The sequence below is a fragment of the Mustela nivalis genome (assembly GCF_964662115.1).
Source record: "Mustela nivalis genome assembly, chromosome: 8".
NCBI lineage: Eukaryota > Metazoa > Chordata > Mammalia > Carnivora > Mustelidae > Mustela > Mustela nivalis.
In genome coordinates, this window is record NC_139027.1 from 71123787 (window position 1) to 71383336 (window position 259550).

The following is a 259550-nucleotide window of genomic DNA, read 5'->3' on the forward strand; positions in this document are numbered from 1 at the left end:
ATTTCATAGTATTTTGAAGCTTCTGAGTGTTTCATATCATGTAGAAAAACATCTGCTTTATTGAATATATTTTCCAGGTTGCTTCAAGATCTTGGGTTGTCATGTAGCACAGCTTGAGTATAGACTGGTAGAGAACCTCCTACCCTGCAGCCAAAAAGTGAGTTCTGCCAGTCATTTTAGCTGCTGGCTGGGCTGTCAAAAGATTAGAAGTGGTAATTATTATTCCCCTGGTCTGAAATGGTCTTTATCTGCAGCTGAGTAGCTCTTAGGAAGATGTGGAATTGTCACCATTTTTTTTTTTTTTGAAAATAGCAAAAAGAAAATGTTCCATATTTGATTTTTAGTGCTGAACTTCCCTGGATCCTTAGAATCAAAAAGCAGGTGTATTAGTGCTGGGTAGTACTTTCCTTCACAAAATATGGTTGGAGATACAGAGAAGGGGAAGATAATGATAAGCAGTGATCCCTGAACAAAATTGTATTCTATTGCCATTTGCTAGTACAGTCTACTGGTCTCATAAATTAGATTAAGTACCTTTTTGTACTTATTAATATTTTCAATTCATAGCCAGTCAGCATACCAAGTTGTATGTATTTGTTGTTTCCTGGGTTAAATGTTACTTTATTCTTTTTTTTCCCTTAAGCTACTCTATATGGTACAAGGTCTCAGAGTTTATACTCTGGAAATTAGTATAATTGCTGGCTCAAGTAATACTCAATAAATTTTGTTTAGATTCTAAACAGAGCGTCTTTCCACTATTTTCTAGAGTTTTAGAGAATCAAAACTACTTCCAGTTCATTCTGTTTACTGTAGGCCTTGTGGAGTGCCTGGGTGGCTCAGTGGGTTAAAGCCTCTGCCTTTGGCTCAGGTCATGATCTCAGGGTCCTGGGATCGAGTCCCACATCGGGCTTTCTGCTCAGCGGGGAGCCTGCTTCCTCCTCCTCTGTCTCTCTCTCTCTCTCTCTGCCTATTTGTGATCTGTCAAATAAATAAATAAGAATCTTTAAAAATATAAAAAAATTTAAAAAAAACTAAAACAGGCCTTGTGAGGTAAATTTGTCTCTGAAGGATGAGAATAAGTCTCAAATGTTCTTGTGCATAGACTCTTGTGCATTACTTCAGAAAAAAATGCTTAACTGGTATTGGTTACCTAATTCCTAATTACGCTACTTCAAATGGTCAATATAACTTTGACCACATTTTGTTAATTTAGCAAACTGCCATATCTCTTATCCCATTTATCCCATTCCACCTTGTATCACAGTTATTTATGTCTCCAGCTTTTCTTCCCTAGTAAATATTGAGGTCATGTATTCTCTTGATATTTTTACATTTCCCCTGCACTTGAACAGTCTTTTTCACACAGTAGATACTCAAGGATACATGAAATGATTTGACTGTGTTTATTTCTATTTGATTTTATTCTTATAATGATAATTCATATCTTAAAGATTTTTAGAGAAACTTCTATTATCCTCATTACAAATTTTCTCTAAAAGGAAGACTGACTAATATTTTGATTAACCACAATGCTTCTTATGGCGGGAGCTAAGCCCACCACATTTAATTACAAATATCTGAAGAACCAGATTCTGGTAATCAGATTTCCAATTTAAGCCAAATTACACTTGACAAACATGAGAATATTTATGAGAATTGAAGTCAGATCATTTCAGTTTATTGGTAAATAAAATTGCAATTGATGAAATAATCAAGAATTAGAAGTTGGTGCTATATTTTTTAAATCTCTTCTATAGCTTACATCTCACATGGCATACCTATTCAGTATGCCATTGTTTATTCAAAAATAACACTGCAGATAAAGTTTATTATCCATTTATACGTGGAGTTATAAAACAGATCAATATATCATCATCCATAAACATTTACTAGGGGCTCGATAGAGCCACAGCAAAGCACAATACTATGATACAATGAGGAATCCATCCACCAGCTAGGGTCCTGTAGCACTTACCAAGAAAAGTGTGATCTCAAAATAGCGTGTGTGTATCAAGGCTAGCTTTGGTTTGCCTGGCAGATCTCATTTTGGGCTTTTTCTTAATGCCTTTCAGCCCTTCCCTCGGTAAGTCAGCTTGCTATCATTGCTCTCTGTATGCACAGTGTTTCTGCCCTGTTTGTAATCGTGCTGTGACAGGTACTTAATAAAGTGCCCCTCCTGCTGCCTTTGAGTCTATCAGCGGGCAGTTGTTTAGGTGTTCAGTTATCATCCATCTCCCCATCTATCCTACCCAAAAGAGTTATGCTTCAGTATGTATTGCTTCAAAGTGGATAGACTGGCCGTCCTCTAGGATCTCATTGTTGGTGATCCCACCTCGCCATTTAATTAAATAGAACTTCACAACAAAGCTTATCTGGAAGCCATTTATAGAGTCCTGAGCCACAGGAGCTCTTGCCATTCCGTACACAGTGACATACGGATAGACGTTCAGTTTCATTCAGAGTTCGGGGTAACTGAGCTAGCCACTTCTCTTCCGGCTGAAGGCACCATGGTATTTCTGGCTCCTTTGCTCTGAATAATTCTTGTGCATTTACTAAACAATAGCTGGTGTCAAACGCAGGCTATATCATTTGGATACTCACTTGAATATAATTATACTCTGCGCCCCAAGGACCACATTATCTTGTAATTAGGGTAAAATGTGTTAAGTGCTATAATAGAGGTTTGTGAAATATATTTTGGAAGTATAGCGGAAGAAGGAACTCTGCCTAAGGCATACAGTAGGAGGAAGAGGAAAGCAAAGATGAAACAAGTTTTAGAAGGTAAATTGTAAACTGTGTTGTAAACTTGTAAACTGTGTCGGCTAAAGGCCCATTCCCACCAGAAGTGTAAAGGCAACTCTAAGAAAGGGTATGTGTCCCTGGTGAAAATCTGGTATAGAAGATGCATAAATAAGCATGCATTAGCCCTCTCAGACCGTCATTTATCTCAGACTGTCTCTAACAGAAGACCCCAATCCTGTGAATTTACCCATGAATAAAACGGTCCAGAGTCTAAGTGATTTCCCTCCTGTACACAATTAGTTGGCAACATCTTTAGGCCTAGAATGCAGATTCTCTGACTAAAGCATGATTATATAAAAGGGGGGATGTATCCTAGGGTTAGAATGATTTCAACTGTAGTAAGCTCCCCTTGCAGCCTCTGCAGAAGCCTTTTTTAATTTATATAATACATAGGAATTGAAATTGGCAGTTAGGTGATTTTTCTCATACCAACACTGGGAATACTAAGCATTTGTGATGGTTAGGTCTTTCAGATTATAGTGAGCTGAGAAAAGTAGTGACTGGGATCCTGGGTGGCTCAGTCAGTTAAACATCTGCCTTCTGTTCAGATCATAATCCCAGGGTCATGGGATTAAGCCCTGCATTGGGCTCCCTGCTCAGCAGGAAGCCTGCTTCTCCCTCTCCCATTCCCCCCGGCTTGTGTTCCTCCTCTAGCTGTCTCTCTTTCTCTCTGTCAAATAAAGAAATAAAATCTTAAAAGAAAAAAAAAGAAAAGTAACAATTTCTACTCATAAAAACCATTATACATAATAAATTAAAGCTAATCTCAAAATCTGAATAAGGCCTACAAACCAAGAAAATGATTGAAAACATTATATCATCAGAGAATAGTTTTAGCGTTAAAAGTTATTGAACTTCTCTGTGGTTTCTGACACTGATCACAGTCTTCCATTTTCAAAAATGTTATTTATATTTACCATTTGGATACTATTCTATTCCCCTGTGCTGGTTTTCTCTGACCTTCTGATTGTGCCTCCTCACCAGCCTCTTTCTCTTCACTTTCCTTGAATTGTAGTGTTCATCAAGTCTACATTTCTAGCTCCCCCGACCTTTCTTTTTTCCATTGTTGAGGGGGGCATTGTCTTACCTGATGTATAGCTTCTTAATGAGTTTTTTTTTAAATTAATTTATTTATTTGACAGAGAGAGATCACAAGTAGGCAGAGAGGCAGGCAGAGAGAGAGAGGAAGGGAAGCAGGCTCCCTGCTGAGCAGAGAGCCCAATGTGGGGCTCAATCCCAGGACCCTGGGATCATGACCTGAGCTGAAGGCAGAGGCTTCAACCCACTGAGCCACCCAGGTGCCCCTTAATGAGTTATTTTTAATGGGACCACTTAGATAACCTAGAAAGTAACCAACTGCTTTTTCTGCTTGAATGCCCAGATGGGTCTTAATCCAAACATGTTTTTTAAAGCTACCAGTGTAGTTAACATACAGTGTTAAATTAGTTTCAGGTGTACAATATAGTGATTCTATGATTCTATAAATTTCCCACTGCTGATCAAGATAAGCATATTACTCTTAATCCAAACATATTTAAAACCTGACATGATCTTCTTCCTTGGATCTGTTCTTCCTCCTTGGTTCTCTGTTGTTAACAACAACAACTGACCCCATAGTTCATGTGTGAAACCTGGGAATCATCTTGGAAACCTCCCATTTGCTTACCCCCATTGACCACATGCTCCAAGTTCTAACTTTGCTTGTTTTCCCTACTTTCTACACCCATTGCCACTTCTTTTATTCATGCTTTTAATGTCTTCTTGCCTGGAAAACTGTACCTGTCGTACAATTGTCTTCTCTTTGCCTATCCCATGCTTCTCCATCTCCCCACCCAGAATCTGCAGAGAACCTCTAATACATAAATATCATTACAATTCTTCAGTACCCCCGGTTGCTGTAAGCCTAAAATCCAAATACCTAAACTTAATCACAGGACCTTCCAAGTTCACCTTTGCCCTTGCCTGTGATAGCCAAACTGTGGAAGGAGCTGAGATGCCCTTTGACAGATAAATGGATAAAGATATTGTTCTTATATACAATGGAATATTAGCCATCAGAAAGGATTAATACCCACCATTTGCATTGACATGGATGGAACTGGAGAGGATTATGCTAAATGAAATAAGCCAATCAGAGAAAGAAAATTATCATATGATTTCACTCATATGTAGAACATAAAGGATAGCACGGAGGACCACAGGGGAAGGGAAAGGAAATTGAATGGGAAGAAATCAGAGAGGGAGACAAACCAGGAGAGTCTTTGGACTCTGAGAACCAAACTGAGAGTTACAGTGGGGGAGGGGAGGATGAGGTAGCTGAGTGATGGGTATTAAGGAGGGCACGTGTGCTGATGAGCACTGGGTGTTATATGCAACTAATGAATCATTGAATACTACATCAAAAACTAATGGTGTGCGGGTGCCTGGGTGGCTCAGTGGGTTAAGCCGCTGCTTTCGGCTCAGGTCATGATCTCAGGGTCCTGGGATCGAGTCCCGCATCGGGCTCTCTGCTCAGCAGGGAGCCTGCTTCCTCTCTCTCTCTCTGCCTGCCTCTCTGCCTACTTGTGATCTCTCTCTGTCAAATAAATAAATAAATAAAATCTTTAAAAACAACAACAACAACAACAAAAAAAAAAACTAATGGTGTGCTATAAGCTGACTAATTGAACATAATAATAATACAAAGTTTACCTCTGCCCTAATCTTACATCATCTCATGTACATCCTTATATCCCATGTATATCAGTTGCTTTAAGATCTGCAGATCTATTGAGCTACCTCTGGCCATCATACCTTTCATGTGGTGCCCCTTCCTAACTGTTTCTCTTCTACATGTGATGCCAGTCATCTCCCTCCTTAGCTAATAACTTCTACTGACCCTTCAAATCCTGGCTCAAACACCATCTTCTTCATGAAACCTTCCATGATTTAGGAGCTCTGTCCCTGTTCCCTAGAAGCATCTGGTGCTTAGCTCCCTTCCTGTAATTTGTTATCAGACTACAAGCTCCCTGAGGTCAGGAATGATCTTTCTTGATTTTGTATTCTCAGCTCACAGAATAGAGCCTCGAATATAGGCAAATGAAGATCTCATTTAAGCGAACATGGTGTAAGAAGCAGAAAAAGAACTGTACAAAAATGGATTTTTTTTTTAAGATGCCTCTTAGACATTCAAGTAGAAATACAAACATGAGATTGACACTAAGTGGAAAAAGTTGGCAGGTGATACAGATTGGAACTGTTTTTGGTTACAGAGAAGGTGTGTGTGAAGAGAGGTGAGGTAGAAATCTAGCCCTGTAGATACATCGTGACACTCGGTAATTAGTCCCTTGAGGGATAAAGTATTTATTTTAAATGAGCAGGAATTTCTGCTTATAGCTTCTCAATAGCATTTTTGTGCTATTGTGCAAAATATTGAGCAAAATATTGTGCAAAATATTGATAATCTTCTGGGTTCTTGAATAGATGCACCTAATATGGTTTATTTTTAAAATGAGGAAAGAGTAAGTAGATCAGGGAAGGTGTTCTGGTACCATATCAAGTACAATGTACACTTTGCTCATTCAGTCTGGAGCTTCTAAGACCAGACTGATTTAATGAGAATTGCAAGTTACTGAAGCTGAATACAAAATATATTAAATATGAATATATTAAAATATTTATATAATATATGTTTCATTGTTGACCAAGCTAATAAGGGAATAGTGTCTTTTGAGTACAGGCACTGTGCTCTTCTGCAGGGACATAAAGAAGGATGTGTAAGATGGATGCTTACCAGCTAGCAGAAAACAAAACACTGTGTGCTGTAGAGCAAAGTAGGTAGGATGAGTGTTAGAATAATGGTAGAACCAAGAGTGATATAGAAATAGAACAGTGAGGCAATCCTTGTTTGCTGGGAAAGGAAGATGGTTGGAAAGGTATCATTAAGGGAATCTTCATAGAGGAGAGGACACCTCCAATGACTTGAACTGTAATGAAAGAATTACCTGTTCCAGAAGAGAAAAAAAGAAATAGAACTGCAAGAGGGAAGACATGAAAGCATATAGCTATAGCGTGTGTATAGAAACTAACTACTTCAGTAATAGTAAAGCATAACTTCTTATAATGGGAAAGGCTGCTGTTTCTTTCAGACAGTCTCCAGAGGGATAGTAGGGGCCATATCCAGGATAATTGGCTTGCCATGATGAGAAGCTCCAACTTAACATATAATCATCAGGGAGCCACAAGAGGGTTTACAGAGGGAAGTGGTAAAGTCATATTTGCTACTTAGAATGGACCACTCTGGGTAGAGTGAAATGGATGCACTGGAGAGGAGAAAGAAGCAGAATAATACAAGGAGAGTGAGAGACCCATTAAAAGGCTTAAGATTGAAGACAAATAAAAGGAGTGGAAAAGCCACTCTCCAAAAAAATTTAGGAAGTAAAACCAGCAACTGGAATTTCTAATCTGAATTTATTTCAACATTGCATCTTTAACTAAGAGATTGCCTTTTTGCTTGGAGAGATTTTAATTTTGTAAGATAAAGCCACAAAAGAGTACTAAACATCTCTAGCAGGCATGGGTGCTGTTCTGCTCCCAGATGAAATTTAGGCTTTAAGAAAAATGCACTGTGTGAATCCTTAAGATGTGTCCATGGCATACTGTAGCCATGTGGTGAGTTCACTTGGAATTGATAATCTTCTGGGTTCTTGAATAGATGCACCTAATATGGTTTATTTTTAAAATGAGGAAATGTCCCTCCCGTGAAAGGGTAAGTAGAGCAGGGAAGGCGTTCTGGTACCGTATCAAGTACAATGTACACTTTGCTCATTCAGTCTGGAGCTTCGAAGTCCAGACTGATTTAATGAGAATTGCAAGTTACTGAAGCTGAGTACAAAATACATTAAATATGAATATATTAATATATTTATATATGTTTCATTGTTGACCAAGCTAATAAGGGAATAGTAGTGAACTTTATGTCTCAAAACATTTTAAATACCATTGTTCAAAAGATAAGTCATTTTCATAGTTGTATTTTCTTCTCATGCCTATACATGCTTTCTTTGTATATGACTTTTAATAAACTTCAGAATATTTTTAGGTTTACATTAAAGTTACAAAGATAGTATAGAGAGCTTCTATGTATACATCATCCAGTTTCCCTAAGGTTCATACTTTGTATTAACCATGATATATTTGTGAAAATTATGAAATTAATACTGGCATATTACTATTAGCTTGACTACAGACTTTATTCAGATTTCATTAGTTTCTCCAGAAATGTCTATTTTCTGTTCTAGGATACAGTTCAAGATTCCAGACTATTTAATTATCATGTGTTCTCTACTCTGTGGCAGTTGCTCAGTCATTCCTATTTTGTATGAACTTGGCCATTCTGAAGAGTATTGTTAAGGTGTTTTCTAGAATGTCCTTTAGTTTGGGTCTGTCTGTTGTTTCTCTCATGATCAGTTTGAGGTTATGAGCTTGGGAAAAGAAAGACCACGGAAATGAAGTGTCCTTTTTGTGGTATCCTATCAGGGAATATGATATGTAATAGCAACGTGAGCCATCACTGATGTTAACCATGATCACTTTCGTCAAGGTAGTGTCTGCCATGTTTCTCCACTATAAAGTAATTATTCTTATTTTAAAGACTTAATTAATTTATTTCCAAGAGAGTGAGGACAGGCAGGGGGAGAAGCAAAGGAGAAGGGATAAAGAATCCAAAGCAGACCCCACACCAAGCATGGAGCCTGACATAGGACCCAATCTTAGGATACCAATATCATGACCTGAGCTGAAACCAAGAGTCAGATGCTCAACTCACTGAGCCCTCCAGGTTCTCAAGTGATTATTTTTCCTTTACATACTCTTCTCTGGAAGGAGTCATTAAGTGTAGCTCACATCCAACAAAGTAAGTTATGCCCCACCTCCTGGAGGAGGAGATACCTACATATATTATTTGCAAATTTTCTGTAAAGGAGATTTGTCTCTTCACCCCCATTTATTTATTTGTTCAAACATTTACATCTGTGTGGATCCATAGATATTTATTTTATACTTTGGGTTATAATCCAACACTATTTTATTTTTTTTATCAAATTGTTTCACCTTTGGCCATTGGGGACCCTTTCAGTTGGCTTCTGTTCCCTTTAGCATGCCCAAATCATTTTGCTTTTTGAATACTAATTCATTACTTTCTGACCCCTTGGGATGCTCCAAGCTCCACATGTGTAATCTATTCCCCTGCACTAGAGTTCGTCATTTCTCCAAAGAGTTCTGTTTCTTGTGATGGAGATTATTTATTGGATGGAGATTATTATTAGTCTAGACCTAATGAAGGTCTAGACTACCACACTTCTTGAAAATACTGTTTTTCCATTGCTTATCTTGTATTCTAGGAACAAACCACAAAGGTCATCCTGTCCTATCATTTCTTGTCCAAAGAGAAGTTATGACTTAGGGAGTTGGTAAAGAATGGAAACTTCTGTTCTCCACTATTAGAAGTTGACTTGTAACTGACTCACTGGCCTGGTGGTGGTGGCATTAACGCTGTTGTGTATTTACGTAATTTTGTTATGAAAAATATTCCAGGGCTTACTGTATGTATAATTAATACCCTTCATTTTATAGAGGAACCAAAGTAGCCCCAAGTATGAAGTACATATACAAACACACAGCAAAAGGAGTTCGTTCTTTATCTCTAGTAAATCAGGTATTTTCCATGCTAAACTCACCATGTGTTTACTTTTATCTTTTAAATCAGTGAGACTCAACCCTGACTCCCCCTGGGGAAGATTTAAGAATCCCTATGCCCAAATCTCACTGTTAGAAATTCTTGTTTAAAAATGATCTGGAGTAGTACCTAGCAACTAGGCTTTTCTTAAAACCTTACAGATGATATAATGAACAACCAGGGTTGGAAATTACTGTTTTAACTGAACAAACTCAATCCTGTCAAAGCTCAGATATTGCAGATTATGTCTTCTTTATTGTGACGTTTCTGAGTGATGTTTGATTTATACTGTATAACTTGACATTTCAGGTCCATAAATTTAATCTGACAAACTTGTATATCATTTACTTTGTGCTTAGCACAGGGCTGGATTCTCTGGGGAGGGAGAGATTAAGAACATGAATCACTTATAGTCTCTTACATCCAAGAAGTTAAATTAATAGGGGGCATTGGTATGGAGACAGGTGAGTGCTTAAAGAAGCATGAACACCAGGGAAGGAAATGGGGGTTCAGAGGAATAAGAAACAAGATCATGTTGGGGTGCCTGGGTGGCTCAGTGGGTTAAAGCCTCTGCCTTCGGCTCAGGTCATGATCCCAGGGTCATGGGATCGAGCCCCGCATCGGGCTCTCTGCTCAGCGGGTAGCCTGCTTCCTCCTCTCTCTCTGCCTGCTTCTCTGCCTACCTGTGATCTCTGTCTATCAAATAAATAAATAAAATCTTAAAAAAAAAAAAAGAAACAAGATCATGTTGACATAAATGGTTAATTTTTGTTCTTTAGCTAAAGGAAGTGGTCCCTTCCTTCTGAGATTTTATTATCCTCTATGGATGTCCTTTGCCAAAGCTGTAGCTATCCAGTGGAAGCCAGAAGTCCTATTATTTGGGGCAAAAAGTCCATTAGTATCATGCATTAGCTAACATAGTTATTGCCCTACTTTTGATTAAGCTGCCTCAAGCAGGATGCTAAGCAAACCATGTTAACAAAGAATCCAGCTGTAAGAAAACTTATGTTATTTTTAGGCATCTTGACTGAAAATTGCTTTGTCCCATCACTGGGCAATGCTTTTATTACTGTTTTTACTGCTGGTAAATTAGATTACATGTTGTAGAAATTATGCATAACTGCACTGTTTTTAATATTTGCTACTGTAATCATTTCTGTAATTATGATATGGAAGCTAGTGCTGCAAGCTGTTCCTGTGGATGGCTATTTCACTGAGTTCTAATGATGATATCTAGTGAAAATTCTATCTGCAAAGGCCCTGCTAACAAGTGCTTCCCTGGTGATATGAGGCAGATAAGCTTTATCAGTTGCTGTTAATGAGCTTGATTTATGTTGTTGGTAGTTTAATCTGGCAAGTTATTTTGGGTTTTAGACGCTTTCATTCCAGCCTTCGTTATTTCCTCCCCCATTCCTGGGGGGAAGGAAAAAAACCTATTAGAATCTAAAACCAATAGGGTAATATTATTCACATACCACATTTTCTTGTTAAAAAAAACAACAAAAAACAAAAACTCTCTCCTAGGTGCAATGTCAAGTTGTGTAATACATATTAAAAACAAGACACATGAAAACCGTTAATTGAATAAAGACCAATTATTAATCATGGGAGAGCTTTTGTGTTTGCTCTAGGAGTTTCCTAAAATACCTCAATTAATGGGTCCATTACCAGTTTTCACAAAGTCAGGTGATACTTCAGCAGCTGTTGCTTCCTGGTTGAGTTTGTTGTTCATCATTACTTTATTTTACCTGATTCATACTGTTGCCAGAAAATGCACATCTACACAGTGTAAGCACATCCCAAAAGAGAAAAAAAAAATCCAACCTAGCCTTACATATAAATAAAGAGAGCAGTAGCCACAGTGGTTTTATTTGTGGGTTCTCCAGTTGAGTTCACTCTTCCCGGAACCCATCTCCTAAACACCAGCCCAAATACCATGTTGTATGAAATTCTGCCTTGTGAGTTTATGAAACAATTTTCTCCCTTTATCATCCTGCTAAAAAATTCTAGTTTTCTGGGAAACTAACACATGAAGTTTTCACAGGCAGGTATATATATATATCCCTCAATGAATCAATAAATTATATATATATATATACATATATATGTATGTATATATATCCCTCAATGAATCAATAAATTATGTCAACTTGGCCAAATGGAATGGACTGCCTCCAGCTGTAGTGAATTCTTCCACTTTGAGGTGTCAAAGCAAGAGGCTAGAAGAAGTTGGTAAGCATTCAGCACTTGAATTGGTATGGGACTACTAAATGGTATACATTTTTCTTCCAACTCTGAGTTTCTGTCATTGCATCAGGCAACAAAACTCTCTGAACCTTTGCCTTACCTGTAAAAGTGACTGCTAGGATTTCTTCAATCTCTTCAAGCTTCGTAATTCAACTCTTACAGTGTGAGAGAGTATGTAGGGTAATATACAGAAGAGGACATGGGAAGAAGAAAAGAGAGAAAGAATCGTTGAAGAATGGCTTTACTATCTTTATAAAGGAGATATTGGTTTGGTTTTTCTTTGATGGATAATAATTCATCTGGAGTCATTAGAGTGTGGATGGCTAGAGCATCCTCTGAGCTCAAAGGACATTTTCTCTTTGACCTGCGAGGCAGTTTTGGAGGATGGCATGCTATATGTCTTTGCCAACATTTGAAAGTTCTTTAAATGAGATGGAAATAACATCAACACAGGGAATTCACCTCTTGATAAGTCCAGCTGAAGTTGAAAAAGTTTTCAAACTCTTATCTACCCTTCTTGCTAACTCTTTTTTCCCCCTAATTGCTCATTTATCGTATTCTGAACAGTGAGCTGCAACCCAATTTCTGATCTTTTCTGCTGTCTTCTCCATCCAATTTCCTATTTCCCCTTCCTCCTCTATGTCCTTCTCTGTATTTCTTTGTATACAGCTCTCTGGTTAAGGAGTAGATCATGGTACCAAAAGGAAAGCACATAGCATTTTTCTCCTTGGGAATGATGAAGCCTGAGGTTCAATTGAAGAGAGTTAAGGAAACTTTTTTTTTTTTTTGGGTAGGATGCCACTGCCACCATTTTTCCCCTAGTACACCCTGCTTTCTTGTTGTTGTTGTTTGTTTCTCTACACACAAAACCTTTTTTCTTTTTCATTCAGTTTTGTAAAACACTGATGAGGGTATTGACCCAACTAAAAGGAGAGATAATTGGACAAATTCATTTGAGCATTTACTTTCTAATTTTCAATTGTGAGTACCCTGTTTATGAAGAAGAGCAGCATTCTTCTGGCCTCTTGATTTTGTATCACTAGTAATTTTCTCCTCCTGTCTAAGTATACTAAAACTGAAAAATGTTTTATGAGTTAGATCACTAACAATGACATCATTTGAACACTATCACCTAGGTAATGGAATAATTACCATAGCAACAGAGCCTTTATCGTTTAGTAGCTATAAAATTTTGACAGATGGGAGAGACTGATTGCAGATTTAAAGCAGGACATAAATGTAGCATTTCTTAGTGGCCAAAGTCACTGTAATAGCTTAGAAATTGCTATCTTTTCATAAAGATAAATGGAATGTGAGGTATATATATTTCTGTTTACCTCTGAACTTAATTTCACTTTTGGGCAAAAGAACATTTTATTTGTAAAACTTAGATTATTAAACACAGGGACACTAACAGAATGTTTAAAAATTATAAAATTTTAGGAGATTAGTAGAAAAATAACTATAAAATGATTGTTCTTACTAAACTGACTGAACTTCCGCAGTTCTTGTAACTGCAACCTCCATCTGATGAAAAATTGTTAAATTTTCTTCTTCATTTTTGACTTTACAAGTTTTGACTAACTTAAGTCCCGGGTGTGTTTGTGTCTGCACATTTGTGTGTTTGTGTGTGTGTGTGTGTGTGTGTGTATCTGTGTGTGTGTGTGTGTGTGTGTGTGTGTGTGTTTACGTCTTCCTCTCCTTCTAGTTAAAGTGAAGTTAATGTACATTTTTCAGGTGATACACCATCATGTGAATGGTTTGGATTTATCACCTAAATAAAGGGGAGGCAGATCAAAAGACCATTTAGGTATTTCTTCTTATTCCTCTGCCAAAACCAAAATATATATAAAACCAAATGTGGATAATCAACTTGTTTCTTGTTCTTAATTCACTCATCTCTGAGAAAATTATTATTAAGGGGGAGAAGTGGGTCCAGTAAGTTATCCTTTATTGGACCTATTCAAGCTTCCAAAAATACCACCAATTTCATTGCCAATGAAGTACAGGGTGTTAGGGGAGAGACGTGAACAAAAAGAGAATGCTTGTTTAATAATAATGTGTTTCTTGGCCTTTCCAGGCACTGAGGAGTATATTCACTAATAAGATCTTTGAGGCTATAGAATGTCATTTTTACTAAAAAATAATATGTATATGTACACTTTAATGTGTTTATCAATGAAGACCTTGAGAAAATCAGCATTACCATATATTACCCTAACAATGTTTATAGACAACACTAATACTTTTAGGATTTTTTTTGTTTGACTCCTCTATCTCACTAGAATTTTTTTCTTAAGATTTTACTTATTTATTTGAGAGAGGGGGAGAGAGAGCACAAGCAGGTGGAGCGGCAGGCAGACGGAGAGGGAAAAGCAGGCTCTCCTCTGAGCAGAGCTGGACTTGGGGCTGGATCCCCTGACCCTGGGATCGTGACCTGAGCCAAAGGCAGATGCTTAACCAATTGAGTCACCCAGGTGCCCTTGTTTTTATTTTTATTGATTTTTTAATATTTTAAAATATTTTATTTATTTTGGAGAGATGAAGTGAGGGGAGGAGAAGAGAGGGAGGGAGAGAGAGAATCTCAAGCAAACTCTGCACTGAGTACAGAGCCCAATGCAGGGCTTGATTCCATGACCCTGAAGTAATGACCTGAGCCAAAATCAAGAGTCAGATGCTTAACCGACTGAGCCAACCAAGCACCCCCACCTTTATTTTTATACTTGCACAATCTTGTCTTCTAGCTGTGATTAATGTGAGAACTGGGGTGAGTTAAAGGAGGAAATGATCACCTGAAACCCAGTCTGACATACCCATCTCCAGAACAGAGGGAAATAATTGAAGGCTAATGAACTAATACATGATGGCAGGCCCTCAGTCAGATGTGCAAATGAAATTCTCCTTAAGCTTATTTCATTTCAGAGGTCAGTAGGGAATATTAGAATTAGTTTTTTCTTTGTTTAAAGAAACCTTTCCCTAAAGATATTACAGTAGATAAAATTTTCCCAATTGAAGTTACTGTGGTTATACCTTTGGCAGAGATAGTGTAAGTCCAGGAAGAAAAATATATAGGTCCCAAGAGTCAGGGTTCCCAGTACAGAGGATTGGGGAGGGGAATTCCCAGGGTGAAGGTAAAGAGAAGACGCAGGATACTGGTTGTGCATTGGACCTATAAAGCAATCAGACAAGATGGAACAGTGGGATAAAAGACCCTAGAAGTTATGGTACAAAAGAAAAAAAGAGAAGTAGCAGAATTTAGAAATTACTTGATGTTTGGCCATATTAACAATAGTTTCAAAAGTTTTACCTCTCTAAAATGGATACAGCTTTTTTGAGAAGACCATAAAGGACATATGAGTATATGGTACAGTTTGCACAGGTTATCTCTACAGGTTGAAAATTGATAACTAAAGAAATATTAACAGAAGCTTATTATTTTTTTTTTCAAAGAGCTAGGTCTCAGGTTCTTGAAAAAGACATTTTGGGGTTGTAGAGAATTTACAGCTCAAGGAGGTGGGGAGAGAATTTGTGATTGCATCTTTCTAAAGTAACTGCTGTGAGAAAAGTAAGGACAGGGTCAATATTCAATAATAGACCTTTGTGAAGTGTAGTTAGATGAGACTGAGAATAGAGAGAGGGAGAGTTTAATTTTATCTGAAGCTAATATAACATTGAAACCAAAACAGAAAAGAACTTACTTAAAAGGAAAATTCAGGTCATTATCATTCATGAATATTGAAATAAAACTCCCTAACAAAATATTAGCTCCTGTGTCAAGGACTACATTTTATTTTTTTTAAAGATTTTATTTATTCATTTGCTAGAGATCACAAATAGGCAGAGAGGCAGGCAGAGAGAGAAGAGGAGGAAGCAGGCTCCCCACTGAGCAGAGAGCCTGATGCGGGGCTCAATCCCAGGACCCTGAGATCATGACCTGAGCTGAAGGCAGAGGCTTTAACCCACTGAGCCACCCAGGTGCCCCAAGTCAAGGAATACATTTTAAAACTATGTGGTTTTATCCTGGAAATGAAGAGTTGAATTTATTATTTATTTTTTAAAAGATTTTATTTATTTTATTTGACAGAGAGAATGAGAGCCCTAGGAGAGGGAGGTAGCAGAAAAAGAGGGAGAAGCAGACTACCTGCTGGGTAGGAAGCCTAATAAAGGGCTTGATCCCAGGACCCTTGGCATCCTGACCTGAGCTGAAGGCTGACCCTTAACAAACTGAGCCACCCAGGTGACCCAAGGAATTGAATTTAGATTTAAGTATCTATTAATGTAGTTTACCATATAAACAGATTAAAAGAGAAAATCGACATGATCATTGCAATATTTGCTTAAAAAAAAAAAATCCAACCGAATTCAAGACCAGTTCATGAGTTTAAAAAAGAAAACATCAAGTTAGAAAGCTACCAAGAGAAGTTTTCTTTTTATAGTAAAGGGTATTGACAAAACTATTTACAAACCTATTTACAAATCTTACAGCAAAATCATAATAATGTAAACATTAGAAGCATATCTATCATTTTTAGCTACATCAAATAAAAAAGAATTATAAGTGTAAATAAAGATGCTCATGATTTTTATGGAGAAAATTATGAAACTTTATTGGAAGACATTAAAGATGACCTACATAAAAAAGAAATATCATGTTCATTAATAGTTTCAATATCATAGAAGTAGCTATTCTCATTAATCTATATGTTCAATAAGAAGCTAAAGAAATCCTGACAGGGATTTTAATGCAATTGGACAAGCTCATTCTAAAATTAATATGGAATAAAAAGCCAAGAATAACAGACATTCCTGAAGAAGAATGGAGTAAGGGGACTTGTTTTATAATAAATCTTATTACAAATCTACCTTAATGAATAGTGGGAGTACAGATAGAAGGCCCAAATTCATGCTCTTACATGTGTGGAAAACTTGATCTATGAAATAAGTGGTCTTGCAGTTGAATGGAGAAAGGATTTTGGACATTGTTGTAAAACAAAATAATACATAAAGGTAAAATAGAATTTGATCCCAATTTTATAAAATACCCAGATTCAGTTTAAAGTGATTACATAGGGGCGCCTGGTTGGCTCAGTCACTTAAGCATCTGACTCTTGATTTTGGCTCAAGACCTTGATCTCAGGGTCCTGGGATCGAGCTCTGCATTGGGCTCTGTGCTCAGTGCAGAGACTGCTTGTCCCCCTCTGTCTCCTCCTCCCCTCGCTCTTTCTCTCAAATAAATAAATAAGTAATTTTTTAAAAAAATTTTAAAAGAACTGAAGTGATTGCATAATCTAAACATGAATCTTAGAATATAATTGAAGGAAATATCTTTGTGATTTGAAGGTTGAGAAGAATTTCTTAACCAAGACAGAAAAAACACAAAACATAAATAAAAATTGGTGAGTGTAGTGTATTAATTATCTTATTCCTTCAAAACACACCATTTAACAAGTGAAAAGAAAAGGTCACCAGTTAGAAGAAGATATTTGCAAAACCTAATTACCAAATGACTGGAATACAGAATATATCAAGTGTTCCTCCAGATTGGTAAGAAAAAGGTAAAAAAAAAAAAAAAACAATTTTAAGATGGGAAAAATAAATTTATATTTTCTTATAAAGTTAAACATATGCTTATATTGCCATATGATTCCTTGGTATTTACTCAATAAAAATGAAAACTTAAGATCCCATACCAAAGACCCTCAAGTGAATGTTCACAGCAGCTTTATTTGAAACAGCGCCCAACTAGAAACGACATGAATGTCCCCCAGTGGATGAATGGCTAAACAAAATATGGCATATCCATCAAGGGGAATACTACCCAACAATTAAGAGGGAAGAATTGTTGATATATGCAGCTACTTAGACAGAACTCAAGAGCATTATATGAATGAAAAAAAAAATCAAATCTCAAAGGTTGCATACTATGTGGTTCAATTCTTATAATATTCTCAAAAGAGCAACATTACAGTGATGGAGAAAATATCATTGGTTTTGAGGAGTCAGGGTTATTGGAGAGAGACTGTAACTGCAAAGGCATAGCACAAGGGAGTATCTTTGGACTGATCAATCAGTTCTCTGTCCTTATTGTGGTCGTGATCAAACAAATGTATATTTCATAGAACTCCCCCCCCCACAAACACCCATGAATTAATGCATGGAAAACAAATAACATCTGAAGAAGGTATGTGGTATATTTAGCACAGCACTGCCAATATTCCAATCTTGATAATTGTTCTATGGTTATGCAATATGTTATCATTGAAGGAAGTTGAGTGAAGGCCCTACAACAGGAACTCTATATTATTTTTTTTGAATTTCTATGTGAATCTGAAATGGTTTCTAAACAAAAAGATAAAGAGAAGAGGATATAGAAGCCAGTTTGATACATCTCCTGTTGGCCAAAACTGGGATAATTAGAACATCAGAATAAACAATGATAGTAACAGAATATGTCTTCCAAGAAACAGTAAGACAGAATTAGAAGTGCAATAGTTTATTGGAGGAAGTGCCTATGAAGGATAAAGGAGAGAGACAGCAGAAATAGGCAGGGAGAACCTAGTATGCAGTGGAAAACTGATTGCTATGAAGAGGCGATGGAAGGAAGGAGAAGGGAAGTTCTCAGATTATAGTGCAGCTCTGAGAAAGTCTTGTTCAGGCTGATGTCCAGCCCAAGAGAAGATTTCATATTTACAGGAAGCTATTACTGGGCATAAATGGCCCAACAATAGCACCTCTGCCATGCCCAGCATTGACCAGGAACAGCAGCCCCACGAGAACTGGGCTGGGCATGAACGTGCATGGGATCTGAAGGTACAGCAACAGGAGGCTCTCAGACATCCACAACCTCATAACAGATTCTTGTTAAAGAGCTGAATGGTGCATTTCCATGACCACACAAATTAAAATTCACTGAATTAAGATGAGTCTATGAACCCATTCTGGTAGAATTTTATAAATAGATAAATGAAGAAAAAGTCATTTTTTAAATATAAAATGGCAATTGATAAACGAAGAAGAGAGTCACCACTTACCCACTATCATAGTAAAAATAGTAAAAAATGATGATTTGGGGAAGAGCCATTGATGGATGCTAAAATTAATAACAAGGTTTGATGAGGAAAGAGCATTTTTTAAATTTTTTTTAATTTTTTATTAGCATGTAATATATTATTAGCCCCAGGGGTACAGGTCTGTGAATGGCCAGGTTTATACACTTCACAGCACTCACCATAGCATGTACCTTCTCCAATGTCCATAACCCGACGATCCTCGCTGACCCCCCCCTCCCCCCAGCAACCCTTAGCTTGTTTTGTGAGGTTAAGAGTCTCTTATGGTTTGTCTTCTTCCCAATCCCATCTTGTTTCATTTATTCTAGGAAGGAGCATTTAGATAGCACTGTTGGTGAGAATGTAAGTTGGTAAAGCCACTGGAAAATGGTATGGAGACTCCTCAAAATATTAAAAATCAAATTACGGTATGATCCATCGGTCCCACTTCTGGCATACATTCAAAGCAAATAAAGACAGATTCTTGAAGAGATATCTGAGCTCCGTATATAAATAGAATATTATTCAGCCATGAGGAAGGACCTGCTGTGGACAACATGGATGGATCTTGAGGTTATTATACTAAGTGAAATAAGTCAGACAGAGCAAGACAATTATGTATGATATTACTTTTATGTGGAATTTTAAAAAGCCAAACCCAGAGAAGCAGAGACTAGATAGACTAGAATTGGGGTTACCAGGAGCTGGCAGATGGAGAGGAAGAGGACACATTAGTCAGAGTGTACATTCCCAGTTATATGAAGAAGTTCTGAGAATCTAATGTATAGCATAGTGATCATAGTTAATAATACTGTATTACATACTTGAAAGTGGCTAAGAAAGTAGATTTTAAATGTTCTCACTGCAAAAAAAAGAAATGGTAATTAACATAATGCAGGTGTTAGCTAATATTATTGTGGTAATAATTTCACAACATATAAGTGTATCAAATCACATTGTAAACCTTAAACTTACACAATGTTATATGTCAGTTGTGTCTCAATAATGCTAGAAAGAAAGAAAAAATTAAATTTTTTGTATTGGGTGATATTTTTTTATAATATGTGAAATGATGATAATAAGTGTTTATCAAAAATGATCATGTTGGGTGAACCACAGGTATTCTACCACTAAGCAATATATATACACTCTAAAATTATAGTGTTTTATAGTGGATAGAGACAGTTCTGTCTTCCAAGCAGATCATGGTCTATTTAAATTATAATTTGAACTCTTATTGTCAATATCCCAATACATGTTGAACAAATTAAAATAACTAATATGAAAAAGGGCAGTTTGGACATCTAATATTAGAGCTATTAAAAGGGCAATTACCTTCCCTGTATTCAAAAATTGCAATGGAAAAATACAGGTTACTTCATAATAGAGACATACCGTTTAACACAACAGACAAGTAACAAAAGCAAAGAGAAAAGGACAGCGGCAAGACGATAGATTTCGTAGCCTCAGAATCTTTGCATTTCCATGTTGGAGATTCCCCAGTCTCTAAGTATTTCTGTTTTAAAATAACATATTGGGCAAGCTGATATTTTCTTTTCCAATTATTTTCACAATTATAATCACATTTCATGCTCACTAAAGTGCTATTAGAGTCTAAAGGCAAATTTAAGATTTATGATGAAATGAGAGAACAAGAATGTTGTAGAGGAAAAGAACTTTGGGCACTATTACTTACTCAACTATTTTTTTAGGTTATTTTTATGCAGTTATCACAATGAATAAAATGGTTGTAGGCAATATGAGCAGAAATGAGACCTTGAAATTAACGTAATCAAGCTGGTTATTTTATGTTGCTGATTTATATTTGCTTGAGCTTCTTAGGATCAGGTACAGTGAACATAAACAGGACCGTCCCTAGGAAGGAAAAATAAGGTTTGATGGCGACAGATATACTGACCAATTCTCTATAGCTCTAAGTACCTAGATGTGTAGGTTTATTGTAATATGCTGCCTGTCTAACTGCTAGGACAAGAATAAATTATTGTTGTGTTTTGTTTTTCTTTCTAGAAAGCATGATTGACCCTTGACCAGTAACGAGTATTCTTTCTCTTATTTGAACTCCCATTGCCCCTTTTCTCTACTTTTCTTAGAATATCCATCATTCTTTGATACTGTTAGGATCTGATTTTATATATTAGACCATAAGATTTTGATGGTGAGAACAGTATCTTTGCTCTCCTTATACTCTCCACAGTACCTAGTACAAGGTCTTGTGAAAACAGGCAGTTAGTTACAATTGTGGAGTGAAATGATAGGACATGATTAATGGGCTCCCTGAATTATCTCAGGCCATTCTGCCATACAGTCTTTATGAATGGAGGAAGCCACTTCTAGCTTTCGTTCTCTTGTTTGTTCTCTGAGGGAAGCAGTTGAATAGTCCACTGACAGATGTATGGAGATATATTATAGATAGTCACAAACCTGGGGTGCATAAGTACAAGCGACAGAAACTATACCCAGATAACAAAACTGGAGATAATGATAGGAGGTGCTTGATGTGAGAAATGTATAGAAATATATTTTCTATATTGCACATAGAAAAAAGGGGGGAAAGAGACTAATAAAGGGATAATCTCAGCAGGTTAACAAGTGGCAGAAAGGTAGAATAAAATCCTCCCAGTTCTGTGATCATATGGGCTGTGAGCTTAGCCGTAAGTCTTCAGAAAGAGGACTAAGGTTCACTGGTATACTAGACAGATGTCATTTAATCATGGCCTTTGGGGCAAAGACAAAATGATGTAAGCATGATTCCTTGGAATAGTACATGATTTATTAAGGGTAAAACAGTGAAATACCAAGGAAGAAGTGGGGTGGACAGCAGGCAAATTTCCTTTGGAAGAGTGCAGGACGGTACAACGTGTTATTTATAAAATGTCGTGTTGTCACATGAGCAGACATTATCACATATGAAGAAAAATGGCATTTAGTCTTGATAACTCATCCTCTAAAAATGTAAATTGCAGAATTGCCATTTGGAAGTTCTGGTTGCAAAATAAGCTACTTGTGTTATTTCCCGTTACTCTTTGATGTTCCACTAAAGGTCAGACATTCTTCATGTACATTGAAGGAATAACAGAAATGAGGGCCACTATTCCCTTGCATAAACACTTTTTCCCCTACTGGACTGATCTACTGATGCACCTCTACATGTCTGTCTTTTTTCCTACTACTCTATCTTTGGTCACACTGTTCCCCACAACTGGAATGTTCTCTCCTTCCTTGCCTTTACTTAAACCTATAGACATTTTTCATTATTGTAAATACTGTCTTCTTGCGCATATATATATATATATATATGTATATATATACATATATATATATATCAGTGAAATTTACTAACTGTAACTCACTGTATTGTATTTCATTGTATTGTAATTTCTTTTTTATTTTATAATATCAAACCCTTTGAGAGAAAAGGATTGCCTTCTGACATATGCCCGTCAAGGTCACAATTCCCTTCACTGTCCTGCTCAAGAATTACAAAACAGGTTATTTCCAACATTTCCTTGTTAAGAATATTCATGAGACCCAATTGTCAGGAAGTCACCTCCTAACCATAATTTTTCACATGTGTAGTACTCAGCCAAGATTTGACAGTTGCTTATAGGGAAATTGTAGATCTTTGGATTTGGCAAGGTTAGGGGCCAACACTACTGCTACCAACAGTTACTGGTTTATTCTCTGGGCACATAGGAAATGGGGTAATACAGAATCCTGCATCTGCTTCTCCCCAGCACTGACGGTGTTCATAGCATGCACACAGTTAAATTAAAACCTTGAAAAAAGGCAAACATGATAGTATGTTTTTAAGATATACTTACCTAAATGAGAAATGCAGTTATTATATATAATAATTAAGATATAATAGATACATTTGTATATATTTATATTCCATATAAATATATAATATGTGTGTGTATATATATATATACACACACACAGAAAAAAAGCTGCTGATGGAGACAAGTAAGCTCCAAGAAGCTTGGTGAATAGGATTTTAGGGTTAGTGCAGATTTTACTGAATCTTGGTAATTAATTAACTCATCCATTCTTTTTATTTTCTATTAAGTTGAAGTCCCACAGTGTGCCAGCTATTGAGCTAAACATAAGTGTAATTAAATTTTGCAGTTAAGCTGCCAAAATTAAAATTTGTTTGTGTATTATCTAAATAATGTGGGTATTAACAAGTTTCTTAACTTTCTAAGTCTCAGTTTCCCTGTAAAAATGGAAATATCCTAGTAATCAGTTCATATGATTAATGTGAGTATGGCACAAATTAATCTAAAGTCATGGTTTTACTAATGTGTGTTGTGTTTATAAGTACTTAATAAAATAGATATTATTATTACTATTGTTCTTATCATTGACTTGTACTTTGTTATTACTATTATGATTATCATTAACTTGGATTTTATGCAGATCAATTCATAAACTTCTCTAACTACCAAGTATTAGTGGGGCCATAGTACCAGAATTAGGTACTGAAAAGAGTTGATTATCGGTCTTTCAGCAGTTTTAACTACAGTCTTTGTATCTATGTTAGATAATGCACAAATTAAATTACATTAGATATAATGGATTTTGTTCTGGTTATATGGAAATAAATGAAGACTACACAAATGAGCAAATCCAAAGCTGTTAACTCAGAGTTTGCTATAGCAAGGGAGTCAGCCACCACCACCTGTGTTTTGACAGAAACTCAGAGGCAGGCAGAGAAATGGGAAAGCTTTACAGTAACAAAATAGGAAGGCTTCACATATGTCCTGTTGGGAGGCCGTTGGGAGTGGAGGAAGTTGCAAGTGCACCAAATGCAGGGCATGGTATGTGAGCGGTGATTCTACATACTTGGCTTCTTCTGGATGGTTCTCAATTTGAAGTTGGAACAAAAATTTGGAAAGTTGTCAAGTCATAGCTGATTGTTGCAGGGGTTACTGTTTGACTTCCTGGATTGGTCCTGAAGATAGTAGTGTGACTTCCTACAAATCTCATTTATAGCAAGCTGGCTTCTTAGTCTGGTTATTGTAGATAACAGGTTAGCTTCATAGACAGCTTGCTGTAAGTCGTGGGTCAGAGCTATATTTTTATATATGGTCTCATCATCCATTTACATACTCAGTCTCTCAGAAGTGTGGAGTCTGGAGCTAGGGCACATATACTAATAATATACCTTACTAGTATATGTGACCTTGGGCAAACTGGTAAATCTCTTTATGCTTCAGTTACTTACCCTACCAGATGGAATCAGAATAGTTATTAACATAGGTAGAGCCCTTAAAACAGTACCTAGCACAAAATATTAGATTATATTCTATTATACAATCAATAGACTAGAAGAACATCTCTTGGATGAAATTCATAGGATATTACAGTTCTTCAACTGCCTCTTAAATTTCAATAATACCATTTTGTACCAGTACAAGTTCTACTTTCACTTAAGTTGTATAGTATTAGCTCAGGTAAATTCCCACTAAAGAAAAAAAATGTATTTCCTTAGAAGCTATGCAGATTGTCAGTTCTTGTCTACTTTCTCCCCCTGTGGCCTAACAATGCACCATCCTGGGTGAAGTATATTGCACTAACCCATCCATACTGGTCACTCAACTTGCTTTTGCTAAAGAAATACTTGTGGACCTGAAGTGAGCAGAGGCCTTAAATATATTTGCACAATTTGGCTTCCTCTCTTGTGTTCCTCTCATTGTCAGAAGAGTGTGTCCCTGAAAGCTATTATTCCTTTAGTCTGAGCCCCATAGCAAGTTAGGAGAAGCACATCTTTACCTTCCCAGAACCCGGAGCCAAGCCCAGTCTACCCTGAAGCAGAAGCCCTCAGCTGATCCTCAGATCTGTGAGAAAGATGAATGCTCACTGTTGTAAGCCGGTGGGTTCAGGGAGTAGTTTGTCACACAGTGTTACTGCAGTGGCAGCCCAACAGAGAGGAATGATGGTTAAATCTTTGACTTGCAATTTTGTCCTTACTGGATGAAAAGAGACCTTTGTCTCTTTAAAGAGGGGGAGTCTTGAGGAACTGAGACAGAGAATAGTTATGATTTGATAAGGCACAAGTGATTGAAAAAGTTGGGATTCATGAGGCACTGCCGGCATGATATGTTGCTCACTGAGGCTAGTAGAGGGTCCAGTGGTCTGAGGGCATTAGGCGCACAGAGGGAGGAGTTACACTGAGAGAGAGTTTGAGCAAAAGAATACAAGGGGATGAAGTGAATGTATATTTCACTTTGTTGTTGTAAATAGGTTAAAAACAAAGTGTTATTTTATCTGCCTAAAGTGAATATTCCCTAAGAGCAGGGAGAAAGGAACCTGTACTTGGAAATAAAAATTATTTATTCTTTTATTCTTCTCCTACCCCCTTAACCCCCCATGTTGCATCTCCACAAATGGGATTAGGAGGGAGACAAACCGTAAGTGACTCTTAATCTCACAAAACAAACTGAGGGCTGCTGGGGGAGGGGGCTTGGGGGAAGGGGGGTTGGGTATGGACATTGGGGAGGGTATGTGCTATGGTGAGTGCTGTGAAGTGTGTAAACCTGGCAATTCACAGAACTGTACCCCTGGGGATAAAAATATATTATATGTTTATAAAAAAAAAGAAAAATAAAAATTATTAATGGGTAATAATAATAAATCAGAAAAACATATACTTTTGAGAAAAATCTCCTATCATTTTATGGAAGAAAGTCAACCAAGGGTTTCATGCTGACCATTGGCATTTCCTATTTATGAGAACACAGAAGCATGGCCTTTAGAAATCCTGTACGTATTTGAAGTGCTTTTGCAGTCTGGTATCAGAATCTATTTTAATTCCATTCAGCTCTTGAGGTACCTGGGTGGCGTTAAGCATCTTCCTTCAGCTCAGGTCATGATCCTGGGGTCCTGGGATCAAGCCCCGCATTGGGCCCCCTACTCTGTGGGAAGCCTGTTTTCCCTCTCCCACTCCCCCTGCTTGTGTTCCCTCTCTCGCTGTTTGTCTCTGCCAAATAAATAAAATATTAAAAAATAATAATAATTCTATGCAACTCTTGATGATTTTGTGTGGAATCAACAACCTTTGAAGTGGATTCTGTCAGCATGGTGCAGCTAACTCCTTCTTATGTCTCTGTGTCACATGTAGGTAAAGTTTCTGAGTCAAGCACCAGAATCTGTACAGACAAATATTGTTTTCTTGGCAACGCAGAAGCACTGGCATGTGCTCCAAACCAGACAAGGTGTGCAGTATTACTCATAATTATCTTTAGTCATCAGAATTCTCTGGATTTCAGGTGGTGGTCCCATTTACCCAGTGGGCGGGCTTGGCTGTACTCCCACCAATCTTAATGCAGTATATTTCTTTTAACTATTGTTTTTATTTGGCAAAGCAATAGGCTCAACAGAGGCACTGTCAGCACAGTGTAGGGCTTAAAATAAAATGTGCATTGTTCTCCTACTTACTGCAGACAAAGGAACATTAATAAAAGTGAGAAAATGAAAAGGTATACACCAATGAGGAGTAGTCATAATTACAATAAAGCGAATTCATTTGTCAGAAAGAAATCAAATGCTTTCTGTAATAATGTCTAGAAATAGAAAAAACATCACTGAAACTGTACCAAGAATCTTCCATGTCTATATTAACTTCTCTTTGGCTTACCATTTCTTTCCATCTATCTTCATTGCTTCTTTGGAATAGAATTTACAAACAAATCTGCCTTGTGGTCTCAATGACAGATAACTTGATGTGTTGCTTGATGTGTTGCTTTTTGAGCTTTAACAAAAAATAATTATTTTTAATCACAGACAGTGAAGCTAAAGTCGTGTTACTCCAGTTAACTATGTAGAATTAGTGGGTTGAATGTTCTTAGATGAAAGATTGGGGCAGAACAGACTTCCCTAGCATATTTTCAGCTAGTTCAAGAAGTGGTCAATGACTATCATACCTGAATACCACGGATAAGTATAATCTCTTTCATGACTTTGTCATAAAACATCAGCAAAAGCACATAAAATCTGTACCTCAGATTTAGGTGTTTTAAGCAAAGCCACCTGATACTACTGAGCATACTTTCTCCCATCACCATATATAAACATATGTAGGACCAGGTAAACCAGAAGTACAGGTATATGTATTCTATGTTCGGGAATACACTGGTCATTAATTCCTGGTCACTACTTACCTTACATGATTGACCTGTAACTGATACTGTTCTTCTATATGTTCTGTATTTTCAAAAGGCTGTAGTGTTAGTAGTGGGATTCTATGCTAGTTGTATTTTCTTTTTAATAATATTTTCCCCTATTGCCTCAGTTATTTTCGTTAGGTGAGGATATACTTTCAAAGAGACAAAACAATAAACCTATTTCTATATTCACAACACTGACCTTTTAAAGACTGACAAAAGAGAAAAAAAGATACAATACTGGCCCTTAAATCCCACACAGAATCTCTGATGTGTTTTTATTTTTTCCAAGTTTTTATTTAAATTCCACTTATTTAAATTCTGCTTAGTGTAATATTAGTCTCATGTGTAGAATTCCATGATTTGACACTTTCATATAACCCCCCGTGCTCATCACAAGTGCGTTCCTTAACCCCCACTACCTATTGAACCCATTGCCCCATCTACCTCACCTCTGTTTGATGATGTATTTTTAAATCAAACTAGTGCTTTAAAAATTTGAGGAACAGGAGTATCTGGGTGACTCCAGTCAGTTAAGTGTCCGTTTTAGGCTCAGGTCACAATCCCAGGGTCCTGGGAATAGCCGGCATCAGTCTCCCTTCTCAGTGGGAATCTGCTTCTCCCTCCCCTTCTGCCTGTTGCTCCCTTTGCTTGTGTCCTCCCTCTCTCTCTCTCCAATAAATAAATAAAATCTTTAAAAAAAATAATAACAATTTGAACAAAAATATACAAATAAAAGGTAAAAATATTCTACCATCACTTACCTCCAAAGATAACCACGGGTGTCCCCACTTCTCATATGTATAAATCCAGATAATAATTTTATGTTTATTCCATTATAATGTGTATGTTTGTGTACGGATTGTTTTATCACTCAAAGTACCTTAGAAGTCTTTACATAAATGCACAGAGGGATGTAATATGTATTTTTTTTCAAATGCACTATTTGTCCTTAGATGGTATATCCCTCTTGATGGTCATTTAGTTGTTTCTGATTTTTACCCATTATGGACACTTAGGTAGTTCTTGTTTTTTATATCTACAAACTGTGCTAAATGGATATTCCTGTTTATTTATTTTGGGATCATTTGTCAACCATATTGCAGAGTCATCTTACTAGCTATGGAGCCCTGAGTTAAATGTATATGTATTTAAATGTTTTATATACTTTGCCAAGATGGCTTCTAAAATGGTTACAGCAATTTATACTGCCTTAATGGGGTATACTTACCTATGTCCAGCCTAGCACTGGCCTTATAAATTTTTTAAGTTTTTGACAACTTTAGATGTAGAAACTATCCCCATTTGTTGTGAGTTAACATGATAGTTAAGCATATTCTTGTGTTTATTGGCCTTTTGTATTTATTTTCAGTGAAATCAGTGGTCATTTGTTTTCACTTATAAACTGTGTCCTTTTCTTATTGATTTTTAAAAGTTATTTTCATTTTGGGGAAAAATAAGAATAAAGGAGGAAAGGAAAAAATTAACCCACCAAGAATATACTTTTCAAACACAGCATCTTACCACAAGCTGATACACAAAGTCACTCTAGTTTAGACACATGTTGTGAATGTGTGCTATGTGGAAAACACAGTTCTAGGTGTTACAGGGCCAGAGAAGTATAGAAATCACAAGAGTGAGAATTTGCTTATTATTTTAAAAGGACTGGGTCTCAGGAGCAATATGCCTGAGAATTTTATATATCCTTTGAGTACTGCATTCCTTTAGAAAAGAAATAATGACTTCTTTGTGCTAGAACTGCGTTGCTGTTCAAATTATTCACTGCCTCTCCCTGGGATGGTTGATAATTCCATCTCTCATTGTCAGCTGGCTTGACCCTACAACCTGCACTGCCTCACCTTTTAGGTTGATTTAGGGTGGTGTCACTAGAAAAGAAGCAAAATCAGGTGGAAAAACAAAAACAATACTATTTATTTTTACTTGGCTTTATTCATTGGATAGAAGTTGTTAGCTTAATAAAAATTCTGAAAATTTCCCAAACTGGATCTCTCAGACACAGTGTCTACCATCTGGGGCATTTCTTTGAAAACATCTGGATAGTGATTAAGTATTGTAGCTTTGAAATAAACATCTAGCATCCCATATAGGCAACCTTAGAGTAGAATTATAATCAATTTCAAAAGACAAATTAACAATTCCCAGACAAAAATTGCTTAGGGTTATGAAATTAAATAACTATAAATCTCATTATTTTTTAACTTTAACCCAGATGTAGAATTATGAATGTATACATAATATCCAATCATTGTGTTCTTTGAAAAGGTTTTCCCCTCAAATCATTGTTTCTTTTCTTAAGACTGCAGTCATGTTTTTGTTGTTGGTTTTGGTTTCTGTGAGTGTGTGTGTGTGTGTGTGTGTGTGTGTGTGTTATTTTGTTAGGAATTTGATTCACTACTTTAAATTGCATAATTGATCCCCTGGGGGGTCAGGCTTTAAAAGTTGTATCCTGTCTGTGATCCCTAACTCCTTTCCTCTTTTCTTCCTTGCTGTTCGCTTGCTTTCTTCCCTCTTCTGTAGTGTTAGTTGACATCCCACCATCGGCCATGTACTATAACAAGCATCAGGGATATGGCAGTGAACAGAACAATGTCTCTGCTCTCTTGAAGCTTCCACCATTGTGAGAAAGAAAAAATATATACATACCAACAGGTAGCATCATGACAGATAATCCAAAAAAGAAAGATAAAGTTAAAGGATGGGGGTGAACTGGCATTTTAGTTGGGATATTGAGGGACTTCCTCTCTGTTTGTCATGTGAGTAGAGACTTGAATGAGGTGAGGAAGTGAACCAAGCAAATTCATGAGGGCAGATTGGCTCAGACAGCAGTAACAGTAGCACAGAAGCCCTCAGGTCAGAGTGTGCTTTACACATCAGAGGAATCAAGGAAGCCCTTGTTGCTTAAAGGAGAGTGAGTGAGTGTGCGATTGGAGGAGGTACAGTCAAAAGCAGTATTTAAGATCATAACACATAAAACTTGTTTGTTGAAATCATAAAGTTTGTAGCACATGACAAGTGTCTGGATTTTCCAAGTGTGATGAGAAACCAATAAAAGGTTCTAAGCAGGAGTAAGAACATCTGACTTGTTTTAAAATGCTAGGTGTTTGAATTCCTACACCTAGGAGATATACTGGGTTACTTAATTGCTCTGGGTCTCCATTTCTTTGTATGTAGAAAGGGGTTAATTAAAATAATTCTATAGGGATGAAAAGATTTTACAAAAGTGGAGCACGTGGATGGCTTAGTTAGTGAAGTATCTGTCTTGGGCTCAGGTCATGCACCCAGGGTCCTGGAAGCCAGCCTTGTGTTAGGCTCCATGTTCAGCTGGACATCTGCTTTTCCCTTTGCTCTGCACTTCCCCCACTCTAGTGCTCACACACTGGCTCCCTCTCTCTCTCTCTCAAATAAATAAATAAAATCTAAAAAAAGATTTTACAAAAGGTAATTTGTAAAAATCTCCTAGCACAATGCTCGATACCTAACAAATGATCAATAAATATTCTTTAGTTTCTGTTATTAGTATTGTTGCATAATTATTTTATTATTAGTAACTGAGCCTTTTAAAAGCCTCAAGAGGGAAAAAAAATTGTTAGTGGATGCAGTAATTTAAAGTATGTGATGTTTGAGAAACTGTTGGACTCTATGATAGAAAGTAATTGCTAGTGGAAATAATAATTTCAAAAAGGGGTGAAGGCATTGGTCAAATTAAAAATCTGCTTTTTTACATCTGATTTCCTTTCATTACATTTGTTCATCTTAAAAAAAAAAACACTTTAGTAGTACAAAAACCAAGTGGAGTAATATGTGATCTTTGACATAACTTTCATAACACACTTAGTAGCATTGTCTAATTGACTGCAGAAGTGTTAAAAATGCGATTATGTGTGAAGCAATTAACTAAAAATATGTGATTACTTGCCCTCACATGGTCCTGAAGTTAGTGTACTGAATGTTGTTTTAGATATGTTTCTCCCTCTTTATTTGTTAAACTTCTTATCAAAATAAATTTGATAATATATAGTCAGTGAATTATGGAGTTTTCTTTATAGACCCATTGATAAAGACAGTTTATTTATTGCTTTTTAAATTCAGATTCTAACATTTGTTTTATGTTTTAAACTATAGATCAGCCAAGAGTAATAAATTTAGAGAATGCATGCTACCACTGAATAACTTAGTGGGTTGAAAGCCTTTCCTCATTTTCCCATGAAGGCCAATTAGAAAAAATTGGAATTCCTTTTTAGCTATGTTGTACATTGCTATGATACTGTCTGGAGCCAAGCTAGGCTGTTAGTTGTCCAGAACTTTTATACAAAATTAAAATGTAAGTAGTTTCAGGTGGGATCATAATACTTTTAAATATTTGGGTCTGATGACTTGGATTCAGGATGGGAGGTGTGTGGGAGTTGGTGGGAGGGGATAGCTTGTAAGAGCAGATTGATATGGAAAACCCATTAGCTAAAATTATCTTATAATAGACTGAAAGAGATTGCATACCCAAACTCATCTGGCCAGCCCGTCATGCAGCCAGTTTAAATGACCATTTGAAATGTCAGAGGAACATGATCTCAGCCAGAGAAGAGTCTTACTGACTTTCAAAGGCACCAGTTCCCAATTTAAGGAACATGGGAAAAATGAACAGTGTCTAACACCTAGCCAGAGTATGTCGGCATGTTGATCAATGAAGATGTCTTTTAATACAGTGTTATAATTATTTTTTAGTATTACCAAGCATACCAAGAGAGAGTCATGTTTACTATTTCCTTTATTTTTTGAGATTTACATATTAGAGAAATAGAAAATTCAAGTCTAACCAACTTAGATACACACACACACATCTACCCTCAGTATACATATGAATATGCATGCTTTTCTGGTTCAGCTCTGCAAGCAGGAAGTAACTGAAAGAACTCACAGTAGTAGAAGTGTTCAAATCCGACTCCTTCTGATATCTGAAATATATCTTCTGTTGAAATCAGCCTACGTTTTGTTTAAGAGAAAGTACAAAGGGCAGTGAATTGAAAGCTAATATTTGCAACACTAATAGGGTATGTATAGAAATCTCTCTCTGTTCTGTCTCTCTATATATGTATATTTGATGTTTTTGTAGAAGAAACGATGGAAAACTTTGTTTATGTATTTTTTGAAAATCAAATATTTTTAACTCTTTCAGGTTTATTGAGGTGTTTGGGTTTTTTGTTTTGTTTTATGTTCCAGTATAGTTAACATACAACGTTACATTAGTTTCAAGTGCACAGTATACTGATTCAACACTGCTCATCATGGCATATGTACACTTATTCCCCTTCACTTAGCATTGTTCACCCATTCCCCACCCACCTTCCTTCTAGTAACAATCAGTTTGTTCCCTATAGTTTTGGTTTGTCTCTTTTTTCCTTGTTCATTTCTTTTGTTTCTTAAATTCCACAAATGAATGAAATCATATGAATTTGTCTTTCTCTGACTTATTTCACTTAGCATTATTCTCTCTAACTCCCTCCATATTCTTACAAAGGGCAAGATTTTATACTTTCCTAGGGTTGCTTAATATTCCATTTTATATCTTTACCACTTTTTATCTATTCATCTATCGGTGGTCACTTGAGTTGTTTCCATAATGTGGCTAATTGTGAATAATACTTCAATAAACATAGGGTGCATATATCTTTTCAAGTTAGTGTTTTTGTATTCTTCAGATATATGCCCCATAGTAGAATTACTGAATCATACAGTAATTATATTTTAATTTTTTTGAGGAAGATCCAGTTTTCCACAGTGTCTGTACCAGTTTGCATTCCCATCAACAGTGCAAGAGTTTCTTTCTTTTCCACATCCTCGCTAACACTTGCTGTTTCTTGCATTTTTCATTTTAGCCTTTCTGACATGAGGGAATATCTCCTTGTAGTTTTGATTCACATTTTCCTGATGATGAGCGATGTTGAACATCTTTTCATGTGTCTGTTGGCCACCTGGATGTCTTTTGGAGAAATGTCTGTTCATGTCTTCTGCTCATTTTTAATTGGATTTTTAGGTTTTTTGGTGGTGAGTTTTATAAATTCTTTATAATTTTGGATACTAACCCATTATTGGATATGTCATTTGCAAATATCTTTTCCCATTCAGTAGGCTTTCTTTCAGTTTTGTTGCTTCAGTTTTCTGTACTGTGTAAAAGCTTTTTATTTTGAAGTAGTCCCAATAGTTTATTTTTGCTTTTGTTTCCCTTTCTTTAGGAGACATAGCTAGAACAATGTTGCTATGTTACTAGCTAACATGCTAAGCCCATGTTAAAGAAATGTTACTTAGCATGTAGCTAACATGCTAAGTCCATGTTAAAGAAATTACTGCCTATGCTGTGCTCAAGAATTTTTTGGCTTCAGGTCTCATAATTCAATCCTTAATCCATTTTGAGTTTATTTTTGTGTATGGTGTAACACAGTGGTCCAGATTCATTTTTTTTTTTTCATATAGCTGTCCAGTTTAGTTTTCCCAATACTGTTTGTTGAAGTCTTTTTTTTTTTTCCCATTGCATATTCTAATCTCCTTTGTCAAAGATTAACTGATCATATAATTGTGGATATTTCTGGGTTTCCTATCTTTTTCTATTAATCTATGTGTCTTTTTATGCCAGTATGGTAAATTTTTTTAAAGATTTTATTTATTTATTTATTTGAGAGAGAATGAGTAAAAGAGAGAGAACAGGAGAGAGGAAAGGATCAGAGGGAGAAGCAGACTCCCTGCCGATTAGGGATCCTGATGTGGGACTCGATCCTGAGACTCCAGGATCATGACCTGAGCCGAAGGCAGTTGCTTAACCAACTGAGACATCCAAGCACCCAGTACTGTACTGTTTGATTACTAAAACTTCGTAGCATATCTTGGAAATCCGGAATGCGGTATCTCCTGTTTTGTTCTCCTTCTTCAAGACTGCCTTGGCTGTTTGGGGTCTTTTGGGGTTCTATACCAATTTTAAGATTATTCTAGTTCTATGAAAAATTCTACTTGTATTGATGTACATTTTAACAAAATTTGTTCTTCCAATCCATGATGATATTATGTCTTTCCATTTGTTTGCATCATCTTCAACTTATTTCATTAATGTTTCATAGTTTTCAGAGTACAGGTCTTTCACCTCTTTGGTTAAATTTATTCCTAGTTATTTTATTATTTTAAGTGCAATTTTAAATGGTATTGTTTTCTTAATTTCTCTTTCCGCTACTTCATTATTAGTGTATAGAAATGCAATGATTTCTGTACATTGATTTTGTATCCTGTGACCTGAATTCATTTATCTGTTCTGGTCTTTTTTTTTGAGTGTTGAGGGTTTTCTTTAAAAGTCTCATGTCATCTGCAAATAGTGACTTTATTCCTTTTTCTTGTCTGATTGCTGTAGTTAGGACCTTCACTACTATGTTAAATAGAAGTGGTGAGAGTGAACATCCTTTCTTATTCCTGACCTTAAGGAGAAAACATAGTTTTTCCCCATTGAGTATGATGTTTGCTGTGGGTTATTCATCTATGGTCTTCATTATGTTGAAGTATATTCCTTCTAAACCTACTTTATTGAAGGTTTTTTTTTTATCATGAATGGATGTTATACTGTGTCAGATGCTTTTCCTGAATCTATTGCAATAACTATATGTTTTTTATCTTTTCTCTGTTTGATGTGATGTATCACATTAATTGATATGCAAACATTGAAACACCATTGCTTTCCAACAGTAAATTCCATTTGGTGAATGGAATTATTTTTTTAATGTATTATTCGATTTGGTTTGCTAATATTTTGTTAAGGATTTTTGCATCTATGTTCATCAGAGATATTGACCTGTAGTTCTTCTTCTTCTTTTTTTTTTTCCTTTTGTAGTGTTTTTATCTGATATTGGTATCAGGGTAATGCTGGTCTCATACAATGAAAATGGAAGTATTCCTTCCTCTCTTATTTTTTGTTTTACCTTTCTTTTGTTTCCATGTATTTTTTTTAAATTTCCTCTTTGACTTCTTGGTTGACCCATTCATTATTTAATATCAAGTTATTGAACTTCCATATATTTCTGTTCTTTCCAGAATTTTCTTGTGATTGATTTCTAGTTTCATGGTGTGTTGGAAATGATGCACAGTATGACCTCAATCTTTTTGAATTTGTTGAGACTTGTTTTGTGACTCCAATATGCACTCTATTCTGGAGAATGTTCTATGTGCACTTGAAAACAATGTGTAATCTGCTCTGTGTGTGTGTGTTTTAAGATTTTACTTATTTATTTATTTGACACAGAGAGAGAGATCACAAGTAGGCAGAGAAGCAGGCAGAGAGAGAGGGGAAGCAGGCTCCCCGCTGAGCAGAGAGCCCAATTCGGAGTTTGAACCTGAGACCCTGGGATCATGACCTGAACCAAAGGCAGAGGCTTAACCCACTGAGCCACCCAGGTGCCCCTAATCTGCTGTTTTAGATAGAAATTTTTGAATATATCTTTTAGATCCAACTGGTCCAATATGTAATTCAAAATTGTTTCCTTGCTGATTTGTTAGGTAAGTGTCCTCTACTATTTTTGTTATTACTATCTATTACTTCCTTTATGTTTGTTAATAGCTGCTCCCATGTTAATAGGCTGTTCCCATGTTAAGTGCATATCTACAATTGGTAGATCTTGTTGCTGGATTGTTACTTTTCTGATTATATAGCATCTTTCTTGGTCTCTTGTTATAAACTTTGTTTTATAATTCATTTTGTCTGATAAAACTCCTGCCACCTTAGCTTTCCTTTACTTCCACTTTCATGATAAGTACTTTTCCATCCCTTCACTTTCAATCTGCATGTGTCTTTAGTTCTGAAATGAGTCTCTTGTAGGCAACATATAATAGATCTTGCTTTTTTTATTCATCCAGCCACACTGTGTCTTTTAATTGGAGTATTTAGGCCATTTACATTCAAAGTACTTATTGATAGGTATGTGCCTATTATTATTTTGTTACTTGTTTATGGATGCTTTTGTAATTCTTCTCTTATCTTTCTTTTCTTATCTTTTTATCTTTTCTGACTTCCCTTAGTGATATACTTGGATTCCTTCCTCTTTGTTTTTTGCATATCTACGACTGGTTTTTGATTTGTGGTTACCCCTACGTTTGTATATAACATCTTGCACATATAGCATTCTACATTAAGCTGATGGTCACTTAAGTCTGAACCCATTATTTTCTCCCCCAACCTTGTTTTAGGTATATGATGTCATAATTAACATTGTTTTATTTTGTGAAAATGTGACTGATTTTTAGAGATACACTTTATATTACTGCTTTTGTCCTTCTTGATTTTTTAAAATATATTTTATTTATTCTTCTTCTACCTCCTTAACACCCCATGTTGCATCTCCACTTCCTCATATCAGGGAGATCATATGATAGTTGTCTTTCTCAGATTGACTTATTTTGCTAAGCATCATACCCTCTAGTTGCATCCACGTCATCGCAAATGGCAAGATTTCATTTCTTTTGATGGCTGCATAGTATTCCATTGTGTGTATATATACCAGATGGGAACGGGAGGGAGACAAACCATAAGAGACTCTTAATCTCACAAAACAAACTGAGGGTTGCTGGGGGGAGGGGGTTTGGGAGAGGGGGAAGGGGGTTTGGGAGAGGGGGGTGGGTGGGGTTATGGACATTGGGAAGGGTATGTGCTATGGTGAGTGCTGTGAAGTGTGTAAACCTGGCAATTCATAGACCTGTACCCCTGGGGATAAAAATACATTACATGTTTATAAAAAATAATATATATATATATTTATTTATTTATTTATTTTATTTATTTGTCAGAAAAAGAATGTGCACAAGCAGGGGAAGCAGCAGGCAGAGGGAGAGTGAGAAGCAGGGAGCCCTGATGCAGGACTCAATCCCAGGCCCCTGAGATCATGACCTGAGTCAAAGGTGGACACTTAGCCAGCTGAGCCACCCAGGCATCTCAGTGCTTCCTACTTTTTGTATTCCATTTTACACTCTTTCCTTTCTACTCAGAGTCCCCTTTAACATTTCCAGTAGGGCTGGTTTAGTGGTCATTAATTCCTTTAACTTTTATTTGTCAGGGAAAATATTTTTTCTTCTGTTCTGAACGATAGCCTTGCTGTTTAGAATATTCTTGGCTACAGATTTTTTTGTTTGTTTTTTCTTTCAGCACTTTGGATATATCATGCCATTCTCTTCTGGCCTACTAAGTTTCTGCTGAAAAATCAGCTGATATCCTTTTGGGATTTCCCCTGTATGCAACTATTTTCTTGTCTCCTGCTGTTTTTAATTTTTTTTTTCTTTATTCCTACTTTTTGGCATTTTAATTACTATGTGTCTTGGTTGTATGGACCTCTTTGGCTTGATTTTCTTGGGGGCTGTCTGTGCCTCCTGGATATGAATTTCTGTTTTTAGGAAGTTTTTAGCTATTATTACTACAAATAAATTTTCTGTCTCCCTTTCTCTCTCTTATCCTTCTGGGATACATATAATGTGAATGTTGTTCTGGTTGGTGGTGTGGCCGAATTCTCTAAGTCTTTTTTCATTTATTATTTTTACTCCTGGACACCTTAAATGTTTCCCATTACTTTGTCCTCCAGATCGCTGTTAGGTTCTTCTGTTTCCTCTAGTCTACTATTTTTTCCATATAGTGTATTTTTAATTAGTTTTTGTGTTCTTCATCTCTGATTGTTTTTACATATATACTTTTTCTTTCTCTTTTTCTCATTGATATTCTCCATTCTTTTCTCAGGTCCATTGTGTATCTTTATGAGCAGTACTTTATTTTTTTTCTTAAGATTTTATGTATTTATTTGACAGAGAGAAATCACAAGTAGATGGAGAGGTAGGCAGAGAGAGAGAGAGAGGGAAGCAGGCCCCCCGCTGAGCAGAAAGCCCAATGCGGGACTTGATCCCAGGACCCTGAGATCATGACCTGAGCCGAAAGCAGCGGCTTAACCCACTGAGCCACCCAGGCGCCCCATGAGCAGTACTTTAAATTCTTTATCAGGTATATTACTTATCTCTGTTTTTGCTTAGGTTTCCTGTTTTGATTTTGTGCTGGTCTTTCATTTGGGACATATTCCTCTGTCTCCTCATTTTGTCTAATGCTCTGTATCTGTTTCTATGTGTTAGGAAAGTCAGCTATGTCTCCTGTTCTTGAAAACAGTGGTCTTATGAATAAAAAGTTCTATAGTGCTCTACAGTGCAACGTCCTGTGTTCACCAGAACCTGGTGCTTCAAGTTTGTATCTGTGTGCATTGCATGTGCCCTATTATTGTGGCTGAGCTACGTTTGCCTTTAGTCCAGTTGTCTGCAGTTTTTCTCTTTTCCTCTTGTGGGCAAGATTTGGTACCTTGTTGTTAGTGGGCCAGTCTGGGGCCACCTTGGGCTTGAGTTGAGTCAGACAAGGCATTTTACAGAAATGCAGTAGGGTACTTTCCCTTTGTTGTCCTAAGAAGCTTTTGTTGGTTGTTGAGCTCTGCAGTCAAACACAATGCCTGCCACCAGCATACTGCTTGGGCTGCAGTAGGGCTGGTGCACATAGTTACCTTACCCTGCCTCATGACCATGAGTCACTTGGGAGTGGTGCTGGTTCCTGTTGGAGCTGCCTGTGCTTTGCCAGACTGTGGCACCCCTTGGGATGGGCTCTGGCCAAACGCATATTAAAAGTGGCATGCCCCAGGAGAACTTGAGGGCAGGGCTGGCAGTGTTAACAAGGTTTGTGCAAGTTGTGGGATGGGCCCTTGAGCCAAGACCTGGCTGGAGAGGCTGTGTCTGTAAGAGAATGAAGGGGCAGGGTGTGCTATTAGCAAGTTAGGTAGCGAGTGTTGGAGCTGTGCTCGTTCTCAGAGATGTCCATGTGTCTAGGTTCAGGGGCAGGGGAGAAAAATGGCCCTGTCAGCTCTTTTCTTCTTGGAGAAGTCTCTCAAGGATCCCTGCCCCTCAAGAATAAGCTCTGATATTTTTAAACAAACCTCCCTCCTGTATAACCCAGCTGTTTCTCAAACTCCTACTTTTATGCTGTACCTCAGTGATGCTGTTTGTCATTCTGTTTCTTTAAGGACAGGAACTGAGGAGTGCCTGGGTGGCCCAGTTGGATGGCCATCTGCCTTTGTCTCAGCTCAGGTCATGATCCCAGGTTCCTGGGGTCCAGCCCCACATCAAGCTCCCTGCTCAGTGGGGAGCCTGCTGCTCCCTCTCCCTCTGTCATTCACTCTGCTTATGCTCTCTGGCTTTCTCTACCTCTCTGTCAAATAAATAAATAAAATCTTAAAAAAAAAAAAAAGACAGGGACTCAGTCCCCTTTCTTTGGCATTCCCAGAGCCAAGCCTGCTAATTTTTAAAGTTATAGGTGTTACGCACCACTGATTTTGGGGTCCCTCTGATTTTCAAAGACAAATGTTATGGCTATTTGTCTTCTTTGTGTGGGTCCTCAATGCCTGGTATCCCTAATGTGGATGGTTTGTTTGTTTCAACAAGTTCCTTGTTCCTGTGGATGGTCCTATAGGTCTATCTAGCTCCTGACCACATGTCTGCCCTTCCTACCTCTTTGATGTGGCTAGCTTCTTCTCTGAAGTTAGATGTGGAGAGTCTACTGACTCTCACATTAATGTGGGTGTTATCTAGTTGTATCTGTGAGAAGAGATGAGCCTAGGGTCCCTCTCCATTTTTCCCAGAAGTCTGGATTTATTGAGGTATTAATTAATAATATTATAAAAGATATTTCAAGGTACATCAAAATATTTCATATTTATATACATTGTGAAAAGATTCCTTTCATCTAGTTAATTGAAAAACTTCAATAAATTTCTGTTTATATAAGTTTACCTACAACAGAAGTGACTTCCTTCAGTAATGTTCCTGAAGGATAATGATGATGCTTTTGAGACGTTTAAGAAGATGGCAAAGGGAACAAGAGATGAAACCTGGGGTGGAGGAGTGGGAGGAGAACTTTCCCATTTTTAAGGGAGGCTGCTTTCCTCTTTTCTGAGAAAGCTTAGAAGTTAAATTCCCCAGAAATCAAAGAACTGTACTATATCATTTCAAGGTACCATATGCTTACACTCTTTATTCACCATTGAAAGATTTGTTACTAAGGGAGGCCTATAGATGAAAATTAGAAATAGAACTTATTTTTTTTCCATAGTAGTATAAAAATTATTCCTCTCTGTCAGGATGCAGTGGTGTTGCAGAAACTTACATTGAAGAGAATTAAATTGTTAGACTGAAGAAACCATATTTCAATAAGCAAGACCAGGATGTAGCAAGCTTTTTAAAAATCTGTTTAATAACTAGTCTTCATTGAGTCCATTAGGTGCTCTATGAAGGCGCTGGATGCTTAATGTAGTGAGTATTGATTATCATAGCGGGAAATCCTTAAATATTCCTTGAGAATCCTTTTTGAGCAACAATAAAATAAATTTTTATGTTACTTTTGTTGAATAAAATTTGCCAGTTTTCCACTTGAGGCTTTGCCATTGAATTGCAGGTACATTTGTGGGATAATTTACAAGGATTGATTTAGCAATATTGATGTCCCAACACCAAATATATTAAACCTATAATTGCCTTTGCATGCAGAAAACACATTATCTCATATTTAACATGAGGTTCATTTGGAAATTACCTACTATTTTATCATCAATATATGGTTTATCTATGACCACAGGCTTTTCATAAAGCTGAAAACTTTACTGACAATTTTGTGTAAAACATTAAAAGCAAGTCTACATACTCAGAGCCAAGATAAAATAAAAACCACAAAATTTATTTAACCCTCATTGTCTTAACTTTATTATGTTAATTTGCTTCTTTGTCTTCTCCCTCAACTGAATTTCTGCAAGCCATCAACCTCATCTTTTATTTTCTACTGATGTTCTCAGCTGTTGATGACAACCCAATGAGTTTTGTAAAATTTATAGTTATTCTTCTTTCCATAGTGAGGCTGGTAAATGGACCTGCTAAATTCTGTAACTCAAAGGAATGCATACACAAGTACTCCACTCTCTTTGTGGATTGAATGTTGAGAATATTTGAGTTAAGTAGAAAACATTAGTTATCAGTCTGATTTTATAGTTAGCTTATAGAGACTTAGGCCTGGAAATCCATTGCTTGAATGCCTTTTGCAAATAGGCCTCGAATTTGAGAAATTTATACTCAAAGGGAATTTGTCATCTTTAAAATGTTACAATCAATAATCTATCTGAAATGGATACAAAATAAAATACAGTAAAAAAAATCTTGTGAGATCCTGACTTAAAAATATTTTTCATAATACAAAAAATATATACTTAATTTCTTGCTTCCTAATTTTCTGCCTTTTTCCTAAATATGCTTCCTTGTTAAAAAATCCCACACCAGTATCTTGAAGAAATTAATAGTGTTGTCATATTAGTTAGTATTTTTGGATGTCAGCTTTAATTGGTTAGAAAACTAACTTCTGGAACATTGCATTCTGAGATTTAATAACTATTTTCAGTGCTGTGACAACTGTTATGTCCTAAGCCTTTTATGTGAGTATAGAAATGTAGTCTTGTCTTAAGTTACTCACAGTTGCAAAATTGAGCAAATGTTCAATTAATTATCAGTGGAGGTGGGACCAAGGAAATCTATTTTATGCAAAGATAAACTTATATAAAATGTGTGGGAAAAGGTTAGGCATTTATAGTATGATAGGATTTTAACTTTGTAAAATGATACACCCTATAATTTCATTAAAATATGGTTTCTTAAATGTGCTTGAAGGTTATGCAACATACAAAAATTTCAAAAGCAATAACTAAAGTATAATACCTACTCATTCATTTTTTAAATAAAGATTGGGAGCTTAATTACTAATTAGATGCATTGTCAGGAAGTACAAAAGTACAAGAAACCTTCCCTCCACCTTGGCCATCATGTGATTGTTTAGGCAGTGGCACACTTTTCTGGGTATCTGACTTTTTTTTTTTTTTAGATTTTATTTATTTATTTGATAGAGATCACAAGTAGGCAGAGAGGCAAGCAGAGGGAGAGAGAGGAGGAAGCAGCTCCCCACTGAGCAGAGAGCCCGATGTGGGGCTCGATCCCAGAACCCTGGGATCATGACCTGAGCCGAAGGCATAGGCTTTAACCCACTGAGCCACCCAGGCGCCCCTGGGTATCTGACTTTTATTTTAGTATCTGGGTATCTGATTTTATTACATAAAATATGTATTTTGAATACACAAACCAATATACATATGTAATGTTTGGAAAGTAATAGAATAAACTGCACAAAGCCATTTTATCTTTTTTTTTTTTTAAGATTTTATTTATTTATTTGACAGAGACACAGTGAGAGGGGAACACAAGTAGAGGGAGGGGAGAGAGAGAAGCAGGCTTCCCACAGTGGGGAGTCCTATGTGGGACTTGATCCCAAAGACCCTGGAATCAATGCCTGACCCAAAGGCAGACGCTTAATGACTGAGTCACTCAGGCACCCCAAGCCATTTGATTTTAACATGGTTTTATTTTCTTCTATCACCATGTACCTAGCTTTTATGTATGTTTTGCCTTTTTGTTCTTTTTCATCAATGGATGTAGGTGGTTTGGTATCTGTGATGATATGATTACATATTCTTTCAGAAATTCCCAATTCTTTTTTCATCACTGGCACTGCATTTTCTTTCAAAGTAAAATCCATCTGACACTCAGTGCCTTGAGTCATAGCTCTGGCAACACTGACCTACTCCTATGACTTCATAAATTTCCATGTGGATCTTCACTGCAAGCATTTCTTTATTCAAACATTTTTTCCTCCTGGGAGCACATTCACCAAATATCTTTAGGTTGGCCATAAATTCCTCATTACTTCAGATTCAGCTCGTACATCTTAAATGTTCATGTCTCCGTGCTTCCCACTGAATTACTGGCTACAGACACCACAAAATACTTATCTTTGTATTTCCTGGGCTAATAACAGTACCAGAAACTGTGTAGACACCCAGTAAGTGTTATTTTTTCTCTTTTTTTAAATTGTTATGGCTTATTTCACTCAGCATAATCTCCTCCACAATGAATCCTGGAACACTATATCAAAAACTAATGACGTACTGTACAGTGACTAACATTTAAAAAAATAACAAGCAAACAAACAAAATTGTTAGGGCTTTAAATTCATGATTATTTTTTTAAATTTAATTTTATTTCTTTTCAGTGTTCCAAAATTCATTGTTTATGCACCACAGCCAGTGCTCCCTGAAATACGTGTCCTCCATAATATCCACCACCAGGCTCACACAACCCCCCACCCTCCCACCTCCCTCCATAGTGGGTTAACATTCAGCTTTCTTATATTAGCAAAAGACATTAATTACTAACCCAGAAAGGCAGACAGTTTTTCAAAAATGAAGATTATTTTTGGCAAAACATTTTCCCCCCACCATGTGACTCTTTATGTAATCCATTCTTCTATTTGATTTTCCATACTAGTATTTAATATATTAGATGAGCCAATCTGCTTGAAGTTCTATGAGTTTATGTCATGTTAAAAGTTCAGATCACAGACTCCCATTTATATGCCCACTAAATAAGATCTATACTTTTGCCTTCACTTCACCTAGAACTAAGAATGGTACATTAACTAAACTTCAAATATGACCATAAAGTTTTTCCATATCTTTCATTAATTTATCTAATGATACTCAACCAATGGCAACAATTTAAAAATAAGTTAGTTGCGTTTTTATTTTTTCCAACTTAGATTACTGTGGAATTTTAAAAACATATACAAAAATAGAATAGTACAACTAACCCCTATATATATTGCATCACTCAGATTCAACAATTATTAACATTTTCCCATATTTACTTTATTTGTCCATTTTTCTTTTGTTCTTTGCTAGAGTATTTTAAAGTCCAGATTTCAAGACATTTTTCCCATACATTCTTCAGCATGCATCTCTGAGGACATTCTCTTACATAATCACAGTGTCATTGTTAAACATGAAAATTTCTTACTTTCTTAATATGTAATTCATGCTCATATTTCTATAAATTTTTTAAAGATTTCATTTATTTGACAGAGATCACAAGTAGGCAGATAGGCAGAAAGAGAGAGATGGAAGCAAGCTCCTCACTGAGCAGAGAGCCTGATGCGGGGCTTAATCCTAGGACCCTGCCCAAAGGCAGAGGCTTTAACCCACTGAGCCACCCAGGCACCTCTATAATACATTTTTTAAAAACAGTGTATATTATTGTTGGTATGTTCCAATCAGGATGAAAACAGTGTTCACACTTTAGAGTGTCATGTCTTTTAAGATTTTTTTTTTTTAATTTTTTATTTTTTATAAACATATATTTTTATCCCCAGGGGTACAGGTCTGTGAATCACCAGGTTTACACACTTCATAGCACTCACCGTAGCCCATACCCTCCCCAATGTCCATAACCCAACCACCCTGTCCTACCCACCTCCTCCCAGCAACCCTCAGTTTGTTTTGTGAGATTAAGAGTCACGACAACATGGATGGAACTAGAGCGAATCATGCTTAGCGAAAAAAGTCAAGCAGAGAAAGACAACTATCATAAGATCTCCCTGATATGAGGAAGTGGTGATGCAACATGGAGGCTTAAGTGGGTAGGAGAAGAATAAAAGAAACAAGATGGGATTGGGAGGGAGACAAACCATAAGTGACTCTTTTAAGATTTTTTAATCAAATTTTTGTGCCTCTCTCTTTCTCACCATGTTACTGACTTTTCACAGAAGCTGAGTCCGTTCCCCTATTTGAGAGCCTGCTATTTAGATTTGTCTGTTCCTTTCAGTGTGTTTTCTTTGTTCTTTAAATTTCCATAAATAGAAGTTAATGATACAATCTTGATTACATTCAAGTTTCCTTTTCTTTCCCCCCTCTTTGGTCAAGAATAAAGTTAGGTACTTCATGTTGTCTCCTATAAAGAGAAAAGCTGTATCTGTTGTTCCACTTTTCAGTAATGCTAAGATTGATCAGTGGATTCAGGTGGTGGTAAACTGATCCTATCTCATCATATTTTTTCATCCATATTTTTTCATTATCAATAATGATGGTCTGAATCAGTTATTTCATTAGAGGTTGAAAACTGGCATTTTCTAGGCCTTTTTTTTTTTTAAATTTTTTCTTTATTTATCTGACAGAGATCACAAGTAGGCAGAGAGGCAGGCAGAGAGAGAGGAGGAAGCAGGCTCCCTGCAGAGCAGAGAGCCTGATGCGGGGCTCGATCCCAGGATCCTGGGATCAGGACCTGAGCCGAAGGCAGAGGCTTAACCCACTGAGCCACCCAGGTTCCCCTAGGCCTTTTTTTAATTAAGATTTTCTTTATTTGAGAGCTAGAGAGGGAGAGAGGGAGCATGAGTGAGGGCGGGGGAGAGAAGAAGAGGCAGAGTGAGAAGCCGACTGACCAGGAAGCCTGATGAGCAGCTCAGTCCCGTCCCAGGATCCCGAGATCGAGATCGCCACCTGAGCCAAAAAGAGCCCTTCAACTCATTGAGCCACCCAGGTGCCCCCCCCCTTTTTTTCTTTTTTTTAATTCTTTTTACATTACCTCCTCCACCCACCCACCCACACATGGAGAGTCTCTCATTGCCTTGGGCTTTTTTGTTTACTAAGAAATACAGTTTATAGTGAAAGACAGCATAAATATTTAAGCCCTTCGTTTTGTCAATTTTCTGATTAAGAGACTGATATCCTAGTTGCTTCCAATGTATTCTTGGTGATTTTGTTTTCTCTTTTGTCTTCCCTGCCCCCTTATATAACATTATAAACACAAGACTTTTCATATATTCCGTCTGTTACAATTAATTATATTCATTATTCTTTTCCATAAGCAAATTATCTCAAAATTAACCAAGAGATTCCCTCTATATTTGTTCTTGTATCCCTTTGACAGAACCCATTTCTCTTCGATAGTTTTCTTGTTTTGTGTTACAACTAGATATTTCAATCTCACTGTGTATTTTTCACCCCAATTATGGAATCATTCCAAGAATTATGACAAGGAGCTCTGGCTTCTAATGATAATTAAAGACCAAAATCTGTGCACCTGATGTGCTCATTGCTATTGTGATAGCTGTCACAACTATCTTTGAGTAAGAAAAAATATCAAGAATTCATATTTTATTTCCAATTCAAATTTAATATTGCAGTATATTTTTTTAAAAGGTTTGTTTACTTGAGAGATGGAGAAAGAGAGAAGGAAAGTGAGCAAGTAGGGGAGGGGAAGAGGGAGAGAGAGAATCCAAGCAGACTGCCCCCCACACACACCAAAGGGGGATTCTGACTCAGTGCTTAACCCCAGGACCCTGACACTGTGACCTGAGCCAAAATCCAGAGTTGGATGTTTAACCAACTGAGCCACTCAGGTGCCCCAAATAATGCAGTACTTTTTATTCAATAATGGGATTTTATAGTTGTATCACTTTTCTTTTAAGCTGAATTTTATTTCTCAACAAAATTTTTTGCATTAATCTACCTATCTATAGATAGACAGTTTCAGAATTATAATGTCAATATTATCACTCTCCACTAGACCATTGATTGAAGTCCAAGATTTCTTTGTACTTCTATTTGTACTTAAAATAATTTCCGTAAGTCTGCAGGGTTGTGAGTTCAACCCCCTGTTAAGCATGGAACCTACTTAAAAAAATAATTCTGGGGTGCCTGGGTAGCTCAGTGGGCTAAGCCTCTGCCTTCAGCTCAGGTCGTGATCTCAGGGTCAGGATTGAGCCCTGCTTTGGGGGGTGAGGGGGGGTCTCTGCTCAGCAGGGAGCCTGCTTCCCTCTCTCTCTCTGCCTGCCTCTCTGCCTACTTGTGATCTCTCTCTCTCTGTCAAATAAATAAATAAAATCCTTAAAAAAAATTCTTACCTCTTTGTGGTTTGTAAGATTAAGATCTTTGGTTTGGTTTTAAATTTTTAGATCTTATTTCCTAATTTTGGGTAGATTTTAGGTGTTACAAAACACATATGCAAAACTATATAACAAGTTTTTTGAAAATCTTACTTTTTTTTTGACTTGACCCTTTCTACCAAGATTCCTCCTATTCTCATTAGGTTAACATTCATACTAATTTTTGGTTTATGATTTTAGTGTTAGTTTCTGTAAAACTGCTTGTATGTATTTATATATAACTTCTTTCTTTCACCAGAGGTAGAATATTTCACACACTATTCTATGCTTTACTCTTTTCAATTAATGGTATATAATAAAGATCACTATGTGCATAGAGATCTTCATTTCTATATATTTCATTCCCACTGCATAGTGTTTCACTGTGTTAATGTACATTCATTTGTTTATTGTCCATTTCATGCATATTTGGGTTGTCTCTAATCTTCCACTTTTATAAGTAATGGCAAATTAAAATAGTTGAACATGAGTGATTTCATAGATTCCCTAGTATATCTTGGTATAGATCCTGAGATTTGGGATTGCTAAAGGCAGAAGTGATTCTATTAAATATAACCAAATGCCTCTCAGGAGCTGAGGGTCTGAACTCTGAAGAATAGTGTTTTGATAGTATAATGCAGTCTACATGATAAACAATGACTTGAAGGTCTGGAAGGGACTTTCTTAAGGTTCTTTTTGTGGAAGTTTAGTTATTATCATTGTAGTAGTATTACAATTGCACTTTTTTTTCATGTGGTATGGGTTTTCTGGTTTCTTGCTTGATTGATTTCACAGATTTTAATTCTGAAGCATTTTTCCAGAGATATGATTTAAATGGTATTTGGTTATTTAAAATGTTGATATCCAATAGTCTTTTTATTTAGTGGTCATTTCAAGTCTCTCTTTATTTTTCAGCTCCTGTTCAGATGACTAGCTGAGCAGAAGCTCTTCCTATTACTTTAAGAGATTCTATTATGGGTTGTATGTGATGGATGGTTTGGCCCTCCCTGTTGTTTCTAAGGCATTAAACAAAAGTTGATACTGGATTCCTATTCTGTGATATAAAACTCTGTTTATTTTTTCATAACTCTGCTAAGAAGCAAAGATTTTATGAATGATCCTTAAGAGGAAAATATTAATATCCCTCCTAGCTTCCTTTTAATTTTATCTTCCAATTTTTCCCACATCTCTCACTGCAAAAAATACATTGAGTCTGATATAAGTTGTAGATCATTTTGGGGATGTATTCCTTGATAAACTTGGAAAGGAAATACTATTATAGAAAACAAGAGGAAGACACCCTAGTCAGTTGAACTTGATCTTACTTATCATCAGAGGAATTTATTATTGCTTTGTCTTCAAATATCTCTTTCAGTTGTACCTGTTACAATGAAGGGAAGGTGGGAAGCAATTAATGATTTTTCTTCTCTTGCTATAAAACTCTTATCTGTGGCAAGCATGTTTCTTGAGGAGAAAAAAGAAAATCACCATTTATTTTCAGAGATAACAAAGCAAAAAGTCTTAAGTCTGTTTAGTGCACAACGACTTTATTAGTGACAGGCAATAGACCTGAACAGTGAGGAACACTCCATTGTTGATAAATAAAACTGCCAGAGTACAGGATGTGTTTTGACCCCATCTCTATTCAAAGGCAAAATAAATGAGTTCGCTCTGTATTTCAAATTTATCTCTTTCATGAGTTTTTCATTAGGGATTAATCCTAGGAAGAAGAGACTGATAATTAAAGCATGAAAAATAATAATATATATCTCTCTTCACTAATTAAATAAACACAGCATTTGAGAAGACTAAAGCTCATTTATTTCTTATCCACACATGGTTTTGTTCAGTATAATATTTCTTTAAAACAAATTGACCATGTGTGACTTTTGAGGGTAGAGTATGTTTCATTCATTAATTGAGGTATAAATATTGAGCAATCAAGAAAAAGGGCAATCACTGATTAATGTCAAATAGGAAATTATTTGACAATATGAAAAAGCAACTTTATATATGATGAAAACTACCTAAGTATTAAAATAAATTGCTTTTAAAAATGTATTGGTAATTTATAGGAATGTATCCTTTTTGAGCCCAGTTTGGTTATTTCACATGTTGCCTATAATCTATTTATGTATTCTTTGTATATATTAATGCTTTTGTAAATTTATTAATAATGAATGTATTTTATTTCACTACTTAAACTGGTAAGACCATTAAAAATGCCTCTATAAACAGTAAAAGCTATAAGCAGTTATGCAACATCTACCATTTCTCTTTTTGATCATCGAAAAATTGCACATATATCAAAACTGACTTCACCAAAAGCAACTTCCTAAGGTGTTGGTGTTCCACCTTCTCCTCCCCCAACTATATTAGTTGACCTTCACACTAGCACAGTTAGCAGGTAGGGAAGTATCAGTTGTTAATGTGTTGGGCTAAAGACCCTCACAATGCAGAAAGACATGACACAGAACCATTTAGTAGTCTTCACTAATTCTTGGAATAATTAGTACCCCTCTGGTTGAAAACTTGATCTTTAGGATAAGTTTTGAGGACGGTCTAAGTCATGAATATGTCCTGTGGTTTATTAATTCACAAAAGGAGGTCCTTTCAGAACTCAGTTTCTATAAATAATTGTCAGTTTCCAAGACAGCCATTCCTAAACTGAGTTTTATAAACAAGAGTGCCAAGCTATGTCTCCAATATGTGGTGATTATCAGATGCCTGCAAAATTACACAAATATTCTCCTCCATTCCTCCTAGGGTTTCTAAAACCCCATTTTTTAATATAATCTTTAAGCTACCAGGAATTTGTTGTAAAGTATGAGGTGAGATCAGATTTTTATATATATTTTGTGTTACCCAGTTATTCTCAAAATAGTTTTGAATAATTTATTCTTTTCTGTTAAAAAAATTACTTTTACCTTTATTTTCTACAAGTACATTTAGGTCTTTTTCAAGATCCCTAGGTTTGATTCATCAATGATATCATTTGTCAAATGACATCATGTGTCAAAATGAGATCATTTATATGCAGTATTTTTTATTATAAAATTATAATATGCTTTAAGAGTTTTAGTCTATACCTTGTTGTTGTTTTATAAAATTTCCCAAATAAACCTTTACATTTATTCTGTTTGGTGAATTTTAGACAGCTTGGTCATTTTTGCCTTATTGATCCACCATGATTGGATATTTGGCATCAGATAAATACTAGCTTTGCAAAAGTAAATTCTGGAGTTTTAATTTCTGGAGTTTTAATTTTTTTCACTATTCATTCGAACTATTAATTGATTAAAATTTGTAGTTCTTTTGCAGATTTGAATGAACTTGTCTACAAAATATTAAGGAAGTGGAAAGGATAAGAACATTGGCCTGTTTTCTTTAATTTTTAGAATGTTTGCAATATCTTCTCAGGTTGTTATTTTTGTATTTCCCCCCTTTCTTGTATTAATTTTAGCAATTTTATTTGTAGAAATTAATTTTATCTACATTTTAAATAAACACAGAATTGTAAAAACATATAATTAAAAGATTTTGGGGGGCACCCGGGTGGCTGTCAGTGAAGCATGTAACTCTTAGTTTTGGCTTAGGTCATGATCTCATGGTTATGGGATCAAGCCCCACATCAGGCTCTGTGCTCTGTGTGGAGCTGGCTTCAGATTCTTTCTCCCTCTCCTCATTCACTCTCTTTCAAATAAATAAATAAGATCTTAAAAAAAATTTTATCATATGATGGTTATTATATTCTGCCTCTTTCTCTTTTTCACAATCTTTTCTGCATCTTTATGAGACTGAGTGGTATGTTACCTATTTTTATTTATTTTTGCAATGTATTTTGAGTTGAATTTTTATTTTATTTTTTTGATCGCGATAAGTACTCTAATCTCCATCCCCTGTTCCCTGCATCTCTCTACCCAGTTCCCTTCTGGTAACCATCCAGGTTGTTTTATATAGTAAAGAGTCGGTTTCTCGGTTTCTCTTTTTTCCCTTTATTTTGTTTTTATTTTTAAATTCACTTTTTAAGACTTATTTACTTACTTATTTATTTTAGAGTAAGAGAGAGATGGGGGAGAGAATTTTCAAGTAGACTCCTTGCTGGGCATAGAGTTCAGTGTGGGGCTCACTCCTACAACCCAGGAGATCACAACCTGATCTGAAATCAAGAGCTAGATGCTTTAGCAACTGAACCACTGGGTGACCCTGTTTTGATTTTAAATTTCACAGATGAAAGAAGTCATATGGCATTTGTCTTTCTCTAACTTAATTTGCTTGAGTCTAGCTCTAGCTCTATCCGTGTTATTGTAAATGGCAAGATTTCATTCTCTTTTATGGCTGAATAATATACCACATCTTCTTTGTCCATTCATCTAGTGATGGTCACTTGGGCTCCTTCCATAGTTTGGCTAATGTAAATAATGCGGCTATAAATCAAAGAGTACATGTATCCCTTGACTTGAATTTTTATTTTTATTTATTTATTTTTTAAGATTTTATTTATTTGTCAGAGAGAGAGAGAGACAGTGAGCACTGGCAGACAGAGGCAGAGGGAGAAGCAGGCTCCCTGCCGAGCAAGGAGCTGGATGCGGGACTCGATCCCAGGACGCTGGGATCATGACCTGAGCCGAAGGCAGCCGCCCAACCAACTGAACCACCCAGGCGTCCCTTGACTTGAATTTTTAAATCAGTTCTGGTTTTGTTTTTGTTTTTGAGGGCATTTATTAACCCATTATTTGCATTACAATATGAGATTTTATCTTTTTACTCACTACTAGTTTGGAGGGGTGTTCTTGTCTTTTTTCCTTCTTTTTCCAAAAGATGTTTGTCTCCTGCTCCCTTCTTTTTTTTTTTTTTTTTTTTAATTTATTTTTTATTTTCAGCATAACAGTATTCATTATTTTTCACCACACCCAGTGCTCCATGCAATTCGTGCCCTTTATAATACCCACCACCTAGTACCCCAACCTCCCACCCCCCACCCCTTCAAAACCCTCAGATTGTTTTTCAGAGTCCATAGTCTCTCATGGTTCACCTCCCCTTCCAATTTCCCCCAACTCCCTTCTCCTCTCTAACTCCCCATGTCCTCCATGCTATTTGTTATGCTCCACAAATAAGTGAAACCATATGATAATTGACTCTCTCTGCTTGACTTATTTCACTCAGCATAATAATCTCTTCCAGTCCCGTCCATGTTGCTACAAAAGTTGGGTATTGGTCCTTTCTTTTTTTTTTTTTTTTTTTTTTTATAAACATATATTTTTATCCCCAGGGGTACAGGTCTGTGAATCACCAGGTTTACACACTTCACAGCACTCACCAAAGCACATACCCTCCGCAATGTCCATAATCCCACCCCCTTCTCCCAAACCCCCTCCCCCCAGCAACCCTCAGTTTGTTTTGTGAGATTAAGAGTCACTTATGGTTTGTCTCCCTCCCAATCCCATCTTGTTTCATTTATTCTTCTCCTACCCACTTAAGCCTCCATGTTGCATCACCACTTCCTCATATCAGGGAGATCATATGATAGTTGTCTTTCTCTGCTTGACTTATTTCGCTAAGCATGATACGCTCTAGTTCCATCCATGTTGTCGCAAATGGCAAGATTTCATTTCTTTTGATGGCTGCATAGTATTCCATTGTGTATATATACCACATCTTCTTGATCCATTCATCTGTGGATGGACATCTAGGTTCTTTCCATAGTTTGGCTATTGTGGACATTGCTGCTATAAACATTCGGGTGCATGTGCCCCTTTGGATCACTACATTTGTATCTTTAGGGTAAATACCCAATAGTGCAATTGCTGGGTCATAGGGCAGTTCTATTTTCAACATTCTGAGGAACCTCCATGCTGTTTTCCAGAGTGGCTGCACCAGCTTGCATTCCCACCAACAGTGTAGGAGGGTTCCCCTTTCTCCACATCCTCGCCAGCATCTGTCATTTCCTGACTTGTTGATTTTAGCCATTCTGACTGGTGTGAGGTGATATCTCATTGTGGTTTTGATTTGTATTTCCCTGATGCCGAGTGATATGGAGCACTTTTTCATGTGTCTGTTGGCCATCTGGATGTCTTCTTTGCAGAAATGTCTGTTCATGTCCTCTGCCCATTTCTTGATTGGATTATTTGTTCTTTGGGTGTTGAGTTTGCTAAGTTCTTTATAGATTCTGGACACTAGTCCTTTATCTGATATGTCGTTTGCAAATATCTTCTCCCATTCTGTCAGTTGTCTTTTGATTTTGTTAACTGTTTCCTTTGCTGTGCAAAAGCTTTTGATCTTGATGAAATCCCAATAGTTCATTTTTTCCCTTGCTTCCCTTGCCTTTTGCGTTGTTCCTAGGAAGATGTTGCTGCGGCAGAGGTCGAAGAGGTTGCTGCCTGTGTTCTCCTCAAGGATTTTGATGGATTCCTTTCGCACATTGAGGTCCTTCATCCATTTTGAGTCTATTTTTGTGTGTGGTGTAAGGAAATGGTCCAATTTCATTTTTCTGCATGTGGCTGTCCAATTTTCCCAGCACCATTTATTGAAGAGGCTGTCTTTTTTCCATTGGACATTCTTTCCTGCTTTGTCGAAGATGAGTTGACCATAGATTTGAGGGTCTATTTCTGGGCTCTCTATTCTGTTCCATTGATCTATGTGTCTGTTTTTGTGCCAGTACCATGCTGTCTTGATGATGACAGCTTTGTAATAGAGCTTGAAGTCCGGAATTGTGATGCCACCAACGTTGGTTTTCTTTTTCAATATCCCTTTGGCTATTCGAGGTCTTTTCTGGTTCCATATAAATTTTAGCATTATTTGTTCCATTTCTTTGAAAAAGATGGATGGTACTTTGATAGGAATTGCATTAAATGTGTAGATTGCTTTAGGTAGCATAGACATTTTCACAATATTTATTCTTCCAATCCAGGAGCATGGAACATTTTTCCATTTCTTTGTGTCTTCCTCAATTTCTTTCATGAGTACTTTATAGTTTTCTGAGTATAGATTCTGTGTCTCTTTGGTTAGGTTTATTCCTAGGTATCTTATGGTTTTGGATGCAATTGTAAATGGGATTGACTCCTTAATATCTCTTTCTTCTGTCTTGCTGTTGGTGTAGAGAAATGCAACTGATTTCTGTGCATTGATTTTATATCCTGACACTTTACTGAATTCCTGTATAAGTTCTAGCAGTTTTGGAGTGGAGTCTTTTGGGTTTTCCACATATAGTATCATATCATCTGCGAAGAGTGATAATTTGACTTCTTCTTTACCGATTTGGATGCCTTTAATTTCCTTTTGTTGTCTGATTGCTGAGGCTAGGACCTCTAGTACTATGTTGAATAGCAGTGGTGATAATGGACATCCCTGCCGTGTTCCTGACCTTAGTGGAAAAGCTTTCAGTTTTTCTCCATTGAGAATGATATTTGCGGTGGGTTTTTCATAGATGGCTTTGATGATATTGAGGTATGTGCCCTCTATCCCTACACTTTGAAGAGTTTTGATCAGGAAGGGATGCTGTACTTTGTCAAATGCTTTTTCAGCATCTATTGAAAGTATCATATGGTTCTTGTTCTTTCTTTTATTGATGTGTTGTATCACATTGACTGATTTGCGGATGTTGAACCAACCTTGCAGCCCTGGAATAAATCCCACTTGGTCGTGGTGAATAATCTTTTTAATGTACTGTTGAATCCTATTGGCTAGTATTTTGTTGAGTATTTTCGCATCTGTGTTCATCAAGGATATCGGTCTATAGCTCTCTTTTTTGGTGGGATCCTTGTCTGGTTTTGGGATCAAGGTGATGCTGGCCTCATAAAATGAGTTTGGAAGTTTTCCTTCCATTTCTATTTTTTGGAACAGTTTCAGGAGAATAGGAATTAGTTCTTCTTTAAATGTTTGGTAGAATTCCCCCGGGAAGCCATCTGGCCCTGGGCTTTTGTTTGTTTGGAGATTTTTAATGACTGTTTCAATCTCCTTACTGGTTATGGGTCTGTTCAGGCTTTCTATTTCTTCCTGGTTCAGTTGTGGTAGTTTATATGTTTCTAGGAATGCATCCATTTCTTCCAGATTGTCAAATTTATTGCCGTAGAGTTGCTCATAGTATGTTCTTATAATAGTTTGTATTTCTTTGGTGTTAGTTGTGATCTCTCCTCTTTCATTCATGATTTTATTTATTTGGGTCCTTTCTCTTTTCTTTTTGATAAGTCGGGCCAGGGGTTTATCAATTTTATTAATTCTTTCAAAGAACCAGCTCCTACTTTCGTTGATTTTTTCTATTGTTTTTTTGGTTTCTATTTCATTGATTTCTGCTCTGATCTTTATGATTTCTCTTCTCCTGCTGGGCTTAGGGTTTCTTTCTTGTTCTTTCTCCAGCTCCTTTAGGTGTAGGGTTAGGTTGTGTACCTGAGACCTTTCTTGTTTCTTGAGAAAGGCTTGTACCGCTATATATTTTCCTCTCAGGATTGCCTTTATTGTGTCCCACAGATTTTGAACTGTTGTATTTTCATTATCATTTGTTTCCATGATTTTTTTCAATTCTTCTTTAATTTCCCGGTTGACCCATTCATTCTTTAGAAGGATACTGTTTAGTCTCCATGTATTTGGGTTCTTTCCAAACTTCCTTTTGTGGTTGAGTTCTAGCTTTAGAGCATTGTGGTCTGAAAATATGCAGGGAATGATCCCAATCTTTTGATACCGGTTGAGTCCTGATTTAGGACCAAGGATGTGATCTATTCTGGAGAATGTTCCATGTGCACTAGAGAAGAATGTGTATTCTGTTGCTTTGGGATGAAATATTCTGAATATATCTGTGATGTCCATCTGGTCCAGTGTGTCGTTTAAGGCCTTTATTTCCTTGCTGATCTTTTGCTTGGATGACCTGTCCATTTCAGTGAGGGGAGTGTTAAAGTCCCCTACTATTATTGTATTATTGTTGATGTGTTTCTTTGATTTTGTTATTAATTGGTTTATATAGTTGGCTGCTCCCACGTTGGGGGCATAGATATTTAAAATTGTTAAATCTTCTTGTTGGACAGACCCTTTGAGTATGATATAGTGTCCTTCCTCATCTCTTATTATAGTCTTTGGCTTAAAATCTAATTGATCTGATATAAGGATTGCCACTCCTGCTTTCTTCTGATGTCCATTAGCATGGTAAATTCTTTTCCACCCCCTCACTTTAAATCTGGAGGTGTCTTCGGGCTTAAAATGAGTTTCTTGGAGGCAACATATAGATGGGTTTTGTTTTTTTATCCATTCTGATACCCTGTGTCTTTTGACAGGGGCATTTAGCCCATTCACATTCAGGGTAACTATTGAGAGATATGAATTTAGTGCCATTGTATTGCCTGTAAGGTGACTGTTATTGTATATGGTCTCTGTTCCTTTCTGATCTACCACTTGTAGGCTCTCTCTTTGCTTAGAGGACCCCTTTCAATATTTCCTGTAGAGCTGGTTTGGTATTTGCAAATTCTTTCAGTTGTTGTTTGTCCTGGAAGCTTTTAATCTCTCCTTCTATTTTCAATGATAGCCTAGCTGGATATAGTATTCTGGGCTGCATGTTTTTCTCGTTTAGTGCTCTAAAAATATCATGCCAGCTCTTTCTGGCCTGCCAGGTCTCTGTGGATAAGTCAGCTGCCAATCTAATATTTTTACCATTGTATGTTACAGACTTCTTTTCCCGGGCTGCTTTCAGGATTTTCTCTTTGTCACTGAGACTTGTAAATTTTACTATTAGGTGACGGGGTGTGGGCCTATTCTTATTGATTTTGAGGGGCGTTCTCTGAACCTCCTGAATTTTGATGCTCGTTCCCTTTGCCATATTGGGGAAATTCTCCCCAATAATTCTCTCCAGTATACCTTCTGCTCCCCTCTCTCTTTCTTCTTCTTCTGGAATCCCAATTATTCTAATGTTGTTTCGTCTTATGGTGTCACTTAATTCTCGAATTCTCCCCTCGTGGTCCAGTAGCTGTTTGTCCCTCTTTTGCTCAGCTTCTTTATTCTCTGTCATTTGGTCTTCTATATCACTAATTCTTTCTTCTGCCTCATTTATCCTAGCAGTGAGAGCCTCCATTTTTGATTGCACCTCATTAATAGCTTTTTTGATTTCAACTTGGTTAGATTTTAGTTCTTTTATTTCTCCAGAAAGGGCTTTTATATCTCTCGAGAGGGTTTCTCTAATATCTTCCATGCCTTTTTCGAGCCCGGCTAGAACCTTGAGAATTGTCATTCTGAACTCTAGATCTGACATATTACCGATGTCTGTATTGATTAGGTCCCTAGCCTTTGGTACTGCCTCTTGTTCTTTTTTTTGCGTTGAATTTTTACGTCTTGTCATTTTGGCCAGATAAGAGTAAATGAAGGGGCAAGTAAAATACTAAAAGGGTGGCAACAACCCCAGGAAAATATGCTTTAACTAAATTAGAAGAGATCCAAAATCGTGAGTGGGGAGAAAGGGGATAAAAAGAGGTTCAAAAAGGAAGAAAGAAAAAAAAAGAAAAGAAAAAAAAATTTTTTTAAAAAAAGAAAACACCTGAGAAAAATGTAAAAAAGAAAAAATATATATATTAGATAAACTAGTAAAAAATCGTTAAAAAAGAAAAAGGTAACAGTTAAAAAAAAAAAAAATTTACCCGAAGGCGAGAAGAAAAAGAAAAAAAGAAAAAAAAATGAAAAAGAAAAAATTAAATTAACTGCAAGACTAAAAAAAAATCACAGGAAAAAAGCCATGAGTTCCGTGCTTGGCTTTCTCCTCCTCTGGAATCTGCTGCTCTCCTTGGTATTGAAACCGCACTCCTTGGTAGGTGAACTTGGTCTTGGCTGGATTTCTTGTTGATCTTCTGGGGGAGGGGCCTGTTGTAGTGATTCTCAAGTGTCTTTGCCCCAGGCGGAATTACACCGCCCTTACCCGGGGCCCGGGGTGAGTAATCCGCTCGGGTTTGCTTTCAGGAGCTTTTGTTCCCTGAGCGCTTTCCGTAGAGTTCCGGAGGACGGGAACACAAATGGCGGCCTCCTGGTCTCCGGCCCGGAGGAGCCGAGAGCCCAGGGCCCCACTCCTCAGTGCGCCCTCAGAGAACAGCGCCCAGTTACTCCCGTCTGCCTGACCTCTGGCCGCGCTCCGAGCTCACCGAGCCTGTGATCGGTTCAAGGTAACACCGAGCTGTGAGCTTACTGTCGGCTCTGTTTCTGTAGCCGGCTTTCCCGTTCCAATACCCGCAAGCTCTGCGACACTCAGACACCCCTGATCCTTCTGTGACCCTGCGGGACCTGAGGCCACGCTGACCCCGCGTGGGCTTCGCCCCGGTTTAGCCTCTGGACTGATGTCCCTCAGCGGAACAGACTTTTAAAAGTCCTGATTTTGTGCGCGGTTGCTCCGCCGCTTGCCGGGAGCCGGCCCCTCCCCCCGGGGTCTATCTTCCTGTCGCTTTGGATTCACTTCTCCGCCGGTCCTACCTTTCAGAAAGTGGTTGTTTTTCTGTTTCCAGAATTGCTCTTCTTCTTCTCTTCGGTCTGCCGATGGATTTTCAGGTGTTTGCAATCTTTAGATAAGCTATCTAGCTGATCTCCGGCTAGCTGAAGCAGTCTCAGCTTGCTACTTCTCCGCCATCTTGACTCCTCCCCCTCCTCCTGCTCCCTTCTTTAAGGTTTTCTTGCCTTTATTATACTTTCTCATGTCATGAGTAAGTAAATTGTACCAAACAGGTCTTTCTATCATGAACAACTATAAATCCAGAAATGCAAATGAAACATCTTTTTTAAGACACCGGACAGCAGGACTAAGTGCTGGAGAGAAAAGGAAGCACAGGAAGCCAGCCCCCAGATAGCCCAGTTTATTGCATGAGGGGCCTTCCCAGATCCCAGGGCAGAGACAGAGAAGACAAGCAGAGCATGACAGACTGGCTGAGTTGAGAGACCACAGCTTGGGTAAAGGAGGCATCTGAAATCCTAGTGCCAGAGATAAGGGAACTACACAGAAAAAGAGCTCTACAGTCATCCCTTTGAGTCAGTAAATGGATCATTCATTAATCTGATTATTTTCCTTAGAAATTAGCTCTTGAATTTATCCATGCAGCTAATTTTTGTTTTCTTACTCGCAAATTCTAGAAATTTTCATCATCACTGGGGTGCCTGGGTGACTCAGTCAGTTAAGCATCTGTCTTCGGCTCAGGTCATGATCCTGTAGTCCTCTGATTGAGCCCCATATCAGGCTCTCTACTCAGTGGGGAGTCTGCTTCTCTCTCTCAAGTAAATAAATAAAATCTTTTTTAAAAATTTCATCATTACTTTTCTTACTTTCTGTAAATTTATTACATTATTCTATTTCTAATATCTTGGAGATAATATTACTTCATTTATTTTCTCTTCATTTATTTTTAAGCTAATACAAATAATTGGATTGTCACATCTGATGTACCCAGATCAAAGATCTTGCTCACCATCAGCCTTTACTGGCAATTTCAGGGATATAGGAATCCAAAGGACTGTGACAAAGTAGATAAAGTTCTGAGACATTAAGGGCAATTTCTACACTTTCTTCTCACATCAAACATATACTTCTGGTCCAAAAAATAGATGATGTCTCTAAATGAAGTTCACAAGTTACTTCACAAAGTGGAAGGGGTATCTATATTAGGTAAAATCTCTATTTTATACCCAGAGAATTGTATTCGTTTACAAGCCATTTCTCAGTGAGCCATGCATCATATTTCCATAGATGTTGTCTCTATTTACTCTCAGTAACCCTTTAAGCTGGTCGTATTTTTCTAAGGGGAATTCTATAGATAAGGTTCTTCCTCCCAGCAAATCCTGTTAGTCTATTTACTCAGAGGTCTAGTTGACGAGATTAACAAAATCACCTGCCTTTTTCCTCCTACTCTGGTTGTGTCCCTCCATTAAATGGAGTGAATGAAGCCAGATGATTACATTCTTTCCTCTCCATTGTCTATCACATTTAGTAATGAAACTCAGTAATAATTTTTCTCTGAGAAAAATGTTAACCATATATTTTATATATGCTCAGTTATAATAAATCAAAATTATGATTCATTATAATTTATCTCTATTTTCTAAGTATTAAATAATAGTTTCAGTTTTTGCTTTGAGTCAAGAATTGTTAAAGCATGTTTTTCATTTTATTCCCAATGTCACTTTAACATATTCTTATAGAAAATGCACTATACCATTTTTACATTGTGGATTTTACTGAACATTCTTTTGACTTTATGAGCAATTTTTATTAATAATCTGTGGGTATTCTTTTAAAGAGGTATCCTCTACAGGATACAGAATTATTTATAGTGGTGATATTAACTTTATTTAAATAATACTCAGATTCTCTACCTCTGCATTATCAGCTCTCAATCCTGGCTACACATTTTTATCTCCTGGGAGGTTTTTATAAACCAACAATGTCTGGGACCTGCTTCAGCCATTTAACAAGCTATGGAGGTAAGGCCAGCATCTACACATTCAGAGCTCCCCCAAACAATGCTGATACACTCTGAGGGTTTCTTTCTTTTTTGGTAAAAACAGGAAAGTATTTCCCACTTATTTAATGTTACAATTTTTCTTGTAAGTCATACAGTTTTCCTTAAATATTTCAGCACAGTTCTATGATTTGACAGTTATATATTTATTATAGAGAAAGTGTTCATGCAAATTAATTGATTTAATGTTTTTTAGCATATATTTTACTTTAAGAAAAAATATTTCAAATTCTCCTTTTAATTGCATGTATATGCTTTGTATTTCTTCATTTTTTTCCTTGTAAATTTCCTGAATTATACGTCATGTGCACATTCCATAAATAATATTTAGATAGATTTATTTTTTTAATCTGTTTGCTCTTCTTTACTCTTTCTGTGAGTTTTTCAGTATATACTGGTTGTTGTATCAGATAGGCTTTTTATTTTGTTACCTCAACTGCTTTGCTTTATGCTTTATTCTTGTGTTACCTTGTTTCTCTAGTTTTATATTTCTTGATGATTATATTCTGTATTGACTTTACACTCTAGTGATTTGGAAAAGAGAAATTCTAGTGATAAAGATGATGACTCACTTTTCAAATGTACATAGCATTTCTGGGAATGGCAGACTATGATGTAATTTGAGAGCCAAACTGCCTGTAGAAAACACCTAGAGAAACAGGACCAAATTTTGGAAAATAAAATGAAGAATAGCTACCAAGGGAGTGAAGGTTTGCAGTATTTGAGACCACTTGTACCCTCTGGGAAACTTACTGATCTAGAAGATTTGGCTGAGAGGCTAAGAAGAAAAGAGTTTCAACAGAATTAAGGCTCCTGGGAGGGAAACACTGGAATTCAGCCCTCACCAGGAAGGGAAAGGGGCTGATGTATGTACATCAGGCATAAGTGTAAAGAAAAACTGGTTGATTCTCTTAGGAACTAAGAACCAGCTTTATTTCAGTAATGGTAATGGCTGTGGAATTTTAATTTCTCTCTACATTTTAAATTTCCCAAAACAGGATTTTGTCATTTTATATAGTTAATGTTCCTTTATAATCATCTAAATTTACTTTTATTGCTTTTGTATTCATTCTTACATCTCCACGTTTTCACCAGGGACTATTTTTCTTCTGCCAGAAGTCTTTTTCTTCGTTACAGATGTGCTGGTGGTTCATTCTCAAAATTCTAGTGTCTGAAAATGGGTCTTTTCACCATCATTCTTTTAGGGTGTGTTTGCTGGGCACAGACTTCTGTGTTGGCAGCTATTTTGTCTCTGTTACTTTGAGGATACAATCTGCCTTCCCCTGTTCCCTTTGAGACATTCCCTGATGGGCTTATTATTTCTTCTCTTTATGTATCTTGTCATTTTTCTGGCCTCATGATTTTCCCTTCTACTTTGGCTTTTGGCAGTTTTAGTATGATCAGCCCAAGAGTTTTTTTCTTTGTATTTATCTTCTTTGGTATTTGTAATGCTTCCTGATTCTGTGACTTGATGTTTTTTTTTTCAGGTTAAGCAAACATAAGCTGTTATTTACTCAAATATCAGTCTTCCCATTCTTTCAGGGCTCTTTCTAGAATTCTGGGTACATACGTGTGACTTTTTCATTATGACCTATGTCTCTTAAAGTTTCTTCTGAAATTTTAATTTGTGTGTGTATATGTGTGTCCATGCTTATTCTGTCTATTCCTCATTATCTGTAATATTTCTTATAAAGTAGAGATAAATTGTGGCTCAGTATTATGTGATTATCTTGCAGAGAGGAATTCTATTTGCTTCTGGCAGATAACTAGAACTTCTAGAAACATAAGACCAGTCTCCTGTCACCAGGAACTGAAGTGAATCAACATTTGAACCAGGAGATAATAGTTTCAAACCCTTGCTTTTAATGTCCACACAACACTATCTCCCCTTTAAGGTTCTTTCGAAAGGTGGATTTCATTGGTGGGGTACTTTTTGCATGCTTGAATCTGATAATTTGTTGTTGTTGTTGTTTTCTTCATGGGAGAACACAACTGGTTTCCATCTCAATTTCTTGAATCACTACTTTTTTTATTCAGCCCTGTGTAGGTGTTGATGTATATTCACCAAATGTCAAGAAAAGAAAGTGCTAGGAAAGAGAGCCCAGAAATAGACCCTCAACTCTACAGACAACTAATCTTCGACAAAGCAGGAAAGAATGTCCAATGGGAAAAAGACAGCCTCTTCAATAAATGGTGCTGGGAAAATTGGACAGCCACATGCAGAAAAATGAAATTGGACCATTTCCTTACACCACACATAAAAATAGACTCAAAATGGATGAAGGACCTCAATGTGTGAAAGGAATCCATCAAAATCCTTGAGGAGAACACAGGCAGCAACCTCTTCGACCTCAGCCGCAGCAACATCTTCCTAGGAACAACGCAAAAGGCAAGGGAAGCAAGGGAAAAAATGAACTATTGGGATTTCATCAAGATCAAAAGCTTTTGCACAGCAAAGGAAACAGTTAACAAAATCAAAAGACAACTGACAGAATGGGAGAAGATATTTGCAAACGACATATCAGATAAAGGACTAGTGTCCAGAATCTATAAAGAACTTAGCAAACTCAACACCCAAAGAACAAATAATCCAATCAAGAAATGGGCAGAGGACATGAACAGACATTTCTGCAAAGAAGACATCCAGATGGCCAACAGACACATGAAAAAGTGCTCCATATCACTCGGCATCAGGGAAATACAAATCAAAACCACAATGAGATATCACCTCACACCAGTCAGAATGGCTAAAATCAACAAGTCAGGAAATGACAGATGCTGGCGAGGATGCGGAGAAAGGGGAACCCTCCTACACTGTTGGTGGGAATGCAAGCTGGTGCAGCTACTCTGGAAAACAGCATGGAGGTTCCTCAAAATGTTGAAAATAGAACTGCCCTATGACCCAGCAATTGCACTATTGAGTATTTACCCTAAAGATACAAACGTAGTGATCCAAAGGGGCACGTGCACCCGAATGTTTATAGCAGCAATGTCCACAATAGCCAAACTATGGAAAGAACCTAGATGTCCATCAACAGATGAATGGATCACGAAGAAGTGGTATTTATACACAATGGAATACTATGCAGCCATCAAAAGAAATGAAATCTTGCCATTTGTGACAACATGGATGGAACTAGAGCGTATCATGCTTAGTGAAATAAGTCAAGCAGAGAAAGACAACTATCATATGATCTCCCTGATATGAAGAAGTGGTGATGCAACATGGGGGCTTAAGTGGGTAGGAGAAGAATAAATGAAACAAGATGGGATTGGGAGGGAGACAAACCATAAGTGACTCTTAATCTCACAAAACAAACTGAGGGTTGCTGGGGGGAGGGGGTTTGGGAGAAGGGGGTGGGATTATGGACATTGGGGAGGGTATGTGCTTTGGTGAGTGCTGTGAAGTATGTAAACCTGGTGATTCACAGACCTGTACCCCTGGGGATAAAAATATATGTTTATAAAAAATAAAAAAAAAAAAGAAAAGTGCTAGGACAGCCCAATTTCTTTGTCTCTGGGAGTCAACCTAAGAAGGAAGGCTTACTGGATCTTTGTTGTAATCTCTTTCTCTTTTGTAAGATTCACATCTTTATTCATATCTATAGATATATCTAAGTATTGCTTTTTATAAAAATTTTTTCCTCATAATGAGTAAGCTTTTTTTTTTTCCCCCTTTGGATTCACAGCTCTATCAGGTATGGACATTTTTCTTCTTTTAATACAGATCTTATTTCATTTACATTATTTATTTCTATTTACTTGGTTACACTAATTACTGACAGATGATGTTTCTATTTTCCAGCCTCCATATTGAGCATCATTGTTTTATTACTTTTGATAATTTAAACTTAAATTGGTATCCTGGGAAGTAATCCCCAGCTTCATATGGTGAGATATATTACTTGAAGTGAAATTTCTACCTACTACTACTATTATAAATATTAATATCATTTTATCAATGTATTCCATCACATAATTAAATAAAACGATTACTACAGAATGGTTTACAAAAAAAAAAAAAAAAAGGAACCCTTATCTGTGCCAGTCCTACAGTCCTCAGTCTTAATCCTGCTTTTCCAAAGGGCACACATTTTAATAGCTTTTGTTTCAGTTTTCTATGATTCTTTCCTTTGTGTATTTAAATAGTACACTAAAATCTTCATTTCAGGGTAGTATCTCTTGATTTTATTCTTTTTACAATAAGGATGTGAATGCACCTGCTTTCCCTTTGCCAGTCTTCCCCTTTTTCCACCTTCTAAATTCTACTATAGGTACTTTTATATGTCAAAGCTGCTAAGATTTATAGTCTTCTTCATAACCGTAATTAAATCTGCACTTAATCCATGCATAGATCCTAAAACTTAAAAATCATTAAGCAGCATTAAATCAGCATGAGTTGGGGAGGCTCACTGCAGAACCACTCTAAGTTCTATAATCATATTTTCTTTCTCACAGAGATTTTAGTTTTCCTAAGCTCCTTTCTCGATTTTTTTCTGGATAGTGCCTTTATTATATCTTTAAATTATTTCAGTATCTCAAGCATTCTTGGAACTGTTCATGGAATAGATACTTTTGTTTTCACTGTCACCTTGTCTAAGGCCTTGCTGATCCTTTGCCTCTCTGTACTGGTTGCTAGGATTCCAGCTGTCTGCCATTTGGTGAAGTCTCCTTCACTCTGTGTGCTTAAAGTTAATGCACTTTTTCGTGGTTCCTAAATCACTTTTGGCTTTTTATTTTATTTTATTTTACTTTAATTGATTTTATTTTACTGGGGGGAAATCTTCAAGAACTTTCTTAATAGTTATTGCATAGGAAGTAAATTTCCTAAGTCATTTTCTGTCAAGAATGCCTCTATTCTTCCCTTCCTACCTGATTGAGAATTTGGAGTTTAGTCAAGTTGCAATATCAGCACACACAGATGAGAATTATGTCAACTGACATTAAAACACAGAATTTATGCTATATATTCTTATTTCATTTTTACATTAATAGTATATATGCTAAATTTCATTATGCAATATAATTGTTATATTGATACTGAAATTTAAAAATCTATTTTATGTAGAGTTTAGGAAAATGCAAGTTAGAAATCATATTACTGCTATAGGAGTCAAAAGCTTAAGTGTAAAAAATAGATAAAAGGGTAAAATCAAAGAAATCAAGTAAAAATACTGTAATGTTACATATGAATTAGAAATACCAGTATGGCGTCTCCAATATTTTGTTTTGTTTTGAAAATTCAATTTTCAAGTTTTGTCCCCCAAAAGCCTGGATTCAATGACAACCCATAAGCAATGAGTAACTCTGTACCCAGGGTTCCTTGGAGGAATAGCTGATTCCAGTTCTAAAGCAGGATTATGCTGACATATCTTGAGCCAGAAAGCAAGGAAATTTTCAAGAAAAATGGGCTAATGCAAACAAACAAAAAACAGGAGACACACTCAAAGTGTTTGGTCAAAGGAAGAGCAATTTGAGCACCAATAATCTGAAGAATACAACTGATTAAAACACATTGAAAATACAAAATCTAGAGTTCAAAATGGTACAAAACAGAAAAGGGAAAAAACAAACCAACTAAAATAAGGCATTTTTTAGATAATTGCAGAAATTTTCTTATAGAGTGGACACTAGGTGACACTGAAAAAGAATTACTTTGTCAGGTATGATAATGGCAATATAGTTTTGTAAGAACATGTATATATGTTTAAAAAATACATACTGATTATACATAAAAGTGAAATGACCCACCAACACTGATAAGCTTTAAGATCATTTAGCAAAGGAAATAATGTAAAAAAGAGACATATGATGCAAATGTTACAAGATCTTGTTAATTGTGTCTGGGTGATGGTTATTTGAAAGTTCAGTGTGCTCCCTTTAAAAAGCTTTACTAAAGGGGTGCCTGACTGGCTTAGTCAGTAGAGCATGTGACTCCTGATCTTGGGGTTTTCAGTTCAAGTTCCATATTAGGTGTAGAGATTACTTTAAAAAAAAAAAAAAAAAAAAAACCTTTAAGAAAAAAACTTTCATAATAAATATTCTAAAAGTTTGACATTCTAAATACTGAAGTTTAGTATTCAGTTATATCTTGTACTATGTCAAAGCTTTAATGTTGAATTTTTTTTTTATGTTTAATTTTTAACTCCAATCCATTTGGTTTTGTATGCATGTGTGGAAGGGGGTGAGTAATGTTAGAGGATGATCGAAATTCATCAACTTGATTCAATTCAACCAATATTTATTAAGAACCTAATCCTTCCCAGGTATTTGGGATATGAAGATGGATATGATACCAGAGAAATAATATCAGTTTGTACCCAGTAAATAGAAGCAAATGATTAATTTCTGTCAGATGGAATGAGAAATAGCTTCATATAGAATTTATAATTTGAGCTGGGGCTTTAGGAATGAGTAAGAGCTTGTCAGAAGGTGAGTGGAAAATTCTTCACAAAGAAACACAAGGGTAAAGCCACAGTTTTGTGTGAGTAAACTTTAAGGGTCCAGCAACTGCTATTGACTCTGCTGGAAGGTAAAGGCTAGAGGGGAAGGAGGTAAAATAGTGATTTGGCCAGTGACTCTGCTTCTCAGCTTGGGAAGTTGGGCCACCCCTTATAGGAAAGGAAGTAATTGTAAGGAGTGAAAGAGAGGAATGATTATCCTGGTGACAGTGGGGAAGGCAGGGAGAAAAAGTGCCAAGGATTTAAATAACCTTGGCAAGAACTTGAGATCTTCAGCAACTGATTAGAGGGAAAGGTGAGAGAGTGACTTTACAACCATGCCTTTAGGGTTTTCTTTAGACCATATTCTGCCTGAGTGTGCTGGATTTAATCCTTGCCTGGAAGTTATTCTCTATCTCCATTGCCATCACAGAGGATGATGGTTTCCTATATCAGTAAGCATATACATACTGACCAGTGAACAGAATAGGAGAGATTAGAAAAAGACCCACAGAAAATCCAGTCTCTTGGTTGTGGGGAAAGAAATCCACTGTAGTACATGGGTAAGATTATGGTTTTATCAACAGCTGATGCTAGGTCAAGTGGTTATCCAGGTTTTAAGCAGGACATATATACAAAAGTATCAACCATAAAAGGAAAGACTGATAAACTAGACCTCAAAAAACTGAACATTTTATTAATCAGAAAACACAGTTAAGAGAGGGAGAACATGAGTAGAAAATAGAAAATACTCCCAGTACAAATAAAACTCATCCAGAATGTAGAAAGCACTATAAAGCCGTAACAACAGACAACCAAATAATGGCCAAAAGACTGCAACAGCCAATCTTACAAAAATAATAAAGAAAGAAAGAAAGAAAAGAAAATGTGCAATAAACATATGGAAAGGTGCTTTAACTCATTAATTAGCCCAATAAAACCAGGTAATTCCATAGAGAGAAACTACACAAGCACTAGAATAGTAAATATTAAAATAGAAAAAAAAAAAAACACTCATGAAAAACCCACACCCAAAACAAACAAAAAACAACAGCTAATATCAAGCCCTGGGGAAGATTTTGAAAACTATAATTTTCACACACAATGAAGAAAGTGTACATTGGAGTAAACTTTTTTTCCCGGGGGCAGGGGTGGTGGAGAGGGAGAGGGAGCGAGAGAATCTTAAGCAGGCTCCACCTCCACACCTGCACAGAACCCAACACAGGGCTTGGTCTCACAGCCCTGAAAGCATGACCTGAGCTGAAATCAAGGATCAGATGCCTCACCAACGGAGCCATCTTGGTGCCCCAAGCAGACATTTTGGAAACTGTTGGGTAATATCTATTAAAACATTCATAGCCTCTTTAAAAAAAAAAAAAATTCATAGCCTATGACTTAGGAATTTCACTCTAAAATGTTTACTTAAAAGATAAGTATGCATATGTTCTCAAAAAGAATGTTCACAGCAGCAATAATGTTAGAGCCAAAGTTTGGAAACATTGAACATGAACTGAACAGAATGGATAAATAAATGGTGATGTATTCCTATAATGGAATGCTACATAGTGATGAGTGGGAATAAGCAGTGTTTAATGTAGCATAGATAAATCTCATGAATATAATTCTGACTATAAGAAGCTATAACAAAATTAAATATTCTCTATGGTTCCATTTATGTAGAGTTCAAAAACAAAAAACTGTGTCAAGAGATGTCAAGATACTGGTTATCTGTGCAAAGGCAGTGATTAGGAGGAGCACAATTGAGGCTTCTGGGATATGGAAATGTTCCTAATCTTGTGCTTGTGAAGATTTACCAAGACGTATACATTTAAAATTTGTACTCTATTAAAAGTTTAAAGTTTTATTTATAAAATAAGAGTTTAGTTAGCTCGGGATCTTATCATAAAAATCAGTGGATTTTTTGAGGAAAAATTGAATCCATCCATGACATGAGCTACATAAAATGTAGTAACCAGCTCACTAAGTGTACTCTGTGTAGGATGAAGATAGAACAACTAATGTAAATATATATGTCTCTATATACTTATATAATGACTTAAAGGCAATATGTAGTAAATATTATCCATCTTGAAACTCCATTCCCAGTCAGTAATTTTTCTATCAAGTCTCTGCTGTTCTAATCATTTAAATCTCTTACCTAAGCTTTTCCAGCAAATAACAATTATATCAGAATTGCAAAATTTAATACATACTGTCTCATTCCTTAGGTATTTCATATAGGCTAGTCTCCCAAGCTACACATTCCTGAATGGGGAAGTATCTTATGCATGCAACACAGTTACAGGTACCACAAAATACTTACCAAATCACTGTGTAAGATGTTTTAGATAAAATGTCATTGACAGTATGATTTATACATAACAAAATAATACCAAATGTTACCAAAGCCCAGGAAGAAAAACACACTTACAGGACACTCATAAGCAGATCTGCAAATCCATGGTCTTTCTGTTTTTGAGGGATAAGTTATTGTGAGAGTCAGGGTTGCCTCCCACTACAGAAGTCACAATCAAATAGCTGTTATCACTTACTCCCTTGGTAACCAGGGCAAGGCTTCAGTACTGAGACTTGGGAATCAGATGTGAGACGGAAAAGCAAGGGCAGAAGAGAATCCTTTCCAGCACTGGCAGTGAGATCATTTCCAAAGGCAGGAGTGGCAGAGAAGAAGGCTCCTATATCACGATTTTGCTATGATTTGTGCTTCTTAGTATTGATTTCTGACCTTTATTGCCCAAGCTTCCTAGAGAATTGATGACCCATCCAGTACCCTTTCAAACTTTCCTCTTCAATTTGCGTTAAAATAATTTTCTTTGGGAAAGATAAAAACTCCTGAGAATATATTTGTTTGTGTACACACTTGTATTCCCGTTCATATGTATACCTATACATCCAAAAACATTTCTAAAACCAGAAATGTGTATGCATATATGTGTGTGTTGTCAATGTCATGTCAGTGTTACATAATTGAGATTTTTAAAAAGTCATTTAAATTCCAGTATAGTTAATATGAAGTATTATATGAGTTTCAGCTATACAATACAGTGATTCATCAAGTCTATACAGTACTAGGTGCTCATGATGATAAGTGTACTTTTAATCCCCATCACCTATTTCATCCACGCCCCCCCCCCCCACTTCTCCTCTGGTAACCATTAATTCTCTATAGCTGAGTCTGATTTTGGTTTGTCTCTCTCTTTTCTTTCCTTTGTTCACTTGTTTTGTTTCTTAAATTCCATATGTGAGTGAGATCATATGTTATTTGTCTTTCTCTGACTTATTTCACTTAGCATTATTCTTTCTAGTTCTATCCATGTTGTTGCAAATGGTAAGATTTCATTATTCATGGCTGAATAATATCCCATTGTATATATACCATATCTTCTTTCTCCATTCATCTATCAGCGGATAGTTGAATTGCTGCCATAATTTTGCTACTGCAAGTAATGCTTCAATAAACATAGGGGTGCATGTATCCCTTTGAGTTAGTATTGTATTTTTTGGGTAAATACTTGATAGTACAATTACTGAAACATAGGGTAGTTCTATTTTTAACTTTTTGAGGATACTCCATACTGTTTCCATAGTGGCTGCACCAGTTTACATTCCCATCAACAGTGCAAAAGGCTCTTTCTTCACAATGTCGTCAACACTTGCTGTTTCTTGTGTTTTTATTTTAGCCATTCTGACAAGTGTGAGGTGATATCTCATTGTAGTTTTGGTTTGTATTTTCTTGATGATGAGTGATGCTGAGCATCTTTTTATGTGTCTCTTGACCATCTAGATGTTTCCCTTGAGGAATATCTGTTTCTGTCTTCTGCCCATTTTAAAAATTAGATTATTTGGAGGGTGTTGAGTGTTATCAGTTCTTTATATATTTTGGATGCTAATCCATTATAGGATATGTCTTCTGCAAATATCTTCTCCCATTCAATAGTTTGTCTTTTAGTTTTGTTGATTATTTCCTTCACTGTGCAGAAGCTTTTGATGTAGTCCTAACAGTTTATTTTTTTATTTCCCTTGCCTCAGGAGATCTATCTAGAAAAATGTTGCTACAGCCAGTGTCAGAGACATTACAGCCTGTGCTCTCTTCAATGATTTTTATGGCTTCAATTTTCACATTTAGGTCCTTAATCCATTTTGAGTGTTTGTTTGTTTTGTTTTGTTTTTGCTGTGTGTAAGGTTAATAAGGTGGTCTGGTTTCAATTTTTGCATGTGGCTGTCTAGTTTTTGCAGCACCACTTGTTGAAGACACTGTCTTTTTTCCACTATGTATTCCTGACCCTTTTGTCATACATTAATTGACCACATAAGCATGAGTTTATTTCTGGGCTTTCTATCCTGTTCCGTTGAGCTATGTGACTACTTCTTGCCAGTACCATATTGTTTTAATTACTATAGCTTTGTAGTGTATCTTGAAATCTGAGATCATGATGCCTCCAGCTTTGTTGTTTTTCAGGATTGCTTTGGCTATTCAGGTCTTTTGATGGGTTCATATAAATTTTAGGATTATTTATTCTAGCTTTGTGAAAAATGTTGGTATTTTAATAGAGAGAGCTTTGAAACTGTAGATTGCCTAGAGCAATATGGACATTTTAACAATACTTACTCTTCCAATTCATGAGCAGGGTATACGCTGCCATTTATGCCATATGTAATGTCTTTCATCAGTGAATTATAGTTTTCAGCATGCAGGTCTTTCACCTTCTTGGCTAAAATTTTTCTTAGGTATTTTATTCTTTTTGGTGCAATTGTAAATGGGATTATTTTCTCACCATCTCATTCTCTTATTTTGTGATTAATGTATAGAAATTTGACAGGTTCTCTATATTCATTATATATCCTGCATCTTTACTGAATACTTTTATTACACCTAATAAGATTTAGTGGAGTCTTTAGGGTTCTTTCTTTATGTCATCTGCAAATAGTGACGGGTTTTTTTTAAGTGTTTGGATGCTTTTCATTTCTTGTATGATTTTTTTTTTGTTTGTTTTAAGATTTATTTATTTATTTATTCGACAGAGAGAGATCACAAGTAGGCAGAGAGGCAGGCAGAGAGAGAGGAGGAAGCGGGCTCCCTGCTGAGCAGAGAGCCCAATGCGGGACTCGATCCCAGGACCCTGAGATCATGACCTGAGCCGAAGGCAGCGGCTTAACACACTGAGCCACCCAGGCGCCCCTCTTGTATGATTTCTATGGCTAGGATTTCTAGTGCTATGTTGAATAAAAAGTGATGACAGTGGATATCCTTGACTTGTTCTGACGTTGGGGAAAGCTGTCAGTTGTTCACCATTGAGGATGATGTCAGGTGTGGGTTCTTCATATATGTCCTTTATTCTGTTGAGGTGCATTTCCTCTGAATCCAATTTGTTTTAATTAAAAAAAAAATTGTACTCATTTATCTATGTGGTGTATGTGTGAGAAAAAGTATCTATTTTTCCAAAAAAAGTATCTATTTTTCTTATTGATCAGCCAGTTGCTTGACTAGTTATTGAGTAATTGTTCTATTTCTAATTAATTTGAATTGCCATCTTTATCATGTATTGAATTTATGTGGTGTATAGACTTCCTAATGTCTCTTCTTCCCAATTTCATTAGTTTAGATGTTTATTCCCATGCTAACTTATCTTGTAATTATTGCAACTTTTTCATTTATTTCCTGATTGAACAGATGGTATCTTATTTTCATTGAAATAAGCTCTTTTGTATCCAGTTCCTCATTCTAACATTTTTTCAAATTTCTCTTTTTTTAATTATCTAAGAGGTTTATCTACAGTACTATTCTTCTAAAAAAAAACAGTTCTTAAATTTATTCATCAATTTTATATTTTTTTCTATCTATCTAATTCATGGCTTATATATAAAAATATAAAAAAAAATTATTTTTTCTATCTATCTAATTCATGGTTTATTTGAACATATTCTTATTTAAATAATATCTATTTCAACCAATCCTATTTATTCTCAGATTTTTGGGGATGGTTCTAATTCATTAAACTGTAAATAAGATCTTTTCTCTTTTCTTTGATTTATACCAATTCCATCTTAAAAATTCTCCCCCCAAAATTCATCTAGGCAAATTCCATTCTCCTTCATGCCCCATTATACATGACCCAGTGAAACCATTTGTCTCGGACTGAATCCATGTAATACAATCACTTGCTTTTTCATATATAAAGTTGTTCCTTAATCTGACCTTTGTATATATCTAGCTTTTTCTGGTAGATTGAATTTATTAGAAACAGGAACCGACTTCTGTAAAAATTTGGCATAGTAGTCAACAGGTTTTTCAATGAATCATGGACACACATATATTAATCTTCTACTTATTTAGTCATCTTTTAATTAAAAGAGAGATACCAGTACTATGCTGTCTTGGTGATCACAGCTTTGTAGTAAAGCTTGAAATCAGGTAACGTGATGCCCCCAGCTTTATTTTTGTTTTTCAACATTTCCTTAGCAATTCGGGGTCTCTTCTGATTCCATACAAATTTTAGGATTATTTGCTCCAGCTCTTTGAAAAATACCGGTGGAATTTTGATCGGAATGGCATTAAAAGTATAGATTGCTCTAGGCAGTATAGACATTTTAACAACGTTTATTCTTCCGATCCAAGAGCATGGAATCGTCTTCCATCTTTTTGTGTCTTCTTCAGTTTCTTTCATGAGTGCTCTGTAGTTCCTCGAGTACAGATCCTTTACCTCTTTGGTTAGGTTTATTCCCAGGTATCTTATGGTTCTTGGTGCTATAGTAAATGGAACCAATTCTCTAATTTCTCTTTCTGTATTTTCATTGTTAGTGTGTAAGAAAGCCGCTGATTTCTGTATATTGACGTTACTGAATTGCTGTATGAGTTCTAGTAGTTTGGGGGTGGAGTCTTTTGGGTTTTCCATATAAAGTATCATGTCTTGCCCTTCAATGGACGAATGGATAAGGAAGATGTGGTCCATATACACTATGGAGTATTATGCCTCCATCAGAAAGGATGAATACCCAACTTTTGTATCAACATGGATGGGACTGGAAGAGATTACGCTGAGTGAAATAAGTCAAGCACAGAGAGTCAATTATCATATGGTTTAACTTATCTGTGGAGCATGAGAAATAACATGGAGGACATGGGGAGATGGAGAGGAGAAGGGAGTTGAAGGAAATTGGAAGGGGAGATGAACCATGAGAGATTATGGACTCTGAAAAACAACCGAAGGGTTTTGAAGGGGCAGAGGGTGGGAGGTTGGGGGAGCCAGGTGGTGGGTATTATGGAGGGAGCATGTATTGCATGGAGTAATGGGTGTGGTGCAAAAACAATGAATTCTGTTACACTGAAAAAAAATTTAAAAAAATAAAAATAAAAAAAAATAAAAGAGAGGAAAAAAAAATAAGAGAGGTACCACATTTTTTTTAAGATTTTTATTTATTTATTTGATAGACAGAGATCACAAGTAGGCAGAGAGGCAGGCAGAGAGAGAGCGGGAAGCAGGCTCCCCGCTGAGCAGAGAGCCCGATGTGGGGCTCGATCCCAGGACCCTGAGATCATGACCTGAGCTGAAGGCAGAGGCTTAAACATTGAGCCACCCAGGTGCCCTAATACCACACGTTTTTAATGGGCTAAAATATTACATCAGGAAAAATACAAATCAAATAAATCCAGGGGAAAAATTGGTTGAAATTTTAGAGGCAAGGGAATCCATATATATTTATAAAATGTGAGAGAGAGATGTAGTTTGGGGCTTCTCAATAATTAAAGTAAAAATTTAAGAATAACTGAAATATTTTATTAAAAGAGTATGTAGAGTATGTTCCTTTGTGGAAAAGAACATGTAAGTTGAAATGCTTGATGTTGAGTGTTTTATAAGTAGGCTAGAAATGAAACAAGGGGGTCTCTAATAAGGGCAAATATAAGTGGCCTAAGGAAATAGAGCAAGTTGTTGCTGGCCCTGGTAGTGGGAAATGTATCATGGGTCACAAACGTACACTTTCACATGGATTTCTAGGGAAGGTTAGATTTCAGATGAGTTTACTATCATGGTAAGAATATTCCAGATAGGTGCAACTCTTGAAAAAATTCAAGAGTTGAATTAAGAGGTACTACACATTTTATACAACAAATCAGAGTGGGTAAATCAGTAACTGAGGCTGTGACGTAAGTAAAATAATCAGCTGTAACACCATCTCTTTCTCATTCCATAAATTCTATTTAAATATGGAAAGAGAACAGGGTTGATACAGGGTTAACTTACATAAGGGCTATTATGATGCTGTCTTCATAGAGAAATTCCCAGTTCAATATAAAGACAGGATTGAAGCATTCTGAGGTTTCAAGAAATCTTTCCATACATAGCGTGCTTAGTATTGACTGGGAGATAGATGCAAAACTTAGTCTTTTCATGATCCTCTTTTATGTCAGCCCTATAGTTAATAACCATCTAACTGGACTTTTTCTGGTGTCCAGTGGGAAATGGAAATATTTGATGGACCCAAGCAGTTATGCTATCACTACATGAAAGACTAGTTTATTCTTAAAATGTGTACAGTTTATCTATAATCAACCAAAGTTCATAAAGCATTAAAAGAAATAATCTTGAATACTAAGATCAGGCAGACTGCCAGGTGTTTAAAACCCAAAGTAAAATTGTTAGTAACGTGTACATGGAAACACTTTGAGCATAGTCAAAAAAGACCCTCTAGCAATGCAAACATAGAAAAGATGTTAAATCTGGATTACAAGTCTTTGCCTGAGTATACTGGTTTTGTATTCTTGAAGGAAGTATCTTCATTGTTTGCTTCTTTTTCATGGGATGTTAAACATTCAGAACAATTTACGAAGCCATAAACCTGAAATATTTCTTTTCAGCTTAAACTAAGTCAAGACAATATTTATTTTTATTTGTCTAGTCCATACCACTAAAATTACTTTATCATTGACTGAAGTGACCATAGTTATTTGCGCTGGGGTATCATTATAATGATCCTTTTTTATTTTTATTTCCTACTTTACTGTTTTGCTAAAATCAATATTTGAGGCTTCATTAAATTGACAGCTAAGTCTGAAATGTGTTTGCTATCGTTCAAAATGCAAATGACTATTTGGTGCTTTTAGTTCCAAAAAAAGTAAACATGTCAGGGATATTATGACTGTATATGTTTATTTTGAAATTTTCTACTCAGCAGGTTCATTTATACTTCTGTAGATAAATCTTCTATATAAACATAAATTAGAAAATATTTCTCAATTTAATTTGTTATCATTATATTTTGAAAAAGTAAAATGAGAAGATAATCCTGAAGATATATGAATTATGGTTTTGTTTTGTTTTTTAACAGAGTCATGCACATTCCCTGAATTTGTTCTCAGCTTCCCTGCTATCTATGTGAATTTGATCAAGGAATGTTAAGAATACAAGGTGAGAATTTGCCTTATTTGTCACCACATAGCTTGGTTCTGTCATTTTCTACATTAATAGGATTTTGTGACTGAGTGACCCTGTTAATACAGCAATATGTTTTCTGCCATATCATCAGTAACAATCTTCATAGGAAAAACTAGCATAGAAAAAAAAATGGTTCATTTCACTCCATTTTTTTCTCTTACTTTAACAAAAGCAAACAACTTCCATTATGTCCTAATGCAACTACTACCATAAAAAAAAAATCTATTTTGAATGTTGAAAACATAACATGTTAACATAGAAGGCTAAAAACTTGCTGTCTGACAACACAATCAGATGCAGACATTTGGATCTTTGGCAAAATGTTAAAAAAAAAAAAAAAAAGAAAGAAAAAGTGACATATTTTCTACCAGAGATAGAAAAATGGAATTAGGAGACCTCTAAAAGACCTCTAAAGATTACTATAAAAAATGAGTTGTATTAAGATGACTAAAAGTCATTTTCTTTCTTCTTTAAATCTTTGAACCCATGTGATGTTATGTCAGTTTCTGTTAATCCTATACTATCACATCAGTCAATTCTGCCTCCATGATTTAGTATTAAAGAGGCTGTCTCTTAACCAAGAGTGTGCGAAAGCAGACACTTTGTTAAAGGGAGATTAAGAATCCCAGTAATGGGGCGCCTGGGTGGCTCAGTGGGTTAAGCCGCTGCCTTCGGCTCAGGTCATGATCTCAGGGTCCTGGGATCGAGTCCCGCATTGGGCTCTCTGCTCAGCCCTCAGCAGGGAGCCTGCTTCCTCCCCTCTCTCTCTGCCTACTTGTGATCTCTCTCTGTCAAATAAATAAAAAATCTAAAAAAAAAAAAAAAAAAAAAAGAATCCCAGTAATTTATCCTTATCCTAATGGGTAGCTAGGAATTTTGGCTCTTCAAAGAGGTAAGTAAACTTTACTGGGGATTTTCAACAGGTGTTTCACTTGCTCAAGTCTGATTTTCCCTTTCCTTACCACCAGATCCCTATGCTCTCTGGAAACTTTCTACAAATAAAACATTTGCCTCTTACTTCTACTCTTTTAGGTAATTCATTACTTGTCAGGAGTCATTCATTTCTCCATCTAAAGGTTCTTTATCTTTGCTAGCATCTTCAGGTCAACCTTATCTTCAATTCCTACTCTGCTCATGGAGCCTCATTATTTGTGCCATCCTTTCTTCGCCACCTGTTTTTTAAAATTAAAGTATAATTGACATACAATGTTATTTTCAGGTGTACAACATAGTGATTCAACCACTGTATACAGTATGTTTTGCTCATAGCAAGTGTAGTTTCCATCTGTCGCTGTACAACACTATTAAATACCAACTGGCTATACTCCTGATGCTGTACCTTTCATCCCCATTATGTATTCATCCCATGGTTGCAAGCCTGTGTCTCCTTCTGCCTCCCAGCAACCACCAGTTTGGTCAGGGTACTTGTGAGTCTGTTTCTGATTTATCTAGGCTCTACATGTATGTGAAGTTATATGGTCTTTTTCTTTCTCTGACCTAATTAATTTAGCATAGTATCATCTAAATCCTTCTTTGTTGTCACAAATGGTCAAGTCTTCATTGTTTATTATGGCTTATTAATATTCTGTTGTATATGTACACCACATATTCTTTCTCCATTCTTCAATCAGGGGATATTTAGTTTGCTTCTATAACTTGGTTATTGTAAACGATGCTGTAAAAAATATAGGGGTACATATATTTATTCAAATTAGCGATTTTCTTTTGGTAGATATCATCCTTTCATCCTGAAAATAAATCCCACTTGATTATAGTGAATGATGCTTTTAATACATTATTGATTGTGCTTTGCTATTTGTTGAGGGTTTTTCTTTTCTTTTTTTCTTTTTAAAGATTTTATTTATTTATTTGACAGACAGAGATCACAAGCAGACAGAGAGGGAGGAGGAAGCAGGCTCTCTGCTGAGCAGAGATTCCAGTGCAGGGCTTGATCCCAGGACCCTGGGATCTGACCTGAATAGAAGGCAGAGGCTTAACCCACTGAGCCACCCAGGTGCCCCGAGGGTTTTTATTTCCATCTTCATTGAGGATATTGACCCGTAGGTTTTTCTGTAGTGGCTTTGGTTTTGGTATCCAGGTAATGCTGGTTTCATAGAATGTATTAGGAAGATTTCCCAAAGTTTTAGGACACACCTTCAATGGAACATGAATTTGAGGAGAAAATGATGAAGTTCTATTTCTGTATTAGAAAAAGATTTGTTTTTATAAATACTATATATCACTATGCATGTTTTAATATGTAAATATTAAAACATCGAAATATTTTAATTATGTCAATGACAGTTGTGATATACCCATGGAAGCAAATCTATAAAGAGAGGACAAGGCCTTTCAACATCTTCATTGAGAATATTACAAAACTCACAAACCCTTCACAACTGCCACTCACTCCTAGGAAGGAAGCAAAGTAATATCCAATTCTAAGCAGGTAGCAATGCAGTAAAGTTGCCAAAATTTGAGTAAGGTCATGTCCTTTTTTTTCACTTTTCAAAAAAACAAAAAATGAAAGAAAACACATCTTAATAACTTTTTAAGCCCTCCATTTGCTAGTTTGTTTTTTCTTTTAAAGGAAACAGGTTTCTGATTTGTCACAAACAAGACTTAGGAATCAAGCCATTTAGCCTCAATCTTAATTAAGCCTAAGAAGAAGAGCCTGTGGCTTTTAAAAAATCTAAATGGTTCATCATGAGCCACTCTGTCTGTCAGCTGTCACTTGGTCCAGGAATGAGCAGTGAATAAGGTTGTTTAAAGCTCAGATGCGTGGCAAGTGCATCTGTCTTCCCAGGCAGCTCTAATCCTGCCTGGTCCACTGGCTCTACCTTTATGAGTTCTTTTGATTGATAATTGAGAGAATAAATCTTTGAAGGACTTACAGGAATGCAAAAATATATATATTAAGATTTCAGTAATAAAATACCTACCAAAGTACTTTTATGCAGTCTCCTTTCAGCTCTTGGACATCTAGTGCATTGTGCTAGAAAAGGATTTGGAATTAGGATTAAATTATACAGTTTCTGTTTTTCTGACATTAGGCATTTCAAACTTTTCTTTCCTTTTTTTAATGTGTTTTCTTTTCCAAATTTTTATTTTCTGTCCCAAATTAGGAGTTATTCATGTTGGGTTAGGGACTGAGGTGGGTGCAGGAGTCACATAACAGAAAATAGAAATTACTTTTATATAAGTGGAAAACTACAGGGAGAATTCAAAGGATTGGTCTGAGAAAGATCTGATAGGAAAAGGTTATTATCCTGGAAGAAAAAAAAAAGACTTAGTGGAAGCACTATTTTGAGGAAATCAGTAATTAAACACTCTTGCTTTAGAATCCTAAGCAGCTCCTGGAAAAGAAGGACCTCTAGAGGCTTAGGGTCAGGGTTTGAATAGACCTTCCCATTTCCTAAGTCAGGTTATAAGTGTATCTGAACTTATTTTTCATGTTTTCCTTAGAGGATCCCCCTACCTTACAAGAGACAGGTTTGTTGTTGTTGCTGTTGTTAAGATTTTATTTATTTATTTCACAGGGAGATAGGAAGCCAGAAAACACAAGGAGAGGGAATGGCAGAGAGAAAGAGGAAAAGGCAGGCTCCCAACTGAGCAGGGAACTCAGTGTGGGGCTCCATCCCAGGTCCCTGGATCATGACATGAGCTGAAGGCAGATGCTTAACCATCTGAGCCACCCAGGCACCCCATACAAGAGATAGTTTTATTCAAGTATCCCCATTATCTCCAAAAGAGCCATATAATATCAAACCCAATACTAATAACAATATTGACAATAACCATAATTTACTAAGCATCCACTATGTGGCAACAACCATTCTAAGTAAGCACTTTATGCTTACTAATTCTCAAAATAGTAATATAAAATGATCACAGTGATAAACACTTTATATTTTAAGAAACCAAACTCAAGAGGAGTCAGACACACTATTTAGAATCAAACGCTGTAAGTGGCAGAACTTGAAATCTTATCAAATCGCATCCACAGTCTGTGTTTGGTCTCCTCACCCTCTAAGTGCAAATATGATGGAAAAGTACTGTTAAGTATGAAGATGTTAATAGCCAAATGATTTATAGTAATGAATGTGAGCTTATTCAAAGGTCTAAATATATGTGAATTATTAAATAAAACTATGGTAGATGTACTTGATGAAATAAAATAAATGCATAATTAATGTGGAAAATGCTTATTATTATAATGTTAAATTTTAAAAAGTCCACATGATACAGACTTGATTGAAACCATGCTTTTAAAATGCCCAGACTAAATCTGGAATCCACTCTACTAAAACATCCACAGAGCTGGGAGGGGACAGTATAATGAGAAGTAATTTTGGTTGTTCTTTCTCTCTTAAATGTATTTATGTTTTAATAAGAATGTATTATTCTTACCTTCATTACTTAAAAAATATCTTTATTTATTCCAAACAGGGATCATTTGCAGCCTAAAGTTAAATCCTGCCATACAGAATCCTCCTCTTATGAAACTCTCTGCACACTTCCTGACCTCTCCTGTCTGTCCTGCTTTCCTCTGTGTGTCAGTGCCTACCAACAGTCTCATTGTCTCTAAGATCCTTGTTCTGGCTCCTTCTTCTCATGGCAGTCTTTTGCCTTGACACACTTTTGGCTTTTATATAGCCTGGAATTGTTCCTTTTCTGTTTCAAACCTGTTTTATTTCAGAAGGTATAATTCAGTGTCTTATGAACCTCCATAACATGCCAGTGGTTCAATTAGTGGAAGCATTAAGACTGTTCTTCCTAGGAGAGGTGTCACACTGTTTCCTTCTCTTTGGAGTCAAAAACAAGAGAGTCAGGCCTGGAATTCACACAAGAAAGGAGACTTATTCCTACAAAATATTTAGTGCTATTAAAAGCTGTATACACTGGAATAAGTGACCAAGTGATGTTTAGGATTTACCACACGGGCAAGTGTGACTAATAAGTTTACTCGATGGATACAGTCTTTGGTGAAGGTCATACTTATGCCAAAATGATAGCTGAAGAGTTGTTTTCCATTTTCAAGAATTACTTGAAGTTCTACTCCTTGAAACAAGAGTTTGCTCCTTTGGAACATAAATGCAATTTACAATAATTTCTAAGTCATGATATTTGTGAATCGTATGAATCTGTACGAAAAGTAAAAAAAACCCTCCCAGGAAAGATGATTTTGCCTTATGTAGGTACCTCTGGAGATAACAGGAGATGACCTGAAAACTTGGGAACATAAGCCCTTTTAAAATCGGTATAGCTCTCAAATATTATCTCCTTTCATTTACTTCTCTGTAAGAAAATAAAACTTCAGCTTTTCAGCCCTACCCATATATCAAAAGATACTTGAGAACTGATATTCTGTTTTATCCATCTCAGTGTCTGCTAGAAACTGGAATTGTGCTTATTACATAGCAAATACCCAATAAATACTCACTGCATGTATGAGTGCATAAATGTCTATCTTCTATTGGCCCATGCAGGCAAATCTTCAGCCTCAGCATGAACTAAAAGTGCAAAAGAAACTTTTCCTCCAGGAAGGAAAACAGTGACAAGTTCACTGCATTTCTTGCAAAATCTATCAGGTAATTTCATGTTTCTTCTATGTGAGCCCATACAGAAATCACACATGTATGTCCATATATGGATTAATCATTTCATTGAGCTTTAAGAATGTTATGACTGAGGGCCAGTTCCATTCCTTCCACCTGATAGATAATAAAGGAAGATCTTTTATTTAAACATCATCAGGAAAGATTGGCAAGTGTGTGTGTGGAGGGGGTAAGTGTGTTCTAATCTCAAGATTATTTAAATATTCTAGTATTTCATGGGTATGAAATACTGAGTTCCTGAATTTCAGGGCACCTATCCCCTGGATTAAGTTCCACAATAGGAGTTAGCTCTCTATACTTTCTTATTCACAGGGAACAAGTCAGCCTAAAGACTGCTTTTTTTTTTTTTTTTTAACTCCAGGAAAGATATTTTCCAGACAAAACAGAAAAAAAACAATTAATAAGTTTCAAATGTAGAGAAAAAAATCAGGGTCATACAGTGGGTGATCTTATAATCTACTATCTAAATTGGGACACTATTGTTCTAGAAAAAAATTAGGTAGAACTGATTGGAAAAATGGGTACGAACAGGAATTTTCCTAGGAAAATCCATGTGTAGTTACCATTTCAGGTACCACCAATGACTCCTTGTATGACCTGAGGCAAATTATCATTATGCTCTGTATTTCACTTCACCTGGGGAAAATCATTTATGTCTTCAGTAAACACTTGAACACCTACTGTGTTCGGCATGATACCTTCCTTCAAGGTGAAAATAAAACCATTTTAAGATCAGGATTCTAATTTCAGAAAAATTATCAGGTAATTGAGTAAATGAGAACTAGTCCTACACATTGAAATCATGTCATTCACCGATTTAATATTTAGGTTTCAATAGTTACTGTGTGTTCAAAAATTTATAACAGAGTAATTTCTAATTTTGCTGATGCAAGAGGTTTGGGGATGTATATGAAGGGTGGCATGGAAAAGCAATATTATAGTTAGTAAGTTAGTCAAGCTGACTGCTCATCAACACTGTATCTGCAGTTCAGTTGGGATTTGCTTTGACCATCATTTATGACCTTGAGGGAACAGTAAGGCCTGCTGATATTTGTGAATTCAGAGATTTAGGGTCTCATGACAATCCTTTTCAGCATATCAAGGATCAACTATGTATAATTTATCCACCTCCCTTTCCCTATTCTCTGCAAAGCTCACTGTTGGCTCATTCAGAAAAGCTTATTGATTGATTCATTCATTCTTAACATAAAAACACCTTTATATCCAAACATATTCTAGTAAGGTAATAAAATGTAGATGAGCCTATCAGAACAATTTTTAATCCTCACTGTAGGTGAAAAGGTCAGATTCTTAAAAAGCACAGGCACAGGGAAGGACAGATGAATAAAGTAGAAAATGGAATCCTAAGAACAATGAGGACTCATTTTGCTTGTTACAGTCTGGCCTAGGGAAAAGCAAAAATCAGGAATAATGAGTAAACATGTCTGTAATTATTTCACATTGAGCAGTAGAAAATGCCAAATACCTTTAGCACTTGGGTTTCAACATTTCCTTATTATGTGAAAACCATGAAATACTTCTGCCAGGTCACACAGGGTCCCTTTAGTGTAAATGAGCAAAAGCATCTATCTTTCCTTTCCACATTTCTCTTACACAACACTCTACTGAAATCTCTGCCTAGTTACTTAATGAAAAAAAAAAATCTTTACTGAGTTAATATTGTGTGTCAGGGACTGTGTTTGGGTCTGTTGATTGTTGGCTTTCTTAGAGCATCTACAAAAATCCTGTTGATCGGGCAAAGCTGAACTTATTGGATGTACAGCAGCAAGGGAGAAAACTATATTGATGATCTCAGTATCTCAAAGAAGTTATCGAAAGATATTCATAGGGTTTTGTGGACTGAACTCAAATGGTGTTTGTCTTTGACAGTGGGAGGTTTCTGGAACTGGACAAAATGTCTCATACAATTTTTTAAGATTAGTGGATATATAAATTTAAAGGTTTTTAAGGCTTATTTATTTGTGAGAGAAAGTGAGCATGGAGAACGTGGTGTAGGACCAAAGGGAGAGAGAAAGAGAGAGAGAGAGTCCTAAGCACACTCTGCTGAATGCAGAGTACAATATGGGGCTCAATTGCATGACGCTGAGATCATGACCTGAGCCAAAACTAAGAGTCAGGCACTTAACTGGCTGGGCCACCCAGGCACCCCTCAATTTAAGGTTCTTGATGAGAAAATGGTTGTCTGATAAATGGGTTGTATGCCCAAGTAAGGATGCTGTCCAATAAGATAACAGTTTTCTCCAATGAGCAAATTAGTTTCCTAAATAAAATGGTTTGCCAGAATTTCCTGAAACAGTTTTTTATCAGTTTACATTTTAATTTTTATAGGAAGTCATACTGACAGGTGGTCTCACTTCTCAGTTATGCAGATATAAATTTGAGAAAGACATATTTCTGATCTCAAGAAAATTGTGCTCTAGTGTGGTTGATGAAACATGTAAACAAATAATTTAGTTGGAGGGCCACCTAGCTGGCTCAGTCAGTAGAGCATAGTAGAGCATATTCTTGATCTTGGGGTCATGTGTTCAAGCCCTATATTGGGCCTAGAGCTTACTTAAAAAGTAATAATTTTGTTTGGAGAGGAGGGGGCAGATATATTATAGAGTAAAGGTTAAAAGGACTTAATTGCCCTTTGGATCTGGGCAGTAAAAAAGGAGGATTCTAGAATGTTTTCCTTCTTACTTGGGTGTTTTGACAAATAATGGCAATACTGAATAAGATAGAAAATATGGGGGAAAATAGGTGGAGGAGAAAGATAAAGAATGCTGTCCATCCTAGACTGAGGCTGATGCTGAGATGCCTTGGAATAATGATGATAAGTAAGTGGTTGGCTATACGGATCAGTGTTTGGGGGAGAGACTTGTAGCAAGGCATTACATGTAAATATCATTCAGCCAGGCTGGTAGCAGAATCAATGGACACAGACAAGATTAGCCAGTGAATGTGCAGAGTAAAAAGAAAAACAAAGATGAAACCCTAGATAACTTCAGGATTTAAGAGACAGGCAGAAGAGACCCCAGTCAAAGAGATAAACAAGGCTAATGCAGAAATCAAAACACTAAAGAATTTTAAATAATATGGAGAGTCAAAAGTATCAAATGCTACACTGATGTTGCTAAGACATAGGTTAGAACGAGCCATTTGATAATTGGAGTGTTAAGAGTGACTTGTGTATTAATCATTACAGTGGACCGAAAGAACAGTAGAAGTTTCTCTTTCTCTTCTAGTTGTACTCCTTAAACTTTCTGCTGTTTTCAAACAACAGGGGAAGATAACCATTTTCATGATAATGAACTTCTAACCCTTCTCAGAATCATTGACTTAAATACTACAGTGTAATGGGTATTTGTTATTCTTTTTTTCTAACTGAATTCTTTTCTCTGGGGAATCTTGATCTTAGGAAGCTCAGTGGGAAGCGGGTCCCAACTCCCATTACAGAAGAGGAAAATCTCAGGTACTGTCTTTTCCATCACGATCCATGATCCACATTCCATCGATCATTTACACGAACCCACTTTGACTCAGGAGTTAAGGATGCCAAAATCAGAAACCTTGTAGGAGTCTGTCTCTGGAAGCAAGAGAACTTCCAGGCAGACTGGGTTCCTGGCTCAACAGCTGGGACCATTGAAAAGTCAGCTGTTTCATGGCAGCAGGAGTCCTTTCCTTGCCAGAGCAATTTTGTGCTGTGTTGGCTCTCTAGTAACAGAAGCAACAGCTGACACTTACTGAGCACTCACTCTGTGCCAGGTACTGTCCTGAGAATTTCTTTTTTGTCCTAGGGTGCAGGGTTTCTCAATCTGAGCACTATTCACATTTTGAGCTAGATGCTTGCAGGTGTGTGTGTGTGTGTGTGTGTGTGTGTGTGTGTGTGTGTGTGTGTGTGTTGGGGGTGGCTGTCCTGTGTATTGTAGGGTGTTTAGTAGCATCCTTGGTCTCTACCTAGTAGATGCCAGCAGCACCCTACTTGCAATAAAAATGTGACAGTAAACAATGTCTCTAGACATTGTCAAACACCCCCTGAAGGGCAAAATAGCCCTTTCTTTAGAATCACTGCACTAAGTCATTTGATATTTACAACCAACCCAAGGAGCAACCCAAGCTAGATTCTTCAGGCCTCCAAAAGATTAATTTTAAACTCCTTTCAGTAAATCTGGTAATGGGGTCTAAATCAGTTTTTGTCAAATCTGTTAATTCCAGTTTCTGTCTTTCACAAAATTAGGCCCACCTGCAGGAATTTTTCATTCCTCTTTATTTATCCCTTAGCTGGAATCTCACATTAGTTCCTCCCTTCCCTTGGACATCAAATCCCTGGTCTTACATAATCAGAACACTGATGTTAATGAGCTGTTCCTGCACAGGAGTTAGAGCTTGGGAAAGAGAAGAGATTTTCTCTGTTTCTCCTATCCATTAAGGCATTTTCTAAGCTTAATTAGCTCTCTGGAATGACAATGGGGCCAGTGCCTCTGCAGCCCTCATAAAAGCATTATCAGTAAAATAGAAGGCTCTACTGTCCCCTTTTAATGAGGCAATTTCATACCCTATTTTCCAAACAGTAGGTCAGGGAAAGGCTTCCTCTTAAATTTGTTGATGGCAGGTAATTGGGTAGTTAGTTCATCTCTTGACTGAAATCTCCCCTGGAGAGCCTACTTTGTTCTTTGAACACTCACTTTCTCCTAGGGCATCACCTTGGTAAGTACCTACTCACCTCTCAGAATCTTTTTTTTTTTTTAAGATTTTATTTATTCATTTGACAGACAGATCACAAGTAGGCAGAGAGGCAGGTGGGTGGGGGTGGGGAGAGCAGGCTCCCTGCTGAGCAGAGAGCCCTACAAGGGGATTGATGTGGGGCTAGATCCCAGGATCCTAAGATCATGACCTGAGCCAAAGGCAGAGGCTTTAACCCACTGAGCCACCCAGGTGCCCCTCAGAATCTCTTGATAGGGAATAAAATCAGACCTATTGTGGTAGGCTGGCTATCAGATTCCAACATAGTGTGCCCAAACATCTTCCAGGAACTTTTATTTTTATTGGGGAGGTAGGACAGTGTAGTTAGCTCAGCACATGGGCTTATAATCCCGCCTCAGCTTCTTCTGCCTCATTGGCTTTGGAGAGTTTACCCAACCTCTCAATCTCCATCACCCCATTCTTAAAATAGAGGACATCATTCAGAGTTCACTGTAAGAATGAAATGAGAATATGAATATGGGAATATAGCATATGTACAGCAAATGGTAATTGTTATTATTGTTACTATATTATTATTGCATTGTTATTATTATGATAATTAATTGTGTCCCATTTCCCTTAGCTTACAGATATTTCCTGGTCATTTCTTTTTCCTTATTTGTGCCTACATATAATCTGACACAAATTTTCCAAATTCTGATTACTGGGACCACCCAGTGTGTGATTTAAATGCATCATTGACTGAGCCTCGGACTTTATTTTTGCTACTGTCTTCCCAATTTGTAGAGAGCTTTCACAAACATCATCTCATTTGATATTGAAACTATGCAACTACACAAGGACACAGGGGTCATAGAGGATAAACTCCATAATGCAGAAAGGACTTGAGCATGAATATCCTTAAGGCCTGTTAGCATCTGTTCGGGTGCTCTTCCCTGATACCTCGTGGACCAATACAATGTCTCATATTTTTTAAAAAATTAATGTTTCTATTTTTCATTGTATGTTAAATGAGGGCGAAGTAGAGGATCACGCAGTGTTTATGCCACCTCTAACCATCTATGAACTCACAGAGCAGGTTCAAGTAAGCTGAGCCATGTAAAGAAGTAGAAAATTGGCAAGGTATTCATCTCTAACATAGACCAGGTAAGAAGAAAATCAGAGCCACATGGAGCTAAATCTCAAAAACCTTCAAGGACACTGGGCCATGCTGCTGGCATGGCTGTCTGACACTACTCTTTATAATTAGTGATATCAAATGATTTCTGCCTTCACTGCTGTTCAACTCAGTCTACTACTGAGACTGGCTTTTCTTATCTGATTCCAATCAACATTAACTTTCTAATTTCAGCCATCACTGTCTACTATGTAGGATACTTTGTTTCTGGTTGCCTTAACCCTGGACTGGCTCCCACTCTTCACCTACTCTCCATCACTCAACTCCCAGAGAGTTCTTAGAACTCTAAGAATTGGTCTTTGTTTTCCTAGCCTCTGGAAACTCACTAATAGAACTCTGATTCTGGATTTTGTTTCTATCCATAGATTTCCTGAATTTTCTTGATTTCCTGGTATGGATTTTCCTGTGCAACCTGAGAGTCATTGTGTTGAGATACCCTAATCAGTCAATCTTGGATAGACTATAGCTATCACTAAGTTTGAGTATCTACAGAGATATAAACTGCCTACTTGAGGGAATACAGTGCCTTTAGAAAGATTGCTCAAAGTAGATAAGGAGCTCTGCCTACATCAATAAAAACAGTAAAGAAATAGCTGATTGTTATCCCTTTATGGGGAGCCAAGAACCATGGACATGGATACAACTGTAAGATGTTTGTGAAATTTCTAGAACCTTTGTAACTTTCCTGGTAATGCTATTTTTGCTATTACCATCTGTTTCCCCATAGTGATTAGCACTAACCTTCTTAAAATAAAAATGGTCTGTGTGCTTATCTTCAGGACATTAAGAAAGAAGAAAGCAGAAATACAGCTTCTCATTCTGTAAGCAGGCTTGCAAGGATCAAGAATCAAAGGGGTGGAGGGGCATTAGCAATTTCCAGAGAGAAAAGAGGGTTGAGTTCTTGAAGCCAACAGAAAAGAAAAGTACTATTAAGTAAGGGACTCAGGACTAGATAGCAAAGAAGTTCTTTATGTGATTTTCTCAAAATTTACAGGGAAAGGCAAAGAATCTATTTTAATCAAATTATCTCCAAAAAAGAAAGTTTTGAGGTCTTGTATCACCTGAGTTAGTAAAAAGGTCCAGTAATCAAAAGAGGTGAGAAAGAAAACATTAGTAAATCATGTATTTGATAAAAGATTTGTATCCAGAATTTACAAAGAACAATTCTCAAATCTCAATAATGGGGGAAAAAATTCAACCAATCTTTCATCAAAAAGAAGATACGTACTAAATAAACACATAAAGAAAAGTACTCAAGACACTAAGGAAAGGTTAGTTAAAACAATGAAATACACCTATCAGAATGTCTTAAAAGACTGACTACCCAATGTTGATAAGGGTATGGAGAAAGTGGAATTCTCAAACACTACTGATGCTAATGTAAAATGACACGATTCCTTTGGAAAACAACTGGGTAGTTTAAGTGTGTATCTATCCTGTGTTTCAGATCTCTTCTGCTCCTGGGAGTTTATCCAAGTGAAATAAAAAGATGTTCTTAAAAATACTTATATATAAATGTTCATAGAAACTTTATTTGTAGTAGGTAAAAACTGGAAACTAACCAAATATCCATTGACAGGTGAATGGATAAACAAACATGGTATATCCATGCAATGGAACACTGCTTAGCAACAAAAGGAATAAATTTTCATGTATAAAAAAAATGTGGATGGGTCTCTTAAAGTAATTATTATAAGGAATACCAAAAAAGGGACATACTTTATGATGCCATGGTTCAATTTTCATAAAAACTCAAAAAGGCACACTAATCACTAGTGACAGAAAACAGATCGGTTTCCTAGGGAAGATGGCCGGGCAGAGATTGTAAAGAAGAGCAGAGAACTATGGGTATGATGGATATACTCATTATCTAGATTTTGATGATGGTTTCATCATTATTTGTCATAAGTTATATCCTACACTTTAAATATATAGTTTATTTATAGTTTACTTATAAAACTCTAAGTACAACTATAACTCAATAAAGTTATTAAAAAGTATCAGATGGGTTGCTTAGACTGAGAGAGAATATGAAAATCTCCAGAAGCTTAACAGGCAGTCTTCTGGCTGCATGTTATTTTTGTCAAGTTATAGTGTTCAAATACTACTCTCCCTCTAACAAGTGGTTGGGATTTTAAGGAAAATAATTATATCTAGTCTAAAACTTTAACCACAGGAGGAACTCAAAAAATCTTGCTATGTCCTTTTGGAATTTACTCCAACACAACAGAATGGGAAACAAATTCTACCTTCAGTAAAACTCAGATGTTCATTACCCTAAGCCACAAGTGACCCAACATTAGAGCCAACAGCCATTTAGTGGCTGAGAACAAAACCCCTGGGGCCAAATTGCCTAAATTCAAAATCTAGCACTGCCATTTCATAGCTACATAACTTGGGCAAATGACTTTGTGCTCAGTTTCTTTGTTTGTAAAATGGGAAGAATATTAGGTATATATTTATATATTAGGTATATAAGAAGATATGTATAATGATACATACATGTTATATATATACACTATATATGTAGGAAGAATATTAGGATATAAATATATATGCATATGTGTGTGTGTGTGTGTGTGTGTGTGTGTATGAATGATTGTTGTGTTATTGAAATGAGTTTTATTTGCAGAGGCCTGTACTAGCATACAGTAAACAGCACGTAGCTTTTGTTAAGCAAATAAAATAATGTAGAAAGATCTATTCTAAACAAAATGTGTAATGATGGGGATAATAAAAACAAATTCTATGCAGGAAGGATGACTGGGGTGGTAAGGCTAAAAATATATGGGGCTTATCTGAAAGTCCCTATAGTAAGAATTAGACATTTACTTACCTCTTCCCCACCCTCACTCTTGTTGGGAGATGACTTGGTTTATTTTCTAGAAAAATTAAATCAGAGAGGCTCTGGAGGCAAAGATACTAGGTTTCAATTGGGCAAGGATGAGGAGATGGTAGAGTAAGAGGATCCTGAGCTCACCTTATCCTACAGACACACCAGAGCAATAATTATATCCATTATTCTGAAAATGCCATGAAGATTGGCAGGATAGATCTTCCATGGCTAGCTGTAAGGAGAAGACCATATGGGAAAAAGGAGGGGTAGCAACACAGTTGGGAACCCAACCCTCAGCACGACCAACTACAAACAAGAGGGATATCACAAGCATGGAGGAGCAAAGGGATCAGAACCCATACCAAAAAAAAAAAAAAAAAAAAAAAAGAACCCATACTAAGTAACCCTGGCTTGGGGACCTGCACTGGTGAAACAAGTCCCCATAGTGTCTGGATTTGTAAAACAGTGGTTTTAATTCTGGGAGCTTTAAAAATCAGCAGGTCTTAGGGTGTGTGGGTGGCTTGGTCAGTTAAACACCTGCCTTTGCCCGAGGTCATGATCCCAGGGGCCTGAGACTGAACCCCTCATCGGGCTCCCTGCTCAGTGAGGAGCCTGCTTTCCCTCTCTGTGCTGTTCCCTCTGCTCATGCTCTCTCTCTGTCAAATAAAATCTTTCAGAAAAATCAGTAGCAGGCTGCCTAGAGCAGCTTTCACTCAGGTCATGATCTCATAGGTCAGGAGATTGAGGTCCCCCACCCCCAAAATCAGGCTCTGTGCTTTGCAGGGAGTCTCCTTGAAGATCCTCTACCTCTGCCCCTCTCTGAGCTAAAACCAAGTCAGGTGCTTAATGGACTAAGCTGTCCAGGCACTCCTCTATAAGGTACTGAAGCTTTAGATACTCTTGTTATTGCCATTCACCCACATCCACACTTTTTTTAGTCTTGGTTTCACTTCGGGCATTTTCTATTAGGTAACATACTGAATTAAAATTTTTTTAACAATGGGCAAGAATCAACCACTGGATTTTAATACAGGGACAGAGTGAAAGCTGCTCTAAAAATATGACTGTAGGCCTTTCCCCACGACTCCAGAATACACACCATGCAACCAAGCATATATTACCTAGGCCAGAAAGAAGGGAATCATTTTCCAGAGAAAATGAACCTCGTGAAAGATAAAATATTGGAGCATATCTAATGATAAACCAGAGACCTTTAAGCTTTCTAACAAATGATGTCCACCAGAGACAAGACCACCATGGACACAGAAATTGCAAACTGATTTCTGGTGTCCCTACCTAAAAGAGTAATGGATAGATGAAAATTACCAGAGACCAATGCAAACAGATAAAGAAAATACAGAGGATACAGAAAACATGAAAATGCCACATTCATGTATCAAGAACAGGATACTATACACAGAAATAATCAAGGGGGGGGTGCCTTTTGAATTTAAAGGCATAGTTACTATGTTACATGGGGTACCCCAAAACCAGAGCTTGAGATGGAAAAAAAAAAAAAAAAAAAGAGATGGGAAATCTGTTCAAATGAGACTGAGGGGAAGCTTTCAGGAGAGAGGAGAAAAGCAGGACAGGGCAGGGCACAAAATCTACCTAAGACCCTGGTCTCAGTTGGATACTTCAGTCTGGTCCCACTATGGAAAAACCTAGAGTACACATTGCATCACCAAACCAATCCCACTTTGAAGCGAGGGTCCAGTCAGTTAGTCTGAGGTCTGAGCCTGGAGAGGTTTGCGCTTAGGCTTCAGAACAGGCAGCTGCTACTGGGCCAGGACAAGTCTCTAGAGAAGGGGTGCTGCGACTTACTACCCTGCACCCCAGCAACTACAGGATAACCACACTGGCTGGTTAGGAACATACTGCCCTAATGTACCCTCATTATTCATTTTCATTAGCCAATGTAATCTGATCATTTCCTAGTAACTCTTAGTATCACTCATACTTTCTTTTTGTTCAAACACATTGCAAATAACAAGGTTTTGAAATGATCTAATTTTTTTTTTTCCTGGCTATTCTGACTTTTAGCTTTTGAAAAATTTAAACAAATAACAGCAAGACTCACTTGCAGTGAACTTTCAACAAATATATGCCAACTCTTAGGCTAACACCTGGCATCAGCCTCCTTTCACTTCTATTTTTGTAGTTTGTATTACATAACTGCGGAAGTTTCATTTAAATCTTCTTCTGCTTTCATTATATTAATAGAAGTTCTAGAAAAAAACGGTGAGTGAAGAATTATCAAAGAAATTATACTAGAAAATTTTCCAAAGTGAAAGGCATATAACTCCAGTTTAAAAGTACCCCCTGAGTGCCCCATGAAATGAACGAAAAAAGGACCCACAGAAATCTTGGAACACCAGGGTTGAAGAAAAGATTCTAAAGGTTTTGAGACAGAAAATCAGGGCTATTTTTATAGTCCTTTTGATATTATCTGACTTCTTAAAACTACAAGTCATAAAGCTGTAACACAGTATCCATAATCTCAAGAAATCTTACATTCCACAAAACTGATCACTAAAAATAAGTGTTCATGGAGAAAAACGTGATTGAGGAAGACTAATGAAACTGGTTAATTGAAGCACAAAAAACACCAATATAAATCCTAATAAAAATACACACATATTTTCAAAGTCAGTGGTAAGGTATAGGACAGCAGGGTGTGAAATGAGCAAAATGTCCAATGAAAAGCCAGAATCCAAGGTGTCTATCTGAGAAGTAGTGGGCCACGCCAAACCACGGCAGAGGAGATAGGATGTTTCATCTTTCAATCTTTTCATTATGCCACATTTAAGTTCACAAGATTTTAGTGAAAAGAGATTCCTGTAGATCTAGCCTAATTCACTAGTCTGGGAAGTACATCACATCATGAAATGTAGAAATAGGTCCAATGAATGATACCAAGGTCCAATGAGTGACACACATACTTAGAAGATCCCGTCCCTGTCATTTTCATACATCTAAAGTAATCTCTTTTAAATGATTATGCTGAGCACAAAAATAACAAAAGAATAGAAACCCGGGTTTGCTATAAACTAGCTATCTTCTCATTCTCTAGACAGCGAACCTCAACCAGCGATAACTCCCCTCCCCTTCCAGGGAACATTTTTTATTGTTCCAACTAGTGAGAGGTGCTAGGGGGTGGGGGGAAAGGTGCTAGACACCTAGTGGGAAAAGGCCAAGGTTCCTACAGTGCAACGCATATCCCCACAGACAAAGAATTATCCACCCAAAGCATCAGTACTGCAAGGATTGAGAAATCCTGTCCCCAGGATAACAAAACTTTGGTCCTATTTCCATAACCAGACCTCTAACCCAGGATGAGGGCTAACAATTGCAGGGGAGCTCTTCCTCAAAATTGAAGATGTCTCTAAGTGGAATGTGATGCCTGCTGAACTGCAAGCATTCTTTCCCTGGAAATTTTCAAACAGAGGTCAAATGATGTTGTTCCAGGGCTGTTGGGAGGCGATCTCCACCTTAGAAGATATAAAAAGTAAAGCACTTAGTGTTCCTTGCAACATGGAACTCTCATCAAAGAAAGAAGAGATGGGAAGCCCTGAAAGGTGAGTTGAAGGAGTCATGTGCAAGAAAGTTCTAATACAATTCTCAGATCCATTAGCGACAAATTATTAGAAAACATTGCTCTAAGGGAAAACAATATATGCCCATAGGATGATGAGATATGTTTTATTCTTTTCCTTGGGACAGCATGATTACTACCCCCATCTTACATCAACTATGCAGTCTTCACTCTCCAGGATAAAGTATTTTTCCCACTCAGGGCCTTTAATTAAGGAAGTATAGAAAATAAAGAAATTGGATAAAAGGAGTAAAACAAAAAGGAGAGGGGACTACACATTTTAAAGTTCTTTTGATTAAGACTATACATGGTAATGATAGCCCCCTCTTATATATAGTATGTATAGTATATTTAAATAGAAAGGGGCAGAGAGAACATCTATGGTTCAGACAAGGGTTTCAACCTTACCAATGGCTTTGATTTTTTTTTCAACCTTTTCTTGTCTCTGAAAGACCTCTTTGGAAGGGAGCAAGGCCAAGACTGGGGACAGCAAGCATTTACAATTTTAAGCTGAGTAATTCTATGTCTTAGGGGCATTTTTATCTTAGTTTAAGAATGCAAATTGTCTTGTGTTAACTCATGTTTATTTCATTATGGATTTTTTTTTTCATATTTTGTTACCTTCCAATGTTCTGTCTTGGATAGCTGTGTAAGCTTTTAATATTGAACATTGCAGGGGTGTGTGTGTGTGTGTGCGCACATGCGCGTGTGTGCATGTGTGTGTTGCCTGACAGTGTTTGTTAAGAAATAATTTCACTGGAACCATTTCCCTAAGTGAACTTAGCTTTGCTAACAGATACCACCTGCTAGGTTTGGTGACAGCTTTTCCTGATACTTAATGACAATTTCTTTTAATTTAACATTTTTAATGAAAAATAATGTAGGATTTAAAATTGAGGCTAGAGTACATTGGTACCATAACTGGCATCAAAACTACCAATTAAATATTACATGAATTAAAGTTTTATGTGTTTTTAATTGTACTTTCAATAAGTGAAGAGTACAGCTTGTCTATTAACTATACAATAAATTATTTAACCATTGGAATTAGTACTGAGTTTCATAGATTTTAATTACCTAGAGAAAAAGCAGAGAGGGGACAAAGGAGGGGCACAGAGAAGGTATGATCAAGAAGATCCCATGTGCTTCTCGGTGTGAGAATACATCTAACCAATGGTAGCTCTTGTGTAATTGTAAAATAATTAAAGTTGTGATTAGCTCCAACCACAGCATAGACATTAACAAGTCTGATGGAAAAATAACTCAAGTTTCCAGTTCATGGGCTGGTATAAAAAAAAAAAAATTAAAAAAATATATCCAGCTGTCTACCAATTCAAAATACTTCCTCAGCAAAGGCTCATATTGGACTGAAAACAAGAAAGTAGGTTGCCTAGTTCTCATATTGCTCAATAAAAAGATCCCTCTTTGGAATGCATCCTAAACCTGATGGTAATTTGCAAAGTAAAGACAAAATATGAGAAGAGACTGTTAACCAGCTAGCTTCCTCCCAAGACCTAAGAAGCACAAAGTACATTTGTCATCACTCCTCTGTCCAACCTGCCGCCTACCTACAGAGCATTTCCTATACTGAGGCACTGCGCCAGGTACTGGCTCTGCATGGATGTGAGGAAGAGGTCAGCTGGGTTTGGTGACGATGGAGGCCACAGTACAATGAGTTCTACCCTAAGCAGATCCACTTCGCTCAAGGGGCATCTCAGGGCTCAGGAATTTCTATGGAAGAAAAACTAAAAGCGAATTTGGTTCTTGTAAGCTGTATCTAAGTAACCTTTATTTTTAAATCCTAGGTGTTATTTTTGATGTGATATTCATTTCACTGTGCTTGGAAAAGAGACCTTGTAATTCTTTAGACAAGCCTGGCAGCTGCAGCTTTATTATGAAACCGCAGTGAAGCCTATATCCACTGTCATTAAAGCATACTGTGAAATGATTCAGTGGCAGGTCTTGAACGAGATGGGGAAAACACTGGCAGAAAGGGGATGATGGTGATTTGGGATTTGGTGATCCCCAAACTGTTAAACTAGATAACAAGAGTACTCTAATCCCCTTGATAAACTCAATTCTGTGGGTCTCCTGCTGGCTACATTCACTTTATCAGCTGGGGACATTCCTTAATGACATTTGTACAGCATAATATTCTATAGACACCACACCGTGCCTATGGGATTGTCCACACCTCCTGGGAATAGACGGAGCTTTCAGAAATTAGGAAACATGTCCACTGGGCCTGGTGCTGAGGAGGGGCACACAAATATCAATAGAGGCCCATTCTGCCTCAGAATTTCTCATTTTCTCATCTGCCTCTCAGGGCTAGGGGAATAGATTAGAGAGTAAGCAAGAAATCTGGAGTGGTTCCTCAAAGAAAAATCAGATCTTAATGATGCCGAGGAGCTCCTGATCGAAAGAAGTGACCTCAGTAGAATTAAGAGCCCAAATCCCCTTTCCCGGCCCTTTTATTGCAGTGAGTTTCTGTCACGACTTACTGTTACACCACTGGATCCTTCCCACCCTGATGTTTGATACTTCTTTCAATGATCTGACCTCCCGGCTCTGGCTTTTCTTCTTCGTTAGCCTTCTCAAAGAAGTGTGGTCTCACATTTCACTTAGAACTCATTTTCCTATATAATGCCACATATCCCTATCTGCATTAAAAAAAATCACCAATCCATTATCTCCTTCCCACATAGTTTCATTCCTTTCTTCCTTATGCTTCCACAGGATTTCAACAAAAGATATTAATCATTTGGAGGATGTCCAGTATTGTGTTTCACACTATTTAGGGTCACTCTTTGGAAGTTTCATCCTTCCTCTCCTACCCATAACATATATTACTGTGGCTCTTCTCTCTAGGTCAGGACTCAGGCAACTGTGCACACTAAATATGGTCCACCACCTCTTTTTATACATAAAGTTTTACTAGGACATAGCAAAGCTTATTTGTTTATGCTTTGCATTTGGTTGCTTTTATGCAATGACTGAGTGTTTGCATAGAGATGGTATGACCCTTAGAAAAAGAATCTGGGCCTCTTTTTTAGTGTTTATTTCCTATCTTCTCTTGCCTATTCTTTTTAGTTACATAATGATCCTAAGGTTATAAAACTCAACCAGAAATAATACCAAACTAGAGATGCCAATTGATTTCACTTAACTTTACAGAAGGATGTCCTCCATTCTAAGATTATTAAGAATCCCTATTCTTTCTCAAATATAACAGCATATTGTTTCTACCTTTACTACATCCTAAAATTAAAATTTGTTTATTAAACCCAGCTCAAGTGGCCCTATTTCCAAGACGTCTTTCTGATTCCTTCTAATTGTTTAGACCATTTCCCCACTTCTGAGATACAATCTTCCCTCCATCTCCCTAGCTCACTTGTCTCTGCTTCCTTTCTCCTGCCCTCCTCCTCCCTTAGCTTTCCTTCATCTTGTGATTTATGATTTAGCAATACCTTTTTTTTTTATTATTGCTTGAGAATGTCTTGTAGGTTTTTCCTTTTACTCTAGGCAGCATTTTTTCAGCGAGGCACACATAGTACATCACCTAAGATGGATTCTAGAAAACAAAAATGTCTCCATCTCCTTCCATGAGTGAATACCCTATTCTAGTCTTTCTTAGACTCCTCGAGAATTTCTATTTTTATCATTGGTTCTGAAATAGCATCACTAATAGATGCAAGATACAATCTTGAAGAGACAGTATAGAATGGGGAAATACCTGGTATTTTATTTGAAACAGTTCAAAACGTTTAAAAATTGTAAGCATTCAATTAGTATCTGTATTCTCAGCCTTTCTAGGAAAGAAAACCTGGTACTACAGGGATTTTCACATGGCTTCAGTCAGGTGGAGCTCTCCACCAATGTCCCCTTTAAAAGAGTCATATACTTTCTGATTTCCAGTTCACCAAAGTTTCTGACACCCCGTTACCCTGGGCTGGGCCAGCTTTATCATTTGTGTTGCCTACTCATTCCTCTTAGGCATTTAATTTGTGATTCCTGCTCTAAACCCAATAGGAAAGGGACATGCAAATTTGGCTGGAACACTATACTCCAAATACGGTTCTCATTAATTGCTTCATATAACTGGAAGTAGAGGTAGTACAATGGGAGGAAATGGCAGATTCATGGAATAATATCCCAGAAATCTTAGAAGCAATACCAGAAAAATGCTGAAAGAGAGAAAGACAAAAACTCACCATGGAACTCTGACACTCTGTGTAGATAGCCACGACCAAGCTAGGCTCTAGGTTTGATAATAGCATTTTTGAATATATGGTAACATGTGTATTATGGTCTAAACTGTGTTCTTCCAAAATTCACGTGCTGAAGCCCTAAACTTCAGTACTCCAGAAAGTGAGATAGGCCTTTTTAAAAAATAGGGTGCTAAAGTTAAAATGAGGTGATTAGAATGGCCCTAATCAATCTCACTGATATCTTATATAAAGAGGAAATTGGGACACACAAACACCGGGGGCATGTGCGGACAAAGGGATGACCATGTGAGTAGGCAACAAGAGTGAAGCCATCGAGAGAGGCCTCAGAAGAAACCAAACATGCTGACATCTTGATCTGGAACTTCTAGCATCCAGAACTGCGAGAAAATAAATTTCTGTTGTTTAACCCACCCAGTCTGTGGCATTTTGTTAGGGAGACCCTAGCAAACTAATATAATGGCGACCCTACAATAGTCTCCTCCTCAGCTTTTTTTTGTTTTTTTTTTTAAAGATTTTATTTATTTATTTGACAGAGAGAGATCACAGTAGACAGAGACAGGCAGAGAGAGAGAGGGAAGCAGGCTCCCTGCTGAGCAGAGAGCCCAATGCGGGACTTGATCCCAGGACCCTGAGATCATGACCTGAGCTGAAGGCAGCGGCCTAACCCACTGAGCCACCCAGGCGCCCCTCCTCCTCAGCTTTTTATGAGATTTTTCTCTCACTCTCTTCTAACTGAAAAGTGTCATATCCACTTGTCATCTCCCACTCTCATGAAAGCCAGTCTCCCAGCTGTTAATGCATTCCCCACTCCTCACTCTTCACCAAACCAACCTATTTGTATGTTTTTTCAAGGTGGTGATTGCCAAGATGCCACAATTTACCTAATACAATCCATCTTTGAGAGACAAAGAATAGAGACTGAGGGACTATAACAAGCATATATTTGTTTTTCCAAATTCAGCCTAGAAATATAGAGTAAAACAGTTGATCACTTCTCATTACTACCTCGGAATTACCTTTTCTGTTGATGTTCCTAAAATAACACATATCCCTACCTTTGGAACATTTCTGCTGTCCAGAAGATCACCGATGATCCCTTTCTTGGCAATCATAAATATCGCTATTTATTCCTGACTCAAAGAAAACTGGCCTGGAAATTTTCTCTCAAGATTCACCCTTTCTTCTGCTCAAATGTGAAGGTGATGATGGCTTGTTGAAAAAGGGTCCCTTACAGCAGGCGAAAGAGGGCTTGCTGGATGAATTTTCATGGTATGAACACTGCACAGTGGGGACAAATAATCAACTTGGCCTCTCAACTTAATGAAATCAGAACACTACCTTTACAATTTTACACTTAAACAGAGACCACCACATACCTCTTTGCGTTGTTGGGAGATAACACAATGAGAGTACAAGGTCCCTGGAAACAGTGATTAGTTTTTTCCTTTATGTGTATCTCTATGTTGCTGGAACTTGACATTTCACTGGACAATCATCTTTGGCAGTTGTGGGCTGTGCCCTAGTTGAAAGGAAAATCCTTTTAAGAATATCTCATCTAGGGACGGGACCTTTTGGGGCGGGGAGAAGGTGGCCTCTAGCGCCTCCCCCATCCCGGAGCCCCACCAGGGAGCAGGTGCTACCGGGGTCACGGGGGGCTTCCCTGCCACTGGGCCCCAGGAGGCTGGGGTGCTGGGGGCCCCTCCACTGGCTCAGCTTATAAGCCACTGCTCAGTATTGGAACCTACTTTCTGTGCCCTTGGTATCTGGAAACCAGGATGGGTTATTTTTTTTGACAAACATTACTTTGGGTCTTTTTAATTTTTTTTTTTTTTCTCTTAGGAAAAAACAAAAAAACAAAACCAAACCCAGGCTCCCAGCTCCCAGTAGGCGACCATAGGAAGCTGTCCTGGGCTGTCATGGGGTGAACTGTGTGTGTCCCAGGAGCTGGTCCCTGGGCTCTGGAATCTGGCCTGTTCACGGGGTCCCTCCCTGGCCCAGGGGCCTGCTTTTGGTCATGGAGGATTCTGGGAACAGAGCAGGAGGCTTGTGTGTTAGGAAGCAGATGTCAGTATAAATCACAAGCCTGTTAGGAACTAAAAGTCATGACAGGAAGAGATGCCCAGGAATGTCCCTACAGCAACCCCCCTTGCCTTTGCGGTGGCCCCACGGTGACAGGGCAGTCCAGGCCTCCCATGGAGGGGCCCCGCCCTCCCTCCTTCTCCCCTTCCACATGTGCGCCCAGTCTCAGAGAGGCTGGCCACCCCGCATGGTGGGAAGTGTGTCAGAAATGCACCTCCTTGGGCCCCGAGGGGAGGGCCCAGGAGGTCACAGAGTGAGAAATGGCCCAGAAGATTCTGCTGGGCTGATAGTCTGCAAAGTGCCACTCTCTTCCCTGCCTGTTTCCTGTTTCCAAAAGGGAGCGCTACTGTTTTTTCTTCCTTCATTGAAAAAGGCCCATGTGTGTTTGCTATGGGTCACCGGGGTCAGGCGTGGAGGTGTGGCTGGGGGACTGTCCTACCTTCCTTTTGGCCTCTGCCCAGTAGGCAGACATACGCTCAGTGGACAGGGAGGCCGTGGCTGGGTTACTGCTGCACACCCTATGTCAGAGACCGGTCTTGACTACGGGGAGGCCTCGGAGAGAGGGCTGGGTACCTGTGCAAGGCTGTTGAGGCAGTCTCAGCCCGGGCACCTGGGTCCTCCTCTCAGACCCTGTCCCCTGTGAGCCACTGCCCATGTTCACCAGAAATATACCCCATGGCCAGCAAACACATTTGGCTTTGATGTGCAACAAATTTGAGTCAGGTCCTTGACGCGTCCTTTCCTCGCACACCCCCACCCCACCCAGAACCCTCATGGCGCCTGTACCATCAGGACGGGCCCACCTGGCTCCTTCTGGGGTCGCTCCTCGACCCTGAGCTAGGGGTGCAGGGGAGTGGGTGCAGCAGCCTGGGACCCCGTGGGCCTTGTGAGCAGAGGTGCGGCTGGGCGGGTTTCCTGGAGGTGAGCTATGTTTACAAGACAACAGTGTGCCAAAGTGACTTCCTGTGGTTGCGTATTTCTTAGTCAACGGGACGATCCCACCCTCGCACTCTGGTTTTTTACAAGTACAGATTCTCTCTCCTAAGAGCCCTTTGAGCAAAGTGTGGGAAGCTAGTTGTCCTCTCTGTGGTGGTCTTTCTTACGTCTTCATCAAAGCTAAAATGATGGTCTCTGTGAGTATGTTTTGCAAATTCAAAATATAGTTTGGTAATTTTTTTTCCAGTTGATTTTTAAAAAAGAACTGCTGTACAGAGCTTGTACTTTGTCCATTTTATAGATGGAAACCATCCTTGAAAATTGTTTAACTTAAATAAAGAGAAGATACTTTATAGATTAAAAAAAAAAAAAGAATACCTCATCTAACCTTTGCAGTGATTAACACTATCCAATATGATAGTTAACTGCAGACAGTTCCTTGAAAGGAGATGTCTAATGGAGTTTGGAGTTCATACAAAGAAGCTCCTTTTAGAAGGGGGCATATCCAAGGGGATGCCAGAAGGGAGGGATCTGACTAGTTATCCAGAGGATAGTAGAAGAGAGACAATCCGGTTTAAGATGGAGAATGCCACTGATAAGGAAAATGGGAGAGAATTCAGAAATACAACCATCCTGCTGAAGGAGGTGCCCTATGTGTGAAAATCTAACCAGATATCTCAGATAGCTACACACACACATACACACACACACACACAGGTTTTCTAGGCACTGGTATATTTGAGAATATCCTCAGATCTAATTGTTTTTTTTTCCTGACCAGAGTCAGTACTATCATCTGCAGTTTTCTTGTTTAAAATAATCTATAAACATCTAAGCTTTACAAAACTTACAAAAAGGTGTATTATTCACTCTTTTTTGAATAAATATTTGTTTCTGAAAGGATCTGCAGTAAGTCTCCTTTCAAAAATACATTCATCTATTACCATTTCAGAAGTGTTTCCATGTGATTACAAGTTTTTTCTAAGGCCACACATATGACAAACCCAAAGTGCATAACATATAATGACACTTGAAAATATGTATATATTTTATATATGTCAACATACATGCACACACACATACACATGTATTTACACACATGCATAAATATATGCTAACCACTTCCCTTTAGTTTTTAATTAAAGTGCCAATTCCAAAGATTAATGATTTCTATGGATGGAGCTAGAGAGTATTATGCTAAGCAAAATAAGTTAGTCAAAGAAAGATAAATATCATGTGATTTCACTCATATGTGGAATTTAAGAAACAAACAAATGAGCTAAGGGGAAAAGAAGAGAGAGAAAGAGGCAAATCAAGAAACGGGTTTTTAACCACAGAGAACTGAGGGTTGTCAGAGGGGAGGTGGATGGGGGGGATGGGTAAATTAGGTGATGGGGATTAAGTAGGGCACTTGTGATGAGCTTGAATGTTGTATGGAAGTGTCAAATCACTAAATTGTACACCTGAAACTAATATTACGCTGTATGTTAACTAACTAATTTAAATAAAAACTTAAAGAAAAAAGATTAATTATTTCCATGAGTAGGTACTGAAACAAGCGATAAAAGGGGCAGTGGCATCTTGAGAGCTGACAATGTGACCAGACTGCATGGTCCAGATTTTACTAGAATAAATCTCTTCCATGCTCATTTTCACTTTTGACTCCATTTCTCTACTTGGTCCCAGATAGGTTTTGGGAAGAATGCTGGTTTAAGCCAGTGAGTTCAGATACAAGGAACAGAGACCCATCTTCTCCAAAATCTTCCTTGAAATCCTATATAACACACTAAGAACTGGGGCACTTGGGTGGCTCAGTTGGTTGGGAGTCACAACTTTTGTTTCTGGCTCAAGTCATGATCTCATGGGTTATGGAATCCATGTCAGGCACACCACTCAGTGGGATTCTGCTTGAGATTCTCTCCCACTGCCCCTAAGTAAATAAATAAGTGCATAAAAAAGAAAAAAAAAGCCACTAAGAACCAAGAGCCTCATTAATAATTATACATTTAATGAACTCATTTTCCTTTCTAGATCTCATCCTCACTGTGGGAAGCCAAGCCAAGGGAATATGTTAAACCAGTGAGAACAGACTTCATCCGGAAAAAAGACAAAAAGGATGTATCCCTTGAAAAGCACATTTCATTTTTAGATTTCAATTCTCCTTCCACTGCTAGCATTGTGACAGAGTCTGGCTGCTTGCCAGGACCTTTTCTCACATCTCTGATCCTCTCTCTCAGGGAAGATTAACCCTCTGATAAAGCCAGCCACAACTTGGAAACCTTTATTTCCTGAACAGAGCCTCCTAGCCACACTGAATTCATCTGGGTAAAAGAAAACTAAGTGATTTGTAGTATTTTGTAGATTATGCCCCCCCCCCCAAAATGAATAACCCAGAATAAGGGGATTTATTTGGATGAAATGAGAAATGGCCTTAAACTGTCTTTAACTTTCACCAAATCCCAAACAAACTTGCCAAGTTTACAAACATTTATTCAGTATTTTTGTCAATCTTTCCTCTCATTTGGTGGATGACTCTACCTCTACTTTTTCATCTGTGGTGATGCAAATGTATCAGCAGTTCCAAAAGAAACTGATTAGAGTTTTTTCTCATCATTTTGCTGATTAGGAAGCACAGATTGTGCACATGAATTTTAGATAAGCATCCAAACTTTATTGGCACCGAGTATTGATATCTGAATTTAATCCACACTAATTATAATGAATCTCACATTTTGTACATTTGGGATCATGCAACATAATAGTGTGCACATTTATTACATGGAAATACCCTCATTCACCTTCCCCATATGTATATATCCTAATGTTATCCTTTCTTACCAATCATTCAGTTAAATCTTCTTCTTGCTCCCCTGCATGTATAGTACACATAATAAGATTTTGCCATCTTCTGAGACAAGTGAGCTTTTCTGACCCTCACCATGAAAAAAATTAAAACAGATAATAGACGTGTTAACAGGCCTCATAGTCTTCCAATGAGTACATACCAACCCTAAGCAAATATCTGGCACCAGCCTCCTCTCATTTATGCTTTTTATAATCATGAGGTAGACAAAAGAGGATTTTTTGTGTAAATACTCTTAAATTCAGTAGAAACTACAACTATTCTGGACTGACTTTCATCAAATGTGAAGTGTTATGGTCAGTATCACCCTTATGTATTGGTGTAAATGACCCAAGATGTCCTGCATTGCATCCAGTTCTAAAAATAAAGAAATAAATCATATTATAGTTATTATGTTGACTTCTTAAAATAGTCTTGAGACTCCTCCTAAATTCTTTTAAACTAACTTGGAAACAATACTTTAAGACAATGGATACTGATAATATTATGTAAGGTATTGTGATTCTCATGGCCTATGTACATTTCAATAGAAATATATGGCCCAAGAACACTGGATGAAATGAAATCAAGATGTGTACGAAGCGGCAAATGTGCAAATAGAAAGCATGAAGAGCTGATCCTTGACTTGAGAGCTACTTGCTTTCTGAGATTTTTTCAGTATTGGTTCCTATTTCAAGGGTCTCTGCTATATAGTTCCATTTTTCTATTTTATAAGGACAAGAGTCACTGTGACATGTCACAATATCAGGCAGAGGGACACCTGGGTGGCTCAGTCGGTTAAGCCACTGCCTTTAGCTCAGGTCATGATCCCAGGGTCCTGGATTGAGTCCCAAATCAGGCTCCTTGCTCAGCAGGGAGCCTGCTTCTCTCTCTGCCTCTGCCTGCCTCTCTGTCTGTGTGCTCTCTCTCTCTTTCAGACAAATAAATAAATAAAATCTTAAAAAAAAAAATGAGGCAGAGTATCAGCTCATTATCAGAAAAAAAATCACTAATACATGTGATTTTGATATGAAGAACTTAATGATGAGGCCACATCTATTCACATTAATGTGACATTGTGCTGTTCAACAATGGGACGATGCTTACAGTTGGCTTCCAACTGTCTGTCCAAAGGCTAATTCATTGTATTCATCCAGGTTATCTACCCCATGACATTCGTTCTTCCAAGGGACCAAGTTGGACCTCTCTGAGCCTTAGAAGAGATAAAGCAGTGTTAAGAATAATTTTACTTGACAAGGCTACAACATTAGAACATGTTGTTTCTAATGTTGTAATTTTCCCTTACTTCCTCCCACTATTCCGACAGTAAGTCTCACACTGAACAGGTTTCTGACTACTTCTTAGTAAGAGAGATTAGCTTGAGGCAATGATTTCTGAACTTAACTGTTTATTGGGGATCACCTGAGGAGTTTTTTTAAAAAATGCAGATTCCCAAACTCAGAGATTCTGATATACTAGGACTCAAGTTTGGCAAGTTTTTATTCTTCCCTTCTTACTTTGAAACCTTGGTAATCTGAAAAGCTTTCAAGATCCAAAGAAAAGAATCTCTGATTGTGGACATTTTAGAGTTTGAGTCGTGTGATGGAAGATAGTTTTGTATCATTTATCACTATGTATTCAATATTATGCCTAATCCATGATCTGGCCAATAATATCTGAGTAATTAGGATTTTTCTGGTCCCCTTCTCTCTTGAGTATATGTGTGTATGTGTGTGTATATTTGTTTGAATCTTCTCTGTTGTGCTTCTTATATGTGGAAGGTGTTTGCACAGATGTTAAGGGCATCAGCTCTCATTTAAGACTTCCTATGTTCAAATACTGATTTTGCTACTTGCCATGTCTTTAAGCCTCAGTAAAAATGGGTAACAGCAGTATCTACCCCCAAAGGATTGTTGAGAAGAGTCATTGATGTCATGGATTGCCACAGTATCTGATATATAAGAAGCACTCCATAAATGTAATTATGATTGTATTTTAAAGACTTATTGGAATCTGAAACTTCTGATTTTCCTTTTTGCAAATCTTTACCACCTCTGATTATTGAAATGTAGAAAAGGTGTTTCCCAAGCATCCCACCTTCTTTGAGTGCAGTGTGCACTTTCTATTTCAAACATGGGAATCTTTTTTAAGAAGACAAACTAACACTCTTCCTAGATGTCATTAGTACACTCCCAGGTCTTCTCTACCTTGTAGTAACTTTTGTGTGTACTAAGTGAGAATCCCATCCCTAATAACTTCCGGTATTAAGCTTGGGCCACTGCTCTAGTGAATTTTCCTCTCCTCCTAGGCTCTGGTTTCTCCTAGCTTTAATACCTGTTAGTGGAGCCACCAACTTCTCTGATGATATCACTATACTTCCCACTTCTTTCATGCTAACAAATTACCACTGATTATGATACCTATTAAGACAATCATGATGATCGACCAAAACTATCAAATATTTTAGTAAATGATTCACATTTTGTCCTTTCCTAGCTTCTCCTGGAACAAAACTTTCCAAACTCTACTAGTGTTACTTAAAGTATGGTGTACATGTTGTCATAGTCCACAAACTATTAGTGATCCATGAGCAGACAGGAAGCTTGTACCAGAACATAAATAAGCTGTCACTAGGGATATAGTTTGGTTGACTCTGTTGCCGTTGTTGTTGTTAGAACACCCCTCTTAATGAAGGAAGCACTGTGATGATTCACATTTTGGCAAACTGGTAACAGCTAATTCACAGATCAGCTCCTCTGTGTAGCACCATGTTAGAACATGTACTAGATCTTAGAGAAGCAACACAGGAAAAGACAGAAGAGGTCTATTCTCTAATATAGCGCATGACTTACCTGAGCTTAGAGTTGAGAAAGAACCACTAAACAAGTTAACACATTAGTACACTTCAAGAGTAATAACTGCTAAGAAGAAAGCAAAATTAATGGGATGGAGAAAATCCAGAAGAAGGCTCCTATAGGATATAACATTTGAACTGACGATTGAGTGGTATCAAGGAGCCATCCATGCAAAGATAGGGAGAAGGAAGAGCACTCCAGTTGGAAGAAAAATCTAATACAGAGGCTTCAAGTGTCAAGAACTTGGTAAGGCCCAGGACGTAAAAGAACATCAGTGGCTGAATCTAAATAAACAAGGAAGAAAGCAATTTGAAGTAATATCTGAACAGTAGACAGCAACTAAATCACACAAGGCTTTGAAAGTTGTAAGGTTTCACATTTTCATCTTGTTATAATGAGAAACCACTGAAAGTCTTAGGCAGAGGAGGCCATGATCTGACTTAGAGTTTCTGAAGGTAAGTTTTGTCTTTTGCCAAAGAATACCTCACATCCCAGTTACTATACCTTTGGTCTTATTCTTTCTCTGATTTGATTCACCCTTCCATCCCTCTTCTTGTATGTGTCTTTCTTACTCTTCAGAACAAAGCCTGAGCCCATCTTTTCTCACTGGTGTTTCCTAATCACTCTAGACATCCCACCCCCTCATTTTTTTCCTAACTTCTGTAATACTTAACAACTTAAAACTCGCATACATATATTTAACAAGAACACTTATGCTAGTCTTCAGGTCAGACTATTAGCATTTGTTTGCTTATCTCAAACACCTACCTGAGTGTTTCATTGAGTGAGTGAGTGAGAAATGAATTCCTGGTTATTGTCCCTCCCTTTGCTTTTGACACCATTGCCTGAGAAAACCAGTAGTGATAGGGATAGGATAGGAAGTGTAGAATAGTAGAATATAAGTAAGTGTTGCAGAGAGGGATATGAGTTTTCCTGACTAGAGAGTATATGAGCAAATGTGAGACCTTTAAAATGTACAGAAAAAAATAAAGAGTACAATTCTTAGCACTTTATCACTCACTCCACTCATGGATAGGTTAGGTTCATTGGGGTTTTGACACTTACATTTCCCATAGTATGAGCCATGTGGTTTCCAAAGCTGCTGTTTTTACACTCTTCTCCAAACCACTCCAATCTTCCCCTTGTTCTTTCCTATATAAAAAGAACAAGAGTGCAATTATGAAATACTTCAACCCCTTCTCTGATCCAAGTATTTTAATTTTTTATTCTGGATTATAATGTTCTAATTTTCTCTTCATCTGATCACTTGAATTTGTAACACAAAATACATTTGGGGCCACTGTATTTGAATGCCTTCTCACATTTATTATCTACGATTCTCTTTGCATTTCTAATGCCTTCCTTTATCTGTTCTACCATGTTCTTGTAATCTACCTACTGCTCAGTTCTTAATTAAAAAAAGTTATTCTTGTGAGGTTGAATGGCTGCTTTTGAAATCCAATCAGTAAGATTCTTTTCAGATTTCAGTACTTATCCTGATGAGTGCTTACTTAGTAGATGATTCAAGAATTGATGAGGTTAAAGAGCCCCTTTAGTTTCAGGGAAAACTGCTTGGGAGGGAAAAAAAGAGAAGATATTGATGTTGGTATGGTCTTGTAAGTTTTTCTCCTTCATTTATTTTCATTAAAAAAGATAATTGCATGAAAACAAGATTGTTTTTTTTTCCTTGAGGGCACACCTGCTCTTTCTGTGACACATGACTTAAAGAGTTTCTTCTTCTCTGTGACATCTGTTATTTCCAGAAGTCTGGATAATGTTTTTTGGTTTTTTTTTTTTTACAATTAAAAAAAGGGGGAGCCAGATAGATAACACTCTTCTAAGCTAAAAGGAACAATAATCTTAAAACCTGAGTTTTAAGTTGTTATTCTTATGGTCAAAAATACTGCATTCATTTGCAAAAAGGATACTTTTTAAGAAAATGGCTACTAAGTGGAGTGAAATCAGTTGATGCTACCACCAATGTAAATATAAAAATGGTATGATGGGGCGCCTGGGTGGCTCAGTTATTAGCCATCTGCCTTCAGGTCAGGTCATGATCCCAGGGTCCTGGGAGGGAGCCCTGCATTGAGCTCCCTGCTGGGCAGGAAGCCTGCCTCTCCCTCTTCCACTCCCGCTACTTGTGTTCCCTCTCTCACTGTATCTCTTTCTGTCAAATTAAAAAAAAAAAAAATCGGGGGTATGATTAGGATTCAGGGAGTTCAGAGAGCAGATTGTCTCTCTGAACAAGACAAGATAAAGTTTTTGTCTTTATAAGTACTTGAAGGTACCGGATTTTTCTTATGTCATTTTTCTTCTCTATAAAGGGTAGGATATTAAAATACTCCGGTTGTTGGGGCACCTGGGTAGCTCAGTCTATTGAGCCTCTGCCTTTAGCTCAGGTCATGATCCCAGAGTCCTGGGATTGAGCCCTGCATCAGGCTCTTTGCTCAGCAAAGAGCCTGTTTTCTCCCTCTTCCCCTACTCATGTTCTCAATTAGTTTGGTAGTGATCATGAGGAAGGAGATTATTTGAACTAGGTCATTAGTTCAAAGTAACATTTCATACAATGGTCTACTATATCAAAAGATCCATGGTGTATATTTTTCAAAATACATAAATGATTTGATGCACTTTTGATAGTCCTTTAATATTTTGTACTGTTTAAAATGAATTTTACTTCCCATGGGAAACATAAGGTTATAGGAATTCCTGCTTTTCCCTACTAAAGTTTGTCTTATGATAGGTATGATGTAATTTGTTGGTGGGAGAAAGGACTGCCATCTAAAAATTACCCACTCTTCTTTGCCCCAAGAGCTCTCTTAATATCTCAAATTTCACTTTTAGAGATTAATTTCTTTTGGTCTTGAAGGCTTTTGTGTGACAAGAGTTCTCTATTAAAATGCAAATGCCCCTGGGAGTAGAAACATCTTAAACCCATAATGAACAACCTGAGGCTCCAGTTAGCTCTAAGCTATGTCCAAGATCTAGTTCTGCCTTAAAAAGATTAAAAATGCTCTCTTGTTGCTATTTTCAAATACACCCAGATATTAACCTTTTAGTGGATGGAAAGAAGTATCATTTTTTCATTTATATTTTTCTAGTCAATGAAGTAGATAAAAGAAATTGCCAGGATATACATTTTAAGATTGAATCAAGATGAAGACTGGGTCAAAAAAAGTTTAACTACATAGTTATATCTGATTTTAAAAGTGTAAATTTGCGTTAGCTTCTGATATGGAATCTTCATGCATTTACCAAGATTTTATTTCACAAAAAATAGGCCATATATATATATATATATAGAAGGTTACTGGCATTCAGTTCAATTTAACAATTAGTTCATTATGAAAGGTTGATATTCAAAATAACCGTATGCTTTTTTTTTTTTTTTTCAAAAAAATTTTCCAAAATAACCATATGCTCTTAAATATGCCTGATTTGATAGGCATCTTATTCAAATTTAAAATTGAGTTTTTATATATGTTAAACAATTAGAACTACATTCAGTAAATTTAGTTCAACTAAAAAAAAAAAAGAAAAAGAAAGAGAAAGAAGGGGTTTGTAACCTATGAAAAGCAAAACACAACAAAACAAAACCTAAGCTATTGTAAAAGTGTCCTGAAACACAAAAAGCAGATGGATTGAGCCTGATCGAACTTAGTAACCCATAGCATAAAGTTTGAGCAGGTGAAAGTCATCCTGTAGATAAACAGAGAGAGAAATACCAAGCTGAAAGTAAATGCATACAACAAAACAAAATAAAACGAAATGGTACCTGGAGCAACCCAACAGAGCTCTTTATGAAAGAACTGTAAAGTAATTGTTCTAGTTGGTCTCTATATAAATAAACACACACACACACACACAGAGCAGCGCAGCTGCAGAAATTTTTTACCTTGGGCTAAAATCCAAAAAGTAAAGAAACTATGCTGAGCACCTGAGGAGGGCTTAAAAATGGATCTGAGGGCTTAAACTGGATCTGAGGGCTTATTCCAAGTTTCTCTGAGAGAGAGAAGACAGGGAAGAGAGAAGAAGAAAGAGGTAGTGAAGGAGCTCGACTGAGGATAGAAAAATAATAAAGTTCTCTGCTAGCAGAATAAATCTCTTACTTGGCAGCGAAGAGACCAAAGCTAAGGAAACTCCATGACTGTGCTCCTAAAAAGTAGCTTGTAACTACTATTTTCCCAAGTAGTTGAAACAAGAGGACTATACACCTAGAACCTACCTTTGCCCCTCCATTTAGGATAGAGGACTGAAAGAAAAGACCTGAAGAACTATGGGGAAACCCCACAGCACCTGACTCCATTAAGCCAGTTAGTACATGAACATGAACAGATCGTCAAAGACCACCACTCAAGTAGAACATTATGAAAAAATAAGGACAGAGTGAACACATAGAACGAATGGTCCTGGAGGAAATAGACTTAACAGATATTTGAGGAAGATCTAGAGACAATTCTATGAAGCCTCGGTGAGATTAGAAAAGATAATACCTACAGAAAATAAACTCGGCATTCTTTGATAAAAGGACAGAAAGCACAGAAGAAGTCTTTGGAGAGAAAATATACATACATATTTGCAACTGAACCAACTCATTAGAATGATCACTGCTAAAGACAAAATGTGTAATCTAGAAGGAAATGTGGAGCCAAACACAGAAGATATGAAACATAAGAAGGAGAAATTCAGAAACCAGGAGCATGTATTCAAGATTTATATAGTGTGTCTAATAGAAGTTCCAGATTAAGAGAACAGAGGCAATGATGATAAATTATGAAACCAACAATAGAACAAAATATTTTCAAACTGAAGTCAGGGATGCAATTTCAGTTTTAAAAGGGCCATTAGACCTTGAGTAAGATAAAGAAGACACACACACACACACACACACACACACACACTCCCATGGTCAATCCTTTAAGGAAATCATGAGCCAAGCCTTTGCAGGAGTGAGAGTTTCAGGCAGACTTGAAGATGGCTATGATATAGGCAGGTAAAATAGAAGAGAGAAGTGGCTGAAGATGCAGTTGGGGGTGGTGCAGAGAAAATCAGATGGAGAACTCAGATGCTAATATTCTTCTATTACCAAATTTTACATTTAAAAAATTAAGGAAATGAGAACTTATGCAAGTCAGTTAAATGCCCCATATGTTTATAATGACTACTACTTGCTCACTTGAATTGGGAAAGAAATCAGTTCTTTCTTTCTTTCTTTTTTTTTTTTTTCCCTGACCTTATCACATACTTAGCAGACTTCTATTTTTGGATGGATACAGCCAATTTTGAAAAATACATGAAAGGCCGCTTTGGGGATTGGAGTCCTAATGTTGGCCCAGTATATTCATCTTGTTTTGAATCATAGTATAATGAATAATTCTGGTGGTAATGACTGAACCTCCGTATTTATAGAAAACTGACATTTCTTAAACATGAAATTGTTCCTGTTTCTATGTAAATGAAGCTCTGCATTTAGGTGCAGTGGCTTCTGTTCATTTTACTTGCTCTGTCTTATTTAAATCAAAAGACTGTATCACCAATTTTCACCCTGCGCCACCCCCCACCCTCCAAACTGTCATACATTCTCTGGAGGGTCTTTGCTCCTGCTCCAGGAATATTTTCCTTCCCTTATGTCTCTCACCCAACATGCTTATTTTGTACTTACTGGATTACAAAATTATAAATATCTTATAATCAAGTAAAGTTGGAATATCAAACTAAAATAAAGTGGGATATATGTGTGTATTTTATCTTCCTCCTCTCCTACTCATACACAACACATGCATTTGGAGCATTTCCCTTCTTGACATGGGTCTTGCCAGTGTTTTCTTTTTCTGGCAAGATACAAAATCTGACAGGGAAGAGGCCACCTCTCCTTTTAGGATAATTTCTGTCTGAATCAGCTTAGGCTGAACATGACAAAGTACCATACTCTTGGTGGCTTAAACAACAGAAATTTATTTTCTCACAGTTCTGGGGTCTGGAAAGTCCAAGGATCATGGTGCAGGCAGATTCGGTTTCTGGGGAGAGCTCTCTTCCTGGCTTGCAGGCCGAGAAAGAGAGCTCCTATCATATTCACATGACTCTATTCACATGGCTTTCCTTTGGTGCATGCATGTAGGGAGAGAGAGATCTCTGCCCCCCTCCCCTTCCTCGCATTTAACCTTAATTACCTTCTAAAAGTCACAGTGCGGGTTAGGGCTTCGGCTGATACACTTCAGGGGGCTAACAATTCAGTCCATAGCAATTTCTATCTGTGGAACCCAGCATGAGGCCTCAGAAATACGGATATTTTTAAAAAATAATTGTTTTGAGCATTTTTATTCTATACAAGTGTATTGCAAAAGCAGATGTATATGGAAGGGAGGCAGCAATTCAATCCAAATCCCTTCCTTTCTCTGAAGATTCTTAAAACTTCCTCTGAGCATTTTTATTTTTAATATTTTGTTAGTGTTTTGACTATGTCCTCCCTTTTGTGCCTCTATCTTCTGGAGCATATATTACCCGTTTTCCTTCACTGAAAAGTTAGTCAACACTGCCTTATGACTACTGTACTGTAAACTGCTTTTTAATCTTTCATTCTTACTATTTTTTTTCGTGCATTTCTTGGTTTTCAGTAGGGTTCTAAGCTATGTATAGTCAACATGGGATCTTTATAGTTTCCAGGCATAGTAATGACCGGCAGGAAGGTGTTTACTGTTTTCTTTCTTCCTTCCTTTCTTTCTGCTTGTTTTAATCTACATATACTTAATTAATGATCACACACTGTGATTGCTCTGCTGTGTGCTAATATAATCTCAGATCGTAACTGCTCAGTTAAAGAAATTTAAACAGGTTTCTTTATTGCAGATCTTCTCAGAACCTTTATAAAGCTAATGTACATTGTGATTCCCTAGAAAGGAACAAAAATAAAAGTTCTAAGATGGCTTTAGATTTTAGTTTATGCCAGTTGGAAAAAACACTGATCCATTCCCATAAGTATTTTCTTTACAATGACAGAGTTCCAGGTAAAGTCCTAGTCCTGGGGAGAACATATTTATAATTCAATATAGCAGAATGCACCACTTTCCAACAACACAAAGAGTGGTTTCAGAGTCACAGCAAGAAGCAAGGTATGGAGGGAGCTATCACTCGTAGGATGGCTTCTGAGATGTGATTTTTTACTAACTAGCACTTTCAATTGAGTGTTTTAAGGCTGTCTGCTTTGAAAGGGCTTAAAGTACCAGTTTACCAAACTCACCAGTCATGTCTACCCAATGAACTGATACTGTCTGAAGAAATGGATTGAGAGGTGAACTATGCTATGTTTTGGGGAAGTCATTGAAGTATCTGAAAGGAAAGAGAGGAAGCCACCAATGTCTAGATTATCTTAAGGTCAGCATTATTCTATAAAAATGAAGTTCCCCCTGTGGTAGTACATTTTAAGTGCTCAGAAGATCTTTTGGCTATACCTTGGTTTCTGTAGAAGAAGAAAAGTTATCTTGTTCTTATGAAAAATATTTAGGAAGGAATATGTCATCAAATCAAAATCAAAACCTTGATTTAAGATGAAAGTTGGAAACAACAGAGTTGATCTGATTTCACTTCACTGTTTATAGGTTCATCTGCACATACCAGCATATAGTTAAAGTCCATAAGGTCTTCTCAAAAGAAAATGTGAAGGCAGGTCACAGTGGATTTTCACTGATGGTTTACACTAAAACATTATACCTTAGTAAAAACAATGGCCTGTACTGGAAATAATATGAGCATTCTGATACAACTTGATTTCTTAATGCCTCTCACTTAACCCTGTACAATTTACATAAGGAACTGGCTGAGTTTCAGCTTCCTCTTAAGTAAAATGGAGATCATTTGTGAGAATTAGAGTCATTTGTGAGAATTGGAGGCACTGTATGTGTTCAAGCTAGTTTTCAACCCCACAACCAGTAGGTATTCAATAAACGGTAATAGTTATTACTGTAGTCAATACTAACACTGAAGTTACTATTTTTCCTTCTTTTTTCCTGAAATTTCTATTTGATTATAACATCAGACAATTTAAGTAGATAGGGATTACCTAACTCTACTGGCTTCATTATGTATATTTAAATAATGTGAAGTGCTACAATGACAAAGACAATTTCCTTTGGCAAAGATCTATACATTGCTTTTTGCTGAAATGACAAATAGCTTTTGCATACATGATGTCAGTGAAACTTTTCAACAAATTGCCCTCCTGTAATCACAAAGAGAACACCATCGCTAATGCTACAAGTATTTTTTTTTTTTGTAATTATTTGTAAGGGAAACAGTGTAATAGAAGTTCTTACGGTGCTTTCCATAAGTGCTAATTAAATTATGCGGTGAATACATGTGCAATCGATTTAAATGCCTTAAGTTCTTTTCAGCATTGTTATGAATAAATGCACATATGCTTACAGATCCTAATGTGGTACTTTATTCCATTATCTTGAGTGGTTTGCTTTCTCTATCTATGATGAAAGACATACAAGGGAAAATGTGTGGCTGTCAAATGCCCAGTGCAATGAGAAATCAATTATTCCAGGAAGCATTGTAATAAGGTTACTAGCTTCTGGGAATATGAATATTATAATCTCATCTGTCCTTATTTCTTCTGAAGATGGCATAGCTGCTTAGACAGAGAGGAGGCGGCAATGAGAAAGTGAGTTTGGGAGAGGTCTCAGGAGACTGAAGTTTCCAGAGACATCCATATACATAGTCTCCAATAGACTTCCATATAAACAGTCTCAGGTGTACAGATCCTACTGGTCTTGACAATGTTTTGACTTTATTAGGACACGAAAAGGATCTTAGGTAGGTTTTAATGCTATTAAGAAAACTTTGTTCATCTCTTTCAAACTTTGGAAGGCTGGTATTAAAATAGTCTTTCCTTTTTTACAAAATGAGATTAAGAGGACAGAGTAGTTTTCTGTTTGGTCTCATATTACCATCCTTACTTGCTCAAATAAAGCACTCATGTCACTTTATCAGTTACCTAGGTTGGTCAAAATGTTAAAAGGTCTCCTTGAAAAGAAAAGAGAGGCCTGCTAATTTACAGAACACGTGGTCCTGGCCCTGGCTCCTTTCTTTCACCAGCCATCTGTTCTTCTAAATCCCTGGGAGGTAAAGCGTGAAAACGCACCAAAACCTGATTCACTATTACTGTTACTAAATCATTTAAGAAGTATTTATTTAATTGCATTTGCTATGTGTATGCTATGGAGGCTCCTTATGCCGAAGTCACATGTCGGTGTGAATGAGGTGAACTTGCTTCCCCAGTCCGACCACCAGGAGTCAGGAGTCATAGAATTCCAAGTCTCTGGATGTGACAGCATTGTAAGCAGAAGCAAGCTCCATTTTGTCAGATTATTTCCTGAGGAATTAATGATAGTGCTACTGGAGATAATTAACACTTAGGTAGGACTCTAAAGTTTAGAGTCCTCTATGCCTCTTTTCAAAAGAACAAATATCCAGCTTTTAAGTGCCTTGAATGCAGATTTTCTACCCAAATTCTAGCACTCCTTCCTAGAGCCCAGGTATGGTCGATCCTGCACTGGAATGACTCCCAGAAGGTAAGTTTAAAGAGTCTGGTCCTCCTCCCTTTTCCCCTCAAGGGTGATATGCTTTTGAAACATGATTCTAGTCCCAGCTTGAATCATCCTTCATGTCTGGCAACACCTGTGCTGCCCTGTCCTTTCCTATCAGCCACAGTGCCCTGGGCTCACCAGCTCCCACAGATTTCTCCTTTGTGCCTGGGGTTTGATCTGTGACCCTGAGATGCCAAAACCCTGGGGCTCCTTCCACCTCTACTGTCCCATTATCACTAGAGGACAGCACAGCAGTTACCTACTGAGCACTTCGGGGAAGACAACTGGATCACAAAGCTATTCAGGGAATGCATTTGTCAGGCCTTTGGAGTTATAGCAGCACTGGCTAAGTTCATACAGGCTCATAGTCCAAGCTGCTTGGTCTCTTCCCCCACCCCACCCCCCTGGCTCATGTCAGCTTGGTTCCCCCAAAACTAAGTATGGTACTGTGGGGGGCACAGCAGCAACTAGATGACAAGACCCATGATGCCAGATTCCCCTTTCTGGTTTCCACATATGTGGACCATACACGGATCACTTCAAAGAGCAGTCCTGGCCATTCTGCAACTTCCTGAGATAAACATATAAAATAAAATACTGTCTTTGGATTTTATTCTTAAGAGAAGATTAATATCAGGCCAACTCTAGTGCACAGGACTTCAAGAGAGGCAGGAGAGCTGAATGATTTGAAGTGTCATTTTTCACTGTTTTGTTTTGTGTTGTGTTTTTAAGTGTCAGAGCTCAGATGTTTCTGCAAGCATGTTTTTGCTTTTTTGCACAGTCCTAAGCAGCTCCAAACTGAATTAGAGCAGATTTTTGCAAACCATCAGGAAGAATATGTATTTACCAGTTTTAAGAGCTTCCTGAAAGATTTAAGAGGGCAGGAAAATTTCAGTCACAATCCATTAACCCTATTTATCATCCACTGAAAATGTCTAAGTGTGAAACCGTTTTCAATCTCCACTAATGTGCCTAGAACTGATAGAATGTATCGTACTTAATTTCCACACTGCATTATGTAGTTGTGTGTTGTATTTGTGCATCCAAAGGTGACAGATCTCACAAATTCAGGATTTCATCCCTGCCCAGCCAGCCAGCGTGACTGAGGCTTGCGCTTCCCATCCTTTGACAGAGCAGAAATCAGAGGTATGTGAGTTGGTTCCTCTTCACCCCCTGCTCCGTATACCATATAGCTTCCTTACCCCAGAAAATGTGAAGTGGGGCTTAAAATATGTAATGAGTTTGATTTAGAAATAGAACTTCAGCTGCCAAGGATATTTTGGTGTGAGTTCTTAGTTTGACTCCCCTGGCTCTTTTCCCTGTTGACTTCGCACAACGTTTATTGAACATCTATTATATGTGACTGGGTGGCAACTGGTACAAAAAGAAACATTTATTGAAAATTTACTAAGTTTTAGTCACTGTGCTAACTATCTGCTGGGCAGTTTCATTAACTACTCACAACAGCCCCGTGACGTAAGCTGTGAGGGTGTTATCATTATAACCGTCTCACATGTAAGGGATCGAAGATGCCAAGAGTTTAAGGAAATCGCCCAAGGACATACAATTATTAAATGTAATGCAAACCCAGTCTGGTCTGACTATGAAACCTAGCTCTTATTCTATAAAGCAGGAGAAGTGCCAGAGCAAAGACCCAAGGAATAACACCCATAAATAAACACCTATCATGTAAATTAGCAACTTGTATGTCATTCCATACCAGAGTATATGAAAGCAGAAAAGTCAGGCCAAACATTAAGGCCAATCCAGGAGGGAAATAGAAGGAGGTGAGTCCAGTATCTGGGTTGCAAATAAGAAAAGTAGTTTGGGGGCCAAAAGGTCTGCAGGGGAAAGCAGAGCAAAAATATGCGAGAAAGAGTATAGTGGAAGCAGGAATGAAGCAAGGAACAGGGCAAAAGAAGGGGCCAGAATTTGGATGAGGCATGGAGCAACAGACGGTCAGAGCTTCCATCAAAATGGGACATCCACAAGACATGCATCAGAAGTTTGGCAACTTTCCTAGAAAGGCACATGCCAATTATCAGGGGTGAGTATGGACCAAGTGAAGGCATTTCTCAGGAGTGCAGGTTAAAGAGTGCTAACTGCAGGTAACTGAAAAGTCCTGCCATTGAAAGTGTTCCAACCTGGGCAGGAGATTAATAAAGAGGGTTGCACTGAACAACTTTGTGGGGCATAAGACCAGAGAATGGTGCTCTTTTGCCAAGTGCATGCTATGTGGCCCTAACCACCCAGCAAAAATGAATGAGCCTTTTCTTATTCTGATTCCCACCTGGCTTCAGGCAAAATCAGTACGGCTTTCCTTTGTAATCTGAGAGCACTGGGTAAATATCTCTGTGTGGCAATGACTATGTTAAGGTAGTATGCGTCTCCCTCACCAGCTGCGAATACTCTGGGGGCATGTCCACTGAATTACTGCTATTTAAAACAATACTTATAAGTTAAGTCTACCTTTAATAAACACACTCAGCAATCTTCCCCTTAGTGACATTTTTCAAACTCTCCATAGCTATTTTGGCTTTGCTTTTGTTTCTGGTATTTCCAATGTATTATTTCTTGGCGAGAGGAAGAAGGAGGTGACCAGGGCAAGTGATAGGAGAGAAAGGAAGTGATACTAAGGAAGGGAGCGTGCAAACAGTGCATCTTTGAAACACAAGAAGAGCCCATATCACCTGAAGATGGCTTCGCATCCATATGTGTAGATGGATTGTCTCCTGTATGTTGGGTTACATCCAACTCAACTTGTTTACCTGCTTGGAGCCCTCCAGAAGCAGGACTACCCTCTTGGCTCTCAGAGGACAAGGACCCATCCTTAACTGGAACACTATTCTGTATCCTTGGACTTTCATCACCTTAGCATAGAAGTATCCTGCAGCCCCGGTCAAGCTTCCCAGAAAGTAATGTTAATGGAAGCCCCTCTTGCTGATGGCTTGGGGGAAAGCTTGCCTTAGCAGCCCTGTTAAAAAAGGCAGGTTGGGAAGCAACCCAGTGTTCCTCCTTGAGTTCCTGTGCTTTGTTTTTGTCTTCTTCTGTCTCTGCTCTTTACCATGTATCCTGAGGCTGCCTTCTCATTCTGACTTCAATCCCATGAGAGAATGGATAACACAGTTCACTTCACTGGACTCACAGAGGCTCAGGTAGATTACTAGTTCCAATCTCGAAACTACTAATATTTGCCGAAGTCAGCTGAGATTATGAACTTTGCATCCAGGGAAAGTGGTAAGACCTAAACGGTTGTATTCCCAGAGGGTGTTCTCTATGGGAAGAGTTCATGTGAATGTGCTGATTGTCGAGGTCTGGGCTTAGTAAAGAAAAGCTCTGCTGTACCTCGGAGTGGCACGTGGAAGAAGAGGACATACATTAGAAGAGGACATTCTTCAGCTTGGACTTCTCACTCTCTGTATCTCCTCTCCACTTAGGAGAAACTTCATTTTGTGGTTGAGAGCTTGAGTTCTGGAATCACGCAAACATGAGCTGCGATGCCGGTTCCTCTAGGTTGTACGGGCTACTTCAGTTTGTTTGTTTGTTTGTTTGTTTGTTTGTTTGGCAGTTAAGACTGGTTCCGACTTAGGTTGGATCAAACTTTTTTTTTTAAGATTTTATTTATTTATTTGACAGTGATCACACGTGGGCAGAGAGGCAGGCAGAGAGAGGGGGGGAAGCAGGCTCCCTGCTGAGCAGAGAGCCGGATATGGGGCTCGATCCCAGGACCCTGGCACCTGACCTATGCCGAAGGCAGAGGCTTTAACCCACTGAGCCACCCAAGAGTCCCAGCTACTTCACTTTTTAAGACTTAAAAATTTCCTTATCAAGAATGCAAGTAGTTCTTATAGTTAATGCCTAATACAGAAAGTATCAAATGGATTTCTGCAGTTATGAGCTTAGGTGTTCAAAACCATATGCAATTTTATCCCCCACTGGCTATTTTCTTTCTAGAGCTACCATGTCTTAAAGTCTATACCAGAGCATGTGAAAATGGAATATGACCCTTGATCCTCAGACGTGTTGTTTTTCCCATTTTCATGGTTAGAAAATGGGTTGAATTATTTCAAAAATTAACAGAAGCTTTCACTTAAATATCCTAATTTCTAGCTTCTTTTGAAAATTCAGAAGCTCTAGCAATGCTGGCCATCACCATTCTTATATAACAACAATTACCACTAGCTCAGTAGCTAGTGCCCTCCCGAGACAAGCGGACTTTCCAGTTTGACATAGACTCCATCACTATATTTTCTCCCAGAAAATGAGACCTACTGCCAGTTGTTATTTTTCACTGGACTCTTAAACTGTGTCTGTATGTTTGTCTTTCTTAAAGAACAGAAGACTTCTTTTTATTTCCTTATTTATGCAGATTAACTCATTTTTGTTTTGTTTTGTTTTTTTAAATAGCTCCCTTTAAAAAAAGAAAACAATTTGGATACTGATTAGAACTGCATTGATTAGGTAGGTGCATTTGAGAATAATCGGTAAGGAGATTTTTATTTTTAACTTAATTTTCCAATTGTTTGTTCATTTATGTACATTGATCTCTTTATTCTGTGATACCACCAAATTACATCTTAGTAATTTGGGTAGATTCTTTAATATTTTCTATATGAAAATATCAGGCTCCCCTCCAAATTTTTACAACTCTTCTTGCCTAGGAGCTTCAAAAACAATACTAAAAAAAATGACAAGGGTGGCCATCATTGACTTTTTCCCATTCTAAGAAAAAAGCATTCACACTACCCTTAGGTGCCCTTTATTAAATGGACAAAGTTATCTTTTAATTTGCTGAGAATTTTTATCATAAATTTACTCAAATGTTTTTCCTGCTCCAAGACAATTTTATAATTGTTTCTCCTCTATTCTGTTAATGTAGTTTATTACCTTAAATAGTTTACAAATATTGCAATTCTTATGTTACTAGAGAACCCCACTTGATTCATCATGACATATTATCTGTTTGTATAAAATTGGATTCATTTTTTAATTTTTTAAAATGTATTTTATTATGTTTATGAGAAGTATTAGTTCCATATATTATAATGTTTTTGCCAGTTTTATGGTGTAATAAAAAATGCAGGCAAGTATTTCTCCTTTTATCTGAAAGAATTTGTGTAAGATTTCTATGATTTCTTCTTTACATGACTGGTGAAATTTACTAACAAAATCAGGTGTTTTAGAAATGTTTAATTTCAATGAGAACATGTTTAATTATGGATTTAATTTTATTCCTAAATATAATATTCAGACCTATTTCATCTTTATATGGCAAGAAGTGTTTTTGAGTAACTTTCCCATTCCATCTTATGTTATTAAATTAATTGACATAAAGTTATTCATAATATTATTATTAGCTGTATTATTACACATTAGGGTTTATGCCCCTAAAATCTACAATGACATTCCTTCCTTCATCTAAGTAATTTGTATTTTTACTCTTTTGCTCCTGCTCTGACTTGAGATTTATCAGTGTCATTAATTTTTTCAAAGCACAAAATTTTATCTTTGTTCATTTTGACTGTTTATTTTTCTAATGATAAAATTTATTTTGATTACATTTTTTATTTTATTTTGATTACATTGATTTGAATTTCCTTTTCTTTTTAAGCTTCCTGATATAAAACCTAGATTCCTAATTTTAACTTTATTTTCTTTAAAATTTGCATTTCTAACTATAAGTATAGCTCTAAGAACTGCTTGCGCTGCATCCTCCAAATTGTGATAGCTTATGTTTTCATTATTGATTGAAACTAAAATTTCTTCTAAGTTCCCAAGTGTTTTTTTGACCCATGAATTATTAGAAATGAATTATGAATAAACATGTTATCATATCTAATTATTTGACAATTTTACAAGTCTCTTACTACCATTAATTTTTAATTTAGTTACATTAGAGTTAAAAAACAAATTTTATAAGATTTAAGTATCTTCAGCTGAATTGAGACTGACTTTAAAAATTTTTTATTAATTGTTGAGTTTAGTATTCTATACTAAATATAATTAATGTGATCATATATAATTTATATGTAATATGTAACTAATGTAAATATAAATTAGACCTACTGGGTCTTCAGATCCTTTATGTCCTTGTGTATACTTTTGTCAACTTGTCTAACAATGTCGGAGAACAAAATAATAAAATCTCCAACTTTGATTATGGATTTCTTTATTTCTTTAATTCTGTCAATGTTTGCTTTATAAATTTTGAAGCTCTATTTTTAGTTACATTTAAATAATCTGCATTTAGTTACATTTATATTTAGTTATATTATTTAGCTAGTTTACAAACTTAGAATTGTCTTTCCACTGAATAGACCATCTTTATGTGAAACACTCCTTTTCTTTCTTACACTATTAGCATGGCATATCATTCCCCAAACTCTTTCTTTCAAACCATCTGCGTCTTTGTATTTAAGGCAATTCATATTTATATGTTTGGGCCCTGCTCTTTTATCCAGTCTGACAATATCTAACTTTAATTAGAGTGTTTAGTTTATTACATTTATGTGCCAATTTGCTGTTTTTCTATCCATTCCATACATTTTAAATTTTTTTACAGTTTTTTGTAAAAAAATAACAAAACTCTTTTCCTACTATCTTTAGGTTAATTAAACACATTTTTAAATTCTATTTTATTCTCCGTATTGGCTTTTTAACTACACCACCTTTTATTATTTTTTTAGTGATTGTACCTTCAATTTATCACTAGATATGATCAATAGATATGATCTATTGATCTATGATCTAGATATGATCAATATTGAACCAGATTATATTTCATTCCTTTCAACTCATCTCCACGTTCAACACATAGAGGTACCTCATAATACTATAATTCCATTTACACCTCCTCCCAGCTTTTGTGCTACTGTTGTCTACATTTTAATTTTACTTGAAGTACAAATCTAAACTTACAAGGATGCTACTACTGCTTTACACAGTCATTTCCTTTTTAAGGTACATTTCATGGGTCTTCATATATCTAAATTTTTTTTTTATTTTATACTGGCTATTGCGCACAATACATTGTCAGGAGGCTAGATTATGTTGTCTTCCTTTAAAGAGTATTGAGTTTGTTTGTTTTGGCAGCAAGTTAATATTTTGATAATTCTCCCTGAACCTCTGGAGGTTTGATTTTAGGCTTCATTACAGTTGCCCTTAGGAAGGGTGTGGTCCTTAATGCAAAGGGTTGGTCTTAGATAAAAGCCTGGGTGTTCATAGGATTTCTCTATTCTGGCTGGGCTAGAGCACCTCTTTCTTCCATCACTTGGGGATTCCTACTTTTTGTGTGTGTGTGTTTGTTTTGTTTTCCTACCTTCCCCTCTATGGCAGCTATTCTCAGTTTAGGAGGCAAGGGGTCTCACCCTGTATAGCCCAGACCTCAGTAAGGTCCCCAGAAAACTCCACACAGATTTCTACACCTACCCCCCTTCCAGCAAGCAATATATGGAATTCCCTAATTTGTAACCTGTCTTACAAGTTCTTTAGGCTTCAGAAGCCCCAAAATCCAATCTTTGCCTCAACAATATCACCATGTTTTTGCTTAGGCTTCACCTCTATGTCAGGATCCGAAAACTGTCATAGATCCAAGAGGAAGGCGAGTCCCAAACACTGTCAGTGCCTGAAGACCACTGCCAAACATGGTTTGTCTGGCTCTAGAGTTCACAGCAAGATGTCAACTCTAGAACCACCCACGTGATGGTCAGAAACACCATACATTTTTTTTCTTTTTTGATGCCTGTCAGGAAATACGAATTTTTCTGAACGTCTGTATTTGTAGGGAACAAACTTGTAGCAATGTTGAACTCACACATTTTATGTATCACAAATAACTAATGCTACTACTACTACTACTACTAGTACAAAAGAAGAAAAAAATAGAATTTTCTCCTTATTACTAATATTACTAATACAAAGTAATATAAATTCATTATCAAATGAAGAAAGTCAAAAAATAGGTAGCCAAAATAGGTAGGGAAAATATAAAGACTTTATGGAGGTATTTTAGGCAGTTAATTAATAAAATATTTTATTTTTCTGGAATTTGTAGTTTTTTGCTGTCAGTGTTAAAAACTTGTATCCTTTTCTTTATCAAGAGTTCACAAGATAGTATAGGTTTCTTGCCCCCATGAAATGTACATTTTAGAACTCTGAAATATCCCATAATGATATTTAAGTAGAACCATGGAGATCAAAAAAACAATAGAGTATGAAAGTTTAACTTGCTCAAAGAAGCATGAAATGATTTTTCGGGGAGGGATAGAGGCATGGGTAGGTGATAAGAAGAGAGCAATCTATTGTATCTATTCTATTCTGTCATCCACATCTCCTTTTCTTTGGGAAACATAAGTGCTAAGAAAAAGATTTTCTTTGAAAGCTCAACCGGAATCACCAGATTTACCATGTGCTATCAAAGTGTACCTGTCAGGTTGGGGGCGGGGAAGGATGTACCAAAAGACTGCACCGAAAAGCAAGTATCTGAAGTTCAAATTCCCAAAGATGTAGGATATACACATGTGTGTGCATACATAGATATTTTCACCTCCCATTTTTAAACAATATAAATAAAAAAGTAGATTTGGAGTATCAAAACAGACACACAGATTCCCAGTAGCAAAAATGATTCCTTCCCATCTTCCTCAAATTCCAGCATGTTTGGAGAAGGGGGTGAGGGGAGCAGCAATGCTTCCATTATCTGTTAGGCTCAATTAGAGAACAGCTGTGTTCCAAAATAAACAAGAGAAGAGGCTATTTTGCATTAGAATGCATTAGGGGAACAGCACTAGGGAAGCACAGATGGCTCTAATTAGGGACATTGGAAAATTACCATTCTCTTCACTTTTCCAATGTCTGTGTGACTTTCAGGTCTCAAGAACCATATCCTTACTCCCTATCATAGCCAATTAGGAATAGGAATTTTTAACACTGGCTGTGATGACTGCATTTTTTTTTTTCTCAAGCTTATCTTATAAGGATGGGTGCCCATTTCTTTTTTGGCAATTTATAGCATGCATGCTTGTTATGTATTGGAGAAAGGGGGGAAAAATTGGAGCCAGGTTCTAAAAAGATAGCTGGCAACATAGGTATCTATGAATAAAGCTCTTTGGGCATTTAAAATGGAAATGAAAATGACACTATATGATGTGTTAAGGCCCAAAGCTAACTGGCAAATTGAGAATCAGAAATCCCTGGTTCCATTCCTCGTTCAACTATTAATTCACTTTATAAACTCTGTCCTTTTTTTCTATGTTATTAAAATGTCCCTAATCAAAATTGCCCACTGCCTAGTATCTCTTATTTCTTCATCAACTTTCTGATGAGAGGATAAGACTCTCTAGACTCCCCAAAATAGAGCTGAGTACATTCCAAGGAATAAAAATGAACGCAGACAAATAAAAAGTATCATAAAAAGTGTACTTGTCTGGGTGCTAACACTTGCCTTGAAATACTGCTGCTTGGTTGGGGGGGGGTAACAGCTCTTGAAGCTCTGAGTGCTGTGTGTGGCTGTTGGGAGCTGCTGGACACTTACTAAATTTTATCCATGCAGAAGACTCACCGTACTCAAGGGGAAGCACAGTCTTGTAAGTGGTGCATTTTTACAGCACTGCCATGTACACTGGCAATCGTGTGCAGCGAACATCTCCATTCAGATAAAACATGTGCTCTTTGTGGGGTAGTTCCAGGCTACACAATCAGGATCACATTCAACATACAATGTTCAGGGGAAATGTAATCATGGTTATTTTTAATATTTTTTTAAAAATACTTTAATATCCCAGCCAGAAATGACCTGCTTCCTAATTATACTCTAAAAAGAAATATGCTCTATTAGTTTAAAACCCAATCTGAAAACATCAGAAGAAAATTGACAAGTTTTAAAATATTTCATTTTTTAAATTTTACTATCTTGTTTTCAATAGTTAAATTTTAAGTATTTAAGAAATTTTATTAGAAAATCAGTTATTATTTTGGGTCATGCTTAACCTACCACTGTCTATAGTGGATCTACTCCAAATCCAATTAGAAATCTCCCCAAACCCCAAGCTCACCCCAAGCACTGGCCAACATGCCTGGTTTTAACTGAACACTTCCATCCTCAAGGACACTATTTTCAATCCAGTTCTCTCAAATTGTGACCTTAGGGAACCACAGGTGGGCTTGATGCCCTCCTGACTCTCCACCACTTCTTCTCACCATCTCAAGAAAATTTCTGCTGCTTTGATTTCTAGGCTTTACAGTAATTACCACTCTCTTCCTTCCTCATTACTATCATCTGTCACATTCTTGATTGTGCCCTCTTATTATCTATAGACTTTGACAATTGGCCCATAACCCTTTCTTCATTACAAGTCCTACTATAAATCTGGGCACTTCATCATCCCCATGGATTCTCGATCCAACATCTTGGCTATTATTCATTTTCTTAACCCCCCTCCTCTTCCAGAGACCTACACTACCATTCCATCTTTTGTGAACACCCCCTGGTGTTGCTATACCCTCTAATTATACTACTTTCAGAAAAGTATTTCTCTCTTCCAGCACACTATTCCTAACATCCTTATCATCCTATTTACTTTTAACAGGATCAAGTATCTCTCACATAAAGAATAAACAAAAACCTCTCTTGACCTGTCATTTCTCTTCTGATTCATCTAATACCCTGTCTCTCTATCCCCCTTCAAAGTCAAACTTTAAGAGAACTTCTATGTATCCAGTATCCACACGCCATTCTAATCTGGTTTCTTCTCTTCATTGCTTACCAAATGCTTCCATGTCACTAAATTTAGTGGGTATTTCTGAATTCTTGTTCTACTGGATGCTGCTGACCACTTCCCCTTTCTTAAATCACTCTGTTCTTTTCTTCTGAGACATCTTACCATTCTACTTCTCCTCCTCCTCCATATCCCCTATCTTGTCTTTTCAGACATCTCACCCTCCAATCTCCAGGCTTTAAACTCTGTAGTGAGTGCTTTCCAAGACCCTATACTTTACTTCCTCAGTATTCTCTCCCTACCAGAATCTATCCATGTCCTCATCTTCAGTTGCCACCAATGCAGTTTACACACCAATTTTTATCTCCAGGTAGATTTTGCTCTGCAGTCTAGATCAATATATCTATCTGCTTACTTGCATCTCCACTTTGATGTTTAGTGATCCTTCATTGATAAAATGGCAAAAAAACAAACTCATGATTTTCCAGTACCAACTCTCTTTTCCTTGCCCCCCAAATTACGGCATAGGAGGAACTGGTTCTCTTCCAGGTTTTGGTCAACCCCCAAGTTGATTCTTACAACCTCCATCTTCGTCACTCTGTATTCATTTCCAAGTTCTAGCTAGGCTACCTTCTAATTATCTCTCGAATGTATCTTCTCATGCTGGTAGCCACCATCCTCACCCTAATCCAATCTACCATTATCTCTTACCTGGACAGCTCCACAGCAAGAGCCTCCTAATCAATCTCCCTTTACAAACACTTTCTTCCTTTCCATAAGTCACCCAAGTGATTACTTCTAAAACTAAACATGTTCCCCTAATGCCTGAGATACTTAATGGCTCCCCATTGCACTGAATAGAGAGACCTGATCCCTTCTCCTCCAGTAGCCAGTTAAATTAAACTCCTTCAGATCTCCTCCAATGTAGCCCTTCTGGGAAACCTTCTCTGGCTTCTTTGATGCCCCTCCCCTCCTGCAGCACTTTGTGAACCAGGATTCCGCAAGTTCTGAGTTGAGTTTGAGTAAGGTTGATCAGTAAGCAATAAAAGAAGTCAGAAGTCTGACATTCTTCACACAAAATCTGAAAATGCTCCTGGTAGAATTCTCCAGCAGAAAAAGCCTCTGTCTCTCTCAAACACCATCACGCCTCCCCACCAAGAACAATCATTTGTAATTTCCAGCTTCAAGGGATTGTTTTTTCCATGCCTGGTAAATACAGCCTTTTTACCCATTCACAATTTAGCTGAGAGCAGTCAGCAAAAACAGAATGAAGAGGTCCTTTTGCCTTCTGAAAAGTGACAGCAAATTTTAAATAGCATTTAGTGTTCACCGTTTCAATAAGCTCATTAGAGGTCCCTAGTCTAACTTCTATAGAATTATAAGGCTATAATAGAAACATTTACCAAAAGTGCTAAACCATTTTTCAGAATGATTTGGTGTCTCCAATATTGAAGAGAATCGTTTTGGAACACATTTTCACAGATCACCTTAATTCAACTTGAACTAAATTCATTTACAAGAGCTGCTGGGCTGTACATCTCAACTTATCTCTGCCTTGAATTTGCCTACGATGGATATTGCTTGAGCTGCACGGATCATTGAGCAGAGAAGAACACTTCTGCCCTTCCTTGCCCTTCTCGACAATCAGAGGGAACTTGTAACTTGTTATGTGTTTCCATAATGAAGAGTTCAGAAATGGCCACTGCATATGGCCTGGCGTGGGGCAGTATGCAATCGTCTTCTGAGTCCTTTAGGGTTATTGTTGTTTCTGTTAAGAGCTGTAGAGGATGTGGACAACAGAATGGAAGCAAACTCAGAAAGGCTGTTAGTTGGGGCTGCATGCTGGGAATGGGACACTACTGCTGAACCAGCCCCTAATCCAGGACTGGATAACATGCTGCTCTCACCCATGCCCTATTGCCTTTAACACACTTACGAACTTTAGGATTTTTAGGGTTCTTCAATGTCCTTTATAAAATGAAATACCTCTCAGGTCCTTGTCTTAGGATCCCATTCTTCACTCTTTCATCGCTTCCATCTTTTTCTAGGTGGTAATGATTCCAAATATCATAGTTCTTGATCAGCTCTCACTCATGGACACAGATACAATGGTTTCCCTACCCACTGGACCAAAGCACTTGGATATCACGTAGGTACATCACTGATATATTTAAGTCTAAACTAATATATTGGCCCCCTGTTCCTTTTTCTAGATCCCCTATGTTTACAGTCTTCCAAGTAGCACAAAACTGCCAGTATCTGTCAGCCATTGCCATAATAAGACAGTTTAATAAACTACCTCAAAACTCCATGGTTTACCATTACAAATATTTATTCTCATGCCTGTAGATCTAAAAGTTAACCATCATTGAGTGATCTTGTGTGAGGCTGGCTGGGCAGCTCTGCTTCCTGCTGCAGATCAACTAGCTTGTCTCAAGCTACAGGTTGGGTCCAGGTATAAACCACATGTATAGATTCTGGGGCCCAGGCTGAAAAGGCAAGTAGCTGTCTTGAGTATTTCCTTCAGATACCACATTATCAGAGTGCAAGAGCCAGCCAAAATGCTCCAAGGATTTCTAAGGCTCTTATTCTCGTTGCTGTAATAGTCTATAGCCAAAGTGAATTACATGGCCAAATCCAACATTAGTGGGGATGGAAATAAAGATTTACTCTACAGATAACTCAATCTATCAGACCTAGGCATTAGTATTAAATATTATCTCTTTTTTTCAATACCCTAGCAGCAATTCTACTGCCATCACTCCCAATCAATTACTAAGTCCTATTCATTGTATTTTATAAAAAGTTCTAGAATCAGTCATATAGATGAGCATCATGTCCTTGTCTGGATTTCTGTAATGGCTTCAACATCTGACCTTCCTGGTTGTAGCCCTGCCACCAGTCCTATCTCCCCACTGAAGCTAGAATGACCAATCTAAAAATCTTTCATTTTTTCATTTAATAGGTGTGTATGTTTTACTTTCTCCTGTGTGTCAGGCATTATTCTAAAGTGCTGAGGATATAAAATTAAACTAAAATCCCTTCCTTCATGGAGGTCACATTTTAGTGGGGGTGGGTGAGGGACAGATAAGTAGATGATATAGGTAAATTACATAGTGTATTGGATATTGGCAAATGCTATGAAATGGGGAGGGAGCTGGATGAAGAGGGTAGGGAATCTTAGGAAGGAGGAGTGATCTTATAAATACAGGGAGAATAAAGAAGGTCTGATTGAGAAGCTCATCTTTCAACAAGCTTAAAAGAAATGAGGGGTTGGAGATCTTGAAGCAAGACTGATTTAAGTAGAACATCAGGGGATGGAGACCAAGGTGGGGGTGTACCTGGCTGAAGCACAGAGGATGAGGGGGAGGTTGTAGAAGATGAGATCTGAAAGGGTCCAGAACCACAAAAATGCAAAAGCTGGTCTGGATTCCCACTTCAATACCCTGGTATAAGTATTGATAAAATCTTACTCTTTAGTGTGAGTTACGAATCCTTTGTTGACCTTCATTTACCTTTCGGGTTTGCATTCTTACCTTCACATTCTATGCTCAAGCTTTATGGAATACCTTTCAGATCTCTAAATCTGCACTGCCCTATCACCACTCAAAATCAACAAATATATCATTTCAGATCATCCTGATCTGAAACACTAATCTCCTACCTGTCTTCCCACCACAGTGTTGTCCTGACTAATTTTTTTTCTTTTGCTTCTATTCCTTGGTTAGATGTCCCTTCCTCTGGGAAACCAACCCTGCCTTCCAAAGGCATTGGTGAGTTTTCCTCCAATTTGATGCCAGAGAGTACTGTGCATGCCATCTTTCTCAGCCCTCATCACACTGTGCAGTGATCACCTCTTTATTGTCTGAATTCCCTGTTTTTCACCAGATATTGTCTTGCCGTATATGTGATCCATCTTAAACAATGTATACTACAGACTGGGTGCTCAGTATATAAAGCATAAATAAATGAACAGAAATAGGATTCTAATAACACGAGTATTGCACTCAAATTTGTTGTAAGAGAATTGTAAAGATTATCATAGTTGTTAACAACATTAATAAAAGAGCACAGAAATCTGGCTTTTAAACAGTTCAAGGCTGAGACTTAGCAACAATATACTATCTGCGTGTTTATCCCCTATCACCTTTTTCCTGGCCTGGTGCCTATCACCTTTCCATAAGGGCAGATAGCTAGTATCTGTTGGGTGATTCCCAAAGAATTAGCAGAAAAAGTTTAAGAATTATGCCTCCCATTAGTATTTATATTTAAACAATCAGTTTTTCCCAATAAAATTATCAAAACATAAAAGATTCACACATTAATGGTGGGATTTCAAGCACTTAAAAAAGAAGAGGATGAGAGGTACTTAGATAAACCAAGATATTGGAAGATTTCCCAAATTACACCAGGTAAACGGTCACTTTATCAGTATATAAATAAAAATCAATCCCTAAAATTCTTCCTGCTTTATGTTTTACATAGCATTCATATACTCTAGCTCTTTGAACTTTACAGTGGGAATAATGGACCAATTCTATAGATGAGGAAAGCAAAAGGCTTAGGAACCCAGTATAAAAGGAGAAACAATAGGTACAATGAATCAAAAATTCACTCTGGAATTCAAAGCCTCTACTTTTTCAAAAACAAAAAGAGGAAGAAAGAGAGAAAAAAAAAATTTAATAATGTTGGTGCTAAATTAACTATCTGGGAGGTGTGAATCTGTAGCCTACAATTTTAGTTCCTGTATACACCTTTGAAGTGTGAACATTTTGTTTTGCTAAGTATAACTCCAGTTTTAAAAATGGCAATATTTCCTGTACTGTCACTCCTAAGCACAAGCTGACCACTCTGGGAAGTGCTGTAAGAGTGATTAAGAGCACAGACTCGAGTGTGACTGCCTGAGTTTAAACGCTGGCTCTGAATCTTACTATTTATGACCTTGGGTAAGTTACTTAACCTCGCTGGGCCTCAATTTCCTTGTCTAGAAAATAAACACACTAACGCATGTGTCTCAGAGGGCTGTTGTGAATATTAAATGAGTTAATATCTTCAAACTGCTTAAAATAAATAATAAATAAGTGCCTAAACACTAAATACCTATGTAAGGATTAACTGTTATTGTCTCCTGCTCAATCGAACAAATAGCTGTTTGTTCCAACATTGAAGAAGAAACTTCTCATGTTGGAAATATTGAAAGAAGGTATTTTGATGCTACCTGCAGCACATAATTTATTGTATGTTGTATGTTATGGATGTGAGCCTTTCGTCACTAAAACTCAGGAAATGCACATGGTATTTTCACATTATACTTAGGTAAAGAGACATGCTTTAAAAAAAAAAATCATACCTTATGAGTTTTGGTTTGTGTTTGGAGGGTCCTAGAATTGAAGGCCAAATCAGATTTTGAGCATTGAACTTGGGGTGAAAGCTTATTCTAGAAATACACTGATTGGCATCTGAATGGTGAAATAATTTGTTTGTAATCATAACCTAAGAATAAATATACTTTTATAACCAGTGCCATTTAATATATTTTACAGTCTCAAACAAGGTGAAAATGATTCAGTTAAAGAGACTAGGAAGTTTCCAAATACCAAAGACCAGTTCATAAGTGGAAAGTCTTACTTCTAAGAACTCAAGAGTTAATTTAGGCTTCATTTTCCGAGGAACAGAAGGTTCTTAATAAAGTTGCCTAGACAACAGCAGCTCAGTCCCAGGGCAACCGCCCCTTTGATTTCTCATCATCCTGCACCAGCTCACACCAACCCCATAAACAACTTCAAGGCCATTCAGGGCCCCTCGAAATGGCTGTTGGCTGCTGTTAGTAGACCCATGTGGCAGCAAACAGAAGGATCAACATATCTAATTCATCTGATCCAAGGTGTGGGCAGGATGTAGGTCACAATGTAGCAGCTGGTGCTTATGAGGAATCTCATATGCAGGGTCAGCTACAGATTCAGTTCCTCCCACTAAGGAAAAGGGAGGAATGCCTCCATGGATAAAGGAGATTCAAAATGGCACAAGGTCATCTCAAGTAATTTTTCCTTCCCTCCCCCACCAAACCTTTTGGAGTTTTTCTACAATGAGCATTTTGTTCTTCTAAATGTCTACAATAAATGTAATTTTTTTTTTTTAGTCAGGAATCAATTAAAATCGTCCTATATACAGGACAGATGCTGATGGCGACTGTAAGATATTTTGAAATTAAAAATTTTAAATCCTACAGGTCTCCTTCATGTTGTGTCATCACAATTGTATTCAATTGTTGGATTATTCATTTACTGTCTCTTTTCCCTTCTAAACTGCAAGCAAATCCATGAAGGTGAAGACTACATTTATCTCTTACTCTAGTATACCCTCTATCCCTGGCTGCATGTCTTACACAGAGATGGCACTCAAAAAGTGATTATTGAGCAAATGAACTGCCATTTTTAAAATTACAAACAGTTTAAAACCATAGGTTTTTATATAAATGTTATAATTTATTTTGAAGAAAGTCTCTTACTTATGGAGGGAATCATTTCCACAGGCCCTTAGGTAAGGCAGATAAAAGGCAATCACAAGAAAAATGAAAATGGAAACAGTACAAAGGATAATGTTTTAGATTTACATTGTAAGTATTCTGTTTAAAACAAGACAGTGGGTTTATCTTTCAGTGGATCCAAAGCCATCCATGTCATGTGTTAATAAAGATAGCATAAATAATGGATCATATTTACATGTGTATTTATATTTATATATGTTATCTATCATTATACAACAGATTATCCCCAAACTTAGCAGATTTAAGCAACAATTATTATCTTACAGTATCTGTTGGTCACAAATCTGGCGGTACCTTAGCTGGGTGGTTCTAGCTCAAGTTATCTTACAAGGTTGCAGTCAAGCAATGTCTAGGGCTACAGTTATCACAAGGCTTATTGACTAGAGCTGAAATACCCACTTTCAAATTTATTTAATCATGTATCCACCACAATCAAAATGCAGTATTTTCCATTACCTCTCCAGATTTCTCCATGTCATTTTGAAATCAGTTCCTTCCCTAACTCTCAGCCACTGACAACCACTGACATGTTCACTATTCAGTCTCTGTAGTTCTGCCTTCTCTAAAAGGTCATATAATTGATATCCTACAATATCATACAGTCTTTGCCTCAGATTTCTTTCACTCTTGACTGGGTTTGTTTGTTCATTTTTTTTGTTTTTTGCTGAGCAGTATCCCACTGCAGGGATGTACCAGAATTTTTTTTTGTTTTGTTTTGTTTTGTTTTTGTCCATTCATAAGTTGATGGGCAATTGGGATGGTTTTGTTTTGTTAGGTTGTTTGTTTTGTCAATTATGACTAAAGCTACTATAGACATTCATGTAGAGGTTTTGTGCAAAGCATCAATTCTCTCAGGCAATAATTAGGAAGAGGATTGCTGCTGTGTTATAGGGTAAGAGTAGATTTGACTTTATAAGAAACTGTCAAGCCATTTTCCAAAGTGCGCCATTTTGTATTCTCACTAGTTACATATTAGAGATCCAGTGTCCCACAGCCTGGCCAGCACTTGACACTGTCAGGTGATGCCACCGTGGGTTTTTGAATCTTACCCGTTCTAGCAGGTATGCAGTAATACTCACTGTGGTTTTCATTCACACTTTTTTAATGACCAAAGTTTGGTACTCATTTGCCATTTTTATCTTTGATAAATTTCTGCTTTTGCTCATTTTTTATTTGGTTATTTGTCTGTATCAGAGGCAAAGAAGAAACTAGAGCAAGAAAAAAATGATAGGCTGATCCTCTCCTTAACTATCCAGGGTAAAGACTCAGAAAGGACTTGATACACCTGGCCAGTCACAATGTGGACTGTCTAACTCAGGTTACACACAGTATTAGGTATATCTGAATAGCTTAAACTGGGAAACGTAAACTCCCCAAAGTCACCTGAATCTCAAAGAGATATCTGCACTCCCATGTGCACTGCGGCATTATTCACATTAACCAGGATATGAAACAACCTAAGTATCCACTGACAAATAGATGAATAAAGAAAATGCAGTATATATATATATATCTATATATACACACACACACACACACACACATACATGGGGATATTTTTCAGCTGTATATATAAAAAAAAGAAGATCCTGTAATTTGTGACAATATAGCTGGATCTGGAAAATATTATGCTAAGAGAAATAAGCCAGTCACAGAAGGACAAATACTGTAGGATCTCACTTATGTATAAAATCTAAAGTAGTCAAATTCTTTAGAAGCAGAGAGAATGGTGGTTGCTGTGGGCTAGGAGGAGGGGGAAAGGGAGGATATTGATCAAAGAATGCAACTTTTCTGTTATTCAAAATAATTAAGTTCCAGAGATCTATCTACAACATCAAGTCTATGATTAATAATACTGTATGGTATATCTAAAATTTTGCTAAGAGGGTAGATCTTATGGTAAGTGGTCTACTACAAAAAGAAAACAAAAATAAAACCATTGCAGTGGGAGGAAACTTTTGGAGGTAATGGATAAGCTTATGACATTGACTACAGTGATGGTTTCACACATGTATCCTAATCTCCAAGCACATGAAGTTGTATATATTAAATATCTGTAGGTTTCATTTGTCAATTATACCTTAATAGTTTTTTTTTTAAGTATGGAAAAAATGACAAGAAAGCTAGGTGTCTTAGAAGGACAATATAAAGAAAATCGAGGATAGGAAATCAACAAATAAATTTTTAAAAAATTAACAGAATCAAAGGTCATAATCTCCAGATTAAAAAAGGCCATGGACCACCAATTAGTTCACTTTTTGGCTCAGCAGTGAAAAGTCACCTGCTGAATGACAATAAGGTAAACAGAGAAATTTACTGTTGGGTAAATAGGGAGGGAGAAAGAATGGGTCTTGGTAAGTGTGCTAAGTTCTCATCTTTACAACTGGCAACTTAGTGACAATGACTGCACTACCATGTCCTAGGCTTAAGCTATATCAGCTAGTAACAGTAGGAAGGATTTATAATAATGTGCAATTAGCCAGTAATGCATACCTTGTCATTTCTGAAGGAGTAGTCTTCCCCCTACTGTGTTGTAGATTAATATGTGGTCCTATTGTACTTGACTAGGTATGCAGATCACATCACCCACAGATGTGTTGGAGCTCTTGTGTGGGCTCAAGAGAGCTGACTGATTTCTATATTTGACATTACATTGGTAGCTTGAAATCAGACATGGTGGGAGTATTTGTAACCAGAAATCAGCAAACACTCCAAATAGAAGGTTTTTTATTGGTGGTGCTACCTTCTTTTTTTCTTGAAAGCCAGTTTACCTGTGCATCACCACAAATAACTCATCAAGGGTAAGTCTAAAACACAGAATGATCGATACCTTGTTCAATGAGATGAGGCCACTGACGAATCATTAAATGTTGCTGCAATATCAAAAATCTATAAAAGTTCCTAAACTCTTTCTCTCAATATTTCTTTTACCTACCTAGTCTCAGACAGGTAATAGCTTGCAGACTGACATTTACTCCTGGACTGCACATTGAGCAGTGTTGCTGTAGAGCATATAAATTCTCTTCTCCAGCCTCAACTCTGTGTCAGTGATCTTAAAATTTATCTTTATTAGTTCCCCGGTTACCAAACTTAATAAAACTTTAACAAGTGCCCAAGGTCAATTTGCCTAACAAGTTTTACTTTAAAAATATTGCATAAAGTTAAGAAAATTCAGTGAAATAGAAAAGCTGAAATGCTTAGGAAAGTCCTTACCACACACGGTAAGTATTTAACAGATATCAGGAGTAAACCCCATTACTAGATCATGAGCTTTTTGATGCAAGGACCATGGTTTTGTTTAGTTTTGTGTGACTGTATGCTTTTTTATATGAGCATTTCCTCTGATCCAAGCAAATTGCCCATTTCCTGAAATTAGCCATATGATATAACTAATGTGAGCAATGAGAGAATTTGTATTAAACTCAAATCTGAGCTCATAAGTAATCTTATTTGATCCTTTGGTTATTCCCAAAGGAGGTTGAGGTACTCACTGAAAACGTGAGCCTCAGCCATCTCATCTGCCAAGTGAGAGAACGGGAGATTTTCCTTGCATCTCTTAGTTCTACCATTAACCATTAACTGCTCTGTGCAGTGAAGAAGTGGATAATATCAGAGTTTCTATGAATTAAGGAAAGAGATTAACTTTTCTGTTTTCCAAGTGTTGTCAGAAAAGACTTCATGTAGATAAGTCTTGTTTGATTTACAGTTTGAGTATACCTGAGCATCTGGTATTGTTCCATCTTCTGCCTTCTTTGCCCGCCATCTATCATCATTGGGAAACAAGGTGCCAAACATCATGAGACACAAGAAGTAGGACAGAGTTGTAGGAAATGTGTGGGACCAGACATTTCAGTGGCAACTGATGAACCATGTAATATCTGCATCTCCTTCTCAAAGTTTTGTTGTATCTAACTGACACAGTATCCTAACAGAACCTCTTAGGAAGAGAGTCATTCATCAGATTCAGGAGAGCCAAGAGTTTGGCTTATAATTCATATTTTAAAGTCATGGCTCTTAATCTCTTTGGTGAAAGCTGTGCACTCTTTATGCAGAAGGCACTTAGGCACAAACTTCTGCATAAAATTTGAGAAGGTTTATAACCCCTAAAACTAAGTAAATAATCCAGGTTAAGAACCTCATATTTGAGAAAGGAGAGTCTGGGATGATATCTCTATTGATGACCCTTGTTTGGATGAGGAGTTTGACAGAGTTAAGCAGGAGGGGCTTCTGGCATCCACAAAGAAAGGGGTGGAATGGAGAATAAGTATAGTCTCCTGTAGGATGGGAAGAGTCAGCCTCAGAGACAGTGTGGTTTGTGAAAGAGAACCTATCTGCAAGAGGGTTAAGAGCCCTGGAATATAGTTCTTGCTTTGCCTCCAAATGTCGGTGTGATATCATACTATTTTCTTTGTGTCTTAGCTGTCTCATCTAAGCAAGGAGCGACATGAATTAGATGATTCTTTTAATCTTAAAATTTTATCATTTGGAGATACAAGATATGCACAGAGTATAGGAAAGACTTGTGCAATGGAGAGAAATTTTATGCCAAGGAGATGAACCTTTGCAAAAGTTTGCCTGAGGGCTAAAATTCATATTCAACACCACTGTGCTACTGGGTTATAATGAGTCCTCAAGACTTCTTGCTTTTTTTTCCTAGAAGAACATCACTGCTATCTCTCCCAGCAATCATTATAATCTCAATTTGGGGAAGGAAGCAGTAGCAACCTAAAAAAGTATACCTAGAATTCAAACTGCCTTGGATAAGATTGAAGAGGGAAAAAGGAATATAAAGTTACCAGTTTAAGAAGCCTGCTTTAAGTCCAGAGCCAACACACTCACCAGCTCAGAGAGAGCCAAAGCGGCTTGTTTGAAATGCAGCACACATAAGGATGACCACTAATTTGTGCTTTTCTAACCAGGCTCTTCGATTTAAAATTCCAGATTTAGAACTATGTCCGCTTTTCTGCCTTCTGGCTTACAGCGCCAGCCTCAACCTCCAAATCAAAATTTCTCATCGATTTTCCAGAGGTATGATGTGAAGGAAAACTGTTAGGTAGGTTTCAAGCACTCAGAAAGAAAACTTTATACTAGTTCTTCTAGCAGAATAATCAAATGTTTTGACCTTTCCCACAGCTACATGAGAAATCAGGCAAACAACAGCTTGGATGGCACAAAAGAACCAGGGTTAAAAACAAGAATATACTTATATAAGTGACTTAAGATTCTATCCAGTTGTGGGTTTGTACAGACCTCACTGCTATAAACTGGCGTGGATTGACATTGTTTTTTCTTCTGAGAAACTCAAACCCCCTCTTCCCTCATATATTCGTTTTGGGACTTTAGTGAACTCTGTGGTTCAGAAAAGAGTTTAAATAAACATGCCTCAAGTCCATGGAAATAAATGTATCAGTTAAACTTGTCTATCAGGCAGCCAGACTCATGATCCATCCTGACCCTTCCTCAGCCCATCTGGGACATGGCAGCTGGAATTGGCCCTGCTTCATTACTAAATACCCAGTGTAACCCCTTCCCAAGAGTATTTTCTTTGGCATCGATCCATCTTTGAAAACCAGAATATTGGGTGGGGAGGAAGTTACCATTCATCTAAATATTTACCAAGCACTGCCAGACAACATTACCTCATTTCATCTTCACAGCCTCCCTAAAATAGTGTTATATAGAAAACCAAATCCCACTGGGACTAAGTTACTGGTCCAAATTCCCCTATTTATTAAATAAGAACGAGCAAGGATCCAAACCCACATATTCTAACTCTAAGTGTACACGTTTTCCTTCTGGATCCAAAATCTCCCTGTGTATGGATGTATATGTATATCTTTCATTTGCAAGGAAAAGAGACCCAAGACATCTTTAAAATATGAGACTTTAATTAAGGAATTAGAATTTTGAATCCCAAACAGCTTTGGATATTTGTGGATCTCTCTCACAGAAACCATGTTTTCCCTTACTTCTATCTTCTTCTCCATAATGCTTCCTCCTAAAAATTTTCTAAAATTTTCCTATTGAAATTCTAGACACCTGACCTAATTAGTAACAACATGAACTATCACTCTTAAAATTCTTTTAATGACTTTTGCAACAGAACACCTATTGACTTACTGATTAGCCTATGACTGGAGCCAACTTTTGGGCAAGTATCCACTCTTCTGATCAGTGGCAGTCCCTGAGCCAAGTTTCCTTTCTTGAACGAGGGTTGTGGGTGATTTTTTTTTTTTTAGTTAAAAACACATACTGGACCCAGAGAGCAATGACTGCCATGCCTGTATACACTTAAGCTCTATCAGAGACAGATCAGCTGGAGAAAAAGAAGGCATCCAAGAATCCTGTGTCCTGTGACGTCACATAGTACAGCTGAACATCTCTGAATGCTTCCAGGCAGACTGTTTATATGAGTAGCTTAACAGATGACCTCATACCCTTTGCCTTTGATACACTCTGTGTTCTCCTCATCCTGGAAACCTTTAAATCATCTATGCACTTAAAGCACATTAACCGTATACAGAACATGAAGATATGATTTGTATATGAGTTAATCCTAAAAAATACTTTCATTGATTTCTCTGTTACCATACGTTGTCATTGTTGTTTTACACTAATATACTTGCCTGAATGCTGTCTTTAACTCATTCTACTCCTTATAAGAAGTGAGCCTCCTCATAATCTAATGAGTATCATAAACTAAAATACTAATGATTGCATCTTTATCTTGATAAACCATAATATTTTGAGAGATTTGGACAGTTGATCTTTCCAAATGCTTACAAATGACTCATTTCTCTCTGAAATGATACCATTCTGACTTTAAAAAAGTTTCCCCCTTAAAAGTGGTATTCCAACATATCACGTATGTAGGGTATTCTAACAGATCACACGGTGTGTGGGCAAGTAGGTGTGCTTATGTAAGTGCCACATGGCCACTATAAACCCCCACATCTTTCTCCCTATCATATACCAGATTCAGCTGGAGTCAGATTTGCTTCTATACAGTCCTCTGTGGTTCTTTTTGTATGTGTGTGTGTCTGTTGACCTTTGCGTATGGTATCTGCTATGATTCACTCCATATTCCAGTCACCCCATATAAACACAAACATATTGTCTGTGCCATTCTTCCCTCTATACACATACCTCTCCCATAAAGAAGGAGTGTTGAGTACCATTGTGATCCTTACTTATCAGTACTCATGAGGTCCTGGTGGTGTCCTGGAGAAGGTTCATTGCAGTGCAATGGTTTACAAACTGTGATATTGGACTCTTAGTTTTATAGCACGGCCCCAGAGTCTTAAATGGGAAGAATCCCTAGCAGAAAGGATTCCATTTTTTGCCTACCCCCATTTCATATGAGGGTCGAAAATTTTTAATAGGAATTTATCTTAGGATGGTTTCCCAGAACCAGACTCTGAAATGGAGGTTCATCTAAAGAAAGCAAGTGGTCTGCAGTACAGGCAAAGTGGCTCCAGGTTGATGCAAGGCCTTCAAAAAGAGAACAGGAATGGGTTGTTAGAAAAAGAGCCCTTGGGCAAGGGAGGGGTGCATAAATGGTGAAAGGGACCCAAGCGGTATAGGCACAGCAGCCATAATGTCTGCTATTTGCTTCTGTAATGGTAAAGCCCCAGATATGTCCAGTTCTTATTTCACTTTATTTCTCAGAGATATTCCCACTAGCTACTCTTTTCTTGAAATAGTCTTTTACTTTGGTTTCTGTGACATTCTTGTTTCTTGATCTTTTCAGCTGCTGTTGTTCGACCTAACTGTACTCTGACAATGCATTTTAGAGTTTATTCTAGGCTCTTTCTTCTCTATACTTGTTCTCTATTTGATCTCATCCCATGGACTTAGTTATCCGTCATAAGCAGATGTTTTAAATGTTGGTATCTCCAAACCAGTCCTTCACTCTGATATCCAGATATGTGATGAATACTATTGTCTTCTTTTAGTATGACACCATAAGCCAAATATGCCCCCAAACCATGGCCATCCCCTGAGAATATGTCTTTCATATCTTCTGAGTACCACCACCATTTATTAGTCTGTGTAAGACTGAACTGATGCTAATTCCAAACATTCAACAAATTTGCTCACTTATCCCCCCAAATAAATCCAAAACTGTCTTCTTCCACTTCTGTAATACTATCACTCTCATATCCAAATGTCTGTTATCTCTTGCAGTATTATTTATCAGCCTACTAATTGGTCTAACCTTTTCTACTGCCGCTCACCAATTCAGTTTATCTTTCCCACCAGTCTATAAGCTCTATGAAGCCAGTAACCATGGATAAATCTTTTTCTTAAAAAAATATTAAATATTTTATGACAACTTTAGATTTATAGAAAATTGCAAAAATAGGATAAAGATCTCCCATAAACTGTACCCAGTTTCCACTATTATTAATATCCTACATTAAAATGGCACATTTGTTACAATTAATGAACCAACACTGATACATTATTAACTAAAGTTTATTCTTTTTTAAAAATATTTTCAATTTATTTATTTTCAGAAAAACAGTATTCATTATTTTTTCACCACACCCAGTGCTCCATGTAATCCGTGCCCTCTATAATACCCACCACCTGGTACCCCAACCTCTCACCCCCCGCCACTTCAAACCCCTCAGGTTGTTTTTCAGAGTCCATAGTCTCTCATGATTCACCTCCCCTTCCAATTTACCCCAACTCCCTTCTCCTCTCTAACACCCCTTGTCCTCCATGATATTTGTTATGCTCCATAAATAAGTGAAACCATATGATAGTTGACTCTCTCTGCTTGATTTATTTCACTCAGCATAATCTCTTCCAGTCCCGTCCATGTTGCTACAAAAGTTGGGTATTCATCCTTTCTGATGGAGGCATAATACTCCATAGTGTATATGGACCACATCTTCTTTACCCATTCGCCTGTTAAAGGGCATCTTGGTTCTTTCCATAATTTAGTGACCGTGGCCATTGCTGCTATAAACATTGGGGTACAGATGGCCCTTCTTTTCACAACATCTGTATCTTTGGGGCAAATACCCAGTAGTGCAATTGCAGGGTCATGGGGAAGCTCTATTTTTAATTTCTTGAGGAATCTCCACACTGCTCTCCAAAGAGGCTGCACCAACTTGCATTCCCACCAACAGTGGAAGAGGGTTCCCCTTTCTCCACATCCTCTCCAACACATGTTGTTTCTTGTTTTGTTAATTTTGGCCATTCTAACTGGTGTAAGGTGATATCTCAATGTGGTTTTAATTTGAATCTCCCTAAGGGCTAATGATGATGAACATTTTTTCATGTGTCTGATAGCCATTTGTATGTCTTGATTGGAGAAGTGTCTGTTCATATCTTCTTCCCATTTTTTGGTATGTTTGCCTGTTTCGTGTGTGTTGAGTTTGAGGAGTTTATTACCATCAGAAGTTATTATCAACAGTTATATGCCAATAAGCTTAGCAACCTAGATGAAATGGATGCATTCCTGGAAAAATATAAACTACCAAAATTGAACCAGGAAGAAATCGACAACCTGAATAGACCGATATCTAATAACAAGATTGAAGCAGTGATCAAAAACCTCCCAAAAAACAAGAGCCCAGGACCTGACGGATTCCCTGGGGAATTCTACCAAATTTTCAAAGAAGAAATAACACCTATTCTCCTGAAGCTGTTTCAAAAAATTGAAGCAAAAGGAAAACTTCCAGACTCTTTCTATGAAGCCAGCATTACCCTGATCCCCAAACCAGGCAAAGACCCTACCAAAAAGGAGAATTTTAGACCAATATCACTGATGAATATGGATGCTAAGATTCTCAACAAGATCCTAGCAAACAGGATCCAATAGCACATTAAAAAGATTATCCACCATGATCAGGTGGGATTCATCCCTGGGCTACAAAGATGGTTCAACATCCGCAAATCAATCAATGTGATACAACAAATTAATATGGAAGAGAGAAGAACCACATGGTCCTCTCAATTGATGCAGAAAAAGCATTTGACAAAATCCAGCATCCATTCCTGATTAAAACGCTTCAAAGTATAGGGATAGAGGGAACATTCCTGAACCTCATCAAATCTATCTATGAAAGACCCACAGCAAATATCATCCTCAATGGGAAAAAGCTTGCAGCCTTCCCGTTGAGATCAGGAACACGACAAGGATGCCCACTCTCACCACTCTTGTTCAACATAGTATTAGAAGTCCTAGCAACAGCAATCAGACAACAAAGAGAAATAAAAGGTATCCAAATTGGTAATGAAGAAGTCAAACTCTCTCTCTTCGCAGATGACATCATTCTTTATATGGAAAACCCAAAAGACTCCACCCCCAAACTACTAGAACTCATACAGCAATTCAGCAACGTGGCAGGATACAAAGTCAATGTGCAGAAATCAGTGGCTTTCTTATACACTAACAATGAAAATACAGAAAGGGAAATTAGAGAATTGATTCCATTTACTATAGCACCAAGAACCGTAAGATACCTGGGAATAAACCTAACCAAAGAGGTAAAGGATCTGTACTCGAGGAACTACAGAACACTCATGAAAGAAATTGAAGAAGACACAAAAAGATGGAAGACCATTCCATGCTCTTGGATTGGAAGAATAAACATTGTTAAAATGTCTATACTGTCTAGAGCAATATATACTTTTAATGCCATTCTGATCAAAATTCCACCGGTATTCTTCAAAGAGCTGGAGCAAATAATCCTAAAATTTGTATGGAATCAGAAGAGACCCCAAATTGCTAAGGAAATGTTGAAAAACAAAAATAAAGCTGGGGGCATCACGCTACCTGATTTCAAGCTTTATTACAAAGCTGTGATCACCAAGGCAGCATGGTACTGGCATAAAAACAGACACATAGACCAGTGGAACAGAGTAGAGAGCCCAGATATGGACCCTCAACTCTATGGTCAATTAATCTTTGAAAAAACAGGAAAAAATATAACTAAAGTTTATTCTTATTTCTCTTTTTTATTAACATTGCTTTTTTTTCATTCTGGTATATCTTCCAGGATATTATATTTACTTATCAAGTCACCTTAGACTCTTTGGCTGTGACAATTTCCCACACTTTCCTTATTTTTAATAAGTTGTGGGGAGTACCAGGCAGGTATTTTTGTAAAATACCCTTTTATTGAGATTTGTTTGCTGCTTCTAACATGATTTCCCTTGGTCTCTGGGTTTGGAGGGGAGAAAAACCACAAAGGTGGAGCCATTTCCACTCCATCAAATCAAGGGTACACACTATCACTATGATTTATTATAGCTGATGTTGACCTTGATTACACTGACTTAGGAATCTCTGTCAAATTTCTGAACTGTAGTTATTCTTTTCTCTTGTTTCCATGTTGTACTCTTTGGAAAGCAGTCACAGTATATAGTGCACTTAAGGAGTAAAATGTAAACTCTCTCTTTGAGGGTAGAATAGCTACATAAATGATTTGGAATCCTGCTCAGGAGAAAAGTCACTTTTCCCTCATTTATTCACTTATTTCTATTTGTATGGACTCATAGACATTTATTTTATGCTTTGGGTCACAGCCCAATACTACGTTACTGTTGTTCAAATGTTTCTATCTTAGACTTTTGGGAGCCCTTTCAAGTTGGCTCCTGTGTCTCTTTGCCATTGTGGGTTTTCTCTTTGAATATTTCTGCATTTTCTGGCACTATAAGACGTAGTATTATTTTGTATCTTTTATGCTCCAGTCATAAAAGCAGCCATTTCTCCAAGGAGCTCTGGTTTCTTTCACTGGAGAATGGTATTAGAACCCAAGATCTGGGAGCTAGATGTACTCATTGTGACTGGAATGTCCCTATTTCTCAGCTTCCTCCATTGGTAGAACAAGAAATACATGCATGAGTACTAACATGTATATTTATAAATATTTCTCTAGACAACCATCTCTATCTGTAGTAAGCTAAACTTGAGTTTGCACTGATGTCTTCCTTCAACTTTCCTCTATTATCACATGGATCACTACAGTGTCCCCTTCTTGCTCATCTGCAACAGTGAAAAACCTGGCTCCCACCACCATGGTGGTGGTGCATCCATGTACTTAATTGTTCAAGTCCAGTATACTTGTACAGAAGTATCGGAATTGTTAACCCATAGACCCATGGCATACAATTTTATCAGCTAGAGTATAGTACTTATGTTGTTTCTTTTGCCTTTAGTTTTACACATTCCGCTCATTTCTGAGGTTACTTAGGTCAGCACCTTCCATGATTAAGTTATCATCATCCTCTCTATAGACTAACACCATCCTGACATAGAGTAAGTGGCCAACAGGTAATTTTTGCACCTTTGAAAGAACTGAAGTATTTAATTTGAAAAATTTCAATTGCTTACAAGAGAAGAAGAAAGAAAGGAGAAATAGAGAAAGAAGAAGACAGATCTTGAATTCATGTTCTACTACTAATTATGATTTGTGCTAAGTTATTTAACTTCTCTGAAACTCAGTTTCTACAACTGTAGCATAGGGATATTGACAACCACAAGGGATTACGGTGAGCAAAATATAAGAAAATATTCATAAATTGCTTGAGAAAATATCAACAATATAGTCAATATATTCTAAACATTAGTTCCTTTCCATTCTCGGAGATTTCTAGACTCATCAAAGTTCATTCCCAGGATTCCAAGAAGTACCTGATCACCACAATTACTTTCCTATCCAGCTGATGAGCCCTGAAATTCCTTCTAAAGGATCTAAGCTTTGTATTAGTGGCAACAATTTAGGACTAAATACACACATTTGGGGAGGATGACACTGATCCATTTATGGAAGTAATTAACAGCATTAATATTAACAGCTAACAAATTGCTGGGCTTCAGGCACTATACTGAGCCCTTTAAATGCAAACCTTACAATGATCTTCCCTGGATGACACCGTTTTTAACCTTCATTCACAAATGAAGAAACTCACCCATATTTCAATCACTGTCATAATGTTGGAAGCCAAACAAAGAGGCTAGCCTGCTACATGGTGGAAGATCAACAAGTTTAAAAATTGGGAGCATGAAACATAAATTCCACAATTATTTTTCATTATTTAGATTATTTTTAACATCTGAGCAACATAACAAATTCAGCTCCTCTTACATTTGCAACTCTGTGACCTCAGGCCAGATATTTAATGATGCTTTAACTTGGATTTTTGGTTTCTTTAAGGTTTAAAATCCAATGTTCTGAGTAGTCTTTGAGAATGGATAGTCTTGAGATGGATTGACTGTCTGCTACTTATTTTCTAATGCATAACCAAATTCTCTCTCTCGTCCCCTGCCCCTAAATTTGCAGAAGCTTAGTACACTTTTTCTACCCTGAAAATGATCTCAAATCATACCTTCCCTACTGATTCTCTTGTTGCATATTCCTTCATGAATAAAATGGAATGTTACTTCCCACAGTCAACTCTGGTTTGGAATGCCAAAGCAACAAATCTGAAAGCCAAGTGTGAGTTCTCATTCTGTGCCAGACACAGTGCTGAGTGCTTTAAAGGCACTATACTATCTTAATCTTCCTACTAGCCCTGTGATAGAGTTATGGATAGTATTCTTTTTTAGACAAAAACAAAACAAAAAAACCTCCACAAACGTGCATATATACACACATATACAAACTAGCTTCGGAGATCTTAAGCAAATTGCCCAGCACTTGACAGGGCAGAATTCTGAATACATGACTCCAAACACATGCTTTTGGCCACTAAATCTTGTCCCTTGAGATAAGTTATGTCTTGTATCAAAAGTGTTAATAACTAAGAGGGACATGGAACCAAGGTTATAGACCTGGTGTATGATGAGGCAAAAATGTACAGTAACTACACAGTATCTATTGGACACTATGATGTTACACATGATAAGAGAAGTTACTATTAGTATTTCTATTATTCAAAGGAGGAAGATGAGACTTTTAAGTCTAATAAAACTTTCAAATGTAGCTCTGACTCCTACCCAGGTAGCTTCCTACTGCTAAGATGCCAACTTCAGAATTATCTAGACAAATTTATTTAAAATTTTTTTTAAAAAGCCAGTTGTAAATTCAGTAGGCCTAAATCACCATGGATCTAGAGAGCTATATTTTTAAAAGTTCCCCAAGTGATGCATTTCCAAGTATATAAGCATCATACAAATATAGATTTGCCTGATAGAGGGGGTCAACCTCATTTACAATAGTAGAATACCAGGTCAGTGCTGTTTCCTCAACTTAATAGCCTATTAAAAATACTATCTATGAGCTATCTCTCTATCACCACCCCCAGAGCAAGCACGAACACATTCTGAAACCCATTTGTAGCTTGGATGACAGGAATATTCTCTTTCCAAATGAGATCCTAGCACCTTATTTACTCTGGGCCTGGTCCTCAGACTCTGGGTATCAGGGTCATCTCTGTAGGATACTTACAAACTGTTTGTTTGTTTGTTTGTTTGTTTTTAAATCTAGGGCTCTTGTAAAGGTGACAAGGCTTGATTTGGTCATGATTTCTTTACCCCACAACTTTAAGCTGCCAATCTGCCATGCTTTTTTCATTTCATCAGCCCTGCCCTCAAGAAAGCCACTTGAAGAAGTCATTTTTCTCTATAGTCAAAATACTCCCTTAGAGATATTTACATCTTATCTTTTCCTTATTCTTGTCTTTCCACCATCCATTTAGTCAGCAAATTAATTTTTTAAAAAAGTGATTTTAGTACCTGTTATATTTCAGGTGCCATTTTAGGCATTGAGGAGATAAACAAAACCCTATAGTGTTAGGGTGCTTATGCATTCTGTCTCTGTCTTTCTTGGTTACACACACACACACACACACACATACATATGCTTTGATTATAGCTTCACAGTAGGAAGCCCTGTGTAAGTAGAGTCCCTTCCTCTGGACCTTTCCCAAATTCTCCCTTTCCTCCTTTATCTGAGCTAATAGGCTAATAACTAGGCATTCGTTACTGATTGTGTAGTTTTAAGTCACTACTTACATTTGATCATTAATTCCTTCTATTCAAATTCTCTGCCCTATGATAAAATACAGGATGCATTTGGCATCCAGGGGAGACTTCAACTTCTCTCAAACTACCAAAACATGAAGCCAGCTCCTTCATTCCCCAAATCGATGAAAAGTTAGTATCCACAAGGATCCTATTCTTCTTGACCCAGAAATCACAAAGTTGATTGCTCTGACTCGTTGCACAGTTTCACCTAATATATATTTCAACTTGAATTTGGAGATATTTTAATGTGCCTTTTCTGCAATTCTCCCCTTAGTTTTCCGCTGTCCTTCTGCTTAGGTAACTAATCTATGCACCCAAGTATGCATACATAAAATAAAAATTGCAGAAGAGTTTTAGTCCTCCTGACTCTGTAATGGGATAAAAAAGCAGGGCGATGACCTAACTAATTCAGAGATAGAGAGAATGTTTTTTAAAACAATGCCAATGTCCCCTGCCCAGTGTTCCCAGAGATAACCCTCTTCCTCACTGTATGTTTTTCACATCTATTCCCAAGAGCAGGACCCTTTAGGAAATCAGAAGTTTAAAATGTGGACCACCTGAGAGGAAATGGGAACGGGAATGCCACCAATAAGGGAGAAGAGAGCTGCAAGCTGCTAGCAAGCAATCCAGACTGGCTGTAGTAGACTGTTAGTGCACTCTGTAGAGGGAAGGCCAGCATGGCCTGTAAGTGTGCGCGCAATCTGCCCACCCCTCCTGTTACCCTCTGCCCCTCTCTGCCAAGCTCCCCCTCACCCGCTCAGCTGCTGCCAGAGTCCACCTCTCCGTCCATCCAGAGGAGCAGGCATGCACTTTGCTGCTCTTGCTGCCTGATATGTTCTTTACCAATTCCAGCTACATCCCAGCCTAGCACTCTCTCTCCCCATCCTTGCTTTCTTAATTCCTGTTACACGGGTCTCTGGGTCTCCTTCTAACTTACTGTGTACTTATAGATAATGTGTATTTTTTTTTTATCTAAACCCATAGTATGTGATTCCATGAGGGATGGGATTTTTCTGCGTTGTTTACCACATTTCCACCAGCAATTAGATCAGAGCCCAGCATGAAGTACACGCTCAATGAGAACTTGTTGAATACACAAACAGGCTTGCAATGAGCTGGCCCTGCAACCATGATTATGTCAAACAAAAATAAAAAGAAAAAAAAAATGTAACCTAGTGTTTTTCTGTTCTGGTGCAACAGATAATGAATTTTTGAGTGTTACATGAACAGGGCAATGGCCAACATTGGACCATTGTATGAAATCTATTCCCTTTCTCTTTCTTCTGATTATATCAAACCCAAAAATATTTGGGCTAAAATATCATAAACCCTTGCTAATTTTCTTTTTGACAAGATGAAGATGAAGAGGAGGGGGGGGAGAAGGAAGGAAGAGGAAGAGAAGGAGAAAGACAAGAAGAAAGAAGGAGAAGGAGAGAAGAAGGTGGTGACAGTGAAGGAGGAGGAAGGGGAGGAGGAGGAGGAGAAGAACAAGAAGAAGGTGGTCTGTTTCAGGCTGTCCTTGGTTGGTAGCTAACATTTTTTGTTTTCATTTTTTAAATTTAATTTTTGTCAAGTAATGCAGTGACATAAAATTTATTTAAAATTCCATTTATAAAAAGAAAAGAAAAAAGAAAAAAATGGAAGAAAGGGAGGGAGATTAAGAGGGTGGAAAGGAAAGAGGGAATGAAAGAAAGATTAAGGAAACAGTTCATTTGGTACACAGACTTTGCAAAAATGGTAAAGATGTAGCAATGGTATGGTAAGGATTAACACTTTGGAACATCAACCCTGTGAATACACAGATCTCTAACCTGAGGAGAACACAGGAGGCATATCCTTTGGATACTGATCTCTGCAAGTGGTAGCCTCCTGGGATCCCAGTCAAACAGAAACTGTGGGGTGCATTCTCTTTAGAATATATGCTGCAGGAAAGCCCAAGATTACATGAAAAGAGAAGAAATTTTTAAAGGAGACACAATTCTTAACCCTTACCAGTCTCTTATTAGGTCAAGATCAGTGTTTAAAAAATGGTGAAAACAGAGAAGACTTGTGTGCATCGTGGAGACTATTTCTAGAAGAGCCCCAAAGGATGACGTGTCATTTCATCATGACAGCGACATTGTACAGTTCGGTGGCCAGTCAAGTTGTATGCTTTACCCCCTACACAACCTGCACAAAAACACTAACGTGCCCCTGCCCCTTCTTGACTTCATCCTACCCTTGGAATGCAGCTCAGCAACTTTACTGACAGCTGAGCCTCCTGGGGGGCATAGATTGACTACATCTTAGACCATGAGCACTTGTCATTCTGAAAAAAAGAGCCACAGACATATTTGAACTATAAAGAAATAACAACAAAAACAAACCACATCCTTATCTTTCACTGTGCACTTGAATGCAATTTATTTTCATTTTTACATTTTAAGGGGAAACTGGTGGAGACCTGATGGTTAGAATAGAAATGAAGTCTAGAGCATATTGCTTTTTTTTTTTTTTTTTCTTTTCCATTCCTACAGAGCTGGTGGGATAGATGTCTTTGCCTTTAGCTCTGAAATTTGTATTCTCTACTGTCTGGGAAGAAAATACAGGATAATGTCCATTCTGCTGCTTTTATCCCATTTTGTTTATTCTCACAAGGTAGAATTTTAAAGAAAAATGAAACACATTAATTTTATCTAGTAATTTATTGCTCCCCCACTAAATCCTTTAAAAGGCCTATCATTTTAAGAACCTTGTATTTCTTTCAAAAATCTGCATCCTCAGTCCTTTCAAAACTGAATAGGTTACTGAGCTTAATTCATTCTCATGAGATTGCTTCTCATTCTTCTTTCCAGCTGTGCTCCAAAGAACAGCTCTGCATCCCTTGGAGAATCTCCATGTGGGGAGGGCACAATGAGTTTGAAAGCCATAGATCAACCTAAGACTTACCTTTCCCCTGGGAAATCTTGATGAGGGCTTCTCATCCAACCTGCAGCAATTCCTTCCATCATTGAATTTGTAGGATGAAGATATGTTTATGAAGGAAGTGTGTGGTTTTCCTTACAACCACCATCTCAACCTCAAATTGAACCAGGTACATCCCTTGTCAGTTTTGAAAATCCAACAATATTAACAGTGATGTAGAATTAAGTTTTAAAAGGAAGAGAAGGCCATTGATTAAAAACTAGAAGAAGACAAGAAGCAAAGTATGATATGAGTGAGGGGAGATGACTGATATCACCCCTTTAGTCTCTTCTGACACCTTGACTCTGTGTCCATCCTGAGCTCTAACCCAACAAAATCCTAACAGTTTCCTTAATGAATGAATACTGCTCCAGGGCTCAAGAGACATATACATATTACATATGTATACATATACATATTTTTTAGATTTAATGATATTAAATCTAATATCATTAAGTGTTTCCTAGATGCTGTTGTAAACTCTATTTTTATTGAATTTGGTATTTGATATTTGGAGAAAGGCAATTAATTTTTATACACTGACTGTGTGTAGCGGACTTACAGAAGGATAATTAACCAAATTTACATAGGTAGGAAATTGCAAGGTTGGGGAACAAACCAATGTTTATAGAATTCTAGACACCATGCCCTCAACCATCCCCAAAAAGCCTTCCTAAACCATTCTCAAAAATACTCATTCCCTTACTCATAACCTCCACCAGATGGAGTAATACCTTAACCACTCTACTATATTTTTTCCCTTACCTGCCATGCCATAACATTTTTTTTAGAAATAATTATTTGTATGTTTCCTTCTTCTTTCTTACTATGTAGAGGTTCTATCTAACTTCTTCAGCAATCTATCCATCCCACACAGAGCCCACATGCCACAGAACAGCAGTACTGACATTTCGAACTGGGAGATTTTGTTGAGGAGACTATCCTGGGCATTGAAACATCTTTAGCAGCATTTCTGGTCTCTACCCACTAGATGTAAATTGCAATTGATCCCTGTTGTAATAACTAAAAAAACAAACAAACAAACAAAAACAAAAACAAAAACGTGTCCAGATATCAACAATTGTCCTTCTGGAGGAAACACTGCCTTTAGCTGATAACCACTGGCTTGATAACCACTGCCTTAGGGTAAAGCCAACCCAGCTTCTAAGAATAACCCCATCATCTTGCCAGTGATTGTTTCAGGAAAGAACATTTGACCAAAGTTTGGCCCATGAGACTGGAGTTGAAGTTCACCCTGATTTTTTCTGAAAAAGTTCTTTCTTCTAAGAGAGGCCACAAAGACACACTCTCACTCTCTCTCTCTCTCTCTGAACATCACTGGCTACACCTAGACTGGAGCTAGAGCAGCCATCTTGCTACCCGCCTGAGGATGAATGCAACGCACAGATGACTATATGCAGCAGATCACCCCCAAGAAACTCCTGGAGAAAAGCAGACAAAACTACTGGATTAAGTCTTTCAGGTATGTGAGACAAGATAAGAAATTTCCAATGGTTTAAATTAGCTTATGATGAGATTTCTTCTCTTCCTTCCTTCCATCTCCCCTCCTTTCCTCTTTCCACTTAAGACTTGAAGTTTATACAACCCAATTGATTACATTCTCAAAATAAAATTCTCTCCCAACTTTCAAATGCAGCGGCCCCTCATTTCCTACCATTTTTCTCAATTTCCTCCCTGCTTAGGTACTCATTCTGGTGTTTTGAATATATATCTGTCAAAAATATTTTTACAGATTTATGCAGATAGGCACATGAAGTTAAAATTGGTGTTATGTGTGTGTGTGTTTTGGTTTCCCTGAAGGGTATTGGGCTATAAATTTCATTCTATTTCCAGCTGCCTTCACGATGGGCTCTGTGTGTGTGTGTGTGTGTGTGTGTGTGTGTGTGTATTTCTTTAACTATGTGGCATTCCACCACATGTGACATTACCTATTTCTTATCCTGTTTTATATGAAGGATGGCTTACTTTCTATTACCCTGATTTTTACTTTAAACCATTTCAAAATGGGCATTATTATTTATGTGGACCTGAAGATGTAAGTGGAGGGGTTGTTAGGGCATTCCCATACTTCCCTTCTGAATACTGAACTACTTTTTTTCCAGAATAGACATCTAAACCAAACTCCCATGATGGTACATGAGCATCCTTATGTCCTCATATCCCTGACAATGCAAGTTTCTTATATTTTCTAATATGACCCTTATAAAATGGTATCTATTGGGTTTCAGTTGTATTTCTGAAATGATTAATTAAGATAGATACTTGTTTGCATATTTAGGTACTTAAGGATTGTCATGACTTTTTAAAAGTTAATGTATGAACTAAGGGTTGCCAGGGGGAGGGGGCTAGGGAGAGGGTGGTTGGGTTATAGACATTGGGGAAGGTATGTGCTATAGTGAGTGCTGTGAAGTGTATAAACCTGGTGATTCACAAACCTGTACCCCTGGGGCTAATAATACACTATATGTTAATTTTTTTAAATTAAAAAAAAAGTTAATATACATAATAATTCTTGGGATCATTGTATTAGCTATTTCTAATATTACTATTATTATCAATATTAACATTACTATTATATGTTAGCCATTTGATCTCTCTGTGAATTGCTTGTTTGTTTTCCCCCAGATTTCTCTTTCTCATTTATTATTTCCAATAATTCTTTTATACTATAGATATCAATCCCTTGTCTGAATAAACGTGCAAATATTATCTTCAAATCTTGTCACAAGGCTGGTAGCTTCATCTATAGAGTAATTTAGTGACATGGACTGTACTTCATCAATTTTTCTCCTTATAATTATCTTTCTTTTTGAGATGTTGCTTAAGAATCTCTTCACCATCCCAAATGCCAAATATATTTCTATGCATTTCTTATATTGGCTTTATAGTTGTACATTTGGGCTTCTAATCCATTTGGAGTTTGGGAGATAGTAAAATTTCATTTTTATGGTTTACAATACAGTGAACCTACTTTTCCAATACCACTTTTTAAAAAATCCATTCTTTGCCCTACTAAAGTGTGATGCCTTCTATTCGCAGATGACTCTGATTCTAGGCTTTCTATTTTATTCCATTGCGTATTGATTGGTTCTTGAGTTAGTGGCACACAGTTTCTTTAACTATGACTTCATAATAGATTTTTAAACCTCATTTTTTCAAAACTGGCTTTTTTCTCTCTCACTCACTCCTAAAAGTGGACTTCTCAAATTTCTGTGGAGATTTTGTCACTTTTAGTGGTTACTTTTTATGCTTTGTTTCTTAGGCTCACAGCTGTGTTAATTAAAAAATTGCAAATGCATCAAAGGAAAACTTGTCTTTTCCTGGTCCCTCAAGTGGCATCTTTTTGGTAATTCTTTCAAACATATGTTCTCTGTATTTTATCCAGACTTTTTACTTGTTATTGGTGAGAAACTTGATCTGAAAGTTGTTAGTCTAGCATAGACAGAAAATTGATTTTTAAAAAATATGGAACTTCTGATCGATAACCTTTCTGAACTAATATCAATTCCATTATGTTTCCTGTATCAGTGATATCTTTTTAAAAAAGATTTTATCTACCTATCTATCTATCTATCTGAGGGAGAGAAAGAGAGAACACAAGTAGGGAAAGGAGCAGGGGTGGGGGGAGGAAAAGAATCTCGAACATACTCCATACTGAGCATGGAGCCCAATGCAGGGCTTGATCTTAACACCCTGAGATCATGACCTGAGCCAAAACTAAGTGCCAAATGTTTAACTGACTGAGCCACCCTGACGCACCTCAGTGATATCTTTGTTTCCTTGTGTCACAGACTGGATTCACCTGTAGGAAATAGGGGTAGGTGTTCGAGGTGTTTACTGGGGAACCAGTACTTATGAAAGGCAAGGAGATGAAACAGCACAGAGGAGAGAAAGAAGTTAAGCTGCTATGCAGACCAGACAAAGACTCAGCTGCCAGTACAGGGAGTTCTGAGTACCACTGATCAGACTTGTCCCTTACTGGATCACATTGAGTCAAAACAGCCAAGCTGTGACACACCACCTTGTCACCAGATAATAGGAAGGCACAACCTCTCAGATAGGGCAGAAGGTTCTCTGCAACTGAGCTGGGCCATGAAGGAGCAGACCCCTGAAGGCTCAACTGACTGCTTTCCTTAAACTGGTTTAAGTCCTTGTTTGATGCAAAATAGTAACAATATGTGTCTATGTTTACCACACCTTCTAAGTTAAATATAACCCTTTACTCCTTTGGGAGAAGCTCCAGATCTGTGAGATCCCGTCCTATCGTGTGTTGCATGCAAAGACTGGGAATTTTGACCAGACCATGTCTGCTTCTCCTACCCATCTGGATGTGATCCCTTTATCTCTTGTTGTGGAGAGAGGGAGCTGTTCAGCTAATTTTCAGTTCTTTTTCAGCAGGAATTATTCTAGGTGCAGCTATAGATTTCCTGTGTCCATGGGAAGTTGAGTTCAGAGTCTTCCTATGCTATTCTCTGGACTACATACAGCCATGTTTTGCTTACATTTGTAAAAGATTCTTGCTGGATATAAGATTGTTGCTTCTTATTATTTTCTTTCAGTACTTGAATACGTCATCCACTACATTCTGGCCCCTCTTGTTTCTGATGAGAAGTTAGCTCTTAAGCTAATTGAGGTTTCCTTGTTTGTAAGTAATCATTTTCTTTTTGTTGCTTTTAATTTTTTTCTCTTTGTCCTTGACTTTCAGCATGTTTATAATCATGTGTCTAGGTATTAATCTCTGTTTTTATCTAACTTGGAGTTCATTTTGTTTTATCTCACTCTGGAATTATTTCTGAGCCACAGCTCTGGAAATGAGGGTGGGTACAGTGGCTTGTTTTTCTCGAGTGGCCTTCCTGCTTTTCTAGGTGTGGGGGCCCCAGTCTCTGATTGCTTCATTGTACCTCTCCCAGTGTGGAGCCTCTGCCCTACAAGCAAGCCTGGGCAAGGTTAAATGGGATCCCAGCATTCTTGGCCTGACACATCAGGCATACACATAGAAATTGAGTGGAGGAAGGGAGCTCCTGACCTTTCAGCTACATGTGCCAGGAATTCAGTTTCTGTAATTCAGGGCTAGGGGTGATAAGACATGCTCAGGGCCTACACTTCTCAATGAGATACTATATCCTTGACTAGAGCTGAAGAGAGAGGGAGCCATGCCTTATAGGCCACAACCAACCTGAGTAGAGCTTCAATCATACTAAGCAGGGGAGGCTAGGGAAGGAGTGGGTTGTGACTACAGCGCCATACTCTGGTTGTCCTTACTGAGATTTAGTACATTTCTTGAATGAACGCTTCTTCATTCAAGAGAATGAAGTAGTTAGAACAATTTCCAGAGACATTAAGTGGTTTCTCTGGATGGATGGGTGGATGGACAAATAGACAGATGGATAGAAGAATAGATATATTGATACCTATCTCTGTATATATGCCTGTAATATATAAATACTACTATTTACATATTACGTAAAATATTTGCCAGCTATGGTCATTTCTCTGAGGAACAGGTTCTCAGAGACACTAGAAGCCCTATACTGGTAGAGGTTTCTGATCTATCTTGTTTGATGTCCTTTGAGATAGTTTCTCAATCCTATCTTTCAGTACATTAACTCAGATTATATCTGAAAAAATTTTTAAGGTCTCTCTCACCTTGCCAGTGCCTGGACAATATTAGACACGCATACTGAGGACCTGATTACGAGTTCAGTGTTGTGGTTCTTTTCAGCTATAACCTGGAATCTCAGTGGTCATAAGGTGAAGAAGGAGAGATATCTGGATTGGTCTTTTTAATGTATTTTCAATGCTGCAGTTAAATGAATCCCATTTATTAAGGGTTAAACACATCAATTATACCCATAGTTTCAAAATGCCGGTAAATGGAAGAATGATCTATTACTTTCCAACATTGTTGCATGGATAACTAATGCAAAGCTAGCTTTTCAGCTGTGTATCAACACTTTTCTTCTGCCAGGTATTACTGTACTTAAGTGTCTCCCCAAGCAATTGTATTTTTGTTTCTGCTTTTAATACCAGACCATTAATCCCAATGTTCTGTTTGGAGTAATGTGATATGTGTGAACCCAGACTTAGGAATTATGATAGTTAAAAACCACATTTAAAGAGGCTGATGCAAAATGGGATTTCATTTCTTTCTGGTATTGGGCTTTTAAGTGCCAGAAAAATAACAGTCTACCGAGAGGAATTTTTCAATAAGAGCTGCAGCTCTGATATTTTAGTCACAATTCTTTCCAAATCAGCTGCAGATATGAATCTTGTTGGAGTAATGGTAGTTCAAGAAAGTGATTGTGTAAAATTGATTTAAATCCCCTGACAGTATGTCTACATTCTATAGTCAATAAAAAAAAGAGTTTCATGGGCCAAGGCAGTGATTGCTACAAAGCAGATATGCCTCTTCCTCAAAAATCATAATGCAGGACCTTATTCTTTAATGTTTTGACTGTTCCTTCCCCAGCAAGCTCTGCAGCCCACTTGAATCAGGCCCATTTACTTGATATGTATGATAGAAAAAGTAAAGGTGATTGAGAAGCATACTTTTGGGACTGATTGTCATTGAAATGGAAATATTTTTGCATTTACATGGAGAATGAGAACTTTTCTACCAGAGTTTCTCAGATTTTTTTGTATTTTCCAGAATTAGGAAGGACTTCTATATGATAACACAGCCCGAAGTCTCTTTTCTTGAGACAGGTAAATGTGACATTAAATTTCTTTGTGGCCTAGACCCTACAGATGACATACACATTAATTCTCTTAACAAGGGAGGTAGGCATCATCTCTTTGTTACAGGCAAGGGCATGAGGCTCAAGGAAGCAAAGTCACCCAGGGTATCAGTGTCACAGCTGATATCTGTACCCTACCCCCCACCATGCTTTTTCTACTCATTGCTAACTCCTAAGTAATTCATGATTGAGGGAACACTCTGCTTTCAGCAAATCAATGTATTAAAATCCACAGTCACTAAATAACAGATCAGAAGGTGATTCTTCATAGTGTCAAAGGATTTCCTAGCAGGTCCATTTAAATAGTCAGCACTTTGAAAATACTAACATTCAATATATGAGTATTAAAAATATATATATATATATATGAGTATTAAAAATATTATTCACTTTAATTTGTATTCACTATTCAAATAATAGTTTCCATTTATAGAACATTTATACATTATATATATTTAAAGTAATATATATATACACATACATGTATATCTATACATATATGCATGTATGCAAATATGCACATTTATATGTATACATATGTACACATATATATTCAATCATACATTCATTCTATACGATTCTCCTGAAAGGTCCCATTTTAGCCCCATTTTATAACTGAGGGAATTGGAGTACAGAAAATAAGGTCATACACCTAGAAGGCAGTGAAGGCAGGATTTGAATCCCAGTTGTCTGAATCCCGAGCCCATGTTCCAAGGCAATACACCATATTTCTATTGGGTACAATATTTTCTCAACCTGTGGTATATTATCATGACATAGGGAAAGTTTAATATATTTGAGGAAATCTCTTATATTCTATCAATGTGTCCCAAATATGAACACCTGTCTATTGAGTGTCAGTGTTGTATTTTTACTATTTTAAAAATAACTTTATCTGAAATATTACCTTGCAGTAGTTTATGCATTCTTCCAAGCTATATTATGTTAGAAATCTGTTTTTGCAGCCGTTATCTTTTAACTCTCATGGTTTAGGCTTTGATTTGTTTCCTTCATGTTTTAACATTTGGAAGGTCCACTTTATTCCTGATCAATTTCTCATCTTTTCAGAACTTTTGAAGGAGAGTAATCTCCATTGTATGAGAACTCCAAATTAACTTTAAAATCATGTTGTATTCTCCCCAAATACTCAGAATTAAGTAAGTTGAATTGGGAAGAAATGGCACCTGTAATATTTGTTTAATCTTTCTATCCAGTTATATATTTCTGTGTCCATTCATTCAAGTTTATTTTTGAAATTAACCAATAGTACTTGAAGTTTTCTTCCATAAAGTCTCTCATTAAATTTCACTGATGAATTAATTTCTTTAAGTTTGAGAACGGAAATACTTATTAATTAGAATATTTGCTGTTTTTGAAATAACTCCTAGCTTTGTATTAGGCAAATGTTCTCAATTTTTATTAATCTCTCCCTTTAAACTTCAGTTTCCTTTTTATTCTTATAAACATCTTTTTATACGTGTTTTCAAAAACTCCTTCAAATGCATGTACAGTGTTGCTTTTTTAAAAGTAATTTACTGATTTATTTGATGGAGAGAGAGAGAGAGCACAAGCAGAGGAAGCAGCAGGAGCAGGAAGCAGGAGCAGGAAGCAGCAGGAGCAGGAGAGGGAGAAGCAGACTCCCCGCTGAGCAGGGAGAGAACCCTACATACAGAGAGCTGGATCCCAGGACCCTGGGATCATGACCTGAGCCAAAGTTAGAGGCTTAATCACCTGAGCCACTCAGGCATCACTACAGTGTTGTTTTTAAACCACAAATGAAGTGGCCCTCTACAGCTCAGCCATTGTGACCGTTTCCGGATATCCCAACCTAGTTCTGTGACCGAAGAAAGGGCCATCAGAATGAAGAGACTATAATACATTTATTTCCCCTTTGCTCTCATTATTTCACTAGGGGGGAAAAAAAAGAAGAAAGAAAGAAAAACACTTGTTAATTTTTTTTTTAAATCATATTTGGGTAGAACTTGAAATTTAGAGAGATAATGGAGCATGAGAGAGAAAGTATCGCCTCTGAGGCTTCTGGAGGCTTAGAACTTTCTGCCAGTCTTCTCTACAGGCCTGCAGTACGGTCCCAGTGGATTTGCACCACATACTTGGTCCTGGGCTGCTACACTACTTTTCCTAACCATCAGGCAGTAGAGCATTCCCAGCCAAACTTCCCATGCTGCAGATTGCTTTAGATTACAGATTGCCTGTGGCTGCTCCTCTCTCCAGGGAAACCCATGAGTGGGTGCAGGGAGTTCTGCTTCATTTTCCTGAAAGAACTCGGTATTCATATAAAACATGTAATGTGATGTTGAAATGCTGATCTAAAATTCAAAGTACTTTGAAGTTGCAGGGCATTAAGAATACCTGCAGGCCCTGAGTGCTTCCTAGTCCTGCTCCCACCAGTTTTCATTATTTCATGCTTGGATTACTGGGATAGAATTTGGGTTGTTCTTCCTTTTTCCCATAATGCCTTCCTCCAATTCTTCTCAGGGATCTCAATCAGATAAATTACTTTCAAACTACAATTTTCAGCTTGAAAAGCTTTAGCACAAATGTTTTCAGTGGTTCCCTATTATAGGTAGAATAAAATCCCAACTCCTTGTCATGGCATGCAATTTGCTTGAGTTCCCTCTGTGAAATTTTACTCCAACACAGTGGTTTTCAACTGGGGACCATTTTCCTCCTCCAGAGCACATTTGGTTGCCATAACTCCAGGAGGAAGGGACTTACTGCCACCTAGTTGGTAGAGATAAGGGATGCTGCTAAATACCTTAGGATACCCAAGACAGCCCTCACAAATGAAGAATTACATAGTCTAAAATATCAACATTACTCATGTTTAGAAACCCCTCCCCAGACAAAGGGGGCTAGGGGTTGTTTCTGCAATGTTCTGTGCACATATCACCTACCACGCATTCTTCAGCTTTCCATCTCTGATTCCTAAGTATAATTCCTATCTTGACACCTGCCAACTCTGCAGAGCCTTGCTGCATTAAATACTCTCTCCTTCTGGAGTTTTCTTGCATGTGTAAGTCCTATTCCTGTGTTATTTTCTTAACTGTTTTATTTCCCCAATTGTATTATACATTTTTGAAGAATAAATACGGAATCTATCTTCTCTCTCATATCCCCCACAGTACTTATTATAGGGCTACATGTATAATAGGTACTAAAAAATATTTGTTGCTCAGCTGGACACAAGAAAAACAGTTCATTTTGATGGTGGCCTCCCTTTATAGCCATGTGGCTCCACTTACTATATAATTTGATTACTGCAACTGTAGTCACTGAATTCCTAATATGTGGACTCAAGCACAGTTCCTTTGTTTTAAGACAGTGACAGTTTTACCAGGTCCACAGCTCAAAGAAGCATAATGGAATATTGGTGATCAGGTATGGCCTATCTCCCATTGTCACGCCTCTTGGTCTGCTATTATCCTAAATGACTGGCCATGTGGAACAAATCACTAACATGAAGGACAAGGCAAAATTGCTTGGAAAGAAAGCATGAAATGATAAACGTTTTATTTAATCTAGAATGATATGGAAATGTTTCATCTGATGCCAGCCTGCTGTTTTAAACAACCTCAGCTTCATTATTCAAAACCACTAACGTTAATGTATCTTTGCAGTCAAAAGCTAGCTAAGTAGGCTAAAAGAACACATTAGCGGCACCATGTCTGTCGTGGTCACTGCCTCTCATACAGATAAATGGTTCAATTTAATTTAATTTACCAAACATAGATGGAGCATCTACTACATAAAACGTACATACATACAATACCTGGCATTAAGTATGGTATAAAAATGCCCTCAGAGAACTTGCCCTCTGGTAAAGAAATAAGACAAAATAAGATGAATGGTAGTAAAATGGAGCTCTGTGGGTGCTGCAGGGATAGAGTAACCAGGTTTAGGGGAAGGAGGCAGGTGTCACTTTTAAGACCTTTGAAAAAGGAGAAATTCACCACAAATTTAGTGGCTGCAAACAACACAAATGTATCATTTTATAGTTCTGTAGACGAGAAATCTGACTGGGCCAAATTAAGGTGTCCCCCAGATTATGTTCCTTTCTTGAAGCCCTAGGGAAAAATCTGTTCCCTTGTCTTCTCCAGACTCTAAACTGCTCACACTCCTTTGTTCCTGGCTTCTTTCTTCTATTTTCAAAGCCAGGAATAATGGATGGAGTCTTTCTTATGCCTCATCTCTCTAACCCACCCTTCTTCCATCCTCTTCTACTTGTAAGGACCCATGTCATTAGATCAGGCCATCTCAGATAGTCCACGATAATCTCCTGGTCTCAATATCCTTAATCTGAATTACCTCCACAAAATCTTAACTACCTCTGTCAAGAAAGGTAAGGTTCCAGTAACTGGGTTATGGACATCTTGGGGGACGGTTAGGCTATTATCCTCCTTACCACATAATATAAATCTTGCAGTCAATTGTACAAATGTTAAGTATACAACTTGAATATTTGTGTGTATATATCCATGTAATTAACACTAAGAAAAGTAGAACACTTCTAACACTCCCATTTCCTGGAATGTTCGGTAGCCTACTTTGTTTATACATTTATCCAAAGATAACCACTCTTGGACCTCTATCGTCATTGATTAATTTTGCCTTTTTTAAAACTTCAAATAAATGGAATCCAACAATATGTGTTATTTTATGTTAGCTTCTTTTTCTCAGTTGTTTATCTGTGAGATTAAACCATGCTTATACAACTACAGCAACAGTCATCATTTGCATTGCTATGTATTATTCCATAATGTGCTTATAACACAATTTATTTACCAATTCTATGATAGACATTTAGATTGTTTACAATTTGGCGCTATGGTGAAAAAAGTCATCATGAGCTTTCTTTTGTATAGTCACTGGTCTCTATGTATATACATATTCAGTTTAATAGATGGTATTGAAGGGTTTTCAAGGTAGTTATACTAATTTATACTCCTACCAGCAGTAATAAGAGGCTCAGTGGTTCTATATCCTGACCAACACTTGCTATTCTCAGTTCTCTTGATTTGGGGCTTCAAGTGGGGTTTATAATAAATGGCATTCACTGTGGTTCTAATTTGCATTTTCTTGATGACTAATGATATCGGGCATCTCTTATTATGCTTATTGGCTGCATATCATCTTCAATTTTTTTGCTCATTTTACTTTTAGTTACCTTTTTAAAGAAGATTTGTAGGTGCTCTATATATATAGAAAGAGAACTATATATATACACACACACATATATATATATAATATAAATATTTAAGATTTATTTATTTAATTTAGAGAGAGAGAAAGTGAACATGAGTAGGGGGAAAGGGAGAGGATCTCAGACTCCTCATTGTAGGGCTTAATGGAGTAGAGCCCATTGCAGGGCTTAATCCCATGACCCTGGAGATTATAACCGGAGATAAAACCAAGGGTCAGGTGTTCTACTGACTGAGCCACCCAAGTGCCTCTGGTGTTGTATATATATTGAAAAGAGTTCTCTCTCAGATATACACAGTGCAACATTCTTTCCACCTTGAATACTTTTCCTTTTGTTAACGATCACTTTTGCTGGACAAAGTTAATTTTAACAAAGACCCTTTTTGCAATCTCTTTATGATTAATGTTTTTGAGTTATATTTCAAAAATTGTTCCCTACCACCAGAACATGAAGGTACTCTCTTGTGTCATCTTCAAGATGATATATTGCTTTGCCTTTTACACTTAGATCTATACTTCATCTCAAATCACTTCTCTGTGTGCTATATGGTAAGGGTCAGATTACATTTCTTTCTCATATGAATATCCATGTAATTCGCCACCAGTTATTGTAAATACCATCCTAGTGACTGCAGGGAAGATGGTAGAGTAGGAAGATTCTGAGCTCACCTCCTCCCATGGACATAGCAAGGCAACAAATACACATATTGCAGTGAACACTGAAAACAACCTGAAGACTGGCAAGACAGATCTTCCCTTTGTTGTAGAGAGGAGGCCACATCAAAAAGAACAAGAGGGGTGAAGACACCCTTGGGAACAACACCCACCCTGAGTAACAACCCAGTGGGAAAAACATCATAAGCATGAAGGAGGGGGGAGTCAGACCCCGGACCAGGCACCTCCAGCCCTGAGGACTGTTCTAGGAAGATGATTTCCCATTCTGGGTTTGAACATCAGCAGGGTGTATCTCCAGGGAGCTTTACAAATTGGTGAGAGGATAACTCCAAGAAAGCCAGAGAGCTTTAGAAAACCAAGTCCCCACCCTTAAAGAACTGACACTCTGAATAATATGACCCAAGACACAGTACATAAGCAGAAGTTTGAAAAGTGCCTGGAGTATAAGTGAAGGTGATTTCCTAATTTTAGGATGTATACCAGAGAGGCAGGAATCTGAAGATTTCTACAAGAACAAAAGTATTGGTGGATACCTTTTTTTTTTTTTCTTTCCCAAGCCTTGATAACCAGATGTTAATAGGAGCCAGTTCTAATAATCTTTATCTTGCTAGCAACACAAAACCTGTCCTAGTGTTCTGCTGTGGACCTATCTGTCCCACCCAACCAGCCTGCCTTAGCAGGCACCTCTCCAAAGTCGCTCCTGCCCCACCCCACCCTATATGTAGCCCCAGCCAGGACCAACACCCTTATGAAGTGACTTCTGTTCTGGGGAGTGTGGGGTGACAGGGGAGAGAATTTCATACACCAGCACACTGGCAGTTCTTGCAGCTGGGTCTCTTAGCTGGCTATGAAGGAAGCAAGCCCTGCTTTTCAGTGTGCTTGCAGCTGTCAAAGCAGCTAATTGCCAACAGCAAGACTGAGGACAGACCCTATTTATGAGCAAGCTCATTGGTGGCTGAAGCCGGACTCTCAACAGCATCAAGAGCAAATCCAGCCCCGTGTGTCTACAGCAGACAAAGCAGGTCTTGCACTCAGCTGGGCTCAGGACCAGCCCTATCCACCAGCATGCCTAAAGTCTTTGTGGCCAAAACAGGGGGGTGCATGTAGTCTACACAGGAAACAACCTTAGATTGCCTGGTTCTGGTGACCGGGGGGGTGGGGAGGGATTGCACTACAGGGCACATGAAGCTCATGTAACACAAGGCCACCAGTTTCAATGCCAGGAAACATAGCCGACCTACCTAATACAATAAACAAATACAAAAAACTAGACATAATGAGAAGACAGTGGACTATGTCCCAAATGAAAGAACAAGAAAAAATAATCACAGAAAAAGAGCTAAACAAAACAAGTAAGTGATATCCTGATAAATAGTTAAAAGTAAGGGTCATAAAGATATTCACTGGACTTGAGAGAAGATTGTATGAACCCAGTGAGAACTTCAACAAAGAAATAGAAAATACAACCAGTCAGAGCTGAAGAATATAATAATTAAAATAAAAAATAAACTAGAGGGAATCAATAAGAGATTAGAGAATATAGAAGGAGAGGTCAATGAACTGTAAGGTAAAATAATGGAAAATGACCAAACTAAACAGTAAAAAAGAAAATAATAATAAAAAATGAGGATAGGTTAAAAGGAGCTCAGCAACATCAAGAACAATAACATTCACATTATAGGGGTTCCAGAAGAGTAGAGAGAGAAAAGGGCAAAAAACATATTTGAAAAAATAGCTAATAATAGCTAAAAGTAGCTCAAAACTACCCTAATCAGGTGAAGGCAACAGACACCCAGGTACACGAAAAGCAAAGAGCCTGAAAAAAGATGACTCCAAGGAGGTCCACATCGTAACACATAATAATTAAAGGCAAAGTTAATGATAAAGAATCTTAAGAGCAACAAGATAAAAGCAAACATGGAAAAGCCCATATGGCACATAAAGCTATCAGCTGATTTTTCAGCAAAAACTTTGTGGACCTCAATAGAGTGGCATGATATATTCAAAAGACTAAAAGGAAAAAAACCTACAACAAAGAGTACTCTACCCCAGCAAGATTATCATTCAGAATCAAAGGAAAGATAAAAGTTTTTCCAGAGAAACAAATGTTAAAAGGACATCATCGCCACTAAGGGAGACTTACAAGAAATATTAAAGGGAATTCCTCAAGTGTAATGAGATAGAAGCATGAATAGTATGAAAGGAAAAAATTTTACTGGCAAAAGCAAACATATAGTAAACATACTTGATTAATCACTTATTAAGCCAGAATGGAGGTTAAGAAACAAAAGTAGTAAAATAAATCATATCTACAAAAATTAGTCTACAGATACATAAAATAAAAATATGTAAAATATAATATACATAAAACATGGAGGGGGTTATAAAAATCTTATTCCTGGGGCGCCTGTGTGGCTCAGTGGGGTAAAGTCTCTGCCTTTGGCTCACGTCATGATACCAGGGTCCTGGGATTGAGCCCCGCATTGGGCTCTCTGCTCAGCGGGGAGCCTGCTTCCTCCTCTCTCTCTGCCTGCCTCTCTGCCTACTTGTGATCTCTTTCTGTCAAATAAATAAATAAAATCTTTAATAAAAAAATCGTTTTCCTTTTAGAATGTGTTCACACCTAAGCAAGAAGCATAGACTGCTATACACATAGAATATTATATATGAACCCCATGGTAACCACAGATCAGACCTACAATACATACACAAAAAATAGAGAAAAGAATCCAAGCATAATATTAGAGAAAGCATCAAACCAGAAAAGAAGAAATCAAGAAAGGAACAAAGAATTACAAAAATGACCAGAAAACAATTAACCAAATGTCAGTAAGTATATACCTATCAATAACTACTTTAAATCTAAAACAGACTAAATTTTTCAATGAAAAGACCTTTTGAGTGGATTTAAAAAACAGTAAGACCCATCTATACAGTGCCTACAAGGGACTCATGACAAGATACCTAAAGACACAAACAGAATGAAAGCAAAGGGATGTAAAAATTCCATGCAAATGAAGGGGGAAAAAGCTGGGGTAGAAATATTTATATCAGACAAAATCAACTTTAAAATAAATACTGTAACATGAAACAAGATTATGTAATGATAAAGGGATGAATCCAAGAAGAGGATGAAACAATTGTAAATATCTATGCACCCATTAGAGAAGCACCTAATTATATAACACTAGTTTTAACAGATATAAATGGAGAAATTAACAGTAGCACAATAATAGTAGAGGACTTGAATGTCCCACTTATAACAATGGATAGATCATTCAGACAGAAAATCAACAAGTAAATAGTGGTTTTGAATGATATATTAGACCAGACAGACTTAACAGATATATAGAGAACTTTCCATCCAAAAACAATAGAATACACATTTTTTAAATTAATTTTTTATTTTTTATAAACATATATTTTTATCCCCAGGGGTACAGGTCTGTGAATCACCAGGTTTACACACTTCACAGCACTCACCAAAGCACATACCCTCCCCAATGTCCATAATCCCACCCCCTTCTCCCAAACCCCCTCCCCCCAGCAACCCTCAGTTTGTTTTGTGAGATTAAGAGTCACTTATGGTTTGTCTCCCTCCCAATCCAATCTTGTTTCATTTATTCTTCTCCTACCCACTTAAGCCCCCATGTTGCATCACCACTTCTTCATATCAGGGAGATCATATGATAGTTGTCTTTCTCTGCTTGACTTATTTCGCTAAGCATGATACGCTCTAGTTCCATCCATGTTGTCGCAAAAGGCAAGATTTCATTTCTTTTGATGGCTGCATAGTATTCCATTGTGTATATATACCACATCTTCGTGATCCATTCATCTGTTGATGGACATCTAGGTTCTTTCCATAGTTTGGCTATTGTGGACATTGCTGCTATAAACATTCGGGTGCACGTTCCCCTTTGGATCACTACGTTTGTATCTTTAGGGTAAATACCCAATAGTGCAATTGCTGGGTCATAGGGCAGTTCTATTTTCAACATTTTGAGGAACCTCCATGCTGTTTTCCAGAGTGGCTGCACCAGCTTGCATTCCCACCAACAGTGTAGGAGGGTTCCCCTTTCCCCGCATCCTCACCAGCATCTATCATTTCCTGACTTGTTGATTTTAGCCATTCTGACTGGTGTGAGGTGATATCTCATTGTGGTTTTGATTTGTATTTCCCTGATGCCCAGTGATATGGAGCACTTTTTCATGTGTTTGTTGGCCATCTGGATGTCGTCTTTGCAGAAATGTCTGTTCATGTCCTCTGCCCATTTCTTGATTGGATTATTTGTTCTTTGGGTGTTGAGTTTGCTAAGTTCTTTATAGATTCTGGACACTAGTCCTTTATCTGATATGTCGTTTGCAAATATCTTCTCCCATTCTGTCAGTTGTCTTTTGATTTTGTTAACTGTTTCCTTTGCTGTGCAAAAGCTTTTGATCTTGATGAAATCCCAATAGTTCATTTTTTCCCTTGCTTCCCTTGCCTTTGGCATTGTTCCTAGGAAGATGTTGCTGCGGCAGAGGTCGAAGAGGTTGTTGCCTGTGTTCTCCTCAAGGATTTTGATGGATTCCTTTCGCACATTGAGGTCCTTCATCCATTTTGAGTCTATTTTTGTGTGTGGTGTAAGGAAATGGTCCAATTTCATTTTTCTGCATGTGGCTGTCCAATTTTCCCAGCACCATTTATTGAAGAGGCTGTCTTTTTTCCATTGGACATTCTTTCCTGCTTTGTCGAAGATTAGTTGACCGTAGAGTTGAGGGTCTATTTCTGGGCTCTCTATTCTGTTCCATTGATCTATGTGTCTGTTTTTGTGCCAGTACCATGCTGTCTTGATGATGACAGCTTTGTAATAGAGCTTGAAGTCCGGAATTGTGATGCCACCAACGTTGGCTTTCTTTTTCAATATCCCTTTGGCTATTCGAGGTCTTTTCTGGTTCCATATAAATTTTAGAATTATTTGTTCCATTTCTTTGAAAAAGATGGATGGTACTTTGATAGGAATTGCATTAAATGTGTAGATTGCTTTAGGTAGCATAGACATTTTCACAATATTTATTCTTCCAATCCAGGAGCATGGAACATTTTTCCATTTCTTTGTGTCTTCCTCAATTTCTTTCATGAGTACTTTATAGTTTTCTGAGTATAGATTCTGTGTCTCTTTGGTTAGGTTTATTCCTAGGTATCTTATGGTTTGGGATGCAATTGTAAATGGGATTGACTCCTTAATTTCTCTTTCTTCTGTCTTGCTGTTGGTGTAGAGAAATGCAACTGATTTCTGTGCATTGATTTTCTATCCTGACACTTTACTGAATTCCTGTGTAAGTTCTAGCAGTTTTGGAGTGGAGTCTTTTGGGTTTTCCACATATAGTATCATATCATCTGCCAAGAGTGATAATTTGACTTCTTCTTTGCCGATTTGGATGCCTTTAATTTCCTTTTGTTGTCTGATTGCTGAGGCTAGGACCTCTAGTACTATGTTGAATAGCAGTGGTGATAATGGACATCCCTCCAAGAAACTCATTTTAAGCCCGAAGACACCTCCAGATTTAAAGTGAGGGGGTGGAAAAGAATTTACCATGCTAATGGACATCAGAAGAAAGCAGGAGTGGCAATCCTTATATCTGATCAATTAGATTTTAAGACAAAGACTATAATGAGAGATGAGGAAGGACACTATATCATGGTCAAAGGGTCTGTCCAACAAGAAGATTTAACAATTTTAAATATCTATGCCCCCAACGTGGGAGCAGCCAACTATATAAACCAATTAATAACAAAATCAAAGAAACACATCAACAATAATACAATAATAGTAGGGGACTTTAACACTCCCCTCACTGAAATGGACAGATCATCCAAGCAAAAGATCAGCAAGGAAATAAAGGCCTTAAACGACACACTGGACCAGATGGACATCACAGATATATTCAGAACATTTCATCCCAAAGCAACAGAATACACATTCTTCTCTAGTGCACATGGAACATTCTCCAGAATAGATCACATCCTCGGTCCTAAATCAGGACTCAACCGGTATCAAAAGATTGGGATCATTCCCTGCATATTTTCAGACCACAATGTTCTAAAGCTAGAACTCAACCACAAAAGGAAGTTTGAAAAGAACCCAAATACATGGAGACTAAACAGCATCCTTCTAAAGAATGAATGGGTCAACCGGGAAATTAAAGAAGAATTGAAAAAAATAATGGAAACAAATGATAATGAAAATACAACGGTTCAAAATCTGTGGGACACAACAAAGGCAGTCCTGAGAGGAAAATATATAGCGGTACAAGCCTTTCTCAAGAAACAAGAAAGGTCTCAGGTACACAACCTAACCCTACACCTAAAGGAGCTGGAGAAAGAACAAGAAAGAAACCCTAAGCCCAGCAGGAGAAGAGAAATCATAAAGATCAGAGCAGAAATCAATGAAATAGAAACCAAAAAAACAATAGAACAAATCAATGAATGTAGGAGCTGGTTCTTTGAAAGAATTAATAAAATTGATAAACCCCTGGCTCGACTTATCAAAAAGAAAAGAGAAAGGACCCAAATAAATAAAATCATGAATGAAAGAGGAGAGATCACAACTAACACCAAAGAAATACAAACTATTATAAGAACATACAATGAGCAACTCTACGCCAATAAATTTGACAATCTGGAAGAAATGGATGCATTCCTAGAAACATATAAACTACCACAACTGAACCAGGAAGAAATAGAAAGCCTGAACAGACCCATAACCAGTAAGGAGATTGAAACAGTCATTAAAAATCTCCTAACAAACAAAAGCCCAGGGCCAGACGGCTTCCCGGGGGGAATTCTACCAAACATTTAAAGAAGAACTAATTCCTATTCTCCTGAAACTGTTCCAAAAAATAGAAATGGAAGGAAAACTTCCAAACTCATTTTATGAGGCCAGCATCACCTTGATCCCAAAACCAGACAAGGATCCCACCAAAAAAGAGAGCTATAGACCAATATCCTTGATGAACACAGATGCGAAAATACTCAACAAAATACTAGCCAATAGGATTCTACAGTACATTAAAAAGATTATTCACCATGACCAAGTGGGATTTATTCCAGGGCTGCAAGTTTGGTTCAACATCCGCAAATCAGTCAATGTGATACAACACATCAATAAAAGAAAGAACAAGAACCATATGATACTCTCAATAGATGCTGAAAAAGCATTTGATAAAGTACAGCATCCCTTCCTGATCAAAACTCTTCAAAGTGTAGGGATAGAGGGCACATACATCAATATCATCAAAGCCATCTATGAAAAACCCACCGCAAATATCATTCTCAATGGAGAAAAACTGAAAGCTTTTCCACTAAGGTCAGGAACACGGTAGAATACACATTTTTAAAATGCACATGGAACATTCTCCAGGGTAGGTCACATGTTAGGTCACAAACAAAGTCTCAACAAATTTTAAAATACTGAAATCCTATCAAGCATCTTTTCCAACCACAATGGCATGAAACTAGAAATCAATTATAAGAAAAAGACTGGAAAAAACATTAACACATGAAGGCTAAAGAATATGCTATTAAACAACTAATGGGTAAGCAGAAAAATCAAAGAGAAAATAAAAAAATACATGGAGATGAATGAAAATAGAAACATAATGGTCCAAAATCTTTGGGATATAACAAAAGTTGTTCTAAGAAGGTTTCTAGGAATAAAGACCTAGTTCAAGAAACAAACAAAGAACTCAGTCTATTGTTAGACCTTTAAAACAATGAAAAAAGGAACAACATTTCTTGAAGCTAATAGAAGAGAGGAAATAATACAGATAAAAGCAGAAATAAATGAAATAGAGACTGAAAAAGAAAAAAGAAAACAAGTAGAAAAGATCAATGAAACCAAGAGCAAGTTCTATGAGAAGATAAACAAAATCGATAAAACTTCACCTGGACTATAATCAAGAATAAAAAGAAGACTCAAATAAATAAATAAATAAATAAAATCAGAAATGAAAAGCACAGAAATAGCAACTAATATCACAGAAAGACAAAGGAATATAAGAAAATATTATAAAAAGTTGTATGTCAAAAAACCGGAGAATTTAGAAAAAATTATATAAATTTCTGGAAACATACAATCTTCCAAGATGGAACCAGGAAGAAATAGAAATTTTGAACAGACTTATTACTAGTACCAAAATTGAATCAATAATCCAGAACTACCAAAAAACAAAAGTCCAGACCAAAGGGCTTCATAGGTGATTCCTAATAAATAACTGAAGAAAGGTAAATGTCTACTTCTTTCAAAGTACTGCAAACAAATAGAATAGGAAGTAAAACTTCCAAATTCATCCTATGAGGCCTGCATTACCCTGCTGCTAAAACCAAAGATATTACACAAAATAAAACTACAGACCAATATCCCTGATGAACAAAGATGCAAAAATTCTCAACAAAATATCAGCAAACCAAATTCAACAATACATTAAAAGGATCATTCACCATGATTAAGTGGGATTTATTCCAGAGCTCCAAGGATGGTTCAATATTTGCAAATCAATCAACATGATAGGTCACATTAAAAAAAGGAGATATAATAGCCACACAATCATCCCAAGAAGCACAGAAAAAGAATTTGACAAAATATAACGTGATAAGACAAAGTATAAGTATCCATTCATGATAAAAACTCTCAACAAAGTTGGTTTAGAGGGACTCTACCTCCGCATAATAAAGGGCTTATATAACAAACCCACATCTAACATCATCCTCAATTGTGAAAAACTGAACACTTTTCCTCTAGGAACAGCAAAAAGACAAAAATGTTCACTATCACTGCTTTTATAAAAGTACTGGAAATCTTAGCTGCAAGAATCACACAAGAAATAAAAGGCTTTGAAATTGATAAGAAAAAGTAAAACTGTCACTATTTACAGATGAAATGATACTATATACAGAAGATCCTGAAGACTCTACCAGAAGACTATTATAAGTAGTAAATGAATTTAGCAAAGTTGTAGGACACAAAACTAATACACAAAAATTGGTAGCATTTTTAAACACTAATAAAGAAATAGCAGAAAGAGAAATTAAGAAAATAAGTCCACTTACAATTGCATCAAAAGATAACAAACTCAACCAGGGCAGTAAAAGATTTATACTGAAAGCTTAAGGCCTTGAAGAAAATGAAGATGAAAAAACAAATGTAGAATTATACTATGCTTATGGATTGGAAGAGTTAATACTGTTAAAATGTCCATACTTTTCAAAGGCATCAACAGATTCAGTACAATCCCTATCAAAATACCAATAGCATTTTTCACATAACTAGAATAAATAATCCTATAATTTGTATAGAACCACAAAACCTCCCAAATGGATCAAGCAGTCTTAAAAATGAAGAAAAAGGCTGGAGTTGCATAATCCCAGGTTTCAAGATACACTACAAAGCTATAGTGACCAAGACAGTAGCGTACTGGGGTGCCTGGGTGGCTCAGATGGTTAAGCATCAGCCTTTAGCATGATTCCAGGTCCCGGTCCTAGGATGGAGCCCCAAGTCAGGCTCCTGGCTAAGCAGGGAGTCTGCTCTTCCTTTTCCCTTTTCCTCTCCCCCTGCTCATGCTCTTTCTCTGTATCTCTGCCTCAAATGAATAAATAAAATCTTTAAAAACAAAAACACAAACAACAAAAAGCCAATAGAGTACTGGCATAAAAATAGACACATAGATCAAAGGAACTGGACAGAGCACCCAGTATGGTCAAATAAACTAGGACAATGGGGAAAAGACAGTCTTTCCAATAAGTGGTGCTGGGAAAACTGGACGGCTACATGCACAAAATGAAACTGGATCACTTTCTCACACCATTCACAAAAACAAACTCAAAATGGATTAAAGACTTAAATGTGACACCTGAAACCATGAAACTCCTTAAAGAAAACATAAGCAGTAATCTCTTGGACATTGACCTTAGCAACATACGTATGGGTAGATATCCTAAAACAAGGTAAACAAAAGCAAAAATTAACTGTTCAGACTCACAAAAATAAGAAGTTTTTGCACAGCAAAGGAAATTATCAACAAAATGAAAACACAGCCAACTGAAGAGGAAAAGATATTTGTAAATAGTATCTCTAATAAGGGGTTAATATCCAAAATATATAAAGAACTTAAACAACTCAACACTAAAACAAATAACCCAATTAGAACTGGGCAGAAAACCTGAAGACACTTTTCTGCAGACATACAGATGGCAAACAGACACATGAAAAGATGCTCAACCTCACTACTCATCAGGTAAATGTAACTCAAGACCAGAATAAGGTATCACTTCACACCTATCAGAATAGCTAGTATCAAAAAGACAAGAAATAACAAGTATATCCAAGGATACGGGGAAAAGGGAACCCTCGTGCATTGTTGGTGGGAATCTAAAAGGTGTAGAAAACACTAAGGGAATTACTTTAAAAGTTAAAAATAGGGACAGACCAAGATGGCAGAGGAGTGGGGGACTCCTTTTCAACCAGTCCCCTGAATTTAGCTAGAAATCTACCAAGCCACTCTGAACACCCATGAAATCAGCCTGAGATGTAAGATTACACACGTATGGATCTCTACAGGGGCAGATGATCATCAGATGAGAGGGTTGATATTTTTGACTGTACATCCCCTCAACCATAACTCAATAGAATGACTAGAAGGAGGAACTCCCAACAAAGAAAAGGCAGAGAGACAATGGCCTCTTCTGCAGATCTGATGGATATGGATCTAAGCAAGATGTCAAAAATAGACTTCAGGGTAGCAGTTGTGAAGACAATAGTCAGGCTGGAGAACTATTAATGGCAACGTAGATTTGCTAAAGGCAGAAATGAGAGAGGATCTGGCAGAACTTCAAAATGCTATTAATGAGACACAATCTAATCTAGATACACTAACAGTTAGGGTAAATGAGAAGAACAAATTAGTGATCTTGAAGACAAACTGATAGAAAAGGGGGAGCAGGAGAAGGCCTGCAACAAACAGCTTAAAATCCATGAAAACAGAATTAGAGAAATAAATGATGCCGTGAAACATTCCAATGTTAGAATTATTGGGATCCCTGAGGGGGTGGAGAGAGAGGGAGGACTAGAAGATATATTTTACCAAATCGTAGCCAAGAACTTCCCTAATCTGGAGGATGAAATAAACATTTGTGTCTAGAGGCAGAGAGAACACCCCCCAAGATCAAGGAGAACAGATGAACACCCAGGCATGTAATAGTAAAACTCACAAATCTTAGAACCAAGGAAACCATTTTAAGAGCAGTTAAGGGGAAGAGATTCTTTATGTACAGAGGGAGGAACATCAGAATAATGTCAGACCTGTCCATAGAGACCTGTCAAGCCAGAAAGGGCTGGCAAGACATATTCTGGGTACTAGATGAGAAGAATATGCAGCCAAGAATTCTTTATCCACCACGGCTGTCATTCAGAATGAATGGAGAGATAAGGAGCTTCCAGGACCAGCAGAGACTGAAGGAATATATGACCACTAAGCCGGCCCTGCAAGAAATATTGAGTGTGGTTCTATAAAAGGAGAAAGGGCCTACGAATGATATAGAACAGAAATATACAGAGACAATCTATAAAAATAAGGACTTCATAGGGAACATGATGACAATAAAATCTTATCTTTCAATAATCACTCTCAACGTGAATGGCCTAACTGCTGCCATAAAATGGCATAGGGTTGCAGACTGGATAAAAAGACAGGACCCAACCATATGCTGTCTACAAGAGACTCATTCTGAACCTAAAGAGACATCCAGACTGAAAGTGAAGGGATGGAGAATTATTTTTCATGCCAACAGACCTCAAAAAAAAAAAAAAAAAAAAAAAGCCAGGGTAGCCATTCTCCTATCAGACAAATTATATTTTTAAGCTAAAGACTGTAATTAGAGTTACAAAAGGACACCATATCATTCTTAAAGTGTCTATCCAACAAGAGGATCTAACAATTATAAATATCTATGCCCCCAACATAGGAGGAGTCAACTGTATAAGCCAACTGTCAACCAAAATAAAGAGACATAATGATAATAATACATTAATTGTAGACCTCAAGACTCCACTCTCAGCAATACACAGATCATCTAAGCAGAAAATCAACAAAGAAACAAGAGCTATGAATGATACACTAGACCAGATGGACTTCACAGATATACAGAGAACATTCCACCCTAATACAACAGAATACTCATTCTTCTTGGGCACTCCTGGAACTTGCTCCAGAAGAGACCACATCCTGGGTCACAAATCAAGTCCCAACCAATACCAAAAGATTGAGATTATTCCCTGAATATTCTCAGACCACAATGCTTTGAAACTGGAATTCAATCACAAGAAAAAATTCAGAAGAAATTCGAACACTTGGAAGCTAAAAACCATCCTGCTCAAGAGTGTTTAGTCAATCATGAAATCAAAGAAGAACTTAAACAATCCATGGGAACCAATGAGAATGAAGACACATTGATCCAAAACCTATGGAATATGGCAAAGACAGTCCTAAGGCGGAAATACATAGCCATCCAAGCCTCACTCAAAACAAAAAAACCCAAATATACAAACTATCTTTACACCTTAAAGATCTGGAGAACCACCAACAAATTAAACCTAACCCATGCATGAGAAGGGAAATAATTAAGATTAGAGTAGAGGTCAAGAATTAGAAACCATAAATACAGTAGAACACATTAATAAAACAAGAAGATGATTCTTTGAAAGAATTAATAAGATCGATAAACCACTGGCCAGACTTACCTCAAAGAAAAGAGAAAGGACCCAGATTAATAAAATTAGGAATGAAAGGGGAGAGATCATGACGACCACCAAGGAAATACATACAATTATCAGAAATTATTATCAACAGCTATATGCCAATAAATTAAGCAACCTGGAAAAAATGGATGCTTTTCCTGGAAACCTAAAAACTACCAAGACTGAAACAGAAACTGACAACCTGAATAGACAAATAACCAGTAATGAGATTGAAGCAGTGATCAAAAACCTCCCCCCAAAAGAGTCCAGGGCCTGATGGAATCCTGGGGAATTCTACCAAACATTCTAAGAAGAAATAATGTGGATTCTCCTGAAGCTGTTTCAAAAAACAGACACAAAAGGAAAACTTCCAGACTCTTTCTATAAGGCCAGAATTACCTTGGTCCTAAAACCAGGCAACAACCCCATTAAAAAGGAGAATTTCAGACCAAGATCCCTGATAAATATGGATGCCAAAATTCTCATAAGATACTAGCTAATAGAATCCAACAGTACATTAAAACAATTAACCACCACAACCAGGTGGGATTTATCCCTGGGATGCAAACATGGCTGAACATTCACAAATCAATCATCGTGATAGAAAACATAAACGTGAGAAGAGACAAGAACCACATCGTCCTCTCAATCGATGCAGAAAAAACATTTCACAAAATACAGCATCCATTCCTGATTAAAACCCTTCAGAGTATAGGGATAGAGGGAACATTCCTCAACTTCATAAAATCCACCTATAAAAAAACCACAAGTAATATCATTCTCAATGGGGAAAAGCTGAGAGCCTTTCTACTGAGATCAGGAACATGACAAGGATGCCCACTCTCACTGCTATTGTTGAACATAGTACTAGAAGTCCTAGTAAGAGCAGTCAGACAACAAAAATAAATATTCAAATTGGCAAAGAAAAAGTAAACGTTCTCTCTTCACAGATGACATGATACTTCATATGGAAAATTCAAAAGACTCCATCCCCAAATTACTAGAATTCATACAGCAACTCAGTAATTTACCAAGATACAAAATTAATGCACAGAAATCAGTTGCTTTCTTATACACTAACAATGTAACTGTAGAAAGAGAAATTAGAGAATTGATTCCATTTACAGTAGCACCAAAAACCATAAGATACCTTGGAATAAACCTAACTAAAGAGGTAAAGGATCTATACTCTAGGAACTACAAAATGCTCATGAAAGAAATTAAGGAAGACACAAAAAGATGGAAAAACATTCCATGCTCATGGATCGGAAGAGTAAACATTGTTAAAATGTCTATGCTGCTCAGAGCAATCTATACTTTCAACGCCATCCTGATCAAAATACCAACAGTATTTTTCAAAATGCTGGAACAAACAATCCTAAAATTTGTATGGAACGAGAAGAGACCCCAAATCGCCAAGGAAATGTTGAAAAGGAAAAACAAAACTGGGGGCATCCTGTTGCCTGATTTCAAGCTATATTACAAAGTTGTGATCACTGGCACAAAAACAGACATTGATCAATGGAACAGAACAGAGAGCCCAAATATGGACTCTAAACGCTATGCTCAACTAATCTTCAACAAAGCAGGAAAAAATATCTGATGAAAAAAAGTCTCTTCAATAAATGGTGCTGGGAGAATTGGACAGCTGTATACAGAAGAAATGAAACTTGACTATTCACTTATACCTTACACAGAAATATACTCAAATGGATGAAAGACCTCAATGTAAGATAGGAATCTATCAAAATCCTAGAGAACATAGGCAGTAACCTCTTGGACATCGGCCATAGTCTTCTTTCAAGACACGTCTCCAAAGGCAACGGAAACAAAAGTGAAAATGAACTTTTGGGACTTCATCAAGGCCAAGAGCTTCTGCACACAAAGGAAACAATCAACAAAACAAAGAAGCAACCTGTGGAATGGGAGAAGATATTTGCAAATGACACTATAGATAAAGGGCTGATATCTAAGATCTATAAAGAACTTCTCAAACTCAGCACCCAAAAAATGAATAATTAAGTCAAAAAATGGACAGAAGACATGAACAGACACTTCTCAAAAGAAGACATACAAATGGCTAACAGACCCATGAAAAAATGTTCATTATCATTAGCTATCAGGGAAATTCAAGTCAAAACCACACTGAGATACCACCTTATACCAGTTAGAATGGCCAAAATTAACAAGGGAAGAAATAACAAATGTTGGAGAGGTTGTGGAGAAAGGGGAACCCTGTTACACTGTTGGTGGGAATCCAATTTGGTGCAGCCACTTGGGAAAACAGTGTAGAGATTCCTCAAAAATTAAAAAAAGAGCTTCCCTATGACCCTGCAATTGCACTACTGGGTATTTACCCCAAAGATAGAGATACAGTGAAAAGAAGGGCCACGTGCACCCCAATGTTCATAGCAGCAATGTCCACAATAGCCAAACTGTGTAAGGAGCAGAGATGTCCTTCAACAGATGAATGAATAAAGAAAATGTGGTCCATATACACAATGGGATATTACTCAACCATCAGAAAGGATGAATAACCAACTTAGTAAACACCAACTTTATGCTAGGTACTATGATATAGATGTTTTCATGTAACCCTCATAACAAGTCTTCTAAGGGCAACTATTATTATTTCCCTAATACAAATATTGAAACTGAGATTCAAAGTGATTCAATAATTATCATAAGTTCATAATGTCAGAAAGAGATACAGAAATATTCAAACTGGTTACATCCAACACCCCAGCCTCATCCCTTCAGTACTACACTATTCTGAGTCTCAGAGTGAACTGAAGAACAGTAATCATTTTAGCAATCTAGATCACTGCTCCCCATGCAAAAACCCCTGGTCACATGTGGTTACTGAGCACTAGACTTGACTAGTCCAAACTGAAATATGCTATAAGTGTAAAATGCACACCAGATGTCAAAGATCTAGTATAAACATAATAATTTGGATATATTGGATAAAATAAATTATCAAAATTCATCCCACCTGTTCCTTTTTACTTTGCTAATGTATCTTGTAGAGAATTTTACATTACATGTGTGACTCTTGTTTGAAACTTATGTTATACTTCTACTGGGCACTGAGATCACCAAAGAGTTTTTGGTGGTTACTGGCAACCATACTTGGGTATAAGCATAGTACAAGCACACTAGTTTTCAACCAGCAGCACTTTTCTCCACATCTTCTAAGGAAGTTCTAACATCGGGAAACATTTTTGCTTGTCATGACTGAGGGGCAAAGTGCTACTGGAATCCAGTAGGAAGAGGCCAGAGGTGCTGCTAAGCATTCTACAATGCCCAGGACAGCTCCCTACAACAAAAGTTATTAGGCCCAAAATATTAACAGTGCTGAGACTGAGAAACCCTGGACTGTGGGAGGAGGAGAATTAGTATAAGCAGACAATGTTCTCTATTCTGTGAAGAATCAGGAACTAAGCTGGGAGTAACATAGGTGATAAGAAATTCAACACTGGACCAAGGTACCAAGACTAGATCTCAGAAACAAATAGTGTGAGTCTATTCAGAAACACTGCGCACATCCCAGAGGCCCAACCCTCACCCCACCAGCTCATCCTAGTCAGGTAGGAGTTACTTAAATCTAGGAATGAGAGAAGGCCGTGCAAAGACTTGGAACCAACCAAGGTCTGACACACCTAATAAATGAGATCAATTGCATGATTTTTCCCACAGATTTTTCCATGCGAACTCTAGAGTAAGTGTTAGCCTCAACACTCGCTTATGTCAGGGCTCAGAGAACAGTCTCTTCAACCAAATAATACAAATTGAATTTATGAAAAAAAGAATTGGCTATGTGGGTTAAAGCAGCATTTTCCAGAAATGCTTTATTGGCTTCAATAGACCTTTATTATACATTTTAGAACACATTTCAAGACAAAGAGACAGCTAGATTTTAGTTGAAGACTGAATTTTAGCAGCAAAATTTGAAATCTGTGATGTGTGCATATTAAACCATAGAGACCTTCACTTCAGAGGATGAAATGATTAAATTCTGCCTCCGTTCCTGAGATACCACAGTGTGAGGGAGGGTGAGTGTACTGTAAACAGTTTATTTTTAGCCTCAGCTTGAGACAGAATATTCTTTTCCAGTGTGCTTGACAACAGATATCTCTCTGTCTCTTTAGGTATGTGTCTATATCAGACTGGTCTGTCTCCGATTATACATGTTAAGAAATAGGGTCATGGCAGGGTACCTGGGTGGCTCAGTGGGTTAAAGCCTCTGCCTTCCGCTCGGGTTATGATCCCAGGGTCCTGGGATGGAGCCCCACATGGGGCTTTCTGCTCAGCGGGGAGCCTTCTTCCTCCCCTCTCTGTCTCAGCCTGCCTCTCCGCCTACTTATGATCTCTCTGTCAAATAAATAAGTAAAATCTTAAAAAAAAAATCTTAAAAAAATAAAAGGGGTCATGGCATAGGATACATGGACAGAGATGACCTTATCACTGCATTCCTTTGGGCTTTTCCACTGCTCAAGTATCTTTACACATCTTGCACCCAAGAGTAAACTGGGAAGCATACTTATAGCCAGGGCAGTCTATTACCTTCTCAGAGGAATCTGCTTTTTCCGCCCATTTACTTACTTACTTACTTATTTATTTATTAAGATCAACCAAGAAGAAGGCAGAGATTAAAGAGGAATGACCCAAAAATGGGAATGGGATTAGGAAGGTCTGAGTTTGGGTTGAGCACCCTTGTCACTCTCACAGCTGTCATCTTGAACAAGTGACGGAACTTTCCCTGCCTCTACTCCAAAATCATAAAGTAGGGGCCATACAATTGGCAACTTCTTGGCTTTATGTGAGATTAACAAAGAATGCCATGTGTTTAGAACAGGAACTTGAGCTGCAGGATCCAGGCTCAAATCCTGGCTTTGTCACTTGCTCACTGTGTAAACTTGCACCGATTACTTATGTCTGATTCTCCATGAAGTGGGGAAAACAATAGCCCATGCCTACTAGGGTCAAACAAGGACTAACTGGTTATGACAGGTCAAACACAGATAGTTCTCCGGTCCTATGTTACAGTGTCATTTACCACTGTGCAAGTCACAAAGTATAGATGGGCTTGGGACAGGGCTCAGTGGTATAGGAAAGAGCATCTGGAATTATTTATTTCCTTGCTACTTTATTTTTGGTTTGTTATTTCATGTATATTATTATTAAATAATTGCTCCTCTCCTGTGTTTCCACTCATGTCACAGTCATGCCACTCCAGAATCAGATGCATGCAGCAGCTGTGAGGATCTCAGAAGACCAGGTCCATACATTCTTTTCATCATATAAAATCTCTAATGAAGAAACATTGCTTATTTCAGAGAGGAAGGATTCCAAATGAAAATTGAGTTTTAGGGGTGCCTGGGTGGCTCAGTCATTAAGCGTCTACCTTCTGCTCAGGTCATGACCCCAAGGTCCTGGGATTGAGCCTCACATCAGGCTCCATGTTCGGTGGAAAGCCTGTTTCTCCCTCTCCCACTCAACATGCTTGTGTTCCCTCTCTCACATCTCTCTCTCTCTCTCCCTCTCTGTCAAATAAATATGTAAAATCTTTAAAAACAATTGAGTTTTAATTTATTTTCCTCTGTCCAGGTGGGATGCGGTTCCAATATGGATTTAATCTGATTGAAAGGAAATAAAGAAATACAGCAATTCTTGTGCACTCCCAAAATTAGGTGGTTTCATTTCTACCTCAGAAGCATGGAGTAGTGATAGTACTCTGTGTCAAAATGTCTTTTATGTCAGTTCCTAGTGAACTTATCCAGTTTCCTAGAGGACAAGAATAATCTGTAATGAATACGTCAATTAAAGAGTAGTAGCATTAACAGCACTGGGGAAGATAAAAGGTGGAGGACTGAAGGAAGCTGGGGAAGACCTTCCTCCAAACTCATGAGAGTCACGCCTTAGGAACAAGGAGGATATAAGCCATAAGCAAAGCAGAAGGCATAACAAAATGGCAGGAGCAGCACTAACCCTAAGTGGGCTGATGTCATGGCTACTGGATTAACCTGGATAACCTGAGGAGGCTCTGTCCCAGGTGAGTAGAAGACAGGCATGCGGATGACTGCACTGTTTGAGCGTCAGGAACGAATGAATCCTCCCCAGACTGGTTTGACCCAGGAACAGTGGTTTATAGGTATATCATCTTTTGGGGTGACTTTTACCCTGACCATAACCAGAATTAGGATGATGAGTGTCCAGAAGCTTTCTAAATTTAAAGCATGGAAATAGAAAGTTCTATAAGTTTAGAAGTTTGGATGAAACCTAGTTTTCACCTCTCTTCCTATCCTAACTTTCTGCTTTGACGATGGAGGTAATGACAAACGTACCCTGTAAAGATAAGATGGTTTATTTACATGCAGACACTGACTTGAAATAACCTATTGTCAAGAGGGACAGTCCTAGGAAAAAAAAAAAAATTCCCTAAACAGCAAAGTAAGGCTTTAGTGCCTCCCCACTTCTTTTTCTTTCTTTTTTTAAAGATTTTATTTATTTATTTGAGAGAGAGACAGTGAGAGAGAGAGAGTATGAAAGGTCAGAGGGAGAAGCAGACTCTCCATAGAGCTGCGAGTCCAATGTGGGACTCGATCCCTGGACTAGGGCAACATGACCTGAGCCGAAGGCAGTTGCTTAATGAACTGAGCCACCCAGGTGCCCAGTGCCTCTGCACTTCTGCAATAGCAAGGTTCCCTTTCCACTGACATTTGCCCATGTTGTTCTATCTTCTCTTCATCTCACCAAAATCATTAATATTTTCACTTTGAGCACACCTGCGACACTTCCAGAGTCATGGAGTTACTGAGCATCTAAGTGGGCAGGAATTTTGAGATCGCATGATCAGTCTTCACTTCCCAGGTGAATAAACTAAGGCCAAGATACATTACCCAGAGATGTGTATCAAAAGACAAAGCAAGAGGTAGAACTAGAAACAAGAAAGTTTCTATAATAAAAAGAGTATAGAATTAATTACAAAAAGATCTGGGTTAGAGTCCCACTCATGCTAAGTAATAGCTGTACAGACTTGGGAAGAATTTTATACTCCCCATACTCTACCTTCTAATGGGAAAAATGAAAATAATAACCCTCACATTGTATGGTTATAAGTATTTAATTAAATAAACAGTTTTGGAGAGAATCAAGTAGCAAGGCTCTGCAGTGGGAATGTGCTGGCAGGTTTAAGGAACAGCATAGAAGCACTGCAGTTTGAAAAGAGTGGGCAAAGGTGGTAGAGAGAAAATCATCATGGAGATCACATGATTTAGAGCTTTTGAGTCATGATCAAGACTTTGGCTTTTGATGAGTGTGATAAGATATACCCATGGAGTGTTCTAAACAAACAAACAAAAAAAATGTGACAAGAGTTGATATGTCTGAAAATTATCTGACTACTATGGAAAGAATAGACTATAGGAGAGGGAGAAAAGCTGTCTGGGAAGGAGAATATTGCAAAAAATCTGGCAATGGATGATGGTGGCTTAGACCAGAGCTTGGTGGTAGAGAGATTAAAAAGTGGTTAGACTTCAGAAATATTTTTAAGTTAGAACTCAAACAGGATATGCTAATGTGATGGGTGTGATATGTAAGGGAAAGAAAAGAGTTAAGATTACGTCAATATGTCAATATTTTTGGTTCGTTCAACTGAAAGAGGATATCTGGTAGGGGGAAAGCATAAATTCAGTTTTGGGGAGAATGACTTTTGTGTAGAAGTAGAAATGTTGAGTAAGCAGTTGGGTACGAGTCTCACATTCATAGAAGAGGACCTGCCTGGAGAAAGATAATGTAGTAGAAGATGGGTTAGAAGATGGGTTTTATTTCAAGTCCTGTCTTGAGATGAGATCATCTAGAAAATGAGTATGGACAGGTTGGAGAAGATGTCAGAAGACAAAGCCATGGGACATATGCAGCCCAAAGCAATGAGAAAGAATGTGCAAGAACATTAACAAGGAGGAACCAGTGAAGTAGAGATAAAGGGAAAGGCTATCTCTGAACAGAGTATGTAAAGTAGGGGGAACATTCAACTATGTCAAATGGTACTGACTGATCTAGTTAGATGAAGACTGAGAACTGACCATTGGTCTTAGCAACAAAGAGTTCCCCAGAAATCTTGATAAAAGCAATGTGGAAACCTTGATAAAATCAATTTGGATAGATCTTTATAAAAGCTAATTGGAATAGGCTTATTAGAGAAAGTGAATAGGAAATTGACCTATCTGCCCACATATGAAAATATATCTAAAAAATTCAAAAATTAAGATAGGTTTTATTGGCACATGAACAGAAAGATAGGCCAAAGATAAAGTTTCCAGAAATCCAATATATATGAGAATTTGATATAGGATAAAGGTAACATTTCAAGAATAAATGGTGTTGAAATAAACTATGTACCATCTGGAAAAAGATAAAGTTTGGTCCAACTTTTTCAAGTTTTCCAATGAAACGCTTTGATCAAGAAAAAAAGTTCTGAAAAAAAAATGGGTAAATTCCCTTATAAACTGGTAATGGTAAAAATTTTGCTAATCATGACTCAAATTCCAGGGACCACATGAATTTTAATGAATTAAACACTTAGTAAATTGGTATTTCCAAAAATAAATGATAAATTGGAAAAGATATTTGCAATAGACATCACAAAACACTAATTTGTAATTATAAATTGGAACAAAAATTACAGTAACTGAAAAAACAACACAATATAGAAATAAAAGAGATATTAATAGTCCTTAAAAAATGTATGACAAGATACTTACTCATGAAAAGGAAAATAGAAATTACACCTACACTGAATGTCATTTATCACCTATCAGAAGGGCAACAATCCAGAAACTTAACAATATCCTCTATTAGTGATTCTAAAGGATAGCAATCTTTGCCATACTTTGTTGGTGAGGGCACGCAGTAAATGCCCATGGAGGATAACTCAGGAATATTTATCACAATTACAAATGCACTGTATTAGTTTTCTAGAACTTCCATTACAAAGAACTACAAACTGAGTAGCTACACTTTTTGGGGGGTGGGGGGTCAGTGGGGTACGTAGTTCTGAAAACTATATGCCTGAAATCAAGGTGTTGGCAAGCCATGAGGTAGGCTCTGGGAAAAAATACACTCTTGCCTCTCATTAGCTTCCAGTAGTTGCTGGCAATCTTTGGCATACCTGGATTTTTAGACCAGTATGCTTCTAAAATTCCTTCTGATAAGAACAACAGTCACTGGATTAATTTGGGCTCTCATTTTAATTTGCCCTCAATTTAACTGAAGTACGATCCCTTCTTAACGCTGTTACATCTGGAAAGATCCTATTTCCAGATAACGTCACATTTATAGGTTCAAAAGTTTAGGACTTAAACATATTTTTCTAGGTGACGATATTCAACCCACAACATACATTTTCCCTTTGACTCAGCAAATTTTCTTGGGGAATTTATCTTTCACATTTGTATCTATATGAAATTATATGTGTATGAAGTCAATCACTTCATAATTGTTTGTAACAACAAATGACTGAAAATAAGCCAGGTGACTACCAATAAGGGCCAGTTAAACAAACTATGATATATTTGCACAATGGAATATGTGTAACTGTACACGTTTGAGAAAACTCTGTGAACTAATACATACCAATCTGTAGTATCTATTGCTAGATAGAAAAAAAGCAATAAGAAAAGAGATGCATTTTTTACCTTTTGGGGGTAATAAAAGAATAAAATAAGAATACATGTTTATTTTGGCTCATATTTATAGAAAGAGTCATTGGAAAGATATCTAAGAATTAAATAAAATAGGTTACCTGTTTCAGGGGAATGAGAAACAGAGAAAGAAGCAAGACTTCCCAATGCAAACTTTTCAACCGTTTCATATTTGAACCATGTAAATATATTAATTATTTGAAATATTTTGTTCAAATTTCTGTGAAAACAATAAGAGAATGGGAGAAGATTGCAGAGTGTGAACAGTCTGCAAGTGTGATTCTGGTGATCTTCTATCAGAAAACATTAATGTAAGATTTTCAAACCAGAACCAGGATTTATAATTTTTCTTCAGATTATCCTTAAAGCGTTTCTTTTTTATTTTTATTTTTTTTAAGATTGTATTTATTTATTTGACTGAGCAAGAGAGCACAAGATGGGGGAGCAGCAGTGTGAGAGGGAGGAGCAGGCTCCCCCGCTGAGCAGGGAGCCAAATGTGGGATTCAGTCCCAAGACCCTGGGATCATGACCTGAGCTGAAGGCAGATGCTTAACCATCTGAGCCATCCAGGTGCCCCCCTTAAAGCCTTTCTTGACTGAAAAGTGGAAGAGTCGCTTTTCAGTTGAGTCATACTCTCAGGAATGCAACCATGTCTTTACATCCCAACTGCCATTTTGATGGCAGAGACTGACAGGGACTATAAACTGCATCTTGACTTCAGAGATGTTAAAATGTGAAAAACTATGAGTGTTACAATAGGCTTAATATGATAACATAATTACAGAGCTGCACCAAGATCTCATTTGAAGTTTAAGATGGTGGAGTCAAAGTAGAACTGGCTAGCAAGATTATGTGTTTCTCGCCACCTGGGCTCAGTGGCTAAGAGTAGGTGGACAGTTGTATGTGCCCAGAACTGGAGTATTACCAGGGGATAATGGCTGGAAGGAGAAGGAAGTAAAGGAGCTGAAGGGGATGCAGGTAGAGAAGATCGTGGTAACGGAATCTAAGCCAGAGGGAAGGGAAGTGAGGGCCTGTGACATGTCAGGGACAGTTTTTCTTTGCATGTAGCATATGTGCACTTCTTGCATGTACTTATGTATTCACTTTCCAAGCATTTATTGAATGTTTCCATACGTGCCATGTGCCATTTTAAGCACTGAGAATAAGATACTGAGCAAAAAAAGAAGGTTCCCTCATCTCCTTGAGTTACATTCTAGTCAGGGGAAAACAGATCACAGACAACAAAGAGATGAAAACAAATAGCAAAAACAAGAATACTGCTCACAGCTAGGCAAAGAAATTAAAATCTGGTACTGTGAGAGAGATGAACTGGATAGCTAGTACATTTAGGATTGTCAAGAAAAGCTCCTGTAATGAGGTGGCACACAAGCTGAGATTTCAATGTCAAGAATGACCCAACTGCATTAACAGCAGAGACAATATGGTCCTGGGCCTGGGGAAGCCTGTAAGCAGAGTTCCTAATATGGAAGCCCACTGAGTTTGTTAGAAACACAGAAAGGGGACCAGTGAGGCTGGAGCATGGTGACTGGGGGACAAAGTGAGGAAAAGAGATGGGAGAGGTAAGTGGGGAAGAGATCATACAGAGCTTTGTAAACCAGAGAGAAATGTTTAGATTTTATTCTATATATACCTGCCATAATAGGATCTGTTTTGTGTTCATAAATTCTCAATCTAGAGGCTGTAGAATGAATTATAGAACTGGTGACAATCGAATCAGGGAGACCAGTTAGGAAGTTACTGTAGTCAACACAGGTGAGAAATCATGGTGGTTCAGTTATGGAGACTGAGAAAACCAGATGGATTTCAGATGAGTGTTCAATATTTTACACTCTGAGAGTGGTCAGCGCTTGATCCCTAAAACGAATTATATATGATAGGTCAGAAAAAGCATTCAAGGAAATGAGTGACTACCTGACTCCAACATTTGAATATTGTCCCTTATTATATTCACCCTCTGTAGCTACAGGCCCCAAGGGCAACTTCAGGCATATTCATGTCTAACAAATGGTTCCATTCTACCAGAAGCTTACCAAACTGCCAAAAGGAAATTCACTCATTTGTCAGGTCGGGAAGGAGAGTGGAAGAGGAAGCAGGAAAAGAAAGAAAGGAAGAGAAGGAGGGAGAGAGGGAGGGAGAAAGACAGGGAAAGAAGGGACATAGAAAGATGTCAAGATCTCCATGAATGTAACAATTTTAAGGGAAAGGATACAGTGGATACGTAGCTAAGGTTTCATTTGGTAATTAGATTCTATATTTTTAATATTCACCATGTCCTTCATGTACTTCTCAGAGGCATATTTGAAAAGGTAGGATTTCTGTTTCTCTGGGCAATGATTAGGCATGTACTTGTCCTGATTGTCTCAGTCTGCATGTGTTAGTGAGCAACCTGTCCCTGCTGTCCTCTCTAAACAATGCAGGTATCAATGCTCATGAAAATCACGGCACTGCCTTTGAGATTATGGGATTTCTTCCATCCACATTAACCTTTAAGATGAAAAATAACATTTGCCTTTGCATGAGGTGGGGTAAGGGGAAAGAAAAAGCCCTAAAGATATGAGGGGCACCAGCAAGCTGTCACTGTCATAAATAGTGACTGTGTCTTGGTCTGGAATGACACTGAAGCAAAAGCTTTTGTCATAATGGAGTGAAAGGAAAAAAAAAAAAAAAAGGGGTTAGGTTGAAAATGACAAGTATGTTCAAAGGAGTGAAGACATAGATCAGCTCAGTGAATTCCAGAGGAAGTAACAGCAATACTCCAGGTAGGGAAATATGCCTTTCAACAAGTCCCAGCAGGACAGCCAACTCAGGAATATTGGTCCCAATACCCACCTGCATCATTTCAAAGAGAGCTCTGGGAGGAAACAGAGATATTTGAACCTGGGGACTAATCTTTACATAATTTAAATGTGCTGCGGACAGCTACACCTGTGCAATTGGCAATTGCTATTCACAGCTCCATTTTTAGTGATTAGAATTAACTCTAACCTCAGCAAGATGTGGCTGGTATACAGTAATTTTATTTTCCATGTCTTTAGCATGGGTTTGAAAAATTCCTACATTTTGGCTTCAGTTACTCACAAGTTACAGAAAGAGTGATACTCACACCTTTATAAAAAGTATCAAATTTGAGAAAGGATGCCCTGAAACTTAAATGTTTCTCATTTGCAAAAAGGATGTTAGGGAAGTTCCTAAGAATGGATCATGGTGGTTATCATGGACATTTTCTAAAGAAGATATATTTTGATGACAAATTAGAAATAGAAGTTAATCATTAAGCAAAATTGAAATGCCAGTGAATTAATTAAATCTTTATGCATGAAATTTATTTTAGAAACTTAACACCTGTCAAAGTACCCCCAAAATGATGACCAGAATTGTGATGTTTTACCTAGCACTTAATCATGTGACTTGGTATGAAATGTAGCATTCATTTTAGAGATGTTGATGCCAAGTATCAAAAAACATGAGCTGAGAAATGTTACTGGAACATGCTGTGATGAGAGTAAAGCATGCAGGACTGAGGGGTATTCTAGAACCAAATTAAAAAAGCACTAGTGGAGGCAGGTCTATGCTTGGGAAAAGCAGAACATTCTTCCTTTTCAGTGAAAGAAGTACTTTCTTGTACTTTCCCTGTATTGAGGGAAAGCAAAATCTAACATGTTTGGGCTTCAACATAGTAAAACCATTTGCCCAAGGAAAGGACAGAGTATGGAAAGAGCAATTTTCAAATGGTTGACCATTACTTAATTTTCTTCTCAATATTCCAGAAGGTCCAGCACAGTATTGGACACATGGGTACACAGTTAGCCATCCATGCTGGGTGCCCAATTAAAAAATATGGTCTCAAGTTTGCCAAAGCAGACACTATACCTTTTGTAAATATACTACCAAAATTCTACATGAAAGATAGGGTTTACCTTTTTGGTTTTCTACATTTTTTTTTAAAGAAAATGTTAATTTATTTGAGGGGGCAGGGAAGAGGGGCAGATGGAGAGAGAGAATCTTAAGCAGAACATGCCTGAATGCAGAGTCTATCGCAGGGCTCAGTCTCACGACATTGAGATCATGACCTGAGCCAAAATCAAGACATGGACACCTAGCAAACTGAGCCACCCCAGTGTCCCTAGACTTTTTTTAAATGATGGAGAAAACAGTAATAATGCTCATTAAGTTTAGGTGCATTATTGTGTAGTTGTCACATTATATATGCACAAAGAGTTGAGCAAATATTTTTCTGGTAGTCAAAAACCATTAATGGACTACAAATGTCCTTGTGTCCTGGAAATTTCCAACATATATCTTCCTTGTGTTACTATCAACTTTCTCTCTAACATAAGGTAAATTTCAACCAGTATGTTTGTTCATCAATTGCAACCATAGGTTGTCTCCAGATAAAATAATTTTTTTAAAAAATCAACAAAATATTCTGTGAGAATCAATTGGCTTTATGGAATTTACAATGAAGAATCTGGTTATGTTACTATAACTTCTAAACTGTGTGCAACATATCCTTTTATCAGTAAAATTCATAATAACTTTGTGCACTCCAGGAGAACAAATTGCTAGACCCCTTATCACTGAGGATAGGGCAGATAATACCCAAAGTGAAAATACCCAAATACAAAGAAAATGAGGCCTGAAATGACCAAATTTCCGTATTTAAAATGTAAAAGTACAGATGGAAATCTGGGTTGCAGGAAATCTAAAAATGAAAAGATTAACAGATGCTGGTCAAAACAGGAAGAAGTGACCAGTCTTCTACATTTTTGAGAACACCTGTAGCCTTTGCTTACACTTTTTTGTCTTCAAAGAAACTAGTAACTAAATAACTAATATTAGGTAATTACCATCTATCAGATGCTATATTAAACATAATACATGGAACATCCATTTAATGACCACAAGAACCCAAGAAATCAATCTGGTCGTTCCCGTTTACTCAGATGGGAAAACAGCATCAGTGTGATGTGAGACACTTCCTGGTAGTACTGGTAGTTGCTCTGGCAAAGTTTTTTTAGACTAGAAAGAAGTGCTTATCATTTCCACTAGAAATAAATAAATATAAATAAATATATATTTTATATATATATATATATATATATATATATAAATTAAACTACTCCATTTGAGTAAATCTTCCAGAATTTCAATCTACCTTTCTAGCCCTAATCCACCACAACTGAACTACCATACTAGTAGTTCAACAAACTATTTTTCTGTCCAGCTCACCTAATCTCTCACATACATATGTTACATTTTTAACTTGTTTGCCTTTTTTTCAATTAACCTTGTTTCAAATAACTTTTCCTCACAAATCCCAATTCCAAAATCTATCTACCCTATAGGGTTAAATATAAATGTAGTCTCCTCTGTGGATTCCTTGATCTTCACAGCTTAAAAAAAATCCTTTACTCTTCTCACTCAAGTTGTTTTAACTGTCTCCCCATAATACTTAGCTACTTTCCACACTGAATTAGGAATTCTTTCCCAAGTAAGATTCTGTAAAAACTCCACTCAATTGGTTCTACCGTCTTCAATGTCTATTCATATCAAAGGCTTTGAGAAGTCCTTGCACTACAAAAACATGCTGTAACTTTATTTTTCCCCACATTACCCCATTTATTTTACCCTGGAATCCTCTTTTCTCCAAATACCCATTAATAACACATGGCTCCAGTGTTCCAAAGGGATCGCAATTTAGGGAATACTAAAATATATCAATACTCCTATTCATGAAGGACAGAGACTTGGATGGCCATGGAAATAAGGTCACAAAACCAGATTTTATCTCTTTATCACTCAGTGAGACATACCACTGCTTTGCATATAGGAACTAAAAAAAAAAAAAAAATGGTTGAATGAATTGAGTAAATGAATTGGAATCACTAGTTTTATTCTTGAATAAGGAGGACCTAACAAGTATCTAACTGGATAGCATCCCTATGACAAAGTTATTCCAAAAAACAGTCTAAATAGCAACCGACAGAGACGATCACCAGGCATATGGCTGACAGCTCCTCAGTTTACTGCACAAGTAGGGAAAAATAGCAGCAAAGATTTGGGAAGTATCAATATGGCCTGTCATTATCCCAAAAGTGTCTCCTACACTGCCATGCCAGAAGACTGTTTATGGAAGTTCTTTCCTTAGGTTCAGACCTCCTGCCTATCCCTCTCTATTTTGCAGTCTTTCTGGTAGGAGACTCTGATGTAGAACTAGCAATTTTATCTCATGATCCTCCTTTTCCAGACTGGAGAGAGAGGACACAGGAAAAAAGAGGTACCTTCCAAGGAGAGACTTCTGACGTGGTGTGTGTGTGTGTAGGGGGGTTATAAAAAGGCCACCAAAGGACTAACTTAGTAAACTAACAAGTTTTTCAATTGTGTATGTAGATATGCATATCTATGTGAACCTAAATGTAAAAGGGTTTCCTCCTTTTGAAAACTATGTTTCCAGCTACAAACAACCATAAAGACACTGAAAAACTAGAACAAAGTTTTTAATATCAAGATTATTTTTCTTTTACCATTACCCAGAGCTGCCAGGAGAAAAGCTCAGTGGAAAAGCATGAAGACTGTAGACAGAGTGAACCCAAGTTCAGCACAGTCTAGCAAACATGATGGCAAGATGTGTCTTTATTACCTATTACAAGCTGCCTGCTCTGTTCTCGGAAAAATGATCAAATCTGTTACCTCCTGAAAGCCAGTCACTGAGAGATGCTCCTCCACTGTCCACCTACCTGGAGCTGCATCTGCCCTGCCTAGGGTCCTCACACAATCTTCCACACCATGATTTATGGTGAGAAAGGTAAGGTTTGCTGGACAAGTTGTACACTAGAGCAGAAGGGAACCTAGACAAACCAATAAAGAGAAGAAAGCAAGGGAGGGAGTGGACAGGAGAAAAAAAAATAGAATGACTATTAAATAATTCAGGACAATTGCCCAAAGGAAAACACACATTGAATGGGAATGGAGGAAATAAATAGATCAAGGTATACAGCAGAAGGAAAAAATAGAGAGGAAAGAAGGAGGAGATAAAAGAGCTCACCCAAGGGAGAAAAGCAAGAGGGCATTGCTGGGTCTCGGCAGGAATATTAATAACCAGATAAAGAATTGATAAAAACAGCTCATAATCTCTTGACATCCTCTGTGGAGGCCTAGGCAGTGGCTTCTGATGATTCAAACAGGTTTATAATGCCCTCGGAAAGCCCATTTCTCTGGCCCAGGTTTAGAGGACCTTTACAGTAGCATCATATTCGTAGGGGTCAGACAGGGACTTCAGAAGGAGTGACCTGAGGATAGTGGCTGAGGGTGGAAAGAAAGGAATTTTAATTTCATCCTAGAACTGAGATACACACATTCTGAATTTAACAGTGAACATTTTTGTCTGGCCAAATGATTTATCCTATGCTGTGAATATTGTTCCACTGGGCTTTTCTGTCTTCCAATGGTCAGTGACAATTTTCCCTGAGTGACAAATGCAATGAATATGGGAGTCCGGGGGAATGCAAAACTTTCCTGACAAAAAGTTACCTCTACAGAAAAGATGTCCTGTAGCTGTACCAAAAATGGGAAATTAGGAGCGCAAACACTATTCTGCGGACACTTATTGAGCCTGGGACCCTCAATGGAGGAAAAGAGAGAACTAGTTACCATGTGTCAGATGAAGAGACACAAAAAAAGGCACCCTGGGATATACAGTCACCCTATTTGAAAAGGCAGTAGGATATCTGTGCTTGCTAAACTCATTCCATGCTCTTAACGTTAAGCTAAACTTCCTTAAGAACACTTAAGAGTCTGTGCTTAACAAACCTCCCAGGTGAATGCCGAACACCCTGAATCAGACACTGGACTTGACCTCTCAGAACCTCACTTTAGTCATTAATAAAATGGTTCTAATAACCTGCCTTATGGATAACCCGCTGTGGAAAGGAGGCGCTTTAAAATGTTTGCTATCTATGTATGTCTCTAAGTGCTTTCAGAATTATAAATGGCACACTCTAAAGATTAAATTATTAGATTTTTTAGAAGTCCAATAAAGACATAAATATGGACAGGGTTGACAAATCCCACTCCCAAAGCTGGGGTCACCTCCACACTGCCCAGTACAAGGCGGGTGGAATGGCAGTTGGAGATATTCACCATAGGCACTGGTAATTTGATTGATAGGTATCTACATCCTCCATTAGACTGTGAGGTCCTCAAAGGCAGAGACCATGTCATCCAAAGTTCTTCTTCTATACTCAGCTACATAGTAAGTACTCAATTTGTGTTCGAATAAATGATCACATAGGTTAAAAAAGCTACTGGATTGTCTTGACACATCAGAAAATAGAGAGGAGAGCTCTGACAATGAGATAACTCCTCTTGCCATGTACCAGCCCACAGGATTTGTCACCAGCCCAGAGCAAATTGTTCCAGTTCCTTGCTTAGATTTCTGTATCTTTTAAAACAAAGGCATAATGCATGAGGCTAAAGATGGAGTCTCAGCAGTACATCTTTTCTGGATACTGCTATTTCAAGTTTCCTTCTGCTGGGCACATAGCTCCACTGCAATATATATATATATATATACCTCATCGGAAACAACTTTGTCCCGGGTTTGGTCAGATTGAGAGTCATCATCCCTCAGTCAGGTCAGCGGAGAGGTGGGAAGGTATATGTTTCCCCATGACTCACTAGGTAAATTTCCCCTCACTTTACAATGAATACACGGAGGCTCCAAGAACGCATTCGTTGGTCCAAAGCAACACTGTACTTGAGCGTGAACTCTGGTTTATAAGAGAGAAAACTTAAGTTCGGTGCTAGCCCTTGCTTGGCTCCTACTTGGTTCTAGCCATCCATTTGGCTCCTCTACCCAGATGATACTGGCTGTGGTTCTCTTGCTCTCCTTGGGCTCCTTAATTTCCTACCCACCCACCCCTAGTATTTTTATGGTTTGAAGAATTCATAATCACTCAGAATCTGCTCCCAACCTGATGTGTCAAAAATCACACTCCCAGTGGTGCACAAGCTGGTTCATTTTCTGTTGTCCCCTCTGCTTCTAGTTGACAGTACTTTCCTGGGAATATTTACTGAGAGCCTTGTGTTGTTCAAGATACCATTCCCAGGCTCTAACATGCACTCTAACACCCGAACCTAACACCACTGACTCAGTATTTTGGTTGAACTTACAAATTAGATCAATCCAAGAAATACCTGAAACCGTCTTTCCAGCCCTCATCTCCTTCTACCATGTTTTTCTTTGCTTCATTGTATTGAATAATTTCTTTGAAATCGCCTGACTCACTTATTCAAAAGAACATACTGCATCCCTAACATGTGCCAGATATTCTGCTAGGCAAAGAGATAACACAGCTGAATAAAACTCAGGAGTGTCCTGTCTTTAAGAAGTTCATCATTTAGTGTCTGTTGGAGGGAAGGGAAGTCAGCAGCCTAAGACAGTGAAATAAGTACTAAAATTGGTGAACATACAAGTATCTGTGGGAGTCCAAGGAAAGGACCCTATCCACAGAGAGGAACGCAGTAAAACCATCCTAGGTGCCATGATCCTTGGGCTGTAGAACTTGTATGCAGTAAGCAGCATACCTAGAGTTCCAAGCAGAGCTTGTACAGAGGCCCAGGGGTGAGAGAGCATGATGCACTGTGGAAAATACCTCAGGCTGGCATACTTTCCCACTCTCACTTATATCTGAATGTTCCAGACATGAACATTATAAATTCAACTTCATTAGTGTCATCGACTTAAGCTTTTTAAAAAATGGCCTGGGACAGGATTTCAGTGAATGAATTAAGAATCACGGCTAGAAAAGACTACTGAAATAAATTCAACAATTAAAAAATTAAAAGCACTTTAGACAGGCAATGGAGTTTTTAAAGATCTGAAATTCATCAGGACTCAAAGCGCTGGTAGAAAAAACAAAGAGAAAATCCCCTCTTCTTTCTACTTCTGGCCACGTTCGAGAGGAAAGGAAATTAAATGGTACTATTCTTTTCTCTGGTGATTCATTTGGTCTGTGTCTATTGAATAAATTCACAGAGGAAAAGTCACAGCAGCCCATACCAGATATTAAAAGATCTAGTCAGTTCAGCAAACACATGTATGGGCCTCCTTTGTCCCAGGCACAGTTCTAAACACTGTAGATACAGAGGCAAACAAGACATTATGTGAGCCTCTGGGTAGTCTGACTTCTCTTTGAAGTCCATCTTCATGGCCATAACCACCATCACTAACGATAGCTGCCTGAGACTGCAGGCTGGGAAAACCAGGTTATCATAGTCCTATCAAAGGTAGGTATACTCCCTGGGCATGCCAAGCGCTGAAGCTTCATAATTCACCAATATAAATACTACTAATTGTTGTAGACCCAAGAAACTGAATGGAATTAGTCCTAAAATTTTCTGACATTGGTGGACGTCAGTAAATACTTGTTATATTGTAATCTCTTTTCACTGGGAAACATGGATGGGGCTAAGTCTAAGTGACATGAATAAATCTCCCATCACCCCCAACCCCCATCTAGCACCTTTCTGCATTTTGAATTTATAGCTTTATTTCTATTAATTCCCAGTAGTACTCACTTAGATTAAAGCTGCATAAGAAATTGGATTTTTTTTCCTACTTTTGCCCCTGAAAAGTATTATAAAAAATAACCCAATAAATCGCAACATGATGTCAAACTTCAGGGCCTATGTGCATCTGTGCTATTGGGGAAGAAAGGTAAAATTATTGACAGCTAAACCAATAAGATTACATATTACTATTTATCAGAAGGAAGGATAAAGGACATTTCTTCTAAACTGAACCAAATTCACAAGAAACAAAACTCTCAGGGGTGGAAAATATAATTGTTTTATTTCGTATGCAGCTACCCTAATCTTTTATGAGATAAAAACATTTTAAAAGATTAAGTTTTTGTTGTTGTTATTGTGTTGTTTTTCTCACTCCAAAGAGTGGAAACTTGGACAGATATGGGTTTTAGGCCATTTCCCCTCATAGACTCATTGGCTGTGGTATTGAGCTAGAGTTGAAGAAATCACCTTGTCCTGATGTATGGTCCCAAAATATAATAAAAGACATATTAATTCTAAGTTCATGAGGAAAAGGAAAAGCAAGGGTGATACTCACTGAAAAGCTTAGGACCATTTAGACTGCCAAGATTTACTTTATTTGAAAGGAGAACTGAAAAGCCCTGGCCATAAGGTGGCTTCTTGTTTGGGGGCTATAATCAATAAGTTATGAGTAATCAGCATCCCTGTCTTCATCACCAATCTCTCCCTAAAACAATTCTCTTTTCAGAAAGTGGCTCATAAAATCTGTCTACAATGACTGCCAGACATTTAAAAAGCAAAGCAAAGCAAAACAAATAAGACACATTGTTCCATAAATCTTCCTTATCAAAATATATAGTCTCAAGAAGAGGGGCTAAGTGTGAACATCCTCATGGCTTTGTTTGGAAATTCACCCTTGCACACAGCATTCACTCAGCATGGGCCGTATGCTCCAAGGATCCAGGCCTTTTGCTGGACCTTCAGTAGTATAAGGCATGGTCTGTGCTCTACAGAAGTCACCAACAGATGTTCCCCAAGGGGAAAAAGCTTTGCAAATACTCCACTTAATACCTTCAATGTATTCTTTTACCTTATTTCCATTTATCTGAAGCCTACCTTTTCATAAAATCTCTTATCTCAGAAGTTACAAAACAGGCATTCTTCACAATAATGTTAGAGAAGACAATGTGAACCCCTTCCAACGGGTATGCCCCGAGCAAGGAACAAGTAGACAGAGATGAACTGGCAATCCCATTGTTATTTGGATAATCTGATCAACATATATAGCTGAACAAAATCACTGGAATGCTTATGGACTTCCATACTTAGGGAAGAACTTGGGCCAGCCAGGGACATGGGAAAAACAACTTCCCCATTTCTTCTTCAGGCTCCAGAATTGGAGAGAGTACAGTAGAAATAGTATGACTTTGGCTGTAAGAGGCCAACATGTTTTATACCTTTTTGAGGATAGGGAGGCTGTGTGCATAGGGTAAGGAAGGAAAAAAAATCAAATGGAAACTTATGAGAAGTTCTCAATAATACAGCTGGAGATCAATAGTAATGGGTTTATGGACACACATTCTCTTTCTCCATTTCCCAAATTTGACAGGATTCAGTACTTACAACTTCTAAAACCTTAACTTATAAGAGTTGCAAAAATATAAATAACTGCCTATAGCTGATACACAAATATTTGGGAGATTTTACACTTTTGGCTATCTCCAAATGGCAAGATGTAGAATTCTCTGCATAAGGGAGCAAAGACCGGACCTTAACCATTATTTCCAGAAGAGGAAAAGCCTCTATTTCAAAAGATGTAAGTCATTTGTGTTTCCAGGGTTTGGCTCTGGGGCAAGGAGTCTCTTTGTTCTAGGAGAGAATGCTTTTCAAAACCCATTAGATTGCACAGAGGTAAAGCAAGTGTTAACCGTGTTTCTTAGGGGCAGCAACAACTCTTTTTCTGGATCAGAGAATTTCTGCTGAGTCTGAATTCTTGAATGGAGAGAATTCTGGAGATTTTCAGTAACAGGTGGAAAACGAGGATTATATAGGCTTGTTCGTGTCACGTGGTGAACATCGGGGAGCCAGACAGGGAACCTGGCCACCAAGGAACTCTGAAATCTGATTTGGATAGATGGTCTTTAGGAATGACCTCTTTTTTGTAGCAGTTAGAGGACCTAGCAATGAGTTCTAAGAAGTAACTCAGGAGAAAGTCATGTTCCTTCTGTGGGCCAGAACAGAGGTAACTGGCCAGATCTACTTCCCTAGAGATGGGGGTGCAGAAGGAACAGGCGAACCTAAAGGAAATCAGACTTAAGAAGGCAAGCTGGGACAGGTTGGAGCCACAGTCAGGAGCCAGAGGCTGGCTGGGACAGGAAGAGAATGTCAAACTGATTTGTGGAGCGACTATAAGCTGACTTTGGGGAAAAACAATGGGGCAAAAGAGTGGACTTCCTGAACTTCCTGAACTATTGTAGACAGTAATTTGGGTATCTATAATAATTTGGGTATCAATATAATTATGTCATTATTTTATAGGCTTACATTTTTCAGGCCCATGACATGTGAATTATATCTGTAATTAGGGTATTAGCCCTAATATCAGTATATTCCTACCTTTACCCACTAACATAAGATACAGAAGATAAATCTAAAAGAATTATATAAAAGGTGAGAACAGAGACATTTCTCTGGGCCACAGAGATGAGAGTTTCACCAGTACTGCCTTATAAAAGAGAGGTTAGTACTGTAACAGTGTAAAATAATCTAGCTGATTATGTTATAATTAGCCTAATTTTTTTAGCTTATAAGATATACTTTACCCCATAGCACGGAATCAGTAGAAGAACCCTCGCTGGTTAACTTACAGTGGTTTTACTAAACTGACAAGTTCCTAAGGTGTTTGGAAAATCAACACAAAAATGTCCAACAAAAATCACTACCTCTTCTTCACATATTGCATACCACTAAAGAGTGTACCTCTCTAAGAACAATGTAGTGGGGTCATATGATGTCTCCTTATTTTAATCACATACCAATACTTTGGAGGCTCAATAGCCACATGCCCAAATCAAGGGCCAAGAAGAGATACAGAAATCTGACAAGCCCAAGACAGACAAGGTGACTGTATTAAGTATCTCTCATTGGTCTTGACTGGATCCTTTCCCTTACATCACTTTTATTTTATCACAGTGACATTGACTTTTAGAAGTAGGGCAGAATTTGAACTATCTCCTGATTTTGAGAGCTGGACCAGTAAATGGATAGATGCCCTCCAGGCATCCTTAGGAAAGAAACTGAAAATAAAATCAAGAGAATTACGCAAGTCCAGAGAGCTACTTCAGGCCCATTTTTCTCTGGCCAAGGGCAGCATGATACAGGATTTGGAGTCAACATGCAAGTTTTGAGCTACTTTAACATACACATATGACCTTTAACAAAGAATTTAACCTCCCTGAGCCTTAACTTCTCCAACTTTAAAATGAAAATATTTATGATAACCAGCACTTAAGTTTGTTCTGAATATTGAATGAATGTGTATTTGAAAAGCACTTTGTAAACTATATTTACTATTCATAACAAATTATAATCTTAAAGGAGCTTGATTTGGAGAGTCAACAGTAGACACCAGAATAAAACTATCATGTTTTGATGGGTGTGGACAAGAGAGGAATGGTGAGGTATTTTGTCAGAGGGAAGATGACTTAGCAGCATGTAAAAAATATGAGTTTGAAAAAATGCCTCTATGTTGACCCCCCTCCACTCGTGGAGAGGAGGGTGCAGAAAGAGCTTACCAGTCCAACCACCGCACACCTAGCCATTTCTCAGTACTTCAGGATCCAACCTGTCCCACATCTTGTAGCCTGTCAAGGGTCAGAAACATTGAATGGATGAAGAATTAAGCTCTTGGGAAATCTATTCAACCAAATGTAAGTTTGAAAAGAGGCAAAGGGAAAAAAAGTCTTATATAAAAACTCTTTATCGGCGACAGAGGGCATAAGCTGTAGAGGTGAGATATTTTATTTTGCAGTACACTGTCTGTAAAGCAATTTCTTCTCTTAGAAAATGATGTTTCTATTGGACTCTGAGCTATTTGTCATTCTGGGCCCCAAACAAAATATTTTTCATAAGAATATCAGAAATGTCATGCTGGATCAAACAAGTGGTCCCTCTAGCCCTGTGTTTTGCCATTCAAAGTGGAACCAAGAGAGGGTTCACAAGAGGACATAGATACTCTATTTAGTGGCTTTAAAAACATTTTTGACTGTGGCTCACAGGACTAGAGTTTGAACTGTAATACAGTATTCACACACAGATGCAAAAAACACACCTATTCATATTTACGTATGTTATGTATAGCTGATACATTGCATTCTATTCAATTTCCTTTCGTTTTTAACCCCTGGCCCCAGCCCACTAAACTGATTTCATGATCCACTAATAGGTCACAACCTACAGCTTGAGAAAACCTTGCTGTTTGTGCTGTCAGCCTCAAAGGCTAGGGACATAATCTCTAACACTTCTAGTTTTCTTTAACCCAGTGAGTATCTATTACTCATGAATTTACGAGTAAGTACAATATGAAGTGGAACTTCCTCTCACTTGTGGATTATGTAGTCCATTAGATAAGATAAATGTGATCAAAAGATCTAGATGAGGATAACAGGTTGGGTTTCCCTTTCCTTCCTTAGAGATTACACCTCCATGGCAGAGAGACTATAAAAAGCTGCTTACAATGAATTAAACCTTATCGCAGTAAGAGTCATTGAGCATTTCTAGGGGTTGATTTGATTTTTATGACCAGATCCTGTGGACACGAATTTATCAAATATATATTATGTCATAGGTTGTATTTCCAAAAGATGGCTGCAAAAACATGCTTCACTTCCAAGCTTTGCTTCTGTGCAATCTTGTTGCATCTCTTTATGAGATGGTGTCCATTTCTCCATCCCACTGAATCTGGCTGGACTCTTTGTCTGCTTTGACCACTGAATTATCAAGGAGGTGACCAGTGACAATTCTAGGGATAGTATTTGACTGACCTGGGAGCATCCCCTTCCTGTCTCATGGGGGCAGTCATCAGGCAGTTAGTTCAACTCTTCAGAGAACATCAAGCGAGAAGTACAAGGTGAAGAAGCCCAGTAGGATGAGAGCGTGGAGAGAGAAAGAGAGGCCAAAGAGTACCAAGGTGCCCATGTAGAAAGCAACTGTAGGAGCCAACCATCCAGTAGAATCCTTCCTGACTTCTGAACCCACAAAATTTTGAATGACATAATTGATTTTCATTTTAAGCCTCTAGGTTTGAGGATAGCTTGTAATGCAAGAATTGATAACCACAAGCATCCATCTCATGTAAATGTGAGGTTCTTCTATGGACTAACAATAAAGAGTAGACTTGGGGATTTTCTTCTGAATTTAAATTTATATTTTCCAGTGACAAAATAAATATGGATAATGTAACTGCATATATTAAATATGAATTATATGTCCAAAAATACATATGTAATTTTTAATGTAGTTGTTCCTTTTTTTAAATAAATATTTGTATTCTACTAGAGTCTATCTATTATTTTCACATTTTTTTCCCTAGTAGGTGCTTAGTATGTGTTAAGAATTCTGCTGGGCTGTGAGGAATAAAGGGGCTGAGAAACCATCCTTAACCTGGAGTGAGCCAGTTTATTAGAAAAGAAATAAGTAAATGGATTATTTGACATCGGTATCAGGAGAGTCACTTAGGAAGACTTCACAGAGGTAACTTTTAAGCTGGATCTTAAAAATGAGTAAGTCTGGAAGACCTGAAAATGATATATTATAAAGAGAGCAACATAATGGCATTCCAAGCAAAGAGGGCAGAATATTCTAAAGCAAGAAGAAATGAAGGTGTGGTACACTGGAGGTGATTGTAGGGATGAGTGATCAGTGGACAGAAAGGTACAATAAGGTTTAGCCTGATTGGGGCCATATCATGAAGAACTTTGGATGCCATGGTAAGAAATCTAGACTCAAAAGAGAAAGTGGTAAGGAACCAAAGGAATATTTATGAGTAGAGGTATAGTCTAAGGACCCTCATAATGTAGAGGAATAGAAGAACATGCAATGTGAGCATGACCCCAGGCGTCCTGTTCTTCTCCCCCAGAAACTAACCCACAATAGATAAAATCACATACCAATAGGAATCACTTCCTTTACTCATTTCCTTTAGGACAATCAAGTGAGGGCACATATTTTTACCATCACTGTTGACCTATGAATGTCACATAGTAACAGGAAACAGATTTTTCAAGAATAAAAGAAAAGAAATAGTTAACCAAGATCTCAGCAACTCAGAGTGGGGAAATTTTACACTGGGGATATATATTTCTAACACTAGGATATTACACTTTATCCTTATATCTAGGACCATATTTCTATCACCGTTTACAAAGCAGAAAACATAAATCACCAGCAGAGATATAACTTTCTGAGGTGCACTTAGGGTTCTTTTTTTTTTTTTTCCTCCTTACAACACAGGATTTAGCCTCAGAATTTACACTTCCCTAACATTTAGAGAATAAGTTTTAGCAAAGACAGGGGTCAAGATGTTTGGGTTTTTGAAGCTAATCTTATTATTACTTCAATGGAGCATCTAAGCAAAGAAAAAAGTAACCAGACCAGACTGCCTATGGCTAAATACTGTCACACAAATGGACATCATAGCCCAAGGAATTTTGCTGCTAAAAACAAAGAGGCTGGAAAGAATCTTAACTTCCTCTTCACATGCAAACCTCAGGGGAGTAACACAGGAAAATAAAATTCTCCTTGGTGGAGTATAATGCTTTATTATGATGGCCCAGTCTCCAGGGCTATTTAAAATTCTGAACTCAGATTCCCTGAGTTCTGATTCCCTTCTCATCAAAATCGCTATCCCAATCTTAACTGCACTTCCCTGAGGGCAGAAAACATCAACTCACCATATTTATAGCCAGTGCATAATTACTCTATGCAATATTTATCCGGCTACTCATCTGTTTGCGTGTCTTCTGTCTAGCTGGTGAAATTGTCAATAGACAAGTTTCTCAGCATCTTGTAGAGGAGTCCATAATTCACGGGATATTTTACCCGCTTGGCCTGCTTAGCTTGTTCTTCAGGTTTCTTAAAAGGGTGATCTACCTTTAGCCTTTTTTAGAAGTTTCTCTTGCTCCTTAGTGAGATTCAGAACCCCCTACTCTCACTAGATCTTTGTTTTTATCTAATTACTATCATCATTAATGTACACCAAAGCCCCAAGTGTCTTTTCAATTATTCTGTTACGTCACTTACTCAGAGCCCCTTACCTCCTACAATCACAGTGCAATTTCAAGCTACTGGAGTTGATAAATGGTGAGTATTTTAGTAACCTTTAAATCATACCATTAAACGTACGTGTTTCAGCACTCTAAACCGTAAGAGTGCCATCTCCATACTTCGTAGAGATTCTCATCCGTTTGTGTATGGCGAGGAACCAGACAAGAGTTCTCTAGAGTCCACCCATCTTCTACACTGAGCTGAGCAGAACATCTATTTGGTGAGAACAGCTTGAAGTGGTTCCGCATGGCCATTAACCTCTTCTGAGCTCCTCCATTCTGTCACCTCTTGGTACTGATAAATAAGATTCCAACTTAACATTAGAGCAAGTATTTGGCCTAAAACAGGGAAACTGGTATAACTGCTAATGCCAGCGTTAGGACACCATTACCATACCAGAGTCTGAACAATGTTCTTCAGCTTTATTTTCCAAAGCATTTGACCACAGAACATTCTGATGAACATTGATACTTGCTCAGAACTCATCTACATAAATAAAAGAGGCTGTAGTTTCAGGACCGTTTGGCCTTGTCCAAAGTATGACTTCCCATCTACCATTATTCTGGCTTTAACTCTTTCTTCCCCAATAGAAATGACCTATGGGATTAGAGAAACAAACTTTGTTTTGACATTCAAATTTTCCTTCATCTATTATAAATTTCCAAGGAATAAATTTTGACTTTCAATCCCCCCCCCCCCACGGTACCTAGCAGAATGCTGGGAAAATGCTAGATGGCTAACCCATGTTTTTTTGTTGTTGTTGTTAAAATATGTACCACTAGAAATTATTGACTTGTTTTTCTCCTTCTATCCCTCTATCTCCGTGCCTCTCTAGGTATCCTTCTATCTCCATTTCTATAGTTTACCGTTTATTTCTTTTTTTTCTCTTTTCTTTTTTTCCTCTTTTATTTCTTAAGAATAAGAAATAATTCTTATTTCCTCTTTTATTTCTTTTATTTTTTTCCTTTTCCTCTTTTATTTGTTCCTTTTTTTCCCTCTTTTATTGCTTAACAATCTTAGCCTTCTTTACATTATCCCATCTAATAAAACCCGAGCAATATGGGATTGGTGTCTAAGCATCATTGTTATTGAAGATAGGGGATAGAAATGGAATAGGAGGTACACTTATGTGAATGGAGGAAACCCTTTCTTTTGAGCCAGTCAGTTCTTTGGCACCCAGCTCACCCACTCTGCTTCCTCTGCTGTGGGTGCTATGGCAATGGTGCCCTGCAATGCAGAGATTGCCTCTAACTTTTGGTATCCATCTGTCGAAGCTGTCAGCAACCACCTTTTCCCTGATCCATCTACCCCCTTCATTATTAAAGGACAAAATCCCTAGCTCTTTCTTCACTACTGTTTGTAATCATTTTAAGAGCCATCATTGTCCTAGCTGTCCTAAGAAGAATAAATACTAAGAACTAGGAGTGGGCCAGATGACCCAAAGGTTCTTTGGGAAATGTCCACTTCTCCTTAGACTGGTCACAGCTTCCATTATAATATACCAAAAGGTAGGGATTGGAAAGCCTTCACCTCCCTCCAATTACTGACATCCAGGGGAAAAAAAAAAGTCTAGTGTTCTTTAAATTATGATTGTAAACTTTATTTGCTAAGTGGTGAGTAGACAGGTGGAAATGGGCAGTTCAGAGCACTCTTGCTATTTAGAGCCCACGTCAGGGCTTTATATATTACTACTGCCTCTTATCAGAGTCACTTAAATAACCTATAAATTGCCAATGGTGTCCACGGGAACAAATTGGTAAAATGGACAATGCATTTGGGGAAAAAAAGAGAGAGAGAGAGAGAGAGAAAGAGCAAGAAAACAAAGGACATAAAGGACCTTGTCAAAGAATAAAAACCAGTTTTCTTTATAAAATCATACCCATGTCACTTGGGTGTGACATGGTGTGATTTCTAAAGGCAGATATTAGAGCCAATTTTCTCTCCAGCTCATACGTGACACTTTCTTCAAGCAAGGTGGGTAAGGCTGGCCAAGAGGAAGTAGGGCAGGAACTGCAGGCAAACCCCCAAGATCTGGACCTTTTGTCCTGAGTGTCTTCTCTTTCCATCTTCTCTGCCCATTCCCCACCCTTCCTACATCTTTTAGGTTCTGTCTTACTCCCACTCTGGCATCCAATGTTCACATTCTCCCCAAAGAGAAGTTTCTTGTTGATCTACTTTTAAGTTAAGCTTAAATGACTGACTATTGTTCAGGAGTATTGAGAAAAGATGCCGTTACAGAGAATGAAACTCAACTCTTGGAGCTTGTTTTATTCTGGCAACCGTTGATCCTGTTAGCAATCACACTAATGTATAAAGGATTCAATGTACCTTCTCTCCTAATGTTCCTGTCATTTTAGAAATCTTTAGAGACCAATACTTTTTTAAAAAGTCAAATAGCACTGTGCCCTGAGTCCTTTATGTCCAAATGTCTGCTAAGCCCAAAGGACATTCCAAGAGAAGAACCTTGCTATAAAACCAGTTGAGGAGGAGGAGGGAAATTCGTTCGTTTACCCCTTACAATATGTCTTTCTTGAGCTCCTTCATGTCATGCAAGGGCAGGTGGCTGGGTGACAGAAGAGTGGCAGTACATAAAAGATAAATATAAATAAGAGATATTCTTATCATCACAGGGTTAAAACATAGATAATTAGAGTAATAATAGCAAAAATTTATCGAGCATTTTTCATGTATCAGATGCTGCTTTAAGTGCTTTGCAGTATAAACTCATTTCATAGCCACAACCTGTGCCTCTTCTCAGACCCACTTTAAAAAGCTGTAAATTTTCAGTGGTTTCTATGGGAACAAACTGGCAAAGTGGACAATACTCTTAAAAAAAAATAAAGAGATGCAGAGAACAAAAAAGATCTTGTCAAAAATAAAACCAGCTTCATCTCTAGAATTGCATACAATTCATAGTCAATGTAGTTATGTTTGCAAAGATAGAAATCAGGATGAATTTTCCCTCCAACATGTATATTCATCTCTTCTCTGGGGCAAGTGGCCAAAACTGGTCAAGGGGAAGGAGGGCCAAACTGCAGGCAAACCACAAACTCTGAAAATTTCATCTTGGGTGTTCCTTGCTTCTATATCCCCTGTACCTCCCTCGTTTTTTTTCTGAGCTCTCTCTTACACTCTAGCAGATAAGTTTGATTACTCCCATTTTAGAAAGGAGGAACCTGGGACACATATAGATTAAGGATCTGGCCCAAGGTGACACAGCTGGGAAATGGCAAAGCTACAGCTGGGCTCCTGGAGCCTGGCACAGAGTCCCTCCATTTAAAAAAAAAAAAAAAAATCACAATCACTCTATGCCATAGGAGCATACATGCAAGAGCAAGTTCTTTTGTCTGCACAGTTGAAAAGCGTAGTAGAGAATAAGTGCCTTTTAAGTTGAATCTTACAAGGTGGAGAGAAGTTCACCAAAGAAGAGGGAACACTTCACAGAGCAACAGTTCACACATTATAAAATAACATGACATGTTAAACAAATACCAGGTGTTCCAGTGTGTACCAGTGTGAATGCATTTCTACCCATTGGGGGCAGGGATACTATGACAAGTGGTAAAGCTGGGAAATTTAGCAGTGGTGAACTTGCAAAAGAACTTTTACTGTAACAACCCTCTCAATTTTGTTTAGATTTAAGTTAACCCTTTAAGATTCTACTTAAGTATAATTTCTTTGAGGAAGTCTTCACTGTTCCCAAGAATCCCTTAGGAGCTCCGTCGTGGAATACTCCATGCATTCCTGTATATTAACAGCATATGGTGCTGCAATTGGTAGTTTACTCCTCTCTCTCTCCTTACTGCTCTGTGCTGTCCTTGAAGGAAGAACATGAATTTTCATGCTGAATACCTATAGTTCCTTGAACAATGCCTACCACATAATGGATGCTCAATAAAACCCATAACCTCTTTTCTGCTCAAGTACCTCATCCCTGCAAGTATTCCATCTTTCTCCTGTGTTATCATTTTCCTTCCATCGAATTATTCTTATCAACCTAGAAATGGGCCCTTGTTTCTTCCTTATTAGAAAAAAATGTTTTTGACATCCATGTCTCGCCTAACTACTACACTATTTTATCTTGTTTATGTTCACACGAAATGTCTTAAGAGTAGCCCGTTCGTTCTTGCCCTCTGACTTTCTCACTTCCATTTTTCCTTTGACTCACTTCAAACAAGCTTATACCTCTACCACCCTCTCCACCAAACTTGCTCTTGCCACAATCATAATCTTCATCTTGTCTAATTCAAAAGTCATTTCTCTGTCGTCACCTTGCTTGATTAATTTCTCCTTCTTGAAACACTCTTCTCTTTCCTTCTATGACACCACATTCTCCAGAGTGCCCTGAGATTTGGTCCCAGTCTCCAATACCCTATTTCTGTATAAACTCCAAAAATGAATTCATGGTTTCTCCCTTTAATCGTTCCTTCCACGTTCTTCTCCATCTTAGTGCCCCACCAGCTGTCCAGTTAATCAATCTAAAAACTGAGATGCTGTTTTTCACACCTTCCTTTTGCGGGGAGTAAGACTCAGTCTTAACACATACATTCTGCTAATGAGTCTCATTAGCTCTATCTCTAAATTCTAACTGGAATCCATCCACTTAGCTCCATTTCCCTGGCCATCATGCTGGTGCATACCACCACCCTCTGCCACAGACTATGGCAAATTCCTCCTATCTCCCCATTTCCGTTCTGAACTCTTCAAATCCATTTGCCATCCAGTAAGCAGAGTGATTACTTCCTTCTCGTTCTTTAGACATTTTTGTCTTGAAATAAAACACATATACTGAAAGTGTATAAAATGTAAATGTTTAGGTCAATGAATTTTAAGGCAAATATCCATGGAACCTCTCCCAGTTCAAGGTCCAGGCTCTTACCATCACACAATGTTGAAAAAGCTCTTTCCAAACCTTAACCAACTCCTCCCCTCCTACAAATAAATGCATAGAAATAAATTACTTTTATTTACAATTTTACCCTTAATTACACATCTGTCAGCTAAAACAGAACTACACATTATGCATTCTTTTTAGTCCTTGCTTCTTTCATTTAATGTGAAATATATTTGTGAAAATCACGAATATTATTGTCTATAACTATAGTTAATTTACTTCCATTGCTATATAGTATTCTACTATGTGATTATCTCATAAATTATCCATCCTATTGTTAATAGAAATTTAAGTGTTCCTAATTTTGGATCATTGCAAACAATAGTACTCTGAACATTCTACTCTGAACATGTCTGTTAGTAGACAGGCACGAATTTTTCCTGGATACATTTCTTTTTTTTTTTTTTAAAGATTTATTTATTTGACAGAGAGAAATCACAAGTAGACAGAGAGGCAGCCAGAGAGAGAGAGAGAGGGAAGCAAGCTCCCTGCCGAGCAGAGAGCTCGATATGGGACCCGATCCCAGGACCCTGAGATCATGACCTGAGCCGAAGGCAGCGGCTTAATCCACTGAGCCACCCAGGCGCCCCTCCTGGATACATTTCTAACAGTGGACTTGTGATACAGATTATGTATATTTTCAAACCTCATAAATTTTTTTCTAAACTAATTATTCCAAATTGCAAGAATAGCACAACAAACACTTGTCTCTTCACCTAGATTCACTAATTATAACTACCATAAATGTTGCACTCTCCCTCACAGTAATAACATATATTCATATATTATTTGCCACTATGTATGTTTACTTATCATTGGCCATTTTAAAGAAGCATTTCGAATTAATTACAAATATCATGACTCCTTAACCCTTAGTACTTCACCACGTATCTTAAGAGAACAACATTTCCTGAAATGTCATATTGTCTTACAAATCATCAAATTCAGGAAATTTAACATAAATAAGATACAGTTAATATGGTGCTTCTCAAAATTTAGTGTGCATACAAATCACGTGGATATCTTGTTAAAATGTGAATCTAATTCATTAGGTCTGGGATGGTGCTTATGATTATGCATTTTTAGTAAGTTCACAGATGAGACTAGTGCCTCAGATCATAGTTAAGTATCTACTGTACATATTCAAATATTTCTGATGGTGTCAATAATATCATTCAGAGCATTATCTTTTCTAATGTAGAAACAATCCAAGATCAACTGTTTCATTTAGCTGTCACGATCAACTTCATTTTCAAAGAACACTTCACTGGGCTAAAATTAAGGTTGTCGATTACCTTTCACACACTGAATGTACTGCTTCATTGCCCTTTACTAAAATTTTTTAAGTAGGCGCCACACTGAATGCAGAGCCCAGTGTGGAACTTGAATTCACAACCTCCAGATAGAGACCTGAGCTGAGGTCAAGAGTCAGATGTTCAAACAACTGAGCTATCCAGGCACCTGTGTCCTCTTTTAACTTTTAAAAGCTATAACGCTTTTAAGAACTTAGCTTTTAATTTCAATATATTCTTCTCATCTTTCACTTTTTAATTTTTTTTAATTTTATTTTATTGTTTCAGTGTTCTAAAATTTTTAAAAGGATTTGTTTTTCTGTGATTCTACTGTCATTTGTTTAGGTATTGATTAGTTTTAACTTATTTTGCTATAGTTTTATTGGATTTCTTGAATCCATGATTCATCAGTTTTAGAATATTGTTAGTCATTAACACTTCAAATGTGATTGCCCTGTTTTCCTCTCTCCGTGGTAAGGATATATTAGATTTTGCTGTGTCATCATTCTCTTGCCCATTCCCCTACATCTTCTATTCTTTCGTTTCTCTGTCCTTTTTTATAGATATATAATTTTCTCATCTATGTTTAATATGGCATTTAACAAATCCAATGAGTTTGTAATTTTTTTATTATACTTGTAGTCTGAAAATTTATATTATTTCATTTCCTATTGTCACTTTTTTTTAAAGGTTTTTTATTATTACTTATTTGACACAGAAATAGCGCACAGTAGGGGGAAAAGCAGGCAAAGGGAGAAGGAGAATTGGACTCATCTTGAGCAGGGAACCTGATGCAGGGCTTGGTACCAGGACCCTGGAATCATGACCTGAGCTGAAGGCAAATGCTTAATTGACTGAGCCACCCTAAGGCTCAGTCAGTTAAGCATGTGTCACTTTTTAGAATGTCATGTTTTCTACTAAACATTTTTGTATCTTGTTTTTTGTCTCTTTGAAGAAAAAAAGCAAAATTTTAATACTTCATTTACAGTATCTAGAGCCTTTGGGAGCCTGTTTTCTATTTTTGATGTTTCTATTATTTCCATTCACTTTTTTTTTTTAATCTGCATACATCTGGTTCTTTGTTTCTGTGCCAGACATTGTATTTTTTTTATTATGTTCACTTAGCCACCATATAGTACATCATTAGTTTTTGATGTAGTGTTCAATGATCCATTAGTTACATGTAATACCCAGTGTTCATCACAACACATGTGTATTTTTTAAAAATATTTATGGGATTAATTGGGGTCTAGAATGATGTTCATTTCCTTGACAGGGGACTTCACTTGGTTTCACTTGGTGCCTGTGGGTCCTACAATCAGGAATTATATTAATAAAATTATAGGACTTGAGAATTCTCAAGTCACTGAGAGGATTCAAATTTCTGCAGCACAATTGCAATAGCCAGGTTGCAATTTTGTCCTTCCACCAAGGGTACAGCTCTTTCGGATTTTCAGGGAAACTCCTATACTTCTGTTGGCCCTTCTAAGCTGTCAAAAGGGCTGCTCCTCTTATGAGATGTCTTTTCTGAACAGCAAATAAGTGCCTCTTCGGTAAGAGGGCATGGATTGCATGGAGCATTGGGTGTGGTGCAAAAATAATGAATACTGTTATGCTGAAAATAAAGAAAAAAAAAAGTGGTCTCCAAGATGCTGTTATATTTTAGTTCTCCAAGGCCTTCCAGCAGATTAAAACACAAAAATTGGTTTATGTTTTGTCCTCAATGGTATTACTAGTCTCAGCTACTAGTTTACCAGTTCCAAAGGTTGGATTCTAAGTATATTTTTCAAATATGTATAATGGAATTTAAACTTGGAGCATCCAACAATAAATATTTTTTAAAAAAGTGTTTAAACAAAGAGGCAGATTTTTCAATGTAGGTGTAACAGGTCAGAGAGCCAGTTAGATAACTGGCCTAGAAGAAAGACAAAAATGTGTTGACAGGAATGCAATGTGAATTTTCTCAAACCCAGAGAAAGGATTTATGAAACTAGTCTGAGAGTTTGAGAAACATTCTCTGCAGCTGGAAAACATGGAGGAACAATGCTGACTCATGTAAAAGAATCCAAAGAGGAGAGGACTGTTAAGGCATCTTCTAGTAGCAGAGTAAAATGCTTTATCTTGGGATTAACCACTCACAGTGATGAACAAAGATGCATGAATGCTAGGACCAGATATGGAACCTATAGTAAAAATATGAGCTTAGGATCATGTTTAAAATGATCCTGCATCAAAAGTGCTTTCAGGGCCAGTGAAATTCCAATAGAGATTCTATGCGATGTGGACAGCCAGAAACAAGATGATGAGGGGCATAAGAAACAGCAAGTCAAAGAAAGGTATTCCCAAATGAAAGGAGTTACAGTCTGTGGGCCCAGACAGGGAGTCTCTGAAGAATCCACAAAAGCCATAGGAGAGTCACTTCATGTATCTTTCAGGTGTCAGGAAGGCAAAACTCTCTTCTAATAATATTAGCCAAATAAGAACCCTCTGTTCTACTACTCCTCTTCTTTCATGCGCTATAATCCTGGAAATCTCAATAAGAGCATCTAGGAAGTAGGAGAACAGGTGAGCAAGCCAGAAGGATGAATCTGATTGTATTCTCTCCCTGAAGATGGGATAAGTCTTTCCTTTCAATGAAGGTTGAAAGGTTGAAGTTAGAAGTCTTGCTTAATATACTAGAATAGACATCCAGCTTTTTTTCTTTAATTTTATTTTTACAGTGTTCCAAGACTCATTGTTTATGCACCACACTCAGTGCTCCATACAAAATGAATGTGCCCTCCTTAACACCCACCTTTCTTTGAGTTTATATTTATGGCTTAAGGAAACCACAGGGCTTTCCCTTACCTAAGAGTCCCTGGAAAATTCATGGGGGAGGGGGAGAAAATTTCCAGTGAATGAATTTTAAAGGGTCAGTGGGAGATAAAAAAATAAGTTGAGTTTTTAAGGAGATCCCACTTTTCTAAGAAAAAGAAAATGACATCAAAGTTTTAGTAAGCTGACTGCAGAAGGAGGAAATACAGTACAGATAGGATGGAGAAGAGGTTGAAGTCAAGAAGGCCAGAAAAGCCCCTATTATAATAACCCTATGTGAGATAGTGAAAAAACGGGAAAGGTTTTCAGGCTCTGGGGCACCTGGAGGTAAGAGATATTTCTGTCACCCCCTGAACTATGGGGATATAAAAAGAGAAAAAAAAAAAGAAAAAAAAAAGAGTCAAACCGTCTATTTCACTTTTAGTTTATTTTAGTATTTCCTTCAACCAGTTGTTAACTTTGCTCATCTTCATTGACCTCATCTGTAAATTGGGAAAAATAATACTTGAGGAATGTGATAAAATATGATAAAATGTGATAAAATATATGACACATGACTCACCATAAGTTAGTGAATGAAAATGAGTTATCTAAAAGAATGCATAAACGAATGCCCAAATCTGGTGTTAAAAGCACAAGAGATAAGCTCTGTGTCCCAAAAGCACAAACCAGAAGTTACATTAGAACTGAACCTCCTCATGTAAACATTGCGTGTGCGTGTGTTCTTTTAATAATCAAAGCCATGTTTAAATATTAAAAAGATGGTTTTCCTGCCTCAAGGACCAGCGCGGAGAATCTACCTAGAGTGGCACAAACTGGCTGGGGTAAATAATACTACTTGCTATTCAGATTAGTGTTTACCAGCGAGCATGCAGTCAGAGCCTGGTGCTAACAGCTGCTGGCAAATCTTCCCGTGACGGCTGAGCTGAAATGCCTACCAAGTCAGTTGCAGGCTTTCATTAGATTCTCTTTGAGTCAAATATTAAAATAAGGCCACCTGATAGAGTCATCTTGGATTCCTGCAGGAAGGCACTGGAGGTGCTAGGAGCAAAAGGAGGTGCAGGTGGGAGAGCATAATAATAATAATTTCTGCAATTTACAAGTGTTAATATGAAAAATCAGAATGTGAACCTCATTGGAAAGGATCTATAGGCTATTTATCTACTCAAAGTGACCTTGTAATCTATCAGTCATTAAAGTGATAGCAAAGAACATGAATGCCACCCTGTGGCTACCAGCAGAAATTAGACTTAATATAACATAATTTTACATAATTAGAGGGTAATGGGAATGTGATTAAAAGAAAGCATGCAGATGTCAGAGAAAAGAAAAGAGCCAGGATAAACAGTTTTCACTATTAATATATGACTCAAGGAACCATTACCCAAAATACTAAGGAAAAATCTCCCCAGTCTTTAAATAATGAAAGCAAAAATAAATAAATAATAAATTCTGATTGTAGACTCACAAAGCATTAGACAAAGATACAAATAAATTACTAGTAATAGAGAAGAGACCAGAGAAGGAAAGGTGGCTCTTCTGGCATCCTTATCACTTAAGCGTACTAGATTATATGAGATCCTCACATATACACAAAGATGATTACTCCTTCATGTCCATGTGCATCTTCCTACACACAGATGTGCATATTTCAACCAACAGACACATACATGTATTCTTCTGTGAGTTTTCCCTGCATTTGACTACTGCAAAGATAATTGCTAACTTCATTCATTTATTCACCAGATTTTCAGAGAGCCAGATACTGTCTTAAGTTCCGGGGCTCAACAGTACAGGTCCCTACCCTCATTGAGGTTACATTCTATCTGGACCAAACCACAACAAAAAAAGTGAACACATGTAGGCGGTAAACAAATCCAAGGAGAAAAAGGAAACAATGTAAATGGAATTGTGAGTGCTGGAGAATAAGGTGGAGGGGGCAGAGGAGAAAGATTCTTCAAGACATTTAAAAGTCTGAAGCATGTAATGAGGGAGGAATCATGTGTATGAGGCATGAAAATATTCCAGCAAAGGAGAGTGTAGCGTAGTCTCTGAGGTCCAGTTTGCTTAGTGTGTTTGTGGAACAATGAGGAAGTCCATGTGCATAGAGCAAGCAGAGGAGGAAAGTTTGAGGATGAGGAAGGATAAGTTATAACAAAGGGAGGGTAGCTAAGCACACAGGGCTTTTTGGACAATTCTGAGCACTTTGGCTTTTACTCAAAACTAGGGTTTTCTGACATGCTATGATTTTTATTTTTAAGGAATCAGCCTGACTTCAGGGTGGAAAAGGAATTATAAGAACAAAAGCAAAGTAGCTATTTGAATAGTCCTGCAGGTGATGGCTATGACTTGATCCAAGATAGTAACAAGGATGTGGCAATGGTAGTCAGATTTTGGGCAGAAAATAAATATAGAATAAAATTCATTTACAATTGGATTCAATATAGGTATGGAAAAAGAGAGAGAGAGAGAGAGAGAGGGAGAGAAAGATTGAAGGTTTTGGCCTGAATCAGAAGAAGTAGTCATTCACTGATTTGAAAAAGACTGAGGGAAGAAGCATGTTTAGGTGAGGAAATTGGGAGTATTGCTCAGGACATGATAAGTCTGGGGCATTTTTTTTAGCTATCTAAATACAAGCATCGGTATGAGGAGTAGGGTCACCAGATTTAGCAAGTAAAACACAGATATCCAGTTTAAATCTGAATTTAAGAAGAAAAAAAAAACTTTTTTTTTTTTTAAGATTTTATTTATTTGACAGAGATCACAAGTAGGCAGAGAGGCAGGCAGAGAGAGCGGGGGAAGCAGGCTCCCCGCTGAGCAGAGAGCTCGATATGGGGCTCGATCCCAGGACCCTGGGATCATGACCTGAGCCAAAGGCAGAGGCTTTAACGCACTGAGCCACCCAGGCGCCCAGAAAAAAAACAAAAAAAAAAAAAAAAGAAAAAGAAAAAAACAACTTTTAATACCTATGTCCAAATATTGTATTTACTCATGCTAAAATGTTATTTATTGTTCATCTGAAATTCAAATTTAACTGGATGTCCTGTATCTTATCTGAAATGCTGGTCAAGAAGGCATTAGAGTTTCAAGTATGGAGTTTCAGGAAGTTCTTGATGGGGATATAGGTATAGATATAGGAATCATCATTTAGAGAGACAGTATTTAAAAACTAAGATCTCTAGAGCAAGATGAAAGTTAAGAATATGCTTTGGGCCACATTCATAAATGAACAGAACAGTGCGGTTATCAGACTTTAAACCATTTCAGTCTTCATTAGGCTTTGGACCTAAGCCACAGAATTATCCGCATCTGAACCTCTCAAAAGCAGACAGAGGCCAGGGGGAAAGCTCCATTTCTTTCAAGGTGTCTCTAATAACCCTTCTTCCCATACATTATCCTTTCTATCACATCATGAGGCTCTGTAAGAGACAGTGACAAACAGGCAGACTTCTCAGTGTCAAGATTTGATGGGAAGAATCTCACACACACCATCCTAGGTCACCATAGTAACAAAGGTTCTGAAATCATTTAATCTACTTTCAGATTCCATCTCCAAGGTGAGCAAAACCAATGTAAGAGAAGAAATATTAGGCCAGTAAGGCCAGGGGAATATTTAAGTTTTAATGCCAGTGTTTTGAACTTTAAGACACAGAGCATGAAGGTTTGTGTGGCTCTCCATCTTATTTCACTTAGAAATACTTTGGGTTTCTAAATGGAAAAACAGAGGATCACCTGGAAATTAATGGGCAGTCAATGTGGAATAAATGAGGCAGATTAGCTGGTAACCTGGCTATAGGAATGCAGAGCATTATCCCTATAAAGAGAGGCCAAGAGTGCCTGGGTGTTTCACCAGCCTTCCACACCCTTCCTCTCATTCCTCCCTCAGAAGTCACTTCAACGTCCAGCTGGATGCCTCCTCTTGTCCTTGCATAAGCTCATCAGAGTGGCAGAACACAGAGCTCATGGAGGAACCTGCCTTTGCTGCTGGACAAATCAGCATATGTGTTTTGGTTCTGCTTTTCCTAATTGTGTAACACCTGGCATATAAGAATCTTGTGTGGATTAAGTGAGATAAGCATGTTGATCTTCTAGCAGAGAAACTGCCACATGAAGAATGCTCAATAAAGGTCACCTGGGTGGATTAAGTCTCTGCCTTCAACTCAGGTCATGATCTCAGGGTCCTGGGATCAAGCCCTGCATTGGGCTCTCTGCTCAGCAGGGAGCCTGCTTCCCCCCCCCCACCCCTTGGCCTGCTGCTCTGCCTACCTGATCTCTCTCTCTCTCTCTCTCTCTCTCTCTGTGTGTGTGTGTGTGTGTGTGTAAAATAAATAAATAAAATCTTAAAAAAAAAAGAATGCTAAATAAATGTTTGCTATCATTCTTACAATCATTAATGCTATAGAGGCAGTAAACACTCGTATCTGTGAGTGAAAAACAGCACAATAGTATTGAAAGCATGACAAAATGGAAAGAGAAGAAACAACAAGAAAGTTATCACCCAAGTCCTCTATATTTCATTTTCTCCCGAGTTGCCTGCTTTGTACTACATGGTGAATTCCTCTTTAATGGAGCGACTGTGGTGGTAAACCACTGCTGCCACTCAGGGCCTAGGCCATGGCTTCAGGAATGTTCCACTATTCTTCACATGGGTTTCACTGAACATAGTCCCCAGGCACTGTAACACTAACATGAATTTGGGAAATTAATTTACAGAAAGAAATACAGTTAATGGGGAAAAAAAATGTATATAAACCTTAAGCAGGGAGATTTCAAGTCACCGTTAAAACCATCACCAAAACCTGCTTTCATCATGAGAAGATAACATTTGGGGGTAGAGTGGGGCTTGGAAGCAAAGACTCTCTGTACTCCAGAGTTTAGGCTTCCCTAGTCTCAGTGGGTATCTTCTCAACAGTCAGAAGAAAAGGCTTAAAGAAAAGGCTTTGGGACTTTCCCACACCCCTTCTTGCACTGTTACCTGGCCTGGGACACAGTGTCATTCCTGCCCCCTGCCCCTGTCCTTTCTTCTTTACCACCAGCAACTGTCTACACCGCTTCCCACCTCGCCACACACTGAAATGCTGCAAACCTGCCCACCTGCAAAATGGCGATACTATATTTCTTCCTGACTGTATCACCTGGGTCAAGTTCACGAGCTGCTCATCTGATGAATAATCACTCTAGACTACAGAAGAAGAAGGAAACCAAATTCTTTCATACTACCTATCGATAGGAACACATGATGATATTTCTTTTTAGGGAGGCATGATAGATATGAATTAGTCCACATGACAAAAGTTAAACGTGTATGCAGAAAAATAATCACTTGAAATACTAGGTTGAACTATATGAAATTGCTGCTATTTGACTATTTTTCTCACACAGTTCAACCTAATAGACACATTACATTATTTTACAACGTGCATATTGCCTCTGGAGGAAAGAAAGTGGAACACTGAACCAGTATTTACCATCACAAAAAGACACTGGAGGCAATCAGTGTGATTCAGAGGAGCTCAAAAGTTCTCCAAACACTTTCTCAATATTCAGAATGAAGAGACCTGAGCAAACACCACATCCCCATTTTGCAGGTGTGAAGTTTAAAGGACCACTATTAATAAATTCACTAAACATAATGTAAATCGACAGCCAACATGTTTCTCATCGTTTAGTGCTAGTTCTTGGCCCAAAAATATATAAGATAAAAACAGGCACCCTGTTGCAGAGAAAGAAAAATTGTGAAAGTAAAGGTAAGGTGCCCAAGCACTCAGAGGACAGAAGGAGGGGTGCTGACTCAGTAAACACACACACAGGGAAGTCAGTAATTGCAATCACTCACTCAAACAATGGGCTCACTCTAAGCTTAGAAATCAGACAATTCACCTCAGTTCTCTCACCAGATTCAAAGGATGTGTTCCTAAGCACCACTTCTTGTATGTCACTTTCTCTCCCTTCAAAAACTGTTCTTGGTGGATAGATCTCAGCTCTGTTATATAAGAAAAGACTCCCGAGGACTGCTTTGAGGCAGGAAGAAAAGAAAATCAATAAGTCACCATGGAACAGAAAACCAGGAGGCTCAGTTCAAAGAGACAACCTAAAGAGTCCTTTTCCTTACTCATGAGGATGGCCAAAACGCTTATGTACCTACCACCTGTGGGCCAGTCATTAGATGATTTACACTCATTCAAAATCTCAAGATTCAATCAGTATATTTCTATAAAATATTTCAGTTTCTTAAAACATAGTCCCAACCATTATCCTGTCACCCCATGAAACAGGAAGGAAAATAATGTTCTCCCTATGAATAGGTAAGAAAGGTGGCAATTTTTCTGCTGATAAGGAAACCAAGGCTCATGTGCTTACCCAAGACCTCACAGGCATTCCGAGAACCACGACCAGAATCTAGGCCTTCTGACCGTTCCACTTCAGAAATAACATGCTTTGGATCAAGAGACTAGCATCCGAGTGTCAGGTCCAGAACCCATTTCTCTGTATTCAACTGAGTCTCCATTTTGTTGGCTGTGAAATGTGAACAACTGGGTCTATTTCATGGGGTCAGAGGCTGTGCTTAATTACTGTTGGTTCTGTTTCCCCTGCTTCCCCAAGAGGGAGGAGGCTACGATGGAAAAGTAGAGTGAGGCAGGGAAGAAAAGAATTTTGCAGGTCCATGTCTGAAATTACAAGAACGCCTTTTGAAGCTCTGGACCTCCTTCACAGTGTTGTTACCCAAATCACTTAGAACAGTGGTTTCAGTCTGAAGCTGACATCCTTCAGGTTGTCCATTTTCTCCATTACACATGAGTAATGTGCTTTAACCTAGGGATTACATATACTCTAAAACCTAATTAAAAATGAAGATTATAGTGGTGATGCAACATGGGGGCTTAAGTTGGTAGGAGAAGAATCAATGAAACAAGATGGGATTGGGAGGGAGACAAACCATAAGTGACTCTTAATCTCACAAAACAAACTGAGGGTTGCTGGGGGGAGGGGTTTGGGAGAAGGGGGTGGGATTATGGACATTGGGGAGGGTATGTGCTTGGGTGAGTGCTGTGAAGTGTGTAAACCTGGTGATTCACAGACCTGTACCCCTGGGGATAAAAATATATGTTTATAAAAAATAAAAAATTAATTTAAAAAATGAAGATTATAACCCACTCTCCTTATCCAATGAAAACAAAATACAAAAGAAGTTGCCCTAGAGGTTAATACAAAAAAAAAAAAAAAAAAAAAAAGAATTTATTATCTTGATTCTTTTACCTTTCTAAAACATTTCAGTTCAAACCTAAATTGAATACTGGATTAGCTTTAATGAGGGATGATAATTTCTCAAAAAATATAATGTTGCCATATCTGAACTATCTTATTTATAGAGAGAATCAAAGGAACAAAAGCCCTAAAACAGCAGATTACCTCAAAGAATTTTCTTGCCAGGAAGACTGGAATATGGGTGAGGTCATATAATTTTAGAAAATACAAACTACTACTTCATGAACATACACATCTTCGAGGATGGTAAACACAGCAAGCTACCAATTTGGTACAAATTAATTCACCAGCTAGTTGTCACCTACATTCTAAGTGGGACATTAAGAGAGTGGGACTTGGAAATAATCATCCTAACAATAAATAACAATTTTTATGTGACAACACTGAATTCAAAGGAAATATTCATTTCTCAGTTCTTTGGGACAGCATGAAATTCTGAGGGAAAGGAAGAGAGATCACCAACACAAACATATCCCCATTACCTTTTGCATGGATTGGACACTGTATTAAAATGTGCAGGATGTTAACTGCTTTTTAAAATTTTATAAAATATATCTATTAATTTTTTCATTCAATAAATGTTTTGAGCACCAACTATTTGCCATGCACAATGCAAAAGCTTAGGAAGGAAAACAAGCTAATTCCTAGCTACCATTCCCAAATAGTTTAAAATACAATGATACATAAACTTGTTTCAAAATAAGTTTCTATTCTCTGAACCACAGACAGAAGAGGCCTTAAGGAATCACCAAATGAACATTAAAAATTAATTGTAATCACCTCAAACTATCAGGCATTAGTTGAATGGAATATAGTACATATCTTAATGGAATATGATGAAATAATTTAAAAATAATGTTTTGAGTTTTAAGAACATAAGAAATTGTTCACAATATATATATTTTTAATTAATTTATTTATTTTCAGCATAACAGTATTATTATTTTTGCACCACACCCAGTGCTCAATGCAATTCGTGCCCTCTCTAATACCCACCACCTGGTTCCCCCAACCTCCCACCCCCCGCCGCTTCAAACCCCTCAGATTGTTTTTCAGAGTCCATAGTCTCTCATAGTTCACCTCCCCTTCCAATTTCCCCCAACTCCCTTCTCCTCTCTAACTCCCCTTGTCCTCCATACTATTTGTTATGCTCCACAAATAAGTGAAACCATATGATAATTGACTCTCTCTGCTTGACTTATTTCACTCAGCGTAATCTCTTCTAGTCCTGTCCATGCTGCTACAAAAGTCAGGTATTCATCCTTTCTGATGGAGGCATAATACTCCATAGTGTATATGGACCACATCTTCCTTATCCATCTGTCTATTGAAGGGCATCTTGGTTCTTTCCACAGTTTGTTCACAATATATTAAATGAAACATCAGGTTTAATATACAGTATCTCTTATATCACTTAGAAGCTTAAAATAACAAAATGGTATATTTCATAATCATTTGGTCGGCTAAGGAGGCCTTCTGTTGCAGTCTTCTGGGATCACTGATGGAGGAATGCCATGAAATGGAGCTACAGGCTCACCTGGGACCTGGCTTATATGGGACATTTCGATGACTGGACTTCCCTATAAACGTGGTCTTATATTCTCATGAAGGTTAGACCAGGTGACTATCAAGCCTTCCACTTGTATCAGGCTTCTTGGTGTCCCACTGGTTGATAAAAGTCACTGGGCTAATCCCAAAGTCAATGTGAAAGGGATAGGCATACATAGAGGGATGACTCCTCAGCAACCATATACAATCCACTTATACGTCATTATGATCACATTCTAACACACATACATTTCATACACAGAGTCTGAAGGAGTTCGAATAAAATTTTCTGTGGATATGGCCCCATCCAACAACATGGAATTAGCTCAACCATTAATATATCTGAATGATACATATTTCATAGCAAACATACCACTTAGAGACAATGTCGTCCTTCTCTCCCTCAATCTTTTGAAAGAAATTTGCAACACCCCCATGGCTCTTTTCTTACAACTTTGCTAAATATCACCCATCCATTTAGTTTTGAAGGTTTGAAAATTACACGAGTCATGCGTTATTCATCAAAGATTATAGTAATATTAGAATGCCTTCAGGCAGTGATTTAAATATACACACATACTTGTAGCCAAATCAAGTTATACTTAAGAGGGCCACCTCATTCTTTAGTAACACTCCCACAACTAAAGCTACTGTGCTTTCTGTCTTCTGATTGTCGTCACCCTTTTTGTGGTCAGTCACTTCCTTTGTTCCAAAGCCTCACCTCACTAGGCCAGCCCAGGCTTATATCTTCTTTTTTTGCAGCTTGTTCAGTCACCTGGTTTGTATTGTTCTTCAGTGGCTTATCTTGTATACATGAAGGCCCTGCATGACCACTGTGATTACTTGAATATTTGAAACTTCTCAGAAGCTCTGACCTCTGTGTGTGGTACTTGAACACAAGCTTTGATTATCTAAGTGCCTTGAAATTTCAATTAGTTGAGCCTTTGGATTTTCAGAGGTAAGGAGCAATCCCAGTTTCCATCTTTTCCTGAGCAGCAGGAGAGACGGGTCTATGCAGATCTCCTGCTTAAGAGCAGTCCTCATTTTTCCTATGCAGTGACACCACTTTTTGGTAAGAGAACTTCCTTTCAAGTAGAAATTTTAGCAGGTGCACCTCACTTTGGAAATTTGTGAAGGCCATTTGGTGAGAAGGCATTTTAGTAAATGAAGAAACATCTCTGCAGGGGTAGATTTTGCTCATCACAAATAGAACAAACTCATTTGGAAGACCCCTTCTCCTCCCCTTCTATCCTCTTCCTGAGTATCCTTTCTATCATCTGGAGAGGAAAGAGGGTAGCTTTGTTGGAGACAAGACTTACACAGTAACATCTCCTGGAGCCAGAAGGGAGGCAGGCAGCTCCGGGTACATTATGGAGATGTAAGGAAATGGAGTTGTTTCAAAAGCAGTAAAAGTTCCCTTTATATAGTCTCCTCTTTTTTACAACAGTTGTTTAAGTCTGAGGATTTCCTAGCTTTTTGCAGATGATAAAATGGATGGAATATTTACCTACTAAAGTGCATGCTATTAAACAAGCAATTTTATTTTGAAAAAAAGGTGCATCATCACTTTCTTCCACCAGCATCCAAAGTGGGATTGACAAGCCTTTTCTTTTTTCATACTCTCTCTCTCTCTCTCTTTTTTTTTTTTTTCCATCTCTGCCACTCCTTCAGGGTTCAGTGTCCATGTTTGTGCCCCGACACTGCCAGAGGGGCATGGTGCTGATCTCATCATCGTGGTGCTGATCTTATCATTATGGTGTTGCTCCCCAGTTGTTTGCCTGCCTTATCGTGATCCTCTTCCTATAGGACTCGAATGGCGAGGAGACGGCTTGCATTCAAAGCCTGGCTCCACCACTTCTTAGGTGGGCAAACTTCAGCAAGTTATTTGACTTGCGTGTGCTTGGATTTGTTTCAATCTATGATCAAACCTACCTCATAAGTTTGTTGAGAGATTAAATGAGTTGACACATCAAAAGCACTTTGAACACCATTTATCACATTATGAGCACTCAGTGAATGTCATCATTATATCTGTATTCATTTCTTAAACCATTTGAGAGTGGCGTCCATGTCTAACATCTCCCCTACAGTATCTGACTGAGAGGAGCTTATTGCCTCCATGACTAAGGATGCTTGGACCAACCTAAGAAATGAAAAAATAGATCTATAAAAGGAACTAAAGATGCCTTAAAGAAATTAATGCTGCCAAATTGTATAGAATCCTGGAAACTAAAAGGGAATTAGAGACAGTCCAACCTAATGCCTATCAAAGTTGGAAATATCGATCAGAATAACCTGGAGAGATTAAACTTGCATTCTGTCCCCACTAACAACTTACATACATACACCATCAACTCTTCCACCTCCACCCTACCTGGAATCCACCAAACCTCAACCCCAGATTCTGTTAAGATTCATTGAAACCCTATGTGTAGTTTGAAAAAAGCAACGAGATTATCTGAGATATTTCCACCCACTCCTTGCCCACTGGAGTCTACATACCCTAACTTTCTTGGTTTGTGGAGGAGAAAAATGATACCAGAAGAGGAACCATGACTTTACCAAAAACATGCTTCTAGTTATTGTGGACTAGGGCTTCCCTGGCTCTTTCCCCACAGCTGCTGGCTTAGGGTATCCAGCTTCTTATGATCAACACTTGCCCCTAAGTAAAATAATTTCTGGCAGTCCTTAGGGGATATCCTACGCATGCTCAAAATCAAATTGTCCTAACAGCTACTGAGTGGTGTCTCTGTTCCTCTTCTTCATTCTTGGTCAGCTCTTTGAATTACTAACTCATGTTCCAGGTAATGCTGGGCCCATGGCACCTACAGGTCCTTTGGCACGTTTTAGTCCCCACTGCTGCTTCTGCTGAGCATGCATGCTGCCACTCCCATGGGTGCTGCTATCTTCCACTTGGCACCACTGCCTATCCCTGGGCACTGTACCCCCACCAATGCTTGGGACGTTTATATGGCATCAGAAGTATGTGCTGTGTAGTACGTCTTGTCACACAGAAGACCAAAGTAGTGCAACTTGTGTCGCAGTCTGCCCCAGATTGCAGAATAACTCTTCCTTCCCCATTCTTGCTTATGGCTCCTGTTTTCCACCCTTATGTCTCTTGCTCGACTTGTGTGTGAAAATGAATAGATAAAAAATACAGTAGAGAATACAGACAACTAAGAATCAGAGGTTCTAACCACCCTACTTTACTGCCTATGGCAAGATAGTTTGCAAGCTGACTAAAATTTTACGTACAAATGTTGCATGTATGTGCATTTTTCTTTCTGGTTAGAAGTATGAGATACTGAAAGGGCCAAAGGAGGCCATAACTTTAAGTTGAGGTTTCCTTTACATAGCCCTATAGTCTCTTATGAAAACAGACACTTGCTACATCCACCCCTCTGGGTCACCACACCTGCCAACACATGTCTGAACCTCAGTAATGGATGCAGCGCTCAGGCTTCCACTCTATCAGCTTTAAGTAGCACAATCAGGACCATGTGTTTAGCTAGGCTGAGCTGATTGAAGCAACAATATCACATGCCTCTCATTTTCCTAACTGAAGTCTTTCTGGATAATGGAGGACCCTGTGAAATTGGGGGGCTGGAGCTAGGTAAACTGAAAGAATCCAATCCATGAGAATGTCAAGAAAGGCGATAAGCCCAGTTTGGTGGAAGCCACCTCTCTGGAGCTGACGACAAGTGTATCCCTCCCCACCTGTGTCTGCTCAGGCAGCCCCATGGGGTGGTTTAGCACGCTGCAGCTGTGCAGATTTCCATCTCTGATAAAACTTTGCCTGAGAGCTATTTGCTGATGATTGTCAACAATCAAATGAATTATAGATGATGTTGGTAAACAAAATGCTGCCTTGATGAATGATGAGTTGGCTCTATTCTGACACGACTGCTAAGTCATTCAAAGCGCTGATTAAACCCATTACTGTAAAATAATCACCATCCATTACCTTTAATGTCGTGAACTGACAACCTAGTTAAGGCAGCTGATGGTGTCAGCAAAGTGATTTGTTGTACTGCATGTCCATCGACAATAAATCACTCCGATAAATCAATGAACAGTAGCAATAAAACAATATATTTTCATATTTCTTGACATTCAATTACAGAGTGTGTATACTGACTTATTCTTAAACACAAACACCAATATGGAAGGATTCAGCATTCACCAGCAATGAACACAGGATTAATTCTATTTTAGCCTAGACTGGAGGCGGCTTGTATAATTGTGTGTGTGTGTTGGTGTGTGTGTGTGTGTGTGTGTGTGTGTGTGCCTTCTTCAGCTACTTACAAATAGTTGCTGCTGCCAAGATAACACATTATAGAAGCGTAATGATGATACTAAAGATGTTTCTGGTCCTTAACTTAGATAAGGAAAGGCAGTAACACAGAATAAGAACCAATGGACAAAGAATTAAGAGACCCAAGAGCACATTTTAAACCAGCTGTTTGACCTTGCACAAGTCACTTAACCTTTCTGGGATTTAGTTTCTTCAACTTTAAAGTAGGGATGATACCTGTCTACTTTAGAGAGTGATTTTATCAACCAAATGATGAGGTGACATACAGAAGAATCCTTTGCAAAAATGGAACACCTTCTTCAAAATTTAGTTTTCATTTTCCTTATTCGGAAGCCACTGTTAACTTTAAAACTGTCAACTTATATTTTGAGGGCTCTTTCCAGGTCTAGAGGTCTTGTATGCAATTAAATCTTTGCTAACTCGATTTTTAATATAGTAATACTTTACATACTTAATCTTTATTTATTCACTGACATTATCGAGCACTTAATTTTTGCCAAGCGATGTCCTGGATCTGAAGAGGACAGTAATGGAAAAAAAAAAAAGTTCAACATTTAATGATGGAAATGGAAAAGACGAAAATAACAGAACTTGCATTAAAAAAATCATTATACAAAAGTCAATTCCCCCCAAACCCCAAACCTATTTTATTTTAGCCATTATGGTAGAAATTTTGAAAATGATAATGCATACTTCTGAGTCTTCAACTGAGTTTCACAAATATTTTTCAGTCAACTCTTAGATACAAGGGGCTGCACAGATTAAGCAACATACATGATTTAGACTCTCACAGGACCTTCTTTCTAGTTGAGAGGAAAAACACGTATACTAATAATGACAATAGGAGACAAAATTTGTGGAGAACAGTCAAAACAGTAACCACTAATCTTCTTTAGGATTAGAAGAGAAATTACATCTGATTGGGCAAATAAAGAGAAGCACTAAGGTAGGACTGGTGCTCAAGATGGTTCTATAAGAAGCAATAAAATTTAAATAAGTTGAGCAATCTGATGAGGGCTGGAGGAATGGATCGTTATAAGAAAGAAGTTTTTAATGGACAGATAAACAAAGGCTAGTGTAAGGTTGGGAGAACACAAAGAGATATGGAAGTTGGTGAGTTCCCCTACTTTGGTTATGCATCAGTTTAGAGAGGCTAGGTTGTGTTGTGGTTACAAATTAACCCCCAGAATCCCAGTAGCTCAAGAACACACCAACACACGGAAGGTTTATTTCTTGCTCACAATGCATTTTGCAGCTGCATGATCTGAAACGTGCAGCTTTCTTTGTTGCTTCAGGAGAATAAAGCAGCATGGAGAATTCATGCCTGTTCCTCTGTGCTCTGGCACAGAAGAGAACCATGTCTTTTCTGCTAACAGCCAATTAACCAGAACTAGCCATATGTCCTACTTAACGGCAAAGAGCTGAGAAGTGTAGAGAGGGTTAGATTCTTTGGTGAGCATTACTATCTGCGTCATGGCTGGACTATAAAACATGCACAATCAAAAGCAAAAAATGAGAAATATCAATCACTTCTAGCCATGATAAATAATTTGCACTTACCTTGATAGGAATTGGCATGTCCACTGAAAGTGTTTGATCAGAGGAATGATCTGATTGGGTTTGATTAAATTCGGTTGTAATCCTGAAGGTAGTGATCTGGAGAGAGAGAGAGAGAGAGAGAGAGAGAGAATTAAAGCTTTAATTTGGTGCCATAGCCGTGAAAATGGAAAGAAGAGAACATACATAATGAAGTTATGATAGTAAAACCTATTTGACTTGGCCATTAATTGAATGTGGGACCTGAGAAGTGTGGAGGAAAAGAAAAGAAAAAGGAGAGATCCAGTGACTTGAATAAAGCTAATGTCATTGCACAAGTAGTCTAGAAAAGAACACAATTAGAGATGCCCTGTCTAGGAACTAAAGGTTATCATTATGAGAGTCACAGTGTTGAACTGAAGAACAACCACTACAGCAGAAGCCAGAAAAGTGAGTCGGGTCTAGTGTACCTTCTCATCCATTCAAAAACTGCTTAGATTTCTAATTGGCGACTCTTCTATTTCTTTACCAATATCGTGGTCACACAAATCTTCACTAAAAGACACCATGTGTCTTATACATCAGCAAGCACAGTGTTTTTACAAATTTAACATGTCTCACTACCCATGAATAATTACTGTTAATAATGGTAAATACAAGTCTGAAGTTTTTATTTATAGCATAATGGAATCAGGGTGCTTCTGTTCTGCCTCTTACAGTAACTAGATATCAGAACTCAAGGGAATTACTTCATGACTCTGTATTTCAATTTCCTCGTGGGATATGTGCTGTTTACTAAAAAGCCGTCTTCTCCATGAGGTCTTTTCTGGTCATTCCACCTAAATATCAATGGTCACCCTCCTACCAATATTGCATATACTATATACATATTTTTTATACTGAAATATGCCCTATGTTTTTCTTTTCAGTCTTGTGAATAGTCTGTCTCCCCCAGTAGAATGCAAGCTCCATAAAAATGGAGATATTTGTCTATTTTGGTCATAAATACACAGTACACAGAGGGCTGTCTATAAATGTATAATAAGAAGAGTATCATTACCACAAAAAAGCTTGTAATTGGACTTGGCAGCAAACTAAATTTAGCCTGTTGTACTAGGTTTTTTGGGGACTCAAATAAGGTGTATTCTTTTGACCCTAAAATTATTTCTACATGATCATTGTTAATATATGCTTAATATTCCAATATAGATGTTCCTCAAATTTAACTTGCCACTTCCTGTATCTTCATTAATCAAATTGTCATCTTACTATGAACCATACTATAATAAATACCATCAAACATATAATTTTGCATTCTTCTCACATCATTTATTTTATTCCTAAAAGAGGAATGCTTAGGTAAAAGCATATAAATATTTTTCGATTTAAGTGGTTTTTTTTGTCAAATTGTCTTCCAGAAAAGCATTATTATTTTATATTCACCTTAAATAGAGAAAGCCTCACAATGATGAATGGCCCCTTAGGTTGATGCTGGTTTCAAATGTTATCTTAATGACCTCTGTTTGAAGGTGCTAGGCAACTTACTGAACCCCTCAAGGTCTTAATTTCCACATCTGAAAAATAGGTAACCTAATGATATTTATTTCATAGAGTTATTCTGAAGATTAAATGTGAAAATATACAGAGAAATGTAAAATGGGGCCTGATACATATAGTATGTATTAAATAAAATTTAGCCATTGTTATTTCAGTGTATAAGAAAGTCTCTTCCCCCCCCCCAAAAAAAAAGAAAGTCTCTTCCCCATACCCTTATCAACATTGGATGTTTCTATTTTATTATCCCAAAGCTAAAACATCTTTATATTATTCATCAAATTAGCATTTATTTGATCATTAGTAAGGATGAACATGCTTTCTGATGGTTATTTCATTTCTCTATTGGGGCTGTCATCTCGTACTGACCTGTAAAATTTATTTCAGTATTAAGAAAGTTAAACCTTTATCTGTCAAATGTATTATAAATGCTTTTCCAGATTGTGATGTGCCTTTTAGTTGGGTCTACGGGTTTAATTGCCTTACTAAATCTAACATTTTTTTGTTATCAAATCTATCAATATTTTCCTTTTTGAGTTTCATGTTGAGGGTATGCCTAGGCAGTTCTCCTTAACCAAGTGTAATTATTCACTTATTTCTTCAAGTCCTCTCAAGCTTCTGTTATTTATATTTAAAATTTCAGTCCATCTGGAATTTATTTTGGTTTAAGGCATGCAGTAAGCATCTAGATTTTTTTCACATGCTAATTCAATTCGCTCTGTTGTCTGCTCATAATTTCTGTTCTTTTTTTTTTTTCTTTCTGATAAGCTAAGGCATAACCAAAGGTACCAAGAGTAAAAGGTTAACGATATTAATTATATCCACATCATTATTTTATGCAACAGTCTAATTCATAGACTCTGACCTGACTTCTCTAAACTTGTTAGTAAAATTTATTAAGGTAACAACTTCCCCATGTAACAAGTAGTTTCCTAATGGTTTTCCCCTTTTTGATTCTGCCAAAACTGGTCTTTAGGCTGAATTTGCTATAATACCAACAATACTATAATCATTACCTTTTCAGAAGTGGGCACTGATATTTCATGTAGGAATGTTGATGTCTTTGGAGAAAGTTGCAGAGAATTCTTAAATCTGTAAGAGACTACCTTGTAGATACTTGTTTTAGGGGACTTTGCTTTGTAAAGTCAATTTTACCTACCTTTCTCCCATTAACTCAAAGAGATAATATCTCTTAAATATCTCTCTAATAGAAGTCAGAATTTGATCTTTCAAAACATAATTGATTTTATTGATTTTTTTGTCTTCCAGCCTACAGAGTCAATTTTTCCCAAAGAGTCCTCCAAATTTATTAGTTTTGGCAATTTATCTGAAATAAAACAAGCAGGCTTACTTAAGACCTCTTTCAGGCTGTGGTTCTTTGGGCTCGCTAAGTATAAGATTTTTCTCCCTATGAATAGGATCTTAGGGGAGCAGGATTGTAATACAGAATTACTGAGAGTTATTATCTATCTATCTAGTTATTATCTATCTAATGGCCTTACATCCATTCCCCCATCCCAGGCCTTTAAGTCAGTCTCCGGAATGTCTTCCGCCGGCTCATAAAAGCAAGTGCTCCTGACAAGATGGCCCAGGAGGCTAAGGTCAGGGTCCTCTTTTCCTAACCCTCTCACTCTCTCTCTCTAGAGGTTCTGTTCTTGTTTCACCTCATCTACTTGATTTCAAACTCTGCATTCCCTATTTTGAGTCTCCAGTGTAGTGGGAAAGGTCTATTTCTATTTTATTATCTCAAAGGTCCCTTTATTTTCATGTGTTCTTTTGCATTTGTTCTTACCACTTTCAGTTTAGCCTTGTTCACCCACAGTCCCTTCTGTCTTTCAGGAAGAATCAGACATTTCTGGGGTATAGGAGTTACTGTCTAGTGTGGGTTTTAAGCGCATGATGATCATCTTACACAGGGACCATGACAAGGTTTACAATTCACGTTTTACCAAACATAACCACCTGTCTTTTCATCATCCTTATTCCCTCCTCTACCCTTATATTCATTATTCCCCACTCCTAAAACAACTAACCTTTCTCCTGTTGTCTAACCCTTTAGGCCCTCCTTAAATCCGTGAAGCCTCTTCAAACTGTTATTGTCTTTTACTTTCCTTCTCTTTGGGACTTCATATCGCCTGTACAATATGTATTCACCAACTTGTATGTATATATTTTCTTGTCCAATTCCCAGGTCTGGGTCTTGCTTCTTCAGTTGGGTTATGGTCCCCTTAAGTACGGAAACTAGAATGTTGTATAACCCCCACAACGCTTAGCTTCGTGTCAAAGGTACAGTAAGAGCTCAGTAGATGTCATTTGGTGTATGAGCATCTCCTTTCCCACTACACTGTAGCCTAATGAAACATGGGGTTGCCTATTCTGATTAGAATTAACTCAAGGAGGAGAAATGTCCAATGTGTTTTTTGTTCATAATGTTGTCTTCCACAAAACTTGTGCTTTTTCTTCATCTTCTTCCAGCCTTTCTCCCAACTGTACAGATGACTGTACAGTTCATCAACTGTACAGTAGCTAGCATCTATTTATGTTACTAGAAATACTGACTGGAAATATTCATTAGTTGCATTTTAATATAAGGCTTTAAAATAAACATTGCAAGGGCGCCTGGGTGGCTCAGTTGGTTAAGCGGCTGCCTTCGGCTCAGGTCGTGACGCCAGGGTCCTGGCATCCTGCTCCATGGGGAGCCTGCCTCCCCCCGCCGCCCTGCACTTGCTGCTCTCTGCCTGCTTGTATTTTCTCTCTCTCTGTCAACTAAATAAATAAAATCTTTTAAAAAAAATCAACATTTCACAGTTTTAGGATATTTTATCCATCAATCCTTAAAAAATAGAAAAGGGAAATATTTTCATATTCTTAATATGTTGATGAGAAAATGGAGATAGAGTAATTTCAAGTAGCTTCTTTAAGTGCATACATGCTAGCTTCTTCACCACCCCAGGTGAAACCCAAACCATTCATCTGACCTAAAACCAAGAGTCTCCAGAATGAAACCAGTGCTGATTCCGCTAAGCTTCCTCAATTACTTTTAGGCCAAATTTCAATTAAAATCCATCTCACTTGAAAATGTGTATAAACATTAGAGAGTAGCAATGTCTCAAAACTTATCATTTAAGACATTATTAATGTCTCAAATCTTAACCATTCCTCTATGTTGCTTTTGTAAAAAAAATAGAATTCTAGACTTCAAGGCTATGATTTGTCCATCTATTTTACCCTGCAAACCAGCTATTCCCTTAATTGAACCAATCTTTATAAAACACTTTCATTTTTCTGTCAGAGGTATTTCAGTGCCTTTTACTGAATTGGATATGAGGATTGTGTCTGAAATTAGTTAAGGAGATAGAGTGGCAAGCATACTACGGCTACTTGCAAAATGCAATTAAGCCCTGGGATGGCGGCCAAGAGTCCTGGCAGGCAGAGACTTGAAACCAGGGAAGGATTATACTGGAGCCATATTCGTACCATCTAAACGCCGTTTCAACTTTCTCCTTTCAGCCATACTGGTTGTCCTGGCAGGGACGTGATACTTCCAACACAAGAACAAGGGCCAAAGAGAATTTATCATCAGACTGAATTTGTTTGTGTTTGAATTAGTCAGAGATCTGGCCGTGAGAAATTATTTCCTTTACACCTTTGCTGTTGTTCCAGATGTTCTGGGGCTTGTGGGGCGTTATGCTGCTGATTCAGCCCTGGCCCTCACACTAGGAAATGATAGCCAACCAACCTTTGGAAGTCCATCCCAAGTCAACTGTTAATAGGTTTGTATGTGTTCCAGACACCAGGGCTTTGGGAATGAAACACTTAGACATTACACCGAGAGAGAAATGAGCATTTAAATTCCTTTTCATAGTAAGGGAATTGGAACACCATAGTATAAAATGTGGTGGTTGTTTGTAGGAGGAAATCCGTTTTTTTCCAAGTATCTGCTCCACTTTTACCTGTAATTCTGTATTAGGTAGAGTAGAAAATATCATTCACTTCAGACTCTTATCAAAAGCAAATTCTCTTAAAATGGGGGTTACGGCTAGACCAACAGGTCAGTGTGGACAAGCAGGAGAGATTGTGTTGGCTTGAATGAGGTAAATATGCAAAGGAGAGGTTATACAGGCTGAGGCAAATCTTACTCTGAAAAAGTAGCTACTTTTTCCAGAGTGTAAAGGGTTAACATGTAACATCTTGAGACATATATAAATATTGCTAAGCCAATATTCCTCAAAAATTGGTGTCTCAAGTAGTTCACTAAATGTGAATGAATTTACCAAGTTAGTAAATGCAACAAATGCATTTACCAAGTTAGTAAATGCAATAAATCAGAGAAGCAACTCAAAGAATACCTCTAATAATTGAATTAACTATTTTAAAATTCTCTCCCTAAAGATATTTGTTTCCTTCAGGTTACTCTGTAAATGTGTACTATTTTTATTTTATTTTACTTATTATTATTATTTTACTATCCACATCTGCATTTGCAGGATGCTAGAGTTACATTTGTACCTTTGCTCTGAGTGCTGGATATAGTAGAGTAAAAAAAAAAAAAAATCAGCATTTACTTATATAAGATAAATAAGTTCTAGATATCTACTACAAAGCATAACACCCATAGCTACAATACTGTATTTTACTTAGAATTTGTTAAGAATGTAGATCTTATGACATTGTGTTCTACTACTATGACAATGACTACTGCTACTACTACTACTGGGAAAGGGATGAAACTTTTGGAGCTGATAAATATGTTTGCATCTTGATAGTGATGATGGTTTCATGGGTGTATACTTATCCCCAAACCCATCCAATTGTACACATTAAATTGTGTATAATTTAATACACAAATTATTTCCCAATGTAATAACACATAACACCAACCCAGAAAAAAATCCCACAGAAATTTCTCAGTAATTCCCAACTTGGGATAAAAGAATGGTAATCAAACCACTTTATATGTCAAACATATTTCAATAAAGCGGTTTTTAAAAGATTCGTCATTCTGCATTCTTCCTGTGCTGCAGAATCTTGCAGTACTGCAGAACTGGGAGGGGACGAGTAACACCAAATTTAGAGCTCTCAAAGGAATTAGTTACATGGAAATAAAGATACCGTTAAACACCTAGTATAACAATCTGCTAACACTTTCTGTGACTTGGAGCAGCTCTGTTTTCTCCCTTTAACCATCTGACTTCTAAGTCATGTGATCAACACAAGCAGAACCTGAGAGGAGGGAAAAAATCACCACTTATCCTCCTCCATCTCTACCCTTTTCTGTCCCAAGCACCCACACCACAGGCCACCACCATAGGAAAAAGGGGCAAAGAGGAGATCATTTAAGTGGGGCCTTATTTAAAGGCGAAGCATGGAAAGAAATCCGGTGGTCCATTGACTTCCTGCTCAGAACTGAAGGCCTTTTTGCAGCCTTTTCTTTTCTTTCCTAGCTGATACCCCTTTTCCCTCCATTGTCTTCAGAAACATTCCTCCATTTCAGTGAGTCATATGGAAAGGGACAAATGGAATGAGATGCAATAAACAACAGATTAAGTTTCAGTCCTTCAACCCATTTGCACTGGAAACCGGGATGCCGCCATCACCACCTAGAAAACTGGTGTGCTCATTTCACCTGGAGGGACTCTAGGCCGACGCTGTCCTGCTCTCTGGCTGTGCCTCCACTCATAGCACTCCAATGGGATTGAAGAGGTTCACAAAGAGGATGTTTGATTACCACACTTTTATCCCTAGTGAAGAATTGCTGAGAAATTTCTATGGTACTTTTTCCTAGGTTGATGTTTTGTGTTAGTACAATGGCAAATTATTTACCTATTGAATTTTGAAAAATGCTGCAGGTGCCTGAAATCTCATCATCAGACATTTTTCCTTCATGTTAAATATTACTATCTTTCCTTAAAATGAAACACCAATAGTATGGATCCAAAAAAATCAGTCCCATTTCCCTCTCCCCAGCCCTTGAGAGCTGCAGGTCCTGTATGCCACCACCAACTGAATAATGCCCGGCCCCCACCAAATGCCCGTGAACTAATCCTGAGAAAAGATATATGTTACCTCATCTGTCAAAAGGGACTTTTGATTAACTGAAGAACTTGATGTGGGAAAATTATCTTGGATTAACCAGGTAGGCCCAATGTAATCACAAGGGTCCTTATCAGAGAGAGTTATAAGAGTCAGATACAAACATTGGAAGATGCTACAATCCTGATTGTGAAGACAGAAGAAGAGAACACGCAAATGAATGCAGGCAGCATGCAAAAACTGGAAAAGACGAGGAAAAAGATTTTTCTCCTAGAGAATCTAGAAGAAATGCAGCCCTGCTGAAACCATGATTTTAGGACTTCTGAACTCTAGAGCTGTAGGATTATACATTTATTTTGTTTTAAGCCACAAAATTTGTGGTAAGTAGTGGCAGCAGCCATAGGAAACTAATACAGCCACTCAGTTTATACTTTTTAATTTAATTTTTAATAATGACAAGGTTGTTCCTTGTCATTATTTTTAATTAGAGTAACTTCATTTGAATTATTCATATTAACACCATTATCCCATAACTAGCCGGTGCTACTCCTAAAGCTGGAGATTAGGACAAGTGGGTCAAAACTCTGGCTCTAGAACAAGACATATCTGGGTTTTAATCCCTTCTTTGAAATATTATAGATCTGTGACCTTGAACAAGATACTCTATAACTCTGATACTAGCTTCTCATCTATAATAACACTATATTAATTTCATAAGGCCAATGAGAGAGTAAATAAGATAATTTATAGTGAGCACTTAACAGAAGTTGCTATATAGCAGGTAGTCGACGACTGGTAGCAATTTTTGTTTTAGAAGGGATGATTCAATCAACTAAAAGGTTTAGCACAGAGATAAAGAAGAAGTGCAATCCAAGTTAGGCCTTGAAGATTTAGGTAAATTTGCGTAGAGCCTTTCAAAAGTGAAGGTATCACACTGGGAATTACAGGCTTTGGGACAGCAACTTGAGTTTGCTGCTTATTAGCCAGGTCATTTCAGGCAAGTTATTTCACTTCTCTGACCCCCAATTTCTTCAGCTACAATTTGTAAAACAATACCCTCCTCAAAGGATCATTTTAAAAATTAAATGAGGATTGGGGCGCCTGGGTGGCTCAGTGGGTTAAGCCTCTGCCTTCCACTCAGGTCATGATCTCACGGTCCTGGGATCAAGTCCCGCATCGGGCTCTCTGCTCATCAGGGAGCCTGCTTCCCCTCTCCCCGCTGCCTGCCTCTCTGCCTACTTGTAATATCTCACTCTCAGTCAGATGAATAAATAAAATCTAAAAAAAAAAAAAATAAAAAAAAATAATTAAATAGGCTTAAGGATATGAAGCCTTGAGAAAAGCTCAGCACAGAATACAGCCAATGCAGTTAGGAATGCAGCAGAGACCAAGTTGTAGGGCATGTTTGAAAAGAGCCAACAGAGGGTAGAACCAATAGACTGAAGGACAAGAGGCGACAACACTTGAGGATAGATTGGAACCAGATTATAGGGAGTCCTAGAGTCCTAGCTAGGATATCCTGGCCCAAAGCAGTTAAAGTTATTTTTGTAATAAAAGCTATCAAATATAAGGCACAGAAGGTTTTATGTGACACTATAAATTTCCATCATTTTGCCCATAATGCAAATAATACAGGACCTTATAGAGAGGCACTCAGGTAATTTTATAGGCCAATGTTTTCAAAGTTTCAATGTTTCTTATCATGCATTACGTGCATTTTCTTTCTTTCTTTCTTTTTTTTTTTTTTAAGATTTTTATTTATTTATTTATTTATTTGACAGACAGAGCGAGAATGCAAGAGAAGGAATACAAGCAGGGGGAGTGGGAGAGGAAGAAGCAGGCTTCCCTCCTATCCAGGAGCCTGACTCAGGCCTCGATCCCAGGACCCTGGGATCATGACCTGAGCCGAAGGCAGATGCTTAATGACTGAGCCACCCAGGTGCCTTTTTACGTGCATTTTCTTAGGATGCAATACATGCATTGCAACATATTACATTGTAAAAAGTGAAATAGTGCAGAATCCCAACATATAAATCACAAAATAAATTTAAATATAAATTTATATTTAAACATAAACTTATATTTATAAATTTTTACTATGTTTCAAATTTAAACATATAGATTAGGAAGGTATCTGTTGACTACCTACCATTTAAACAGGGATAAAATAATGAGCAAAGGCTTCAGTCACTGTGTTTATGTGTATATGTTAAGTATGGAGACTGGTCTCATCAGAGAGATAGACATGAGTGCCTGTATATATACTTTATATCATATAATATATAATCACATGATACATTTGCATATTTTATACATGCTATGATAGGGAAGTATTAAAGGTTGTGATAACATATTCTAGCAAAACTTCATAAAGTCTGCTATGAAATTGTGTCCCCTAGAATTTATATGTGGAAGATCTAATACCACCCTGTGTGACGGTATTTGCAAGTAGGGCTGTGGCAGGTAATTAACTTTAGATGAGGTCATGCCAGGGTGGCTCTCATGATGGAATTAGTATAAGAAGAGATATCAGAGAGCTTGCTCTCTCTTCCTGCTATGTGTGAGCACGGTGGAAAGGTGACCATCTGCAAAGCTAGGTAGAGAAGCTTCACCAAAAACTGACCATGATGACACCCTTATCTTGGACTTCTTTGGAAATTCCACAACCGTGAGAAAATATCTAGTTAAAGCCACCCAGTTTATGGTATTTTGTTATGGCAGCCAAAAAATACTAATAGTCTAGAGACTGTGTATCCTTGACATCCTTTCCTCTCTCTCTCTCTCCCCTGTTGGGTAAACTCTGAAGGAAGGGCAGGAGTCACTCCATCTACAGGCTCTGGAATGGGCCCCTGATTATGGTAAGCCAGTTCAAGGCAAACTCCCCTCCATCCTGGAACACCTGACTTCCTAGCATGTCACCTCCTCGTCATTCACTGACTTCACACACTCTTGGTGATCATAATTCTCATCACTTAGCTCGCTCCCTACGTATGTTGTTAAATGATGAGCATGATATCATCTCCTTGATTGTGTAAGAACCATTTCTTCTCCTACTCTCTACAAAGTACATACTGTGGTCGGTATGTACCTTTTGACTTGACTAACATGACTAAGTATATGAGGAGCTTCTCCGCCGAGCTGGAATGTGGGAGAGTGGGTATGGCATGAAATAACAAATGTTGCCAGGAGAATCAAGGAGGGCTGGGAAAGTAAGAGCAACAAGAGCAGAAACAACAGTAACAAAAAGAAGGAAAAGAAGAGGCCACTCAGCAGCTAGAAAGAGAGACCCCATCCTGAGTTAAACTGGACATGGGTTTCTAAAGTCCACAGAGTCAGAGCAGCCTCCAGAGAAAGGTCATTTGCTGCCACAGAGTTGATTTGATGTCTCTGAACCAAAAGAAGAGTAAGTGCTTCAGACAAAAGAAAGCAAGTTAGTGCTACTGCCTCCAGGTTTATGATCTGTTACTTTTGCCAGGCACAAAGCCTACAGATGATGTCCCCACCTGGTCTATAACTAAAGCCTCCTCATAGTCTCTCACCCTCTCTTCTCCAAGTCATTCTCCACAGAGCAGCCAAAATGACATTTATAAACATAAACTGAATCACCTCCTCTTTAAAGCCAATCTGTGCTTCCTTTGGGTTTAGAATAAAACTCAAGCCCTTCACTATGGCTTACAAGGTACTAAACAGTCTGATTCCTGCCCACCACTCCCAGCCCATATGCTTGCCATCCTCACTCACAAAATTCATCTGCCATACTGGCCTTGCTTCCATTGTTAATCACGCCACTTCATCCTCACCTTTGGTCCCTGTGAAGGCCAAATGCTGGGCCAGCAATGCTCTTCTTTCACATCTTCAACTGCCTGCCTCTTTCTCATGTGTCAGATTTCAAGCATGAACATCATCTTCTACAGGAGGTCTTTCAATATGTATGCTGTCATATAATGCTTTATTTTCCTCTATAGCACTATGTAAACCAACACTGCAACAGGTAGATTTTCCCATGAGGGTCATGGTTTGTTCTTTTGTTCATCACTATATTAACAATACCCAAGCCATTGTCCTTTATATAGCAGCCTTTTAATTATTTGTTGGATGGATAGATGGCTGAATGGATGGATGGATGGATGGATGGGTGGTCGAATGGTGCATATTAGGCTGGTATCCCTGGGGAGAAAGATATGTGAACCAGACAGCAATTTTAACAGGAGTCATTTTTTTAAATTAAAGTTTAAGCCCTTCAGGAAATTAAAATCTGCCTTTATTTGGCCAAATGCAGAGTTCCCAAACACTTCTTTTCCATGCTTTCCCTTTTTCCTGGAATCTTATGGTACTAGGAGTATGTACACTATCCTTAGCCTTGTTAAAAAAAAATCTTGTTTTCTTAATTTACATGATTTTGTCTATAACCTCTAGACCTTTGCCCAAACATCCAGTAGGTCTTTAATAAGTACTTGTTGAATAAACAAGAATATAAATCCTTGAGGACAATAATCATGCCAAACGCCTCTTAGGCATTTTTAAAAATTAAGCAACATGTCAAGGAATGAATTGACATTAATGGATTTAGACACCAACGTGTAGAAAAAAATAAACACATTAAAATCTTTCTGAAATCTAGGATATATATTTTTGCTTCTTATATATAGACACTGAACACAATCTGACATTTTCTTGATGTTTCAGGGTTACTAATATGAACATCAATTATTGTTTGCTTCTTCCTCTGAGAATGTAGTTTGGTCTGACATTTGCAGGAAAGGAAGGAGGCATATAAGCAAAAGCAGTCTCTTACAGCTCCCCTCAGCCATCTATGCCAAATGGCCTGAAGCATGCAAGACAGAAATTCTAAGACAACCAAACAAACGTCTTCCATGGGAAAGAGAAATGGATCCAAATGCAATCTCTCTCAAGACAGTAACAGGCATCTCATTTCTAGTGTAGGATGGCTCTCACATTTTCTCTTTCACCATATATGCACTTAAGAAAATAAGTTGCCAATTCTATCTTTGGGGCTTCCCACTTTAAATGTTTTGAATTATTCTGAGAAAGTGTGATTAAAAAGGGTACTGTATTTAGAGTCAGAGCTGAGGCTGAATCTCAGTTCTGCCACTTCTAACCATGCAAGGGGGATGTGGGGATCGAATTATATAAGGTATATGTCATACTTCACACAGTATCTGACACACAAATAAATAACTGTTTCATGGGATTTTCTCATCCCCTCCAGTAAGTCATCTGCCCCCAATGACCTAACTGCCCTGTGATGTTCAGTCTCTATCCACATGCCTGGGGAAGGTACTCAGATTCCTTTCCTCTACCTTCTGCCATCCATCAACAACAGTCCTTCGGAAAGAAGCTAATTGGTTTATCCAAAGGTACTGGGTTCTGAAAATTAATTACATGTTTTTCTTTCCAGGGGCATTTGCATTTGGAAAGAGGACAATGAATTCATCCACAGCAGTGGCTTTTAAATAACAGAATAGCAGGCATCAATAGAGTCAAACTGGATGTCGAGTCTGTTGAGGGTATGGGTTTGCCCATCGCTCTTCAAATCTCACCACCTGGGTAATCTATCTTTGCCTTCATGCAGGGCAAAGCCTCGCACCAGATATTTTAATGCACATATTTAAAATCAGTGTGCTGATATGCTTGATATTTCAGATTTATATGAAAACTTTCTTCTTCAAATGTAATATGGTGTAGCATAGCCCATACATTTTCTACCTGGAAAATAAGGTAACCGCTGTGTCTTTATATGGCTGCATCTCATTCTGACTTACTGAACGATTTTGACTTTTCATGGAGTGGGTTTTAATGAAGCCACTTTAAGCCTTTTTTAGATTTGAAATGATAAAAGCATTGGCAGGACTTGTAAGAGATAGCACAGGGTCGCTGTACAGACATCTTTAACAGTGGAACCCTGCCCCTATCCAAAGAGAGCACTTTGCTACTTATCAAGATTTAGGGGAGAAACTGAAGTGCAAGCATGATGCAGTTTTGAAAGATCCCATCAAAAGTAGACATTTCCACACCTACTGGAAATAGGCATCATTTTATCTCAAAGTCTGCAGGTGGAGTATTTTCCACTTCTGTGACCATTAAGGTAGGATTCCAGAGTGGACGCTGACTTGCAGGTCCTAAGGTTCTTTGTAACCAGAGGGAAAAAAAAACTCTCTCAGATAAACTAGTAGTAGCTCAGATGATTCATTTATGTGGTGATTTCATATAATACATAATTAGAAACAAAAGCATTAATTGCAATCTCAAGAAATAAATATATATTCTAGGGTGAAAAGGCAGGTGGGTTAATTTGTTTGGCTGCCTGTTACTACTGCTTGTAAGTTTATATGCAGAGTCACTAAAACTATGTATTGTGGCTTTGTATTACATACAAGCCCAACTTCATAAATATTTTCCTAAGCACTGAAGCAGAAATCAAGGAATACACCATTTCTTTAGGAAAGTGATGTGGTTGACACCTTCTAAAATGGGTCCAAATGACCCTCACCTCCTAGTATTCATGTGCTTATATAGTCCCTCTCCCTCTGTATGGCTTCAACCAAAGAGAATATGGAAAAAGTGATGGGATGTCACTGCTGAAATTAGGTTATAAAGACTATGACCCTCTTTTGCTTTCTTCCCCTTCCCCTTCTTCTTCCTCTGTGTGTGTGTGTGTGTGTGTGTGTGTCTGTGTGTGTCTGTTTCCTCTCCTTTCCACCTTCCTCTCTTCCCTCCTGTTTTCTAGGATAAGGCCAGGTACCATACCATGTTGTGAGTTCCCCTATAGAGAAACCCACATGATGAGGAACTGAGTACCCAGTTTCTGAGTAATAACAAGTGAGGAATTTAGTCTTTTAGTCCAACAGCCCATGAGGAACTGAATCCTATCAAAACCCACATGTTAAAAGCAGATCCTCCAATAGCTGAGCCTTCAAATGAGACCATACCCCAGCTAACACTTTTACTGCAGTTGTGATACAGACCTTGAGGCAGGTGACTCAGCTAAGCCACACCAGATTCCTGATCCACAGAAACCGAGATAAAATGTTGTCCTAAACCACTAGGCTTTGGGGTAACATATTATGCTACAATAGATACCTGAATCAAAAACATTTAAATATGTAATATTATATTCTGTAATAGAAGAGTAGATAAATAAAGTATGGTAAATTCATATAAGGTTGAAGACCATTTGGTCATATGGAAATAACGTCTAAATGGCTACATATATTACCTCCAAAGAAGACTAAATCAATTTCCCCAGAAGGCTAAGAGATAAAGAAACCAGAGCTTAAGGCCAACATGTAGAAATTATGGAACACTTTACCAAAAGGCATGGGAACATCCCAATTTTAGTTTTAAGGAATTCTGTTCTTTATCAGCCAGTGCCCAGGGAAGTAAACAGAAACTATGCTGGAGAAAGAGATTTAATCCAAAACATTAGTTAGAAAAGTAGTGGAAGTTCTTGGGGAACAAAAGAGGAAGGGTGACACTAACTATGTATCAAGAAGCTTCTAGTGTTCTTGCAAGAACCCAAGGGGCTACACTTGCTGCTGGTGCCACTGAAGGTACTAAACAAGAATGTGACCCTACTGCTAGCTCTTATGCCTAAGGTACAGCAGAAGAAAATGGCTTCTACTGCCCTCTTGCCTTCTTATACTCCATGAAGTTCTCCTATTGACAGAACTTGCCTCGAGCTCAATGGAAAAGAGGGTCTGGGAAATGCACCATCAGTAGCAAGGTGAGTAGATGGCTAAGTGAACTATATCTGCCACACATATTGGAACAGTTTAAACATTCCCCTTGAATGACAGCATTTATTTTTCAAGACTAAAATTTTCAGGCAAGGATACATGGTACAAAATTCCTTGAGTGTTTTACAAGAGTGTGATAAATTGAGCTCCAGACTACCCCTGTATTCACATGATGACAAGATAACTGGATGAATCCATCCATTTCATCATACATGAAACTAAGGGATTCCGGATTTAAAATGTCACTCAAACCTGTTATGAGTGGGTTTTAGTTACTCCAGGCAAAATAGTTTATTCCAGAACTTCCCTATATACAATACTTACAAGTCTAGTATGCCCAGGTTTATAACCTTACTGTGCTGAGAAGCAAAAGGAAAAATGCCAGCTTAGACATGAGCACTTTCAAATCCAAACTTTCTCCTTATTCATTTACAGCATTGTTTGGGATGCCGAATATGTAGTCCTGATATGTCCAGCCACACCAGACAGTATCCAATGTTCTTGAATATTTTGCACAACATTTTCCCAGGCAATTACTTACTTTTCCCTTAACTTGGTCAAATTTTGCAGGCATGCATGGGAAAGGAGTCAGGTTAGCAATTAATTTTCACCTGCTTATTAGTCTAGCTTTCAAACCTACCTGAATTTTCCTCTGTGTGCCCTCACAAAGTGCCTTTCTTTGCCTCATTGTTTGGAAAACATGGTATTTGAAAACAACGCCCATATTTTCACTTTAACAAATATTTATTGGGGTCAACAGTTCCATGATGTTCCAAGCACCGTGTTAGTTGTTACCCCCACATCTTTTTTGAGGTCCAGTACCATATTCTGGCCTCATACTCTGCCTGGCCTGAAGCTACTGTTTGAGTAGTTATCAAATAACTGGTCAGCTCAAGAAAAAGTACAATTCATAAGAACTAAAACTTTTCAAATTAAACCACAGTCTGCCACCTATTATTGTAATGGACTTATTTCCTATCTGCCTTCAGAATCCCTGGTAACTTGTCAATGGCATGGTTCCTGCAGAGGAGAGAAGAACCTCGGTGTGTTGCTTTAATGCTCAGATTTGTACAGGTAATTGGATTTCTTCCTTCTTAAGGGAACACAATTGGAAAGACATGTCTCTGGTCCTTGTCTTTAAAGAGTCTAGAGGGCACTCAACCACAATTTGCACGCTCCTTTTAAGAGCCTTTACTGAGGTGAGCTAAGTGGCAGCATTAGAACGCTTCTGAAGGCTACTGGAGGGGAAGAAAGGGCAGGTGTTGACATTTGTATCTGAAAATCTGTACCCAACACCAGTGCACTCCATCAGGCCCTCGGGTATCGCTCTTACCCCTGATCCTTACTTGCTCATCTGAACGAACAGTTCTAACTGCCAATGTCAACTGAAGAGGCCCTGAAAGGACAACGTTCCCAGATCAATGATGCAACTGACGCAGGCACCAGTGAGAGATGGCAGAGTACACGCGAGTGCTCACCTCAGCGCCTTTCAGGACATACGGAAATGATAGGAAAACGATTTGGGGGAAGTATAATCTCGTAAAGACAAGGAGAGGAGGCAACAGCCACAACATTATAGAAGTTGGAAGGCAGATGCTCAAGGGCAAACCCGAAACACTGAAACCTAAGTGAAGTAGAGAACGCAGCTGAGCAGCAACTTGATTCATACTTGCAGAAACCTACTAAAGTCCTAGAAAGGGCATCCTGCCACTCTGTACGTGGGTGTGAAGATGGGGCTCCCAACGCCACAATCAGATCAAAGTCTGCTTACATAGCACTTCAACCCCAAGGTCATCTCTCTGATTCAATGTACATTTGTACTCCATCAGAAGACTAGAGATGTATTCCCTGGGGAAGAAAACAGAAGGTCCCTGCTTTAGGGGACAGAAAACAGTGATAAAAATAGAAATGTGATACATGGGAAAGGAAGAAAATATGAAGGTCTGCATACAGAATCTTGAAATACCCACCACTACCACCACTGATGTTTTCTTTCCTTGCTGAGTCCTCAGAGTGCTATTAGTCTTGGAAATCTGACCAACCCTAGAGGAAATGCCGAAAAACTGATAATTCCCCATTATGACACCATCCAAGGAAGCCCACAATTAACTATCCCATGCCAACAGAGCTTCTATTATCTTAAAAATGAGCAGAAAACCAAAAATCAGCAAAAGCTAAGAAAACACTACCTGAAAAGCAGTAGCAAAACAAACAGAGAAAACAACTTAGGGAAAAAAACAAAACAACAACAAAAAAGTAGAATATATATATATCATTAGTATCTTCATAGAATTGACAATATGTTGTGCAAAAGTAACATTCAGATAAAAAAAAACTTGGAAATTAAAACTGATATCATGCACTTAAAAATTCAGTTAAGAGTATAGAAGAGGGGCGCCTGGATGGCTCAGTGCGTTAAGCCTCTGCCTTTGGCTCGGGTCATGATCTCAGTCAGGGTCCTGGGATCAAGTCCTGCATCGAGCTCTCTGCCCTGTGGAGAGCCTGTCTCTCCTCCCCCTCTCTCTCTACCTGCCTCTCTGCCTACTTGCAATCTCTGTCAAATAAATAAATAAATTTTTTTTTAAAAAAAGAGTATAGAAGAAACACTTGGGGAAAAAATGCTCAAAGAGCTGTGCAAAATGACAAGATGGAAAAAATGGGATTTGCTTTAAGAAGTGAGGTGAGGCTTGCCTGGGTCGCTCAGAGGGTTAAAGCCTCTGCCTTCGGCTCAGGTCATGATCCCAGAGTCCTGGGATCAAGACCCACATTGGGCTCTTCTGCTCAGCGGGGAGCCTGCTTCCTCCTCTCTCTCTCTCTCTCTACCTGCCTCTCTGCCTACTTGTGATCTGTATCTGTCAAATAAATAAAATCTTTAAAAAAAAAAAAAGTAAGGTAAGGCAAATGAGAGAGTTAAATTCTTATCTTCCAAAGGCATGTGTCAATAGACAATATTAAAACTGAAAAACAAGAAATAGTAGTATAAGCATGTTATACAAAGTTAGGAAAGTAAAAAGTGCAGTGGGAATCCGTTGTCTTTAGGAAATGAAAATGGGAGTGATATGGTCAGGAGATTATTTTTTTTTGAAACAAGCCACAATGTAACTATATACAAGCCACTGTATAACTCCCACAACATTTTCATACATAAACTTCAATAAGCCTGTTTTTATTGTCTACACATCACAGACTTTTTGCATGTGGTTTTTAAAATTTAGCTCTGCCACTTAGAAGCCTTGGGCTTCTCACTGAACTTCTTTAATGTCTCTTTTTCTGTTTGGTGTGGGAAAGAATATCTATTCACAGAATTGTTGTGAATATCAGAGATGACACTGTATATGGAGAGTTGATTAAATAGCCTCATAAATACAAATGACATGTTAGTTATTATTATTCCCTAAATTAGCTAGAAGTCAATTTGTCATTTGCTAGAGCATTTTCTCATTCCATCCTTGTGACAGTGGAGAAGGAAGGAGCTTTGAAAAATACTGTATTTCTAGGCCTGCCTCCAGTTCTTGAGAAGGACAGCGACCAACTAAAGGTTTCTATAAACTAACCCTTGGTACCTATTATTATGCCTGCTAACCACCTCTTCTACACCAGAGAAAGAAGTCTGGAATGGAGAGTTTATGAAGATGATGAAGGTGATAATATGGAGATTCTTGTTCCCTGATAAGTAAAACAGTTATTCTCATGCTATTGTTTAATTACTTCTGTTAATCTAATAAATTTTCCAGCCACCAAGAAATGAAATAGTGACAATATTTGTAAAAAGAATAACACTCCAAAGATGTGCATGCTTTATCCCTGGATCCTGTGAATATATATATATATTACAGGGAAAGGGGAACTTTGCAAATATAATCAAAGTTACTAACCTTAAAATAGAGAGATTTTTCTCAATTATCTAGGTGCCCAAATACAATCACCTGAGCCCTCACAAGCAGAGAACTTCATCTGTCTGGAGGCAAGAGAGAAGTGGCAAAAGAGGAAGTCAGGGACGTTAGAAGCAGGAAAAGGGCTCAACCTGACATGCTTGGGACCATTCCGAAAGCAGGAAAAGGAGTGCAGGCAGCCTCCGGGAGCAAATACCAGTCCTTGACTAACAACAGGCAAGGAAAAAGGAATCTCAGTTCTGCAAGTGCAAGGAATTGGATTCAGCCAAAAATTTAAAGAGTTTCCTCCTCGGAGCCCCTAGTGAGGGACACATAGCCCTACTAGTACCCTGAGTTTGGCCTTGGTGGACCTCAGCAGAGGATCCAACAACACTCACCCCAACTTCTCACCAACTAAGGACTAATTTAGTGGCAAATTCTTATGGCAGCGTAGATAACTAATGCTATATTAAAACACTAGGAGAGTCTCATCTGATTCAAAATGGGCAATCTGATCCACTGGGTCCAGCGTATTTTCTAGAGATTTCACAACATAAAAACATTTTATTGTAGCAGGTAGTACTTTAAAAGGGTACTTTTAGGGGTGCCTGGGTGGTTCAGTGAGTTAAAGCCTCTGCCTTCAGCTCAGGTCATGATCCCAGGGTCCTGGGATTGAGCCCCACATCGGGCTCTCTGCTCAGCAGGGAGCCTGCTTCCCCCTATCTCTGCCTGCCTCTCTGCCTACCTGTGATCTCTGTCAAATAAATAAATAAAATATTTAAAAAGAGGAGGTATCTTTATGATATAAATATTAAATACGTTTATCTTTAAGACATCAATGAGGCTTAAAAGATTAAAAAAAGACATCAATGAGTCTTGACAGCATCTACATGTCTCTGCATATAAGAAGGGTTCCAGTGGCTGGATGACAACCCCAGAAACCCGTACGCAGAAATATCACAGTATCAACTACTTTGCAAAGGTGATTTGGTCATTCATTAACTTTACAAAGAGCTAAAGACCCGAATGTACACCATAAATTATAACATGGCATTTATTTTCTGTCATTGCTATTAGACTACATTTTAGCCTTTATTGAAAGGTAGTAAAATACATTATAAGAGACTACCTAATTCATTTCTAAAAGGGAAGGTTTAAGTACAAAGTGGACATTAACGTAAGGTGCTGAAAATTGTGAATTAAGACCTTATCAACTGTGATACACTATAGCATATTATCAAGTGTCCCATTTATAAAGCAAGTTACCTTGCAAACAGCATAAAATCTCAGCCCTTCACTCGTGTTGGTAATTGGGGAGATGATACTGGATGTCCACAGAGACATAGCTTTCTGGAAAATGAAGTTCAAATGCTCCATGGACTGGTTTCAAGGATATGGGAAGATTCCCCAAGATCCATTATTGAATACTGGGACAATCAGGGTTAAAAAGTCACAGAAAGAGAAGCATGAAAAATTATAACATGTACAGGAGTAGGTGAAGAATCTGTTGTGCCAGAAGCAAAGGACTAGAGAGAAGATAAAGGAGTAGAGGTAATGAGGCATTGGGAAGACAAAGAAGGATCAGACGCTGTAAGCTAGGGTTGGGCTCGTGGACCAAATCTGGACAACCATTTGTTTCATACAGCTCATAAGCTAAGAAGGACTTTTACATTTTTAGCTTGTTGAAAAAAATGAAAAGAAGGATGCTGTCTCATTTATCTTTCTTATAATGGATACTATGACATGTAAATTACACAAAATTTAAACATCAGTGTCCACAAATAAGGTTTTATTGGTACCCAGCAATGTCCAGTTGCTTATGTATTGTCTATGGCTGCTTTTGCAATATAATGGCAAAGGTGAGTTGTTGTGACAGGGACTATGTTGCCCACAAAGCCTAAAATAGGTACTGACTTTCTACAGAAAAAAATCTGCTAGCCCCTGGTGTAGGTCTTTATATGCCATGTTTCCATAATTGAACATTTTTCCTATAAACTCTTAAAGAAACAGAAGTCAAATAAAATCAGAATTGTAACTCCAACACAGTATAGAGGTCGAATTAGATGAAGGAGCAGCTATTTACAAATCAATCACTTAGAAATTATTGCCAGAACCCAAATTACACATGAAAAGAGAATGCACTTGAGGAAGAGGGTGGGGCAGGGAAGAAAAGGCAAGGCATATGTTGTGAGATGTTATCATATATAATTGACAAAATCTTGCCCGGAAAGGAGGGAAATACAGGACTGATACTTTGGTTTTGTTGGCTAATGTGACATTATTTGAAGACAGGGGAGCAAAATTGAGAATAGGAAAGAAAAAGCAAATGAGTTTGGTGCTGTACATTAAAAACGAGGTAGGGGCACCTGGGTGGCTCAGTGGGTTAAGCCTCCGCCTTCGGCTCAGGTCATGATCTCAGGGTCCTGGGATTGAGCCCCGCATCAGGCTTTCTGCTCAACAGGGAGCCTGCTTCCCCACCCCCCCACCCCGCCCTGCCTGCCTCTCTGCCTACTTGTGATCTCTCTCTCTGTGTCAAACAAATAAATAAAATCTTTTTTAAAAAATGAGGTAGACCTGTGGAACAGCTACATAATCCTTGCCGCTGAACATTTACAGTAATCTCATGTCATTGACTGCCTATGACATTGTACTACATTTTGTATAAAATGAATCTTATTGTATTGTGATCACCCAGGGACACATTTAGTGCCCTGACACAATGTGTTGTACATAAGAGGTAATTCATACCTATTCTTGAATGGATGGCTCAATTGTAGACTCTTTAAGGGCAAGAATGTGTCTTAAATTGCTTCAGTGCCCCTCAGCAGCCAAGACATTGCAGAGAACAAACACCAAGAGACAGGAACAAGAAGTTTGTGAACCAACTCTCCAACCTACAATGCACTGGCATTGACCATCAGACCCCTCACCAGCCTCTCCCTGGCCCCGTTACATACACACCACTTGCTGTAATTAGTCAGGTTTCTGGAACAGCACTTGAGAGGGGGATGTGGTCTGGTCAAGAACTCCTCTCCCAGCAGCTGCACACGATGGAAACAGAAAGCCCATTTTTTAACCTTTCTGTCCTCAGGGGACAGAGAAAGACAACAACGGTTGCTATTTTAAAAGACAGGTTATTGGAAAAGTTGATGGTTCAAATGAATGGGAGAACACTTTGGCAGTGAAAAGAATAAACACAGGAGCATTAGGAGAGCCATCAGGAGATGCCATCCCCCGCAGCCAAATAAACCTCCTTGCCAGTGACATTGCTCGTAACCACTGGCCAAACTCAACTGTTGGCAAACAGACTCTCACATCACTAGATAAAAAGGATAGGGAGTGACAGGTACGATTGGTTGAAGGCTACCCTGTTAAGTACAGTGGATGCCTGAGGGTGATTTTTGAATGTGTAGATTACCATTTGAGATTAAATCATTCACAAACAGTTGCCAGAATGAGAATAAAAGAAGATAAAAGGATGCTGGGTGGAGGCCAGGTGAATATGGGGCTGCCACTGAATCAACAGGAGTGATGCAGAATGAAACAAATGGCAAAGTCACAGATGTATCCACAGCCACAACGAGTAAGGTCTGTAAGTGGGACCTTCGAGAGGAGAAAAGGCTGTAACACAAATGACTTTGGTCTTAGGGTGAACACCCTTAACTTGGAAATTTTCCCCTCACCTGTTCAGCTCATAGCCCTTCCACCTCTTACAAATTAGGGTACATTTTCAATACATGCCACTCAATGGTATGGTAGGCCTAAAAGAAATAAAAATATATACTCCTTCCTTTTGTCCACTGAGTACAAATACTCAGTCAACAACTTTTCCATCAGCCTTCCATACCACCAGGAATCCTCAATTACATTCACTCTTCAGGACTGAAAGCATTATGATCTCCTGGCCCTCTTAAAGAATAGATTTACCCTAGAACAGCAGCATTAGTACTTTTTTAGGATGGTCTCAGCATAAGGTGGCATCTCATGAAGCCAGCTGAGTAGGCCCAAAATAAAAATGGCTGGGCTCGATAAGAGGATTCTCTGAGAGAGAAAGAGAGAGAGAGAGAGAAAATGGTGGAAATGAGAGAACCTCTTTGGCTGACCAAAGCCCACTATACCCAGAACATTGGTATCTGTGTGTTGTCCGGAAGAGTTGCTATCAGCATCTACTATCTGGTGAAAGGGCAAGAAACACTCTTCACATCAGTTTGGGCTGTGACATCCTCTGACTTTATTTTTGTTCTTGGCAATCATCATGCATAATTCACCCATTAAAAAAATAAGATGAATTGTCCTATATATTTCAAAAGTAACTTATAACTGAGGAGTTCAAAGCACCAGCCAAATTCTTACATCTTTCTTTAGAAAGCCATTGCATCTGAAGTTCTTTTTAACCTATGATTTATTTTAATGATTGTGGACCATTAGAAAATAGTTTGTAAGATGGATCATCCTTGGAAAGTTCCCACTGAAAAAGACAAGGTTCACAGAGACTTCCCATGGGGGACGTGGCCATCACTGAAGCAGAACGTCATGAATGATCATACGCTGTGGCCAAAGGTGGAATTAATGTTGAGGAAACTAAAAGAAAAAGGAACCCATCTCTGCCTCAAAGAACACAGTATAGAGGAAAGAGAAAACACGGGGTGCATGTGTGGCTTGGTTGGTTGAGCATCTGACTCTTGATTTAGGCTCAGGTCTTGATTTCATGGTTGCAAGTTGAAGCCCCTGTGGGGCTCCGTGTTGGGTGTGGAGCTTACTTAAAAAAAAAAAAAAAAAAAAAAAAAAGAGGAAAGAGAAAACACATTCACAAGCTTTTGAGTTGGGCAGATCTACATTTGTATACTGCCTCTATTACTTTCTGTGTATTCTTGGGCAAGTGTTTTAGCATCTCTGAGGATCAGTATTGTCATTTGTAAAAATAAGTATGATATATTATCTCACAGAGTACTTGCAACAAATGTGCCTTGTATATTGTGGGTACCACATAATGCTTCCATCTGAATTTTGATTTCCCACCTCACATTGGGCAGATAACAATTTAGTAGAGGTTGCTTGATATAATGGTTAAACCAGGAAGGAGTCAGAGGATTTGGCTCCTAGATATAACTCTGCCCCTACAAGAATAATAACTGTTATTTCTGTACCAATTTTTAGTTTATAAACATGTTAATGTATACTCCCAACTATCTACTGTTAGTAATATCATGTCACTGCATTTCAGTTGCATCATCTGAAAAATGAATGGAGCTGGTCAGATACACTAAGAGCTCGTCTACCTCTCTGATTCTAATTACTAGGTTGTATAAAATATAATAATTGAAAAAGAAGTACAATGAACACTAGAAGAGCCTGATCAGTTTGGGAACCTGAAAAAGTTTCATAAACCATCAGATCCTACCTCGTCTCCTGAATCATGGTAGGATGTAAATAGATGAAGGAATGATGACAGAATATCTCTAGGTGATGGTGTAATTCTGGGTAAAGGCAGGGAGTCATAATTAAGGAGATGTACAAGGTCAAGGGAGGAAAATAACCTAACTGAAGCAAACAAGAGTACTGAGATATAATTATGAAGAAAGGCCAGGAAGGAGACAGGCAGCATTTAGATACATTACAAAGCCAAATGAAAATGAGATTAGCTATGGCAGGAAACAGTTACTGTTGAACATTTTTTGTTTTTATTTGCCCCCTCTCCTGTTGTAATATGGGTTATCCACCATAGAAAAGAACCAACATAGCAAACAACTAACATCTCTTTAAAATTTCCTATCTTTTACCTCACCAAGTAGATTTCTCCAGGGCTCAAACCACAACTTCTACTTGCTTATAGAAGGCAGAGAATAGACACCCAATCCAAAACACATGGAGTGGCCAAGTGCTTGCACCAAGTACAGTGCTTATAGTGCTGTGATTCACATGGTATGATACCAAAATGTAACTGAGGTCAAAGAACATGGATCATACAACCAAAAGAATATAAAAATAATCCAGCTCCAATCCTCACTTTTTCCCTAACACTTAACACCGTAAAAAGAACTTGAGTGAATGTTAGTACTTATAATTTCTATCCTTCTCCAGGGCATGTCTTGCATACACTGTACCTGCTTTCAGATCCCTTCTCAAAATCACCTGAAGTTACCCCTCAAATCCTGATTATCACCCTCTGTTCCTCCTCCTTCCCCCAATTCTTTACCCCTAAATCTTAGAATAAATCCAGGGAGGAAACAGAGATACTGAATAAACTTAACAATTCTTTTTTAAGATCTTTTTATTTATTTTGGAGAAAGAGCACAGAACAGGGGAAGAGGAGAGAGAATCTCAAGCAGATTCACCACTGAGTACAGAGCCAGACACGGGGCTCAATTTCATGACACAGAGATCATGGCCTGAGCCGAAATTGAATTGGATGCCTAACCAACTCAGCCACACAGGCCCCCCCAAACTTAACTAGAATTCAAGAGAGAAGGAGGAGGCGATTTGGTAGCTATTTACGCATTCCTCATTTTGACATACATTTCCATCATCTACTCTATGTTGTACCAAACGTGATCAAGTATGTTCAGTATAGTGTGTCTCATCTAGATTATACTAGAGATGGGCTTCAAAGACCCTAAATGCATAGACAGTGAGAGAGGAGGGGCGGCAACCGCATTTGGTTCAGTGGTACATCTCCTGGTGGGTGGGGTCAGTACACTTACTGCTTCTAGACTGGCCCTGAGGGGCACTTGGGTGGCTCGGTCCGTTAAAGCATCTGACTCTTCAGCCCAGGTCTTGATCTCATGGTTATGAGTTCAAGCCCCAGTTAGGCTCCATGCTGGACAAAGAACCTACTGAAAAAAACATTAGATACTAGAATGGCCCAGAGCCAGGAAAAAAAAAAAAAAATGGCCAAGAGTCAGATTTGAGTCAAAAGGAACAGAAGAAAGGCATTTGAGCATCTTGGATATCAATATACACCACAAACTCCGAAGTTTCTCCATGAAATCTTAAGTTTCTGGTTAGGCTTATCTCAAGGGAACTAGTCTTCACTGAAGTCATAAAGTTAACTTTCCCCAGTTCCTAGCTCCTGCCCCTGAAATCCCTTTATCAAGGGTCAAAATACCACTTCCCTCTTTTGTTTCTGCTGAAAATGAGAATAACTACAAACCCAAGGAGCTAAAGGAGCCTACCCCTGTTGTCTTCTGGCAAAAATCCTGCAACTCTTTAAATAGCTCCAGGGGAAACCAAGATCAAAGCTTATCTCTCCAGGGTATGCAAATATGTTCATTCTAGTATCTCTTTCCCTTTCTCCCTACTTGGCGCACTTGTCCCTTCCCATTAATTGAGGGCAGGCTGAATCCAGTTTCCATAATCCCACATTAACAAATCCTCATCTAGTTTTTATGAGGAGCCTATGCCCGCCTACAGCCCTCTTCCAAAATACATGATGAAAAATCTACTTGGGAGCTATGTTTCTGCAAGTCAGAAAGATGCCCTACATATTTTTTTTTTTAACTGATCAGTCTAAAAACAGCTTCAGCCAATTTAAACCACTTTTTATAAAATAGCATTTGCATCAGGTTTGACAGCCTGCCTGCCATTTTTCCACCCCATTATGATATGAAACAGCTGAGCTACCAACTCTGAGGAAACTAACTTTCTACAGGAAAGGACGACTAAATGGTGGTGGTCACAGGCCTAGAAGCCATCCTTAGCCCACGTTATAGAGCTCAGCCTGGGAAATTTAGGAGCAGTTAAATCAAGCTGAAAAGGCAAAGAAAGAACTAATTTCCCTGTGTTACACAAGTGAGGAAAGAGATGCTGGTGTCTCCATGCTCTGTGGGGCCTCGGGTAACTGCACCAATGTTCCTCAGGCCTTGTTATAGGCTCTATGGGGGAAAGGGTCTCCTTCACCAAGAAACACTACAGCCAGGGGTACAACAAGTGGCTGGCCAGTGGAATGAGCTCCCCAGCCCTGAGAAGCAGTGCCTGCTAGAAAACACAGTTGAAAAGTTCCCTGTAATTAAAGAATTGCCTGCCTAGGACTATGCTTTGCTTTGCTTAGCTACACTAAAGCACACAACCCAATTCTGAAAGTCACTGTGGTCTGTCTACAACTTAGACAACTAGAACAAGGCACATGAAATATACTCTCTGTCTCTCCCCAGATGAGTTTATAAAATGCTTCTATTCAAAAACTAGAGCTCAAATTTGGGGACAGAAATCCATAATCCTAATTGTTCTGGGGTACCACATCCTTGGACATATCCCTGTCACACAGGAACAAGAGGATTTTACTGACATTCAGTCAACTAGCTCTTCCTGCTACCAGTCAGCGAGCTGACTCAGAGGAACTAAGACCTTGGTATGGAGCCATCCTAGACGTCTGGAAAAGGCTAAATGCTCTGAGAGCTGCTCCAGACTCTTATCATTCAAGACACTCTCTCACCTCAAGTTCTGCACTTCAGCTGCCCTTCCTCTCCTGGGGGATTTTTTTTTCTTTTTTTCTTTTTTTTTCTATTTCTAAGTTTTAATTTTTTATAAACATATATTTTTATCCCCAGGGGTACAGGTCTGTGAATCACCAGGTTTACACACTTCACAGCACTCACCAAAGCACATACCCTCCCCAATGTCCATAATCCCACCCCCTTCTCCCAGCCCCCCTCCCCCCAGCAACCCTCAGTTTGTTCTCCCAGGATAGCTCCCTCACCCTCTCCCTCTCCTCTTGAAAAACCTGCTGTTGCTCTGACCTGGGTCTCACCCAGACCCCTACCAAACAGGCTGGGATTCACATTATTCTCCCACATGCTAACCACTATTGGTGGGGGGGGGGGGGGTGGATATAATCTCTTCTCACTACTGCCAGCATATTCCAACCCTGCCTCACTTCATGACCTGTATGGAAAACGGTACTTACTCATTCATTCATTCATTCGTTCATTCACTCAACAAAGCTTATCAAGCACTCTCTATGCTAAGCACTGTTCTAGCTTGTAATAGAGTCCTGAACAAAACAAACAAAATCCTCCCCCTTCTTGAAGTTGATATACCAATAAGCAGGAATTAGATACAAGATTTAGAACCTTTTAAAAATGCCACTTAAAATATTCTCCTTCATCCTCTGTGCTAGCCAGCAACCATCTCTACTCTCTATTATTTCTGTTCTCCTATAAATAAAAAAGAAACCTTATATTTTACACAATTATGGCACTTCATATTTTTTTAAGTTCAAATATTCAAACATTATTGCAGGAGTTCCTTAAACAATTCTGTGAGGTACAGCTTTTACATTTTTTTTTATTTTGACCTAATTATGTACTTACAGAAAAGTTGCAAAAATAGTTCTGAGAATTCAGAACTATTTACCCCACTTCTTCCAATGTTAACATTTTAGCAAGGTACATTTGTCAAAACTAAGCAATTAATTTCTGTGCAAGAATCTCAACTGTAAACTCCATACAGTTTTCACAAAACTTTCCACTAATATGTATTAATGCTTCTTTTCGTTGTTGTACAAATATTCAACCCAAGATCCCATAAGCATTTACTCTCCTTAAACTTTTCCAATCTGTGGTAGTTTCTGAGTTTTTCTTTATCTTCATGTCTGTGACACATTTGAAGAATACTGGCCAGGTATTCATAGAACACCCTCTTCCCCCACAGCTGGGTTTGTCTGTTTTCTCATGCTTGGATGGGGTTATGGGTCTGTGAGGGGAAAACACCACAGAAGCAAGGTGCGCTTTTCATTGTATCATATAAGGTAAATGATAGCAATATAACTTGTTACTGGTGGTGTTAACCTTGATCAGGGGTTAAAGTGCCATCTTTCAGGTTTCTCCAATGCAAAGCTGTTTTTTCCCTTTCCATATTCTTTGGTGGAAGTGAGTCTGTGTCCAGTCAACATTCAAGCAGAGGGGAATTAGCCCCGCCTCCTGGAAGGAGGAATAGCAAGTAATATGTAGATGTGTTAGAACCAGTACAGCATTTAATATATATATTTGGGGAAAGATAATTGGAGGCTATGCAAATATTCTGTTTCTCCTTCAAGGTTTGCCCACTGGTTTTAGCATCCACCTGTGGATCTTAACTGGAGCAATCTCCTAATGGTGATTTTATTTCCCTAATTCCTTCTACTTGTATTTTCAGAATTCTTGTTTGCTTCTTTTTCCTCATTTATTTACCTTATTTTATATATATATATATAATTTATTTATATATATATTTTAATATATATTTTATATTTATATATATTTATATTTTTTATATTTATATATATTTATATTTATATATATTTATATATATATAAAATAATGGATTCTTTTATGTTCCTGGATCATCTGGTAATTCCCATTCTACAAATACAGGAATTGAGACGGAGAACATTTTTATGACTCGCCAAAGATCACACAGTTACTCAGGGAAAATCATTATTTACAGTTCAGGTTTCCTCCCTCTCAACTCTACCCTGCCTCTGCTTTCACCTGGCATGCAGCTTGCTACATAGCGTGAGTTTATGAATGAATGAAGGAAGGAAATCTGAAACTTAAAAATTCACCTGATGATTATAGTCCACTGTCAGTAATCTTATTCTAAGAGCACAGAGAAGCAACGGATATGTGGCTGGGAGATGGGAATACCAACCCCCACAGAGGAATTTTACTCAACAGTAAAAAGGTTTTATCCTATTCACAAGGTGATTTTGTAGGTTTGGCACTTGTCCAAATGTTCAGAATATATCATGGTTTCCTCTGGCCTGATTTGATTTCAAAAAAAGAATGAAAATAAAATCCCTGTAAAAGGAACCCCAGCAGCTGGTTTTCCTGATAATCCACCATGATCCCACTGTGTTGACTTAATAATGCTCCCAGGAATCTACAAACTGCTCAAAGGCAGACGTCATGTCAAATCTGTGTGGCACACACTCAGTTAATGCTGATGAATATGTAGCTTGCTTCTTGTGGTTCCTCCTTTAGGAAAATCACATGACCAAAACTCCCTTAATGAGCTGCCTTAGGTTTAGGTTCTGAGTTACGGTTTGGTTTTGTTTCTGAATTATGTTTTTAAATGACAACTTTAATATATATATATATATGTTATTTTTTTCTTTGACAGAGAGAGAGCGCGCGCACAAGCAGGTGGAGCAACAGGGAGAGGGAGAAGCAGGCTCCCTGCTGAGCAAGGAGCCCGATGTGGGTTTTGATTCCAGGACCCCGGGATATGACCTGAGCCGAAGGCAGATACTTAATGACTCAATCCAGGCACCCCTAAATGACAACTTTAGTAAATAAATTGCATTATTAGCAAATCATGTCCTAGTAACAGTAGGGTCAGTAGAAACATCTGGCCCCTTGCCTAATTTCTGGTTTTCAGTAAGTGCTAAATAAATATTTGCAGAATTAATACATGAAGAAATGGATCAGTGGGCTAGAATAGTTGGAAAAGACTTTGTGCAGGAGGTGGGGCTTGAAGAGGACCAAGAAGGATTCTGATGGCAGGTAGAAAGCCTTATCAGAACATCCTGAACACTCTTCGTTTTATAGTTTCAGTCACATCAGCCGGTAGTTAAGACTTTTCACTTTATGAGAACCCCCCCTTGGCCTCTCTGGGACTGAAGTGCCCTGGACTCTTAGAGACTTAGTAATTGTAATCCAGGGTCCCAGAGTTGCTCTTATTCCTTTAGCCGTACTCTTGTTTCTGTGAACCTGTTCAGTTAAATGGGCAATAAGCTCTGTTTAGTTAAGTTAGTACGTGTTCAGTTT

At 37.7% G+C, this 259550-nt stretch overlaps 1 long non-coding RNA gene across 1 annotated transcript; it reads right to left on the reverse strand.

The window, feature by feature from the left end:
* Positions 1-86985: 86985 nt before the first annotated feature.
* Positions 86986-228706, reverse strand: LOC309872671. The gene is made up of 3 exons (XR_014316048.1): positions 228615-228706; positions 108188-108274; positions 86986-87062 (listed from the first exon to the last, which is right to left on the reverse strand). It is a non-coding gene; the product is annotated as an uncharacterized lncRNA (long non-coding RNA).
* Between the last annotated feature and the right edge of the window lie 30844 nt (positions 228707-259550).